The sequence below is a fragment of the Candoia aspera genome, chromosome 9, assembly GCF_035149785.1.
Source record: "Candoia aspera isolate rCanAsp1 chromosome 9, rCanAsp1.hap2, whole genome shotgun sequence".
NCBI classification, from domain to species: Eukaryota; Metazoa; Chordata; class Lepidosauria; order Squamata; family Boidae; genus Candoia; species Candoia aspera.
The window spans coordinates 295,930-537,093 of NC_086161.1; the positions used below are offsets into that span (position 1 = coordinate 295,930).

General features: G+C 53.3%; 18 protein-coding genes across 40 annotated transcripts; 9 read left to right on the forward strand and 9 right to left on the reverse strand.

The window, feature by feature from the left end:
• Nucleotides 1-1,928: 1,928 nt before the first annotated feature.
• On the reverse strand, nt 1,929-9,415 carry SCN4B (sodium voltage-gated channel beta subunit 4). The gene is made up of 5 exons (XM_063311219.1): nt 9,221-9,415; nt 4,241-4,401; nt 2,775-3,021; nt 2,407-2,536; nt 1,929-2,075 (listed from the first exon to the last, which is right to left on the reverse strand). The coding sequence occupies exons 1-5, from the start codon at nt 9,252-9,254 to the stop codon at nt 1,985-1,987; spliced, it is 663 nt and encodes a 220-aa protein (XP_063167289.1). The 5' UTR covers nt 9,255-9,415; the 3' UTR covers nt 1,929-1,984.
• Nucleotides 9,416-14,353: 4,938 nt separating this feature from the next.
• SCN2B (sodium voltage-gated channel beta subunit 2) lies at nt 14,354-19,105 on the reverse strand. The gene is made up of 4 exons (XM_063311180.1): nt 18,874-19,105; nt 16,908-17,074; nt 16,348-16,558; nt 14,354-16,074 (listed from the first exon to the last, which is right to left on the reverse strand). The coding sequence occupies exons 1-4, from the start codon at nt 18,929-18,931 to the stop codon at nt 15,875-15,877; spliced, it is 636 nt and encodes a 211-aa protein (XP_063167250.1). The 5' UTR covers nt 18,932-19,105; the 3' UTR covers nt 14,354-15,874.
• Nucleotides 19,106-22,504: 3,399 nt separating this feature from the next.
• LOC134502610 (myelin protein zero-like protein 3) lies at nt 22,505-26,799 on the reverse strand. Its single transcript, XM_063311030.1, has 6 exons — nt 26,687-26,799; nt 26,051-26,217; nt 25,650-25,860; nt 25,119-25,284; nt 24,815-24,869; nt 22,505-22,782 (listed from the first exon to the last, which is right to left on the reverse strand). Exons 1-6 carry the CDS (start codon nt 26,742-26,744, stop codon nt 22,756-22,758), a joined length of 684 nt encoding a protein of 227 aa, XP_063167100.1. The 5' UTR covers nt 26,745-26,799; the 3' UTR covers nt 22,505-22,755.
• ATP5MG (ATP synthase membrane subunit g) lies at nt 22,850-77,868 on the forward strand. Of its 2 annotated transcripts, XM_063311032.1 has the most exons (4): nt 22,850-22,872; nt 72,432-72,487; nt 77,090-77,250; nt 77,705-77,868. In XM_063311032.1, the coding sequence occupies exons 1-4, from the start codon at nt 22,865-22,867 to the stop codon at nt 77,801-77,803; spliced, it is 324 nt and encodes a 107-aa protein (XP_063167102.1). In that variant the 5' UTR covers nt 22,850-22,864; the 3' UTR covers nt 77,804-77,868. The 2 variants fall into 2 exon arrangements, with proteins under 2 accessions (XP_063167102.1, XP_063167101.1); XM_063311031.1 differs by lacking the exon at nt 22,850-22,872 and having other exon boundaries at nt 72,341-72,487.
• Nucleotides 32,054-36,834, reverse strand: LOC134502707 (myelin protein zero-like protein 2). 2 transcript variants are annotated; one of them, XM_063311178.1, is made up of 6 exons: nt 36,627-36,834; nt 34,991-35,157; nt 34,171-34,375; nt 33,951-34,086; nt 33,251-33,328; nt 32,054-32,952 (listed from the first exon to the last, which is right to left on the reverse strand). In XM_063311178.1, coding segments are annotated over exons 1-6 (645 nt in total). In that variant the 5' UTR covers nt 36,685-36,834; the 3' UTR covers nt 32,054-32,951. The 2 variants fall into 2 exon arrangements, with proteins under 2 accessions (XP_063167248.1, XP_063167247.1); XM_063311177.1 differs by lacking the exon at nt 36,627-36,834 and having other exon boundaries at nt 34,991-35,266.
• LOC134502522 (T-cell surface glycoprotein CD3 epsilon chain) lies at nt 46,472-51,236 on the forward strand. The gene is made up of 6 exons (XM_063310893.1): nt 46,472-46,541; nt 47,850-47,876; nt 48,673-48,891; nt 49,094-49,246; nt 49,726-49,772; nt 50,864-51,236. The coding sequence occupies exons 1-6, from the start codon at nt 46,490-46,492 to the stop codon at nt 50,918-50,920; spliced, it is 555 nt and encodes a 184-aa protein (XP_063166963.1). The 5' UTR covers nt 46,472-46,489; the 3' UTR covers nt 50,921-51,236.
• On the reverse strand, nt 52,145-58,063 carry LOC134503012 (T-cell surface glycoprotein CD3 gamma chain-like). Of its 3 annotated transcripts, XM_063311608.1 has the most exons (7): nt 57,399-57,764; nt 56,377-56,412; nt 55,249-55,455; nt 54,220-54,351; nt 53,956-53,999; nt 52,598-52,688; nt 52,145-52,215 (listed from the first exon to the last, which is right to left on the reverse strand). In XM_063311608.1, the coding sequence occupies exons 1-6, from the start codon at nt 57,451-57,453 to the stop codon at nt 52,623-52,625; spliced, it is 540 nt and encodes a 179-aa protein (XP_063167678.1). In that variant the 5' UTR covers nt 57,454-57,764; the 3' UTR covers nt 52,145-52,215; nt 52,598-52,622. The 3 variants fall into 3 exon arrangements, with proteins under 3 accessions (XP_063167678.1, XP_063167679.1, XP_063167677.1); XM_063311609.1 differs by having other exon boundaries at nt 52,145-52,688; nt 55,245-55,455; nt 57,399-58,063; XM_063311607.1 differs by having other exon boundaries at nt 52,145-52,688; nt 57,399-57,765.
• On the forward strand, nt 58,587-71,494 carry UBE4A (ubiquitination factor E4A). 3 transcript variants are annotated; one of them, XM_063311026.1, is made up of 19 exons: nt 58,587-58,831; nt 59,757-59,933; nt 61,063-61,175; nt 61,582-61,734; nt 61,823-61,982; nt 62,087-62,289; nt 62,466-62,657; nt 63,041-63,374; nt 63,539-63,665; nt 64,193-64,500; nt 65,190-65,322; nt 65,797-65,984; nt 66,411-66,511; nt 66,609-66,722; nt 67,498-67,672; nt 67,750-67,930; nt 69,284-69,431; nt 70,002-70,159; nt 70,700-71,494. In XM_063311026.1, the coding sequence occupies exons 1-19, from the start codon at nt 58,693-58,695 to the stop codon at nt 70,833-70,835; spliced, it is 3,240 nt and encodes a 1,079-aa protein (XP_063167096.1). In that variant the 5' UTR covers nt 58,587-58,692; the 3' UTR covers nt 70,836-71,494. The 3 variants fall into 3 exon arrangements, with proteins under 3 accessions (XP_063167096.1, XP_063167097.1, XP_063167098.1); XM_063311027.1 differs by having other exon boundaries at nt 59,760-59,933; XM_063311028.1 differs by lacking the exons at nt 58,587-58,831; nt 61,063-61,175 and having other exon boundaries at nt 59,818-59,933.
• Nucleotides 77,869-79,966: 2,098 nt separating the features above from the next.
• Nucleotides 79,967-130,288, forward strand: KMT2A (lysine methyltransferase 2A). 2 transcript variants are annotated; one of them, XM_063310854.1, is made up of 36 exons: nt 79,967-80,359; nt 94,614-94,683; nt 97,115-99,780; nt 100,675-100,852; nt 101,074-101,308; nt 102,040-102,104; nt 102,217-102,573; nt 103,169-103,242; nt 103,643-103,771; nt 104,138-104,251; nt 104,758-104,904; nt 105,087-105,182; nt 105,459-105,579; nt 105,989-106,102; nt 106,548-106,732; nt 107,615-107,788; nt 108,119-108,229; nt 108,429-108,502; nt 108,823-109,016; nt 109,320-109,426; nt 111,119-111,256; nt 111,933-112,091; nt 112,178-112,295; nt 112,387-112,465; nt 114,836-114,996; nt 115,576-115,734; nt 116,127-120,291; nt 120,632-120,700; nt 124,444-124,508; nt 124,679-124,867; nt 124,970-125,044; nt 125,410-125,588; nt 126,061-126,164; nt 126,472-126,555; nt 126,730-126,859; nt 127,038-130,288. In XM_063310854.1, the coding sequence occupies exons 1-36, from the start codon at nt 79,982-79,984 to the stop codon at nt 127,311-127,313; spliced, it is 11,739 nt and encodes a 3,912-aa protein (XP_063166924.1). In that variant the 5' UTR covers nt 79,967-79,981; the 3' UTR covers nt 127,314-130,288. The 2 variants fall into 2 exon arrangements, with proteins under 2 accessions (XP_063166924.1, XP_063166925.1); XM_063310855.1 differs by having other exon boundaries at nt 115,633-115,734.
• A 1,627-nt stretch (nt 130,289-131,915) lies between these two features.
• Nucleotides 131,916-133,349, forward strand: TTC36 (tetratricopeptide repeat domain 36). The gene is made up of 3 exons (XM_063310862.1): nt 131,916-132,091; nt 132,640-132,828; nt 133,018-133,349. The coding sequence occupies exons 1-3, from the start codon at nt 131,986-131,988 to the stop codon at nt 133,287-133,289; spliced, it is 567 nt and encodes a 188-aa protein (XP_063166932.1). The 5' UTR covers nt 131,916-131,985; the 3' UTR covers nt 133,290-133,349.
• A 78-nt stretch (nt 133,350-133,427) lies between these two features.
• Nucleotides 133,428-137,112, forward strand: TMEM25 (transmembrane protein 25). Of its 5 annotated transcripts, XM_063310856.1 has the most exons (8): nt 133,433-133,838; nt 133,929-134,255; nt 134,373-134,663; nt 135,229-135,360; nt 135,454-135,484; nt 135,739-135,833; nt 135,958-136,035; nt 136,706-137,111. In XM_063310856.1, exons 1-8 carry the CDS (start codon nt 133,664-133,666, stop codon nt 136,777-136,779), a joined length of 1,203 nt encoding a protein of 400 aa, XP_063166926.1. In that variant the 5' UTR covers nt 133,433-133,663; the 3' UTR covers nt 136,780-137,111. The 5 variants fall into 5 exon arrangements, 4 of the variants coding, with proteins under 4 accessions (XP_063166927.1, XP_063166926.1, XP_063166928.1 ...); XM_063310857.1 differs by lacking the exon at nt 135,454-135,484 and having other exon boundaries at nt 133,428-133,838; XR_010068452.1 differs by lacking the exon at nt 136,706-137,111 and having other exon boundaries at nt 133,648-133,838; nt 135,611-135,833; nt 135,958-135,981.
• Nucleotides 137,113-137,444: 332 nt separating this feature from the next.
• IFT46 (intraflagellar transport 46) lies at nt 137,445-140,257 on the reverse strand. 2 transcript variants are annotated; one of them, XM_063311023.1, is made up of 11 exons: nt 140,137-140,257; nt 139,954-140,050; nt 139,564-139,873; nt 139,402-139,476; nt 139,241-139,334; nt 138,884-139,012; nt 138,680-138,798; nt 138,468-138,534; nt 138,254-138,314; nt 137,964-138,049; nt 137,445-137,814 (listed from the first exon to the last, which is right to left on the reverse strand). In XM_063311023.1, the coding sequence occupies exons 1-11, from the start codon at nt 140,173-140,175 to the stop codon at nt 137,719-137,721; spliced, it is 1,173 nt and encodes a 390-aa protein (XP_063167093.1). In that variant the 5' UTR covers nt 140,176-140,257; the 3' UTR covers nt 137,445-137,718. The 2 variants fall into 2 exon arrangements, with proteins under 2 accessions (XP_063167093.1, XP_063167092.1); XM_063311022.1 differs by having other exon boundaries at nt 137,446-137,814; nt 138,680-138,801.
• Nucleotides 140,258-140,304: 47 nt separating this feature from the next.
• On the forward strand, nt 140,305-145,158 carry ARCN1 (archain 1). Its single transcript, XM_063311017.1, has 10 exons — nt 140,305-140,408; nt 140,627-140,890; nt 141,171-141,350; nt 141,481-141,686; nt 142,124-142,288; nt 142,890-143,055; nt 143,147-143,294; nt 143,417-143,525; nt 143,624-143,828; nt 144,229-145,158. The coding sequence occupies exons 1-10, from the start codon at nt 140,406-140,408 to the stop codon at nt 144,316-144,318; spliced, it is 1,536 nt and encodes a 511-aa protein (XP_063167087.1). The 5' UTR covers nt 140,305-140,405; the 3' UTR covers nt 144,319-145,158.
• A 4,786-nt stretch (nt 145,159-149,944) lies between these two features.
• On the forward strand, nt 149,945-172,388 carry PHLDB1 (pleckstrin homology like domain family B member 1). Of its 4 annotated transcripts, XM_063311489.1 has the most exons (19): nt 149,945-150,148; nt 153,940-154,016; nt 154,636-154,759; nt 154,866-155,036; nt 161,045-161,164; nt 161,428-162,776; nt 163,581-163,784; nt 163,927-164,055; nt 164,155-164,292; nt 166,922-167,050; nt 167,648-167,803; nt 167,894-168,004; nt 168,166-168,255; nt 168,827-169,323; nt 169,595-169,685; nt 169,997-170,143; nt 170,507-170,726; nt 170,834-170,919; nt 171,718-172,388. In XM_063311489.1, the coding sequence occupies exons 2-19, from the start codon at nt 153,957-153,959 to the stop codon at nt 171,856-171,858; spliced, it is 3,963 nt and encodes a 1,320-aa protein (XP_063167559.1). In that variant the 5' UTR covers nt 149,945-150,148; nt 153,940-153,956; the 3' UTR covers nt 171,859-172,388. The 4 variants fall into 4 exon arrangements, with proteins under 4 accessions (XP_063167559.1, XP_063167560.1, XP_063167562.1 ...); XM_063311490.1 differs by lacking the exon at nt 166,922-167,050; XM_063311492.1 differs by lacking the exons at nt 149,945-150,148; nt 153,940-154,016; nt 154,636-154,759; nt 154,866-155,036 and adding an exon at nt 157,268-157,287.
• Nucleotides 172,389-174,875: 2,487 nt separating this feature from the next.
• Nucleotides 174,876-181,433, reverse strand: TREH (trehalase). 5 transcript variants are annotated; one of them, XR_010068489.1, is made up of 16 exons: nt 181,255-181,433; nt 180,237-180,337; nt 179,696-179,864; nt 179,007-179,094; nt 178,822-178,922; nt 178,604-178,696; nt 178,302-178,421; nt 177,988-178,110; nt 177,824-177,873; nt 177,013-177,213; nt 176,565-176,782; nt 175,964-176,075; nt 175,647-175,759; nt 175,383-175,436; nt 175,090-175,270; nt 174,876-174,949 (listed from the first exon to the last, which is right to left on the reverse strand). XR_010068489.1 is itself a non-coding variant. In XM_063311496.1 (15 exons), the coding sequence occupies exons 1-15, from the start codon at nt 181,341-181,343 to the stop codon at nt 175,151-175,153; spliced, it is 1,731 nt and encodes a 576-aa protein (XP_063167566.1). In that variant the 5' UTR covers nt 181,344-181,433; the 3' UTR covers nt 174,876-175,150. The 5 variants fall into 5 exon arrangements, 4 of the variants coding, with proteins under 4 accessions (XP_063167566.1, XP_063167564.1, XP_063167567.1 ...); XM_063311496.1 differs by having other exon boundaries at nt 174,876-175,270; nt 179,717-179,864; XM_063311494.1 differs by having other exon boundaries at nt 174,876-175,270.
• Nucleotides 181,434-181,865: 432 nt separating this feature from the next.
• Nucleotides 181,866-199,891, reverse strand: DDX6 (DEAD-box helicase 6). 3 transcript variants are annotated; one of them, XM_063311019.1, is made up of 14 exons: nt 199,747-199,891; nt 198,397-198,841; nt 195,911-195,974; nt 193,552-193,656; nt 192,250-192,379; nt 190,473-190,619; nt 190,278-190,372; nt 189,837-189,959; nt 189,601-189,729; nt 188,262-188,378; nt 187,776-187,839; nt 186,692-186,793; nt 185,684-185,863; nt 181,866-185,033 (listed from the first exon to the last, which is right to left on the reverse strand). In XM_063311019.1, exons 2-13 carry the CDS (start codon nt 198,591-198,593, stop codon nt 185,688-185,690), a joined length of 1,449 nt encoding a protein of 482 aa, XP_063167089.1. In that variant the 5' UTR covers nt 198,594-198,841; nt 199,747-199,891; the 3' UTR covers nt 181,866-185,033; nt 185,684-185,687. The 3 variants fall into 3 exon arrangements, with proteins under 3 accessions (XP_063167089.1, XP_063167088.1, XP_063167091.1); XM_063311018.1 differs by having other exon boundaries at nt 181,866-185,317; XM_063311021.1 differs by lacking the exons at nt 198,397-198,841; nt 199,747-199,891 and adding an exon at nt 197,365-197,509 and having other exon boundaries at nt 181,866-185,317.
• Nucleotides 199,892-201,986: 2,095 nt separating this feature from the next.
• On the forward strand, nt 201,987-207,284 carry CXCR5 (C-X-C motif chemokine receptor 5). The gene is made up of 2 exons (XM_063311179.1): nt 201,987-202,234; nt 205,056-207,284. Exons 1-2 carry the CDS (start codon nt 202,193-202,195, stop codon nt 206,238-206,240), a joined length of 1,227 nt encoding a protein of 408 aa, XP_063167249.1. The 5' UTR covers nt 201,987-202,192; the 3' UTR covers nt 206,241-207,284.
• Nucleotides 207,285-208,693: 1,409 nt separating this feature from the next.
• On the reverse strand, nt 208,694-233,885 carry BCL9L (BCL9 like). 2 transcript variants are annotated; one of them, XM_063311289.1, is made up of 8 exons: nt 233,811-233,885; nt 218,295-218,422; nt 217,821-217,943; nt 216,658-216,847; nt 216,454-216,538; nt 214,024-216,262; nt 212,314-212,478; nt 208,694-211,539 (listed from the first exon to the last, which is right to left on the reverse strand). In XM_063311289.1, exons 2-8 carry the CDS (start codon nt 218,332-218,334, stop codon nt 210,455-210,457), a joined length of 3,927 nt encoding a protein of 1,308 aa, XP_063167359.1. In that variant the 5' UTR covers nt 218,335-218,422; nt 233,811-233,885; the 3' UTR covers nt 208,694-210,454. The 2 variants fall into 2 exon arrangements, with proteins under 2 accessions (XP_063167359.1, XP_063167357.1); XM_063311287.1 differs by lacking the exon at nt 233,811-233,885 and adding an exon at nt 218,028-218,115 and having other exon boundaries at nt 218,295-218,399.
• Nucleotides 233,886-241,164: the final 7,279 nt, after the last annotated feature.

Below are 241,164 nucleotides of genomic sequence, written 5' to 3' on the forward strand. Positions count from 1 at the left end.
TGGGGCGAGTTCTGTTATTAGGCAGACAGGCCTGTTGGGGGCAGCAGAAGCCCCTGGGGAAGCCCTTGTGAAGGAGGTAGACCTGGGCTGAGGAGGATGGAGCCTTGGGGGCTCCCGCCTTGCTACTGCACTGCAAGTTCCTTCTTGGGGCTGCCCTTCTTGGGCTGTGAGCTGGTGGGGAGGCTTCTAGTCTTTGGTTTAAGATGGGCTCGCAGGGGGGCCTTGACTGGGCAGGGAGGCTCAGTTTGGGTCAGAAGGGATTAGGCAGAGAGAGGAGCCGGGTGCAGTCTCCATTTTGTCTGTTAGGTGTATTTTCTCCACTGCAACACTGCGGCTCCCAGCAAAGGTGAGCAGCCCTGAGCAAAAGCAAATCAGGTCTCATATACAGTACCTTTGGCCCACTGCATTGCAGAGACAAGATGCAGAAAAATGCAGACACAGTGGAAATTACAGTGTGGCGTTAGAACGTTTTAAATAAAACCATCCATGTGACCTTCTTGCTATTTATCCCTTCCTACTAGGTCAGCTTGCTAGCCATACTGTCTTTGAGATGTGCCCAGCGAATAGACTGGGCCACAGGTTCCTGACCAAGTCGTCTCCCTGTTGCCCCTCAGGGTCAATTCAGCTTGCTGTGAATGTTTTCGTACAAGGGCACTTTAAGGAGTTCATATGTAGCGGGAGGAGGGGCATCTCATAGATTTGGTAGTAGTGAATGCAGCTAACATGTATGGGGGGGGGTACCTTTTACCACCACAGGAGCTAGCCCTGGTAATGCTTGGCCTTGTCCACCTAAATCATACCTGAGAATAAAGAAGGAAACCCAAAGATACTGCCTCCAGCAGAGGGGCCCCCTAAATTAAGCAGGGTGGGGAAACAGCCTGGCCAAGAAGAGCCTGAGGTTCCAGGCATCCTTTGGGTGGGCTTGTAGTCTGGAAAAGGCTGCGAGCCACAGAGAGCCAGGGGGGCTGGGGTGAGCAAGAGGTAATGGCTCCTTGACACAACTGGCTTGGTAGCATGTCCATCTGAGCTGTAGGCAACAGGGAGGGCATGTGCTCCTTGCATATTATGGATGGGGCATTAAATTGGGCCATGGAGGAGCTTCAGCAATAAAGCCCTGGATATGCTGCTCCCATCACACTGCAGGTAAAACAGCAACTCAGCTCCCTCAGGCACAAGCAGCAAGGAGACCAGGAAATGAGCAGGCAGGAGAAGAAGAGAAGCTCAGAGGAAGAATCTGGGGTGTGGCAGGGGGCACGTGAGCAAGGGCAGCCTGAGGCCAAAAGACTGTGCAAAGAAGATGCCCCCTGGCTCCTAAGGCATCACTGTACACCTGCGCTGCTCTCTTGCCAGGAGGAGGCCTGCAGGAAGACCCAGTCCAGGTGCAGCTCCCCCGATCCTGAGCCACTGGAGCAGGTAAGGAGACCCTACCCAGCTCCACTGGGCCTCTAGAAGGCAACCGCTCCACAAAAGCAGTGCCTGCCTCCGTCCCCATAAGGATGAAGCACAGAAACAGAGATTCAGCAGAGGAGCAACAGGAACAGCTCCTGGTTTCAAGATGTGGTTAAAGCACACCCACCTTCCTGCCCCTGCCCCTTCTGCCCTCTACTCCTGAGGCAGGAAGGCAGCATTTCCACCCACCCAGTAACCCTAACCCTGACTGCTCCTCGTCAGAAGGAGAACCAAGTCTTTGGCCTAGTGCCCATCTACCCCATTTTTGCAACTATGTGGCTTCTTGAAGCTGAAGACCTGCATGAGCCCACAGTTCTGTGCCCTCATCCCCGCCACCCCTCAGATCGTGAACAGCACCATGCCTGCCATCCGCCTCTGCCGTTTCACCCAAGAAGAAGCGCTTTTTGCAGCCAGCTGTGGAACATAGTCGTGTCTCAAGTGTCGTCATGTGAAAGAGGGTCCACTCCTCCCAGAGTCCCATTGTCTGGCAGGTAGGCTTGGAGGGCTGGATCCCAGAGACCTGCAGTTTGTGGAATCAGGCCTTTGGTGCTGACTTAGAGTCTAGTTTGGAGCCAGGCAGTCCGTTCTCCGTGTTCTCGTTTGCTGAAGAGCTCACAAGGCACTCCCTGCAGAGGACAGAAGAGAGGCTAGCTGTGTCTGTCCCCGACTCAGTCCTGCTTCACGCTGGAGGGTGGGGGGGTGTCCCAGGCAGGGCCTGTCCCTGGGGCTGCTCCTCCCCATGCCATCTAGCAGGAAGGTGAGGCATCTCAGGGGCTCCACAGCCTTGAGGCATCTGCCGTGTCAGGAGGGCAAGCCCAGCCCTGCTCTTATACTGAACCTCCTGTCTGGAGAGCCAGGCTGTCCTGCCCTTCACTAGAGGGGCTCCTCCTGAGCCAACCACAATGGGCAAAAAGAAGGCTGCTTGCCCACACTCTGCCCAGGGCAACACACACTCACTTCTGTTTCCGTGTCTTCTTGAGAATGAAGAGGACCAGTTTCTTGGCCAGCATGATAAGGATGAGGAGCCCAATGGCACCACCCGCAACAGACAAAATGATCAGCGTCAGTGTGTTGTCAACCTTCTCCACTGGGGAGGCAGAGAAGGCAGTGAGGGCCAGCGAGAGAGGAGCCTCCTGCCTGCACTCCCAAGTCAGGGGCTTCCCCCACATGATCCCAGCCAGCTGATGGCTCAGGGGAGGACCTCACCCAGACCCACTTCCACAGTCCTAACCGCAGAGCTGAAAAATACAGCCCAGCCTCGTTGGCTGCCTCAGACTGTGCAAGGTCCAACCCTGGCCAGGGCCCCCTGCCCAGCTGCTACTCACACTTCACAACCACCTTGAGCGTAAAGCTGCCACTGTGATTGGCGTCCTTCTCCTTGGGGTTCTTGACCAAGCAGGTGTATGGCCCGGAGTCCTCAAAGTCTGCATCCAGCAACAGGAGGGAAACATTGAACTCCCGGTTGTCCTTGCTGAGCGCCAGGTCAGGCGGCAACATGTGCTTAAGGTCGGATTTGTACTCTGCATAAGGCTCTGGCTTGGAGTCTTTGTTCTTTATGCCCCCTTTGAATATCTGCAGCAGGTGAACACCAGTGAGTGAAGACATGGCCCCGAAAACCTTGTCCCAGTGAGTTAAGGTGGAACCACCCAAGGGAAGCTCTCTTCCCCATACAAGGACTGCCCAACACAGCTCACCATGCAGTTTTCTGGGGGCATCTTCTCGACAAAGGTGCTGAGAAGGTGTCATGGTGAGATTTCTTTGAGGGTGAAGGCCAGCTAGGGGAAATCCTTCCCACTCTTCCTCCCCTGCTGGTGCAGATAGCTGTGCTGTTAGAATGCTGTTGCTTCTGAGCATAGCAAAACCAGACTTTTCTCTGAGGGCTAGACATTTTCCCTTTCCCCTCCACACACAGACCCCATTTCTTGGGAAATGGGTGGGCCATAAATGGGGGACGCTGTGGCTCCCCTCAGGACTGGGGAGCTAGACTGCTTCTCCCTTCATCCACAAACCATGGAAGAGCACAGGAATCACAGGGACTAGACCCTGGGCCTTTACAGCTCCTGGGGCAATAAAGAAGGAATGGATCTTTCTTCCTCTCTGGGTGTTCTCCATGCAGACCAAGCACACAGCCCAGACTTTGCAGGACTGGCAAACAGAGACAGACAAGGCTGATGACTTAGAAGAGCCTTTTACTTGCTATTGATTAAATGTGAAGGCTACTTTCAAGATTGTTAATTATCATTAATAAAAGCAACCAAGAGTCATGTGACACCTTAAAGAATGAAGAATTTATCTCATAAACATTTAATAGTATAGGGAGACCTTGCTTAATGACTGCCCTGTTCAGCAACAGTTTGAAGTTAAAATAGCACTGGAAAAGTAACTTTATGACCAGTCCTCACACTTATGACCATCACAGCTTTATTTACCGTCGCAGCATCCCGCAGTCACATGATTGCCATTTGTGCATTTCACAGTTGGCTTCCAACAAGCAGAGTCAATGGAGAAGCTGGCAGTAAAATTGCAAGCCATGGTCATGTGACATCTCGCTTAACAACCTCATTGCTTAATAATGGAGTTGCCAGTCCCAATTGTGGTCGTTAAGCAAGGACTACCTGTAAATGCTTTCATCTTCAAGGTGCCACAAGGTTCTCTGTTTTTGCTGTAACATGCAAGTTTTCTCCTTGAAATCTAACTTCATCAAAACGTCTTAACCCTCAAACAGAGCAGCCACATCAGCTTCAGCATCCCTCCCAGCCCAGCCCAACCAAAATCATCATAGGCCACACACTTCAGTCTGGTTGTGGCTCCATGTGAAGTTGGCTTTGTCAATGCCGATGCAGGAGTTGAAAGTACAGGGCAGCAGCACATTGGTGCCATTCTTTGCATAAATGACAGGTGCCTTGCCCACCGAAACCTCCAAGGCAAGGGTCCCACAGCACAGCTGAAGCCCTATGGAGGAAAGAAAGAAAGCAGGCTCAAAGCAGGGTCTCTGCTTATAAGAATGGGCAACCCTCCTCCAGGATTTGTGTTGCTGCTTGTCCCATCAGAGCCCATGGCAAGAAACTCAGAGCCTTCCCAAAAGAGAAAGCCAGCAGGACTCCTCTGGGTCCATTTCACCCAGAGTTCACAGTTGCTTCCTGGAACCCCCCTACATCTTGGCCAGGGTTGTTTTTATTTAACCTGATTTTTTTGGATCAGACTGACTCTCTTCATACCAGGTGTGTGTCTCATCCTTGCCTTACTTGGAGAGGGCCTGCCCAATGACAACATCAAAAGTCTACGGCAAAGTGAACACACACCAATGGCATTCTATGTACAGGTGGACCCTGGTTCTCCAAAGCCAGCACGGACAGAGAAGAGGGCAAAGAGCCATCTTCTCTAGTAGCTACTGGTGGCAGAGCCCACCGTGCACCAGTTCCCCTCCAACAACTTTGTTCCTCAGCTTGCTTCCTGGCGCACGGCTTGCAGTCTCAATCCAGCGATTTTACTCATCTGAGAAAAACAAAATTTATCTCATGGACCCAACCCAGAGTTTTGTCATGACCACTAGGAAAGCATAGCAAGTCTTGAGCAAAAAGAATAAGAAATGGTACTTATCAGCTGGAAGGCCTGGTCATGACTTACCTTCTCAATTTTCAGAAGGTGCTTCCTGGATCAAGTGTAAGAACATGTTTATCAGAAGAACTGGATCTTTATTGGCACAATAGATCATTTTGTTCAAGCTACAAAACTCTCTGGTGACTAATGAAGAGCTTCTATGCCCTCAGTGGAGGATGTGATAATTGTATAAATTGGGCAGAATGCTGAGAAGGCCCCAACTCACCCAAAGTGTGCCTTCCAGTGATGCCACTGAGCAAACAGAACTGCCTGGAGGGAAGGGTAGCCCTACCTCTTGCAAGTCGATAGTAGAGCTATTTGACTCTTTAAAAATGGTAACTGTTCAGATTTCTCAGCTGACTCACTTTTTCCCCTCTTCAAAGCTTAACATACAGACTGAGCTCATATAACATGCTACACTGGGCTAAAACAGGTTGGCAGTTTGTGATATGCAGGTTACGGGAACCAGTTGCAACTTCAGCTCTGATTCCCAGTTCAAACATCTAAGCCCCGAACCCCACCCAAAAAAGGAGGGTTTCTTTATGTTGTGCTACCTGAAACTTAACCAAGGGCAGCTGTTGGAGCCCATGCAGCAGAGGAAGAGCTGCATTCCTGAAGCAGTCAGGTGCAGCTGGGGGGGGGGGTGGATACAGAGAAGAGTCACTTGTGCAAGAGTGTTCTTTCATGGCCCAAGGACTCTCAGGGCTTAGCTCCCAAATTGCTTTTCTCTTCCAGCACCTCCTCTGAGCTCCCTTACATGGGTATGAGTGAGCCCTGGTCTTGGCAGGACTGGCTGACCAGGTCATCTCATCAACAAAGGGGACCTGGGACCATGGCACAAGATGGGGGGCAATCTCCATTTCTGAGTCAGACACTGGATTACTGGGTGCCTTGAACTAAATTTGTTAATGAATAGTCTGATCATGAATGAGGACAGCCCTGGAAGAATCCCCCTCCCTAAGCATTGTCCAGCTGTGGTCCAGGGAGGGGAAATGACTGCTGTCTACTGGGAGCCCCTGCCATTGCAAGGAGGGCTGCTCCTCAGGGAGCCAGATGTGAGGCTATGCCAGAGGGACAAATTGGGGATGCTACCACTGTCCTCCATGCAAGCACAGCCATGGACTTACCCAGACTGTAAGTGCTAGTCAATCTGTGATTGAAGGCAGCTCAGGAATTTGTGTTCACCAAGACAGACCATGGCCATCATTGGGCAGACCCCATGCCACTACATCTTTTCCTGCTTCTCATTGTTGCTCATCATGGGTCCCAGCCCTTCCAGCATGTCAGGCCTGGACACCCAGATCATTCAAACTGGTAGCTAGCCTCAAAGAACAGGCTGCCATTCATCTGGATACAGTGACCTGTGCCATGTTGGGTTCAGGCTGTGTGTCTGAAAAAACTCTGCCCTGAGATGCCTTGCTGTGATGCCTACCAGAAGCAAACCAACACAGCCCCGTAGAGCTGTTCCTTCCTCCCCTTTGTAAAACACCATGGACAATGCTGTTAATTCTGTGGGGCCTTGGAAGTTCCAGAGGCTGCTGATGTCCAATGTAGTTGCAAGGCAGCCAGTCAAGACCTCATTTAATCTGCAGCGTTGGACACCTCTGGAGAATACAAGCCCAGGATGGCAAAAAAGCCACCTCTCTGATGGAGCTAAGCATGTGTCCTGGCCAATGCAGGAGTCCTCCAGTTCTTCTTTCCCACTCATCCATGTGACTCCATTGTGCAGAAAAAGCAATCCCAGGGGAGCCTCATCAAGGGCTTTGCCAGGCAGTCCTGCATGTCAGCAAGTTTAAAACTCCAGAGTAAGTGCTGTTCTTTTTTTCTTTGCTTATGTTAAAAAGGCATCACCCTCCCACTTTCCCTCCAGGAAAGCAACAAAACCACTTCTTAATCTGTCCCTTTACCTAAACATGAAGAGAGAAGATCAAGTCCAGCATAAATTAAGCAGGGCAGGAGAGTGGACAAGGACCTACTTTAAAGACTGGCTAGCCAACCAGCAGGTTCCAGCAGGCCAGAAAAAAGAGTTGGTGGCATTGGCAAGAAGGGGGGCACCGAGTTGGCTGCAGCTGCCCCAAGCAAGGCCCTCTCCTGCCTTCTGATCAGGAGCACCTCATATAATGGCCAAATGCTGGGTGGGCTCATGTCGCATGGCCACCCCACCCCATCCTTGTGAACTAGGCCCAGGCCAATACCACTGTTCCCACTCCCTGGAATTCAAGATAACCCTCCCACCCCTGGGGAGAAGAGCCAGCCGGGGTAGTCAGGAAGGGGTTGGACTGGGCAGCCCCAGGTTCCAATCCACTCTCAGCCATGGGTAGCTCACTGGGTAACTTTGGGCCCATCATTTTCTCGCAGCCCATCCCACAAAGTTGCTGCCATGGGGATAACCTGAAAGGAAAGACTTGGAGAAACTGCCTTCAGCTCTTGGAAGAAAGGCAGAAGGTACCTCTACCAGGCAAAATAAATAAATACTCAGTTCCACCCATCCAACTCTCTGAGCCAGTGGCAGCTTTTCCAGCTCAGCCCCCAAAGGGAACCTAACAGCAGAGCAACTACGGTGCGTCACCATGGATCAGTCTGATGTTTCAAGGAAGAAAGCTCACTCAAAGCTGAGCTTGGCGGCAGACCCAAGGGGCAAGTCTCCATTCAAAGGCAAGGATAGCTGCCCTCTCCTCTCTGAGTCAGCCATCCTCACAACCAAGAGCCTCTGGATCTTTCCTGGTTCAGGTGTCAGTTGTTCAGCCTCCCCCAGCAGTTGCTGGATAGAGGCACCAGCCCAGTGCTGGTCCTTGCCTGGAGAGTCATCCAGCTGCTCCTTGCAGCACAGAAGACTGGGGAGGTGTGCCATGATCCACCTCTTCTCTGGGTGCCCAAAGCACAGCCAGCCTGCAAAGCCAGGGAGCTCTGAACATTGTTGGCTGAGATGCAGGTGAGCTAGAAACAATTAAATGGGAATTGAATGGAGCAAGACCCCGCAAGGTGCCAAACCTTTGGCTGGGATCCAGCAGGTCTCTGGTGCCAGCAGATTGGCCAAAGCAAGTACGGTGGGCAAGGGGGCTACCCCAGGAGCCCTCTGTTTGTCTGAGGCTCCAAAGCAGAACAACTGTCTGGCCCCAAAGGGTGGCTTATTACCCAACATCCCAAGAAGTGGGGGGAGGGGAGACTTTGTAATTATAGGAAGATACCTGGACTTTTTTTAGAAATAATTATCAGGCACCACAAAACTCTCTGACTACAAGTATTTGCCATTCAGAAAACAAAAAAATCAGCTCAGGGCTGACCTTGCTAACATTAGTGGAGTGAGGGTTTTTGTTTTTGTATGCTTTGAATTAGGAACTCACATTCTCAGTAGGAGGAGGGAATTACTTTAAAGGAGGGAGAACTACAAGGCACATCTGGCTCTCCTGAATGCTTCTCTCCATGTTCCTTTCCAGAGAAAGGATTGGGACCAAGGGAACTGGAATCCAGGATGGGATACTTTCACCTTCCAGTTAAAGAAAACAGCATCATCTGTAAAGAGGGGGGAAGGATCCTCTTCTCTGGCTCCTCTGCCTGAACCCCTCAGAGCAACACGGGGACTCCCTCTCCACCCGCCGTTTCGGGAAGTTCAGAGTGACTTCGCCAGCGGAGATCCCTGCCACAAAGCCTGGAGGGGCTGGGTGGGGGGTGAGGAACAGCCTGCTGCGCTGAGGGTTGAACGAGCCTTCTGGGTAAACGAGGTTTTCTTGCAGGAAAGGCAATCTTACTGTGATGTCGTACTTACTCCATGGGCGTTTTCTAGGATTCTGCTCGAATCTTTAAAAAGATATCCGGGAGGGAGAGAGGAAGGAGGCAGGCAGAAGAGGCTGCCAGCTGGAGCAAAACGTCTCCGGACACGTTACAGCAAATGCAGAAGAAAATGTCGTTCTGCGTTTTCTCCCCGTCCCGCCCTCGCCCCGCAGGGGACGGTCGCCGAGCGTCGGCGGGATGGGGCCAAGGGAACTGCAGTTGTGCCGCGCAAGTGGAGAGGGGAGCGTTCCCCCCTTTCTGTCTGGGCCCTCGGGCTCGCGGCGCTGGGAGCATGCGAGCCCCGCACCATCCTAAGTGACTGAGGATGGGTGGGTCGGTCGGCTCGGCTCCTAGGCAACCGACGGCTTCGCCGAAGCTCAAAGCGGCTCCGCGTCCTTACCCAGCAAGGTGATTCCCAGCCAGTCCGCGGCCATCTCTGCAACTACTTGTCCGCCGCTCTCCTCGCGAGTTGACGCCGCAGTCTCCGCCTACCGAAGTTGCTGTCGCGAGTGACCGCTGCAGTTGCCGCTTCTGGCGCCGCGCACAGGCCGCCCCTTCCAGCAGCCGGCGGCCCAACAGGCAGGGAGAGGCGGGGGCGGCGTTCTCAGAACCGCCTCCGCGGCGATGCCAGGCCCCCAGCGGAGGCGCGGAGGGCTCCCGCAGCCTCTCCGCACAAGGCCTGGGGGAGAGAGCAGTCCGCCCCAAAGGCGGCTGCCTGCGTGCGCGCCCGCGGTGCTCGATAGACCGCGGGAGCCGTCGCGCCAAGACCTCCTGACGTTGATTGCTTTGGGCTTACCCTGTCGGAGGACCCAGGCTTCCCGCAGTATATTCCACCAACCATGGTTAAGCAAACTACGGCTCGGCGTGATGCGCACATTAGTGAGGGAATCTGTACCACCGAATTAGGCTTTAGGAGCTTCCAAGCATTCGATACGATCGCCGAGGGAGGCTTTCTGGAGGCGAAAATCATTTCCAGGGGCAGGCAAGGCTACACCTTTATCCGTTGGCTAGAATAAGAAGGAAGCCCTCCTCTGCCCGGCCCTTCCCAGCTGGCGGTGAATCCCCCACGGGCAGTGGGGAAACTGCCATTCTCTACAGTGGGGTATCTGGAGGCTGAGAAGGTCACCACAGATGGTCGGGCAGGCAGTGGCTCAAACCTTCCCAGCTTTCTGGCTGGGACCAAGGGAAGTAAGGGCAGACATGGCAAGGCAGGTAAATCAAGCATGGGGTGGGAAAACTGGGCAGAGAGAAGACTTTCCTTCTCACAGACAAACTTGGAGCCATTGCTGATGCAGAAGGTGGGAAGATTTAGGACTGATGAAAGGAAGGACTTCTTTCAGTTATGGGGAGTTGCTGGGATCTTGCTGCCAATTTAGCAAGGTTTAGCTTTAGAGACAGGCCTTTCCAGTCGGTATTTCAGGTTTTCGTGCAAGGAGCAAGTCATAGAGGACCCAGGTATCCATGGTAATTGAATACTTTCTTAAGTGTTTGGCAGAGTGATAAGGTCAGGCCTCATTTGGTTAACAAGGTTTAAGTGTTCAAATGACCTTATATGGGAAACCAAAACCATCCTGACTTGCTTGCTTAATTTGCATTTAAATAAGCCAGCTCTGCCAGAGCCAGCTCTTCCCTCCTCCTGTTTGTAGCCTCTCATTCCTGCTCAGCATGGGTGCATGTGCATGAGGTTGTAAACATTTTTCTTTGTATTTAAGAAGCTTTTGAGCCCATCCAGCTCTGGATGAGGAAACTGTTTATGTTTTATGCTTTCTTTAAATACAATTATTTTTGTAGGAATGCCTGGTGGGTTCTTTCTGATCTCTCCGGCCAAACCCTTCCAGCACTCTGACAGAAATGCCAACATTTCCATCCACACATTCTTATGTTCAGAACATAAGTGGATGATTAGGGGCTGGAGGAGGGGGAAGCCAAAGCCAAGCCTGCATCCATAACCTCAGGAAGGAATTTGTGGCCCACAAGTCAAGACCTGAGGAGGCTGGGTTCCAGCATCTCAGCTCTCTGGGAAGCAGCAGGGCCCAGCTGGTGCAGAGGAGATCAGCTACTTAGGACCCTTCAGTAGAGCTTGGAGTATCCCAAAAGACATCCAGACTAGGCCTTCCTCAGTGAAAGCAGTTCTTTGTGATAGATGGTGTGGAGATGCTGCAGTTATGGCAGCTTCCAAACCTCCCAGAGAATCATGACTCAGGGATTGTGCAGTGAAAGACCAAAAAAAAAAAAAGCTGTAAAGGTGCCAGAAATTCCAGGCAGCAGCTGGGGGGGGGGGGGGGGAGCTCTTACTGCATGGGAGGGAGGGGAATCGCTTTCCATGCTGCTGCTGCAGGTGACCACTGCAGAAAGCCAGGGGCACTAGGCCAGGAGCCTAGCCCCATTGGGGGCCTGGTTCCTGACCTGCACAGCTTCAGCCAGGAGGAATAGCATCTTCGCCCTCTCCATGCCAGCAGGCATTTGCTTGGTCCGGTGAGCCTCGGGGTTAGGGTTAGGCCAGACAGGGACCCAAATGCTCCCCACCCACCCCCACCCCTGAGAACCTTGGCTCCGTGTGGCCTCAGCAGCCCAGTCTTTGACAGAGCTCGTTTCCTCAGACACCCCTCTATTCTGCTCCGCTGCTCGTCCTCCTCCCGGGAAGGAAGCCGGCGGGATGTTTAGCCACCAAGGCCTGACAGCTACCCGTCCCGCTAAGGCAAGCTTAGCTGCAGCAGGCAACTTCCCAGCCGGCGCCGGCGGGTTCTTGCGAAGGACTTTGCGGAGGGAGCCCGGCGGCTTCCCTGCGGCCAAAGGGAGAGCTGGAGCCGGAACGGGGCCCTGCAGGGGAGGTGGTCAGCGGCGTGGCTCTCTAGCCACCAAGCCCTCTCCTCGGGAGATGATCCGCTCTCTCAGGCCCGTTCCCGCCGTCGCCGGTGTGCGGCTGCGGCCGGCATGCCCTCCTTGCGCCTTCTCGCTCTCGCCGATTGGTCGTCGGGCGCAAAAAGAGAAGGGCCGGGGCGCGCGCCCAGCTGGCGCGAAGCAAAGCGCTGGCTTGGCAATCTTCCCCCCGCGGGGGGCGGAAAGCATGGCATCCCGGAAGAACGGCTCGTCCTTGGGTTTCAAGCTGCTGCCCAGGCTGTGGAGTTGGGTTTCTCCGCCTGCGCGGACGAGTCTCTCCAGAGGACGCCGAGGGCAGGAAGCCACGGAGGAGGACAAGGAGCTCTACACGCGCCCCAAAGCCTCTGCGGTCGTCCTCTGTGCCCGGCGCCGCCCAGCTCCCCCTGCTGGCTTCCCGCTCAGCCTGAACTGTTTGCTTCAGTCCCTCCTTCGCTGGCTGCTCTGCACCCTCGGCATCCCGGCCCGCCGCCCCCAGTCTATAGCCTCGAAGGGCCTCTTTCCGCTGAGCCGGACGCCAAGCGCGGGGTCGGTTTCAGGGACAGCCAGGCTCCCTCAGGGCTGCGCTGCCCATTTCTGCATCAGTTCTCTTCCGCGACAGACAAGAAAGCGGGGCTCCGGGCTCCTCCAGGTTAGGAGAAGGCTCACGTTCCCGGGCCATTCCGAGGACAGGATGAGAGTCGGGGCTTCGAAGTTTTTCCCAACCAGAGAGGATCCGGCGCGCGCGCACTCAAACGCCCTGCTCCAGAATCCCCAGCAAGGGCATTGTCCCGGAGCTGTCCCGGAGCTGTTTGCAGACTCCCGAAGGACACCCGCCCCTCTAACTCCGGGAAACTCCTGAGAAACCTGGCCTAAGTCAGCGCTTCCTCTTCCTGGTAGAAGGAGTCCGGAGCCGCAGTGGCTCTCCCCGTGCGGGGATCTACCGCACCTGGGCTGCAAACCAGATGGTAGCAAATGCCGCCGGAACTCTGCTGCTTCCTCGTGCTCGTCCGAAGTGTTGCAGCGGAGGTCTGGGAACCCCGAAAACACTCCAGGGGGAAGGTGGACTCCCGCCAGAGGTGGAAGTAGCGCTGCAGAGAAGCGGCATCTCTCGCGTGAGCCATCCCTGGCCCAGGGATGGAGCCAAAAGTCCCACTCTGGGCGTCCCGCTGCTTTCGTCCGCTGTCGGCCGGCCCAAGCGGATGGGTAGCTCCAGCAGGGACCTCAGGACAGCCTGCGGGCGCGAGGGAGGCTCGGCGCTATTTCCTTCCTTCCCTCCCTTCTCTTCACAGACTCTCGGCCCCTGCGGGATGGAGGAACAGAGAGTCGGGCGCCCTCGCGGCTTCAGGTGGCATTTCCTGGGTGGGCTGGAGACCAGCACAGCTCGCTCTGGGCCGCGAGGGACGTCCCGGTCGGGAGAACCCTAGGGCACGGCAGTATCCAAGCGAGAGAAGGGAGGAAAAGAAGGAGCCGGGACGAGCTGCGCTCAGCCGGCCCCGGTCCTCTTCTGCCTGCCTTCGGAGAGCGCCCCGGGGGAGGCCAGCCAGCCGCCCAATGGAAGCAGGGTCTGCGGCGTATTTGTGCTGCTTCCAGGGACTCCAGTTTTTTTCCTAGCGCTCCGGCCGAGTCCTCCAGGTTGGCGGGCCTAACCCATCGAGCAGCCAGCGCTCTGAGCCCTCTTCATCTCCGGGCGGGAGAGCAGGTCTGATCAGCCAAAGGGGCGGCGGATCCCCTGCCTGGCTGGGGCCGAAAGAGAAAGCAAGCTTCGCAGCCACCTCAATCGCCCGGGCCGAGGAAGGGGGCCGAGATGGAGGGAGGCCGCAGGGACCTCGTCTTGCCGTTCAATGCCTTTTGTGAAAGGACTCGTCCCCTTTCTCGAGGGAGGGAGGGAGGGAGGGAGATGGCCAGGAACGCCAGAGAGCTTCTCTCAGACCTGGCAGACGGCGAACGCCCGGCGCCGGACAAGATCGCGCTAGCATCCAGCACCCTGGCAGTTTCGACGTTGGTCCAGGCCGTTCTCCTCCTTGGCGCTCAGGACGGTTCCTCCCTCGAAGGGCTTTCAAGAGTTGTGTGAGTACCGAACCCCAAACTACTTAAACTACTATAAAGCCGCGGGGGGGCGGGAGTCTTTTAGACCCTCCAGCTATGGGGGGGGGGGGTTCTTTTAGGTCTCCCTTAATTGGAAAGAGCGTCGCCCCACAGCCTTCCCAATCCTCCCCAATCCACAGCTCTTGACTGAAGAATTCTGGACCAAAAGGCCCTTCCCATGTCCTGAATGCCCGGGGGTTCGCTCCCCTGCGCGACACCGGCAGCCCTCTGCTCCCGGACCCCTTCTCCGGGGTGAGTGAAAGATTAGCTGTTTTTGGATCCGGCTGGCCTGGTGGAGAGCAGAAAACGGTGATTCGAGAAAGGGAAAGACAGCTTGGCCATTTGAGATGGTGGAGGTCTTCCGTATCCTCTTTCCTGGGCTGAGGGGGAGGGGACGAAGTGAGCTGGCACGTCCTTCCAGAGTCCCCCCTCCCTCCCTTTCCACAAACCAGGAGTACCTGGGAAAGGCCAAGGGTTTCTCCCTGGTTTGGGTGGAAGAGGTCTGTGCCTGGGTCGGGGGTGGGGGGCACAAAGAAGAGTTGCACCAGGAGTCCACCCCCCACCCCCCAAGAAAGCAGAAGTCTGCCTGTTTGGAGAGGCAAGCTCTGCTTTATTCCACATGACTCTTCAACTTCCTGAGCAGACCCAGGACCAGAAACAGTTAAGTCCAACATAGCACAGTACTCAGTGACAGTCCGTGCAAATGGAGGCCAGCTAAATTGTTTTCTGTAGCTACATAAAGAGCAATAAAAACTTTCCAGGCTGAGGCTTGATGAATCTGAACTGCAGATCTTGCAGAATAAGAACAGGAATGTTGCATAACCCGGCCCAGCCAGGGCAGGTGTTGGGAACAAGACAGGAGGCGGGTGGGTGGGCAGGGGCGGGGAGGGTGCAGTCAGCAGACAGCAAAGTGCAGTTTCAGGGAGAAGAAGCAGGAGCCAAAGGCAGAGCAGCAGAGGCACAAGCCAACCCCAGAGGTCACTTGCTCTTGTGAATCCCTAGCCCGGCCTGGGGGCTCCTGGGTATGGTGGCAGTGGGGGCTCCTGCAAAGCCCTAGAAGGCCTGCTGGGGGCAGAGGAGGAAGCCTGAGCAAGCCCTGTACTTGCAGGCCTTGGTGAGTGAGCGGCCCCAACTCAGCCACTTCTTCCAGCTAGCAGGTGAGATGTGTGGCCAGTGGAAGCGAAGGCCCACTGGCCACAGGGGGTCTGGGCAGAAACTCTTCCACTAGGCCCCAAACCCTTCAGGGATTGCTGGGGATGTGGCACATGAGTAAACAGACAAGCACCTTCCTTCCTTCTCCTGCTCCCCTCAAAACATGCATGTGCACGTGCATACACCTCCTATGCCGGGCATGAAACCAGCAGGGTTTCATGAAATGGGTGCAAGGTCAACAGCACTCGCTCCAAACATTCCAGCGGTGGGTTTGCAAGGCCGGGGGGGGGGGTGGCGGCGGTGAGTGCTGGACCTGCAAGGGATACTGCTGCTGACCCCTGGCAGTGAGTTCTCCTGGCAGTGGTGGGTTGTGCTTGGCGTTCACAGGAGGAAGGTGAGACATGGCAGTTTCTGCTTTGAAGAGGAAATCCCTGCCTGGCCATGGGGAGCTCTGTTCCTCCCCCTCCCACAGAGTTGCCAGCCTCAGCCTTGTGTCCTCAGTACCATCAGTTCCTAAGCTAGCTGCCTCCTCTCAGGCCCCTTCCAGATGGCACCCTGTGCCCCACAAGCAAAGGAAGCAAACTTTAACCTCCCCAAGACTTGCAAGGAAGACAGGAGAACCAGCAGCATGGAGGGATGATGTAGGGCCTTCTTGCCAGGGGCAGAAAAGCAGGGCTTCCTCCATCCAAACTGAGGAACACCTGTCTGGGGCAGGAACATAGACTCACCCCAGCCAGCTTTTCAGTTTCAGCAGGCTCCCCCTTCCCACCTCACCCCCAATAAAAATACATTGCTGCTAGAAAGCCTTGCCTTGGCCCACGAGCCATTGGTGAGGATGGGGAGAGAAAGTGCCCCCAGTCTGTCTGGGATGGTGGGTGCAGCTCCCTGCTCTAGAGAAAGTACATGGGGGAGTGGCTGGGACAGCAAAGCGCAGGGAGGCCAGCCTGGCAGAAGGCCCCTACTTCATGCCTTCCTCGGGGTTCCCTTCCCCGTCTGTCTTGCCCTCTTCTTCAGTCTTCTGGTCATCTGTGTTGAGCCTCTGCTGCTTCTTGCGCCGCACACACTTGATGATGACCAGGGCGAGGATCACCACGGCCAGGAAGCCTCCCACCGTGGCTCCCACAATCACTGCCACGGTGGAGTCCCGCTCAGGGAGCTCTGGGGAGGGAAGTCCAGCATCAGGCAAGGAAGAAACCCAGCAATCTCCCACCCAGTCCCACAGTAGCAGTTGCAGCAGGAAACACCTCCAACATCTCCTGGCACCTTAAAGGGGGCTTTCTCTCCTCTCCTCCTTCCTTTTTTTTTTCTTTCAGAAAGCTGGGAAAAGATGGCTCTGGGGAGGAGAGGAGCCTGTGGGTCCAAGGATGGGCTTCTGGGATCTTCCCAGGAAGGGCAGCTAGCGAGGGGGGGGGGTCGGAGCCCCATCCTGACCTTCTGTAAGAACTTTGAGGTTGATCTTGCCATGGCCCTTTTGTCGGTCAGGGGGGTTCATCACATAGCAGTTGTACAGCCCCTCATCCTGGAGCTTCACACGGTGGAGGGTGAAAGACACGTCATTCTTGGTGGGGTTCCCCGTAAACTCCACGCGGTCCTCAAAACGGCTCAGTTCCACAGGAACGACCTTCAGCTTGAACTGCAAGAACTGGGGGGGAGGGGAGGGGAGGGGGGCAAGAGTGGAAGAGTCATCAGGATTTGGGGGCCTTTGGGAGCATCCCACGCCCCAGCCCAGGTCGCATGCCTGGACCCATGGCAGTGGTGAGCAGCTGGCCAGGGGCACCTGCCAGGACCTCAGGAAGTGCAGAGGAGGGTCTCCCAGTCCCTCGCCTCTTTTCCTCAAGGTGCTGCAAGCACCTTGAGGAAAAGGGGTGGAAAAGATCTGCTGCTGGCCAGGCCTTGCCCACGGGATCCCCCTGTCCCTGGCACAGGTGGGCCTTCATGAAGGAGTGCAGACAGTGCTGAGGGGGCACCCCAGCCGCCTGTCAGATGCTCACCGTCTCTTCGGTGCAGTTCTGGCAGGTCTGGTAGGTCCAGTTCAGGGAAAACTGCTTTTTGTCCACCTGGTAGCAGGAGTTGAAAGTGCAGCTGAGGAGGGTGGAGGTGCCGTTCAGGGCGTAGACGGTGGCTGGGGCTATCAGCTCCATGCCCAGAGTGGGTGGCACTACCGGGGAGAGAAGGCACCCCCACCCCACGGTTAATTTTGTTTGTTTGTTTGTTTATAAATTTATTCACTGCCCATCTCCACCTCATGGGGGATTCATGGGGGACTAGTCCTTTTGCACTAAGCAAGCCGTGGGTCCCTTCCCCTGCCAGGCCCCACCTCCTGACCTGGGGGCTCCTTCCAGCACAAAATCCAGGAGGGCTTTTGATGGCCAGAGTCTGAAGGTGGCTCAGTTCTGAACTGAGTGTTGATTCTGAACAGGCTCCCAACAGTGCAGAAACTGTGGACACCTCAAAACTGGCACTTCTCTACCCTGTCAAGTTTTCTACATTGGACATATATTGTTGCAAACCTAAGAGCCCACCCCCCACCCTGAGCACCCTGCAGTCGCCATCCTCCAGGGACAGAGATGCCTTCTTTGGTCCTACATGTGCTAGCAACTGGCCCGAGCAGGAATGGCAGGAGTGTCACCCAACAGGGCACTGGGGAAGGCTGGTATGCTGGGCAGTGCAGCTTTTCTTCCTCTTCTTCATCCAAGCTGAGACTAGCCCTCCTCTGTGCTCCCCCCAACCCAGAAAGGAAGTCGAGGGTCTTTTGGCAGACCCTGAGAAACACTGGGAGTTGCCAAATGCTCTTGCTGGGAGTCCAGAACGTGAGCTGAATCCCCTCCATCCTGGGTGAAAGGCAAGGGGCACCAAGGAGAGAGGTTTTTAGGGGAGGGTCTTGAGAAAGGCAAGAGGAGCCAAATGGGGTGGCTTTCAAGAGCTGATGAAGGGCAGTCCATGATCCGACCAGGCAAGGGCCTGCTTAGCCACAGGTTCAGCAGAGTCAGAGACTCCAGGCTTCCCAGCAGACATCCCTGCCTTTCCCACGATGGGGTCCCACTGCTGGATCTGCAGAGAACTGCTTTGCTTCTGCCTTTCCCAGCCTTGTTCAATGGCAAGATACCAGTGGCAGGGCCCACCCTGGTCAGGGGCACCGACCAGGATCCACCAATGGAGGCTCAGGCTGCACCCAACAGCAGGGCTGGACTCAATGGATCTTGGGCCAGCCCACTCTTGGCCAGGGCAAGGAACCCAGTTTCTGCTCTTGCCTGTGGAAGCTGTCTGCTGCCCTCTTCAGGGGACAGGATGCAGCCACTGGGGAGCTGGAGAGGGTCTGGCTGTGCCTGGGAGATCTGATTGCAAGCTGGAGTTGGCACCTCCTCCACAGCATCCTGGGGGGAGGCTAAGGGGCATCTTTTTGATTCACCTACTGCAGGGGCAGCAGTAGGGTCAGGGGCTGGTGGAGGTGCCCCCTCTCCTCCCCCCACGCTTCCACAGACAACCAACTCTCCAGCTCTGATCTCCTAGGGCCTCTGCCACTCGGGCAGGGTGGGGCAGGGCAACATGGGATGAGGGAGCCAGTGCCCCCTCAATTCTCCTGCCTGGGTTAACATCGAGCCCCACCAGCCTTTGCTTCAAACGGAGGAGGTAGGGGAGGGGGTCTCCTCTCTCCCACTACCCGAGCCACCCCTCTCCCACTAACTGGGGGAAGGGTCAGAGCCGGCCTGTGGGAGAGCAAATCTGGGTTGATACCCCCACCCCCTGCACTCCACTGCTCCAATGGTCCCCGCAACCACCACTCAGGCCAGCCCTTGGGGGCGCGGGAGTGACCCGTCATCGTGGGTTCTCCGCCTGGAGCTTGTCTTGGGCTCCGGCTCCAGAGGTGGCACGGAAGAACAGCTCTCCAGCAGGACTGGTCCCCTCCCGCGCTGCCGGAGCTTGGAAGCCTGCCTCGGCCCCTCCGCGGCCACTTACCCAGCGGGAAGAGCAGCAGCAGCTGCAACGCCGGGAGCGCCGGGCTTCCGGGGCTCATCCTAAAGGGCGGCGGGGCGCTGGGTTCAGCGGCTGGACAGGGCGAAGGTCAAGTGCCCCACTGTCCGTCCGGGGCGCTCATCGTCCTTGGGCAGCGGCGGGGTTTGGCTCCAAGATGGCCGGCTGGAGGGGCGGCGGCCACTGTTGTTGTTGCCGCCGCCACCACCACCACCACCAAAAATCGGGGGACAGATAAATTCTTTGGTTGGTGGATAGCGAGGAAGGATTCGGGAGGGCGGAAAAGGGCTGTGGCGAAGCGGCGGCTTGCCGTCGGGGCGGTCCTCCTGAGGACCACAGCTCTTCGGGCTCAGTGGCTGCTTCCGGAGGAGAGCAGATGGGAAACGTCGCAGCTCTCTGGGTTCGGGGTAGCGCGTCGGCCGCAACTGCTTTCAGGGGATTGCGCTGGAACCGGTCCGTGGACATGGCACAGCGTGTCTCCGCCGAGGGAGGGAGGGAGAATCTCTTCCCTGCAGGTCAGCGGGAAGGTTCCCCTCAGCTGGTCTTCGCGTCCATGGCTTATTCTCCCCCTTCCTCTCTCCTAGAACAATTTCAGACGATCCAGGGATTACAAAGTAGCACCCCTCAAGTAGCGGCTCCTAGGAATTGCCATGGAAAGCGGTGGGTGTAACTTCCCGCGCACGAAAAAAGAGGCAGCCGCAAAAGCTCGGTTCCTGCGCCGAGCCTCTTTGCTCCAGGAGGCCGCGCAACTTGCGCCGCGCTTCCAGTTCAAAACCAGCCGCGAGCGCCGCTGCGCCTGCTAGCACACTTGGTCGGGTGGCGAGGCGAAACAAGAGATTGCAGCAGGCGGGCTGCCAAGGCTCCGGCGGGGATCTGCCAGCACGCGCGCTCGGCCGCCTGCACCGCGGCGGACTGGGCTGCGCTCGCCGGGGGCACTTGGGGGAGAGGGGGCGGACTCTCTTCTGCCCCGGATTCGTTTCTTTTAAGGCCCGGGTGGTATCGCGCCGGCGAGGAGGGGGCGCCGGCTGCTGCCAAACCGCCGCGCCGCTCTGCCTCCCCGTTGTCCTGCCGCACCTGCTAGGCCTTTTTCCTTCCGCCGCAGTCTCCTGCAGGAGTCTGGATGAGCGGCGTCGGGGCCGCCGGGCCAGAGGGCCATGCTCCCGGCACCAGGCAGCCGGCGGAAGGAAGATGCGGCTTACAGTGGGGCTCCTTCGGCTGGAGCTGGTCGACGCTTCCTGCTCTGCCTGCAGGCTTCAGTGCGGAGGACAGAATTGGCTTCCCGCAGCGTTTCCAAAGCCGAGGGAGGGTGCTTCCTCTTGGCATCCAACGGAGAAGAGCCCCCTCGGATCGTCTCGAATGGAAAAGAATCAAGGCCAGGCCAAGTCCTTGAGCTACTTTTCCTCAGGCCCCAGACGTAAGTAGCCAGCAGCAGCACTGATGCCCATCATGCCCCGGATCCTCTGTGAACTGCCTCATCATGCCCGGGAGCAAGATCCCACTTGATCAGCCCAGGATCCCCTTGGATCTTCCATCATCCCCATTAACCTCGGTCATGCTAAGTCTGTGATTCAGATAGCCCTTGAAATGTCATAGAACATCACAGACCCATCAGGTTGGATGGGATCTAGCCCTCCACCACCACTCCAGATCAAATAGGTCAAGAAAGGATGAGTCTGCCACCACAGGTCCACCAACGCCCAAGACTGCATTAGGCTGGGAAGGATTTAGATCATCCTTTTCACCCAGGACTTTCTGGAACTGCTCTCCGACCACCTTATCAACAAGCTTCCCTAGAAAGTTGGAGACTGGCCAAAAGTTGTTTCATACGGCTGGGTCAAGTATGGCCTCTTGAGGAGGAGGAGGAAGGGTGGTGGCAGCCCCCTCCCCCATTGTGAGGGGCTGAACCCAGTCCCGCTGCTCTTCACTGGCAGCTCCACAAGACGGGAGAGGCAAGGAACCAGCCCACATATGCTGGAGGTCACCAGACAGACACACACACACACACACACACACACACCTCTTAGAGTTTGCAGGTTCAGATAAACCCCAGATTAGCATACAAGATGCCATCCTATCATCTGTCCAGCCAGCATCTGATTCCAGGCAGCTCCTCAACAAGGAAAGTGTGTCCTCAAACAAGGCCAATGCATGCTAAATTGGTGCTCTTGCTGCCATGGCAGAGAGCCGACCCTGGGCTCATGCCCATGTCCAATCTTGTTCACTCCTTGACTTTCACCAGTCTCCTTCCAGGTATCTCTTCTAGAATTTCATTGCCTGGAATTTCACAAGCTGGTCAGAGCAAGCCTGTCAGTGCTTTCACTGCCTCTGTATTCCAGAGGCCAAACTGGCACCTGAAGAAACTGCCCACCGGACTGTCAGGACATCTCCAAGTGCCTGTGAAAACCAGGAGTAGAACTGCTGATCCTCCTCAAAGGCCAAGTTAATTAACCCCATTCATTTCTCACTAAAATGTCAGCCATGAAGATGACTGTGGCTACTGACATTGTTGTCATGACATGTTTGGCACATGATTATCATCACTGGACACAAAGGCTGCTCAGTGGACATGAGTAAAGCTGAGAGCTGCTCTTCACTCCCAGGGCAGAGTTCAAAGCTAGACCCAGCTGAGGCAGGGACACGCAGAACAGCACGCGGCGCCCATGAGCAGCAGCAGCAATGCCTGCAAGTGCAGGAGGTCCAGAGGTAGGCTCCAAACGAGCCAGATGTCACTGGCTGTGCCCACAGGGACACCCCAGCTGGTCCCTCCCTGGAAGAAGAAGAAAAGTGCAGCCAGGCCTACGGGGCCCAGGGGACAGGAAGTGGCCAGCCTGGGCAGCCAAATGCCTCCTTCCTCAGCAGCAAACTCTCCTTCTTCGCCACTGCAAGTATTTGCGGCATCTGGCTAGGAGCAGGACCCTGGTCTTCCATCCTCCTGGGCTGGAGAGGGGGTTTCACTGGGAGGCTGCTCAGTCTTCAGCAGCACCAGCGAGGCCCTATCCAACTGCATGCAGGGGAGGCTGGCATACACTTTTCCCAACTCCTCCTCTGCTCCCTTCAACTAATGGTGGACCACTTCTGGTCAAACCAAAAAGACAAAGGGTCGGTGGAGTTGGTACAAGCCGTTTATTGGTTGCAGAAGGACGGGCCTTATCCAAGGAAGGGAGGGAGGGAGGGATCTGCAGGTGAAGGCTCTCAGGTTGGCATTCTGGAATATGAGAGCTGAGAATGGCCTGTCCACGCACATGTCCACATTAAAGCCACAATGCTCAACTCACATGAGTTCATTCATACCAGTCAGAAGCTAAAAGACCAGCTGGAGGCATGAGAGGCTTGCCCCCTTTCCATGGGAAGCCCTGTCCCAGAGAGAGAGGGCGGGGCCCTGCAGCCACTGCACACATGTGCTTATATTGAGCAATGGCCAGGCTGCCATGGCCAACATGTACTGCCTCCTGGTGATACCATGAAGAACCCTACCCAACAACTCTAAGCTAGCCCCTCACCACCACCTCTCCCTGCTGTGAGCTCAAACCGTATGGGTGGCTTCTCAGGACAGAAAAACCCTGGAGAGGGAGTCAGGACAGTACCCACATTTCATGAATCGCCTGCAGAAGCGGAAGCCCAAGTGCCTGGCTGCTGTGACAGTCCCTCCATGGCCCCATCCACCAGGCTGATTCATAGGGCAAGAGAAAGCCAACAGAGAGGAAAACATCAAATCAGGATCATTCCTAGAATGGAATGAAATCTGCTCAAATTAGTCCAGGCCCCTCTTGTCACTTTTATACCGGGGGGCGGGGGCAAGTTCCATTCATTGGAGACTTCCTGAGCTGGGTCTCAGTGGCACCGCAAGAGGGAATCCTTGTCCTTCCATCAATATGGTTCCTCCTCATCGGTGTCCTGAACAGGATGCAAGAAACAGCAGTAAAACAAGGGAGCCAATGCAACCCCATGTCTTTTGCTCAGCAAAGCTGTTTGTGCCATGGCACAGATCCAGAGATGTCTAGGGGTTGAAGATCCCAGCAAGAAAACCACCCTTCCTGGCAGAGGGCATTCCCCAAAATAATGACAGCAGCCTGAAGGACACCCTTGCCAGCATTCAAGTCACACAGGTACAACCAATCCAAGCAAAGGCAAGAGGGCTTGCCCTTCTTGCTGGCAATTGGCATGATGCCATCCAAGATTTGCTAGGCAATAAATGCCATTAGAACTAAGAGCTATTGATAACTCAGTCCTCTTTTACCCCATTGAAAGTGGTGGCCGTTTCTATCCCTGATGGTAGCAAATCTCAGAGTAAAGCTCTGCAATTATATAAAGAAGTCCTCTTTTATTGCTCCTGAATCTATCTGAGGGACCGCCTCTCCCCAATTACATTGACTGGTCCCATCAGGTCAGGCAGGAGAGGCATGTTACGGGTCCCATCTGTGAGGGAGTTCCATCTGACAACAAAAAGGCGACAAGCCTTTTTGGCTGTGGCCCCCGCCCTTTAGATATCATCCCCCCCCCGCAAGGTGAAGTTAGCCCCAACCCTTGTGACCTTCTGGAAATCCCTTAAAACTTGTTTTTTTCAAAAGCGGATCCCCTGGCAACAGGGAGCCTGCACGCTGGCTGCATCACATGTAACATTCTGATGCATTCCCTCGCAATCTTGTTCTTATTTACCTTTAATTGTTTTAAGTGGCCTTTGTAGAATGTTTTAATTGTTAGTTGTATTGTATGCTGCCCAGAGTCACTTTGTGTGAGATGGGCAGACATACACATTTGATAAATAAATATATATATATATTTTCTACGCTTACAGGTAATCTTTGCTTAATGACTCTAATTGGGACTGGCAACTCCACCACTAAGCAAAGTGGTCGCTAAGTGGGAAATCACATGACCCTGACTGTGCTTTCTGGCTGGAAAGAGACAAGGCTAGTCGGTTTCACACCTTCCTTTTTTTTGCCCTAACCCTCCCCCCACCTTTGGAATGTTCCAGTGCCTGCTTACTCTCTTGTACACATCAAAAGCAATGCAATCCTGCCAGCAGCCCAGGGCTGGGAGCCATGGACATGCTCCCACAAACAATTTGCATTACTCTCTTGAAATCTCTTCCCCTCCAGTCTCTCCACTCTGAGGCGCTGGGGGGGTTGGGGAGGGCTAGAAAAAAAGCAAGTGAGTTTGATAGGCAACCCTTCCCCGCTGCAGATGCAACTGCATTGCTTTTGAAGTATAGAAGAGTGAACAGCTTACTCTCTTGCAATCCCTTCCTCTCCACTCTGTGAGGGGAGGAGAAAAAAACACAGGTAAGGCACAAGATGTGTACTGACTGTAATGGTGATCATGTGACTGAGGGATGCTGCAAAGATCATAAATGGTCATAAATTGGGTGTAAAGTTTTTTTTTCAGCACCATCATAATTTGGAATGGTCGCTGAATGAGTGGTCAGTAAGCGAGGATTACCTTTATTTTCAATGGATGATCCTAAGTTACAACATTCACTGAGAGATGAAGAACTTTTCCCTGTCTGCCTTTTCTACTCTGTGAGTAACTTCATTATTTCCAGCAGGTCTTTCTTTGCCCCAACTCGAGAGCCTTGTTGGGATCTCTTCTAGCCCTTAATTATTCTCTCTGGGATACCTTTCTGAACTCAGCAACCCTTCCTTGGAGGGGCAGGGGACCACTGAGGGCATTCCAAGGGCAGTCTAGCTGGCCCACGTTGGACAGCAGTCTCAGCCTCTTCTGGTTCTCAGCAGGGAAGAAGGCGAGGGATGCATGCAGGGACCAGGCCAAATTTCCCTTGAAGTATCGCTGCCTTCCCAGTGAAGTAATGGTGGGAGCAGGCTGCCTCCATAAGAGGTGGAGAATAGAAAAGCCTCAAGATTCCAATAAGCCTGCCCTGGAAGGCTGGCTGAAGGAAAGGTCTCTCCCCTCCACCATTTTGGCTTACCAGGCACTGCAAGCAAAAGCCAGTCAGCCGCTGCCTGCAGCCACCTCGCTTGGGTCTATGGGAAGAGAACAGAGGAGAAACTGCTCAGAACCCACCCATTGGTTTGCCCGCTCTGCTCCCACTGGTGGGCCCTGGAACTGTTCTGGCACCAGCCCCTCCTTCTCAGGTGCTGCTTGCCCTGGGGTGTAGCAGATGGAGGGGCATCTTTGATCACTATTAAGAGGCACCCTGGGGAAACCCCAGCCCCTCCCTGAAGCCCACCTTCTCCTCTGCCAACACCCCATTCAACCCCAGCCACTCTCACCCTTCAGAGACTTCAATGGAAGATTTCTTGTAGCCAAGCTGCCTCCTTGCTTTCATCAGCCCGAATTTCTTACTCATCCGAACCAGCAGCAGAATCACCACGAGGGCAGAGGGGAGAAAGACCAAGATGGAAAGCAGTCCGGACGACGTCAGCTGGAAGGAGGAACCTTTGGAAACAAAGCAGGGTGGGGCAGGCAGAGCAAGCCCCCCTCCAGCCAGCTACCAGAGCAGGCCCTACGTGGTCTTAGCCACAGAGACTCCAGGTCCGTTCCCCAGCACAAATGCCAACTGCTAGGGATTAGGGCAATGAGCCGGGCACAGCCCACCCTGGGATTAGGGCAATGAGCCGGGCACAGCCCACTCTGGCTCCCCAAGGCACCCCGAACCAGAATACATTCTGCAGGGTGGCAGGCAGAAGGACCTCCAGCCCAAGGCAGGAGGGTCAGGTTTCCAGGAAAGCAGCTGGTAGGGTTAAAGCAGGACCTGCAGGAGGGTCACCCTCCTATCCTGAGCACTGGCGTCTCTGCCTTACCTCTCTGGGTGACCATCAGCAAGGTCTGGGGGATGTTGTGCTGCACATCAGGGGGGTTCTTCACCAAACAGGTGAATGTCCCATTATCCTCAGGGGTTGGGTTGAAGATCGTAATTGAAGCATCCTGCTTGGCCACATCGCCAGCCCAGGAGACTCGGTCACGGAAGCTGCCTCCCTTGGCTGGGTAGGCACTGGACTGGTAGTGGAAGATCTGGGGGAGGGGCAATGGGATGGTAAGCCCATGCCATGCCAGAAGAGCCAACAGCAGCCAGCCCCCCAGGGGAGAAGGGGGCATCAGGGCTCCTGGAATCTGTTCATCAGCCCCACTCAGGCTGCGCCACCTCAGGGCCACCACAGAGCAGCAGCAAAGACGGGCTTGTCGCCCTGGGGCAGAGGCTCACCGGCTCCAAGTTGCCCCCTGAAAGAGGCCGGTAGGTCCAGTCGATGGTGAGCTTCTCTGTGACTGGGGAGGAGGACTTGAACCAGCACTTGAGGGTCACCGGCTCACCCACAAACGCCCGAACTCGGGCGTCGGCCTGGATCTCCAGCAGCTGGACTCTGGCAACCGCTGCAAGCACAGCCGCGGCGCATGTCAGCCTCCCGACCGAAGCGTCCGCCGCTTGGCCCCCCTCGCCGGCTCGCCTGACCACTGCGGGGCCGGCATCGAGGGCCCCCGCCCAGCGAGGCAGCCTGGCGGAAAGCGCCGGGCGTCAGGGCCACGACGAGAGTGGGGGGCGCTTCCCGCCTGCTTTTCCGCCTCCTTTCCAGGCGGGAGCCCGTCGGGAGGGAAGGCAGACCCACCGCGGGGCGGCTCTTGACGCCCGTTCCCGGCGAGGAAGGGGCGGGAGCGCGTGAAGCCGAACGCCCGCCCGGAGCCTCCTTCCGGGGCCCGCCGCCCTCCGGCTCTGGGTCGCAGCCGGGCGGGCCCCTGGCCAAGGCCTCCGCCGCGACCCCAGCGCTCCCTCGCGGCTCCCCGCCGCACTTTGGCGCCTCCCGCCCCCGCCCCCCCCCCGCCCCCGTGCGGCAGCCCTCCTCACCCAGGAGGAGCAGAGGCAGCGGGACCGCGCCGCTGGGCTTCTTCCGCACCAGCCCCATCTCTCCCGGACCTGTCGCACCTGCCCGTCCGGCCGGTGAAGCCGGAAGAGGCGGCGCCCGCGGCCGCCAAACCTGCTTGGTGGCCTGCCCGCAGAGGCGGGCCGTGCTCCGAGGAACTTTGCACGCGCTCCGGTGACTCTCCCTGACGGAGGGGCGCGAAACAAGGGCGTCCCGTCCTTACTGCCACGCTGATCCTAGAAAGCAAATCTAGCGGTGAAGGCTTGGATGGGAGACCAGCAGGAGATCACGAGCTGCGAGGCCAGGAAGTCAACAAACATCCCCAGGGAAAGACAGCAGGAAACCCCCTGTGCAAGAAGGGCTCTGGTCAGCGGTTTTTGCCTTTTTTTCAATCTCCTCCAAGGGTGAAGTTGAACTCAAGAAGAAGAGGGGGAGCTGCCCTAATGTCCTGAAGCATCCTAAGAACAATTGGAAGAATAGCAGCATTATGAGTCTGGCTGGGCCTTTAGCATACAAAGAATCCAGTGCAAGAAGTAGAAATAAGCTAGGGATCCTGAAGTCCAGTAGACAATCTCTGGCTGTATTGTGAAAAGCCTGCCTTAACCTTGGTTTGCTGCATCAGACACAGCTGGCTGGGCACCCATGACCTGCTAGACCAGAGCCAAATATTTATTTATTTATTTAAATTTATATGCTGCCCCTTCAGCAAAGGATCGTTACCTTGCCGTGGTGCTGGAGCTTCAGCACCTCAATGATGCCATGAGCTAAACCGTGAAGGGCCACCCAAGACGGGAAGGTCATGACAGAGAGGTCAGACTAAATGTGATCCCTGGGGAAGGTAATGGCAACCCACCCCAGTATTCTTGCCGTGAAAACTAAATGGATCAGTACAACCAGAGATATGTCGGTATACCATCAGAAGATGAGACCCCCAGGTCGGAAGATGGTCAAAATGCTACTGGGGAGGAATAGAAGATGAGTTCAACTAGCCCCAGACGTGATGACGTAGCTAGCTCAAAGCCGAAAGGACGGCTAGCGGCCGATGGTGCTGGTGGTGAACGGCGAATCCGATGTTCTAAGGATCAACACAGCATTGGAACCTGGAATGTAAGATCTGTGAGCCAGGGCAAATTGGATGTGGTTATTGGTGAGATGTCAAGATTAAAGATAGACATTTTGGGCGTCAGTGAACTGAAATGGACTGGAATGGGCCACTTCACATCAAATGACCACCAGATCTACTACTGTGGACAAGAGGACCACAGAAGAAATGGAGTAGCCTTCATGATTAATAGTAAAGTGGCTAAAGCAGTGCTCGGATACAATCCAAAAAACGATAGAATGATCTCAATTCGAATTCAGGGCAAGCCATCTAACATCACAGTGATCCAAATATACGCCCCAACCACAGATGCTGAAGAAGCTGAAGTAGAGCAGTTCTATGAGGATCTGCAGCACCTACTGGACAACACACCTAAAAGAGATGTTATTTCCATCACAGGAGACTGGAATGCTAAGGTGGGCAGTCAAATGACACCTGGAATTACAGGTAAGCATGGCCTGGGAGAACAAAACAAAGCAGGACATAGGCTGATAGAATTTGGCCAAGACAACTCACTCTGCATAACAAACACTCTCTTCCAACAACCTAAGAGGCGGCTTTATACATGGACTCCACCAGATAGACAACACCAAAATCAGATTGACTACATCCTTTGCAGCCAAAGGTGGCGGACATCCATAGTCGGTAAAAACAAGACCTGGAGCTGACTGTAGTTCAGATCACGAACTTCTTCTTGCACAATTTAGGATCAGACTAAAGAGATTAGGGAAGACCCACAGATCAGCTAGATATGAGCTCACTAATATTCCTAAGGAATATGCAGTGGAGGTGAAGAATAGATTTAAGGGACTGGACTTAATAGATAGGGTCCCGGAAGAACTCTGGACAGAAGTTCGCAACATTGTCCAGGAGGCGGCAACAAAATACATCCCAAAGAAAGAGAAAACCAAGAAGGCAAAATGGCTGTCTGCTGAGACACTAGAAGTAGCCCAAGAAAGAAGGAAAGCAAAAGGCAACAGTGATAAGGGGGAGATATGCCCAATTAAATGCAAAATTCCAGAGGTTAGCCAGAAGAGATAAGGAATTATTTTTAAACAAGCAATGTGCAGAAGTGGAAGAAGACAATGGAATAGGAAGGACAAGAGACCTCTTCCAGAAAATTAGGAACATTGGAGGTAAATTCCAGGCCAAAATGGATATGATCAAAAACAAAGATGGCAAGGACCTAACAGAAGAAGAAGAGATCAAGAAAAGGTGGCAAGAATATACGGAAGACCTGTATAGGAAGGATAACAATATCAGGGATAGCTTTGACGGTGTGGTCAGTGAGCTAGAGCCAGACATCCTGAAGAGTGAGGTTGAGTGGGCCTTAAGAAGCATTGCTAATAACAAGGCAGCAGGAGACGATGGCATCCCAGCTGAACTATTCAAAATCTTGCAAGATGATGCTGTCAAGGTAATGCATGCCATATGCCAGCAAATTTGGAAAACACAAGAATGGCCATCAGATTGGAAAAAATCAATTTATATCCCCATACCAAAAAAGGGAAACACTACAGAAGGTTCAAACTATCGAACAGTGGCACTCATTTCACATGCCAGTAAGGTAATGCTGAAGATCCTGCAAGGTAGACTTCAGCAATTCATGGAGCGAGAATTGCCAGACGTGCAAGCTGCGTTTAGAAAAGGGACCAAATTGCCAATAGCCGATGGATAATGGAAAAAGTCAGGGAGTTTCAGAAAAACATCTATTTCTGTTTTATTGACTATTCTAAAGCCTTTGACTGTGTGGACCATAACAAATTGTGGCAAGTTCTTAGTGGTATGGGGATACCAAGTCATCTTGTCTGCCTCCTGAGGAATCTGTATAACAACCAAGTAGCAACAGTAAGAACAGACCACGGAACAATGGACTGGTTGAAGATTGGGAAAGGAGTACGGCAGGGTTGTATACTCTCACTCTACCTATTCAACTTGTACGCAGAACACATCATGCGACATGCTGGGCTTGAGGAATCCAAGGCTGGAGTTAAAATCGCTGGAAGAAACATTAACAATCTCAGATATGCAGATGATACCACTTTGATGGCTGAAAGCGAAGAGGAACTGAGGAGCCTTATGATGAAGGTGAAAGAAGATAGATAGATAGAATACTTTATTGGCCAAGTATGATTAGACATACAAGGAATTTGACTTCAGTGGAAGAGCTCTCAATATATTTACATAACGTCAAAAATAAACAATAGTAAAGTAATAATGCTATCAGGGCCGCAACTAGGGTCTGTGTCACCCGGGGCAATCATGGATTCCACACCAATTTTGGCGCCTCCCCCCAGCTTCATTTTGGCGCCCCCCCAGTTGCAGCCCTGAATGTTATTTACTAAAACTATACAATCAAGAAAGAAAGAAAGAAAAATTGAAGGAAATAATACTACAGCTATTAACTAACACACGCATACAGTATTTAAAAGGAGAATTAAGGGACAATATACTGCATCTGTTGTCTAACGTATGTTCACATTTAACAGAGCATTACCGGCTACATCTTAGCAGTCATGTCTTACCATACATTGTCAATCATCATGTCAGGCTACATTAATTAGGAGTTCAACAGAGCAATGGCATGAGGGAAAAAACTGTTTCGATGTCTAGATGTTTTGACATACAGTACTCTGTAGCGCTGCTCTGATGGCAGAAGTTGGAACAGTTTATGTCCAGGCTGTGAAGGGTCTGCAGGTATCTTCTCCGCCCTCCTTTTGACCCTTGCAATATACAGGTCTTCTATAGAAGGCAGGCAGATTGCAATAATACTTTCTGGAGACTTAACTATCCGTTGAAGTCTATATGTGTCCTGCTTGGTTGCGGAACCAAACCACAGTTACAGAAGAACAGATAACAGATTCAATAATTCCTCTGTAAAACTGCACCAAAAGCTCCTGAGATAGATTAAACTTCTTAAGTTGATGCAGGAAGAGCATCCTTTGTTGTGCCTTTTTGATGATAGTTCTGATGTTAAGTGTCCATTTCAGGTCTTGAGAAATTATGGAGCCCAAAAACTTAAAGGACTCTACTACTAATACTTGGCTATCGAATATGGTAAGAAGAGGGGAGTTAGAAGGATTCTTTCTAAAATCCACAACCATCTCTACAGTTTTGAGCGTATTCAGTTTCAAGCTGTTATAACTACACCACAAGGCCAGTTGTTGTACCTCCCGTCTATATGCGGACTCATCGCCATTCCGAATGAGACCAATAACAGTTGTATCATCTGCAAATTTCAGAACTTTAACAGAAGAATCTTTTGAAATAGTCATGTGCTCATTAAGGTGGATAGTTTTCAGGTTAGGATTTACACTATGCTCATGATGAATGTATATGCACGCTGCAATACTGAAGAGCATTCCTTAAATATATAAGCTTGGTGTGTTTTAGTTGTAAACATACATTTTACTGGTTTGGCTGTTAACTGGTAAACTAATTTTACTGGACAAAATTTTATTCATGTATTTATTTTCTATCCCACCTTTATTATTTTTTTATAAATAACTCAAGGTGGGAAACATACCTGTTACTCCTTCCTCCCCCTAATTACCCCACAACCACCACCCTGTGAGGGGAGTGGGGCTGAGAGACTGGGACTGGCCCAAGGTGACCCAGCCAGCTTTCCTGCTTACAGTGGGACTAGAACTCACAGACTCCTGGTTTCTAGCCCAGCACCTTAACCACTAAACCAAACTGGGTCTACAAAATCTTGTAACTCTTGTTTTTCTATTATGGTTGGTTGCACAGTCAGCCAGATGTTTAGCAAATGTTGGATTTGGCATTTTTGTCCACCTATCGAGTGTTTTGCAAGGACCTGGGATAGGGAGATGTTGTTTAATAACATTAAAGGTATCATCGCAGGATGTAAGCTGTTCCAAGCAAAGCTGCCTTTTTCAATTGACGGTGATTTTGTCAATGCCGATGGTGTTCAAGTGGTGCTCCAGATGTTCTGGAATTGCACCCAAAGCGCCTATTACTATTGGTACTATCTTTGCTTTCTTTTGCTTCAGTCATTCTACTTCTATTTGCAGGTCTTTTGTGATTTTCTCCAGTCCTTTCTCTTCTACTCTGCTGTCTCCAGGTATTGCAATGTCCACTATCCAGACTACTACGACTCCTATTATTATTATTATTATTATTATTATTATTCCCCCTGTCATGGGGGAGGGATTGTGCAATCTATCTGGATGGAGCACCATACTACATACCCTAAAGCTAGACGACAGTTAACCCCAGACAATTGTCACTTTATTACAAAATACTCTATTTGCATACAAAAAGTTAACAAGACTCTTAAAATAAATTAGGATATGAAAGTGTGCCACCTAAGGATGTGAGAGGGTGGCCAATAAGAAGCTCAGTGGACAGTTCTCTAATATCTGAAGCTGGCAAGTTTCAGAGGTAGTTGTAGGTAGTGCTGCTGCAGTGCTGTTGCATGGCAGGGGTATGGTGGCTGGAAGGATTCTTTGCCAGGGCTCCTAAATCCTCCTGAAGGAGAAAGCAAGCTGGCTTGAGAGATCAGCTGCAGGCTGGCCCTGAGCAATGCCAATTAGCTGGCCAGGCAGGGCTGCTGCTGCTCCAAACATGGGCAGGCAGTAGGAACAGGTGCTTGATCCTGCTTGGAGAGGAGGCTGTGGGAGGGGGGCCCTTTTCTAAGAAGTGGGGGCAGCTCCCCCCTTTAGTGATTTGCCCTCCAGATTTTCCCAGAGGACCAAGTGGTGTCAGGGAGAGTGGTGAAGGGAGCAGCCTCATGGAGTGCCCAGGCTTTGGCCCAGGACAAAGAGCCGAACTGTCAGCGCAGCTGTTCCTCCCAACCCCCATGCTTGGCCTGACGAGGCCATCTTGACCAGGCCCGCTTCTCCCACTGACACCACCAGACAGCCAACGGCTCCGAGGTCTTCTGCCTGTGAGCCAAAGATGATTCTCCCTAGAAGGATTCGGCAGGGGCGGGGTGGGCAGCACTGGTTCGAGAATGAGAAGACTGGCCGGTCAGCCCTTTTTTGTCCTGTGGGTAGAAAGTGGGGTTTTCTCTCCAGCGGGCCCTTGAGGCGCAGGATGCGTCCCTCCTTCAAGGCAAGGAGCACAAGCGCATTTGCCTCCTCAGCTCCAGCATGCCCTGTCTCCCACAGATCGATGGCAGTGGATCTGGCAGAGAAAAGACATGCAGGAGTTATGGTATACGGGGCTCCCGGCTGAGCTGCTGGGCCAGGCCTAAGACCACGAGGAGGTCTGTGGTGCCACTGGGCAGTATTGGTAGAAGGACTCTGCAATGCATGACAGCAGCCCCTCAGTCCTTGCGCTTCCTGGTTCTGCGACAGGGAGGGGAAGCTTCGGCCCCCCGCCCACCCACCCAGCTCAAGTCCTAGAGTAGCTGGGCAACAGCACCGGCCCAGTGCCCATCCAGCCCCTCTGGACTCCAGCTCCCCAGCCCTTGGATCCTTACCAAGACTGGCCTGCCCCCTGTCCAGGCAGGGGGGTCTCCTTCTCCTCCCTGCCCCCCTCCAGCCTCAGTTGCTCCGACCTGTTTGGGGAGAAAGGAAAGGCAGCACTGAGAGAAAGCGCTATGGGGCAGGAGGCAAGAAAGTGGCTGTTCATGAGGGCAGGAGGGAGCCTTCAGGGGGGACAATGGGGCAGAACTGCCGAGCAGACCACAGCCAGCCTGGGCAGCATTCAGGGGCCCTGGAGCTGCTCTGGCTCCCTATTTCTGCTCAGGTGTGCAAATGGCAGCCTTTCCTTCACTCCTGAGTCCTGCCTGCCACTTCTGCATTTCACCATCAAGCCATCCAGGGGAGGCAACTGGCTCTTTTCTTGGACTCCAGCTGCAGGAAGGAGAGGGGGAGGGAGAGGACACCCTGCCTGGAACACTTGTAAATAATTAGCTATAATCTCTCTCTCTCTCTCCCTCTCTTTCTCTCTCTCTCTCTCTCTCTCTCGCTAGCCTCTTATGGATCGGGAGAGTTTAACAAGTCCTTAAAAAGCATCTCCCATGTGCAATCCTGGGTAGAGCTTGCAGGGCCCTCAGTTGTTTCTGGAGTCTGATGGGTGAATTCAGAACATTCCCGGTCCTTCTCACAGGGGTCCTATTTCTGCCCACCCAGGCCTTCTGCACCCAGGAAGCCAGTTCCTCCCTGCCTGATGCTTACCCATCCACCTCCATTTTCTTCCCTTGCTGCATCTTCCGCCAATGACGCCAGATCACCACGACCACCAGGATGGTGATCATCACAGCACAGGAGATGCCAATGGTGAGGACCAAGATGTGGACCTCTGAGAAATTCACTATCCAAGACCAGAAGGGCAGGTGAGGGAGAGGAACACGAGCACAGCAACCCCACCCACCCGGCCCCCTCCCGGCCCACTTACCTTTCAAGACGACACTCAGCTGGATCTCGCCAATGGTGCCATCCACATCGGGTGGGTTCTTCACGTGGCACTGGAAGGTCCCATTGTCCTTGGGGCTCGCATTGTGGAGCATAACGGAAGCGTCGCTTTTGTGCACATCTCCGTCCCAGGTGAGTCTGCCCAGGAAGCGGCCTGAGGGGTAAGCCTGGTAATTGTAGTAGAGCACCTGGAGCACAGCCAAGAGAAGGTGCCACAAAGGGAGTGAGGCAGCTCCCTGGTCCTTGGTGGGCAGCACATCCTCTCTCTGAGTCCTGGGAATTTTTCAGACCATTTATCGCACCTCTTTGTGAAAGAAGTCTGGTGGACCGGGGGAGGGAGGGGAGGGGGCTACCATACTGCCATGGGCAGAACTTGCTTTAGAGTGCTCTGGGAAGGCGGGATGCCTTGCAGCTGGGAGAAGGCCCTTAACTGGGGAAGCTGCCCCGGGGCTTCTCTGCAAGCAAGCCGACCAGCCTGGTCAGTCGGTCTGCAGGAGTGTGCCTGAGAACAGTGGGGCATTTGATACCCTTCCTCTCAGAAGTAGTCATTGCTGTTTGGGTCACAGGAGAGACTGGACCGAGGTGGGCATTTCCAGCGAATGGGCTCTGAGTCCCTTCTGGGCTGAGAGGAGAGACTCCCTGCACCAACACTGGCCCCACCTCCCCCCTGGCCCACAAAAAAGCGCAGGGCAGAGAAGGTGGGAAAGCTGCCCATTCTCTACAGCTGTCCTGGAGCCCAAGCCCCCTGCTGACCCTTAGAAGCCTCTCTGGCCTACCGCACCCCAAGATGGAGCAGGACTGACCGACTCCAGGGGCTCCTTCATCTCGGACTGGAAGTACCAGGACACGGTCAGCTTCTGCCCCACTGGGAAAGGGCTGTGGAAGATGCACTTCAAGCGCACGTTGGTCCCATTCAGAACTTCCAGGGCCCCAGGGGTGTAAATTTCCATAGCTGCCACTGGCCCAAGTGCTGCAGAGAGAAGCAGAAGGAGAATGCCATCGCAGCCCAAAGGCAGCTTTCCAGCTGGCATCAGGTGGCTCCTGCCCAACCCACTGACTTGGTGGAGCTTGCTCAAGCATCTCCCCACCCCCCACCCCCCACTTTCTGAGGCTGATAGGACCAAGCCTGATGAAGCAATACTTTGCTGGACAGTATCCTGGAAGACCAGATGAGGGGGAGGGGGCCCTTCAGCTGTTAGGCTCTGCCACGCCAGTGTGGCAAGGGAGCCCCTCTCCCAGGACTGGCCTTTGCCCAGTCTGCTAGCCTGGTGGGGGTGGGAGGATGGTCTCCTTTCCCCCCAGGTAGGGAGGCCAAGCCCACTGGGCTGTAGGAGACACGTTTGGACAAGGCACAGTTCCAGGCCTTGGCTGTCAGAGCAGCCTTGCCCAGGTCCGCAAAAGGCACTCGCAGAGACGCTCGGTTTGACCTGGGCGGCGGGTGAACTTGCTTTCCAAACCCAGCCGTTTGATTAGCTCACGGTTTAAATTTTCTGCGCACCCGCTGAATGGATTAAATCGGCGACCAGGAGAAGCATCTTATGCGTGTGCGCTGGCACGCCCTTCCACCCCCACCCCACCAGCCCCGGGGTCTCCGAGCATTCCCGACGTCTCGCCTGCCCAAGCGAAGGGCCTGAAGAAGGGGAGAGCGCCGACGCTTCCGGAAGGTGGAGGCCGTCCAGCCTGGCGGAGTGATTCACGGGAATTCCGCAGAGGGGAAAGGTGCTGAACAGGTCGCTGTCCCGGCGTGCAGGAACTCGTCGTCTGCGTGGCGCCGCCGCCGAGCGGGGGCTGCCTGGCCTGGGCGCTGCGCAGGAGAGACGCCGGGCGCGGACCGCCGGGGCGCGTAACCGCTGCAGTGGCGGCCGAGAGGTGGCGACTCCGCAGCAGCCAAGCCCGCGCCTCTTCCTTAGACGAGTTCGGGGCCAGGGCCCGGAGGGAGTCGGTCTAGACGGGGCTCCACCGCCGCTCTCCGTAGCGGAACCCGCACCTTCCATCGCTGCCTGGGGCTGGGGGCAGCAGCTGCCTTTATTTTTATTTATTTTCTATCCGCCTTATTTATTTTCATAAATGCCTCAAGGCGGCGAACAACCCTACTACTCCTTCCTCCTCCTCTTTTCCCCACAACAACCGCCCTGTGAGGTGGGCGGGGCTGAGAGAGGGACTGGCCCAAGGTCGCCCAGCCGGCTTTCCTGCCTAAGGCGGGACTAGAACTCACCGTCTCCTGGTCTCTAGCCCGTCGCCTTAACCCAGGGCCGCAACGGGGGCGGGGGGGGTATATGCCCCGGGCGCCGCGCTGGGGGGACGCCAAAATGAGCGCTGGGGGGGCGCCAAAATGGGCGCGGAATCCATGTTTGCCCCGGATGACACAGACCCTAGTTGCTTAACCTAAGGCTTAACCATTAGACCAAACCTGCCGCTGGGCGGGCAGGCTTGCCTTACCGAGTAGAAGGAACTCCAAGGCTCTGGGTCCTGTGCGCCGCGATGCCGGGGGTGCCATGAGCGTGTGCTTCCACGGGATCCTGCCCGCGGCTCCGCTCCGCTCCCCTTCCAAACCTGGAATGAGCCAGGTGTGCCCAGCACGGATCGGGCCCCTCCCAAGGGACGCCCTAGGAAGGCGGAGAGAGCCTGGCCCGGCCCTGTGCCGCCGGCCCCTTCCTCAGGACGCTGGGCGCGACCGACCCGACCCGTTCCTTGCTCGCGCGGGAGTTGTGTGGATGCCCTTGGCAGGGGCGAGGCGGATACGCCCTTGCCGTCTCCTAGTCCCGCAGCAGCCAGGGGTCCGTGGTCGTTCTTTCCAGTCCTGGAATTCCCAGGGACCATCGAAATAAAGGGAGGCTCTTGCCAAGATCAAAGGGCATCCCGCCCCCAAAGCTTTCTTGCCAGGAGGGCAGTGCCAAGCCCACCCAGGAGACCATCAACAGCCTCCAAAGGGGAAGGGAAACCTGCAGGACCTTTTCCCTCCCTGCTGCCTCCACCTAGCATTGGCGGGGGCGGGGGGGCGGTAACCACAGTTCTTTAGTCTGTTCTCACCAGAACTAATGCTCAGCAGCCCAGGATTAACTGCAGAAGAGCTGTCATTCTGCTGCTCGTTGTTTCTGACCAGGGTGCCCTCAATATGAAGACTTGTTGTGAATTATCAGGAAGGGAAGGAGGAGAAGAAAAGGGAAGGGGAAGAAGGAGAAGAAGGGGGAGGGAAGGAGAGGTTTCAGGAAGGGAGATGGATCTCGCCCTCAAAACCACCCCTTGAATGAGAAGGGCAGCGGCAGCAGAGAAAACCTCCCCCAAGGCTGAAGTCCCACAGATGATCTGGGCCAGGCAGGCCTGGGGGGCAGTTCCCAGGCCACCAGACGCCCCTGTGTTGGTATGCCCCTTGCAGCATTCTTTCTCCAGGTCACATCAGGGCTCAGCTACAGGCCCTTTTTCCTTTCTACAGAAAAATAGCATTGATTGGTTTATAGATTTGTTTTCTTTCGTTTATACTGTCACAGCCCCGTGGACTCCTGGCACAGAGCAATGTAAAACAAAGAATAATAATAATAAAACAAGTGTCTACAGTTCATTATCCTGGACTTTTGCCAAAGTAAGGCGCACCACACCGAGGAGCAGAACCATCTTTGTTGCAAGGATTGTTGGGTACCTGCTTTACAAGAAAGAGGGGGCCCGGACGACGGGAAAGCAAGGATGTCTGTAGATGCTGAGAGGTCCTAGCCCAGCGGGTCCTGGTCGGTGTCCCTGGGGCGAGTTCTGTTATTAGGCAGACAGGCCTGTTGGGGGCAGCAGAAGCCCCTGGGGAAGCCCTTGCGGAAGGAGGTAGACCTGGGCTGAGGAGGATGGAGCCTTGGGGGCTCCCGCCTTGCTACTGCACTGCAAGTTCCTTCTTGGGGCTGCCCTTCTTGGGCTGTGAGCTGGTGGGGAGGCTTCTAGTCTTTGGTTTAAGATGGGCTCGCAGGGGGGCCTTGTCTGGGCAGGGAGGCTCAGTTTGGGTCAGAAAGGATTAGGCAGAGAGAGGAGCCGGGTCCAAAAGACAGGGGCAGGGAAAGGGTGCAGTCTCCATTTTGTCTGTTAGGTGTATTTTCTCCAGTATGCCATTGGCACCTCCTGGTGGCAATCTAAACATTAAATCTTCTCCTAAACAGCTTCACTGCACCCTTCCCCTCCATCTTCCTTAAGAAGCAGAGTGGAGAGCAGTTGTGGCAACTAAGTGATGCCATGGGAGCTCTCTGAGCATACTTGGAAGGCTCCCTCTCTACTTGAGAAGAGGAGCTTAAGCTTGGCAAGCGTCTGATGCCATCATGCTGAGTTTAAGCGGTGCCAGACCAAAACTTAACTGAGTCCTTAAGCCAGGGCAGGGCAAGGTGTCAGATCACCCTCCGTCAAAGGGAGGCACTGTGGTTAAAGCCTTGGCTCCCCCATGGCTGCTTGCCATAGGGCATCTCTCCACAGCTGCTGGAATGGAAACTGAGACAGAGGAGAAGACATTGGTCAGGGAGGGGGTGCCAGCTGTCCCCACCAAGGGGCACTGAACTTCCTCCTCCTCTGCAGAACACTGGCCGGCCAGCCTCTGAGGGGGTTCCCTCTGTCGGTGCTGGGACCACCCCTGGGAAGTGCTTGAGCCACGGTCTGCAAAGGCTCACCTGCCCACTGGTCTTCTTCCCCTCGGCTCTTGGGGCAGTGCCCCCCTTCAGCTGGGCTGGGCAGAATGGTCACTTTGGCTGGGTCTGGACAGACAGGATGGCATGTGGCTCTGGATCACCTCCCAGGCCTCAGGCAGAGCCTGCAGTTGCCTAGGCACAGGTGTGTGGTTTTACGGGGCCTTTTCAAAGTGCTCCACAGTCTTGTGGTTGGCAAGGTGGGTTGAGTCACCAGAGGCTCCTTTGGGAGGTAGGAAACGGAGACGGTCTGCCCTGCTGATGATAGGAATGCCCTTCATGCACCAGGAACTGTCATGAGTGCCATTGAGCTGAAGACATCAGCACAACGGCACACATGACAATAACGAGGAAGCAGAGGAAGGGGCACAAGATAAGCATAGCACGCACAACAACAGCCACAGACTCTAGCCGGAGGAAGCAGCCATCAGCTCACAAAGGAGAAAGAAGAAAAAGACAAAGGCTAAGCGGATCGCGAGGCACACCCAAGCTGATAGCACAAGCGCAACGGAGATCGCCCAGCTGACAGCAATCACCGGCTGAATGAGGAAACCGATGATGGGCGATCCCGAGGCACCAGCTGGGGCCTCGCAACCCTTCACCTACCGGCAAGACAGCATGCAGGTCAAAGGGGGGATGACGTAACCCAGGGTGAGGGGGCGCTGACCGGCGTGGGGTATTTAAACCCCGCACCGGCGCGCTCCTCTCACTCTCAGCTTTTTTTGCAACTGTTACTACATAAGAAATAAACCTGAACCTGCTCTCATATGAATCAGCGTCAGCGTTTTACTCTGCGGTAGGCAGTGCATGACATAAAGCTGAGAGTCACAAACTCAGCCTCGCCGAGCCCCACCGGACAACGAGCCGTGGGAGGAATAGACGGCGAGAAGACCACGAGCGATGAGGCCGACGCGTCGCGGCCAAAGCGGGCGAACCGCACGGCAAGAAGCGGAGGAGGACCGATCGAGGCCAGAGGCACCGCGGACCCCAGGAGCCACGGACACCCGCCCGGCCCACCCCGAGCCTCAGCTCCAACCCCAGAGGGAGACGGCGGCGGAGGCGACCCGGCCACGGGAGGGAGCAACATACCTCCCGAGACCAGCGGAGACCCCCCCGCCCCACATCGCACCCCAGCCACGGGCGCGGAGCGTCAGCCCAACTGCGGCAAGCACGGTGGAGGATGGAGAGGCAACCCAGCCGACGCACTCCCAAATGGAGGAAGCGGACCAGCGGACGGGACTGCCTGAACCCCACCAGCGGCTCAACCCGGCAGACACACCGATAGACCCGACCCCAGCTGCGGCGCGGCTTTCGGACGGGGAAGCTCAAGCCAGACTCGCAGCCATGGAGGCCCAGCTACAGGACCTCAGGACCATGCTGCAATCGCTGATGTCCCCGACGCCACCCAACGACGTTCCCGTGCAGGCCCACACCCCGAGCGGGTCGTCACACCCCCATGGGCCAAATGCTGATCAACAAGCGGCCCAAGCGGACGAAGCCAGGAGTCGGGAAGCGAGAGGAGGGGACTCACACAACGCCCGGGCCCCAAAGGACTTCCCCATCTTCTTCGACGGGAACCCCGCGAAACTGTCGTTCTTCATTACGAACGCCAGGGAGTTCATGGGGCGGCACGGACACTCCTTTAACTCCGAAGCGGACAAGATTGCAGCCGTGGCGATCAAACTACAAGACCGGGCGGCGGACTGGTACATCCAGATGTACGAGTCCAACTCCCCCGCCCTCTCGGACTTCCATGCTTTCATTACCGAGATGAAGCGCTACTTTGAGGACCCACTAGCCAAAGAGAGGGCTAAAAGCGCACTCCAAAGCCTCAAACAGGGCGCACGCACTGTCCCAGACTACGCCCTCAAATTTAAAGCCCTAGCAGGGAAGATCAACGACTGGTCCGAGACCACCCTGCTAGAAATGTTTAAAAGGGGGCTCAACCGTGAAGTACTGCAATGGGCTCTCTACCGGGACGATCCGGAGACTCTGCACGGCTGGATCCACCTCGCGGGGAAAGCAGAGCACGCGCACCGCACCTTCCTAATGGCAACGACGGAAGACAAAACCACCACCTACCCAAAGGTACCCGCGCCACACGTGGGGACGGCCGGTCCCACATATCCAAGGAAGAAATTTACTCACGGGCCCTGCGGGAGGTGTGGGAAAATGGGGCACAAAACGGCAGATTGCTTCGCCAGCCGAACCCCAGCGAGCGCTCCTAAACCCGCACTGAAACCTAGCCTCAAACCAACTAACCCGCCGCCACCCCCCCACCGCCGAATGACCGGAGCCACAGCGACACCGGACGAAGGCTGGGACGCTCACTGGGGGGGAGAGGATGCCGTAGACCCAGACCAGCCGGCGGGAAACGCTCCCCGCCTGCCTTAAAATGCGCCGCGAGGCAGGTGGTGGGACAGAGGCGCGGATCACTTCGACAGAGCGGCGAAAGCTCCATAATAATGGCAGCAATCAAGTTCTCTGGGGGCAACGGAGCCACCACGGCCGCGGCACTAGTGGACTCGGGGTGCTCAAAAAACCTGATCCACCCCGACATAGTCGCAAAACTCGCCCTACGCTGCCTCCCCCTCCCCATGCCGCTGGCATTTCACCAGCTGGACGGCTCAACAGCGGGAGGGACACCAGCCACAATGCAGACCGAGCCGGTTACCCTACAAATGGGTACCCACACCGAACGAACATCGTTCGTGGTAACCCACATAGGACGGCCCATCGTAGTCTTGGGGATACCATGGCTCGCAACAAACAACCCGCGCATCGACTGGGCGACCCGCACCTTCCGATTCAACGACGGCGAGTACCGGGCGCCAATTCCGGCGGGCAGGACCAACCCCACAGTGGGACGAGCAGAGGCGGCAACCCAGGACAACACAACCACACCAGAAGACCTACCGGAGCAATACGCTGACTTCTCGGAGGTCTTCGGAGAGGCGGAAGCTGATCAACTACCCCCCCACCGCAAGACGGACTGCAGGATTGACCTGCTGCCCGATGTCCCCTTACCTAGGCCGAAGATTTACTCGATGACCCCGAAGGAGATGGCAACCCTTCGGGAGTTCATCGACAAAAACCTAGAGAGGGGATTCATAGAGCCGGCATGCTCACCGGTCGGAGCGCCCGTCCTATTCCAAGAGAAAAAGGACGGCACCCTACGGCTCTGCACCGACTACCGGGGCCTCAATGCAGCTTCCCTATCCAATAAATACCCCCTACCCCTCGTGAAAGACATGCTCGCCCACCTGTCCACGGGCAGAGTATTCTCCAAGCTGGACCTTCGCGAGGCGTACTACCGGATCCGAATCAGGGAGGGGGACGAATGGAAAACGGCGTTCAACTGCCCCCTAGGCGCCTTTTAATATAAAGTGCTGCCATTCGGACTAGCAGGGGCCCCGGGGGTATTCATGCAGCTCATCAATGAGGTGCTGCACGAGCACCTGTTTAAAGGGGTCCTGGTCTACATAGACGACGTCCTCATCTACTCCAAAATGCACGAGGAACACGTGACCCTAGTCAGACAAGTCCTCGACAAGCTAAAACGGGCGAAACTCTATGCCAAACCCTTAAAGTGCGAATTCCATAAAGCACGCCTAGACTACCTGGGGTACCGAATCTCTGGAGAAGGCATAGAGATGGACCCTGCAAAAGTCGAGGCGGTGGTGAACTGGGAACGCCCCCGTAACAGGTGCCAACTCCAGAGCTTCCTTGGCTTCGCGAATTTTTACAGGTCATTCGCCCCGGGGGTTCGCGGAGATAGCCCTCCCCCTAACAGACCTCCTCAAGACTAAAGGGGTGGGGGACACACGACGCGCCAAGAACCCGGGCACAGTACTGAATTGGACTCCCGCGTGCCAAACCGCATTCAACAGGCTGAAAGCGCTGTTCACCACGGAGCCAATCCTCGCGCACCCGGACCCAGAACGGCCGTTCGTGGTCCAAGCCGACGCCTCCGACTTCTCCCTGGGGGCCATCCTACTCCAAAAAGACCCCACAGGAGTCCTAAAACCATGCGCCTACCTGTCGAAGAAATTCTCTGAGACAGAAAGGCGCTGGCACGTCTGGGAGAAGGAAGCCTTCGCGGTGAAATCGGCGTTGGAAACATGGAGGCACCTACTGGAGGGAGCCACCCAACCATTCGAGGTCTGGACTGACCACCGGAACCTCGAGGCCCTCCGAACGCCCAGACGCCTCAGCCCAAAACAGGTCAGATGGGCCCAATTCTTCAGCCGCTTCAACTTTCAGCTGAAGTTTATGCCGGGAAAAAGAACTTCCTAGCTGACGCCCTCTCCCGACTGCCCCAAGACGAGGAGCCCGCCCCAGACATGATCGGGACGGTCCTATCCGCTTCCCAGCTGGGGATGGCGGTGACCACCCGGAGCGGTGCCCGGAAGCAGCCCAACCCCACGGCACAACCGACGGTGGGACAACCAGTAACCAGACGGCGCCAACCACAACTGCCAGGGGGGATACGCGCAGACCTCACTGCCACCCTCAAAACCGACCCTTGGCTCCTAGCAAACCCCGACAAGGTGACGATGGCGCAGGACCTGGCATGGGGGGAAGGCAGAATATATGTCCCAGACTCGCAACGCCAGGCGATCTTGCACAGATCCCACGACGCCAAGCAAGCGGGACACTTCGGGTTCCTGAAGACCCTGCACCTCACACGACGCCAATTCTGGTGGCCCGCGCTGAGACGGGACGTGAAGGCCTATGTAGCCTCCTGCCCGACATGCGCCAGGGCCAAACGGGCACCAGGTAAGCCTCCGGGACTTTTACAAAAGGTGGCGGAGCCCTCCCGCCCATGGGAGGAAATCTCCATGGATTTCATAGTAGATCTCCCACCCAGCCAGAAGAAAACGGCCATTTGGGTGGTGAAAGACTACTTTTCGAAACAAGCCCACTTCATCCCCTGCGCATCGGTCCCGTCCGCCCAACAACTAGCCAAACTTCCTGATACACGTGTACAGGTTACACGGATGTCCCGCACGTGTGGTGACCGACAGGGGCACACAATTCACTTCTAAATTCTGGCGGGCCTTCCTAAAGCTGACGGGGACCCAACAGGCCCTATCCACTGCCTGGCACCCCCAGACGGACGGAGCCACAGAGGTCCTCAATGGCACCCTAGAACAATTCATACGCTCATACACAAACTACCACCAAGACGACTGGGTCGAACTGCTCCCGTTCGCGGAAGTCGCATATAATAACGCTGTCCACACGAGCACGGGGAAAACCCCGTTCAAAGTAGTCTCGGGGCGCGACTTCGGCCCCATACCGGAGCTACCGCAACCCCCGGGACCCCAAGTGGATGCTAGTGACTGGGGACGGAAGATTGCGGAATCGTGGCCAATAATCATGGCAGCGCTGAAGGAAGCACAGGCGGCCTACAAAGAGCAGGCCGACAAGCACCGGCACCAGCAACCGACGTTCCAGGCAGGGGATATGGTCTACCTATCCACCAAATTCCTGAAGTCACCTCAACCCTCGAAAAAACTGGGGCCTAAGTATATCGGGCCGCTTCGAGTAACACAGATAGTGAACCCGGTGGCAATACGCCTGGACCTGCCGCACAATCTACGGAGACTCCACCCGGTATTCCACACCAGCCTCCTGAAACCTGCAACCACCTCTCGATGGCACCCGAGCACGCCACTGCCCTCCCCAGTGATGATCGACGGCCAACAACATTTCGACGTAAGAGACATACTCGACTCTCGCCGTCAACGGGGAATATTACACTATTTAGTAAGGTGGAAACACTTCCCCCACCCAGAATGGGTGGCGGCGCAACACGTCAAGGCGCCAGACCTGACCCGGGCATTCCACCGGACGTACCCCGACAAGCCAAAGGGGCGACAAGCCGAACCGGCCCCTGAACACCCTTTTCCCCGCGGGCCCCCCCCCCGCCAACCGTGCCCCCAGGGGAAAGGGCCCCCCAAGCCCACGACTTGAGTAGACCTCCCTCCCCCCGGGACTCACCCTCCCCCCGCCCCGGGCCCACGAGGGAGTGACATTGGTCACCTGTGCATGCCTGGGGGCAATGCCCAGGATGCACACATAACAAAGACGACGCACTTGGGAAAAAGATAAGGGCCCTACCTGGAGCTGAAAAGCACCCGACCAGCCACGCCTCTCTCCTCGCCGAACTGAGCCAAACAAACAGGGTGTGGCCGGAGCATGCGCACGCCCAGGGTGTGGTCAGGGCATGCGTACTGGGAACACACCCTAGATGGACACGAGGTAGAGGGCGGAACAAAGGGAGGGGCGAAAACACTCCGGCGGGAAATTAAAAAAAAAAAAAATTTTGACAGCTCTCCTGAAAAAAAAACAAAAAAAAACCGGACAGCCGGGGGGGGGCACTATTCGGACAGGGGGCAGTATGTCATGAGTGCCGTTGAGCTGATGACATGCTGATGTCTTCAGCTCAACGGCACTCATGACAATAACGAGGAAGCAGAGGAAGGGGCACAAGATAAGCATAGCACGCACAACAACAGCCACAGACTCTAGCCGGAGGAAGCAGCCATCAGCTCACAAAGGAGAAAGAAGAAAAAGACAAAGGCTAAGCGGATCGCGAGGCACACCCAAGCTGATAGCACAAGCGCAACGGAGATCGCCCAGCTGACAGCAATCACCGGCTGAATGAGGAAACCGATGATGGGCGATCCCGAGGCACCAGCTGGGGCCTCGCAACCCTTCACCTACCGGCAAGACAGCATGCAGGTCAAAGGGGGGATGACGTAACCCAGGGTGAGGGGGCGCTGACCGGCGCGGGGTATTTAAACCCCGCACCGGCGCGCTCCTCTCACTCTCAGCTTTTTTTGCAACTGTTACTACATAAGAAATAAACCTGAACCTGCTCTCATATGAATCAGCGTCAGCGTTTTACTCTGCGGTAGGCAGTGCATGACAGGAACCCAAATTGGGGGCTCGGAAGGGGCTCAAGGTGGCCACTTCTTGCAGTTGCATGTTCTTTCCCTCCCCTCATCAAATCTCTGATAAGAAGGGCACCCTTAAGTTGAGCCCCATCACTGGTGAAGACAGAGATACATCAGGGCAGTTTTCTTGGCAGCAGTTTGGAAAGAGCTTGTTCTTGCTTTCTTCCGTCATGGTTTTCAGGTGCCTGGTCTAGTCCTCACCCTTGGACTTCCTGCTGAGCCCCACCGAGGCACCAACTGGCCCAACCCTGCTTAAGTTCCAAGCCAGGCCTCAAGTGGCCCAGATGCCGCCTCTCACTGAGACCTCAGGCTATAAATAAGAGCTCGAGTGAAGGGGTAGAGTGGGGTGAGCGAGTGCTGTTTGGGCCCAGGAGCCTGTGAATCCAGCATATTGCTGGAACGGCCCCCCAAGTTGACTCCCCAAAGGAAATCTCCTGTGGGGGGTGCAGCCCAGCGGCCCCAGGCCTGCCCACACCTTCGCTGAGCCCTCAGCAGCTTGCTCCTCCTGCTTTGCTGCTGCCACCACTTCCTGGCAGGGCTGGTGCTGTCGGCTGGGACAGCAGCAGGCTTGTTTCTCTTTCTTTGCCGATTCCCCTGCTCTGTTCTCGGAGTCCTCCTGAAAGTGAGCAGCAGGGTTCCCTGAGGGAATGCTCGAATCAGCAACAGGGAAGCAGCAAAGAACAGAAAGATGTCTCTGAGTGTCCAGCTGGGCGCCTTGGCATTCCTCCTGCTCTGCGTGTGTAAGTGCCACTTCACCCCTGGGAAGACTGGGCCCCCTCAGGATCCTCAAGCTGCCTGCTGGCTTCATGGAGGTCTGCTTTGTCTATTGGCTGCTGGCACTGGCCGGCCAAGGTCCCCCCAGGGGTTAATGAATACATTGTGAAGGAAGGCAGCCACCCACCGTGTTTGTTTGTCCTCAGCGACTGCCCTTCTCAAGCCCTCGGGCCTGACCCCTACCAAGGGATGGCTGTGTCTCCCCTTCCAGGCACTGGGTGGATCTCAGTGAACAGATCTCCTGGCAGAGATTTCCAGTAGTTAACTGGCCATATGTTGGGTGAAGGAGAACTTTTTCTAAAAATTACAAATGATCTCCCGTGTAAAACTTTATTCCACCAACTCTTGTCCTTCAGCCCAGCTGATCAAATTTACTCTACCACCACCCTCCGCTAATCTTAGGGTGCGCTTCAGGCATCCTCCAAGGGGCTGATGTGAAGAGGGGGGCCCTGTGACTGAGAATTGTGGGGGGTGAAGGTCTGGTGTGTGCTGGAAGGCTGAGCTTTGGAGAGGACCAGGTTTTTCTTCTGGGGCTGAGAGTGATCAGGGTTGAAATGCATGAGTGGGGTGAGATTCTCTTTCTGGGTGAAGGGGGGTCTCTCCAAACAGCCCTGATGTCACATTGAACAGACCAAGGGATTTTCTAGATAGGGAAGCAAACTTCTGAGGCCTGCTGAAGAGGAAGGGACTCCCAGTACAAATGGATAGAAGGAAAACACACGGTGTTTGCTATCTGTGCTGTGTAGCTGAGTCAGGAAAACCGGGTCTCGTCTTCAAAAAAAGGCCCACAGATCCTCTTTTGGAGCAGGGTGACCTATTTGGGCGTGGGAGCCATCTGGCCTTGCAAAGGGAGCTTCAGGTTGCCGTCCTCTGGAGGTTACATGATGTAAACAGGAGCGGCCTTGTGATCTCTCGTCTGCCACCTTCTGCCCAGGGACAAGCACAGTCAACCCCTGCATGTTCTGCGCCACCTTTTTCTGGGCATGGCTGCAGTGGTGACCACCACGAGGAGCCGTGTGATTCTTCCAGAAAGCTTTTGAGAGTATTTGCCACAAGCTGGATCTCTCCTTCGGGGGCTGATTGGATGGAAAGGCCACCACATTTCAGGGGTGCTGGAGAGAGCCCTTCAGGCCAGGGCCTTGTTCTCCGGTGTTGCTCCGGCTTCCTAAAGGGAATGGTTTTAAGGTGCTGAAGGGAGCAAGGTTGCTCTCCACACCACGAAGGTTATGTACAGGTGAGAAAGTCTTCACCAAATGTTCTTTTTCTCTTCGCAGCCAGACATGTCGGGGGAGAGGCTGAAGGTAAGGAAGGAAGGAAGGAAGGAAGGAAGGAAGGAAGGAAGGAAGGAAGGGGCCTTGAGGGCTTTGGGCAGATGCTGGAGGCAGGTCCACATGGGAGCCTTCATCCACACAGCTATCAGGACAGGGCCCTGCGCATTTGCACCAAACCAACCGTAGTGCCTTTACCCATGGTGGGTCTCATGTGGCTTGTGACTGTTGGCTGAAAAGAGGAGGCATCTTTGCCCCTGGGGCCAGGAAAAGGGGAGTGTCCAATTAGGCCTCGCCTCCGATCTAGCTCCCCCAGGTGTGTGCATATGGGGGGTCTTCCCTTTTTTCAAATGGAAACAGGCACTGCCGGGAACACGTGGCATAACTGCTCTAGTCCACGTCTCTGCAACTGGAGGGGCCAGGGCTAATGGCGCTCCAGGAAAGCATCAGGAGGCAGTTGGACAATAATAGCGGCAACTGTCTGTTCAAAGGAAACCTGCTTGGTAGTTTACGGCTAAGAGCCACAAGCACCTGCAGCAAAGCAGACTGGCTTCCTTTAAGCATGCCCGCTTCCCAAACTTGCACGTGAGGGCAAAGAAAACAGCCACAAAGCCTCCCCCAGTTGGGCAGGAGGGAGAGAGGCGTCCCCTTCCACTGGGGTGTGTGTGAGGTTGTGGGGCCCTGCCTCGTAGCCCCCCAGGGGTCATTTGGCAAAAGGACAGCCACAGCCGCTGCCCCGGGTGAGCTCCTGCTGGGTCAGCCACTGGTGTCTGCGCCAGGAGCTGCCGAGGCTCGAGCCAACAGCAGGTCCTGCTCTTGCCCGCCACAGAAATTGGTGTGGAAATCTCTTCGAGGATCGTGACTCTCATCTGCCCAGGAGAGAAATCCCAGTGGGAAAAGAAGACAGACAGCCCTTTTCTCAACCCAGGAAATGGGAACTCCCTGCTCGCCTCCAGCCCAGATGCACTGAATAAGCTTGAAGAGGGGGGAGAATTTTTCTGCAAGACAAGCAAGAACCTCAGATTGAAGATTTATCTGAAAATAAGAGGTCAGTCACGGTGACTGTGTGACGGGGGTTCTCTGCCCTTGGTGGCTCCTGCGGGTCTAATATGCCCCTTCTAGATGGCCCAAGGCCACACCGCTATCACCAGTGGCAGCCCAAGGAGAGGAGAGGGCCGAGGGACCCTTCTCCAGAGCCAGGCTGCCAGAGCGCCCTGCGGCTCAGCTGCGGCCTCTTGGTTCCTCCGCAGTGTGTGAGGACTGTGTGGAGCTGAGCTTCGGTCTTGGGGCCAGCATTGTTGTCGCTGACCTCCTCCTCACCCTGGGGGTCCTGTTCCTGGTCTACTTCTGCTGCAAGCAACAGCCCACCTTCTTCAGAGCTGGCACCCCAGGACGGCAGCAAGGTGAGCGCCCAAGTCCCAGGCAGAGGGAAAGGGCCTTGGCAGCTTCCTGTCCTTTCATGTGCCAGGGCTTCAGCTGATGACACAGAGGGGTGGCCCTCTCTTGGCCCCCTCTGCCGCAGGCCAGATTTGAAGCGCTGGGCTTCACAGCTTGGAGGAGCCCAAGGGGCAAGTGGGTGGGCTGCCCTCAAGTCCTGTGGGGCTCTGCTCCCCCTTCCGTGGTGGAGGTGGCTGAGCACCCTGACCAGGGCAGATGGTTCCGCGAGGCTAGGAGGTCAAAGCAGGAGAAGATGCCATGGCATCTGGGGGGTGGGGGGGTCAGTCCATCAAGAAGCAAAGTGCTGAGCCAGAGAACTGCAGCTGTTGCTCCAGAATTCCATCTTATGAAGACGAAGGATCTCATCTCACGGTGGCTGTTCTGTAATAACCCCCTCAGCATCTGAGCAGAGGCGACAAACATGGCCCTTTGCTTTTTGCTCTAGGCCAGCAAGCAGACGGCCCCCCACCTGTCCCAAATCCAGATTATGAGGTAAGCCTATGGAACCATGGAGGGGGGGCAGGGAGAATTCAACCTGGACAGCATCCCAAGCATTGGGGGCTGGAGGGCAAAAGCCGCTCTGCATGGTGAGCTCATGGCTGCCTGCAGACCACGTGCTCTGCTAAGACCCCGTTTCCTGGGCAGCATCTCTCTGGGAGCACCTGGTGCGAGTCCTGGCCTGGGGGCCCTCCAACTCACAGAGGTGGCCTAGTGCTGGGACTGCGGCATGGCCTGCTCCAAGCCAAGCACTGACGGAGGAGAGAAATGAAAGGCCCGTGTGGCTTTGTGGACAGTCTGCCCAGTTCTCTTGGCTTCTAGTCCAGCTTTCTCTCTACGGAGATTGCAGCCATTTCTTCCCCCCTGGGAATCTGGAGCGCATCTGTGTGTGCGTGTTTGTCCTTTCTTGCCCAGAGGTCCTTAGGGGGAGGTATGGTCAGGGGCATCTCTTCTTCAATGGTGCCTGTGGCCTTTGCCCATTTTGAAGCGAAGATCCAGATTTAGTCACCATCATCCTTTGGTCACTTGCACAAGGAGAATAGAGAATTCCCCAGAATGATTTTTTTCTGTACTTTGGTAAGTGGCAGGGTGGAGCAACAATTCAACTGGGAGATTTAGTTCAAAGGGGATTTGAGTGAATCTCTGAATCAGTTTGACTTTCTGAATTTAAAATCTAATTGTCAACTGGAAGTTACAATGTGATGATTTTTCCCCAATTTAGAAAATGTAATTGATCAGAATATCAAATCGAAGTGATTTGATCCACACACCCCGCACATCTTCTTTGATTGTGATCCCCAGAATAAAAAGGAAAGTAACATGGCTTTAAAACCTATTGTATATGGAAGCCACAGTTTCCTGATATGTATTATAAAAGCAATGGCAAAAAAAAATCTAAGGTTTTTGAGAAAGAAGAGCATCAGAACCAAGAGTCTGCATCATCTATTTCTGAGTGAGGCACTCACTGTGCTAATGACCATATTAGCACCCCCTCCCCGCACACACACACACACACCGATGTCCTGCCAACTTCCCAGAAAGTAAGACTACGGTTGCCAAAAATATGCCTTGTTCTGTTCCTACAGCCGATCCGGAAGGGCCAACGAGAGGTGTACGCTGGCTTGGAGCCACGGGCTTTCTGAGATGCTGCCTCATATGCTGTGGCAAGATGCCATACGTTCCAGCTGGCAATGAGAGTCCCCCGATGCGCCTGCCACTTCCTTCTCCTGCTTGCACTAACCGCTGTGCCTCCTGGCGGGGGAGGTCCCTGTTTGCGCTGAGCTTTGCAGCTAGAAAATTGGTCTTTGTGTGGCCTGGAGAGCCCCCTGCCCAGGGACCAGAGGGAGCAGGGAGGGCTGCTGGATGCACAGAGGGCTCCCAGACTGCAGACCTTGACTGGGCAAGAAAGTGGCACCATAAAAGCCTCTTCACTCAGTTGGGGGTACTCAGCAATGGCGCAGCTGCACTGCTCCCTGTCCTGTCCCCAAGCAGTGCCTGCTGCTGTGGCTGGGGGCGCCCAGGGCCCACTTGTGGTCAGGCCTGCCCATAGAGCGCAGAGCACGTAGAGCTCCTGAGATGGCACATCCAGTTGGTCAATTTGTGCTTCAGGATCCCTGGACCCACCTGCCCTTAGCAGGTGGCCCCATTATGAAAAAAGGCCTGCTTTCACATTTGTTTTGATTGTGCTTGCAAGGAATCCTAATAAAGCTCTGTGATCCAGTCTGTTCCACCTCACAGGCTCCAGCATGTTTGTTCTCTGATATGTTTATTACTGGAAAGAGACTTGAGAAAAGCCTCGGGGGAACCTTGGGGAAGAAGGTGGCAGACAGAAGGCAGGAGATGCAGAAGCAAGCAGCCACAGACATCAGGCCCAGACCTGCTTTACTCAACCCTCTGTGCCTCCTCACCCACTCGGAGTGCCCCAGGTAGGAGGTGGTAGGAGAGGGGCAGAGGTCAGGTAGGCAATGCCATAGCCTAAGACTGGCGCCAGGCCAGGCCCAGCCAGAGGATTCACTGTGCCTTCCTGTCCTGTTGAGAACCAGCCAAATGAACTCACTGCTCCTGGAGAGAGGCAGTGCACAAGGAGGCCAGTCAGCACAAAACCTGGCAGTTGCAGTGGGGAGGAAGAGCTGTGGCCCCACGTAGGAACATTCACCCCTAGTGGATGTGCTCGTTCCACAGGATGTGGTCAAAAGCAAACTCAGCTGCATTTCAAGAAAGGTACAAACCACACCCAGCGGAGAAGCTGCTATGAATCAACACCCCATGGTGGCTGCATACTTGTGCAAATGGCTGACTCCATGGAACTTGCACTCACACTTCACTGCTGCCCTCGGGTTCAAACATATACCACGTCAGAGAGGAAGTTTACAGCAATGTCTTTTATTAAGGGAGGTGTAGGATGCACAGGGGAGCAGTGCGAAGAACCCAATTTCAGCTGCAAAGAGGAGAATGGAAGATTAACCAACTCATTTGCATCACTAAGACAAGATGTGCCTAAGATTCTGATTTGCCACCACACTCCCAGCACTGCACCCCAGAGTGTGTGTGTTAAACAAGCTTAAAGTAGACCTCTCCCACCCCACCCCAGCCAGCCCACAGCTCCTTAGTCTAGCAAACAGAAAATGAAATCTGGCCACTCGGGCCATTCCAGTCATGCCTTCTTTGACTCTGCCAGCCCTTGAAGGCCTGGAGCAGAAGCAATGCAAGGAACAGGTGGCACCTCCTGAAATGAAGGCCCCACAGACCTCCACCTCAACTGACTTCTTGCCACCAGGTAAGTAACCATGGTCACTCGGTTAAGTTCAAGGAAGGCGAACCTGGAAAGCGGCTGGCAGAAGGGATTCATCGGTGGCGAGGCTTGGCAGCACCAATGTGGCTGTACGGCCCATAGTTGTGCTCTCGGAGAGGCTGGAAGGAAGAACACCCCCATTTAGGGCTGGGGCACATGGCACATGCATTTACTTGCCTGGTAGCCGAGAGCTAGTGATGGGCAGAGGCAGCGGCAGCTCTGCAAAGTTGGCCCTGGTCAAGCAGACAGGACTCTGCTTTGCTGCTCTTCCACGTGGTGCCTCCACTGCGCAGTTTGGGAGGCACCATTCAGCTGCACCACACAGACCATCCACACGGCCAGCTTCATCTAGCATCACTGCTCTTTCTCCCTTTCAGTGGGAAGGGCAGGCTGCATCGTTGCCGGCATGTCACACGCCAGTGTTTTTTGGAAGGAAAGTTGGTGCAGTGGCCACTGGGGTGGCCAGTTGCACCCCCTGAAAGTATCTCACCCTCTTACACAGGATTAGTTAACCATGGATCCTTCAACATCACTGTCATTGTTGTCATCGCACCATGCTGGACCCCAAGGTAACATTGAGAGAGAGCTTGCACAGCAGGCAAAGCCAACATGTGACTAGAGTTGTGGTTCAGGGCATTGCACAACTGCAGCTTAACAAGGTTGGAACAGAACAGGCTTTTGCAGAGTCTGCTGCCCTCAGGGCAGCCTTCCCTGCCAGGGGACCCTCTGTGGGGCTGGGATTCTGGAGGCAACTGTCAGTTTTGTTAACATCTCTTCCAAAGCTGTCCCAGTCAGCAAGTATTAGGGCAGCCAGTTTCACTGAACAGCAACAATGACTGAGCACAGGTGTGCTCATACCTGGATCCAACCCTGCCCCATCTGTACTCTGCCAGGACAGACAGTGGCCTAATATTTCCACAATATTGGGGGCTCATCTTCTGGTGTGTCTTCCTCTTTCTGCGGGATGAACTGGCTAATCTCTGACCTGATGTCAGGCCTGGCAGCACCCAAAAACCACTGGGGAACTCTTCTGCTCCTGTCCCTGGGCTCAAAGTGGCCACTCTGGAGCAAGGGCATGACCAGGAACAGTTTTCTTTGGGAAACAGCTGAGCTACTAATGATGAGGACCTTTATTTCTCATGCCTTTAACAGGAAAACTGCTCAGAAATGTCTGTGTTACATCCAGCAGCAGTTTTGTTAATGCCAATGGTTGCAGGCTCTACATTTCTTCCTAAGTTCTCCTTTAACTCTTCTCCATCACGGGTGCATCTAAAATATCCTCTTTGAAGACAACAATCCCTGAATGTGAACTGCAGCAAAAGATACAGTCCAGCTCCCCTCTGAAGGGAGAGAACAGGAAGGAAAAGGCCAAGAGGAAGCTCTCACCTGGTACAGCTGGTCGCTGGCTAACAGGCTTTGCTTATCTGAAGCTGCAGGGTCAAAATAAGAAGACTTAGTTTTCAGGGAACAAAACAGGAGCCAAAGAGAACAGAAGGTGGGCTGGATCTCTGAGGCCAGGCAAGAAACAAGGGATGGCCACCTGGGCTGTAAGCAAGACAGCCCCTCCTTCTGGAGAAGAGGACCACTGTGGCCCTTTCAGGGAAGCCTCCCAGCACATGGCTGCCCTTCGCTGCCACTTCTCCTTCTCACCTTGGGATGGCCAGCCCCGCTCTCCCACAGCTATGTGGTACACAGCAACAGCCAGGAAGACTGTGGCAAAGAGGCTGGCTGCTGAAATCCCCAGAACCGTGATGAAGTCCAGGTGGATGCAGTTCTGGCACACTGTGGGAAAGGAGAATGTTGAACATGCATTCTGCACTCCCCAGCAAATACATGGGGAGTCCACAGTGGCCTCCCTTGAACAGAGCATGTGTCCTTTCATTGCAGAACTGCAATACGCAGCTCTGACCCACCAGGAACCAGGGGAAGCCATTTCCAGGTCCCTGGATGCCGTTCCTAGACAAAGATGGCTCTTCCACAGAAAGGGAGGCCCAGCTGCAGTCCCTGATCCACCCATCCGGGGACTGCCCCCAGCCTTCACAAGGATTGGCAGAAAGATCACCTGTGTCCCTGGGAAAGAGCGGCTGGTAGGAAAGACCCAGAAAGGCTAATTTGCTTTTTCTCAAAATGCGAGCAGAGCGGAGCATTTGATATCCAGAAATGTTTAACATTTCAGCATATGGACAATGAATGTAAATCACAGAGGTGGTGTGGCTGACAGTCTACCTTAAGAAAAATCTATGTCACTTATTTCTCATATCTGAGAACGGACAAGCAACAGCTTGAGTAAAATGCATGATTCCATAGGAAGAGCACTAATTTCAATTAAGCATCTAAGAAACAAACTCTTAGAGATGTCACCAAACAAACAATGCTCCATCTGAAATAAGGAGGCAAACTGTGGCCAGTTTGCCAGGCTGAGGATCTACTGCCTGGATTCTTTTTTGTGTGTTTGCCTATCAAGCTGTCCCCAGCCTGTCTTGTCTTGCCCAAGACCACGTCTGGAGCAGGGAAGGGAGGCCCCCATGTCAGAGGCCAAGATGTCTCTTTCACCTGGACATGACACAGCTTCACAGGGGCCAAGGTCAACTTGTTTCAGAAAAAACCCAGCATCTGCCTCGCTTAAATAGTATGGCTGGCAATGCTGTTAAATAAGGGGGAGAAAGAAGGCTTACTCACTCCGGAAGAAAACTTGCAGAGATCTGTTTTCCTTATCGCTGATGCTACACTCATAGAAGCCTCTCGGGTCATCCATCATGGCACCCAAAGCCAACTCCTTTCCTTTGTGTCTTAGAGCCGTCCTGTCTTTCCTCCAACTAGTCTTATTATTGCCCCCTTCACATATTAGGGAGACAGTTTTTCCTTTCTGCTTTATGATGATGAACTCTGCAAAACAAATGGGGTGGGGTGGGGTAGAGATCCCACAGGCAAAGCCTTATTAGTACCCCCAGGGTTTCAGGGGCCAAACAAATTACCTTTTAGCAAGACATATGGCCATTCAGGCTTTTTAGGCAACTGGTATTCCTTCTGTAAAAGTATCATGGCTTAATCGTTGCTTAAGGGTCATGAGCCCTTGTGCTTACTCCTAATCCTGGGCCAGCAGGAGCTGCTCAGCAAGGGCTCTCTTTGCATTTTGGCCCTGGATAGGCCTGCTTTTGCTCTCTCTGTCCAGCTCCCAGGCATCAGCACACTAGAGGACTGGTTCAGGGAGTGGGGGCTGGCGGGGTTGCCAGTTGAAAGTCTACCAGGCCTCTGCAAGAGCCAAGAACTGCTACAACTCCCTGGGGCTGATGTCTTTGCTGCTGCTTCCCTCCCACACTGCCCATCCCCCTTGTTTGTCTTCCTTCTGCAGTGTTTGCTTAGCAGATAGTCCTAATGAAGCTGCTGAGGCTTCCTTCCAAATCTACCTTGGCAGCCTTGAAGCGTTTAAGGCCCTTTGCCCTCCTACCCAGGAAGAACTCTTGGTGAGCTCTCTAACCAGCCAGGAAAACCCCTTTCTTCCACATGTTCTCTTCCAAACAAGCTCCTTCCAAACATTCAGCATTTTGAGAGTTCAGAAGCAAGCCCCAAATAAGAGAGAGCCAAAATTAAAGCACATCAAGAGTCACTGGCTGGGCTTATGCATTACAGTGAGACTTACTGATTGATGTCTTCACACGTTGTGCAAACCCAACCAATTACGGTGTAGTCAGTAAAGCATGCCCACATAAATTATGGCTGAACCCAGACACAACTCCACCCTATTTTAGCTCTTCCCCAGCTACCTCCATGGTGTTCCTTCTTTTAGGAAATCTGGATAAACCGTACCATTTTCAGATGCCGCATTTCCACTTATGCTGATGCCTGGAAGAAGACAATTTCATGCTGAGAAACACGGAGCAAAGTAAACATCCTGGGATCAAGAAACACCAATAGTACCATACACTAGACCTCTACCCAGTTGCCCAGCAACACCAAACAGCTGAACATCTACTCTGTGGAAGCAGTGAAAAGGGCAAACTCCATGCTACATAGCACCAAGGAAGGGAATGAAAAGAAGGTAGCAAACTCTAATGGAGGATTGATCAGCCCTCTTCCAAAAGGGTGATGCTGGCCTGAGAAAGGGAACATTTTTGTGACTTCTTAATTTCATAAAGAGGCAGCTAAGGAGAAACATTATCAAAGTTTCTAATATTAGACAAAGTCTGGGGAAAATGGACAGAGAGAAGTTTTTCTCTCTCAAAATGCTAGAGATTCAGGACAGGCACACAAAAATATTTCTCCATATTTCATGTGGCCATGGCCACTAACAGGTGGCTTTAAAAGGAGACAGGACCTCCTCACAGAGTGGAAGGGGAGGCATCTCCCAATAGCTTTTGGTCCTGGGAATCTGGCAGACCATCCAAAGACAACATCCCCATCACTGCCTCTGGATAGGTTTTCCTCCTCAGAGGGCAGCATTTACATTTGCATCCATCCTTTCCTCCAAAAGCTTGTGGCTTAAATGTCCCATTCCTCATTTATCAGGCTGGTGAGAAGTGAAGGTGGCTGACTGTATACGGTCAAGCAGGGTGTCTCCAGTTGTAGGCCAGGTGTGGAGGATGAGGTGGGTCTGCTGCTTTCAGGATGAAGTATGACACGGTTGGGGGGTGAGCAGTTGTTCTGAATCAGAAATACGACCGGGTGCAACTCAGAAAGCCCTGAGCAATGCATGACGGTGAATTAGCAGTCTGGCCCTTGTACCTTTCCACCAAGGATGCCAGTCTCTTTTTTCTTTCTTACCAACCTGTCCACCCTCACCCCCTGCTCCCAGCCCTGAGGCCACAACTTGCATTGGATATAAGTCCTACCTTGGAAGAACAGGCCAAGGACAGTTGCACACAGCAGCTGTTCCCAGCCTCCCATGGTTGTCAATGGGGGAGCTAGATATGTCGTCCCCTGCTTGTCGGTACAGGCAGCAGGTGGCTGTCTCCTGCCAGTTGAAAGGATGACTGGGCAGGAAGATGCAGGGACGTTTCGTGCAGTAGGTCTGCAACAGGAAGTCTGTGGGTGGGGGCTTTTCCGTCCTGTGTGTGTGCATTTACACGTAAGGGAACAAAAGGATGAAAGATGCCACAGAGAAACCACTCTGCTGAGAAAATGCAGCTGACTTCCCTGCCCCCAACACGGCCCCTCCACAGAACTGAATGGCAAACAGAGCACCTGACCCACTGCTGCTGCAGCATTCCACTAAGGTGCCCCCAGAAATGAGCCCCGGGTGGGGGGCACCTCTGTTAAATAATCATTAGACAGATTCTCCCTTTCGGCCCAAACCTGCAGAGAACTGCTTGGTAGGACGCCTTTAGACCCAACCCGAACCAGCAGCTCAGCTCAGCCAGGCCACTCATCTACTGCTGGTTCGCAGCAGGGCCCTCGTTCAGCCTCCAACCATCGGTCTAGACCGGTGTTTCTCAACCTCAGCAACTTTAAGATGTTGGACTTCAACTTCCATAATTCCTCAGCCAGCATGAGGTTGAGAAGCACCGGTCTAGCCGGGGTGTCTGACTGCAAAGCTTGAGCTGGAAGGGCAGCTGAGGCCCTCCCGTCCCGCACCTCCCGGCTCAGGCCGGCCCCCAAACTGGAGCCTCCCGGCCGAGGGCGCCGGAAGACCTCCAGCGATGGGGGGCGGGGGTCCCCCTTCGCCCTCCGTTTGCTCGAGCGCCCATCTGGGATCCGCGTTCAGGGAAAGCAGGAGCCGGCCGGACCTCGTATCCCCAGGTCGTAGGACTCCGTGGGGGTAGCCCAAGGCAAAGCCTCTCTCGCCGCTGCATCGCGCTGCTGCCTGGCACTCAGGGCGCTGGAAGACCAAGCCGCCTCCGTGGGGAAAGGATAACGCAAGCGCCGGGCCTCCAGCGAGCTCCCTCTAGCCGCAGCACGGCTCTATGGCGCTTCCGGCGCCCTCTCGTGAGCTCCGGCGCGACCTGCTGGCGTCACGCGTTGCCAAGCTCATCGCTGTAAGGCGGTGCGACTGGTGGTGGAGTGCCGGAGCCTCGGCCTCTCCCTCCTCCTCCTCCCGCGGTTCTGCTCGAGGGCGCCCGGGAGTCCGGGCCCTTCGCTGGTCGCTGGGTCGCGCGAGGCCTTCCATGGAGCTCGTCCGGCCGGGAAATGACCGACCACGAGAACAATAACAGCATCTCCCGGAACCCCTTCGCCGCCCTCTTCAGCTCCGTCGCCGACGCCCGGCAGTTCGCCGAGATCCAGAAGCAGCAGCCGCCGACGCCGCAGCAGCTGGTGCAACCCGCGGGTGAGTGAGGAGGCCGGGCGGCTGGCCAGGCAGTCGGGCTGGAGAGCCCCGTCCCCAGGAGTGGGTGGGCGGCGGGTCCGAACGGTCAGGGTAGGGTGCGGGGGACTAATTTAGGCCCCCTTTAAACCGCCCGAATCTGTCCCCCTCACCGCGTCTCTTGAAACAAATGCCACAAGCTCTATAGGCGCAAAGAAGTAGTTTGCACATCGTGTTTTGCTTCACCCTTTCGTTTGCTTTCTTTTTGCATCTGCAAGTGGAGTTGCATTCGATATTTGTATAACTGTGTTGCCATAATAGCCACTTTGTTTCTTTGTTGTTTATCCACAACCCCGTTCCTGTTCAGTCACTGGTAGCTCAACTTCCATCAATCTACCTGCAGTTAGACAATTTACTTGAAATTTTAGCCCAAGTTTAGGACAAGGTGGATGGTCAGCTCAGAATTGAAAACGAAATGCAAGATCTTAGTCAACTCACTCGTTGGATTAATGCTAATAACGTGAATTAGAATAGCACAACCTGGCAGGTATTAAAATCCTGAGTGTTAAGTGTTTACTAGCTTAATTCCAGCTTCTCAAATGGCAAATCAATGAAAGAGCAGAGTGTTGGGACAGCCGTTTAGGTGGCCTCTTCGACTCTTGCTTTCCAGAAGTCATGAGAATTGTTCTGGAATTCCCAGGAGAACAAAGCTCATGTATGTGTTATTGGCAGGCAGGCTTTGCACCTTTTTTCATGGGAAAGAACCATGTTTTTATGATTTATAATTTGTTTACTTGCAGAGTTGGCAGCGTAAAAAAAGTGCCCTTACTAGGCTTCTGGTGCTGTGTAGCCCTGATGGGAGGCACAGGCCTTAGAGAGACTGCTCAGTTGGCGGGTGGGCCAGTTGGGGCCAAGGTAGGCTGCTTATTGACCATCTGTGCTTCTCTAGTAGAGGAAGCCTCTGCCAGCCAAGATGATTCTGACAACAGCGTGTCTGAGAGTCTGGATGACTGCGACTACTCTGTGGCTGAGATCAGTCGTTCCTTTCGCTCCCAGCAGGAGCTCTGCGAGCAGCTCAATATCAACCACATGATCCAGAGAATCTTCCTGATTACATTGGATAACAGTGAGTTTGGAGGCATAAATTGCCAGAATCCAGGCTGGGTTGCGTTAAGGTGGAGGGGAGCCACCAGGCGGCAGACCCAGTGTGGCCCGGTTTTTGACCCATGAATGCAAGTTCAGGCTCTTCTCCTGGAGGAGGACAGTTGTTGATCTTGTCAGAGTGTGCTGGAAAGCATTTGGCCTGAGAGATCAGAAAAATCACACAACAGGCATTTCTATAAAAAATAAATTTATTTACAGAAAGCACAAAAACATATTTTCAAGCTGTGCATTCACATGTGCTCAGAGAGAACTAGGCTGGAAAGCTACAAAAGCAAAACTAAAGCAAGTCCAGGCAGGTTCCTCCCCCAGGCAATGCAGCTTTTAACACCCAAACTGAGGACAATTAAGTTTGACCTCTTCACCCTTCCAATACTTAAGGAAGTACTCAATTACCATGGTAACCTAGTGGCTTGGTCCGAGCAAAAAAAATACCAACAGATCTCACACAGCATCTGCTGGCTTATCAAAGGCAACAAAATCTATTTGCAAAAGAGTTGTATGAATCTCCTGGTGAAAACAACTGTGCATGTAGGATGGAAGTATTGGTCTCCATTGTGCAAGCAGCTAAAGAGAGATTCCACTGGATGCAAGGCCAGATTTACTGTGGATTTCTGCATCTTTATGGGATGGTCACCATATTGCAAGTGTGACAAACTTCACCCCGATCTGATAGTAGTGTTGAAGATTGCATACCCTGACTGGGTGGTATTTCCTGCAACCATGTTGCTTCTTTCTTCTGTTCCAATTGACCATTATGCTGTAGGGTATGGCTTGGAAGGATTCTTGTCACTGCCTTTTCAGAGTTGTGCTTTGCTGTGCCATTCCATTGGCCCTAGAGGCTGCTTCCCTTTAGGCTATAGAACCATGTCATCCTCAGTCTGGTGCCCTCTATTATGTGTTGGGAAGTCTGGGAGCTGTAGTTCAACACACGTGAGAGCACCATCTTGAGGAAGGCTGTGTTTTAACATCTGCCAAGCCAAGATACTTATGAGTTGAAGTGGTTGATGGGGAGGGAGGAATGGTTTTGAACACAGAATGCCTTTGGGATTCCACTGCTGCTGCTGCTGCTTTGGTGATTTCCCCTCCTATAGGCGACCCCAACCTGAAGAGTGGAAATGGCATTCCTGCACGGTGTGTCTACCTGGAGGAAATGGCTGCAGACCTTGAGGATCAGGACTGGCTGGACATGGAAAATGTGGAACAGGTCTCTGCATGCAAGCATCTGATGGGAGTTTTCACTGGACTGGAGGCTTGGTGGAGAGGCTAGTTTTGGTCTTCAGGCCAATGGTTCCCTGTGCCTGTGGCCAGGAGAAGATGCTTCCCCAAGCCAGCATACTTTGTGCCTAGAGGCCTTTTGCTGCCCACTCATTATGACATTTGCTTGGTTTCCTTTTCCTCGAATCAGGCAATGTCATCCTACATGGAACAGTTGGGTCCTATGACTGTCTGCTTCTTATCTGTGATAATCAGGCTGATTTGGAGAAGTGTGCGAAAGACCTGGCTGCTTCTGCATGGTATCACTGTATAAGCAAATGGATGTGAATGAGATCTAGGCTCTTTCTCCAGATGCTGGGAGGGAGCATTTATATTCTGAATTGGTGTTTCCCCAGGCTCTTTTTACCCGACTGTTGCTCCCAGAACCAGGAAATCACTTGATCCACATGACTTCAACTGGCATACAGAATCTCTCAGCAGAGAGAGATGCAGGAGAGAAGCACATCCTACGTTACCTCTTTGCCTGCTTCCAGAGGGCAAAGGAGGAGGTGGGTCAAGGCCCGATATCATGCCCAAGCAGCTTACTGGCCTGAACAGAATGGGCTAGAGATCAGCTATTCTCCTCTGTTCTTCTAGATCACCAAAGTGCCAGAGAACCTATTGCCTTTTGCAGTGCGTTGCAGAAACCTGACCGTGTCCAACACCCACACACTCTTCCTAACACCAGAGATCTACGTAAATCAGAATGTCTATGAACAGTTAGTGGACTTGATGCTGGAGTCATTAAGAGGAGCTCGTGAGTTGGCAAAGGCTGATGCCCCAGGATAAGCTAATGGGATCCAGCTCATGGCAGCTCTCCAAATATACCCTTTTAAAATTCTCATTCTCTCTCCCCTGTAGACTTTGAAGATGTAACAGAGTTCCTGGAGGAGGTTATCGAGGGCCTTACTATGGATGAGGAAGTGAGGACTTTTGAGGAGGTCATGGTCCCTGTCTTCGACATCCTCTTAGGACGAATCAGGGAGCTGCACCTTTGCCAGATCCTGTTGTACTCTTATCTGGATATGCTCCTGTATTTCACCAAGCAAAAGAATATTGCCAGAGTGAGTCCTTGGTTGTCCCACCCACCCTCAGATGGCTAGAATCCCCTGCTGCCTTTACCCTTTCACCTGGGAGAAAGGCCAGTCACTTTTCTCTGCCTCAGTATTCGGGGGGTGGGGATGGGGGGGTGAAATTCTGATATGACTGATATTCGTGTTCTCTACTTCTGTTTGTTCAGGTTTTTGTGAAGTACATCCAGCCAAAGGATCCAGCCAATGGACAGCTCTACCAGAAGACACTGCTAGGAGCCATTTTGAACATCTCATGTCTTCTGAAGACACCTGGTGTGGTGGAAAGCCATAGCTACTTTCTGAACCCCTCCCGATCCAGTCCTCAAGAGATCAAGGTGCAAGAATCCAACATCCACCAGGTGCATATTCCTGTTCCGTTCTGCTTGTGTGTCAAAAATAAACAGTATTGAGAGGCAGAAAAACAGTGCTGATGACAACTGCTCTTCCTTATGCAATGTCGTCTTATGCTTACTATCCAAGTATGATCAGGCAGGTCCCTGGATATTCTGTAATCCTTGGTTTTCAACACCTTTGAATATGACATTGACTGCCTTCTATGGCAATCATCTGGGGTGTGGGGGAGACAATTAAGATCCAGAAAGTGCAGTAACAGATGAAAATACCAGAATTTGGGAAGGGAGCAGAGGAATGGCTCGGTGGAAGAGTACATGTCTTAGACAATCCCAGGTTCAGTGGGTCTGTGTGTGGATACTGATGTTAAGACCTGCTCTCTTAACAACAGTTTATGGCTGAATTCCATGAGAAGATTCATCAAATGCTGAAGAACCTGCTGCAGCTCTCCCCACAAACAAAACATAAGATCCTGGCCTGGCTTGGAAACTGTCTTCACGCTAATGCTGGGCGCACCAAAATTTGGGCCAACCAGATGCCAGAGATCTTCTTCCAGATGTATGCCTCAGATGCCTTCTTCCTGAACTTGGGAGCTGCTCTCCTCAGGCTCTGTCAGCCCTTCTGTAAGCCCCGATCCCACAGGCTTCTGACATTTGACCCTACTTACTGTGCTATGAAGGAACTGAATGAGGAAGAGCAGAGGCTTAAGAATGTGCACATGAAAGGTGAGTCACCCTTCCCCACCCTCCCAGTAGCAGGCAAGAGAGGAGTTTGCTGGCCAAGAGCAGAAGAGATGATATGAGAAATAGCTTCCTTTTGCCCCAGCTTTCTCTGATAAATGTTGATGGCAACAGCTGCTAAAGAAGCATTTCTCTTTATTTCCTTTAAGGTTTGGAAAGAGAAACCTGCTTGATCCCAGCTGTAAGTGAGCAGGAACCACAGTTTGCTGCCAACTATAACCTGGTGACAGAGAACTTGGTATTGACGCAGTATACCCTCCACTTAGGATTCCACAGGTACACAAGGGACTCGGTTGTGGGTGGGAATAGTGAAGGCTTTGGAAATATTTTCCACAACAGCTGGTAACTTTGAGGCTTTGGCAGAATGTAGCTCAAAATCTTAATAAGTTCCAGAGTAAGCTCCCTTCTTAGGTTTGTTATTAGGAGGACACTGGGGCTTCTCCTGATGTAATAGCACCCAAACAAGCCATGCTTATGTAAGCCAGTTGGTGTCTGCAGGCAGGGAAGTATGTTTTATTGGTCTGCTGGAGGGTCCGAGTGGATGGAATCAAAGTGAATTAGAATTTCTTCAAACTTTCTTCTCTTGCTTTGGGTCCCTCAAGTCAAAGCAGCCCTCCAGAGAACATAATGCAAAAAATCCTTGCATGCCAGCCCTTGCCCAACTGGCTTCAACTTTCATCACTGGCCTCCCTCGTTTTCCCCCTTCCATCATAGTCGTCCAACTATTTGTAGTGGCCATCTTGTGCTTATTATGGTAGTATTGGCACTTCTAATTTTTATATCTATTTCTGATGATTGTATAGGTTGCATGACCAGATGATCAAACTCAATCAAAGCCTTCATCGACTGCAGGTGGCATGGCGAGAAGCTCAGCAGAGCTCCAGCGCCTCAGCTGACAATCTCCGGGAGCAGTTTGAGCGTCTCATGACCATCTACCTTTCCACTAAAACAGCTATGACAGAGCCTCAGATGTTGCAGAACTGCCTCCATCTGCAGGTGTCCATGGCTGTTCTCCTGGTCCAGCTGGCCATTGGAAACCAAGGGACTGAGCTGATGGACTTGACCTTCCCTCTGCCAGAAGTGAAGAAGAGTCCACTGGCCTATGTCCCAGGTGACTGGCATTCCTATGCCTGGCAAGATATTTACTCTCTAGAAACCCTTCCGGGGCGGGGGGGGAGTTGTCTGCATAATGGATTATGAAGCCATGAGCTCTTGCTCATCCCCGGGGCTTCCCCAGCATTTTTCTGATTGCTGTGAAGTGCGGCTCCTTCGAAAACAATAAAATACAGCCTCACATTGTCACTGGACTCAAGTAGGCTTGGGCAGGTGCCAGGATGAAGCATGATACTTTGCAGTGCCCAAGGTACTTGACAGGATCTTATAGCCTTTTGGTGTTGGCTCATGCCTGGCTGATTTGTAACACCATCCTTGTGGTGGAATGGAATAGATTTGTAAAAGTGTACATCCACAAACAGCACCTCCCCTGCTAAACGTGTACACTTGCACAGGCATATGTCTGTTTCCCATGCATTCTGTATTGCTGGAAATATTTATCCTCTTGGGAATTTTAGCAAAGAGCATTGGTCTTGAAATATCTTTGGCTTGGTTTCCTCTGTGCTGTTAGCACTGCAAACATTCTCTGACTACAAAGGAGATTTGTAACGCATGAGCTCATCTTTGTGACCCCAGCAAGTGATTGCTGCTCTCGCCCCTCAATGATTGTAGTTGCAGGGAAGGAGCAAGTGGGGCTTGTAGCTGAATATTCTTAGCAAGAGTTCAGTTGGAGCTTTGTATTTGCAGAATTCTTTGCTGACAACTTAGGTGATTTCTTCATTTTCCTGCGCCGCTTTGCCGATGACCTCCTAGAGCCTTCAGCTGACTCCCTGGAGCATGTGCTTCATTTTGTGACTGTCTTCACAGGGGACGTGGACAGGTAAAAGCCTCCTTCGAAGGCTGGAGGGGAGTAAATACAGACCTACCTCTATAGTCAAGCAGCCTGTTTGCCAGAGGAGATGGATAGCCTTAGACGGGAAGGAAGATTGTGACCCCAATAAACAGCTATTTTTAGATTCAAGCATTTTCTTGAGTTTTAAGGTAGATAAACTTGGTTGGCATGGTTCTGATTCTGTTCAGCTGCTTGGAGAAACTGGCCCATGGCATGTGAGGATGGAGTGGTGTAATAACAATCATAGAATTGTTGAGGTGGGGTGGGAAGCAGCTGTTGTCCTGTGATTACAAAACATGCCATTGCGAGCAACCTAACACTTGTCTGTTGGGAGGCTACATGAGCCCCTCCACCACTGCGAAGCTGCCGGCAGGAGAATTCAGGGAGAGGTGGGGCAGTGGTCTTGATGGTGTTTGTGGATTACTGTAGTCTGCAGAGGATTCAGCCCATTCCTCCTGGCAGAATGAAGAACCCGCATTTGAGAGCCAAGCTGGCTGAAGTATTGGAGGCTGTGATGCCCCACCTGGATCAGGCACAGATCTCCCTGGTCACAAGTGTCTTTCATCGCAAGAGAGTCTTCTGCTCTTACCAGCATGCTGCTTACCTTGCTGAGGCACTAATTAAGGTTTTTGTGGACATTGAATTTACAGGTAAGGGGGAGGAGGGCTGGGGGGTCCTCACTCCCTCAATTCCTGCCACATAGTGCAGCCCCTTGAAAGGTGCGGTGTATCCTGCTGAATCCACTTTGCTGGATCTGAAATCAGATTTGGTATTTTTGGTAATGGTGCTGATGCTGGCAGAATGGAATGAAAAGGGCTTGCCTTTTCTTCCAAGTCTCTTGAGATTTTTGTTCCACTCTGGACTAAGGCACCTCTTCCCCTGCTGCCTTTTGGGACCTTGGACTGCTGCTAACCTGTCTCCTGCGAAGGGTGGAAAGAGCTGATCCTTGACTGTCGGTCCTGTGTGTGTTTGGGACATGCAGTTTATACAGGAGGAGGAGTTGCAGAGAATAAGGTCTTTATCAGTCCTCCAGTACCTCCAGATTCTGCATTCATTATGGTCCTTCTCCTGTGTAGGAGATCCCCATCAATTTGAGCAGAAGTTTAATTATCGTAGACCCATGTACCCTATCCTCCGGTATATGTGGGGCACTGATTCTTACCGGGCAAGCATAAAGGTAAGGATCTGACAGATGCAAATCATAGGGGCTAGAACCATGATAGTGCTCTGGAAGAAAACAGCCTCCCCACTCTCCGTCTCTTTGCACTGTACAGGCACTGGCTGATTATGCCTCCAAGAACCTTGAAGCAATGGCCCCCCCTCTCTTCTTGCGCTTTCTTAACCTGCTTATGAACGATGCCATTTTCTTGTTGGATGAAGCAATACAGGTAAAGCATTATTCGATGGGTGGAGATAGCAAAGCGGGTGAATACTATGACCCCAAGTTCTATAAGACTTCTTTTTTGTAAGAATGATTCTTCAAAGGGTTGCCAATTTTGGCACCCTCAGTGCAGTATGGAGCCTGTTGAGATGGGGAGAAACTGTGGCAGTTTCAAGAAGCATATTCTGCCTTGGGGAATTACTCACCCTATACTAGCTGAGGAGACAGACGGAAGGCTTTAGTCGCTACTACCATGAGAAAGTTTTTCAGAGAGGCTTAGGTCTGGAGATTCTTTGGACTTGGCTTCTGTAGCTCCAGTTGTCCACACTTGTGCAGTCCATTCTCTCTACTCCAAATCTACAGGAATGGACACCTCCGTTTCCCACTCACTGAACTTTCTCCACCCACAGTTCATTCCAGAAGCCGGTTCTGATTGATTCAGTTCCAGTTCCCCCATTTCTGTGTGTTGTGTGGGGTGTTTTAATGCAGTGGCTAAGATGTTGGGGAGACCCAGGCTGTAGTCTGCCCTCAGGCCCAGAAGCTCACCGGGTGAGTTGGGGCCAGTTGCTCTGTCTCAGTCAAACCTTCCTCACAGGACTGCTGTCCTGGGGGAAAACAAAGGAGGGAGCCTTGTATACAAAACCATTTGTTCCCGAATAAATCAGAAACTCTCCAGGGAGAAAGGAACTTCTGAAGATGGCTGCATGACCTTTTAGCATGATTGGGGCATCCAGGCACAGATCCCCTCTCCTTGCTGATGCCCATTTCAAATTTCTCCGCAGTACTTGAGTAAGATCAAGATCCAGCAAATAGAGAAGGACCGGGGTGAGTGGGACAGCCTGTCTGTAGAAGTGCGGCATGAGAAGGAAGCCAGCCTGCAAATGTTTGGACAGTTGGCTCGCTTCCACAACATCATGTCCAATGAGACCATCGGGACCCTAGCCTTCCTGACCTCAGGTAAAGGCCGTGTGTTCTTCCTGGCAGGGGACGCCGCAGGGAGCAGGACTGCTGATGAAGCCTCATTTTCATTGCAGAGATCAAGTCTCTCTTTGTGCACCCTTTTCTGGCGGAACGCATTATCTCCATGCTCAACTACTTCCTCCAACACCTGGTAGGCCCAAAAATGGGGGCCTTGAAGGTCAAGGACTTCAGTGAATTTGACTTCAAGCCCCAACAGCTGGTTTCTGACATCTGTACGATTTACCTAAACCTGGGGTAAGTTGCATGTTGGAAAGGAAAGATCCATTGGAGAAGCATTAGAGGGCTTGGCTTTACCCTTCTAGAGGCTTAGTGGATGCTGAAATGCTTCCTGTGGAAGAGCAGCCAGAAACCCACCAAAAGTCCCTCTGAGATGACCCTTTCAGAGTAAGGATTGAACTCCTCAAAGCCGATGGACAACCATTGGAGAAGATCTCATTGTATATGAACGGCCAGTAACTCATTCCAGTCCCCCAAATACTGCCAGTGAGGAAGGAGACCCCCCCCCCACATCATGGTCTTACTCTAATGGAGCGAAGGAGAGGGCCCCTGGGGCTCTCTGGTCCCATAGACCTGAAAGTGGTGCAAGAACAGGGACAAAATGGCCAGCTAGGGCTTGAAGCCTTTTACTGTTTTTCCATGTAGTCGTCATCTCCACCAGGCCTGACTGCAAATGCGAGGGCAATAGGGCTTGGTGTGCAGAGTGCCATTGATGGGGCCTACTGCTGTGGTCTTGTGTGTGCCAGTCCAAGGGGATGCTCTGAATCTTGGCTGCAGTCAGCAGGATGGAGGTGTGGGCTTCCTGTCCCGTGTCAAGAATTTGTGCTGGGGGCAGGCTTTGTGCTCACACATTCTGCCCAGGAAGCTCTGGAACTCTGACTAGGCTGGTCTCTCGGTATACAAATGCCATTCTTGCTGGGTCATGCAGCATGCTAAACAAGATTAACAAAAGCTGTGTTCATATAACATGCTAGGCCCAAGCAAATCGTTTCATGGTCTAACCTGATGGCCGGTACACACAACGTGCCAATGCAATGGCTGGGCCCCTACAGTCAGCTGAATCACATTAAGCTAGACTAGACAAACGTGTTGTATAGGCACAAATGTTCTATGTATTGCTAAGGGAGAGAGCTGTCAGATTCCCTTTTGGTCTAATTAAGTGCTGGTGAAAGATAAAAACACAGAAGGTAAACCCTGAGGGGCATAGCTGTGGAACTATCCTGTGTTTTTGGTTCAGGCAGATCAAATTTGGGTGAGGTCCTCCATAAGACTTAAATTTGGTTACATTCTACCTCAGGGACTAGAAAGATGCTCTCCACAAAGAGATCAGAGAAAGGAGTTGCCTTCTGAATAGGAAAAATTACAGGGCAAATAGGCAGGAGCTGTTTCCCATCATGATCCACTTGCAAATGTATCACAAATAGGACAAGACTGAAAGGGGTTTTGGTCTCACCTAACATAAGGCTGTGGAGGTGCAAGAAAGGAACTAGGATAGGCAAGCAGAGATGACTGAGTGCGCCAAATGGAGAAGAGGTTTGCTTGCATGGGCCAGAGGGCCTCAGCATCCTCTTAGCCTCTTCTCTGTTTCAGTGATGAAGAGAACTTTTGTGCCACAGTGCCTAAGGATGGGCGATCATATTCCCCAACTCTTTTTGCTCAGACGGTCCGAGTCTTGAAGAAAATTAACAAGCCTGGCAACATGATTGTAGCATTTAGCGACCTGGCAGAGCAAGTTAAGGTGAGATGGGAAACCTCTCTATCTCCCCTCCCCAACAAAGTATTTCTCTCTCTAAGGACAGCCTATTGGTTCCTCGTCTCTCACTGTATTATATGCTGAAAACCTTCAGTGCATCCTGGGTTCTTACTGAGCTATATTTGGCTTTAATCTCCAGGGAGGAGAATTTTGAACTTCAGTGCTTTCATAATGGCCACAGGGTATTCAAAAGTGGTGAAAAATAAAGCAGCGGGAGTCACATTCCTCACTGTAGCTGTGAAATGAATTTATTGCAATGTGATATGAATGCAACTAGTCAATCTCTTAAGGTTCAGGGAGGCTCAAGAAAACAGCTCTGTCCTCGTTAGCTGTGTTTCCATGGAATTGAAGAACCAGAGCAAGGGCTGTGCTTGGGCTCCTACCTCTGCTCTGCTTCAATTTCCAGGGCAGAGGCGGCCCTTGGAAATGGCTTGGGCGCATTTTTAGCAATGCCAGCAGCCAGGGGTGGCAGATTCTGGGAGTTGCCCTGGGTTTGTCAGAGAGGAATTTAATTCAGCAGGGGGCCCTCTGCTGATTCCTGGCTTGTTTCTTCAGTCTCTTGCAGATCGCCAGCAGCAGGAGGAGGAGACATATGCTGATGCCTGTGATGAATTTCTGGATCCCATTATGAGTACCTTAATGATGGACCCTGTGCTGCTGCCTTCCTCTCGGGTCACAGTGGATAGGGCAACAATTGCTAGGCACCTCCTGAGGTATTTAGAAGGAAAGACAGAAAGGAGGCGGGATAAAGTAGAATGTCTGCCTGCTTAATTTCCTTCTAGGGAAGAGTGAACTTGTATTGGATTGGCACACTGCCACTCACCCCTTGCAGGATGCTAACAGTGCTGACTCCCAGATTTGTCCCTGCATCCACTGGTCAGTTCCACTTTTTCAGCCCCCCACTGCTTGAGTCCGCTGTCCCGAGGCCTGATTTAGGTAGTTTTCTGTAATAAGCAGATTCCCACCGCTACCAGAAACCACACAGAAACAGAGCTGGAGGTTAGACAGGTGTGTTGGGATCAGTAAGAACAGCTGATAAGGGCTCCAGAACTGTGGTCAGATTAAAAGCAACCTTGGGCATGGCTAAAAGACTGCAAGTTTTTCCTCGTTGCGTGGGAAATATGTAACATTTTCAATATATATAACATTTTCAAATTTGTGAGGATGTACATGTCTGTGTCTATTGAAATTGGTGGCATTTTCTTCTGCTTACTGGTTAACAGCCTGATTTTACTGTTGCCCTCTTCCTACAGTGATCAGACAGATCCTTTCAATCGCAGTCCCCTCACCATGGACCAGATCAAGCCAAATACCGAACTAAAGGAGAGGATCCAACAGTGGCTGGCAGACAGAAAGAAGCAAAAGGAGCTTGAGGGCGGGCCTCTGTGACTTGGTCAGGGTGCTGCGGCCCCCAGCTGGCTCCTTCAGTCAACCCAGGACTGACTGCCTCTCCTTCTCACTTTCTCCATAATGATGAGGGTTAAGCTTCCTTGGGCTCCTCCACCCTTTCCTCTGGTTTCTTGTATTTAGGACTCTTCCAGGAACCTCCTCCCTCGACAGTTTGGTTTGCCTGCTATACTGTTTTCATAGGAATCTTTGTTGGTTTCTCTTTTGTTGCTGCACCAGTTACTGGGCCTGACTTTCCCCGTTATGTTTGAGGAGGAGAAGAAAAGCTGCGCTTAACTGGGACAGAGGTTTTTGTGTGCGTGTAAAGCCATCGTGGTCGCATGGTGATTTGTGGCTTACTCTGCCAAAACAGGAGCAACCAACATCTGTAAGGAATGGTTGGGTGGAACAAGACATGGGAGAACGTGGGCCATGACATTTCTCCTCTCCTACAGCTTGACCTATCAGGCAGCTTTCATAAGCCTTTATTGTGGCTCTTGTTCCCAGGAACTACAGCCTGGGAAAACACTGTGAACAGATGCTCATGCAGGTGCCCTGTATTCCTGCCTGCTTTAATACAGTGCCTGCTGCATGTCAAATGTATGTGTTGTGTACATAGGATGATTGCTCCCTTTAGATCAATAAAAAGTGTTGGACATCCACTTGTTTTTGGCAGCATTGCCTATTAATCTGCACTCAGGATATCCTGGCCCTGCTTCCTTCAGACTTCAGGTTGAACTTCCAGAATTTCCACGGGGTAGGGGGGGGAGGCCTGAAAGAACGGCTGTACCTGCGAGCTACAGTCATCACCCGTTTATTATGCAGAGCCAGGAAAGCGAGCTGAGGGAGCCACGGTTAAGGTTAAGGCAGCCTGACACGAGAATGCCGGGCCCGACAACCCCTCGGAGATCCGCGTGGTTTTTGCCCGGAGGAATGATTTGTAGCCCTCGCCTGCCCGGCACCGGAGCTGAGGGAAGCAGAAGGGCTGCGGCCCCAACACGAATCCTCCCCACCCAGGTCTCACCTCGGCAGTTTACCCCGTTCTTGCTCGCGAGCGCTTCGGGCGTTGCCCAGGCCTTCCTAAACTAAGATGGCCCTGGAGCCGAATTTGGGGGAGCGGGGAGGGGGAGGAGGAAGCGTTCACGGGGGCGTAGCAGATGGGTTTCGGGAAACCCGGGGAGCTCAGCTCTGCTTGGAGAGGGTGGCGCTTCCTCTGCCCGGCTGAGAGACCCGAGTCGTTCGCGGGCCACAAAGGGGGCGGCCAAGGCTGTCCCCCAGCCGCGCTTCCGGGCTCGCGGGCAGGAGCGGCCCCGCGGAGACGGGCTCCGGGAGCTCCAACGTCAGGGGAGGCTCGCCCCTTCGTCTCACCGGCGCCGGGCCCTCTCGCACGTTCGGCCGCCCCCGAGACACATGCGCATGCGCTCACCGGAGGCGGCAGCGGCCGCGGCGAACGCCTGATCGGAAAGGACCCGAGGAGCGAGGGAGGGAGGCGCGGCCAGGGCAGCCTCGCGCGGGTCCTCGCGCGCACCGGGCTCTGACCTTCAGGGCCTCCTTCCGGCGCTCGAGGGCTGCACACCGCCGCGGTTCTTCCATGGCGCGGGCCGTGCAGAAGCTGGTGAAGGCCGTCTCGACCAAGGGACCGCAGCTGCTGTCCGGTGAGGGGGCGGGCGGACAGGGGGCGAGCCGGCGCCGTGGCGGCGCTCCGCTGCGAGCGGGCCCGGCTTCAGTGGACGCGGCGGAGCTGCGGAGCGTCCGTCGCTGCTTGCCGCGCTCCGCTTCCCATCCCCAGCCCTCCCTTCGAGCGATTCTCTCCCTCGGGCTGGGGGGCAAGGCCGGAGCTCTGGCCGCCGCCTGGCTGCCCGGCGGCTGACGCAGCTAAAGAGGAGCAGCCATTTTGCCGGCCTTCTTGTGGGGGGCGAACCGCGCGTTGGAAGGGAGCCGTTACACCGTTCTGCCTCGTGCAGGGCCCCTACTCGGGCTTCGGTAAAGTTGACCCTGCCCGCCTCCTTGAGAAAGGGGAGCCCCACCAGGCGACGAACGGCGTGGTCTTTCGCGGATGGGGTACCTAGGGTCTCTCCTGGGCCCAGTATAAGCGGCTTAGACGGGGGACTGCCAACTCCTCCGCAGGCAGGCTTCGGTTCTGGATAGAAGTGAGAACGGAGCCCTCAGGCAATGTGAAGTTGTCGGGTTCTGCGCTTAGGCCGGAAAAATCAGATGAACTGGTACCAGTTAGGTGCTACTGTTACCTACTCTGTGCCTGAATTTCAAGGCAACAGTACCTGGCTCAGCAGTAGCCCTTGCGAGGAGGATGTGGGCTTTCTGGTAGACCGTGGAGTAAGGATGGGTTTGCAGTGTGTGGCAGCTGCCAAAAGAGCCACTGCAGTTTGAGTTGCATAAATAGAGGAATAGTGTCAAGATCACAGGAACATACAGTACTGCTCAACGCTACTCTGTCCAGCCTGGTTGCCACAATAAAGGTAGCCCTTGAGTACCTGAACTGAGTTAGCTAAGTGATGTGGTTGTAAAGCATGATGTCATGTGACCACATTGCTTAGCGACAGCAATGCCGGCACTCCCCATTGCCACTGTTAACCAAATCCTACCGGTCGGTAGCCGAGGACCCACCCCAATCCAAGCCATTGCTGACTTGGTCCCTCCCAGCCCCGAGCCCCAGTTCTGCCTCCCCTTCAACTCCCCCCAACCACCTGTTCCCCCCCCCGCCATTTTGGCCACACTGCACCCTGCCTTGCCACACTGTGAAGAAGCCCCTGAGCCACAGCATGAAGCCACAGCCAGCCCAGCCCAGCCCTGCAGCATGGCGTGAAGCCCCAGCCGGCCCAGGAAGCCCTAGCCCAGCCACGCAGTGCGAAGCCGCAGCTGCCCTCACTGCCCTGTGCTCCACCGCCCCAGCTAATGGGTGGTGATGAGGCATGGCCTTTGTGAGGCAGCTGCTGGCCATGTAAGGCCTTCTTCCCGAGGTCTCGTGAGGAAACCACCATGCACAACCTCAGGAAGAATGCCTTGTGCGGCCAGCAGCTGCCTCACAAAGGTCCAGGCCAGGTAGGAGCAAGAAGACAGCAAAGGTCAGCTGGGAGTGGGAGGGGGGACAGAGTGGAGTGGGCCAGAAGGGCAGAGATGTTGGAGAATAGTTGGGGGGGGGAGTTGAAGTGCCCCTATCAAGCCCCCAAATTTTGATTACATGACCGTGGGGATGCTGCAACGGTCATAACTTTGGGGACTGGGCGTAGGTACCATTTGTTCAGTGCCACTGTAACTTTGAATGATTGCTGAACAAATGGTTGTAACTTGAGGACTACCTGTACAAATAGGATGCTGAGGAACTGGAAAGAGTACAGAGAAGAGCAACAAAGATGGTGACGGGCTTGGAGGCTATATCTGTCCTATCTTGGAGTGAAGAAACACACTGAGACGGTAGCTTGTGTCTCTAGTGTTTATTGTTCTACTCTGATGATGAAGTGAAAGGTCCCCTGTGCAAGCACCAAGTCATGTCTGACCCTTTGGGGGGATGCTGCTTTTGCAACGTTTTCTTGGAAGACTATAGCGGGGCGGTTTGCCATTGCCTTCCCCAGTCATCACCTTCCCCAGCAAGCTGGGTACTCATTTTACCGACCTCGGAAGGATGGAAAACTGAGAAGAAAATCCTGCTAAACTAAAAGGCTGTGGGAAAACCCTCACAGATAAATCCCAGAAATCAAGGCCGGCCTGCTCTGAGTTTCTTCGAAGGGAGATTCAAAGCTTCTAAACTATGCATGCGTTTTTCCCCCTTAATAGGGCCCCCCTCCTGTTCACCATCAGTACTCATGACATCATCCTGTGAATTACACTCAAAGGAACTTCGTCTGTTTAGCCTAAAGAAGAGAAGGCTAAGGGGAGAGAGGATACAAGTCTTCTAATACCTGAAGGGCTGTCCCAGGCAGAAGGTGATGTGTCCTCCTCAGTGCTTGGGGATGGGACAAGAACCAGTAGCTGGAAGCTTTACAGATATCCAAACTTGAAATAAAGAAGAATATTAAGCAGAGGACCAGCCTGCCTCCTGGAGTCATGGGGGCTCCATCCCTGGAGGGTTTCAAACCACATTGGGACAGCCATTTGTGTGGGATGATCTAAGGATTTGTGCTCTAGACAGGGGATTGAACTGGAAGACCTCCAAGATCCCTTCCAACCCTATGATTCTAGATCCAATGACAAGAAGCCCACCATAATGCCTCTGTTTAACTGGTGTAACTAGGTTTTCTTTCTAATGTTTAGTCAAAATCTGATTTTTTCATAGCTTCTTTATTATGCCTCCTGTCTGCTGGGACAGTAGAGATCTTGTTCTCTTATCTGTTTGACATATTATCAGATATTTGCTCTTGTATCCTTGATCAAGGCTAAATGTTCCCAATTCCTTCAGTAAGTTCTCAAAGGACTCTGTAGTCTTCTGATCATCCTCGCTGTTCTTCTCTGAGCACATTCTAATTTCTCTGAATCCTGTTTATTTTATTTTGATTTATATATACTGTATATCAAATTTATTTCCTGCCCATCTCACTCAGAGAGCGACTCTGAGTGAGTTACATAAAACAGGAATAAAACATTAATTAAAATACAATAAAGTAAAACAGAAAAACGGTACAGTAAAAAAACGTCTTCTTAATAAATAATACCAAAGATGGCTGGTAAAAAGTTCTTGATTTAAATTGTGATGTCCAAAACTGGCCACAATATTCCATGTGGGCACTGATTAATATTGTATAAAGTAAAACTCTTAATTCCTGTGATCTAAAACCATGCTTTTGTTATTGCATCCTAAAGATTGTATTTACTATTTTGGCAACCATTTCACACTATTCATTCATGCTCAGTTTGTAATCTACTATTTTAAGATCTTTTTCATGAGTACTGTTGTTGAGCCAAGTATTCCTCATCCTACACCTGTGGATTTGATTTTGATTCCTAAGCAGAGAATTTTGCATTTCATAATTTTATTATGAGCCCATTTCTATAAGCTATCAAGATCATTTTGAATTTTATTTCTGTCTTTTAGGGTATTAAATAGTCTGTTCAACTTTTTGCCATCTGCATATTCAATGAAAAATATGGGACCCTTGTTATGCCTCACTTGATATCTTATTCCAGTTTGACAAGAAATTATGATAAGATCTTTTTGAATAGAATTTCAAGCTAGTATGTTTCCACCCAGTTGTCATGCCATTGAGCCCACCTTAACTAGCTTGCTAATCAGAATGCCAAAGGACATTTTGTCAAATGCGGTGCTAAAACCAAAATATGTTACATCAGGAGTGTTTGTACAATGTACTAAGGATGTTTGCTTGATCAAAAAATGAAATAAATTTAGTCCAGCATTGGTGATGTCTGGTTAACTATTGTGTGTTTACAGTTGCTTAGAGATTCATCTCTCTCTGTTCTAAAATCTTCCCAGGTACTGATGTCAGACTGACTGATTTGAAGTTCCCTGGATGATCCATCCTTCCCCCTCCATCTCTTTTTAAAGACAGAACCAATGTTTTGTCCTTCATTGTTAGGTTGGCAGATGATTAATTGAGGGCCAAAAGTCCGTGTGTAGAATGTTGGGTCCTCAGAGGGACTATTGGATTTTGTATACTTCTGATTGTCATGGCCGTGAGGCCCAGGGGGGCAGTATGGCTGTGTGTATATATTTGCCTTTCTCTTGTCATGTACTCATCATACGCTAATTATATATAATATTTGTCCTCGTCCGGTTCGATAGCGTTTTGCCATTCTCCAGAATTTCTCAAAAATCACTTAAAGCTTAAGCCAGACTATCAGTAAGTTTCTTCGGCACCCTAGGATGGCCCTCAAGATTTAAACTCACTTCATTCCTTTCTTTCTTGATTGCATTTCTGTCAGTCTCAAGCTTCGGTCCTCTCCCCTCGTTCTGCTTTCCACAGTTGCTGGGAACAACATCATCTTATTGGAGAAGACTGAACCAGAATAGGAACAAGTAGTGCTGCATTTTCCTTGTTACCTGTTAGCATTTTGTGATCTATTTCCAGTGACTGATTATTCTTTTATGTTTAACATCACAAGCTTACAAAAGAATCTACCTTATGAACTAAATGCTGTATGTGGTGTCACCTGACTTGGCTAAAGAGACAAAGTCTTACCGTAAATATTATACCATAAAGGCCAAGTAAATATCACCATAGAGCAAGAAATGCTCTTTTCTCTTTAGCATTTGCCATTTGCTCTTATCCTGCTCTCCTCTTTTGTAGCTGCTGTCACTTACTCAAGGCCTCGGCTGGACACTTTCTGGTACTATGCCAAGGTTGAGCTGGTTCCTCCAACTCCTGCTGAAATTCCCAGGGCGATTGAGAGCCTGAAAATGCTGCTGAGGAGCTACCAGACTGGGCGCCTTGCACAACTCACTGTCAAGGTAACTCTGTGCCAGCAGATGCAGCTCACAAAGCTTAGCTGGAAAAGGTGCTTCCAGACCCCTCCTAATTGCCTGATGCCCTGGGCTAACATAGCTCTCGTCCTGCAATGTCTAAAATCAACTCCAGCAAGTGCCACCGTTGAGCCAGAGTGTGCGGAAACTTGGGAGGGGTGGTGTCAGAAGTTGAAGCATGGGGTACTTTTCCATCCCATGAAGGAGACGGGGATCAATGAGTCTTCTGGAGTAGCAGCTCTATTAAATTGAATAAATTAAATTAAAATGTAAATGTTTCATAATTTAAGTGTGAGTTATGGTGACTGAGTGATAACTTATTAGATGACCTCTTGGTGTTGCTTGTTCTTCACTGGAACGATCAGAGAAATGGGGCAGGGTGATTACTACCATAAACAATTGTAAAAAAAAAAAAAAAAAAAACTTTTTTTCCCCCTTCCAGGAAGCTCTGAGGAATGGTTTGGTGGCTACTGAAGTACTGATGTGGTTTTACATTGGTGAAATCATAGGCAAGCGTGGCCTGATTGGATATAAAGTCTGAAGAACTTTCTTCTTTTGATTCCTAATGGTGTCTTGATAATATTAAATTATGGCACTGAGATTAAACTGTCTCTGCTAGTCATGTTTATGTTGTGGCAGAACTAGATGATCACAGAATCATAGAATGTAAAGGCTGGATAACATCTAGTCCAACCCCCTGTCCAGTACAGGAATCCACGATTCGAGCATTCCTGATGGAAGGCCATCCAGACTTTAAGGATGACTTCAAAGCTGACAGTCAAGCCTAAAACCACTTTTCTTATCCTCTCCCCCCATGTATTTACCTCCTTCCATAAATGCTTTGAAGAAAGGATACGACTTCCAGAAATGAACAGAACAGGAATGAATGAATGAAGATACAGATATATGAATTCCTATTCCCCAAATATGTTTGGGGTGGCTGGCCTGATGTTTGTATAGGAATGTCAGATAATATTAAAATCGAAGTAGTTCTCCCAGGTATTGCAAGCAATATAGTTTGGACTGAGCAGGATCCTGTTCTACTAGGAAATGCTAAGTAGGTAGAATTAGTCCTGAATCTCCAGTAGTACTTGTATAGCAGTCTAGAATAACCTACATTTGTTTTCCTCATGTATACTATTTAATGCCAGAAAATGATCCAAAGTTCCAATTCTTAATTGTACTAAAATGCCCCACCTCACCCCATTTGTTCAAATGCTTTCCGGCTTGTAGAAAGTTTGCTGGCTTCACACAAGAGTGTATGCGACAACTAAGAACCCTGTTCAAATATTCTTCACATGTCTTGCTTCCTAGAATCAGAGGAAGTGCAGAAAATTAATAAAAGTTGCCTTTTATTATTACTGTTGCCTCAGTTACCCCACTTGTAACTGCCCCTTAATGCCACCCTGTAACCTCCAGAAATGCGGCTGAGGTCGGCACTCGGTATGCAGGCTCAGGGAAGAAAAGCCAAAGAAACCCATCTATTCTGGGCATCTGATGCCAACCTAGAAACTGTAAGCAGTGTTCATCAGGCCCCCTCGGAGGTCTTGGGTCAGCGGGGGCGGGATGCTGGGCTTAGCCACTGCGGAGGGCCACTCTCCCTGCAACCAGGCTACCTTGCCCAGCCCCAGGAGAAATCCCCCCCCCCCTGCGTCTCGGGCACCTGCCCACCTTCGCACAGGTCGGTCAGCAGCTGGCCGGCGCGGGAAGAACTGCAGCCCTTTCCCCTTTGCCAGGGGCAGCAGAGTTCCAGCACAGCTGCTCAGCATCCCAGCAGGCACCGCGATGCCTGGAGGGAGTTGAACTCGGGCTGGCAGGCCCGGAATCCCACGAAGAGTCCGCGGGAAGGACGGGAGCAGCAGGCGGTCCCTCCTTGCGCCGGGAAGCAACAGCTGCTGACCAAGAGCACAGCCAGCATCGCAGCTGGGCGGCGGCGGCCCCGGGCGCCGAGGCTTCGGAAAGGGAGGACCGAGGTAGCCCGAAGCCTGCGGACCGGAGAAGCGGGCGGAGGTACCACGGCTTGACCCGGGAGCAGCTCCCGGGCCGTTCCCGGAAGAGCAGCGCGGGCAAGGGGCCGCTGCAGGCCCGCTCGGGGGTCTCCGTCGAGCCGCTGCGGGAGAGGGCGGGTGAAGGGGGCGCCGCGGCGGGAGGTGCAACGAGGCGGCCCGCCCGGGGAGGCGCCTGCCCGGCCGCTGCAGCTTTGCCGCGGCGCGGGACGGGACGGGGTCGCCTGGCTTTCGGAAGAAGCGAGGCCAGCCGCAGCCGCCCACATCTTGTCTTGGGCACGCACGTGGGAGCGAGCGCACCCGCATCTGCTCCCAACCTGGGTCCGCCGCCTCTCCGCCCCTGTCGGACATCCTCGCAAGGGGGCGGCGGCGGCGGCGGCGGCGGCGACCACCGCGGGCCGCGGCCCCGCCCTCCCGAGGCCCCGCGCCGAGCATGCCGGGCTGCTGCTGCTGGCCGCGAGGGCAAGCGTTTGCGCCGTGCCGCTGGCGGGGCGGCGGCGACCGGGCCCCGGACCGTGGATGGGCGCCGCGATTATGCCGGGCCGCCCGCGGCGCCTTCTGGCTCAGGCGGGGCGCGGGGCGGCGCTCCGGCGGGGCCCGGGAACCTGGATGGGAGGCGCGCGTGTGCAGCGCCCCTAGGGGCGGGTTATGCGGCAGGCAGGTTCCCGGGCGCGGCCCGGCCCCGCTCTCTGGCGCTTCGCCTCACAGGAAAGATGGCGCACAGCGGTCGGTGGCGCTTCCCGGCCCGGCCCGGCAGCGGCGGTTGGGGCCGCCGCGGGCTGGGGGGCTGCCGCGTGCGGGTCCCGGCCCTGCGCAGCCTGCGCGGGGAGTCTCCCGAGGAGCGGCCGGCGGGCGGCGGCGGCGGCTGCGGAGGGGCCGCAGCGGCGGCGCTGGCGGGAAGCGGTGGAGGGGGCGGGGCGGGCGGCCCCTCCTCAGCCGCCGCCCCCTCTCCGCCGCCCGCCGCCGCCGCGCTCCCGGCCAGCGCGGGGGTGGCGCCCGGCTTCGACGCGGCGCTCCAGGTCTCGGCCGCCATCGGCATCAACTTGCGCCGGTTCCGGGCGGCCTGCGGGGCCGAGGCGGGCAGCGGAGAGGTGAGGCGAGGCGAGGCGAGGCGGGGCGGGGCGGGGCGGGGCGGCCCGCGAGCGCCGGGCGGGTGGGGCTGCTCTCCCTCGCCGGGAGCCGCCCTCGTGCCGAGGCGACGCGTCCCCGGCGCGGGGAAGGGGCACGCCCCCTCCTCGCCTGCGATGCTGCCGCCTCCGCCGCGGGAGCGAGCGGCGCCGCGCCGCCTCGCGGCTCTAGCCATCCATGTAGACTGTCGGGGACGCTCGGAGCCCACCGGGCGGCCGGCCCGCGCTCTCCTCCTCTTCCCGCGCGCCTTCACGGGTGCGAGGCGCGTCGCGGGCGCGTCCCCTTGGCGGCCGGCGGAGGACCCGCGAGCGCGGGACGCGGCCCCTTCCGGGCAGCCCAGCGGAACCGCCGCGCGATTGATGTCCCGAGCCAGCGCGGGGACTCCTGGCGGGTTGCGGGGCCAGCCTCTCCGGTGCCCGGCCGTCTTGCTTGAGGCCGCGCTCTTTCTCGTTAAGCCAGTAAATGAAGTCTTAGGAGTTGTAGAAAAGGGTGGGGCAGGGCATCTTTTTCTCTCTTGGCAGCATATTTGCCGTTGATGGCCCCGTGCACACTATTAAGGCTGCCTAAAGGCAAGGCAGCATTTTTTGCATATTCGGATGACTCCTTAAGTATAGAGGAAAATAGTACTTTGTGTTTAAAGAGTGACAGCCTCCATTCACAATAAGGTCTTATATTGTTTAACCAGTAGACTGCTGTAAAATTTCTTTATTGGGAAGTAGTATACAAATATTTTAAATATAGAAGGCAGGTGGCTCCATTGAGTGCCACATTCCCATCCTCTTTGTTAATGATATGTTTTGCAATGTAACATGAGAATCAGAGGTTCTCCCCCATCTCCCATGTATTATTGAGGTCTATCTTAAAAAATCTCTGAACCTTTCAACAATGACCGTCAGGAGCTCACATCAAGATTATGACCTGGCTAAGTAACTGTGCAGCCTTTTTCTTCTCAGTGATTTCCAGGGTAAGAATATGTTTCTCCTTCCCTAATTCTTGTTATCAAGTGATCAAAGCACTTCTTATGTGTGATCATGGTACATGCTATTCCCAAACCTACGCTCTTAGTATCCACAAATTGAGATGATATAGATTTTTTTTTTAATCTGTTCAATCGTGTCCATTTCCTGGAGACTGCCTGGACAGGTCCCTGCAGTTTTCTTTTCACGGTTTTTCAGAAGTGGTTTGCCATTGTCTCCTTCCTAGGGCTGAGAGAGAGTGACTGGCCCAAGATCACCCATCTGGCTTCGTACCTCAGGCAGGACTAGAACCCATGGCCTCCCGGTTTCTAGCCCGGTGCCTTACCCACGACACCAGACTGGCTCTTTATGGTATAGATGTACTTGAAGTAATATTTTTTTGCTCAATTTCCTTGAGCTTTGCAAAAGTATTACAGGAATTTTTCTCCTGCCAAGTTGAAGTAAGTCTTGGAGAACTGATTTGCAGACAGGTAGACAGGTTGCTTGTGTGTTAGTGTAAAGCTTTGAAAGGTTCTTGCTACTCTTCTTCCTTCTACTGACATCACATTAACATTCCCTGTATTGGCTACCCAGTGAGAATGAAGTCTGGGAAGACTTGAGATTCAATCCATACATGGTTTACTTATATAACATCCCATTGAAATCAGGGAAGATAAACTAACTCAGTGTAATTCCTTTGAGAACTGCAGTGTTTTGGACAGGCAATTTGCTGATTTGAGATTAACTTCTCAAGTACCTTGTAATCTGTAGCACACTTAGAATTTCTGAATGTAACAAGGTGTCTCTGTGGTCCTGCCTGGCATTTTCAGTGTTAACCAGGATAGAACTGTTGCATATTTATATCAAAGAGCAGTTATTCCACTCCCCCCCCTTCAGCATAGACACATTTTTTCTTTCTATTTATGAAGAACATACCTAGAGTCTTGTCTGTTTCCCTGCCATGGTTGCACCTGATTGATATGCTATGGACAGTTATATGGTACTTATATTGGTCATGAATCCTTGAAAGTCAAATCTCTTAGTGAAGTGAATCTGATACCAATTGCTTCTGGTTTTCTTGTCAGGGCCAGGTATATTTACACATGGCCATTACATTGTCTTGCATAAGACTCTCCCGCTATGTTAATGCTAGATAATACTAGATGTGCTTTGCCACAGTCCTTATGACTTATATCTTAAGCACAGTAATGTTAATACTTAACATTGGTATCCAGTTCTATCTCTTAGATGCTCAGGGCAGTGGGCTGGGGCTCATTTTATTCTTCACTGCATGACCAGTCAGAATGAGAAATAGTGCACCAAATCATTCAGGCAACAGGCTGTACCACACCTCCCCTTGCTCTGTCAGTGCCATTAAACAGGCTTAAACAGCACATTCTATGTTCATAAGGAGCCTCTCAAAGGAGTAGCTGTTGGTCATGACTTGCTGGAATGAGGGAAGGAGGCAGTGCTGGGGAACAAGACATACTTTAGATATATATGTAAGAATATTTTTACTGCTCATTTTCAACAAAATTTCAGTACGTGCATAGTAAAGCTATCCCGTTTGCAGATGTAAAGCATTTGAGAAGACCAGTGTTATGGATGAAAGTCTGTATACCTTTTGCATTGTGCAGAACTGTACTTTGAAGTCCTGGGCGCCTCTGAACTTGGTTGTTTGCTTGCAGACATTTCATTACCTGACCAGGTAACATCTTCAGTGCAAGTGAGCATCAGGTTTGCTCCCTGTGTATATACAATGGCTTGCCCTGCCAGTGTTGGTGGGGGTGTGTTTTCTCCTTGGTAGTTCCTTGATTAGGGTATTGTTTTCTGCTTGATTGTTTGTCTGATGTTAATCCCTGCTTATCTGGGTGTTGGTTGCTGGAGAGGATGCATTCTGGTCTTTTTGTTTCCTTCTTAGCTTTATTATTATCTCTTTTGAATGGTGTGTAAATGTGGTGTATCTCTATGTGTCTATTGATGGCTGATTTGTCTGAATGTCAAGCTTCCAGGAATTCCCTAGTGTTTTTGGATTTAGCTTGGTCTAGGATGGTCCCAGTTTTGCCAGTAGAAACTATGGTTGAGTCTGTCCATGTGTGGTGAGATTCAGGAGTTTTCTTCATGTCTTCTGAGTGCTAGTTGGTGGATGTGCTCTGCCAGTCTTCTGCCTGTCTGTCCTACATAGTGGCTGTTAACAGTCCTTACTCTGTATACTGTAGATGACTCCTGTTTTTTCTTCTTGGGCTACTGGGTCTTTTGGTTTAGTTAAGATGTTTTGGAGGGTTTTAGTTGGTTTGTGTGCTATGGTGACGCTGGGTGGTTATGACAGTCTGTTGGTTGTTTCTGAGATGTTTTTGATGTATGGCAGTGTTATCCTTTTCATAGCTTGTGTTGATTGTGCTGTAATGTAATGTCTGCAAGAAAACAACAAGGCTCAGAGAGCACCAAGGACTCCACAGTTCAACTCTGAGATACATATATTCTCTTCTATTAGAACTGTACTTGGGTAATGTATTGGACTTGTTTGTTGACACAGATTTTGCAAGTTATGCTACCCTCCCCCCAATATATGGGAACATTCTCAAATCACATAGCGCAAGCTTAGGGCACCTGGAGTCATGAGCTTATTCCTAGCTAGAAGGGCTGCACTCAGTCTGAGGCAGGATGTGTCCTTGGTTCACAAGAGTGCCTTCCTTTGCAACAGTAAGAGAGACTGGTTTGCCTTCAGATACTGCTGGTTCTAGAAGGATTCCTAGATGCTTGAAGAATTATACTGTCATTAAAGTGGACAATCCTGTTTAAAACTCTGGATGATCTAGAGAAGATTGCTCCATGAGCTCAGTTTCCTTGGTTTTCTATGGAGCTTTGGATGATGAAATACTTGGATAGGCAAATAGCCCATTTTGGGACTTATTCTATAGTTGTAAAATTGTACTTCTCTTCTAGTTGATGTACTGCTTCAACTGACTTCAGCTGTATAATATGTTATTGTTAATATTGCTGTTTCTTTGAATTATTTAAACGAGGCATAGGATATAAATAGAATTAGTTGGTAAAAGGTTGGATCTGTTCAAGACCATAGGATCTTGAACCCTCAGTGATTTGCTGTGATAATTTTCCTAAACATTCTGTTCACAAAATTGGTTATATGCTAATGAATTTCAGCGTTAAAAGCAGCATCTGGGGGTTGACAGAGACATCTGCTTATCCGATTTTGATAGATGAATTTTACCTTTTTTTCTTTTTTACTACAACTCCATTTCTGGAGACTGAATGACTTACAGTACTGATATTACAAGATTATAATATGAAGCCATCTATTTGCTCTCCTGACTAATGGAATCTAGCCAGTAGATGAGTAGTGTTGATCACAAATGTAGCCTTGAAGAAAGGCTATTGTCCTGTTTCACTAAAAGAAACAATTATAATATCATTAATAAAATCATATTTCAGTCTCATCATTATGGGTAATTACTAGCTAGTCTTTGCCAATTGTAATTCTGTTAGAATAACTAGGGACAACTCAATTGCAAACTTGTTTGAATAAAGCTGAGTATTTGAACATTTTCTTATCTGAATTCAAGCTCAGTTTTAGGTAAAAAACATTCTTCTTATGGCTTAGCCCAAATTATACAAAGGAATGTCCTGCTGTTTTGCTGGATTTTTATCTAGCATTCAGTAACATTGACATAGCATCCTTCTGGAACTTTTATGAGATTTGGAAACACCTGTTTCTTATGGTAGGTTGTGATGTGGTAACAATTTCAGATGCAGGTGCTAAGTTCTGCTTCTTAGCATATGGCTGTAGCTCCCAATGTGGTGGCCAGGATTGCCAGCATCAGCACCGTCGGCCGCTAGCCGTCCTTTCGGCTTTGAGCTAGCTGCGTCATCACGTCTGGGGCTAGTTGAGCTCATCCTCTGTTCCTCCCCAGTAGCATTTTGACCATCTTCCGACCTGGGGGTCTCATCTTCCGATGGTATACCGACATATCTCTGGTTGTACTGATCCATTTAGTTTTCACGGTAAGAATACTGGGGTGGGTTGCCATTACCTTCCCCAGGGATCGCATTTAGTCTGACCTCTCTGTCATGACCTTCCCGTCTTGGGTGGCCCTTCACGGTTTAGCTCATGGCATCATTGAGGTGCTCAAGCTCCAGCACCACGACAAGGTAACGATCCTTTGCTGAAGGAACTTTTAAGTTAATTTTTAAAAATAGGAAGCTGCAGAGCAAAAGCCTCCAGCATAATTTTCATTAGCAGGAATGAACCCCATGAACTTTCTTAGAAAATAAAAATTATGGATGGATGCAGTCCAGTGGTTGGTTTGGAGGTGTACCCATCTGTCCAGAAAAGAGACAAAGTAAACAAGAGTAGAAAGCATCTATAGTTGACAGGTAGTCTTCGTGTAAATTAGTACTTTGTAATTGGCTATGTCCCCATGACCACCAATTCGTAAAAAGCTATGTCCCCATGACCACCAATTCGCAATTTTTTTGAGTGCCTACAACATACCCTCAAAATTCTAAGTGTGCCTATGAGCCCCAAAACTATGTGAATTTTAGAGCTCTACTTCAAATTTATTGCTGAATGTTTCTGTTATATAAATCACATTGGGAGCCTTGTCAAGGCTGAAAAATGATATTAAAGTATTTTAAATATGTAAATAGCCAATTTGGCATATGAACTAATAGTTGGTTCAAAGAATAGATCTCATTGTCCCTCCTGCCATTCATCCTGCTCCATCTTGGCTTCTCTCACACAAACATTTTTCAATAGCGTTGTTGAAAATGCCTGATGGTTGTTTCCTTAAAGCACAACCTTAGCTTCTAAACTGAATTCCTGGGATAATTATTGTACCAACGGGGTTGTAGGAGTTAGGGTACTGACGTGGACATGGTGCCCTTGCTGGTCCTGAGGGTTATGGCTGATAAGATTTCCCATCTTAACTTCACAGTAGAGGCAGAAGTCCTGAAGTAGCAGGGGAACTGTCCAGCCAAAGGTTCTGACTGAACTGGTGCAGTCTACTCTGCTACCTCTTTATTGCATATATAGAACAAACTAAAAACCTAGATGCTGAAGGCATTATCTCAGTCTTCTTATCATTGTTTCACTGAAGAATATTCCTGTTGGGCAGTGGGATATATTGGTCTTAAAGTCTGGCAAGCTGGTGTGAGCTTCCAGAGGTACACGGTGTACTACTATGTATGTATGTCCGGAAGATTATTTGAATCCAGTCTTGGAGTCTTATCTGGAAAACAGAGCCTGACTAATAAAACTCAGGATGCACTACAAGATAACACAGGTGGGGAATGGCTCATCCGAATATTTGAGATCTTCATTGCTTAAATTGCAGTCTTAATCCAGTGTTTAGTCCCCTGCTTCACATTGATTCACACTATCCACTTTGCATATCTGACCTTCAAGTTGTAATTTAAAAATGGCTCCAGAATGTCATTTAATTGCTTGCTTTACCACCGCTCACTTTTGGGTTTAGCTCAACTTTAATATGCTCTGTGATGGAAGCTACTTCTTAAGTGAGGAAGTATGAGGCAGGCCTTGGGGGATTTGTGCAGTAGCACATATAATTCTGTCTAATCATTTTTGTTTTCTCAAAGGTTTGCATGCTATAGAACACTCAGACTTGCAGTAACCAGTAAAGGTGGCAGCACCTTCCCAGCTTTCACTTTCTGCAGGGAGTACAAAATTGAAGGCTATTCTGTGATTCTGTTTGAAGCCTAAGCCATTAGGCAGGGAAGTCTGTTCATTCTTACTTTTCTTCCCTGGTCTTCTGTTTAGTGGGATGTCTGGCTTCTGTCTTGGCAGAGAATTTGCTTTCTTAACTGAGGGGAAAAGATCCTGACAGTCAGCTGGGGCTTATTTGTGCTGCTGGAGTACCAAAGATGTTATATTACTTTCTTGGCTCCAGAGAAACCCAAAGCAAAGTCATGTTGGGGAAATGCTTTTTTACTGAATGTGGTAAATCCTCATTAAATGCTGACACAATAGGATTCTTGTCTTGGAACTCCTGTTTCTGTGGTAACTTGGACTGACGTTTCTCAGTAGATCTATATCTTTCTTCAAAACGGGTAGCTTGTGTCTGCAAACTACAGCTTTGGCTGTATTCTTTCAAAGACTTCAAAATAAGTTTTTTAGTAAATTGGTATTTTAAAAAATGTGTGCTTGTAAGATACAAATTTGGTCTCACATTCTTTGGGAGATTATTTTGGAACATTCAAGCCTTTTATCATTTCAAGTGGCTTTGGGGCTGCTGGATGGTTATTCGAATTGGGCAGTCAACTTCTCTGATCATGCTTTAAAACTTCAGGTATAGAGCTAGAGGAGTTCCATTTCTACCTCCCTTCTAAACATTACTTTGGCAAGGAGTGGAAGGGAAGATGCTACAGAGCAGTGAAGGGGAGTGGGGGAAAGCTTTCCTCTTTAACAGCAGTATAATCATAAAAGCAAGAAGTGCAGGCCCATGGTCAAACTGATGTTTTTACTGTCAGACTAACCCTACTTCATTTTTTAAATTGGCCAATTGTCTTAACAGATTGTAGCAATGCACCTCAGTCTTAATTTCAGCAAGGTATTTGACAAACTACTGCATGTCATTCTGATTTCCAAGCCAGAATTGCAATATGGGCTGGTTGGCATGCTGTTAAGAGGCTGGTCCACAACTGTTTTGAAATCTGTACTCAAAGAATTCTCATTAGCAGTTCCTTATTTAAACTGAAATGAAGTACTGTAAGACTTGGTCTAGGAATGGTACCCTTCAACATTCTTAATGGCTTAGACTAAGAGGTAAAGGGAATGTTTATCCATTTCTAAATCATACAAAATTATTTGATATAGCTACTGTATTACTAGAGAGAAAGAGCAGCTTTTCTCCAATAATTTTCTTTTAAAATGTGTTGGGGGGAGATTAAATCTTAAATTTGTTGAGAAACTGGTAGTGAGGGCAGGTGACTGTTCATTCATAATACTCCAGAAGACAGAAACAAATTCCAAATTATTTTAACTGATTAGAGAAGCAAACTGAAAATGACAGGATGAAATTTAACGAATGTTAACCTTTTTTTCCCCCTAAAGGAAAAACTCTGTAATCAAATGCAAAAGAATAGCATGGGAGATTCCTAGCTTGGCAATAATAAATGTAAAAAGGACTTTGGATCATAGTTGATCACAAACTGATTCAGCAATGTAATATGGGTGCAAAAGGGCAGTTTTAGGTTATATTAGTAGAAGTATAGTGTCCAAATTGTGGCAGAAAATAGTTTCACTCTATTCTGCAACTGTCCTGATTGCTGTGTCAGCTTCCGGACACCGAACTTAAAGAAAGCATCACACAGTCTATACCAAGTGTAAATAAGGGCAGTGAGGATAATTAGGAAACTAGGAGTAAGTTCACTGAAGAGACGTTGAAATAGAAAAAAACAGGGTGGGGTATATTATTAGCTCTCCTGAAGTACCTAAAAGAGTGTTACCTGAGGAGCTGTGACCTCTTGTTGATTATCCCAAGTCCAACATTTTAGGAAGGCAGGATGTAAAACAACAGCAACAATTCCTTCCCAAAGGTAGAACCAGTGATTTTAGAGAGCTGAAGTGTTCAGATGGCATCTAGATAGCGATCCATTGAGGATACTTGAAATTGGATTAAGCTGGGAGTTGGACTCAGTGGCCTCAAATGGCCCCGTCCAACTATCAGAATACATTTCAGTTTCCCTAACTGCTGTTCAGTGGTTCTAGTCTTGATCCTGTCTGGAATTCTTGCAGGTAGCAAACTTCTCTTTCCTAGTAAAGTCTCCTTCAAGTTGAGCTTGACTCCTGGTGACCATGTATTTTCTTGTCCATACCATGATCAATTTAGTTCTATTTATTGAGGACTTGATCAAAATAACGTTTGTTTGTTTGTTTATGTGCCTTCGGGTCAATGTTGACTCCTGGCGACTGCTTAGACAAGTCCCTGCAGTTTTCTTGGGAAGATTTCAGAAGTGGTTTGCCATTGCCTGATTCTTAGGGCTGAGAGAGAATGACTGGCTCAAGGTCACCCAGCTGGCTTTGTGCCTAAGACGGGATTAGAACTCACCGTCTCCTGGTTTCTAGCCTGATGCCTTAATCACAGATACTCCTCGGTTAACAACCAATTGTTCAGTAACCATTCAAAGTTTTGACAGCGCTGAACAAGGAGCCTTTCAGCTGGTCCTCAAAGTTATGGCTGTCACAGTGTCCCCGCAGTCATGTAATCATGATTCAGGTGCTTGGCAACTGGCAAACAATTACTATGGTCACAGCATCCCATGGTCACATGTTTGCCATGTGTGACCTTCACTGCCAGCTTCCAACAAGCAAAGTCAATGGGGAAGCCAGCAGGAGGTCACACATGGCGATCATGTGATGTCACGCTTAATGACCACAACTGGAACTACCATCATAAGTCGGCACAGTCATGTGACATTGCACTTTATGGCCGTATTGCTTAGCGATAGAGTTCCCGGTCCCAATTACTGTTGTTAACTGAGGACTCCTGTACACCAAACTGGATCTCTAGTATAAAAGTACTAGTAGTATAAAGTATAAAATAGAGAACACAAAATTAATCCAGTCATTTTGTATCTGTAATACTAAGTGTTCATAGTATGTTTACCATAGAATTCATATAATCTTTATAACTAAATATCATAAACTAGAAGAGGTAAGCATATAAGACTAAAATCTATACTATACACTTATACTATGAAATAACAATAATGCTAACATCTGTAGAATTAAGAGCTATAAATGAATAAATCTATAGTTCTAAGATCAAATAGTTTTAAAATTAGCTTAAGTAACTTAAAATAACTTGGCCTTAGTTCTAACCCTAACCCTAGAATAGTATCTAATCAAGTCAAAATAATTATAACAGTTTACAATAATAAAAATTAGGTGTTAAGATCAAAATATTAAAACAGCATGTCTATAGGCCAATTTAACTTAGTAGACTTCAGTTGTCCTATTTTATATGTTGCTGCACAGAATTTGGCTGCATTAAAACTGACTGGAGACTCGATATCTGAAAGTAATAAATTGTTATAGAACTGATTTGTACAGCCTGATATCCTTTTGAGTAATGGATGAATGAGATAGCAGTGAGTCTTTCTAGTATGTTCAGTGGAGAAGAACATATTTCATAGTTTCTACTTGACCATCATTGCATGGACACAAATGGTCCGTAGAAGGGATCCTACTATATTTTCCTATTAACCCAGCTGGGTGGAGGTGCTGAAATCTGCCAAAGTATAGGCCTTTGTGTATTTACTTTTGCTAATAGGAAGATTTGAGGCCATGGCCAGATCAGATTGGCACGCTGTGACAATTATAAGAGCTCCAGGTCGTACCCGTTGGGAGTAAACAAGCAGGAGATTAGCCCCAGTACAGACAATGTCTTCACTACAGATATTTTCCATGCAGTTTGAAAGACATCCAGAATCATTAGCAGGGCTAACCCTGTTGGAAAAAGGGATAACGGAGCTGACTATGCCACCTTATCCATGCCTGTCTTCAGACATATCAAATGCAACAAAGCAGCCCTTAGGCATGTTGATTATTCAGGTTCCAGGAGGATGAAGTTAGAAAAACTGGGCTCTATAAAAAAAAATGTGCTATGGATTTGGCTTCAAAAAATTTAAGGGTTGTAGAAGCCATCCCTATTTAGGAAAAGAACCCTTAAGGTTGCCAACAGCACTTCTTGGAACATGCTATGCCACATATGATCCATGAGCCTTGCTTGAGCCAGATGCTTACCTGGCAACTCCCAAGTATTTAAATTACAGTATTTGTTCAGTTAAATTTCTGTTGATCTGCCAGCAATGTAATCTTGATTTTCTGACAAAAAACATAGCTTCGGTTTTGGGGTAACATATTTCTATCTGATTCTCTTTGTTATACTGAAGAACCCCCATAGTGCTAATAAATCCTATTAGGATTCCAGGAAGAATTACCATAATATCTGCATTAAACTGGAAATACATTTTCTGCCAATTTAGGAGGATAAAAGTTCAGATGGCTCAACAGACCATTTATACAGAAATTAAAAAAAGAACAAGCATACAACCTTGACTAAATTGGAATAGCATTTGTCCCGTTTCCCAGAAGAGTTATTTGTGGCCTTTAGTACTGCATCAATATGTAAGGCACATGTCAGTAGTAACATGCAGTGATCAACTGTGGAGGCAATAATATAGAATTACTGTCTTCTTTTGGGATATTTTTTCAACTTCCAGTATGGCCTGAAACTCTGGTATTTCCAGATGGTCTTCCGTCCAAGGATTAGCCATATCAATCCTAACTTCTAGATCAGCCAAGCTACTACATGGCTGTAAGTCTTTAGGCATCAAAACCATATGTTGCAATTATGGAATAAAATATATTATACCTGACTAGAAAAGTCACCATTTTCATTTTGTACAAATCAGCATTTGGCCTTTGAAAATAAATAGAACGTTAAAATAAAGAAGGCAGTTTTTCCAAGAGGCTCAGCTGGATCTAATTTGTGAAGGCAAATGTGAGTGGAGGGCTTTTCTGTTTTTGACATTATTTTTCTCCATTCCACTCCACCCCAGTCCCTACCACATGAATGTTTCTTCTCTCTGGCTGTAATATATATGTGGGGGGGAGAGAGAGCCGTGGGGCCAGCCAAGTCCATGACTAGCTTCAACGGACATTTTAAAATTTTTATTTATTTTTATTTAATTTATTTAATTTGTCCCCGCCCATCTCCTCCCATTGGGGGACTCTGGGAGTGCTCTGAATTGTGGCACAAGCCCTGTTTTTCATAAAGTCACACCTGAATTTGGGGCTTTCCAAAAGAGCGGCCTTTAAGTCCCAGGTTAGTCATGGCTTCCAAACAATACCCAGTGCCCCCTTGGGTCACTCTCTCCTGATGGCATAGGACAGCACCCCCAGGGTAGCAGTATCAGGATGTACCCACCCAGGCTGTGGGATATTGCCAGTGGAAGTGCCTGGGAAAAGAGTGAGCAGAGCAAACACAGAAAACTCTTATAGCCAGCTATCGGGGGTGACTTAGCAAGTCTGTCAAGGAGCAGAGTTTGCTGTCCATTCATGCACTCTTGGGTATCTGCTGTGCTTGACATCCTCGGTGGTTATGTCATGATGCAGTAAATCCTGAATGAAACCGTGCTCTAAGGTTGTTGACTGTTGGGCTTGGAAGGGAAAGGGGAAAACTGGAAAGAACAGGAGCTTGGGGTGGCTAAATTCAGAAGCTGAGTTGCTGGGGCATTGGGACTCCCAGGCTGCTGGCACCTCCACTCTGCGCCTCTCTCCGTCCTTCATCCAGCTGCACCACGCAGAAGGAAGGAGTGGCGGCGGAGCCGTAACTCAGTTGTTGAAGCGCTGGAGGACTTGCAGCTTTTGATCTTGAAAAACTCTCTTTCCTTGTCTGAGATTAGTTGGCTGCAGTTTCTTTCAGAATTTCTTGGACTGATAAAACATGGCTTCCTGGAAAGAGAAAAATAGACTTTGGCAGTATGAAACTTTGGTAGCACGACAAAACCTCTCTGCTGGCTTGTCTGTAGATCCGTCCCTGCTTAGAATCTGTGTGCTTGTTAGAGCAGCCCCTGCTGAGCTGAAGCTGCTGTGCTTTCTGCCCCAGCGCCTCTGCCCGTCCTCAGCCAAACATTGTTTACCTCTTGCAGGGAGCCCCACGTGTCCAAGGGGAGGGGCTGGCAGAGCGGCTCCCTGCATGGCTGTGTGCAAAACCGGAGCCTTCCCAGAGTTCCACAGGCTGATGGGCTGAGCTGAGCTTGGACCATAGAGCCGGTCCCCAAGTCCCTTTTTGTCATAGGCAAAGCACCGCTTCAGAGGAGGTGTGGTTGCCATTTTCCCAGAGGAGATTTCATGCATACCCTGCTCTTGCTTTCTCTCTCACACGTGTAAAGATAAACCACATAATACCAATCAGAGATCTTGCAATTTAATGCCCCAAATCAACCCATCTCTTTGTTTCCCCTTCAGTGAGGGCACAAGTATCAAAATAAAAATATGGGAAGGCAGCTTTTCTACCAAGCGACTTTTCCCAGCACATGGCTCTTTTCCTGTCTCTTCTCAGAATGAATGTTCCAAATGTGCCGTCAAGTACCCTGATCTCTCTGTGTGAGTGGGGAGGTGGTCCTGGAAGTTCATGAGCCAGGGCATGATTGGTACTCATTAAGAGAGGGCAAGAGAATCTTGTGGAAGATTTAAGTGCAGAAAGCAGGAAGCAGAACCTATGGTTCCTGACATAGCAGGAGCAAAACTGGGGAGCCGACAGTGTCCGCAACATCTCAAGCATTGTGCTAAAGGTCCTTGCCCAGAGGAGGCTGGTATGCCTGTCAGATGCAGCAGCCTAGGCTCCAGAGAGATCCTAGGCCAGTTCCAGCCTTTTTACTTCTAAAAAGCTTGAAAACATCGTGGCTCAGAGTTTGCCATAGTGACAGAGCCAGCACTAGCAAGGGAGCAGATAGTTGGTGACTTTTCAGCTGCAGACTGAGCTGAAATGCTAGCCATGCAACAGCCCAATGTACAGCATAAGGCAATGGCATTGGCTCCTGCTGTTGGTTCTACTCTCACCCAGATTGCTGCCCCTAAACATGGAGGTTCCATTTAGCCATCTCTTTGCTCACACCCACTGAGAAGCTTCTGTTCCCTCTGCTGTGGAAATTACTAGGCCTATTTGTAGATGGATGTCACAAGTGATTGCTGTAAAGACAGCCTTCTGTTTATATGTTCTAAAACAGCATTTATTGAAGAAGTGGCTCTTAAAAGAGGTGACTTTCCCTTGTGTGAAAGGTGAAAGGTCCCCTGTGCAAGCACTGAGTCATGTTTGACCCTTTGGGGGGACGGTGCTTTCACGACGTTTTCTTGGCAGACTATAGCGGGGTGGTTTGCCATTGCCTTCCCCAGTCGTCACCTTCTGCAAAAATGTTTTTTCTGGAGAACAGTCTTAAAGATGGGGCTTTCTTGGTTTTTTTCCAGGTGTTCAGAGGAGCTCCATAACCCAAGGCTTGTCCCAGGCTGCCTTTTGGGCTTTATGCTGCATTTCTATTGGTAGCCTGTGATTCCTGCTATGTCAATCCAGCAGATGCCACAGCAGATGTGTTGCTAATGAATTTCAACCTCCAGTTATTTGAGAACAGGCAATTGGCAGTGCTGTTGATTTTTCTCAACTGTATTTCATTTTCACTATAGCTTTTACTTAAACCATTTCTTTCTCTCTTTTTGCAGGACGAGCAATTTCTAGGTTTTGGCTCAGATGATGAGGCCAAAGGAACCAATTCCCCCAAATCCCGCACAGGTAAATTCAATCTACTGCAATCTGAACCATATTCAGTGGAATTTGCTTTAATGGGATTTAGATGTGGCTGGTCTGATGAATGTATTACTGAGTGCTACAACCTGAAATATGCCTTTGGTGGCTTCATATAGTACACTAAGCCATAGCTTTTTTCAATTATTATTTGCTACATAGAGCCATAGTGGCTAGGTTTGCATACTATTATTTATTTGCTTATTTCATTGGATTTGTTGAAGCCACCCAACTCCAAGAAGATTCTGGGTGACATACAATAAGTCCAACAATATATTAAAAACACAAGTAAAAGCCACATTACTGCCCAGATCAAAACAAGACTCCCAACATGGAAGAAAATCCAACAGTCAGTGCTCTCTCCTCTCCTATTCAACATCTACATGATGACGGTGAGTTCATCCGTCACCATGGGGTGAGGTATCATCAGTATGCTGATAATACCCAGTTGTACATCTCTGCTCCTGGCGAATTAAGTAATGGTGTGGATATCTTATCCCAGTGTCTGGAAGCTGTGAGGGTCTGGATGGGGAACAACAGGCTTCAACTGAACCCTGGCAAGACTGAGTGGCTTTTGGTTTTGAGGCCCTCTGGTTCTGGGACTATACCATCATTGGTACTAGATGGGGTTGCACTGCTCCAAACAGGCCCTGTGCGCAACTTGGAGTTTCTCCTGGACTCTCAACTCCTGCTCAATGAGTAGGTGGCAGTCATGATTAGGAGGCCTTTGCACATCTTCGTAGTGTGCCAGTTGCGCCAGTTCCTGGACTGTGGGGCCTTACTCATGGTCACTCATGCCCTGGTCACCTCCTGGTTGGACTACTGCAATGCACTCCACATGGGGCTGCCCTTGAAGAGTATCTGGAAACTTCAACTGGTGCAGAATGTGGCAGCATGGGCAATTACGTGTGTTTTTGGTAGAACACATTACACCTCTGCTACGCCTCTGGTTACCAGTCTGTTTCTGGGTCCAATTCATGGTGCTGGTGTTGACCTTTAAAGCCCTTCATGGCATGGGACAGGGTTATTTGAGGGACCATCTTTCCCTGATTTCATCTGCCCATCCCACCAGATCCAGCAGGGAGGGCATGTTGCGGATTCCGTCATCTAGGGAGCTACATTGGCAGGCCCTGGCGGCAGGCCTTTTCTGCTCTGGCGCTTGCACAGTGGAACCTTCTCCCCCCTGAGGTGAGGTCAGCCTTGTCACTCCTGAGGTTTTGAAGTTCCCTCAAGACCTGGTTATGCCAGCAGGCCTGGGAACCCCAGGGGACAAGTGACCTTTTTAGGTAATGATTGTTTATATGTTTATTGTTTTATTGCATTGTTATACACCGCCTAGAGTCACTTTCGTGAGATTGGTAACTATATAAATTTGATGAATGAACAAACAAACAAACAGGGCTGTGCAGTATAGTAACCTGTAAACCATGACTTACAGACCCTAAAGTCAGAAATCACTATAGATCTTTTTTGCATCTTTTTGGGCGCGCTGTATCACTATAAGATTCCCCATACCATTTCTCAGAAATGACTTATATCTCATGAGCTTTTGCAGCAGGAGAATATTGGCAGGGCTTTGTTACATCACAGACAGTGTAAAGTGAGTCTTGGCTGCTGCAGTCTGTCCGTTTTGGAAGATGAGTTCTCTGCTGCTGGGTCTTGGCATAACAGGGAGGTATTTTAGTGGCTTTGTCCAGCTTTTTTTCTGAAGATTAGGTCAATCATTAACTGGGTTTATAATGTGTAAAATGTTCCTGTGCATGATTGACTGGATGGTATGACTTAGTCTGTTTGGACTAAATTTAATCCATTGGAAGTTAATCAACCCCTTTGGGTGTTCCAGCCATACACAACCTCCTTCCCATTGATTCTGTCCTAGTCATTATGTATTTTTCAAGTGATCAAGTGAAATGCCCTCTAATGGTAATGTAAATGAACTCTGTTATTAAAGTCTGCTTTGAAAATCCTCGTGGAAAAAAATGAAATTTAAAGTCAGAAATGTGGTTTCTGGGTTGTTCATAGTGTCTTAATCTATGGCTAGTAGAAGTAGCTGGGAAATAGGAATTCCAGCTTCCCTTGCTGTTGAGCTCCTAGGGCTAGTTTGTAACCCAACAAGGAAAGATCCAGGGTGACTTCTCCTGTTCATGCCCAGCCATTGTAGATTTTTGACTTAATTTATGTCCAGGTAAACGGATTGAATCAATTCTTCTAGCATTATAATCTTAGTAGACTACATATGCATACTGAGCCTATTTGTATACAGTTCAGACATTGATCTGTTACTCATAAAACTATGTAATGTTAGAACTTCCTTGTTTTCCTTTTCTTGCCTCATTCTTTTTTTCATTTTGTATCATGCCTGAAAACAAGGATTTCCTTGTTTAATGTACCCATTTCTGTTCTTTTTCTGCAATCTCAGTCAAAGCTAGTGCACGTAAACCTCGTGGGAGACCCCGGAACGGTTCAGACCGAAGTCCAGCTGCACTATCAGAGTCCTTGCCACTATATTCACCTTCAAGCAAGCTGGAACCTACATCCATGGAAAAAATAAAGAGGAAAGAATTTAAAAGTGGAGAAAAGCGTCGAGGGAGACCTCCTGCACTTACCAGTGTGAAATTCAAGATCAGCCATAAAGAGGGCATTCCAGATGCTCAGAAAGGAGGGAAGGAAGAAAAAGAGAATGTGAAGAAAATAAAGCGGGCACCATCCGCTACCTTTCAGCATGCTGCAAAAATTAAGAAATTAAGAGCAGGCAAACTCTCTCCACTGAAGTCTCAATTCAAGTCCGGGAAGCTCCAGATTGGGAGGAAAGGGGTTCAGATTGTACGCAGGAGAGGGAGGCCGCCATCTTCTGATCGCTTGAAAACTATGCCAGCTCTTGTAAGTTCCCAGCTGGAGAAAGTCCAGAGGGCACGAAAAGAGAGAGAAGGTGTACCATCACTCCCCAAAGATGAAAAGCCAACAGTCAGACAGAGCCCTCGCAGACCAGTAAGGATTATTCCTTCCTGCAAGAGGACAGATGCCACAATTGCCAAGCAGCTCCTGCAGAAGGCTAAAAAGGGCGCTCAAAAGAAAATGGAGAAAGAAGCAGCAAAGCTTCAGGGCCGGAAGGGAAGGACTCAGCTCAAAAATATTCGGCAGTTCATTATGCCTGTCGTGAGCGCCATCTCTTCACGGATTATCAAGACTCCCAAGCGTTTCATTGAAGATGAAGACTATGATCCGCCAATTAAAATAGCCCGCTTAGAGTCCACCCCAAACAGTCGCTTCAGTGCTACCTCTTGTGAGTCGAGCGAGAAGTCCAGTGTCGCATCTCAGCACTCATCCCAGGTATCTTCAGATTCCTCAAGGTCCAGCAGTCCAAGCGTTGATACATCCACAGATTCTCAGGCCTCCGAAGAGATGCAGGCTCTCTCAGAAGAATGCAACAACACTTCAGAAGTCCATGCTTCTTTGCCAGTGTCCACTTCCCCTGATAATGAGAGTGGAGAGAGGAGGAGCAGGAGGAGGTTTTCAATGGCAGAGAAGAATTTTGTGCCGAAAGCAGCTAAAAAGCTGCCCAGCCTCCAAAGCGTGTCCCAACAGCCATCCTCTTCTTCCTCACCGCCTCCCCCACTCCTCACCCCACCTCCCCCACTGCAGCCTGCAGCCAGCATCTCTGACCACGCGCCCTGGCTCATGCCTCCCACCATTCCTTTGGCATCACCCTTCTTACCTTCTGCTGCTGCTGCCCCCGTGCAAGAGAAACGGAAGTCGATCCTCCGAGAACCAACATTTCGTTGGACTTCTCTGAAGCCCTCTAGATCTGAACCCCAGTACTTCTCCTCTGCCAAGTATGCCAAAGAAGGTCTTATCCGCAAGCCGATTTTTGATAACTTCAGGCCGCCACCCCTGACACCTGAGGATGTGGGCTTTGCTGCTGCTGGCTTTACCTCTCCTGGGGCCACGGCTCCTGCCCGCTTATTTTCTCCTCTTCATTCTGGAACAAGATTTGATCTACAGAAGAGAAGTCCCCTGTTGCGAGCTCCAAGATTCACTCCCAGCGAGGCGCACTCACGCATCTTTGAGTCTGTAACATTGCCATCTTCAATTAGTCGAAGCGCTACAGGAGGCACTGCAACAGCAGCTTCTTCAAGAAAACGAAAGAGGCGAGTGTTCAGTCCAATTCGATCGGAACCAAGGTCTCCTTCACACTCCATGAGAACAAGAAGCGGAAGACTCAGCACCTCTGACCTTTCCACGCTCCCTCCATCATCATCAGTCTCTCCTTCCCTAACAAGTATTTCCGTGGGCTCCCTTACCACTAGTGCCTTAAACACCACTTTTGCTTTTCCTTCACATTCTCTGTCCCAGTCGGGGGAATCAGCAGAGAAGAGCCAGAGGCCGAGGAAGCAGGCGAGCCTTCCTGCCGAGCCATTCTCCGGCGGCACCGCTCCCCTTTTTCCTTGGTTCACACCAAGTCCCCAAACAGAGAGGACCAGGGGCAAAGACAAAGCCACTGAGGAGCTATCCAAAGACAAGGAAAGGGACAACAGTCCCGAGAAGGAGAAGAACAGAGAAAGAGATCGAGACAGGGAGAAAGAAAACAAACGTGAATCCAGGAAAGAGAAGAAGAAGAGGGCTTCAGAAATCCAGAGCAGCTCTGCTTTATTCCCGTCAACTCGAGGCTCTAAAGGAAAGGTGGTTGTCAGTGAAGATGCAGCAGCCGCCTCTTTTGCCAAAAAACCTGCAGGGCGGAGGAAACCGACAGCTGCTGATCCAGCAGCAGATGTCCCTGCTGTAGTTCTTGTGGACTCGGCCACCATCAAGACCAAGCTCCCCAAGAAAACCCGAGGGGGCTTAGAGAAGTCGAGCCTGGAACTTGGTCTGGCAGCCTCTTCTGCAGAAAAGGAAGAGTCTTTGCATCTTCCTGCTGCCTCGGTTGGCCCTGTGAAGCATTCCTCCATCAGCTCAGTACTGGCTCATGCTGACAAACTTCCAATGACTGACAAGAGGGTGGCCAGCCTCCTGAAGAAAGCTAAAGCCCAACTATGTAAGATTGAGAAGAGCAAGTCTCTTAAGCAGGTGGATCAGCCCAAAGGACAGGTATCTCCCAAAAACAGTGGCTTTAGAAGGGAGGTAGTGTAGTGAAGATAGTAGGTAAGGCAACAAAGGGCAGTGCTCCCCAGACAGAATAGTGAGGCAAGACAGTTGACACGGGCATCCTGAAAAGGTGCCAGTGAGACCGGTCCCTGGGCTTCGCTAAGCAAACTCAGAAGCTGTGAACCAGAAAATGTTCAGTGTTGTGCTGCTGCTGCTGCTCTTGAGCATTGGTATGCCTTAAGCTGTTTGCTTAAAGCTTCCCGTGTCTTGCCTTCCTATGGGATCTTGCTAGGGTTTTGCAAGGAACTTTAGCACCCATGAGAATGGGAACACAGCAGCTGCATCTTTCCAGGAATGGCTTGTGGCTGTAACTCTGTAACTACCTCTGTTAATGCTCATGGATGGGTGCACCTTTCACACCCCAGTGCAGTCCAGAACATCTTTTTGGAATTGAATTCAAAGCATTTTGTAGCTCTAGACCAAACATCTCAGGGGAAGAGTTAAGTTCTGAATTACTGCAGAGAGGTTCTTTTTTTAAAGTTTAAAACTTCTTTCATACTTTTTCTTTTTCCCCCACCCATCCCAGCAGTCTTGGGATGTTATATATAAGAAGCCACTAAACGTCTTGCAGTATTGTTGCTGTTATTTCTAGTAGATGCTTTGTGTGAGCTCGTACACACTGAGCAACTTGATGTGTTTTGTGTATAAAACTGCAGAATTGCAGGGTTTAGGCAAAATGTTACTTTTTGCTGTCCTGTGGGAGAGGACCCCCTTGGAAGTACGATTTCAGGGAAGGCCAGGAAACCTGTCAGCCATGCTTCTCTGTTGGGTTTGAGTTGCTCAGCAGGATGATTGTTAGGGCCGACTGTTTCCATCTGTTTCTCTGCCGGAATCTAGGGTCAAGAGAGCGATTCCTCAGAAACCTCTGTGCGAGGTCCACGCATCAAACACGTCTGCAGGAGGGCAGCCGTAGCCCTCGGCCGCAAGCGGGCTGTCTTCCCAGACGACATGCCTACTCTGAGTGCCTTACCATGGGAAGAACGGGAGAAGATACTGTCTTCCATGGGGAACGATGGTAGATATTTTGATTTGCACAGAAAGGCAGAATTCCTTTCTTTATATCAAGGGGCGTTAGAAGTTAACATAAGAGTGACTGCAGAATGGAAGAGCGGTTCTTCAAAAACATCTGCATCGGCCCTGTTGTGGTGCTCCTTTAGAAAAAATGCAAGCAGCACCATTTTCACCCCCCTCTCTGTTGTTGGCTGCTGGATTAATGGCAGGCATTCTCTTTGACAGACAAGTCCTCCATTGCTGGGTCAGAAGACGCTGAGCCCCTCGCGCTGCCCATCAAGCCCATCAAGCCAGTAACCAGAAACAAGGCTGCTCCGGAGCCTCCGGTGAAGAAAGGCCGGCGGTCGAGGCGCTGTGGGCAGTGTCCGGGCTGCCAGGTCCCAGAGGATTGTGGCGTCTGCACAAATTGTCTGGACAAGCCAAAGTTTGGCGGGCGGAACATAAAAAAGCAGTGCTGCAAGTAAGTGTGTCGGTTGGAGGCCTCCTTAGGGCCTACTCTTCCTGGGGACCGTGGAGGACCCCAAAACATCTGTTCCACTCCCGTAGAGGAGATGCACAGGACCCCAGACTTCCCCATGCTTTGGGCTCAGTTTCTGCCCTTCTCATCCAAGTGGCAGCTGGGTTCTGATGGCTTCTTTCTCGGGCAGTGGCCATGGAGGAGCAGGCATGTGTAGCTGGAGCAGAGGGGAGCTCAGATAAAGATCTTTGCCATGCTTGAGGCAGCTGCCACTTTCTGCCACTTTGGTGTTGGTTTTTCCTCCATGAAAGCCAAGAGAAACAGGAGAGCGGCTCCCTTGTGTGATTCTTCCTCTGAACAGTCTGTCCCTCCATCACTTGGACTTGGGCTGCCTGGCCAGTCAGAGTTTGGACAGAGAAGGGGAATGCTTGTGCTTCCTCTTCTCTCCTTTGGACAAAGCCTCAAGCTTTGATTCTTTTGAGTGCAGCTGAAAGGCTGATGCCACCAAGCATGTCCTGTTGGGTGTGATCAGTTTAGGTGCCCAGACTTACCTGGGGGCTTTGAGGGGTTGAATGTCTCTGGTGCTCAGCCCCAGGGGATGTCTTTTCACAGGATGCCCCTCTCCCCCCCAGAAAGTCTGTGAGTCAGAAGCAGCGAGGGCTGGCAGAAGAGGAACCCTCACATGGTGTGCTTAGTAATGTGTCTTTCCATCTCCTCCTTTTCTCTTTCCAAAGGATGAGGAAGTGTCAGAATTTGCAGTGGATGCCATCAAAAGCTTATCTCCAGAAACAAGCCAAAGGTAGGAAGCTCTTTTATTTGGAGAGCGAGAAGATGTGGGGTGCTGGTGCCTTAAAGGGAGCAGGTCCAGATGCGGGTGGCAATTGTGTCGAAACTCATTTTCTGCTTTGCAGCTGTGAAAAAAAAGGAGAAGAAATCCAAGCCCAGTGAAAAGAAAGAGAAGATCCAGGGGGAGCCAGGGCAAAAAGCAACAGCTCCTCCACTTGCTTTGGGGAAAGAGGACCATGCCTCAAGGAAGGGCAGCGAGCCTGCCCGGAAGACTGGGGAAGAAAAGATCGAGGAAGGGCCGCTGCCGCCCCCAGTTCCAGACCCCAAGCAGGCTCTTCCCTCTGCCTCCCGGAAAACCAGCAAACAAGCGCCGCCTCCCATGCCCCCCACCCAGCTGCCCAGCTCCGGCCCACCCAGAAAGGAAGCCCCCAAAGCCATCCTTGCCGAGCCCAAGAAGAAACTAGCACCACCACTAGAAGCAGGTACGTGTCAATGGGCGCTGGGGACGGCTGGCGGCCTCTCCGAGACCAACGAGCCTGCTTTTTGGAGAGAATGAACTCCCTCCCTGTTGTATTGCCGCCTCCAGCGGGGAAGAAGTGCCCCACCTCGTGGCTCTCACGCAAGCGGGAGCAGCTTATGGTGCTGACAGCCACGTGAGGAAGCAGTGGATGCTCCCTCCACAATAAGCGGGACTCGCCTTTCTCTTTCGTAATCGTTTGTCCTTTTTCTCCCTCTTACATGTGCTAGTTTGCCATATGCACGCCCTGTTTCTTTAGCAAAGCATGCAGTGCTGTGGAAATACCAGGACGAAGCATTCCTCTTGCTTCTGTCTTTCAGCTTAATCTAGGCCCATGCCTAGAGCAGAAAAAGCAGATCTCATTGGAGACTAGGAACTGGGCTGGGGTATAACTTGTCCGCATTATCCTAAGGGGGAAAAATGAGGTTTGTTTCTAGAGCAGTATGGTAAAGCAAAAAGTGGAAAGCATCTTGTTTTCTGCTCTAACAAGGTCCCAAATGCCTCTTCACTTCTAGAGATAAATCTTAGGTTATTACAAAGTATGTTTGCACTTTTTCTAGCCATTGAGCAAAACAGACAGAAGAAAATCATTCCTCGTCCAAGCTTACCGGTGAAACAGAAACCAAAAGAAAAGGTAACCTAATGTTTCGTCTTGTTTCGAGAGAAAAAAGTGTGCTATGATTGTGTCCTTATACTTAAGGCCCTATCTTGACCTTGCTCCCTTCCGAGGACCCAGACCCAGTGCACCATCCAAAGGCCAAGTACAAACCTTGGCCCCCAAAAAGGTTGTGTGTGCGTACACGTACAAAATACTAGCATTCCTGGCCTTTTAGGAAAAACCAGGTACATAATATCTATGTAGTATTTCTGCCATATTGCTTCTTGTCTGGTGGTGGTGATAACTCATCAGTAATTTTGCTCTAAGATTGGCCATTTAATACAGGGTAGGCAAGGGTGCCTGTGTGTTCAATTAATCTATTCTGAGGCACGTTTGAGGAATAAGAAATGAAATATTTTGTCCCCCAACTTTCTAGGAGAAGCCCCTACCAGTCAGCAAGCCAGAAAATAGCACACTCAACACACTGAGCCCTTTATCAAACAACAACACTTCCAAGCAGAAGCCCCTGACAGATGGTGTTCACAGGATCCGAGTGGACTTCAAGGTGACAAGAGGGCTTTGGGCATTGCTTTCTCCCTCGGGACCACGGCTTTTCTAACTGGTGGTAACAGTGCCCTCACTTTCCACAACGTTGTTCTGCTGAGAGTTGCTTCCTTTGGAGCAAACAGCCTTGAGCGCATGGCAGAACGATGGAGAATTACCAGGGGAACCCTAGCAGTTCCATAAAGAGGCTTTTGAGGGTTTAATGATCACTTGCGTAAGAACCAGAGTGAAGAAAACAGCATATGCTTTAGCAGGCAACTAGAGCATTGCAGGAGTGAATTTTGATGGTCCCAGTCCCTGGTATCTGCACAATAGTTGGCCTTGCATAGATATTCCTTTCTCAGGTTCTTGCTTTTGTGCTTTTTAGGAGGACTGTGAGGCTGAAAGCGTTTGGGAAATGGGTGGTTTGGGTATCCTAACCTCCATTCCTATAACTCCCAGAGTTGTCTGCTTCCTGTGTGCCAGCAGCGGGAACGTGGAGGTAAGGGCTCAGAGGGAGTGTCCAGGTGTGATTTTTTTTCAGTTGCATTAAGTTAAATTTGTTACATGTGGATGGAATTGAATCCTTAAAACAATTCATTATTTTTGCAGAATCATCAGTTGTTTTAAAAGGTTTTTATTTGCCCCTGAAACCACAAGCCAGTCCAGCTTTCTTGGCTCTTCCTAAGCCTGATAAATATTTTTTGCTTGTTGCAGGGTCGGGGGTGGCTGCAGAAGCAAAATTGCTCATAGACAAATAATTGAAGTTGGAAGGTGGTCTAAAAGCATCTCTGAATGATTTTGTTTATGGACCTAATTTTGTACTACTTTGGATGTTAATAGGTGGGGATGTTATGCAATCATTCATTCAGTTTGTACTCTGCTTTCCAATTCAGTTAGACGCTCAAGGCAGCTTGAGTTAAGAACCAATCCATCAGAGCTAAGCTAATGAGAGAGAGGGATGCAGTAGACATACCTGATTGGCTGATTTTGTTTGTTTGCTTGTAGTTTGTGTATTGCCAGGTCTGCTGTGAGCCTTTCCACAAATTCTGTTTAGAGGTTAACGAACGCCCCCTGGAAGACCAGCTGGAAAACTGGTGCTGTCGGCGCTGCAAGTTCTGCCACGTGTGTGGGAGACAGCATCAGGCCTCCAAGGTAACAACCTCAGTTTCTGGTGCCTGCCCAGTTCTTTCTCTGGAGCATGGGCCTAATGTTAGAATGAAGGGCTGCTTGGATGGCAGCCTGGTGACCAAATTGGTCTGGACAGATGTCTAGAGGCCTAAAATGCTGTATTCAGGCTTTGTTGAATGTTACTGCTGTTTTCTACAACCCCACAGCAATTGTTGGAGTGTAACAAGTGCCGGAACAGCTATCACCCAGAGTGCCTGGGACCTAACTACCCAACCAAGCCTACCAAGAAGAAGAAAGTTTGGGTAAGTTTGTCATAGGAATGTGGGTGTTTCTAAGGTAGACTTCGTTGCTTGTAACAAAAGTCATTTTAAGAAAAAGGAAAGAGAGTAGGTGGTGTACAAATTTCTGGGCAAAATAGGCATGTTCAGGTACACGTTTCTTGCTGGTTACCTTTTTATTTGGCGGTTGTGATTTCTTCATTTAACTGAATTTTGTATCTAGTTTGATAGAGATAAATTAATACTTCTCGGAGAGTGAGCAATCCTTGAGAAAAGCACGAGCTCTTGTTCTCTTTCTAGATCTGCACCAAATGTGTCCGCTGCAAGAGCTGTGGAGCAACGACTCCGGGCAAAGGGTGGGATGCGCAGTGGTCCCATGATTTCTCTTTGTGCCACGATTGTGCCAAACTCTTCGCTAAAGGTGCGGAAAGGCTGGGAACGACTGAACCACACTGCTGAGGCCCGGGGGCCTCGGAGGGCTGGCAGCCATTCCACCTGAAGGGAGACCCTTACTTTTCCAGATTGCCCCCAGAAGGGGGGTAGTGAACAGCTTCCTGTGTGGAGCTACACACTGCCTGATGCATCAATCACACTAAGACACGCATTGCTTTAGCTGGGGCTCATTAAATCAGCCACAATAAGCCATGTTTTACAAACCAGGTTGTATAAACTCCATCACTGAACTGAGCTAGTAAAGAGGGTTTTCCCCTGTCAGTCGGTGACAGAATTTACCAGCAGCCGTGCTTGCTTTATGAGTCATCCCCAGACTGATGTTTAGCCCTGGCGCTCTGACTGCGTGGGCCTACTGCATTATCTTGTCCTGCTTGCAGGGAACTTCTGCCCCCTCTGTGACAAGTGCTATGATGACGACGACTATGAAAGCAAGATGATGCAGTGTGGGAAATGTGACCGCTGGGTTCACTCCAAGTGTGAAAACCTCTCTGGTGAGGAGGAGCCTTTACGGTCAACAGACTTCACCCTTAGATTACTTTTGCAGATCACTGTGGTGTAAGAAAAGGTGGGGAAACTCCTCAGTAAAGGTTGGTATCCAGAAATTCCTCCAGCACTCGTGAACGGAATTGCAGTTGTGTTGAGCTGTGGATTGAACCCAGTTACAGGGCAGAGTTGTTGCCTTGGATCTCGGAGGGAGGCATTAGTCTACTTACACTAGGAAACTATACATATACCCACTCAAGATGTCCAGCAGGGCACATTCCTCTCATGCATAAGATTGCTGAGTTGCCAGGCACCACATTGTCCGGGTCCGGAGACATCAGGGCACATGTGGGCGCTGAGTTAGGCCCTTATTCTCATACCCTCTGTTCTGCCACTGGGCAAGGCATCCTTCTGAAATCTGGCACCCATAACCGTTGTCGTTTCTTCCTTCAGATGAGATGTATGAAATCCTCTCTAACCTTCCAGAGAGTGTGGCTTACACCTGCATTAATTGCACTGAGCAACATCCTCCTGAATGGCGGCTGGCACTCGAGAAAGAGCTCCAGCTTTCTTTAAAGCAAGTTTTGACAGCCCTACTGAATTCTAGGACAACCAGCCATTTACTACGTTATCGACAGGTACGTCTGTCTTTTCTTCCTTCCAAAACCGACTGACTGTCTGTCTATGAAAAGTTGTTATTGGAAATGTAGAATTTCTATGAAAAAAAAGAGCTCACCTCACCTCACAGGGTTGTTGTGGGGAAAAATGGGAGGAGGAAGGAGTATTAGGTAAGTTAGCCACCTTGAGGTATTTGTAAAAATAATAAAGGCGAGATAGAAAATAAATAAAATAAAATAAATTAACCATGCATCACAAGTCCTAAGTCGTGGGTGGGGGAGAGAAAATTTCATACATCACAGGTATCTCGATTTTGTATCTCGACCACCAGAATTCATATGGCAATGACGATCCTGTATCAGTTAAAGTTGGAGGAGTCCCAGACAAAGGCTGCTCTACAGCAACAAGCTCTTTTAGAACCATGCTGCCTTCTCTCTCTAGTAGCAGCTTCCCAAGGCCCTGGCAGAACTTACGAGGTTGTCCTGGATCCCCCCTCTGCCAAGTGGATCACTGCAGGAGTCCCCCATTTTTCCATTCCAAAGTAGCTGTTAATTCCCTGGCTTCATAGACATGGTGCAAAGAAGCCCTCCCTTGTCAGCTGCTTTTTTATCTTTGTGCATTGCCCAAAATTTTACAAGTTTTCAACATAGCCCATGTTTCCCAACAGTACCTGTGTGAATTTTGAAGGGGCTGTAGGTTTAAAAATGTGTCAAACAGTAATGTACTAGGCGTGGATGTCTGCAGTTCTGTGGAAAGGGAGCTTGAGGAGCTCGGTTGTCCAAGAGGCAGGCCAGTGATTTTCCTAAGGTGTGAAAGTAACTTCTCTCCCCTCGATTACTATGTTGTGCATTTGTAAAATTCTGCAGAAAACATTCTGCCCTCCTCCTCTTGTCTATCTCTAGGCAGCCAAACCTCCCGACCTGAACCCTGAAACAGAAGAAAGCGCACCATCCCAGAGCTCTCCGGAAGGCCCAGACCCGCCTGTCCTGACAGAGGTTGGCAAGCAGGAAGAGCAGCCACCACTCGACCTGGAAGGCGTGAAAAGGAAGATGGACCAGGGAGGCTATCCTTCTGTGGTAGGTCTCGGCATAGCCTGCTGCCCACACTTTCCGTACTTCTGCTGGGATGGAGAGGAAATTGAATCAAAGTTAAAACAGACTGTGGAGCTGCTCTGAAATGGCCATTGACACATAGCATTCTTGTTGCAACTTCTTGCCTGACACGAAGTTGCCTGGGTGTGGGATCCATGCTGCCCCTTTTCCCCTCATGTCCTGTGAGCGAAGAAGGGCGTACAAGTTTTGCTACAGCAGCGGCTGTGCAGGTACCACCAGGTGAAAACGAAATGAGGGTCTATGGCTCCTGCGGGTTAAAGACCACAGCAAGGTGGATCTTACCTTCCCATCTAGTTGGAGTTCAGTGATGACCTGGTCAAGATAATCCAAGCCGCGATCAACGCAGATGGGGGGCAGCCGGAACTCAAGAAGGCCAACAGCGTGGTGAAGTCCTGCTTCATTCGGGTAGGCTGTGTTTTACCACTGCCTCGAGGAAAGGTTGCACTCCCAGAGTGGCCCTGGTTCTCCAGAGGGACAGACTTTTTAAACCTGTCCTAGATTCCTCATTCTAGTAAATTTGCAGAGCGCTGAGACAGTTTTCTTAAATGTTTAACACCAGGCAAAGTGATGCTGAATCTTATTAAAAACTGGTTTTCTGCTTTAGCAAATGGAGCGAGTTTTTCCTTGGTTCAGTGTAAAGAAGTCAAGATTTTGGGAACCAAACAAGGTCACAGCAAAGTAAGTAATTGCTCTCCTTCCTGAAGTCACTCTTGGTAACTGATTGGTCGCCTATTGAGAACCAAGGTGGTACCCCTTGAATGCTGCCCCTAGAAAATCATGTGGGATTTCCAGATTGTCTTTCTGGCTCGGTGCAGCAACCATGGTTGACCCCAGAGCCATCTGAGTCAGGAATTGGGGATTCTCTGGTGCTCCTCTGCGCTTTGGTTGCCCAGAAGGGACGTGAGGCCATTCGCCTTGCTCTGCAGGGATGATCTGAAGGGCTTTGGGGAGTTGAGAGCTGCATCTGACTTTTGGCCCTGTCTCTTGTTGTCTTTTAGCAGTGGAATGCTGCCCAATGCGGTCTTGCCCCCATCCCTTGACCATAACTATGCGCAGTGGCAGGAACGTGAAGAAAACCTTTGTGCTCAGCAACCCCCCCTGATGAAGAAAATAATTCCAGCTCCAAAATCCAAAGGGCCTGGAGAGCCAGACTCCCCAACTCCACCACATCCTTCTACCCCACCATTATCCAGTGAGAAATTGAGCCTTATTCTCTCACATTACTATATCTGGAGGACATGCTTTGGGGGAGCACTTTTCTGTTAAACTCTGACAGGGAGAGGAACCTGGCTAGAGGTGCCTAGTTGTCCACTGTCTCGCAGGGCCTGAATGAAATCCATGCAGCGCCCCTCTGGTACTTGTATCATGGCCTAGACTGCTTTGCTTGAAAGAGCAAAGTCTTTGCAAATCAGTTGGTTCCCCCCACGGTTAAGCCCATTCCATGTTTCTTCCTGATACTCTTTGTTAGGAATTAATTCTTTCTGTTTGCTTTGAGGTTCTGACAGAAGCCAGGATGACAGCCCAGAACTTGCCCCTCCTCCAGATGTGGAAGACAACCGGCAGTGTGCTCTCTGTTTGAAGTACGGTGATGATGGAGGCAATGTAAGTAGCTGGGGACGGAATTCTGCAATTGGATGTTTCTACCTCCCAGACTCTGATTTCAGTCCTCTTTAAGTGCTCCTGCTTGCTCAGTCCAGTTGAACTAACCCTGGCAGACCGATCGCTTGAGTCATCTTCCTAACTTAGAATGATGTAATTCGTCAGTTAAAAACATTTGATTAAGTCCCCCTTGAGACTTTGGTGAGCAGACTGGCTAAATGCAGTTAGCAGATAATCCTGTCGAGGTGGTGGTGGTGGTGATTATATTTTTATCCCATTCTTTTTTTAATATTTGGTCAACTCAAGGCAGCAAACACACCTAATACACCTGCCTCCTATCTTCCCCACTACAGCAACCCTGTGAGATGTGTTGGGCTGAGAGAGAGAGACTGGCCCAAGCCAGCTTTCATGCCTAAGGGAGGCCTAGAACTCTCCTTCTCCTAGTTTTTAAGAACCATTTGGAAAAAGAGAATAGAAAAATACTAGTGATTGAAGGATTCCTTCCATTTTTTACAGGTGACTCAGACCTGGGAGGGATTGGTAATATCTCAGAAGTCTAGTATAAAATTCAAAGACTTTGGTACAATAGAAACAGATGCAAAAGCACGCATTAGGGGAAAGCACATGGTGAATTAAAATGTTAATATACATAAACGGAGAATAGAGAATATCTGGCCTAGCAGTTGTATATGTCAGAGGGATCTCGGGCTGATCATTTTGCCATCAACTGAGGGGGCGCTAGCAGCAGAATGATACGGCAACAGAAAGGACCAGTGCAATCTGAATCCATAGATGATGCATTCCAGGGTGTTACGGTACTCCAGCCTCAACTACATCCAGTTCCGGTTCGGTCTCCAGCGACATTTTAGATCATTCTCATAAAGCTCTTAAGACATACTGGGTTTGGTTTGGGCTTAGTGTATTGCATGAACTCAGTGTGATTTATTCAAGAAATAAATAGTTGAACAGATCATGGCTCGGCTCATGGTGTGAACCAGATCTTTACCAAACATATAAATAAGTTGAAACGGGCTTGGACGTTGGGGAATACAGCTGAGGTGGTCATGGGCATGAAAAACCAACAAGGAAGGCTTTAAATAAGTGATTATAACTAATATTCCGAGGAGCAACATGTTGCGTTCTCTTCCCCAGGAAGGAAAGAGCAGAAGTCTGTTTTCTGCTGCCACCAAAGCCAAAACAACAAGAATAGACTTTGATTCAATATTAGAAGTACTACTGTTTCCACAGGGAGAGCATGTAAACAGTAGAACCAGTTCCACATGTGGGCAATATGTTCTCTCTCGCAAGAGGTCTTCAGCCAGAGAGACTGGACTGCCTTGGGGGTCCACCCTATCCAGCCATTGGGGTGGCTTCATCATTACACACACTCATTTCAGTCTTTGTTTTATTAATGGCTATCCCTAAGATGATTTGCATTGCTCATATTAAGACAGGGATGAATTTTCTTACTTAGGGAACTTTCAGGTCCTTACAGGGGATTTAGAAATCTTTGAACTGAGGCATGAATAACAGGGGCCTGGAGTTTCTTGTCTGCAAGGCCATCTTGGGTTTTCTGAGCCTCTCTGCTTATCAGCTTTTCCTTCAGCAGCACCTTCTACCTAGTTATGTGAGCAGGGTGGACCTCCATGCCTTCTGGCTCTGAGTGCCTTTGTCGGGCTGTTTGTTTTTCTGCAGGATGCTGGCCGTCTCCTCTACATTGGCCAGAATGAGTGGACCCATGTGAATTGCGCCCTGTGGTCAGCTGAAGTGTTTGAGGAAGAGGATGGCTCTTTGAAGAATGTGCATGTGGCTGTGATTCGTGGGAAGCAGCTGGTGGGTAGGATGTGTGACTGCAAAGGGTTCTCTTTTGTTCTTTGTCTCCTTGACCATTACAAGAACAAGAGAGTTTGTATTGCAATTTAAGTAATGGTGTTCTCAGATCAGTGTATATAAAAGACAGAAATTCAGTCAAATCCTAGTCCTTTTTCCGGCAAGATTTCTGCAAAAAATCAGAAACTTCTCTTAGTTGAATGTTGTCATTTTATTACAGTAACGCTAGTAGCAGAAAAAAGGAGTCTGCAGAGTGTGGAATGGGCTGCCCTTTGCAGGTTCTTAGCAGCTCATGGAATAGAAAGGTGTCTTTCAGCAATTAAGGTGGCAGGCCCCAAGCAGCTGAACTGAGGTGCAGTCTCTTCCTTAACCGCTGATCCATTCTGCTTGCTCCAAAGTGGCTATCAACGTTAATCACATTTGATTTTTCTCAGCTGGCTTGTTAAATGAACAGACTTAAAGGTAGGTTTAAATTAGTGAAATATAAAGATATAACGCTAAAGATATGCTTAATTAGCAAAAATTTGGACAAGTAGCTGTGCTTGCTTATAGCTAGGGCCAGAAAGATGGACCAGCAGGAGGTCTCTGACATAATAATATTGATCAGATATGTAGTATTCATTTGAACTGTGCAGTATTTGTGCAGTTTAACAATCAGAATGACATGCCCATCTTGCAGCGATGTGAGTTCTGCCAGAAGTCGGGTGCCACTGTTGGCTGCTGCCTAGCCACTTGCACCAGCAACTACCATTTTATGTGTTCCCGGGCCAAGAACTGTGTCTTCTTGGAGGATAAGAAGGTGTACTGCCCACGACACAAGGACCTGATCAAAGGGGAGGTAAGTCCCATGCCACTGCCCCCTGCTCTTGCCTCTCACTTGTTCTCTGTCCAGATGACTCCTGTCTGCTGTGGGTTTGCTTGTAGATAGTGCCAGAGAATGGCTTTGAGGTGCTGAGAAGAGTCTTTGTGGATTTTGAAGGAATCAGCCTGAGGCGCAAGTTTCTGAATGGTCTGGAGCCCGAGAACATCCATGTGATGATTGGTAAGCCCCTCTGTGAAGTGAGGTCCGAACAGGCGGCCTTTTGCCACCACTGCTGTTCTTGTGGCTCAGCCCTTCTTCTGCTTCCATGCAGGGTCAATGAGCATCGACTGTCTCGGCATTCTGAATGATCTTTCTGACTGCGAAGACAAACTCTTTCCTGTTGGATATCAGTAAGTGGAAACTGCTCCTGTGTCACAAGCTCTGTCAGGAAGAAACCGCAAAATGGTCTAAGAAGCCTGGGCTGCGGGGAATGCTGGTTGGCTGGCATTGTTCCCAGCAAGAGATGCAAAAGCTTGTAAAAAAAGAAACCCAGAATAGTCCCATTCCCTCGTCCCTTTTTTGTTCCCTTATTTTTCGTTGTCCAATTTTTTTCATTGTATATGAAATACAGGTAGTCCTCTTTAAGGCCAAAATTGGGACCAGCAATTTGGTCATTAAGCAAAGTGGTCGCTAAGTGAAACTGTGACTGTACTTGCACTCTTACTGCAGCTTTCCTTTGGTTTACAGACCTGCAAAGGTTGTAAAGGTGAGGATTGGTTGTAAAGTTACTTTTTCATCACTATCGTAACTTCAAACAGTTGCTAAACGAGGCAGTCGCTAAATGAGGACTACCTGTAATTTCTTTTAGAACAATGAATACTTTTAAGATATGGCATCCATATACTAAATCCCTTTCCTTCCCTGTACATGATTTGTAAAATGTGTGCAACAGAAGGTCTTCCCTGCACATTCCTGTGTTGTAAACAAGTAGCAGTTGCAAAAGCAAGGTGGATGATGGGCTGTCCCAAATACTCAGGCCCAACACACGTAGGCAGCCACACATTGGACCTCATTCCTGTGTCCAAGCAGAGGTGATCTAGATATAGAGGGCATTCCCATCTGTCCTTTGCCATAGTCAGATCACTTCCTAGACCTCCATAAGGCAAATGGGCCAATTAAGATGGCCAGCCCCAAGTGACTTTTAGATCCAAAAGATCCCTGATGGGCCTCAGGAGATTTTCCTAGTGACCTACCACTGACATGGAATCCTTCTGAACCATTGGCAAGGGCTGGTTAATTGGAACCACTCCTTCAGCGGGTACTGTAGTTCCAGTTGACCAAGATTAGCCAAATTGGTCAGGATTAGCCAACCAGTTGCTCTGTTGTGGGTTGCGACAGGGTTCAGTTCTTTCTCCCATACTTTGTAAGATACATATGAAGCAGGTAAGGGAGGTCACCAGGGCTCAGTATCTTCAGTATGCTTAACCTAGTATGATTTTTACCCTGGGCCATACAGGAGACGCTGTCAGTATTTTGACCCAGTGTCTGAAGGCCATAAGGGTCTGGATGAGATGAACCAGGCTGAAGTTAAACTAAGCAAGACCATGAATGTCTGAGTTCCTTGACATCTACAGTGTTGTCTCCTGATGGAGAGACACTGCCCCTGTGAAGAAGCAGGTCTGTGACTTGTAGGTCCTCCTAGACTTGCATCTACTGCCGGATGGGCAGGTAGAGGCCATGGCTGGGAGAACCTTTGCCCAGCTTCAGCTGGTACCCCAGTTGCAGCCCTGTCTGGAATATGAGGACCTCACAATCGTGTTTCACAAACCCATTGTCATTTGTTTAAACTACTGCAACGTGCTGCACATGAGGTTGCTTTGAAGACCATCCAGAAGCTTAACTTGGTCCAGAATTCAGTGGCCTTTGGTGGTAGGTACATGCTGGCACAAACACATTACACTGTGCAGTGTTTGGGGACCTGCACTTCAAGAGCAAGGCAAAATGTTTTTGACCTACATGGCTTGGCACCAGAGGACCTCCAGGGCCCTCTTTTCCAACTGGCTTTGACCTGCCCAACTTGTATGTCCTGGGAAGACCTGCTTGTGCTTCCCCACTGCCACAAGGGGATGAGCGTGCAGGCTTGTAGATGCTTTCCTTTTCTGTTGGTGCATCTGCCCTTTTGAACAGCCTCCCCAAAGAAATTCCTCATATAACTATAAAAATGGTTCTATTGTACTTTTGGGGACATATTGATAATATTACTTATTGACCAAGATAAGTAATATCTGCGATTGAGGGACAGCCATTTATACAAGTAGAAAGAATTTGTGAATTCTCTTGTTTACTTTTGTAGAACTGGCGGATCTGTTTTCATCCTCTTGCCAGTCTGATCAGGCCTTAGAGGATTGAGACTGCAACGATGTTCCAACAGTTAGACTAGAAACCAGTTGCTTGTTCAGGAAGATGGAGAAGTTTGAATACTCTGGGCTTAGAAGGCACTTCTTGTAAACCTCTGCTTGAGACACCCCCCCAAAAAAACCCAACAACTTAAAAGAGCAGGAAAAAAATCATATACTCACTGAAAGATAAGGGAATTGAGTTACTCTTTTGTAGTAACGTTGATTTTATAGCCTATATGGGAAGCTAAACTTGATAAAAGGTGCTTTAAAATTATTTTGTTTTTTTCCAAAACGTCCAATATTTTTTCTGTGGCTTCAAAATTTCCAGAAAAGTTATGTTGTTGTCCCAGCACTTACGTGGTGCACATACTATTTGTCCAGGTGCTCCCGGGTTTACTGGAGCACAACAGATGCTCGAAAGCGTTGCGTTTACACATGCAAGATCATGGAATGCCGTCCTCCCCTCCTGGAGTCTGATATCAACAGCACCATGGAACACGATGACAACCAGACAATTGCTCACAGCCCGGTGGCGCTTTCAGGTGTGTTCCAGCAGAAGTGGTTTCTTTGTGTCACATTGGCAGCTACCTGTGATCTGCTGTTCGTCTTACCTGTGCAGTTCCTTCCTTTTTAGAAAGTCCCTTTAACTGAGTGCTGAGACGTTCACAGGCAAGGCCTGCAAAAATACTTCTTTGTAGCTGTTGTCCAGTTTCAGGGGAAGGCAGAATGGGACTAAGTGGTCCCTGTGGCGGCTTCTTCCTTGGGTCTAGAAATTGGGCTGTGAAAACTATGCCTGCTTTCAGAGTTGCATCACTTGTGCATAACAGAGAACCAGAGGGCAGATGGAACATGGGTGATTGAGTCATTTATCAGTTATTGAGAAATATTACTGGGGTAGAAGAGAGGAATGTTTACATCATAAAAGCTTCCCTCCCCAACATGTATAATCCACTTTTAGTTCATGATGGTAAGGTGCTAGGGCCCTTTCCTTTCCTATGGTAAAAGAAGTTACTGAGAAGAAATGCCTTCTTTCAGGTGTTTTTTTTCCTGAAATATGTTGTTCAGATACATCTTGACTTTAGTTCAAATTGGATGATGCTCCTGTTTTTCTTCTGTGGCAGAAATTCCAGCCAGAGAGGGACATGCGGTATCAGCTGACATAAACCCTCCATCTGCAGATCTTTCTCCACACCCTCAGAACTTCAGGGCTCCGCGGATCAGAACACCAAGTTTTGCTCCTGCTCAGCGAACTCCTGGTTCGAGGCCATTGCCTTCTGCAGGTCTGGCTCACAAACACATACCCTTCTTTCTACTGTGATGGCTTTTGACTGGACTGTAGCTTTAGAATTCTGAACTTTTCTCCTTCTTACATTTAAAAAGCATATCCAGATACTTAAATACTTTAAATACCTTAAAAAAGTGTTTCCAGATAAGACTAAACCAGCCATATTGTAACTGAAAGCCTGGGAGAGATTTTGTTCTCTTTGTTTTCCTAGTCCGGCTGGGTTATTTTAGTCACGGCCTGCCTTTCTACCTGGAAAGCACCCAAGGAGGCTGTTCGTGATAGCTTTGTTTGAGGAAAAGAAGAGCAGAACTGAACTAGAGACAAGAAGTGCTTGACCCTGGGGATCACCAAGTTCAATTTTCTTTTTAAAAAATTATCTCTCCCCAGGAAGCCCTACCCCTGTGACACATGAGATCGTAACCGTGGGAGATCCCCTGCTGTCCTCGGGACTTCGGAGCATCGGCTCCCGGAGGCCCAGCACATCTTTGTTTTCACAGCCGCTGAGGCCCTGGATGCTGTCTCCCACCAGAGTCAGGGCCACTAATGCTCGGCACAGCAGCATCTCTTCAGGACCCAGCACAAGTCCTGTCTCAGAGCATGGCATGAGCATCAGACTTACAGAACGTTCCATGGGACCAGCAGTCGTGCACGCTGCTCTCCAGGACACTTTTCCTCCTCCCCGTTGTCAGAGTCCAGCAGTAGCAAGTGGAGGCAGAGGAGCTTCTCCTCTGGGGGGAGCCCTCTCCCTTGAAACGGTGCCTTCTGGAGGGCCCTTTCCTGCCAAGGTAGAGAAGGGTAAGCTGTCGAGCCCCAAGGATTCGGGTGCTTCCTGTGGGAATCCCAAAGCAGGCTGTCACGGGCAAAGCACCTCTGGCACAGAAGTAAACCCAAGCAAGGGAGGGAAGTTTCCGGAGTCCTCTTCTGGGCTGTTTTCTCCCAGAGAGTCTGTGGTTTCACCACTGTTGCATCAGAAACCCCCAAAGAAGGAACAAGACCAGCATCTCGCACAGCCAGACAAAAATTGCTTTTATGAAGCTCCAGAAGCAAAGACCTTGCTGTTTTCAGGAATAAGCAACCGACCTCCTTGCATGAACGATCCAGCACCTTCTGTGGGTAGAGAGGGGAGGCAAAAACCGAAGAAGGGAACAAGAGAGAGACATTCTAGTAAGCTTTATAGAAATGTAAGTCTCCTCCCAAGTAGCCACAAGGAAAGCGCAGAGACGGAATCTGTTCATCAGGCAGTGACATCTGAGCATATTAACCACTATAACAGCCTTGCTATCGAGAAGCGCACAGACAATAATCTGCTTGGCCAGGGGGTGCCCAGAGCTCCTTTCCAGAGCGAAACGGCCACTTCCAAGGATTTGCAGACGTCACAAAAGCGCACAGTGAAAGTGACCCTGACTCCTCTTAGGATGGAAGGTGAGAGCCAATCCAAGAACATTCAGAGAGAGAATGATGCAGAATCTCAGCCAAAGGTTTGCAAACCAGCTTCTGGGTCCCAGTCCACTTCCATTCCAGAGCACTCAGGAAATAGTTGTGTTGTCCCAGAAAGTCAAAACTCTACTTCCTCCTCAGTGTCCCCAAGCGATCCACCTTATCCGAATCTGCCTGTTCAAGACAGCAGCTTGATGCTCCAGGATGGAACAAAAACGCAGGAAGACGGCTCCTACAAGCGGCGATATCCCCGGCGTAGTGCGCGCGCCAGGTCCAACATGTTCTTTGGCCTTACCCCTTTGTATGGAGTGAGGTCATATGGTGAGGAGGACCTTCCCTTCTACAGCAACTCCACAGGCAAGAAGAGAGGAAGGCGGTCTGCTGAAGGACAGGTGGATGGGGCTGATGATCTCAGCACATCAGATGAAGAAGACCTGTATTACTACAACTTCACCAGAACAGTTGTCTCAAGCTCAGATGAGCACATTGCTTCTCATAGTTTATTCCGGGAAGAGGAACAGATCAATCTTCCCAAAATCTCTCAGCTAGATGGTGTGGATGATGGAACAGAAAGTGATACAAGCATTACAGTGACAACCAGGAAGATCAATCCGGGGAACAAAAGGGGTGGCAAAGAAAATGGAACAGAAAGCTTAAAACTTGAACGAAGTGAAGACAGCGAGGAGAAAGTGCAAGTGACCAAGAGTTCGGTTGGCCACAAAACAACTGATCCCAAAATGGAGAACTGCCGGGTCAAAAATCAGGATTCTTTGGAAGCTCAGCTGAGCTCCCTAGAGGCTGCTGGCCGCCGCCCTCGTGCCAGTACAGAGCCCCCCGAGAAGAACCTGCTGGATACGTTTAGCACAGAGCTGCTGAAGTCAGATTCTGACAATAACAACAGTGATGATTGTGGGAACATTCTTCCTTCAGACATCATGGACTTTGTGCTGAAGAACACGCCCTCAATGCAGGCCCTGGGGGAGAGCCCAGAGTCTTCATCCTCAGAGCTTCTGACCCTGGGAGAAGGCCTGGGCCTTGACAGCAATCGGGGCAAAGATATGGGCCTCTTTGAGGTGTTCTCTCAGCAGCTGCCGACAGCCGAGCCAGTAGATAGCAGTGTCTCTTCGTCAATTTCAGCAGAGGAACAGTTTGAGCTGCCCTTGGAGCTGCCTTCCGATCTCTCGGTCTTGACTACCCGGAGCCCTGCAGTCCCCGGCCAGAGCCACAGCCGACTCACAGTCATTCCAGAACCGTCCCTGGCTGCCTCAGGGGAGAGGTCAATGCTAGCTCTCCCTTCCACCGACTCTGCTGAAAAGAGGGTGCCGGTCACAGAAAAGCCTGCCTCCGGGGATGCGGAGCCAACGCTGCTAAGCCCACGAGTGGCCCCAAGCCCAGACGCCCCTCTGACCCCTGACCCTTTCATCCAGAGCCACTTGGAGGCCGAGCACATGGCCAGCCCACCCTGTGGGCCAAGAGAAGCAGGTCTTGGAGCCAGCCAAGACTTGGCCAGGAGCAGTGGGACACCCGGCCTCCCAGTTTCTCCCTCCCTCCCGCTCCAGAACCCCAAGTATGGGCCAAATGCCTCAGACAACCCTGGCCCCTCCCCAATCTCAAATGCCACTGTGCAGACACCCCCCCTCCACCTGAAGGCAGCTGCTGAAAAGCTCTTGGTTGTGAACCAGAACATGCAGCCTTTGTATGTTCTTCAAACGCTTCCCAACGGCATCACGCAAAAGATCCAGCTGACGTCTCCAGTCAGCTCTGGACCAGCCGTGATGGAGGCTGGGGCTCCCGTGCTTGGGCCGATGGGCACAGCCAGCCTCACGCTGGCCGCAGGCCTGAACCCCAGCTTACCTTCCTCCAGGCCTCTCTTCCCTCAGGCCAGCAAAGGGCTGCTGCCCGTGCCCCATCAGCAGCGCCTGCATTCCTTTTCTGCGAGCCCCTCTGGTGGCAGCGGCGGCGGCAGCTTCCCGGCAGCCCTCAGCAGCTCTGCCCCGGGCCTTCTGATTGGCGTCCAGCAGCCGCCTGACCCTGAGGCGGCTCAGCGGGCAGACGTTGGGGCTGCAGTCCCCCCACCTCACGCTGGACTCGGCAAGAAACGGCCCATTGCGCGCCTGCACTCCCGGAGGAACAAGAAGCCTGCTCCTCCTGCCGTTGCTTCTCCTGACATCGCATCGAACATGACCTTAATTAACTTTACTCCATCCCCAACACCCAGCCACCCAGGCCTGCTGGATCTGGGAGCTGCGTCCCCGAGAACCATGCCCAGCATCATCAAGCGCTCCAAGTCTGGGATGATGTATTTTGAGCAGGCATCCCTGTTGCCCCAGCGGGTGGGAACAACTGCTGCGGAAGCAGCGCTTGGAACGTCTCCTAGCATGGGGCCAGAGTCTGGCCACCTCACCACCCCTCCATCGGTGCTAAACGTGGCCCCCCTTCCAGCCCCTGCAGCCCCTGCCGCAGGCCCAGTGGTCCCTGCCCACCTGTTGGGACAAGGGGTCTCTGACGTGCCAGGCACTTCAGATGTGAGCTCCCTCAGCAACCTTTTAATCAAAGCCTCTCGACGAGGTCTGGGCCTCCCGGAGCAGCCTGCTTCAGTGCCATCAGTGGCTTCCAGGATGTTTCCATCGCACAAGGAGGTCTCGTCAGCCAGGTCTGCTTCTGCGGTGGTGGCAGCGGCCACGGCTGCTGCAGCGACCAGCATCTCCATCTTGCCTTCCTCGCAGGCAGTGGGCATGTCTGCTGATCCTGGAAGCTCCTACCAGGCTGAGCCTCTGACCCAGCTTCTGGGGTGCAAAGCAGGGCCCATCCCACCTCAAATGGACCTCCCTCCTTCCCAGGCATCTCCGCTGTCGGACTTTCCCCAGCTGATGGACACAGCTGTGGTGGAGCAAAACAGACCGGCCCCCTGTGCCCCTTCAGCCTCTCCCGGGAGCGCCCCTTTTCCTGTGCTGGGCTCCACGCGGGCCAAATCCAGAGACAAGCGCTTGCAGACCCCTTTGGGCAGCAAAGGATCTGGGAAGAAACCCAAGATGCCCCCCTTCTGGAACAGCTTCCCCAGCCAGTGCATTCCACAGCAAGGCATGCAGGTGGCAACCCAGGACCCAGGCGGCGGGTGAGAGAGAGCTGTGTCCCCTGACTTTCCCGCCCTTTCCAGCCAAGCGGCCTCAGCAGTTCCGTAGTAGTCGCTGCCTGCTGGCTGAGAGGCACGTTCACCCCACTCTGCTCTGGGATCAACAGGACGGGGGCGGGGCACTGGCCGGTGGGGGCTGCTTCGTTGGTTCTCAAAGCACCGTAAAGCCCCCCATGTGGCTTCCGCTAGTGTTTACGCTAGAAACCAACCTCTCCCCAGCCTCATGAAAGTAACATGCTTCTCCCTCTAGCTCAGGGAAGGGTCGCTCAATTTGTGACAAGCCTGACTTTAACGCTGCACTCTACCTGCCCACGCCTTCTAGGTCTCAGTCTGTGGGGGTGCACCCAGAGGAGACAGTGGAGACGCCGCAGCTGGTCCACAAAGCCACTGGGTGAGTGGATCCCTCGGGGCTCAGTCTGGCTGGGGGAGGAAGCGACGGGTTCTGCCTGCCAAGGCCTTGCCCACACCTGCTGGCGTTTAAGAGCAGGAATCATTCTGGCAGTGGGTACATCTGAGTCCGGAAGCACCAGTGGGGATTTCAAAACAGCAAGGAAAATGGAGCACCGAGTCCTTATTTTGGAAATAAAAGGTCCACATTTGCCTGGCCATCCAGCCCCGTAGAATCAGCCGCTGTAATTCTCAAGGCATTTAGTCAGCTCCACAGAAGAGCAGAGGACTATTACCTCCAAAGGCCTTCTCCTGCTGAATCTGTTCTTCTCCCAGCAAACAAGCAGGCGCCTGCCAGAAAACGTCTGGAACATACCTTGTACCGGGATCATTTCTTCCTGTCAAATGATTAGTGTGGAGTGAAGGCAACTGGACCTGGAAACTCTGGGGGCTATAGGGCAGGGTGTACCATTGAGGTGGTGATGGGTCGGTGATGTTATGACGGGAACTGGAGGGCGGGCCATCTTCGGGGAAGACGCCCCCGGTGTCTGCTACCGGTGGCGTGTTCCAGCCCTCCGAGTTCAGACCCAGGCCCTGGACAGGAGATCCTTGAGGGCCCTGGTCTCTGGCTGCTGCTCCTTAATGCCAGGTCAGTTAACAAGGCCCCCCTCATATGGGATTTGATTGTAGAGGAGGGGGCAGACCTGGCGTGTATCACTGAGACCTGGCTGGGCCCAGAAGGGGGGATAGCCCTTACGGAAATGTGCCCAGGTGGGTTCCAGGTGTGGCACCACCCGAGATACCAGGGTAGGGGAGGAGGGGTGGCTGTTGTCATCTGAGAGTCTCTGGTGGCCTTCAGGGGCCCTGCTCTGCTCCACAAGTGGCCAGGTGTGAGACCCTGTTTTTCAAGTTGGGTTCCCGAGAACAGTTGGGAGTGCTGCTACTGTACCAGCCTCCCTGCTGTGTAGCAACCTCCCTGCCTGAGCTGCTGGAGGTCGTCTCGGGGTTGGCAGTGGAGTTCCCCAGACTTATGGTTCTGGGGGAGTTCAATCTGCCTTCCCTGGGGCGTGCCTCGGAGGCAGCTCGGGAGTTCATGGCTACCATGGCAGCCATGGGCCTGTCCCAGATTATTCGGGACCCAACTCAAGACAGTGGTCTCACTCCGGACTTGGTCTTTTTGTCAGAGCAGTGGCAACGTAATCTGAGGGGAGAGCCACATCTACCCCCATTGTCATGGTCAGATCACGCCCTGGTGGCCCTGAGATTCTCCTATGCCGCCCCCCTCCGCAGGGAGACAGGACCCATTCGGTTGGTCCACCCCAGGCAACTGATGGACCCAATGAGGTTTCAGAGGGAGCTGCAGGTTGTACTCGAGGATCTGCTGCACGGTCCAGCGGAGGCCCTGGCTGCTGCTTGGAATAGGGAGGTGGCCAGGGCCTTGGACAGGATCGCACCTGTGCGGCCTCTCTTGCCTCATCCAACCCGACACTCCCCATGGTTCACGGAGGAGCTGAGGGTTTTGAAGAGACTTAAGAGACGTCTAGAGCGCTGCTGGAGGAAGACAAAGACCAAATCTGACTGAACACAAGCTAGAGCCGCTATTAAGGCCTACCTTGTGGCAGTAAGAGGGCGAAACCGCAGATTGCCGCCCAACGGCCCTGTTTAAGATCACACATACCTTTTTGGGGAAGGTGGGCCCAGTGACCCACCTACAGGGCCGTGTGGAAGAGTTTTCTGAGCATCTGCAGGATAAAATCACTCAGATCCATTCCAAGTTGGACTCCACGCGTGAAGCAGGGTCTGAGGAGATGCCGAGGGAATGTTTTAGCCTTGTTATCTAGGAGCAGTTTGATCCTGTTGGACCTGAGGAAGTGGACAGGATCCTCCAGATTGTGAATGCCACCACCTGTCATTTAGATCCATGCCCCTCCTGGCTGGTGAAGGCGGCTCGGGAGGTGACGTGTGGTTGGGTCCAAGTGATACATCCTTGAGTGAGGGGGTGTTCCCAGCTGCCTTTAAGGAGGCACTGGTGCACTCCCTCCTCAAGAAGCCATCGCTGGACCCAACTGTGTTGGACAATTTTCGTCCAGTCTCCCACCTCCCCTTTTTGGGGAACGTGGTTAAGAAGGTGGTAGCTTTGCAACTCCAGAGGATTCTGGATGAAACGGATTATCTGGACCCCTTTCAGTCAGGTTTCAGGCCAGGATATGGGACAGAAACTGCATTGGTCGCACTTATGGATGATCTCTGGCAGGAGCGGGATGGAGGCATCCACCCTTGCTCTCCTTGACCTCTCAGTGGCTTTCGATACCATCAACCATGGTATCCTTTTGGGACGGCTCAGGGAGTTGGGAGTGGGCGGCGTAGTTCTGCGCTGGTTCACCTCCTTCCTCCAGGACCGATCCCAATCGGTGGTGACAGGAGAGGAGAGATCCAGCCCTCGACCCCTCCGTTGTGGGGTGCCGCAGGGTTCGGTTCTCTCCTCTCTTGTTTAACATCTACATGAAACCACTGGGTGAGATCATCCATCACCATGGGTTGAGGTATCATCAGTATGCTGATGATACCCAATTATACATCTCTATCCTGGGTGAGGTAAGTGATGCAGTGACTGCCCTTTCTTGGTGCCTGGCGGCTGTGGGGGTCTGGATGGGGAACAACAGGCTTCAGCTGAACCCTGGTAAGTCGGAGTGGCTGTGGGTTGATGGGGCTTCATCTTCCGGGAAACTGTCATCTTTAGTTCTGGATGGGGTGGCACTGCCCCAGACAGATTCAGTGCGTAATCTGGGGGTTCTCCCGGACTCATGACTCCTGCTCAAAGAGCAGGTGGCAGTCGTGGCCAGGAGGGCCTTTGCGCAACTTCAGGTTGTGCGCCAGTCACACCCGTTCCTGGATCGTGAAGCCCTCCAAACAGTCACTCACGCCCTGGTTATCTCCCATATAGACTACTGCAATGCGCTCTACATGGGGCTACCCCTGAAGAGTATCCGGAAGCTTCAGCTGGTCCAAAACGCAGCCGCGCGGGCTATTTTTGGTGCACCTAGGTGGGCACATAGAACACCATTGCTGCGTGACCTGCACTGGGTGCCAGTTTGCTTCCGGGTCCAATTCAAGGTGTTGGTTATCATCTATGAAGTCCTACATGGTATGGGGCCAGGTTACCTGAGGGACCGTCTCATCCTCATTACATTGGCTCGCCCCACCCGATCATTCAGAGAGGGCATGTTGCGGACCCCGTCCGTAAGGGAATTCCATCTGGCGGGGTCCAGGAAATGGGCCTTCTCTGCAGGGGCCCCCGCCCTTTGGAATATCTTGCCCCCGAAGGTGAGGCAGGCCCCTTCACTCCTGACCTTCCGGAAGGCCCTGAAGACTTGGTTCTGCCATCTCACCTGGGGCGGGAAAGTGGGTAACCATTCTTGGGGGTGGCTCGCACCCTAGAGTCCCTCCCACCAGCTTGGAATTTTATACCCTCTTGAATTTTATATTTATTTATTGCATTTTATAATAATTGTAATGTGTCTGGTTTTATGAGATTTTAACTTTTATGATCTTAGTTTGATTTTATTGTAAACTGCCCAGAGTCCCTCTTTTGGGGGAGTTGGGCAGTAATTAAATTTGAATAATAAATAAAATAAATAGATTAGCCTGACCAGAGAGGATGGCAAGCTTCTCAGCTGTGTTGAAGGCCTGCAAGGTCTCGGTTGAAATAGGTCTCTCAGCTTTTTCCAACAGTCCTTTTCTCCACAGGCAGTTACAGTCTCTCCCAGAATTGCAGCCCCCACAGCCAACGGCAAGTGAGTTAGAGCATGCAGGTATGTAAAGGTCCCTCTGCCCGTCCAAGTGCTACGGGGCAGTTCTGTCCATCACAGTCCTGCATAAATTGATATGATAAATTCTTGGGAACTTTTTCCAGAAAGTTTCCTGTTTGCTTTGTTGTGATTTGCACAGTTGAGAGGTCATAAGGGTTCTTTTTTTCCTCCAGATTCCAAAGCGGAAGAGGAAGAAGAGGAGGAAGAGGAGGAGGAAGGCAGCTTTAGCTCCCCCCTTATGTTCTGGCTGCAGCAGGAGCGAAAGCGAAAAGAAAGCCTTGCAGAGAAGAAGCCCAAGAAAGGGCTGATTTTTGAGATCTCCAGCGATGATGGCTTTTGGATCTGTGCAGAAAGTATTGAAGGTGGGTCCAGGGGAGGGGCGACTGTATCAGAGCCTTGCATCAGAGGGAGCCTTGCCATTCCTTCCACCGAACCCTTGCTTGTTTCTCTTCTTTTAACCTCAGAGGCCTGGAAATCCTTGACTGATAAGGTTCAAGAAGCTCGGTCAAATGCCCGCCTGAAACAGCTTTCCTTCGCAGGTATCAGTCAGCAGGAGTAGGTTGCAGGAGAGGTGCTGGCTCTTCCCTTGACCAAGAGGGCCAGAAAAGAGGCGGCATCTGCCGCAATTCCCCTTCCACTCCAAACAGCCCTTGCAGTTACCAAATGGCGTGTCCTGAGAGGGTGGGAGCAGAGCCAGGAGTAGGCTTGGTGCTGTGCTGACGTAAGGCTGATGCGGATGGCCCTGGACTGGGCAAGAGAGATCGTCTGAACAGTTCTGCTTCTGGAACTGTTGGGCCTCTCCAGCTTTTCAGCCGTTGCTCCGAAGCTGGGCTTAGCATAATCTTAGCGCCTTGCTCCGTTCGGTTGGGGCTGCAGCTGCTCTTCCTGCCTCTCCGTCTTCCAGGTGTGAGTGGACTGCAGATGCTGGGTATTCTCCACCATGCTGTCGTGTTCCTGATAGAGCAACTCTGTGGAGCCAAGCATTGCCCCAACTACAAGTTCAGGTTCCACAAGCCAGAGGAGGCCAAGGAGCCCCCTGTGAATCCCCACGGCTCTGCCAGGGCTGAAGGGCACCTCAGGCAAGTGAAGTCATGTCCCCCCTTTCTCCCCAAGCTGCTGCTGATGAAATACAATTGAAACAAGTTTTAGACCCTTGTAGAGGGGCGGGAGTGGGAGAATCAAGTGACACCCATGCTCAAAAATTCAGGGTGGGCAGGGCGTGCCCCCCCAAAACGGTTGTCTCTGCTTGCCTCTTTTTATTTAAGAGTTCTTCATGTATTTCATCCCATTTTTCAGACAATTAGTGTCTTCCAAAGTGGCTCACAGCAATTAAAGGAGAAAGACAGGCAGTCTAAAAGACACAATGCACAAGGGACGGGGTGGGTGGGGAGGAGGTCAGTTCTTTGAGGCCAGAACCAAGTGGTGAGCCACAAGGCGTTTTGGCCAGGCCAGCCCTCCCTTGCTACTGTTCTTGTCTGAGGTGGAGCATTTCTGGAAGCCAGTTGCTGTGGCACTCAGTGCAATGAGTAATGCCTCTGTTCTGCACTCCAGGAAGTCTGGTCTCGACATGTTCAACTTTCTGGCTTCTAAGCATCGCCAGCCCCCACAGTACAATCCCAATGATGAGGAGGAAGAGGAGGTGCAGCTCAAGTCTGCCCGGTACATAATGGGAGGGGACAGCTATCAGGCTGCTGCTTTTTGTAACTCATTTGTAATTCTGGAAAGATGGAAGTTGGGGGAGAAACTTGGGTTTCCGCAGCTGAGCTGTAAGCCACTGCTGCTTGATACTACAAAATGGGCGGTAGAAAATTCATAAAGGGGCCAGAGCCTGAAGCTGAGGGAGGGGGGAAATGTTGTGCTTCAGGTAGGGAGTTTGGAGCTGCATCAAGGATAGGAGGACAGGTTGATGGTCAGTGCTTTATGCCAGATGTGGCCCTCAAGCAGTCTCTTTCTCATCTGTCCTCAGGAGAGCAACCAGCATGGATCTTCCAATGCCCATGCGGTTCCGACACTTGAAGAAGACCTCCAAGGAGGCAGTTGGGGTGTACAGGTAGGTGGGGCTTCCTGACAGGGAGGAGGAGGAGGGGAGATCAGGGCCATCTTACCAGCATCAACCTAGGGAAATCTCATGACATGTCTGGTCTTTGAGGGCAGGCTCTCTTGCCAGATGCCCCTGGGAACAGCGCCAGGCTTGTCAACTTGGTGTCCTCTGCCTTCCTATCAGGTCACCTATCCATGGACGGGGCCTGTTCTGCAAAAGGAACATTGATGCAGGGGAGATGGTGATTGAATATGCTGGCAATGTGATTCGCTCCATATTAACGGACAAGCGTGAGAAATACTATGACAGTAAGGTGAGTTTGAGTGGCTGGCCAGTCTCCAGTTCTACTGGTGGAACAGCTGCCCAGATCTGCAAGTTGTGGAGCAATGAGAGGGTGTGGTGTTGGCAGGACTGTCCTGCCTGGTTAGGCAGATGGCAGGGAGTGCCTTTCAAGGCCTCAGGATCACACGCACGTGCTCTCTGTCTCTCAGGGCATTGGCTGTTACATGTTCCGTATTGATGACTCAGAAGTGGTAGATGCCACCATGCACGGGAACGCAGCACGCTTCATCAATCACTCTTGTGAGCCCAACTGCTACTCCCGAGTCATCAACATCGATGGGCAGAAGCACATTGTCATCTTTGCTATGCGCAAGATCTACTGTGGGGAAGAGCTCACCTACGACTACAAGTTTCCCATTGAGGATGCAAGCAACAAGCTGCCCTGCAATTGCGGTGCCAAGAAATGCCGACGGTTCCTCAACTGAGCAGCCGAGCCCAGCCAAGCCATAGCGGTGGCCGGAGTTGAGAGTCAGGCTACTGGTGCCCCTCCCCACAACAGATGTGTAGGCTTGGTCTGGCAAGGTGTGACCTGCCTGGAGCAAGGTGGACTTTGGTGCTCTGTGTTATTAGGAGAATTGGAAGGTGGGGCTGCAGCAGCCAAGGCCTTGCCTAGCTGGCAAGGCAAGGTGTTTTTTCTAGGGCACCTTGCCGCCGCCTCAAGTTTGGAATGTGTGGCTTGCCCTCACGATCCAGCTTGGGTTGGTGTCTTGATGGTGGTTCTCCAAAATCCCTGTGGCCCCTGGGGAGGAACCCCAAACGAGCAGTTTGGGCACAGGAGCACCAAATACTTTGGGTGGGCTTACAGGAGGGCCTCAGAGGAGGAGCTCCTGTCCCAGAGGAGAGCCTGTCATGCTGGACTTTTACAACTGACCCCGGCCCTGTACCTGTCCTTTGGTCAGAAATTTAGAGGCCTGCAACGTAGAAATGGAGCAACCAGGTGGGCTTCTTGGACGCAGCAGTGGTAAGCAGCTTGCTTTCTGACGTGAAATAAGCACTGGGAAACCTTTGAGGGGCTGTGGTAGCAGCGTTATAACAGCAGCCCCTTGCGTGGCAGAGGAGATTGGGAGTCCCGGACTTGGTTAAATCCGTGTCCATTTTCAGGCCTATAGAAGCAGAGCTACTTCTCAGCCTCCTTCAGTTGCATCATCTTGAATTAAGTCATCGGATTTTCCTTGGTTTACAGTCTAGTATTTAAAGTTTTATAAATGTAAATATGTTTTGTATATTTTTCTATGAGCAGCACTTCATAGGGAAGAGCACTTAGGAGACTATTTTTTTAGTCATGGTATCATCCTGACTTAAAAGAATCCATTGTAAGGGTGAATATTTTGTTTTAATGGGATGGTCTTTCCAAGGTTTGGGCCAGGCATAGCCTGATTCTTCCCTCCCTCAGGAGGGAGAGGAGACTTTTCTGGGTGCTGCTTTGGCTGACCCATAAGTTTGGAGGGAGGAAGCTTTTTCCCATTTTCAGGAAAGTTCTTGATATTGGGGGGCCTCCCATTCTCCAGCAGTGAGGTGGTTGATGCTCCCTAGATGTGAGGAGAACCGCCAAGGTTCTCTCTAACCTCCTCTCCCTTCCCTGCCTGGTTTCAGGGCCAGCGGTGTAAACATCCAGTTTCCCACCAGGTTGTGCCCCAGCCTGTCTGATTCTGGAGGACAAAAGTCGAGCCAGATAACCTGCAGGCGCCTCTTAAAATGTAGCAGAATTGAGGCGCGCTCTGGCCAAGCCCCCTTGCAGCAAGGCCCTTGTTTCTGCTACAGATGGCCCACCCGCCACTCTCCTGGATGGAAGGAGGAATCGACACTCCAGGTCCACCACCTTCACCATCCCAGGGCCAGGGCTTCGTATCCATGAGGCAGTTTGGGAGAACAAGGCAAGATCCAGGTTGGGGTTGAAAGGAGGCAGAGGTTGCTGTCTAGGCCTCTCTTTCCGTATGGGCCTGGAGAAACACAATTCCTATCCTCTGCTGCTCTGTTGGCTGCTAGAAGAGCTGCTCCCCCCCAGGCGGCCGCCTTTTTCACCTGAAGGAAGCTCTGAGCAGGTTCTGAACCCTTGGCTCAAGCAAGTCTTTGTAGGGGTCCAGGTCCACAGGCGTCTTCTCCTCCTCCTCCTCCTCTCCTCCCATTGCTAATCCATCTTCAGGCTGTCCTGAGCAGCAGAGCTGCTGTGGGCTGGCCTGAACCCCAAAAAGCTGCTGCTGCTGCTGCTGCATCTGAGGGGGAAGGTGGGGAGAGCTTGGCTCTCCAGAGCAGCAGGGAGAGGGAGCAAAAGAAAGCTGCGTTGGCAGCTACCTGGCAATATGAATGTATCTTTCTAAGAACTGACAGATCATGATATCTAAGAATACTAAGAGTCAGTCCACCCTTTAAAGGTTTTATTTTTTTTTAAAGGAAAAGCGGGTCACTGCAAAGGGCTGGGCAAGAATCTTCTCTTCTTTGTTGTGAAGCAATACTGGGTTTTTAGTCAAATTCATCCTTTGTGCAGAATCATGTCATTTGGCCAGATTGCTGCTGGCCCATCCCCTGCTCTCCTCCCCTACACCTGCAAGTTTTTATTACTATAAATAAGGTATCTATAGGAACTAATATTGTACTGCATTGTGTCTTGAAGCCTGGCTTTGAACTCTCTTTAACCCTTTAGATAATGGTTGTGTTCCCGTTGCTAAAAAGGCAGGAAAAGCCACAAGCCAAGGCTCCATGGCTAGTGGACCCCCCTCCTCCAAGAGGGTGCCATGGGGCGAGGGTGGGTGCTGCTGGGCTGGGCTGGGCTGGGCTGGGCTCAGCTCGCCTGCATGCGGGCCCCCTGGAAGCAGGGCTGGAGGACTTGGCTGTGAGTTCTCCTGACCTTCTGTGTTTAATAGTCAATCCTTGTATGACTCGTTTCTCTCCACTGCCGCCTCTTTTTTGGACTCCAGTTGGTGGATCCCCTCCACTGCATTGTGTGCTTTTCTGGTCTATTAATAAGGTCCTGCAGCTTTGCCTTTCTGCCGAGAACTGTGCTCGTGGTGTTCCTTGGATTCAGCGTCTTCAATAGCTACAGGTAGTGAATAAATGTCTCAAGCCACTTTGCAAAAGCTACGTAAACAGGGCTCTGATCCATACAAAAAGCAATTTATCATGTAAAACCAGTTTCTCTTTTTCTCTTGTGTTCTTCCAAACTGAGTTTTTTTTTCTTTAAAAAGAGGAAACGCTTGTGCTGCATCAGTGTTAATTCCCTGTCATTGTTACAGGGATGAAGGAAGTACTTTCAGTAGTTTAAGATGTGACTGAAAGACTGAATGTAAAAATAAGTGTATATAGTTGTACAAAAAAAGGAGTTTTTAAACATGTTTATTTTCTATGCACTTTTTTATTTAAGTGATAGTTTAATTAATAAACATGTCGAGTTTATTGCTTCAAAGGGCGGGGTTTCTTTTATTGACTGTAGCCGAGATTTTTCCCAGGCCAGTCTGTTTTCAGACTGGGTGAATCGCTGAATGGGAGATCCCCCACCTCACCTGCACCACACGAATGCCACACGCATGAGGCGGCCATTGACCTCGCAGCTGCATGTTCCAGTATCGCTGCGTCTCTAACTGCAGCAGTCAACCACTGCTGCATGTCCCAAAACAAGGGACTGTGCAAAAGCCCCCCCCCTTGCCCCCCGGCAGCTCTTTGGAGGAGAACCAAGGCAAAAGAGCTCAGCAGGTGCTTTCCTACCTAATCCTCCACTTACGATGTGGAGAACGGTATCCGGCATTTCCCCAGCACCAGGTGGATTCAGTCCAGCCTCCTCTAGACGCTTCTCCATTCATGTTCAGAGTTTTTTCCCTTGATGGCGTTTTCTTGCAGGAGGCCTAAGAGACAACCCTGTTGAATCAGTCTCCAAGTTAAACCTGCTTGGCCTGGAGAAAGTGAGTTTTCATTACTTTTAAGCAGATGCACCAGTGTGAGAAACACACACACTCAAAAAGCTCTGGCTTGGACCTTTGACCCTCTCCTGCCACAGCCAAAGATACCCCTTAATGCTTCTGCTAGGTCTCCTGCTGATGAAAGCCTGCACTTGATGCATTAATGTAACTAAGGAAGCATAAAGAATATTATTGCACCAATCATAAAATTGAAAGCAAGAAGGCAAAGTACTATTACTGACTTTCAGTGTCTTACCTGTAAAATTTTGCCCTCCATTAACACTTCTTTTGGGGTCCTTCTGTGAATTTGTAAATGTTGTCCTTGATTGTTCTGTACTTACCACTTGCTATTTTCTGTTGTTCCCGAAAGTCACACAAGTCAGATTGATCCCCCCCCCACCTCTGCCCCCAGGCAATCAGGAATCTGAGTATATCCTACCTCTCAGCAAAGTGTTCAAGACAGCTTATAAGAAAACAGTAACATACACATTGTAAGCCAAAAAGAGCAGTGGGGTTTATTCCCAGCTGATCCTCTTAGGGCACCCGAAGGGGCCACTGCAACCTTGAGTGCCGTAACAGGCATCCTCTGAGGGGCAGGGGAGGGAAACCTCCCACCTTTGAGCTGGGTTGTCAGGCACATTTGCACGCAATCAAAGGCTCTTCAGGGACTGGGGGTTGGATGTTGACTCCAAACCAGCTCCCTTTTCTCCAGAAAGGCTGGATTCATCACTCCAGCAAGATGATGTGTTAATTCTGGCATCAGGAAGCTGCTGCCTTGAGTCAGATGGTTCATCTCTTTAATTACTTCCTTGGGTACAATTGCCAACGTTTCCTGTCGAACTTGTTTGTCTGAGGTGACGTGCAGCTGCTGTGATGAAGTCCCCACCCTGTTCCCCTCCTGTACAGCCTTGGTTCCTGCTCTTTCTGGGCTCCCCCATCCTGTCCCTGTGAGTATGCTCAGGAAAAAGGGGGTCAAGACCCCAATTCCCACTTGAGCTCCCTGACCACCCCCCAACAGCTGGTCCCTCACCACCCTCCGCACTGCAGTAGGCAGGCTTTAGGGCTTCTGGCAGGGCAGGGCCCATCTCCTCCCTCATTGCCATTGGCTGCTCGCAGGCCAGCCCCTTGCTCCCCAACCAGAGCATTGGAGATTTCTCTGAACTGGCCCGATCCTCCCCACGGAACTTGCTTTTGCCTGGGCTTCAGTATGGCCACTGTCAACGATCGGGCAGTTTTGCAAACTATTTTCCACCCAAATGTTCCCTTTGATGAAGACTCGGAGGAGGAGCAGGAGAAGCAGCAAGCAATCCAAGGTGACTTGATGCACTTCCAGTCGTGGGGGGGGCGGGGGGGAGGTGGTATTTTGTAAACTTTGGAGGCTTCTCAGGAGCAAGATGCCTCAGATCTCTGGGCTTCCAGCAGATTCCTCGGCCTGCTTCTCACAAATCATTTCCAAATCAGAAACCTGGAAGGGCTGATGGGCTGGAGAGATTTTGCCCACTGCTCTCCAAAAAATGGAGGGAAAAGTTTGTGGGCTGCATTCAGAAATGTGCTGCCGTTCGTGCTTCAAAAAGCAACAAGGACGCGGGACTCAGTGCTTCACATGTTGCTTCATTCCCACTGGAGGGCAGTCCAACGTCCAAAAGGCCACCCAAGTGACCAGCAATATTATTTATTGCATCACAGGAGGGAAGGAAGGCAGGGCTGCTTGGTAGCTACAGCTGCCGCTTACAAAGCTTACGCTTGAGCTGCCTGGGACCCAATGTTCCTGGGGTGGTATTGGTGACCAGCTACTGGCTGGTTCTTGAGACGATTAGTTGCCAGAGCTGTAGCCAAAGTCTGCTTCTGGTGCTGGTGACAGAAGGCGGCTTTGATCCTGAGCTGCTAAAGCAAGCCACTCATCTGGAGGCCCAAGGAATCGCAGCAGCCGAAGGAGGTGACCTGGAGCTGGCCCTGGAGAAGATTAACCAAGCCATCCAACTGCTTCCAGAGCGAGCTTCAGCCTTCAACAACCGTGCACAAGCCCTTCGTCTCAAGGGAGACGTTGCAAGTAAGTAAGTACGTGGGCTCAGGGCCTGATCCATCACTCTTCCTCCCGTTGATGATCATGGTTGCCTGGGGCAGGAATCACAGTCGCTGAGGGCGCTAAGGCAGGGTATCTGGCTCAGCAAGAGGGGAGGACAAAGCAAGTGCTTAGGTTTCTTACCTAATTCAGCCACACTCTTTTCCCTCCCATCAGGGGCCCTGGAAGACTTGGAGACAGCACTGAAGCTCAGCAAAGGGGTTGGCCCAGTGGCCTGCCAGGGTTTTGTGCAGCGAGGGCTGATCCAGCGGTTGCAAGGCCAGGAGGAGGCAGCCCGGAAGTGTTTCGAGCAGGCAGCTGGCCTGGGCAGCACCTTTGCCCGACGGCAGCTCGTGCTGATGAACCCTTATGCAGCCCTCTGCAACCAGATGCTGTCGGAGGTGATCAAGAAGCTTCACAGGAAGGGGGGCAAGGAGGAGGGCTGCTGATCCTGGGCAAGACACTTGGAGGCGGGGGGGCGGGGCAGCTGAATAAAGCACACGGCTTCAGACCACGAAGGCCTGCTTCTGTCTCTCCGTCCCCGGCCAGTAGCTTCCCTGCCAGATCAGCCCCGCCGTGCGGGGAGGGAAGAGGCGCCCCGCCAGAGCGCGCCTCCCGACCCGGAGGTGGTGGTTAAAGGGAGTCCATCGTCGCCGCCAGGCCGGAAACTCTCGGACTCCAACAGAGGGCGGCGGCATTCCGGACCGAGCAATCCAAGCCGGGATTTCCAACGCGCCCGCCAGCCGAGAAAGCTGCTGCCGCATCCTCGACGCGACCGGCCTGCGGTGCCCACGGCCCTTTCCGCCCCGCCGCGCAACCGAAGATGGACGCGGTTCTCCGACCCGCCCCGCGAGGCACGCGCCCTCCTGAGGGCCGGCTGCCCTCCTCGGGCGCCCCCCTCTTGTCGCCCCGTCGGCGCCGGAGAGCCGGGTCGGCGCCCGGGAGCCCCCCGCCCGCGCTGCTGTTGCTGGTGGTCCTGCTCCGGCGCGCAACGCCAGGTAGGGCGGCGGGCGGTGCGGCTTTTCTGCCGCGGGTCACGACCGCGGTAACCTCCCCTGGCCGGTAACCCCCGCTCCGCTCCGTCGCAGGCGCGGTGGCGACGCCGGAGACCAGGATCGACGGGCGGGCTCTGTCGGAGAGCAGCCTGCGGGAGGCCGAGAGCCGCGCCTTCACGTGCCTGGCGGCGGCGCCCAACCTCACCTGGTACCTCAACGGGGAGCGGCAGGAGACGGACGGCTCCGGGAGGCTGCTGGCCGCGGCCGGCGACGGTGACAGCGCTGCCTTGGAGGCGGGTGACAGAGGCAGCGGCACTTTCGTGGTCACGGCGCGGCGCCTGGACCGCCGGCTGGACTGCGCCGCCACCGACCCGGCCACGGGGCGCGTCTCCACCGCCTCGGTCCTCCTCAACGTGGAGTGTGAGCGGCGGGCAGGCGGGTGGGCGGGCTGAAGGATCGGCTGCGGCTGGGGCAGGAGTGAAGGCGCGAGGATGACCAGCGCGGCTGCGGCCTCCGGCCTCTCTCGTGCCAATGCAGTTCAGCCCGAAATCGTGAGGGTGGACGCCCATTACCGCGAGGCGAAGGAACCCGGCCTCCTCCTGGTGCTCTTGGTGCTGGTCCAAGCCAATCCGCCGGCCAACGTCACGTGGGTGGACCAGGACGGGCCGGTGACGATCAACGCCTCCAGCTTCCTGCTGCTGGACACCCAGGCCTACCCCTGGCTCGCCAACCACACCGTGAGGGTGCAGCTGCACGGCCCGCCCCAGAACGCCTCCCTCCGTGTCTCCAACAGCCTGGGCATTGCCAGCTCCTCTGTTCCGCCCCCCGGTAGGGCCAGGCAGGGCTGATGGGCCTGGGGCAGGGGCCAGGCAAGCTCACAGCCTGGTGCTGCTTCTCAGCAAGCCAAAACTGCAGGGAATGAGTTTGGCCGAGTACAAGCCCCCCCTTCCCACTTCAGGGATTCGAGGTGGAAGTCGCTGGGTCCCCAAGTCTTAAGTTTTCCTTTTCTGCTTCCTTGCCAGCCCAGGGCACACCGGCCTTCCCTCACAGTAGGATGTAACTCTCTGGGCTGCCTCCCCAACAACCTGGCTTGAAGGAGGTGGAGTTCAACTCTCTCCTCAGCCCAGAAGCTTCTTGGGTTGCCCTGGCAAAATTCTTTTGAGCCTTGCCTTGGAGAGGCTAGTTCAAAATGAGCACACGCCGCCTTCTCGAGGCAGCAGCCTCCAGGCAATGCTGGGTTAGGGCCACACTGAGTCATTGGGGAGAACCAGCAAGAAGTCCATGTATCGTCTGACCAGGAGGGCAGCTTGCTTTGCTGAATAAGGCCAGGTCCAACAGAGCAGTGGTCAGGGTGAAACCCTGGCCTGCTGACTGGCATCTCCACCTTCCGTAGGTCTCCTGGCCACCCAGCTTGAACTGCCTCTCCTGGCCCTGGTCGGGGCAGCTGCTGTGGCTCTGGTGGTACTCCTGAGCTTTGGGGTGCTCATCAGCTGGACTGTTTCCCAGAAGGCCAAGAGATCAACAGGTGGGTGCAGGGGAAGCCGGCAGCCCTTCCCCACCTTGGTGGGAGCCGTCTACTTGCTGCAGGCCTCATACCTTCCTTTCTCCTCTTCTTTAGGGTATGACCACGCAGCACAGCTTCCTCTGAGGTAACTTTCAGGGACTGCTAGAGGGGGTAAAAGCCCCTTAATTGCTCTGTGCTCTTTGGGGAGTAATTTGTACAGACCTGACTGAGGTGGCATAAGCCCATCCTAAGAGACTGACGCTCTGGACAGTTTTCTCCAAAGGGTTCTCTGAGGGTCAGAGAAAGAGGTGAAGTGCCAGGAACCACGGCCTTGGCTTGAAGCACCTGTGGGCAAGTGGCTGAGGGGACTGAGCGCCAATTGCTTTGCCCTCCCCACAGCACTGCCCTGCAGCCAAAGGAAGCCCATCTGCCACGGGCAAACAGGTCCCTCCCTTCCAACCTGCAACTCAATGATCTTGCGCCAGAACCAGGAGGTGAGCAGCAAGGATGCCATGGGGGGTGGGGAGGGAGTAGGCTTTCCTGGCTGCAGCTGGGGAAGGGAGGCACCATGCCAAGGCATGGGGAACTGCTCCAGCCCTCTTTCCCTCTACCCCAAAGGCAGGGCAAATGGTGCTCCTGCAGAGCAAGGAGAGGAAGCCTTTTTGGAGCCAGGAAACCAGGCCCTTGCTGAGCAAGGTAGGAGGAACTTCTGCCACGCTGGGGAAGCAGGGAGCTATATCCATTTAGCCAAGCCACTCTTGGCTTAGTTTTGAAACAAGTAGGAAACACTGGCAAAGATACCATACCAAAGCTCAATTCTGCAGCAGGAAAAGCTGCCAAATATTGGAAACATTCCCTTTTCAAGAGGCAGTTTGTTCTGGCCAGCTCCACCTTGCGCTGGAAAAGATTGCTGTGTGCCCACCATCCTAGGGAGAATCAGACTAGGCAGAACTAGGAGAGTCAGGTTCACATGTGTGCCAGGCAGCTTTTTAGGGCTTCTTCCCAGCTTTGCAAGTGGGAGACTCTTTCAGAAGAGGAGCCCAGAGGCTGGATCTGGCTCGCCGGGTCCAGCTTTGTCAGACACCAGCCCTGGAGGGGGCAAGAGCACCTTCCTGCCATCCAATAGCTCAGGCCCACTGCTGGTGATGCTGGAGGGAACAGCTGCCATCAGTCTCACGTGAAAGGCACCCACTTAGGCCTGTTTGTTCTCTTATCTCGTAGCAGCTGAGTCTGCTTAGAACTGGAGACTAAGTGATGATCTCTGTTGGATGACCCATGGAGAGCCCCAAAGACACCAAGTCTTTCAAAACTCCTGGAAAAGTGACTGCTCTGAACCAAATTCTATGTTCTTTCTCTGCCTCTGCAGGCTTTGGTCGATTTCTTACAGTCGGATACATTTACAGAGCCACTAGCATGAGCAGCGATGAAATCTGGCTCTGAAGTCTGTCGCCGCATCCACCTGCAGTGCGAGAAGCAACGGAGGTGGGGGGAGTGGGGCAGAGGGCGCCCCCAGCAGGATCAGCCTGTCCTGCGAAGACTGGCTGATCCTCGCAGGGATGGCCATTCTCATCTTTTCCTCATTCCCAGCAGCGCAGGCATCCACCAGCTACCGTTTCTCCACCCAACACCAAGATCTTCTTCCTAACCCCATGTTTGCCATCTGCAGACCAGCAAGGCTATCACCATGCAAGTCTCTGCTCTCCTCGCTGAGGACTGTAGCTTTGCAGCTTCTACGCTTAATGAATAAACTGCTGCAATTAAGGTGTTGCCCTTTCCTTACCCCTGCCTGGATTTTGCTGATGCTGCTGCTCTGGAAAAGAAGGTTCAATGTCTCAATCCCCAAGATTGAAAAAGAGCCTGATAAATACAAAATCCAGAAAACACACGTATGCGTACACAGAAGGTGCTGTCCACCGACCAGTCCAGCCAGGCATGCTGAAATGAGTTGCAGCTAAAAGGCAGAGCAGGCCTCTGGGCCAGCATCAGTTTCACAAGACAGCCCTTATAACAGCTCCACTACGCCCAAGACCCTCAGGGCCCCAGCCAGTATCTCTGTGGGGCTGGCAGCTGCGGCCCAGCAACAAGATGTGAGGCCCCGGTCCCCCTTTCCTGACAAAAGCAACTCATGGTTTGTGCTCGAGTATTGCCCTGCCAGCATCGTCTCTCCTTCGGAGACAGAACGAATGCTTACAGGAAAACTTTATTGCCCGTTTCTTTCAGAAACTTACACTGAATGTCACCTGAAAGCCAGGCCAGCAACAACCTCCCAGAAAATGGGTGCTGGAAATCTAGGAGATGTGCTGTTAGATGCCCCTCTGACTAAGCCCAGGAGCCGGGAAGCTTTCACAGCATTTCCCCAGGCAGAGCAGCCTCTGTCTCTCAGGTGAAGCCCAGCATATCTGTCTCTCCAACCTGTGAGGGTGGATTGGAGGGTGGGCTTGCAATCTTCTTGCCCTCAGCCAGGGCCTTGAAATGCTGCAAGAAGAGGAGAAATCGCCCCATAAAGCAAACCTCGTTTCAGGCTCACTCCAGACTTCTTGAGTCTCCTGGTGGAAACAGGTGGAGAAGAGCCGCTCAAGCAGGCTCCACACCTTGTGGACAGCAGCAGCAGCTCTCTCACCTACCTGTGAATTTTTGAATTCAGAGTAGAGTGAGAATAGGATATGTAGGGGCTGGATGTGGCCCTTGTAGACAGGAATGTCCAGAATGGCTGGAGAAAACCCCAAAAGAGAAACCATTTAGCCAAGAAAGCTCCAGGTCCAACTCCATCAAGCAGACCCTTTGGAACTCTGCCAGATGCTGGATGACCTGACTAGGAGACATCTGTTTAGAGAGCCATGTCGGCTCAATCCGGAGACGACAATCCACGCTTCAGCAAATATCCCCAGGCTCAGCACAGGGCCAGGGCACTCACCGCAGATTACGTCTGTGTATTCAGCTAAGCTGCAGTCGATGTCTGCAGTGGGAAGGCTCACCTGGGGGCCAGAGAGGGAAGGAAGGCTTAGGGCTGACCTTGCTTTCCGCACGAAGCAGCTCTCCTAAGGCCCCCAGGGCCTGCTGGAAACCCCAAGAGAAACCAGTTACAGGATAGGATGGGAACAACTTACCCATTGGGGAGGTCACTATACCTTTCCCAGTAACTCTTCAAACTCTGGAGACCATTCTTGCATCAGAGTATCTATGTCGGGCATTGGCCTGCAAAGGAAAGGGACGGGCAGCAGCCCTGAGAACCAGCTACCAGGCAGCTCTGATGGGAATGCTCCCCCATGGGGGGTACTGCTGTAGCAGAGAGAAAGCTGGGGGAGCGTCAAGGGGCTGCTCTGGAGACCCAAAGGCAGACCTGGCATAATGGACTGTGGCTGGAGGCTTGCAGCGGTGAAGTTCACTGATGCTCTCGATCCAGCTGTCGACAGCTTTGGGATTCTTCTCCGCATTCTCAAGGCTCTTTACTTTCACTTGCTGCTAGAAAAGCCACCCCCAGATCAGCGGTTTGGCACTGCTAGGCCGGCTGGCCACCCGCCCTTTTCCTTTCTCCCCCGCTTACGGCCACATTGTGCTGCTTGGAGTTCTCAGTAAGCCACAGGGAAAGCACGGTGGGATCTGACTGCTTGGTGGACGGCTCATCCAGCACCAACAACCCCAGATTATCCGACTTTCCGTCGGGTCGTGGAACCTGCAAGAAATGAGCCATGGTCTTTTCAGGTGTTTGCTAAGAAGGCAGCCCAGCCCCAAGGGATAAGCTATGTGCCCCTGAGCTACCCAGACCAATGCGTTGTGCCCTCCCTGTCTTTGAAGCAGTGCCCGCAGGCCCAGCGGTAAGAGCTCCAGGGAGGGGACACCGTGGGACACAGACACCCCCCCACCAAGATAACAGGCAGGCAGGACAACAGCTTCTTCGCACCTTCAAGAAGGCATCAATGTCTCCCACCGCGGGAATAAAATCCGGGATGAAAGGCTTCAGCTTGTGCTCCAGGTCAATCATTTGGGAGGAATACCTATAGGGGTGGGGAGGCAGTCAGTGGAGCCCATGGCCCTCCCCCCCCCCCCGCCAGCCCCCCTCACCTCCTGATGTACTGGAACAGCTCCTTCACCTCCAGAGAAACCGGCAGATAGTCGTAGTCGGCGGAGTTGTACGCCCTGCAAAGGAAGCGCACGGCTGAGCCGGCGCGGTGGGGCTGCGGGCTGCCCCCCCCCGCCCCCCCCGCCCCCCCCCGCGCGCCCTACCCCTCCAGCGGGGCGCCGTGCTCGTCGTCCTCGTCGTCCTCGTCCTCGTCCGAGTCGGTCTCCGAGGAGTCCTCGTCGTCGTCCTCCACCTCGTGGCCGCTGAAGCGCCGCCCGGAGCCCAGCGCGCCGCCGCCCTTTTTCTCCGCTTGCAACAGGGCGCCCGCGGGCCGGTCGGGGGCGGCGGCCGGGGCCCAGCCAGGCGCGCGGGGCGGAGAGCTCCCTCCCTTCAGGGCTGCCGCCGCGCCGGCCTCGCCGCCGTCGTCGTCCTCGTCGCTGCTGTCCTTGCGCGGGGGCCGCGCGGGGCGCGGTCCTACGGGTGGGAGAGGCGTCACGGGGGGCGGGGGAGCGCGGCTCCCTCAGGCCCGCCCCCCCGCTCCCCCCGGAACCGACCGGGCTGCGGCGGGCTGGGCGCGTAGATGCTGGCGACGTCCTCCGTCTCGTTCACGTCCAGGCTCTCGTCGTAGGGCTGGTTCTCCACGAGCCGCGTCTGCAGCAGGGAAAGCGAGAAAGGTGCGAGCGATGGCGGCTCGACGGCGCCCGGACCCCGGCCGCGCCCCCGGCCCGGCCCCACACCTGCAGCCCGGGCTCCGGCGGCGGCGGCGCTCCGCTCATGCTGCGTCGGGCGCCTGAGGGAGCAGCGGGCCGCGGCTGGTCAATCTCCAGGACAACGGGAGGCGGCTGTCCTCTCGCGAGAACCGGCAGCCTCACCCGGGCCGACTGCGCGTGCGCGGTGACGCTACTTCCGCCTGAGAGACGTGGCCCGACGCCATCTTGTGCGGGACCTCGGAAGTGGCGGGGACGCGGCGCCCAGCAGCTCCACGGAGGCCGCTGCCGCCGCCGCCATGGTGAGGGTCGGTCGGAGCGCTCTGTTCTCCGCGGCCCCGGTTAAGCCCGGTGCGGCCTCCCGAGCCAGGAGCCGGTTGGGTCCGGCAGGCCGGGCGGTTGAGGGGTCGGGCCCAGGGAGGCGGCTGCCGGGCTGGCGCGACGCCGCGGCGGGGGAGCCCGTTCCCGACGTGGTCCGGCCTCGCCAGCCGCGTTTGAGGGTCGGGCCTTTTCTCCGCAGGTGCTCCTGGCCGCCGCCGTCTGCACGAAAGCGGGGAAGGCGATCGTGTCGCGCCAGTTCGTGGAGATGACGCGGACGCGCATCGAGGGGCTGCTGGCGGCCTTCCCCAAGCTGATGAACACGGGGAAACAGCACACGTTCGTGGAGACGGAGAGCGTGCGCTACGTGTATCAGCCCATGGAGAAGCTGTACATGGTGCTCATCACCACCAAGAACAGCAACATCCTCGAGGACCTCGAGACGCTCCGGCTCTTCTCTAGGGTGGTAAGCGGGCGCCGGGCGCCTAGGCTGTGGCTGTTGCCCCGACGGGGGAGGGCTCTGGGGGCCTCCCGAGGTTGGCGAATTTCTTCCCTCAGCCCCCTCCTCCTGTCTTTGGCGTTCTGGGTTGTCAAGAGGCGATCTGGTGTGTGGTCCCCGGAGGTTGGGAGAAGGATCTTGGGCCCAGAGGTAGGCTTCAGATGCTTTGTCGAGATCCCTCCCTGCTTGTTGCATGGAAAGGGGAAGTAAAGTCAAACTCCTGTGCTTTTTTCATCACTCCATCCAGATTCCCGAGTATTGCAGAGCCCTGGAGGAGAATGAGATCTCTGAACACTGCTTTGATCTCATCTTCGCTTTTGATGAGATCGTTGCCCTTGGTTACCGGGAAAATGTCAATCTGGCCCAGATTCGGACCTTTACGGAGATGGATTCTCATGAGGAGAAGGTCTTCAGGGCTGTCCGTGAAGTAGGTTGAAGTCCATCCAGTTCTTGCCTGTTCTGCTTTCGGTCAAAGCTCTCTTTTTTTTTTGCAGTTATTTGAAGAACTGACTTTGCATCTCCTTTCTCCTGTCTACTCCCAATTTCTCACACTCAAGACCCAAGAACGAGAAGCTAAGGCTGAGATGCGCCGGAAAGCCAAGGAGCTACAACAAGCACGCAGGGATGCTGAGCGGCGGGGCACCAAAGCACCGGGTTTTGGGGGCTTCGGCAATTCAGCTGTATCAGGAGGAACTCTTGCGGCTATGATCACTGAAACCGTTATTGAGTCAGAGAAGCCAAAAATGACTCCAGCTCCAACGAGGTGCGTCATTTGTTTTGGTGGGTGAGATTGGTTGCAGAACGTAAATGGGTTGCAAGGGAGGGCTCGTGGGTCTCTGTACGTTTATTCTTTGTTGTTAAATGTATACTTGTTTTTCTGTTTGTGTAAAGAATCAAGCCCGCTTAGAATAACTTAAAAACATGAAATAATTAGCATAAAAGCAGCATTAATTGAGTTAAAATAATGCAAGGTGGTGCTCTAGTTTAGATCTGTAGCAGATATTTTGATGTCTTAAAGCTTGGGGACTTCCTTGTGGTTCTTTGGGATTTCTCCCATCTGAAAAATGTGGGTGGCACATCAACTGGTCTTCATTTTTGTCTTGATGAAGCAGGCAGCGCAGAACAAGGGAAGAAGGGAGTGATCTTGCTGCGTCCTTCTTTTGGGCAAAATATCTTCTGTACTTTGTTCTATTTGTTTAGATCCTCTGGTTCAAACAAGGCACTTAAGCTTGGCACAAAAGGGAAGGAAGTGGATAATTTTGTGGATAAACTAAAATCTGAAGGCGAAAATATTGTTGCTTCTTCGGCTGGCAAGCGTTCTTCAGATGCAGCAGCTGTTCTTGTTCCGCCTGTTAACATGGAGAGGTACATGTATTGCCCAGTAACGCAGAGAGGTAAAGAGAGAAGCACACAACATCCTGTGTAGCAGAAACCAGGTTTCTGTTCTTTGGGGAACTAGCCCAAGCCTTTTCTAGAGGAAGCCAGGCCTTCTGGAGAGCAAATATCACTTTCAAACTTTAAAGCAGGAGCTCAGCAGGCAGATGGTTTTTCTGGGACAGTCAACTACATTTGTGGCTGAGAGTGCGTATTAGATTAAGCTGAAAGGGGCTTTTTAACCACAGTTTGTTGGCCGGGTCATAGTGGTTTCGTTCAACGTTGTCCTAAACTATAAGCTGTGGTTAATAAATACCATGCTAAACCATAAGAAAACCAATCACTTTATGGGTTTGGGAACATTTGGGTTTAAGTGAACTTGCAAGGGTCGAGGCTGTAATATGCGGTGATGGCGTGGCTCTCCAAAGGCAGTGGGCCGCAGAAAGAAACAAGCTGTGGAAAGGGACAAGTACAAAATCTGCAAAAGGGTCTTTTCCTGCGAGGACCCTCTCTCTCTCTCCTTAGTGCCCAAGAGGTCAAATTGGAAGGAAGGCATGTAACATCCTGTGACCCGGGTTCTCCTTTCTTCCAGTGTGCATATGAAGATAGAGGAGAAAATTTCACTGACCTGTGGCCGGGATGGGGGGCTGCAAAACATGGAGCTACACGGCATGATCATGCTGCGGATCCTGGATGAGAAGTTTGCTCGGATTTGCATCCATGTTGAGAATGAGGACAAAAAGGGTGTGCAGCTCCAGGTAAGGTTGACTGGAGGTAGGGACATCATTTTGAGCGTGCACATCTGTTCTGGAGCAGAGTGACGCGGCTGACCGGTTGCTCTCTCTTCAGACGCACCCCAATGTTGACAAGAAGCTTTTTATGTCGGAGTCCCTAATCGGCCTGAAAAACCCAGAGAAGTCATTTCCCATCAACAGTGACGTGGGGGTACTGAAGTGGCGACTGCAGACCACAGAGGAGTCCCTCATTCCACTGACAAGTGAGTGTTGCTTCGGTCCCAGAGGCAAAAGCCATCCACTCCTTGTCCTCCTCCTGTACCTGTTAAGGGTTTTCAGGCTGCCCTGCTGGAACCATCTCAAGGGGTTTTCTTCTCGGCCCTAGTCAATTGCTGGCCCTCAGAAAACGGCAACAGCTGTGACGTCAACATTGAGTACGAGCTGCAGGAGGACAGCCTGGAGCTGAATGACGTAGTAATTGCCATCCCTTTGCCGTGAGTAATTGTCCCCCTGCTGAGGACCTTCCCACCAACCAGCAGCGTTGGGTCTGGGGTGGCAGGGAGTTCGGGCTAACGCACTTCTGATTGTCCAGGTCTGGGGTGGGGGCTCCCATAATTGGCGAGATTGATGGCGAATACCGCCACGACAGCCGGAAAAACCTCCTCGAATGGTGCTTGCCAGTGGTGGATGCCAAAAACAAGAGTGGCAGCCTGGAGTTCAGCATCGCTGGGCGACCAAACGACTTCTTTCCTGTGCACGTTTCCTTTGTCTCCAAGAAGAACTTCTGCAACATCCAGGTGGGTCTTGCAGGGGGTGTTCAGGTGAATGGCCACCGTCAGCCTTCTGTTTTTCTCTGCCCTGTCTGAAGATCTGCAGAGTCCTTTCTGACCCTGGAGAACATTACGTATCAGGGCAAGTGGGACCTTCTGTTCTCACCAAAGCGGAGTAGACAGGACAGGCACTCCTCGCTTAACGGCATCCTGGGATCTTCGCACCCTGTCTAGTTTAGCACTGCCTCCTCAGGTGCCCCTGTCACTGGCTGAGAGCAAAGCCTTAACATTTTTATTGGAGCACAGGGAGGTCAGGGGACAGTGGCCAGTAGCAGGTCTTGCCTCGTTGTAAGCATTAGAAAGCTGCCCATCCCTGGAACAGCAGCAAAGCCCTCTTCCCAACCAACCGCTTGCTTTCTCTCTGCAGGTCACCAAAGTGACCCAGGTGGATGGGAACAGTCCTGTGAGATTCTCCACGGAGACCACCTTCCTCGTGGACAAGTATGAGATCCTGTAACTCCATTGAAGGGAAGCCGCAAGCAAGGCCGAGGCTGTGCGATTTGGAGAAAGAGCTGCGGCCTTCAGCGTCAGGGAACACTGATGTTTGTTTGCCCACTGACCTTATTTCCCGGGCCCTGGCTGCTCAGGCAGGGAGAGACTGCCTGCTTCTCTGGCATAGCTGCCCCGCCTAGACAGCACTTCTCCCCCACCCACCCCCACTGCCCCTTTTGCTCATGGAGGGTGTCCCAGGATGCCATGCTGGTTCCAGCTAGCTCCACCTCTGCAGCCGCAAGGGGATCAGTGGCACGGGAGGGAAACAGGGCTGGCAGGCCCTCCCTTTTCCGGTGCTGGGCAGAACTTGCCAAGGGTGGGAGAAGCTTTCATGCTTGTGCAGCTCTCGCCTGAAAGCTCCTCCCTTCTCTTATCATTTTCTTGAACTCGGTGCCCATCCAGAAGAATAAAGAGCAGCTCTTTCTAGCTTTTTCTCTGGCTTTGAGATCCTGGAAATTTCAGCTCAGAGGAGGGCCAGCACTGGGCACCTTGAACGCATCGGGTTGTGCGTGCCTGCTAAAGAAGACACTGGCCTCTCCCACACCTCCTCTTTGCTAATGTGACTCCTTCCAAAGTGCCCTGGGTGGGGGCTATGAATCATACCAATTGGAGATTTGTTTGTCTGATTTTTAAAATGGGGTTCAATTTAATTCTACTGTCAAATGCAATTTATTCTCAAATTACATTGAGGGTGACACTGAAATAAGGTTTTGGAACCCAGTAAAATTACAGCCTGTACAACACATTCCAGTGTATGTGAAGAATTGTTGCTCCTGAATCCAATAAAGAGTATCCTAAAAGGAAACATGCTCTTCGGCTACCTCAGCAAGCAAGGGCTCATGGTTAGTTCTGATGCGTCGCTCCAAGAGGGAATCACTGCAGGGGAACATGCAAGCTTCAGGTGGGCTCCTGTTCAGAGTTCCGGAGGAAGAAGGGGTTGAAGGGGTTGCTTAATTATCAGTAGCACTGCTTTCCTGGTGGTTTAATTCTGGGCTGCCTGTTGTGTCACTGATGGTCACTCTGAGTGACCACTGACAAAAGATGCCCCAAGATCTCTCTCACTTTTCCTTTAAAAAAAAAAACTTTTTAGCTCTTCAAGTGAGATTCATAAATGTAAAAACTTAAAACTGCTAGTTCTGTGTAAATATGGAGAATGAAATTCTCTGCTGCTGGGCTTGCTTCAGCAAAGCTCTGAGGAAGAGAATGCAGCCACTGTTTTGAAATGAAAGCTGCTGGGGGGAGGCAGGGGGGCAGGCACATTCCCAAGAAGAGGAATGGAGGACCCACTCCCCACAAAGTGGGACCCGCCAGGAATGAGAGAGGAGGCGAGGTGGGCAGTGGGTGGCAGCCAGCACAGGCGGCTCTCGCCTGCTCAGCCCTTGTGACTGAGAAGGGAGGTGGCCAGGTGGGGGCTCAGGGCAGAGGGACGGGGCAGGTTCCATGCCAGTGCCAGCTGCTGCCCAGTCTTGGTGTCCTGTTTGGGGCTGCAGAGAAGGACAGGCATGTGAGGAGTGCAAGGGTCGAGAAGAGTGAGCGCAACCAGGTGAGCCATTCTCCAGCTGCACTTCCATCGGCAGCCCTCTCTGGCGGCCTGCGCACACACCCAAGGAGCAGGGTGAGGCGGTGCCTGTGCATGTTGATGCTGTGGGGGCCCATGATGGGTGGAAGGAGGGCCACTGCGGCTGTCTGCATCCTGCATCTTCCCCTGCTGCCCAACTTGACAGCCCTGCATGGCCAAAGGGTTCTGCTGTCTGATTTGCAGAGGGATGTCCTCTTTAACTTTGAACCATGTGGTGCTGATGTCAGCTTTTGTTCACTGAAACATGCAGATTGACCAGGTGTGCTTAAACTTTCTTAGGTAACTAATAATGATGAAAAATTGTCTCCCATTCCCAAAGGAAAGCCTTGGGTCTTGAGTAGGCACCCAAGTAATAGAATGTAAGGCTCCCCTAAGATATTGAGGAGACTAAGCCATGGTTGAACTCAGCTTTCTGGGTTCACATGCCTCACTAGGCTAAAATGTGATTGTACACTATGGTCACGAAAAATGTATATTGTTTGGTGAGATGGCCAATTGCATTTCCTTCAAAATAAAAAGTCATACACATCAAATGCATACTTAACCCCATGCTGCCTAAGTGCCAATCGGCCTGGGATGTGTTCTTCCCTTATTCCTGGGACGTTCATGTGACATTCAGGGCCACGGTTAACTTGCTTCCAGAATGAATCAGTGCCCTTGGGCACAGGACCACAAACTCTCCTACACCATTTCAGCCCTCATGGCCTAAGTGGATTTGTCCAGCATCTGTCCTGGTAAGTTGGCACCACACCTCGTCCTGCAGAGCAGCAAATTAGGGTCTTGGCCCTCAGGAGCACTCCAGGGAAGGCAGTCAAATTCCAGGCCAGATCCTGCACTAGATCCCCACGCACCCAGCCTGGTGCCTTTTTCCCACCCTCTTCTCAAGAGGTGCACCTGGTGGCCTTCATACAGTTGAAAAGTGTCTTCTGGGACACAAAAGCTTTCTCCCTAGCTGGTTATGCAGCAAGCTGGACAAATTCCGGGGCAGAGGTGGGGAGAGAGCCAAGCTCCATATGCTGTAGGTTGGCTTCTAGCTAAAGAGAATAAGGCAGTGGGAGGAGAGAGACTGGACCCCTCCCCCTTTAACGTTTGATTTATCATTCATTTGGTTTCAAGCCAAAATGCATGGGCTTTCTTGTCTGTCCTCTGAAGTTCCATGGCTGGACAAACAGATCCCTGCTGGACTGTTGTCAAGCTTGCAAAAGGCAAGGGGGCCTGGGCTGCCCTGTTTGGTGCTGTGGAGGCACCTTTCCTGCAACATGTCAGAGCCATGCAGCTCCTCTGAGCTGCCACAGCAGTGACTGAGGGCTTGGGCTCCTCCATCTCATCCTTGCTCTGTACAGGCCTTTTGCCCAGATCCTGGTCTTGCCCACAGCAACTCTTGGAAATCCTTCTGCAGATGATCAACCTCCAGAAGCTGCTGTGGCTTCACGTCATGCATCATCACAAGGTTGATGGTTTCCAGATGTTGTGATGCACCCAGTACCTAAATAGTTCTGACTCTGGAAGCGAGGCGTGTTGGACTTTCATCACTTCCCCTGTTCCAGCCAGGAGCGCCTGCTGATGCGCTGCAGATGGAGGATGAGGCAGGGGTCAGGCTTCACCACCTATTCATCAGTCGGCCTCTCACCCCTGGCTCATGACTCTGAAAAGTGCAAGGGTTTCTTGCATCTTCTCAGGCAACTACCCATATTCCAGAAGGCCTTTTTGAAGAGGGATTCAGGGATTGTTGCCCCCACCACAAAAGGGGGTGGGGAGTTATCTACTGCTGCTCCCTTCCTGTTGGGGAAGCAACGGGCAAGTCAGGGAAGAAGGCATGTGGTGATTGCCTGTTCCAACTGAGTAGCCTCCCTCTGGTTCCAGCCTGTTCCCACCAGCAAACAGCCAGATGCTCAGCCAAACCCAGTCACAACTATCATTACATGAGCAGAGTAAAAGCATCAGGGAAGAAACTGAACAGTGAGCAATGAAAGATCCCAGCAGGACACCCTGGGGGAGGGGAGAACCAAAGCTGCATGGAACAGTTTCCTGGCCACCATGGGGAGGGAAGGAGGCACACTTGGAGTTCAGGGGAATCACTGGAGTTTGGAGTTGTTGTTTGTAGTTGTTGGCCTCCTGAGAATGCCCCCACCCCATGTCCCTCTTCCCTTTCTTTCTCTGGCCAGGTCTCAGGAGCCATGCCGGGATACAAGCCGCAAGATATGAGTGAGCTGCTTTGGCACAGGTGCCCACAAGAGGGCACTGGCTGCAACCCACAGCACCCCACGTTTTAAGAAGGGGAGCTGGTGCCCTCTGCCCCCAGGCCCAGAGCAAAGATCAAAAGGATGGCTCTATTCTTCAGGGGTTCTAGGAAGGATGACACCCTGCCTGGAAAACAGGCATTTTAAACCATTGCTACAATACAGTAATGGAAAGGAAGGGAATGTTTCCTTTTAAAAGTCAGAACCCCCAGCTTTTGGTGTAACTCCAATTGTGCAGAAGTGCCTCTGACCAAAGTAAACAGCAAGCTGCAAAGACAACCATTTGTAAGAGTTCCAATTAAGTTTTTAAAATATTTTTTCTAATTTTCTAAATAGGCTTTGTGCCAGAGACTGTAAATACGCCATCCCTGGCCATAACAATTATGCTACCTAGCATTGTCCCCCTGTGCAGGGGGTGCAGCCACATTCTCCCCCATTTTTAGCTAGATTTGATTTTTTAAAGAGCAGGGGGGATTCTTATGTGCATCTCGTGCAGGACAGAGTTCAGTAAGGCCACGAGATTCTCTTGGGGGGCTCCCCGTTCTTAGCACAGTGAAGCTGAGGCCACCTGGCACATAGCCTTCCTCCCTCTTGACTGACCAGGAGCTCCTCTTCCTCATCTGGATTAAGCATCAACTTGTTTCATCCACTCCTGGCGCTGCTTCATCCCGTCTCCAACGCTGCTTTAGGAGGGTTTGAGTCAGGCATGGAACCCTTCTGCCTGGATACCAGCTTCCCCCTTGGAAAAAAAACAGTAATCCCAAAGCCAGGTCAGGCTATATTCCACAGCTGGACTAGAAGCTAAGTACCTGTTCTCCAGCATTTTTGATTGAAGGTGAAAACGGTATCTGTGGTTCTGGGAACCACACACAATCCCAAAACCAATGAGGCAGGATGAAATTCAGAGGGTGCATCATCTAACTGATGAGAAAGTGCTTGATTGGTCATGTGAAAATAAAACGGGGACCTGGAATTGTGCCTTGTTTGCTACTGCCTACTTCTCATGTTAATAAGAAATGCATTGTGATCTTAACCTCTCCGGGATTGCTGTTACTTTCTTTGGATTGTAGTCATATGTTTTATGGCCTTGTTACTATGTATCCCAATCGCCCAGAAGCACAGGATTGGCACAGCACAGATTTTTTGCCAAATAAATAAAAACGCAGCACTGAGCAACAAAGTGTCCCTCCGCCCCACCGGCCCCAGCACCCAGAACCAGGGCTGTTCTTGCCAGGAAAGGCCCCTTCCTTTCCAGGATCCGGTGCGGCCCCCCGGCTTTCCCTTCCCCAAAGCCTGGTCCCGCCGGTCCCACCCTCCCAGAAGCCTCAACAGCAGGTGGTTTTCCAGCGCAGAGGCCACGCGGGGGTGGGTGTCTTTTCTCCAGATGAGCCGGAGGCCCAGCCCGACCCCGCCCGGCTGGGTTCACACAACCACCGCGGTGTCCACGCTACGCCCCGCAAAGCGCCTTCCTGCGGATCCACGCAACAGCTCGGGGTGGGGGGGAGCTGCCGGAACCGTCCAGCCTGGCCTCGGAGCGCCGGGCGAAGGGCTCCTTAACAACCGGCGGAACGAAGGGAGGGGCGCGGGGGCCTTCCCCGCCCTCGCCTTTGTTCAGCACCCAGGGTCTGGCGCGCGGGCTCCGGCTCGGGGGCAGCGGGGAGCGCCCCTCCGGGGTCGGGAAGGCGCGGGAGAGCGCGCGCCCCTGAGCCGACCGCGGGCCGGGTCGAGCGCGCGCACGCGCAAATAGGGAGCAGACTGGGAGGGCGGCGGGTCCCCGCCCGGCGCTCCTCCTTCCCTCGGCGGGGCGGCCTTTCAGCGCTGAAAGAGGAGCTCGGACGGGCGGCGGCGGCGGCGGCGGCGGCGGCGGCGGCTCCAACTCAGAGGGACCGCCGGACTGAGCGGAGCGGTGGCATCGTCCGGGCTAGCCTGCTTGGCAGGTGCGGGTGTAGCGGGCGCCCAGTCGGCGGAGCCTGCAGGTAATCCAGGAGGCGCCTCTCCTCTGCCCGGGCCGCCTTTCCGAGCCTTCGGACTGGCCGGAGGACGTTCTGACCCGGGAGAGCCGGCCGGGGTTGGCATCCTCGGGTCGCCCGAGCGGAAGATGGAATGGGCGGCCGTACCTCGGCTTGACTCCGGCCGGCGGGGTCTTTCACAGAGGGGAGCGTGGTGGACAGCACCTGAAGGAGGCATCGACGGCCGGCAGCCCTCAGCTCCCCGCCTGCCTGGACGTGGCGCATTCCGCGCATTCCTGAAGCTTTTCTTCCGCACCCGGGCTGCCGGCGGAGGCGGGGAGGGGAAGCGACCCTGGCGCGCAAAAGCTGGGAGGAGGGCTCCTTCCTGCCATTCTTCGGACACCCCACCCCTCCGCACACCTGCGCTCGGCCTTGGTGGGCAGCTTCCGGGAGGGAGGAGATCCCTCTGCTCCCTTTCTGGACGCGCCGGCGTTGGGGAGAGGGTTCGGGAGCTCCACGCGGCCGTGGCTCCGGCCCCCCTTGCTGCTGCTTGGGAGAAAACGCTATCCGGTCTGGGGATGTAGGAGAGAGGCTCTCCCTGGGGTTTGCCCTGCCCCGCGGCGCCGGGAAGCTGCGGAGGATCGGGCGGCTCCAGGCTCTAGCAGGATGGGAGCCTAGGCTCAGGGCCCTGAGCCACGCTGAAAGGAGACTGCTGAGTGATTCTGGGAGATGCTTTCTACCTTGCAGGATTGTTGTGAGGCAATTCGTGGGGGGGGGCATGCAGTGGTCTTGGCCAGCCTGCCTGGTTGTTGCTTGGTGCTGGGCTCCTAATCTGACCTAGGGGTCTCCCGGCAGCATCTGACTGAGACCCAGAGACTTCCCACCCTTGGAACAGCCAGCTTGGGGCAGCTGTCCAGTCCCTCCTCTGTGGTGGGTCTGAGGAAGAGCATCCTTAGCTAGGCTCCCCACACCACACCACCCCCGGGCCATTGCCAGTTGTGGCCCTTGCTGGCCTCTCCAGGTGGCCTTTCTCATTCTGTAGGCCTGGCTGTGGAGCTGGGATGCCCAGCAAAGGGTGCTGATTTGACCTGGGGAAGCTGCAAGGCACATGGGACACCAGTCCCCAAAGCCAGCTTCCTCCTTGCCCAGGACCACCACTAGAATTGCTAGCTTTCTCTTTGAACCCAGAAAGGCCTGCCAGCCCACCCCAGGCACTGGGTAGCAGATGCCAGTCAGCAAGCCAAGCTGCTGCCCTCAGCCTCCTCGTCCTAGAAGCTGAGGCAGGGAGCAAGGCCATGGCTCAGCCAGACAGAAGGCCTTTCGGCCCAGAGGCGGTTGGAGCTGGGCTTTGCCAAGAGTCTTAGCCGGGTCTGCTGATGCCTGCTGCTTTCTGGCAGAGCAGATCTGGTGCCATCCCAGCCAGATTGGGACTCCCCTACAGCCCTCCCTCTAGTCTTTTGCCTGGATCCTGCGTCAGAAGCTAGCTCTCCGGAAGCCCGGCTACTGTGGGCGGCTTGGGCTTGCCTGGCTCCGGCCAAGGGTTGCGCCACCCCCACTTTTCCCAGGCTGCCTGCTCTGAGGCACGGAAAGCTGCTAGGGAGGGCCAGACTTGAGCCTTTGGTGCTCCTCCAGGGCAAATCTGTCAGGGGCTGGGAGGCTGGCCATTGGCCTCTTCCCCTCACCTCCTCCCCACTTGCAGCGGCTAGGAGCGAAGGCCAGCCCTCAGGTTTTGGCCCAGCCTGGCTGGAACTCCCCCCTTGTCCTTTGCTGCCCAACCACTCCCAGACACACAAGGACCTCATTCTCTGACAGCCTGGAGAAGAAAGGCGCCTTGTGGCTGACAAGGTACAGCCCCCTCCCTTCAAACAGAGCCTGCTTGTCAGGGCTTGTGGCTCTGAGTGGGGAGAAGAGAGAAGGGTGAGGAGCCAGGGCGCCCCCTCCCCCCACCCCCATCTCTTCTCCTATGAAAAGGGGGGTGAGGAGGCAAGAAGCCAAGATCTCAGGCCCTGTTTGTCAGTGGGCGGTGCTCCCCACCCCCTCGGGCAGGTTGAAGAAAGAGGATGGGCCTCTGGAGATGGCAGACACAGGCTTATCCGCCTCATCACTCAGAAGGTGGGCCACAGAGGGATCTGAGGACTGGGGGGCCCACGCCTGTGCTGGGGGGGCGCTCGGGACAGACAGTGCCCTGCTGGCTCTCCTGGAACAGTGCAGATGTTGGGCTTGCAGATGGCACAAGAGGTTGCCCGTTCTGCTCTCCAGAAAGGGGGCAAGATTTCTACTTCCCTCCAGAAGGGAGGCATGCTGGAGAGTGCCTGAGTGAAATGGAAAGGCTCAGGTGTTCCAAACTAGGAAACTGCCTGTATGAGGCAACTCAAAAACCGTGCCGACTTTTAATCTCTCCAAGATTCTTCAGCAGGCAACCTAGTACTGTAAATGGTGGTAGAAAAGGAGGAGACAGGAGCTGATGTTGAAGCAAAGAATCCGGAATTGGGGGTGGGGGCACAGACACTCAGCGTAATCTTTGACAGGTGCAGGGGTTGTTGGATACAAGAACCCAGGCTCTCCCAGGGATGCTGGGATGAAAGCAAGCCAGGGGTGATCCCATGCTTCGTGATGATAAAATCCAGCTGCAACTTCAGTTCATGGCCAACCTAAACATGCTTCATCCTTGTAACATTTTCCAGAGGGGAAGTGATGCTAGTCTCTTGCAGGGACAAGGGCCCAAGAAACCTGAGCTATCCTGAGGTACACGGCTGACATGCATGTGTTAAGATTTATATCCTGACTTTCTTCCAGGAGCTCAAGGGGGCATGTGTAGCCTTCTCTCCTCCAGTTTTGCCCCACAGCAGTAACCCTGTAAGGTAGGCTGGGCCAAGAGAGGACGTAGACCCGGCTCTCCCTGCTGCTAGCCCAACGCCGTCCCCATCACAGCACTGCAGTGGATATCGACCAGGAGAGCTACAGCCCGCTAGGTACAGGACTGTACCACATCCATGAAAATGTGTGCAGTGACACATTCTAATCTTGATAGTGCCACAATATCACTGATGAGTTTGTTGGGTCCTTTTTAGGCAGAAAACAACAGAGAGAAATTAACTTTTTGTTGAAATTAACAAAGCTGAAGATAATTTCAAATACTTGTACTAGTTAGCAGGGCCGCAACTAGGGTCTGTGTCACCCAGGGCAAACATGGATTCCGCGCCCATTTTGGCGCCCCCCCAGTGCTCATTTTGGCACCCCACCAGCGCGGCACCCGGGGCACATGTCCCAGTTGCCCCCCTCTAGTTGCGGCCCTGCTAGTTAGTCATGAAGTAAGTTTACCTAGTAGCTGTAATGATGGCTGCTTGGAGTAAAGTCTTGCTCGGTCCCTCTGCCTCCCTGCTACTGAATAGCTATGTTGGGTTTTTCATCAAAAGCAGAAATAGGCACCTTGTACTTCAGTGAACTTGAGAAATGGGTATGCTTTATTGGTGCTGGGGACAGAATGCACTCTTGGGGAGCATTTTTCATGGGCATGGCTGGCAGAGCAGCAGGCTTTCCTCCCCTATATGTCCTGCAGAAAAATGAGGGGGCAGCTCCCCTGCAGGGACTGAGCCTCACCTTCATTGGAGGGCAAGCAGAAGCCTACCCTTTCCGAGGCCAGGGGCAAGGAACCAGCCTCAACGAGGCCAGGCCAGATCCTGCCTTCTAGCCCAGAAAGGCCTGCAGAGCAGCAGCAGCAGCAGCAGCCCTACCCCAGGGCTGCCTTGGAAAGACTTGCCTTTTCAGGAATCTTTGGCCGGGCACTTGTGACATGCACTCCCCTCTCCCCTTCCCAGGCCAGAGGAGTGCTGCCATGGAGACCTGCAACCACAGCCTGGCTGGTCCCCCCCGCCGGCTACAGAAGCCCATTCAGGTGAGTGGGTGCCCTGAGCGAGCCCAGTTGTCCTTTAGAGGGTGCTGAGGCCTCTCCGGTGTCAGCTGGTGGCTCAGGAGGGGACCCTTTCATGCCCCTGAGGCTTTGCTAGCCCAAATGTGAGCCTCAGGCAGGCAAAGCAGTGGGGGAGCCCCATTCAGAGGCAAGCAGCTCTGGTGCCAGCTCAGCCAGCTTCCTGGTAGCAGGGGAACCTTCCTGGCTCCTGCCTCCCCTCCCCCACCCCACTTTTAAAGCTTCTGGCAAACTTGCCCTGTCTTAAGGGCTGCCCCTGCCATTTCCTGCCCATTTCGTGGCCTGGCAGCCTGCCTTGCAACCTGACTGGCTGGAGGATGGCAATTAAGGAAGAGGGACAGGGGTTGCTCAGGGTTTCTGCCCCCAGGGAAGCAAGGCTGCACTCTGCTCTTGCCCACTTGAGGACTGGCCATGAGCCCCTTAGGCAACCTGCTGGCTCCAGGACCCTAAATGCAGGGCCAGAGTGTCCTTGCACACATCCGTTCCCGCTGCCACCCTCTTCCCGTGCCTGCATCCCCTGGGCCATTCTTGGAGGAGGAGGGAGCACAGACATGGCTGCTGATGGCCTTTCCTCCCTGCCCCACAGAGCAGCCTCCTGGACCTGACTGAGACGGCCCGAGGGTTGAAGGTGCAGACGCAGAAGCCACACCTGGTGAGCCTGGGCAGTGGGCGCCTCAGCACTGCCATCACTCTGCTGCCTCTCGAAGAGGGTACGCATGTCCCTGAGGAGCCCTGGTGCCCTCCCTGCAACTTCAGCCTCCCCTCAAAGCAAGAGTGCCCCCGTGCCCGCCCCCCGCTCACAGTGTCTCCTTGCAGGCAAGACGGTCCTGGGCTCTGCTGCTGGGGACATTGTGCTACAGGGGGCTGGGGTAGCCCCCCAGCACTGCTTCATTGAGAATGTGTGTGGGACCCTCACCCTGCACCCCTGCGGCCATCCCTGCACCATCGATGGGCTGCCTATCACGTGCCCCACCCGCTTGTCCCAAGGTAAGGAGAGGTGAGGCGAGGCAAGGCTCTGCTGGGTGGGGCTTGGAGAGATCCACAAACCCATCACACTGTCCTGGGCCAAGCACTTCAAGGGAATCCTGGGTTCTGGGTCTCTGAAATGGTTTCTGGGCTCAGGTCTGTTCACCCTGGTGGGCCCAGCATTGGGACACAGCCCCACTGGCATCCGCATTTTTCTAACATGTGGGCCCGCTCTGTTCCCTGGCTGGCAGACTTCCAGTTGGGTGGAGCCTCCTGCTGCCAAGCTCTGTGGTTCAGGTGGAATCCACCTATGGTTTTTTTTGGGGGGGGGACTCCACCTGCAAGTCCCAAGAGAGACCCCAAGGTGAGTCTGGAGCAGCAGAGATACCCGCTTCCTCCTTGCTCCATGGCTCCTGGCAAAGCAATGCACAGAACTCAGAGGCCCTTGGGGCAGAGGGGCCTGGAGGAAGGTGCCCTCCGAGGATGGCCCAGGAGCCCTTCTGCAGCGTGGGGGTCTGCCACCCCTCAGAGTACTGTACTGGCCAGTCTCCCCATCCCCGGGTCAGCACTAGCAGGGAGCCTCCCTGCCGGGGCCACAGTGGGAGGCCGGCTCCGAGCATCACCATGGGAACCCAGCTAATCTCTGTGGTTCGCTTTGTCCTTGGCAGGGAGGGCAGCTCTGCTGGCACAAACAAAGGAGAACGAGCAGGAGGCTGGTGCAGGGGCGTTCCTTTGGTCACCCAAGACGGGCAGCCGCTCACAGGAGGGAAGCAGGGCCTCAGCCATGCCCAGCCATCGCATGCAGGTGCAGCCCCAGCTGACCTCTGCTCTTCTCCGGGAGCCGCCAGTGAGGACCCCCATAGTTGGTGATGGGCTTGTTTAATGGTGAAAAGCAGCCCCCCCCCACCTCCAGTGTTTTACCCATTCTCTAGTTAATGTCTCAAGTTTCTTTATCACAGCAGAGCCAGTCATTTTCAAATCCCTCCGAGACTAATTTCCAGGGGTCCTCAACAAAGCAGATTCTGAGGCCAACTGAAAACCTCAGCAGCAGATAAGCCGTAAGCGCTCCCCCTAAAAGCCACAGGGAAGGGATATATACGGGCAGACGAACCCTAACTCACTGAAAGCAGCACAGCCTGTGAAGATCTCCCCCAAGAGTGGGAGGTAGGATTCTGCAACTACTGGCCCCCCAGCCCCCAGCCCGCCCCCCCCCCAGCTTTTCTCGTTCAGTTCTTCTTGCTGTTCCTCATCCGGCCTGCAGCAGCCCCTCTGAACAGAAATCACAACGTCAAGTCAGCTTTTCCAGAGACTCGTTATTTCCTGTCTGAATCACATTTTTCTTCTGATGAGAGCCTGGAACGCGAACCCTGTAAAACATTTTTAAAAGGAATTGCCAGGAGGCCTTGGCTGGGATGCAAGAGGAAAATAACTGGATGGCTTTTCCCCAGGCTGAGTCTGTCCCTGCTTCGTCCCTTTGCGGCCAGCAGTGGATTGTGGCCTCTGCTGCGCCGGGAGTAGGCTGATGCTCAGGCCTCCTTGTGGGACTTACCCCAATGCCCCCCCCACACACGTTGCGCTTCATATATGGCTGCCAGCAAAGCTGCCGGCACCCCCAGCCTGGACCCCCGGAGGTGCCAGGTCCTCCCTCCTAGCCTGGCTTCCCCTTGGGGACCCTGAAAGACTTTTCCCCGGGTGGCTGGGCGGGAAGGCTGAGTGGGAGGATGTGAAAGCACAGCAGGCGGCACCGCAGACTCTCCTTGGCATGGTTGGCAGAGATCCTGGGCTCTGGTTCTCCCCAGCTGCCCTATCTGTCCTGCCGGTGGGGAAATTGGCCAGGGGAGGATTCCAAGGAAGGGGATGCAGAATCCTTGGAAAATTGCTGGCTGGAGTGCTGCCTCCCGAGTTTCCTCGAAATGGGAAGTGCCACAGCGGCACGCGAGGAGTCAACGGAAGCTCCAGGGCGAGGGGTCCGAATTGTGCGGGCGGGGAAGCTAAAGCCGCCTGCCCCCCCACGCAAAAAAGCTGCTCGGGAGGGGGCGCGGTGCGTGCAGATTCCGGGGCGCTCAGCGCCCGGGCCGCGCACTGCAGGAGCGCGCAGGTGGGCCAGAAGGCCGACCGCCGGCAGAACAGCCCGGAGCAGAGCGGGGTCCTCGGCGCAGGCCGGCCCTGCTGGAGTGGCGCCGCCCCCTGAGTTGACCCCGCCAGTTGGGATCGGCCCTGCGCCGTCGGGCGGGGGAGCGCGGCCAGGCCGGGGCCCGGCGCGCGGCGGGTGGTAAGTGCGTGCGCGCGGCCCTCCCTGGCAACGAGGGGGCGGGAGAGACCCTCCCTGCCTCCGCCAGCCCGGCGCTATTTTTAGCCGTCCTGGAGGCGCCGGCCGACGTGACGGGAGACGCCGCCCAGCTCGCGGCTTCTACGGTCCCAGGGATGCGGCCGGTGCGCTCTCCAGCCTGGAGCGCGGGCGGTCCCCTAGCCCGCAGGCGCGGCCGAGGCAGCCGCCGATGCCTGGTGCTTTCTGCCGGGGGGCGGCCCAGCCCCTGCCCAAGAATGGCCTTTGGGGAAGTGAAGGGCAGCCGTCTTCCGCCTGGCTGGCTCCGAGTTGGGCATGGGGGAGCGTCAGCCTTGCGGGCTTGGGCGCTGCGGCACAGGCGCATCCGCGCCCAGCAAAGGGGTCCGCCAGGCCCAGCGCTTGACCCGGGAGCGGGGCCCAAGGCTCCCTTGGGCCGGTCGTCCTCTCGCCGCCCGGTCCCCTCGGACTTAGAAGGAGCGGGGGCCCTGTGTAAGCTGGCTGGCGCTCGGAGGAAAGTTGGGCGGGATCGGGGGGCGTGCGGGGTCTAGCGGGAGCCCTTCCTCCGCTCCCAGCGAGCGTGCCGGGACTCTGAGGCTCCCGGCGCAGAGTGCGGTCCGGGTGGGGGGGAGCCAAAAGGTTTATAGGGGAGACTGTTGGGCAGGGGGAGATTTGTACATGGGGTGGGCAGACCTGCATGGCTCCTCTCCCGCTTCCTGGCTGGATTTCAGCTGCTTGGCCTTGTTGGTGGGGGTGGCTGAGGGTACCGTCCTGTCGTCACCAGTGCCCCCCCCCGCAAGCTAGTGCACCCTTTCTGGCGGGAGTAGGACAGAAGTGCAGCCGGCTTCATCTTCCACCACTGCCCCCCTTCCTGTCCAGGGCTAAGCTATGGGGGGCTTGGGAAGGAGGGGTGGCGAAGATGGCAGATTTCTACTTTTAATTCTGTGCTCTGTGGAAGGATGGATCAGTTGTCCACTTTCGCTCCCTGATTGCCTGTCCCCCACTGGGCTCTTGTCTTCAGAACTCCGCAACCGATTCGGAACTCCCAATGATTGCCTCTCCTTTTCCCAAGGCGGGAGGCAGCGGAGGATGCCTTGTGCTGGATTTGATGCACCTTCGCGGTATCCTCCTTTGCTCGCCATTTTCCTTAGTAGGCTGGCCACAGACCTTGACCTTTTCCTTCCTTAGGGGGTAAATCTAGTCTCTCAATCGGTTGCTTGCCATGTTTGTATCCTTTTTCGTTCCCCAAAACGCCTTTTGCAGTGCAGTGACAGGAACTGTCTGTGACGGTCTTCCAGCAGGGCTTCTGTTTTTTAATGTACCCATCATGGAATTAGTGGCCTTTTTCACAGCAATAGCATGTTACACTGACATTTTATTTTATTTTATTTTATTTTATTTATTTTATTATTTATTTTATTTTATTATTTTATTAATTATTTTATTTTATTTTTTTCTTGGGGATGTGGGAACCAGGCCATCAAGATAAGCCAGAATAGTGGATGGTTGTTCATTTGAGTTTGGCATGAGTGGGCTTGGTTAACCTGAGGGCAGTGGGCTTTGTGAGGATCCTGCTATGGAGTGTGGGAGACTCACTTGCCTCCCAGAGCAGAGAAGAGCTTGCTAGGTTTGGGCTGCGTGTCCAGGAAGCTCGTGGTCTCTTTCTGCAGTTGTGGTTGTCACTGAGCCCTTTGGATGACTCAAGCTTCCTTCAGGGCCGGTTTCTGGGGCATGTGTACCTGGAGACGCCCTCCCCCTCATCCTGCTATACCAGGACCCATAACAGTGGCACGGTCCAGTTTGGTGGGGGGCAGGTCTGAACTCATGCAGAGAAAGGCAGGATGGAATCTGCTGGGGGGGGGGACGAGGAGGAGGATAGCTAGACCATGTAAGCTTTCTTTAGCACATCAGGGCTCCGTTTTTAGTAACCTTCCATTTAATTTGTTTGCTTCAGAACTGGCTGGGGAACTGGTGCCAACACAGCATTATTTTTTTTGAGATTCAGGACTGCAGGGTGGTTGTTTTCCTCCTGTGTTGCATGGGGAGTGTAGGGCTCAGACAAACTGATGACTGAAGGGAGCTGCCCTGGCCTTCGAAGAGGGCATTTTAGCAAAAGTGGCAGCTGCTGGCACTGCAGCCAAGGGGCCAGAAGACCTTCCAGGCAACGCTGCACCCTCCTTGGCTTCTGCGCCTGGCCCTTGGCTAAGGCTAAGCTCCAGAGCGCCCATATGAGGTGAGGACATGGGCAGGTGTGCTGGGCCTTTGTTGTTTCCTGGCTTCATATTCCCTCCCCCCCCCCCCCCCCCATTGCCTCACTCCTGTCGGCAGGAGCTGGTTTGTCTGCCTGCTGCCACGGCAGGATCCTGGAATGTTATTTCCTCAGGCAGCAGATTCTGTGGCCAGGCCCAGCGCTGCAGCAGGGCACAGCTGCTTAGCAGCTCAGATGCATTGGGAAAGCCTGGGAGGAGGAGTGCCCAGGGAGGCTCTGGATGTCTGTCTGCTCTTCCCACCCTGAACCTTGCTGTTGCCAGAGTTCCCACTGTCTCCCAGCTTCTCAACCTGGTGAGAGTGCTGCTAGCCAGTCTGGTCTAGTGGTTAAGGCAACGGGCTAGAAACCAGGAGACTGCGGGTTCTAGTCCCGCCTCAGGCATGAAAGCTGGCTGGGTGCCCTTGGGCGTTCCCCTCTCTCAGCCCAATCCACCTCACAGGGTTGTTGTTGTGGGGAAAATAGGAGGAGGAAGGAGTGTTAGGTATGTTTGCTGTCCTCTCTGGCACTGAGCCACCTCCTCCGGAGCTCCAGTTACCGCTTGGCTCTTTCCTGGCTGGCGCCCAGGTTGTTGCGTTCAGGGTAGGACTGGCTGGATCATGCCTGTACAGACATCATGACAGTGTGAACCTGTGTTCACTTGTGTCAGCTGCACTAGGTGGACTATGCCAGGAATCCACTCTGCAGGATGTCTACCACTGCTTTTCTTGAGATAGGCGGGCCTCCCCCTTATACTTCAGCGAATTAGGGAGGCATCTGCCTGAGCCACTTCCAAACATTATGTGCACATCCTGGACTTTTAAAAGACACTTCAGTCCCTTGTACCTAGGCAACAGATCCTGCATCTCCCTGTCAAGGTCATCTTCCTTACACTCCACACCGTGCCTGCTCATTTGTGTGCAGGGGGAGCTTTCAGCAGTTGTATCGGCTTGGGGGGTTGGTAGGAAAGGAAAGAAGTATAGAAGTGTTCACCACCACAACTGAAGAGCAGCAGTTCTTCCTTTCATGGCCAACTTCAGTCTTGGGGCCCCGTTTACAAGGACAGAGCCCCCCAGAGAAGCTTTTGGGTCGACCCAGCTAGGGAGTGAACTGTGAGTGGGGCCTCTGGGACTGAGTGGGGGTGGGGGCAGGTGGTCTCTCCGCTCACCTGGTCCCATGAAGTTGAGGCTCAGCAGTCACACCAAGCCTTTGGAGCAGGTGGCGCTCGTGCTCGAGGCTCTGACCTCCTGGCCGCCATAAATGGCATCAGCCAAGGCTTCTGAGCAGCCTCCCAGGGCAGCCCCACGGACAGCACATCACAGTCGTCTGGTGGCAGGAAGCTCTGGGGCTCAAAGGAGCTTCTCGGGGCTTCACAGAGCAGCCCAGTTGTCTCTGGACGTGGCTGCAACTCTTGGAGCAGCCCGCATGGCTGGGCTGGCCTTCCAGTGGGTCGGTCTGGTGCTCCTCTGACGCCGATGCTGGCTCTCCTCCTCCTCTCAGGGCACGTGATCTGCTTGGGCCAGTCGACCTTCCTCCGGTTCAACCACCCAGCTGAGGCGATGTGGATGAAAAGCATGGGGCCTGGGGGCCGGCAAGGCCATGTGGCCCAGCACAGACCAGGTGGGTGCTTGGCATGATTGGGTCCAGAGGGGCGCAGGTGGGATCCCGAGCTCCTCCTCGGCGTGGCTGCCCTGCACTTCTGGCCTGGCTGGCAGACCTTGAGCAAAGTACTCGGGGCGGGGCACCCGAAGGGGTATTTGGGGAGGCGGGGGTGCAGAGTGGCCTTGGGCTCCTGGGGTGCAGGCTCAGGTGCCCTTGTGGCATGGGGGGAATGGGGGAGGGATGAGGGACTTCTCCCTCCTGAGACTCCTGTCTCTTTGCAGCAGAGTGGCAGAGCCCCGCCAGTGGCAACTCCGAGGGGGCGCCACTCCCCCTGCTCAGCCCCCAGACCTTAGTCAGCTCCATTGAGAGGGACCTACAGGGCATCATGGACTCCCTGGCGCTGCAGGAGGAAGGTGGCGGCGGCAGTGGCAGTGGCAGCAGCATCGCAGCACGGTTCCTCGGGCGCACTCTGCCTCCAATGGCCCCCTCTGTGGCAAACGGTGGGGGGGGCTGCTCCCTGCTGTCCCCCCTCCAAAGCCCTGGTGACATGTCTCTGGGATCCACCTACGAAAATGCCTCCTCTCCTCCGTTCTCCCCGCTCTCCTCTCCCGCCAGCAGCAGCAGCAGCGGCTGCCAAAGCCCATCATCCTCCGGCTGCTGCCGGGACCAAGCTCCCGCCCTTCCCCCCGCGGTGCCCATCCGGTCCTCAAGTTACAGCCATGTGGCGTTATTTCCCCAAGGGGGGCCTTGCCCAGACCCCTTGAACAGCCCCAGTGGCTTCCTAAGCTCTGCTCACAGCTCAGGGAGCCCCCGGGGGGAGAGGAGGGTCTGGCGGGATGGCCCTGCGAGCCCCCTGCCAAGTCACAGGGCTGGGCCTTCTGTGGAGAACCCTCCTCCTAGCCAGCACAGCTCCCCCCCACCGAAAAAGACCCCACTGGGCAGTGCATGGCCGCAGTCCCCCAATAGTCTCTCTGCGACCGGTGCCTTCCAGCTGCCCTCAGCTCCGCAGAGCAAGGCTGCAGCGCTGCAGGAGCAGGCCCCCAGCTCCTTCGAGGAGATGCCCTCGGTCAGCCCTTCCTGGCCAGCCCAGCTGGGGAAATCAGGCTGCCAGGCGTTGGAGCTGGCAGGTGTTGCCCCACAGTCCTGCCAGGCCCAACAGGCCCCCAAGAGTCCCCGGTTCAGCCAGCTGTCCCTGGAGAGCAGGCGGGAGCTGCCCCCACTCAGCCCAGCCCTGGGGCGCCGGGTGGCTTCGCCAGGCCCCCCCAGTAGCCACTCCCTGCAGGGCAAGCTTGGGGAGAATCCCAGAGTCTGGCGGAGGGAGGGATCTTCTGCCTCCTCCTCCTGCCTGCGGGGTCGCAGTCCCTCACCCACCCCTCTCTCTGGGGAGGGTGCCCGCCACAAGCCCCGTGGCAGGGCAGGCCTCAGCTCTGCGTCCAGCCTGGGCTGCCTTGTCCTCCCCTCGGGCTCCCCCCAGCTGAGCTGCAAGAGCCCCGGGGGGCCCTGGGTGCCGGGCCCTTTGCGGGAACGCAAGCAGAGCATCTCGGAGCTGACTGGCCATGAGGGCGACCTGCTGGGGTACCACCAGTGGCAGCGCCAGGAGCGTCTCCGGGAGCAAGAGGTGGAGCGGTTGGTAAGCGGGAGCCGAGTCTGTGGGTTTCAGCATGGCCCCTGGAAACTTGGGGGCCGCATGAAGGGTGTGGCTGTGGGAAAGGCGCACCAATTCTGTACAAGTGGGCTTGGCTTCGTGGGCAGATCGGCTGCTTCCGAGAGGGGGAAGGTGGTCTGGCTTTCCCAGCAGGGTGTCCTGTTGTGTCACCCCCACCCCGCCACCGCCTTTGCTGTGCGATCCCTGCTGGCCTGGAGTTAACTCTGCCCATTCTGGTCAGCACAGTGCCACCGAGCGCCTACTTCTCTGAGCCCAGTGACCAGAAGCCGGGTCGGCTGGGTGGCCTTGGTGGCTCTGGCCAGGCCTGCCTGGCTCTGCAGATGGGCAGCGCAGACTCTGTCATTCAGACACAGGGAAGGAGAGCTGGCCCCTTGGCTCGCCCAGAGCAGTCCCGTTTGGCCCTTGGGCATTCATCCCCTGTTGTGCACCTCCTTGCCCTCTTTTCCACCCTGGGCTTTCCCTGGCCCAGGGGACCTGTTGCCCTGTTCAAGAGGCTTTGGGCTCATTTGCTGGGCAAGCTTCCCTCCACACCCACCTGCCTGCCATCAGCTGGGTATGGACACATCTGTGTTGCTTGTGGACACAGCTGGGGCACAGGTCCAGGCCCCAGGCCTGCCCCCTCCTGGCTGGGGCCAGGAGAGGAAGCAGCCCTGAGTAAGGCAGAGGGCTGGCCAGGCCCCCCAGAGGCGCAGCCTGGGGGGCGTGGGTATGCTTGTGTGCGCAGCCCCTCCAGCTCACCCAGCTCTCGCTCTCTCCATGGGTGACCAGGAGCGTCAGCGGCTGGAGGCCATCCTCAGCCTGTGTGCCGAGTACACGCGGAATGACACAGGGCCCGCCCGAGGGGATGGCGCCTACTCCAGTGCGGCTGAGAAGGCGGCCCCCACACCCCGCCAGGAGGGATGTGGTGGTGGGCGCTTGGAGGAGGAGAGCCTGAGGGAGGAGAGCAGCAGCACCGAGAGCGCCGGCCATGAGGTGAGAAGCTGCAGCCCCAGAAGGTCTTCGTGGCCCGAGCAGCTGCCTGCAGCACCCCGCCCGGGGGGCCCTTCCTGCTCCGGAGGGGGCTCACAGGGCCCTCGCCAACAGGGGGTGGCACTGAGCAGCCCATCCCTTGCAGCACGAGGCGCCGCTCACCCCGGAGCCGGTCCGTCTGGAGGAGGAGCACGCCCGCCTCCGGGCCAGCACAGAGCACCTGCAAAGCCGCCTGGAGGAGCTGGAGCAGCAGCTGCGGGAGGCCACCCGAGAGGTAAGGGACGCCTGTCCTGTGAGGGGGGGCAGACGTGGAGAGGCGGGGCGGTGGTGCTCACGCCTCTGCCCTCTGCTCTGCCCTCCCCTGCCCTGCCAGGCAGAGATGGAGCAAGCCCTTCTGCAGGGCGAGCGGGAAGCAGAGCTCCACCAGCTGCAGCAGGAGCAGCAGGTGGTACACCTCCTGCAGATGCAGTTGTCTGGCCTGGACGCCACCGTTCGCCAGGAGCGGGACAAGGTAACTAGCCAGTGGGGGGGGGGTTGCTGCCGGCAGCCCTTGTCTGCTTGGGCCGACTGGTGCGCTGCGAGTGCTACTCTGGGTGGCTTGAGGGCTAGGGCTGCCCCTGCCTGCCCTTGAGGGCTAGGGCTGCCCCTGCCTGCCCTCAGGCGGTCCTGCCCTCTCCTGACCTGGGCATGATGGGAAGTGGGGGAGCTCCGCCAGCCCCCCATAGAGAAGCCTCTCCCTCTGGGCTTTTGGGGAAGACTCTGCCAAATGCCATGGGACCCCTTGGCGGGCGTGCCTCCAAGGAAGGAGCCTTCCCTGTGCCATGTCACAGGCAGCTTGACACACTCACAGGGCTTGCCAGAGGCACACGGGCCTGGCACCTGCTTCCTCCTTTGCTGCTCACTTTTGGCTGGCGAGTGCTCCTTCAGGGGCCGTGGTTTTCTGGCTTCCTCTGGTCTTTGCTCACACAGGGAGCCCGAGGGCAGCACACGCTCCAAAGCCTAGCCACTAACTCCTGCCAGCACTAACCGGCTCTAGCCCCTCTCCTTTTCCTCTTCCTCTCCTCACTCCACCTCTCGCAGCTTCCTGGGGGTGTCAGACCAGGAGAGGCTGAGCCCAGCTTTGATTGCCCTTCCCTTCCCGTCTTGGGAGCTGCCTGGTGTCTTGCAAGAGCACGTCTGGCGTTTACAGGCCTTCCTCTGTGGCAACACTAACCCACTTATTAAGGGGTGGGCAGGACTGGAGGTTCTGCAGAAACCAGGGAGGGCCCCTGCTCAGAACCCCCTCTTTCACCCCAGTCACTCTTCTGCCTTTACCCTTGCCTAAGAAAGGGACCGTCCGGGTGAGTTCTCAGGGACACAGTCCTGTCATAGAGGGAGGGAGTCCATACCGGGTCTCTGAGAAAAGCTTTAAAATCAATGTGGAAAGCCTCTGAGCTGCCCTGGAGAGAGCGGATCGCTGCCCGCAGACCTGCTTGCTCAGCCCAACTCGGATCCTGCAGAGGGCTCCTTCTGGCTCTCACAGACGCATCTGCACCAGGAGAACTTTTACCTTCTTTGGGCCCTGGAGGCTGGAAAGCACTTCAGTGTGGCCCAGCTGTGAGCTGAAATCTGCGCCACTGGGCCTGAAGGTAGATGGTTTGGGCATGCCTTAGTCAAGCAGCCCAGGGAACCGACGTTCTGCATTAGTCTAAATCATGTCAGTTTGCACTTGCATACTTTATTCTGCTATGCTTGTTATCTTGCACTGTTGGTTCTGATTTTGTTCATCATAGAACAGAAAGGTAGGAAGGGATCTTGGAAGTTATCCAGTCCACCTCTTGCCTGTGTGGAATCCACTGCCTGCAGCATCTGCAGCGGGTGGCTATCTAGCCTCTATTTGAATGCCTCTAGCAGAAGAGGCCCCGCTCTTAATTCATGGCAGGTCCTGGCCATACAGTACTTTTTTCATGTCCAATCAAAGTCTACGTCTTTGTGATTCAAGAGCATTGCTTCTTGTTCTGTTTCCTGGAACAATTCTGAACAATTTATTTGGAAACCGCTAGCATTTCTCCCAAATAATTTTCTCCAGGCTAAATATACCTGACAAACACCTCCAACTGTTCCTTGTAGGTTATTTCTTCCAGGCCCCTTGGTGGCTCTCCTCTGGGACGCACTCCAGTTTGTCAATGTCTGTCCTAAATGTGCCCAGAACTGGACGAGGTAGTCTAGGTATGGTCTGATTAACATAGAATAAAGAAGAACTGTGATTTCACTTGTCCTTCTGTTGACACAGCTTCTGCGGGTATTTGCTTTTTGGTCGCAACGTCACCCTCTGGCTTGTGTTCAGCTCATGATCCATCAAGACCCACAGATCCTTTTTGCATATGGACCCAGTACAGTTCCCCTCCACGCTTGCCATCCCATGCTGATGACTTTTTTTCATTCTAAATTAAGGCTTTGCATTTCTCCCAAGTGAAATTAATCTTACTGAATTTCATGGCTTTTTGCCCAGCATTCAAACTCATCAAGATCCTCCTGATCTTGATACAGTAGTGGGCAGTCCTGTCCTTCCAATCCCTGGAAACTTTGGCATTATTCAAAGTGCTTTCAACACATGCTTCTCTTTGCAGTCCTGGGGACTAGGACTCAGCTTTTTGTTTTTTTTAAGCAGGGGATAGACATAGGGGGCTGTGGATACACCACTGGTACAAGCCTCAGTGGGCCCTGCTTATGCAGTGTTACATTCTACCTTGAGTAATTGACTCACCTGAGCTTCCAACTGCCCAGAAGTCACCAGAAGCTAGAGTCATACTTCCTCTAGTGGCCAGATCTGTGTTTGTGTCTTCAGCATTACTGCGCTAACTTGCATGGGGCAAGGCAGCTTTAAGATGGGGCTGGATAGTCACCTGCTAAAAATGTTTGCTTCTAGGAGGCTGGACTTTGCACGGAAGAATGGAAAAAGGTGTAGCTGCTGGTGCTGGGAGCAGCTGCCCTGGCAACAGCCTGGGAGGGTGGGCAGGCGGTCCTCTGGCCAGCAAGCTTGGAGACGCAGCTCCCTTAACCCCAAAACCCTCCCTAACCCCCTCTCTGCATGGCCTGCCCTCGAGAAGCATGTTTTCTCCTCTCTCTCCTCTGCGTGTGTTGTTTTCTCCCGGCTTCAGGAGAGAGCAAAGGTTGATGCTGAAAGGAAGGCGCTTGAGAAACTGCGGGCGTTTTACTTTGAGCTCAAGAGCCAGCTTGAAAACTGCCCTGAGTCAATGAGGGAGCAATTGAAAGACCAGATGCAAAGGGTCAGTGCCTCCTCCACGCCCCCACCCACCTTCAGTGGGGCAGTGGGTGCCACTCCGTGCCCGGCACACTGGCACGAGTGCGCTTCCAGGAGACCGAGTGGCAGCTGCCCCTTCCCTGCACACAAAGGCCGTGCTGCCTCTGGCAGGCTTGGGGGTGCTCGTGAACAGGGTCAGAGCAGGACTGGGCAGGGAGAAGTCTGGGGTGCCTGCATGGTTGATGTTGAGTCAGAGGGGCACCACTTTCCTGCCAGCCCCCAGGATGGAGAGGGAGTGCCAGAGTGGCTCTCCGGCCCCCTTGCTTTTGATTTTGGGGCTTCTGGCGTTTGTTCCTGGGACAGTTGAGGAGAAGCCGCCCTCGGGCTGTGGGAGTGTCTGGAGACACTGGCTTGCCCATACCCCAGGACAGCCGATCCTGGGAAATGGGCACAGGGCCTCCAGGGCCTGCTCCCTGCTGGAGACCTGGTGGCAGCCAGTCCAAGGCCAGCAGTGCTGGCTAACGTTGCCGAGCCACCCTCCTCCCCCCCTCCCCCCCTCCCCCTCCCCCCTCCCCCTCCTCCTCGACTGCTTCTTCCTCTCAGCAGCCATGTCCCTGCGCAGGAGGCCGAGGCCATGGAGGCCGAGACCAAGCTCTTTGAGGACCTGGAGTTCCAGCAGCTGGAACAGGAGAGCTGCCAGGAGGAAGAGCGTGAGCTGCTGAGCCACCGGCTGCTGCGCAACCAGGCCGAGAGCCACCGCTGCCTGGCCCGCCGGAAGGTGAGCCGCCGTCTCTGCCACAGCCCGACCCCAAGGCTTTGGAGTGTATCCGTGGCACATGCTCAGCGTCCTTCCGTCTCCCTGCTGCAGGAACGCGTGGCTGCCCTGGAGAACCAGGCCAAGCAGCTGCGGCTGCAGGCCGCTCTGGAGGCTGGCCAGCTGCGTGAGGAGAGGAGGGCCACCTTGCAACAGCTCCAGCAGGTGGGCTAGTGGAGCAGTGGCTGCGGAGGAGCCCCAGCTCAGTTGGGCATGGGAAAGAGGTGGGGTGCCCAGCTGGGGGCTCTGCTGTCTCCCCAGCCGTGCAAGGGAGGGCTGGGGGGCTCTTCTGACCCTCTCCCTCCCCGTTCCTGCTTTCCCCACAGGAGAAGGAGGCCCTCCTGGCACTGGAACGACGGTTCTGCGCCCTCACCAGCGGCTCTGCCTTTCCCAAGAGCTCACGTGCCCTCCGAGAGGTATGAGGGGTCTAGGAGAGCACCAAGGAGAATGTGCCCGACGAGCCACGGCTCTGCCTGGCTGATCCCAGTGGTGCTTAGGACACAGTCCAGGAAGGACCTTCTTGCTCAAGCAGTGGGGCACGAGCATTGCAGGGTGCGGGAGGTTTGATCCTGGCACAGGAGCCTTAGCATTCCCAATATGATGCTTTCTGGCCCAGGTCGGGGGAGCGCTTGGCATTCTTGGTCTGGCCTCCCCACAGTCTCTGTGTAGCTCCCCCTCGATGCCTGCTGGGTCAGGCCTGTGCCCAGGACCAGTCCACCCAGCATGTTCCTGAGGCTCAGCCCTTGCCCAGGTCTTGAGGCCCGAGATGGATGGCAGCTCCGGCAGCCTAGCCTGGCCCCGAAGCGGGAAGGGCCCCTATTCATGTTGCTCGGCATCCCCGCTCTTGGCCACAGATCCTCTCTCAAGATGCTGTGACCGTGCAGACCTCTCCCACTGGGGTCAGCCCAGCTGCCCGGCTTCCGCTCCTCCCCGCCTTGCCCCCCTTGAGGCGGAGCATCTCCCACTCCAGTGGCTTTCCTCTCACAGGGCTCTCCGTCCCCGCCGAGCTGGAGAGGCGGCCCACCCAGCAAGCCAGCCAGCACCCTTCCTAGCCTCGTGAGGGAGCGTGAGGGGGCGCTCCAGCATGAAGGTAGGTGGCACCCATGCTCCTGGAGTCTCCCCTGTGCTCCTCTGCTGGGCCCTGGCCCCCCATGGCAAGTGGAGTCTGGGGCCAAGCTCCTGCCTGGCGCTGAGCCTGCCCTCGTCCTGGGCCTGTTTGCAGGGCACCAGGCAATTCAGGAGCAGCGGCAGTGCCCAGCTGACCTGACACAGGAGGTGGCAGCAGAGGCCCTGTGGGGGGCCCCCCTCTGCCCTCCCCTCATGTCCCGCTCCGTCCTCCATCATCACCCCCTCCTGGGCCGAGGTCAGCTGGCCAATGACCCCGAGCTGGCCTACGACACCCTCAGCCTGGAGAGCTCAGACAGCTTGGAGACCAGCCTCTCTCTGAGTGGGAACTCAGCCTGCTCACCGGACAATGCCTGCAGGTAGGGCTTGGCCCTCTGCCCTCCTCTTCCCAGCTGGCCTGGGGGATGCCTTGCTGCCTGAGTCCTCCTGGAGCGGCTTCCCCGTCTCTCCATTGCCTCCCTCTCGCTTGGCCCTTCCCTTGAGTCTTGCCCAGCATCCTCTGGGTTGGGCTGCACTGCTAACCCACTTGGCTCAGAGGCACCCAGCCCCCACCCAAGAAGAGGCTGTTTGGGGTGGGGGGGCAGCCGGGCTTGGCCAGGGGCAGGCAGTGATGACTGGTTGGCATTGCAGCACCAGTGGGGCCGATACCAGGAAGATCGAAGAGATGGAGAAGCTGCTGAAGGAGGCCCATGCTGAGAGGTCACGCCTGATGGAATCGCGAGTGAGGGCGGGAGGAAAAGACTGGGACGGGGATCCCCCCAAGTTAGCGTTCTGGGAGAGCCCTTCCCCCACTGGCTGGCCCTTGCAAAACAGTTGTGGGGGGGACTCGAAAGGCAGCAGACTCCCTCCTCCCCAGTGAATTCTGTCCCCATTGGCAGAAACCGTGGCCCAGATGGACGGCGGGGCGGGGGTGGGTGGCTTCCGTCCATGGCCAGGGCTGTGGCTGTGGCTGTGGCTGTGGCTGTGGGCCCAGCGGGGGAGATGGATGGGTTGGGCGGGAGGGAGCAGCGGCTCACCCTTCCATTCTGGCAGGAGCAAGAGATGGAGCTGCGTGGCCAGGCCCTAGAGGATGAGCGGCAGCGGCGGGAGCAGCTGGAACAGCGGTTGCAGGACGAGACAGCGCAGCGGCAGGAGCTGATTGACAGGGAGGTCAAGATACGGGAGAAGCAGCTGGCTCAGGTGTGCCGGGGCAGCCAGGCTGGGGCAGGGCTGCTTTGGCCCTCTCCTCCCTGCCTTCGGGAGAGGCAGCACCCTCTGGTTTCCCAAGTGGGAACTCCCTGCCCGAAGCATGAGTTGGGGAGGAGGGCCAGAAGGATTGTGTGCTGCCTGGCTCCCACAGCAGGCAGCCTGCTGTCCCCACACGCCTGGCCGAGGAGGATGCCCAGCCACCTGTCCCCCCCCCCCCCCCGCCCGCTGCCAGGGAGAGCTGGTGCGGAGCCTGGTTCCTGGCTCGGGACAGGCAGTGCTCTTTAACTGCTGCAGGGGCTTGGGACAAATGGGGTCCGGTGTCTCCCACCAACTTTGTACTTCCCCATCCTGCAGGCACGGCCCCTGACACGTTACTTGCCCATCCGCAAAGAGGACTTTGATCTGCGCTTGCACATCGAGTCCTCTGGCCACAGCGTGGACACCTGCAGCCACGTCATCCTCTCCGCAAAGTTGTGCAAAGGCTACCTGGTCAAGATGGGGGGCAAAATCAGATCCTGGAAGAAGCGCTGGTTTGTCTTTGACCGCCTGCGGCATACCCTCTCTTACTACGCAGGTAAGGCTTCCTGTTCTGGGCCACGGCCTGGCTGCTCCCGCCCTTCTGGCCCTCAGGGCCCGGAAGTGGGGCTCAGGCATCTGCCTCTCCCTTCCACCCCCCTGCAGACAAGCATGAGACGAAGCTGAAGGGCCTCCTCTACTTCCAAGCCATCGAGGAGGTTTACTACGATCACCTCCGGTGCGCAGCCAAGGTGAGAGGCAGCGGGGGGGGGGGGGATGAGGAGGGGCCGCTTTGAGCGTAGCCAGACTCCTGGCCGGGCCGCTTCTCCGTCTGCCTCTCCTTCTCCCGCAGAAGAGATTCTTCCCTCCCAGCCTGTCCAGCATAGGTGCCCACCCCTTTTCTCTGGCAAGGCCACTAACCTGGCATGGTCCCGAATCCCCGAACTGACAGAGCCATCCAGGGGGACATATTTGGGCTGCAGCTCATGAGGGACCCAGGGGAGGCGGCACTCAGGCAGGGTACAGCATGGCCTCAACCAGCCGACGTCCTCACGGCTTGGGCAGCGTGCAGCCCCCTCACGGCTACAGCCACGGTCAACGGGCAGCTCTTGGCTCTCCTGAATGCTAACACCAGGCCACAGGGAGAAAAGGGGAAAGGGTGTGTGTGCTTCTTTTGAGCCTGTTTTGTGAGAGGTAACAGGCCTACTTGGGCAAAGCTCACCCCAAAGCGCTTGGGTTGCGTAGCTGCTGTGTGACCTGCCTGCCTGTGGCTTCTCTCCTTGCCCACCCCACCTGTAGTCCCTGTTCATGGCCTATCTCTTCCCTGCCTCGTGGTGTGCAGCAGCCTTGTGCTGTTATCTCTTCAGTGGAAGGTTTTGCTGGCCCCCTTTCCTTGGAGGACTGGGGTTACCACCTCCTCTGCATTTGGACAGGCCAGGCAGGGGTGGGGGTTTTGTGCCCTCCTTAGTATTATTAGCATCAGCTCTGGCCTCCTGCCGGGAGGGCAGGTGTCGGGCAGCAGGAAGGCAGCACCTCTCTTCTCTCAGCAGAGCCCCAATCCTGCCTTAACCTTCTGCATCAAGACTCATGACCGGCTCTACTACACGGTGGCCCCCTCTGCAGAAGCCATGCGCATTTGGATGGACGTCATTGTCACAGGGGCCGAAGGCTACACCCAGTTCCTGAGCTGATGCACCACAGCCAGGAGACCGGTGCCCTGTCCGCTGTTCCGGGCCAGGAGGGCAAAGAAGCAGACTCCACCAGCTTGGGCTCTCTGACAGCCACCTCACAGGGCTCCAGGCGGACAGCCTCTGCAGGGTGCCTAGTGCCTGAATTGAATTGAATTGCCCCGTCGCTGAGCTCGTTGAGGAAGCCAGGGCCACCTGCCTGCTGCTCCCCCACCAACTTCCAAGCTGGTGGAAGGTCAGAGGAGCCCGTGTCCCACTCCTGGCCATGGCTTGCTGGCAGCACGGGGTGGAGATCTCCTACCCCCGACCTAGACTGGGGGGGAGTTCCCTGGCTTTCGGGCACCAGGCTCAGAAGCCCTGGGAGGCTCCTTCTGGGAGCAACCGGTCATCTTGGAACTTCACTTCCAAGGCCTGTTTTCTACATTTTTCCAAAACGCAGAGGCAGCTGAGAACAGTCCTCCCTTGGAGCTTGGGGCTGCTGGGTAGCTGGGCTGAGAGACAGAAAGTAAAATAAAGGCTTTGCATACTTTCACCAATATATGCCTCCTTTTGTCATTTAAAGAACCAGCTCAATAAATCAAAGTTTATTTACCGTCCAAGCCCAAACACAAGAAAAAGACCAACAATACAATAAATACATTTTTAAATAGTACAAGAAAATTCTGAGACTATGAACAGCTAACAGTTAATAGCATGAGGGAGGGCCCAGGCAGCTTCTAAGAGTTCCATCTATTGAGAAAAAAATGCATAAGCTTCTTAAAAGTTTCTGAAGGGTGGTCTCGCAAAAGAAGCTGATGGGTCCCTGGACACAGTGGCAACAAGTTGTTAATAAGAGCTGAAAGTATTAAGGTTGATCGCCGTTGGGTCCACAATGGGTTTTTTAATAGCACATGTGAAGCAGATTCTATCTCTGTGTCTGAATAAAACAATGCAGCTTTCATAGGGGAGACTTGCATATCAGCCAGTTGTTGCCCTAATGAGCAATGCCCCAATTTGGGCCATAGAAATATTGAATATTGGATATATTGAAAATACTGAATATTGAGAGCCAGTTTGGTCTAGTGGTTAAGGCAATGGGCTAGAGACCAGGAGGCTGAGAGCTTTAGTCCTGCCTTAGGCATGAAAGCTGGCTGGGTGACATTGGGCCAGTCCCTCTCAGCCCCACTCACCTCACAGGGTTGCTGTTGTGGGAAAAATAGGAGGAGGAAGGAGTATTAGGTATGTTTGCCGCCTTGAGGTATTTATAAAAATAATAGAGGCGGGATATAAAATAAATAAACTGAATAAGGGACTGACAATAAGATTTTTTTTTTTAATTTTAAGCTAGGGGAGCCCTTATGGGTATACAGCTGAGCACCACATAGCATCATACCCAGAACATTAGCTTTAAATAGTTTAATGGTTGCTGGAACATAATTATTTCCAGATGGACCTGCAAATTTAGCAACTTTTAGGGATGCTTTTGGGGTTCTTACTAGTAGATCTAACCCTAAAGTTGCCGCTTGAATAGACCAAGATTGGGAACAGACATCTAGATATTTAAAGGGTAAGTTGACAGGTTTGCCATTCATCATCCATCTAATTGGGGCCTTCAAGAGTTTCCTAGAGAATATCCATCATTTTTTGTTTTAGAATATTTATTTTGAGGCATTCTCTGGAGCAGTGCAGGAAGCAGCCCCCGCCCATTCTCTAGATGGACCCAACACTCTAGGGGTTTGCTACAAAGCAAGACGATGACAATTCAAGGAAATGTGCCATGAAGTAAACCCTGGCTTTGTGCACATGGGTCCTGACATCAGGCACAACGATGCCAGTCAAAGGGCTTGTGGCGCTTCACTTGCCCCCAGCCCCTATGTCAGATGCCCCACACCTTGCACAGTTGCGCCTACCCCACATCAGCCCCCTAGAATTGGACAAGAGCCTCCCACTGAGCCACCAGGGCAGTCTACGCAACCAGGACCCAAGGGATGCTAGTGGTGGCTTCCTGCTCCATTTGGAAGGCTCCCCAGCCCAGGAGCAGCTTGCTTGGCCTGAGGACCTCCCGTGAAAGAGCTTTTGGTGCAGGTGATCTCCCTGTTGAACATGGACAATGAGGAAGTTCCTCCTATGCATGTGGGCTTCCCTACGTGTTGTTCCTGCCTGACCGGCACAAGTGACAATGCCTGGGCCTGATTGGGAGTCTTGGCTTAATTTGAACTAGATTTAACCAAGCAGAGTCTCCAAACCAGGCACAGGCATCAGCCAAAAAAGTGCAGTGGAGTCCCCATGCAGGTGCAGCTGATGTGGGCATTAAGACAAGGGCTAACAGCTGCCTGGGAGCGAACTGGCCGTGTCCAAATGCAGCAGGGGTTTAGATTTATTTCTAACTCCGTTCTGCTGAAGGACGGACGGATTGCAGGCCTTCCTCTGTTGCCATTGCCCCCTTCCTCACCAGGTCATCCCCAGATTTGTTAGCATGAGCACTCAGTCCTCTGCCAGGCCAGGTGTGTCTTTTTCCCCAGGCAGAGGATGGGGCCACCTTGCACCCTCCGCCTAATGATCAGAGGGCCACTCTGGCATGACTTGGGCTGCAAAGAGAGACTTGCAGGATCTGGCTAACCCCTTTCCACCGTGAAAAAGTGGGTGCCAACAACCGGAGGAGGCAGCCTCTTCCTGTGGCTCCCTGGTAATCAGCCTGGAAGCCCGCAGCTCCAGGCCACGTTGTGGCTCTGTGTCCCAACCCCCTTTTAAGGCCACTCTTGTAGATCTGATGGCCAATTCTAGAGATGGACTTCGCCTTTCTCTCTCAGTTCATCGGCCCTGGGATTGCAACCTTGACGGACCGTTGGCTTTCCAGGCTTTCATCTGGATTTTTTCCAGCTGTGCCTTGAGCTGTGGCCACGTCCCCTTGACCTCGTTGGTTACATTTTTCTGCTCTGACCAAGGCTGGCTGTTTTGTTTTTTGGTTTGTTTGGTTTTTTTGTTGCTATTGTTGTTTTCATTCCACACTAGAACAAAGCACACCAGCCACTGAGGACAAATCCTGGCAAAGCACCCTGTGAACTTTATTGCCTGCGCATGTCCAGCAGCTGTCTGGCCACCCTGCCAAGGACAGCTGAGAAGGGAACGGTTGCACTGCTGGGACTTCTCCTGCCGGCTTGATGCGAGGGGGGCACAGGGCATGCACACCGCAGGCATTCCGCTGAGCTGAGCCTCTCCCACAGCCAAGGGTCTCAAGAGTTGAACCAAGGGTACAGCTACCCTTCCTGGTGGACAAGCCCCTCCCCGAGTCCCCTAGGAGGCTGCGAGAGCACAACTAGGATACGGTGGCCCCCCTTCCAGGGCTGGGAGACGGGGAGGAGCTGGCGGCAGCAAGCCGCTCACCATACAGATCCAGCAGCTGCAGGACCACGCCGTTAGTCCAACCAAAGCCTTCCTGCAGGAGAGGAGGGGGTAGGGACCGGGCCAATCAGTAGAGGAAAGTGCGGCCTGTTAGGTCAAGAGCCCCCCCTCCTTCATCTTGAGCGGCATCTACAGTGACGTCTTACCTGCACTGGATACTCCCCACCAGAACCTGGCCTCCCGTCACCTTCAACATCATACTAGAAGGGAAAAAAGGGGTTAGCCACAAATGGTGGCTGCTCCAGGCTACAGTGCCACAAGGACCAGCATAAAAGGACAAAGAGAGAGGGGCCTGCACACCGGAGGCTCAATACTGGGGAGGGACAGAGGAAGGATGGGGGGCCAGCTGCCATGCAAAATGAAGCCACTCGGAAGAGTAAGCCAAGGCGCATACAGACAAGAGGCCTCACCTTCTCAAACATGCCTTGGTGCTTCTCGTAGACAGCCAGGTTCATCTGCAGCCAGCGCTGAGCCAAGCTGAAGGCCAGCTCCTGCGCATGGGGGGAAGGGGACTTGGCCAGGCCTAGGAGGGCAGGAGATTCCGTCAGTTTACGAATGGGGCGGTGAGACGTTGCCCTGCAGGGTTGAGCTGGGCTGTGGCTGGGAGAGTCCACCAGAGGAACAAGGCTGGAGAATCACCCATATGGGAGTTGGAAGAGCAGAAGCAGTGTCATCCCAGGACATGCAAAACACAACACCCTCATGACTCTTTGGAAGGACTCCTCACCTGCAATCACCATGTGCTGGAGTGGGGCCCAAGCATTTGGAAGGTCCCACTGTTGCCCCGTCCGTGCCAGGGAGGTGGGCAGTCCATTGGCATAGGACAGGGCTGAACTCTCCTGGGGGCACAGACAAGGGTGAGGGCATTTCCAGCCAGGCCCTCCAGGAAAACTCAAGGGGGGAGCAGCAGCTAAAGGCCTGGGCCAGGGCAGGGGGAGGGGAAGGCGGTCGTGAGGCCACCCATCCTGTCTGACACCTGGCCCTGGTCCCCAGGGAGTGGAGCAAGGTGCAACCAGACCGCAATGTTCAGTCTGTATGGGTGGGGAAGTTAGCCCTGCCTGCCACCACCCTTTCTGCGCATGCATCTGTAAGGCTTCCCCACAAAGAAGGGTTCCAAGGTTCAGCACTTCTGCAGCTAGGGAAAAGCAGGTGGGCAAGGTGCTTTCTCTGCTGCACACCTTTGCAACCCCCCCAGACTTGGAGTGCTCCCCCAGAAGCGGGCCAGGGTCTCTGCAGGTGAATCAGAGGGTGCCTTAGCTGAACCCGGGAACTGTCTAGGCAACGTCCACCTCCTGGCGGTCTCTGGCCAGCCACCAGCTGCCTCTTACCTCCAGGTAGCGAAGCGCCCTCTCCACCCTGGGCGGGTCCGCACCACACTCAGCCCACAAAGGGCTCAAGTTGGAGGGGTAGAATGCCCGGTTGTGTCTCTGGCGGAGGAGGTTATAGTCCAGCCAGACGCCTGCATCATCATTCCACAGAACAGCGGTGAGGGCAGCCACCCGCTGCTTCCACGCAGCCTGGAACCGGCCAGCTCTCTCACTGTTCCCTGGGGAGGAGGCAACACCCCTCCTTTGCAAATGCCATTCCCAGGCAGACAGGCAGGCAGGCAGGCAGCTCACCCGGGCCAGGCCAGCCTCACGAACCAGCCTGTGGCAGGTGATGCTGACTGCATCCCTCCAGGCAAGCAGCCTCCTCTCTCCAGTCGGGCCTCCCTGGCAGACCTCCCATTGATGTGGGGGCTGGTGGCAACTGCCTTGCCTTTGCCCCGTTTCTCACCGAGGACTCGGTAGAAGGTGGCCAACAGCTGCTCAACTTTGCAAAGAATGGCGTTTAAGTCCACCGGCACAATCGCGCTAACTCTGGTGTCTTGGAGCGTGGCCTGCAGCGGTGGGGGGCCCGGCAAGAACCAGCGGGAGGAGAAATCCCACCCAGACTCAGCAGCACTCTTCAGCTCTGCCCAAAGCCCCTGCCGGGCTTCTGTGGGGAGATAAGTGGTGAAGCGGGACGCGGCAGCATCCGCTGTTGCCCACCATGGCCCCACACAGGGTCGGGTTTCTTCCCATTCCTAGAATCTGAGAGATGGAGGAGGTCCCCAAGGTCATGAGTCCAATCTGCATCACTGCCAAACGACTCTTACTATTAAGAGGTTTCCCAAACATTTGACTGGGAATTCCCTTCCTGTAACCTGGACCGTTATTATGTTCTGCCTTCAAGGATTGTGGCGAACAGGTCTTGGCCCTCTTGCATGTGTGACACCCTTTCAGGTATTTGAAAAAGGACACCTGACCCTTTTCCTCTAATCTCTAACCTTATTCCCTGAACCCTTCTTAAGATGTGGTACCCAGAACTGGCCAAAATGCTCAAGGAAGAGTTGGACCAAAGCAGAATGAAATGGAATTATTACCTCCTGTGATTGGGAAGCTATACTTTGCTGATGCAGACAAAAATTGCATCTGCTGTTTTTGTAGCTGCATCACTCTGCTGCTCATCTTTAGTTGGCAATCAGCTACTATTTCAAGATATTTCTCACAATACCATTACCGAGCCATTCCCTCCACTGACAGGGAGGACCTGATAGGGCAGTTACCTTCATCTAAGCCCATTGCCAGCTCCACATCCTTCATGTAGGACTCTGGTCTGGTGGGGGAGAGGATGGAAAGAGAGAGAAAGGTTGAAGCAGATCCAGAAGTTGTAGGAGACCAAGCGTGTCCAAGTAGTGGAAGGAGGACTATATCTGTGGCGGTCACTCACCTGGGTTCCCCCACCTGGACATTGTAGTGGTTCAGGGAGTATTGCTTGCCCCCAGAGGAGATGTTGACAACCCGTTGGACTTGCCAGAAGCAATACTCAGCCTCGAGCAGATGGATGTTTTCCCTGGAGAAGGTAGTGGCCAGAAGATGCTATAGGGGAGGCCTTGAGCAGCAGAGCCAAAAATTCCTGTTTATGCCCAGAGACCAAAGTGGGGTATGGGGGGCGATGCCTTTGGCCAATTCTGCATGCTGAACTGCAGCCCAGCATGCTGAGGAAGCCAAATCCCAGTCACTGGTTGGTTGAAAGATACTCACCGCAGAAACTCGGTGTTGTTTGTGTGGCTCAGGTAACTCTCCATCATCAGGGTGAGGAGTGGTGGCTGACTCCGACGCTCGTAGTACACTCGGCCTCCGTTCGGCACGTGCCCAAATCTGCTGCCAGGAAGCCATGGGGATCAGAAGAGGATTGGTGGCAGGGTAGATCCTGCCAGGCCCTCCAAGGCCAGCAGAGTAGCTGTCCAGGCCCACCTGGTGGGCCTCCCCATCAGCCTGCTGGGGAGTTGACGCAGGAGGAGAAGCGCCCCCTCCCCGCCCTGCCCCTCCTGGCCAACCCTCACTTGCTGACGAGGTGGAGGAAGTTCTGGATCAGGCCCTGGGCTGTGGCGGCCATGTTGGAGAGGAGGAGTCCTGCAACAACCCAGAAGGAGTCCCTGCAGCAGGAAGGAAGGGGGTGAGCCTGGCACAGGGGACGGGAGGCTGGGGGAGGGGCCTCAGCAGAACAGCTGGGAGAGCTTGTTGGGGCACATGCCCACCACCAGCCCCTCACGCGTCTCACCAGTAGTAATATTCACGGAACCGCCCCCCAGGCACCACCAGTGGGTTTGGCACGTAGATCGCGGAGTAACGCCAAGGAGCCACTTTAATGTCAGGATTCATCTGAGGGGAAACAGGAGCAGCTTCTGCTGAGGGCCCAGGCAGCCGCCTGCTGCCCTCCCAGACCGGCTGGCTCTCGGGACTTACCCGCCTGCCCAGCTGCTTCCACTTGGCATTCAGGGCCCGGGCCCAGGACTGTAGCTTCTCATCTGAAATCTTCTTGAGCAGGGGGATGCTAAGAGGGGTCCAGGAGGTTCAGAAGGTAGCCGCCGTTCAAGGTGCCAGTGAGGGATTCAGGGAGAAAAATGGCACAAGCTTTGCAACCTCTGTAATGCCCCCAAGGCCTTGAAAGGAAAAGGCTTCCATCCCCAACCCTGTGCAAAAGAATGAGGCCGAGGCACCTTGGGAGACCACATGAGCCAGGAGCTTCCCAGGGAACAGGGGGGGGGCAGGGCGGGTGGAGCAGGGTCCCAGCTGGCTGCAGTGTGGGATGATGGCAGGTGCAGGGGAGCTGGCCTGGGAGGGGGCCTCTGGTGGGTCGCCCAGAGGCAGATGATTGGCCACTCAGGGAACAGAGGGCTGACTGTTGGCTGGCTGCCAGGGTCAAGGGTCTCTCACCAGAAGGTTTGGGAGTGGCAATAGTGGTCTCAAGCAACAGGTGGGCTCTTTAGGACCCCAAAGACTAAGTCCAGCCCTGTGAACCAGAACAGGACTGAGCGCGAATGCGTGACTTGGAGTGGCCAGCGTGTTCCAGCAAAGTGGTCCTAGTTGAGAAGTCAGCAACTGCAAGGAGCAGCATCTTGCCACCTCAGACAGCAGGGAACGCACCACCACACCTCTTCCAATTGGAACTGTACCTGTCCGTCCAGTCTGGAGGTGTCCAGCTTTCCAACTCCTGCCCTGGGGGAAGGAAGTGAGCCTCCACGAACCTTGCCAGCTGCGGCTTGGATAACACCCCACCGGGCGTGGCATTCACCAGCTCCCAAAATTGCTTTAGAACCACATCTGAGAAGAATGGAGGAAAGGTCTGTGAACCCTGGTCCAGGGAGGAGTCAGATTCAGAATTTCCTCTGCAGCTGGGAGCAGGGGTGTGGAGTGCTAGGCTTGCATCAGCACACTTTGGGCCCAGGAAGCCTGTTGCCTTGCTGCAGAAGTGCACTACTGGCATGCCCAGTTGGCCTCCTTCTCATTTTGAGCAGACCGTTTGGCAGGAGCCACCGGTCTTACCTCTCTGATGCAACACCACAACCTACTTCTAAGTCCAGGACAATCTCACCAAGGGATTGGGGTTGCTATGAGAGCAGGGTGGCTCTGGTAATGGGAAGAGGTCTATGCTGCAGAGGTGGACTTACAGGACAGGCTGGGTGTGGCATTCACCTGGATTTGACTTCAGTGGCATGTCCACAAAGTGTTTGTCATCTTGAAAGAGCCTGGCCTGCTGGACCTGCCGGAGCAGCTCCCCAGTGCAGTAGATGTGGCTGGCAAGGGAAGAGCAGAAGCTGGTCTGCAGGAGAGCAATGCCCTTGGGGAAAGTAACACCAGTGCAAGCACCACCAGCAGCAAGGCCTTCACAGGACAGGGAAGGCAAGCCCAGTTGCTCCTTTACGCCCACAGCCATGGCTGCCAGTGACAATGCACCCCAGGCATCTTCTGGACAGCGAATTCCATTCCTTCCCCAACATCTGGCCCAGGAACACTGCAGATGCCAAGGCTGCCAAGCTCACTCTCCCCATACAGCCTGGAAGAACCGCTCTGTTGGCACACTGGCACAGGAGAGGGCTGCCATGCCTGCAGGAGGCTCTCCTGAACTCTGTGCAGGTCCTCCCCCCCTCCCCTGGCTGTCTTGAGAGCAGCCCCTCCTTGGCGAGAGGGATTCTGCCCCATGCGAATCACACTTTGCAGGGCGGAAGAACCACCTATGAGGTACCCATCTGGGCTGAGCATTCAACTAGAGCTAGCAAGAGGGGCTCCTTCCAGTTCTGAGAACACAGAACTCAGGCACCAAGTCTCAACAGAGTGGTGAAGTACTAGCTGCTCCCTCACTCAATGATTGGCAACCAGGGACAAACGTGGGGTCCCCCCAAACCTCCCCCCTTCTCTCCACCAGGCTAAACTCTTCTAGCCACCTTCTAAAGTAACATGATTTTTTTCTCCTTCTTTAACCTGCCCTCCCACTCTTCTCATTGCCCAATACGGTTGGCTGGCAAAGAGAAGCTCCCTGGGTGCATTTCCTGGCTTGGTAGGGTTGGCACCAAGGCCATCCTCAAGCCTTGCCCAGCAATCCCCTGCCTCATCTCCATTGCACACTGTAATTTTAGGACAGCAACAAGGCAACTCCCCAGGAAATGCTGCCCCAGAGCACCCAGGCTAGCCCACCACCTTCTCACTCACTCACCTGTCACATGGGGGTGGGAGGCTGCCTGCCGCTGCTTGCCACCCCCACAGAGCTGCACACAGGGCCAGACACACCACTTGACCTGGCATTTCAGCAGAGAGCGGGGGCACCAAACAGCACCTATCATTCCAGGCTATCCCCACAAAGCAAGTCTGTAGTTTCACCCCCGCAGCCACGCAGGACTCTGAACTCGTCTGCTTTCCAGGCGGAGCATTTGCTGGGCACCAAAACCTGCTTGGAAATACAGTGGCGTCTGCTCCAGGACTGGCATGCAGACAAGGGTGGAGCCTGGGAACTTGCAGGCCCAGGGGAGGGTGGTGTAAGGGAAGGGCAAACTCCACAGCAATTTGTGCCACTGCCCAACCCAGGCAAGTCAGCAACCTGCTGCCTGGAAAGAAAGAAGGAAAATGCTCTCAAGCCACTTTGAGATGCCCTTCTCCAGTGCCTTGAACCCTGGCTGTGTCTCTTCTTCCCCAAGCAGCAGCTTCAGAGCTTAGTGGTACAAGCCAGCCTTTGCTTTGTGTTGCTTATTCTTCTGAACACACCCTCAGTGCCTGCAATACAACCCTAACAGGGCAATGTGCCATGCAAATAAAGAGTCTGAAGCAAGCTCAAGTCCCAGTGAGCTTTTATTGAGCCAATTCTCTTAAAAAATAAGTCAGGATTTTATCATTCAGCACTTCTGACAATATGTTCACAGCCTTCCATTATATACTTGTGTACATACACTGTGCCAAAATCTGAGCTCTGCTGGACATCTGCCAGTTCCAAACCAAAAAAAATAATGTTCCCCTCCCAACCCACCCTGTTGACAAATTCTAGCCCCCACTGTTCATACTGGACATGGCCTGAACTGAACCAAGGATCAATGAAATACAACATTGCTTGAACTGAACAAAAATGTATGTCCCCCGAATTTTCCAGTTTCAAGAAAGGGAAAATTGACTTATTTTCTTCCACACGTTCCCACCCCACAAATCTTGGTTAAAATACAGCAATGCTGTATCTTTGTATTATCCTGCCCCCCCACCCCCCACCCCCCACCGCTTGCACAGGACTCCAGAAAGACGCTGGAGGAGTGGAGGAGCTTGCAGCAGAGAGAGGGGGCGCATCTCTAACTGCTCCTACCACAAGATTCCACTGCAAATGGGGCATGCCCCCACGTGGATTGACCTTCCCATGTCCTGCCAGGGAACAAACAGCCATGACTGTGCCCCGGAAAGTGTCTGGTGGTGTGCTTTGCACCAACAGCATAGGTCAGACTACTGGTGGAAACAGCTCACAGCCAGACAAGGATCCTGGACGCAACAGTGCCTCTCCCGATTGGCCGGATTCAGCCAGTCCTGTGCAAGCAAGCCCACCCTTAAAATAAAGAAATGCAGAATGAGATGCCCAAATCAAACTCATCTGTTTCTGTGTCTAGTCTCTGTGATCTCATCCAGCTCTAACAACAGACACAAAAGCAGAGGGTGCAGGAAAGATGCTCCCATCTCATTCTGCAGTAATTAAAAAAAAGCAAAACTGAGCCCACCCCCCACCCCCCGAGGCCATCTCCACTGAGTGCAGCATGCTCTGGGAAGAGCCCATGGAATTTACGGCCAAAGCATTAACCTACTGCAGGAGTGAAGGAACCCAAAAGGTGCCAGAGTTTGTTCTCTCTGAATTTCCCCAAAGCAGCCGCATCAGTCGAGAAACTGTTGGTAATTGCTCTCTATGAATAAGTCGTCCAATTCTCAGCCTTCATTTTCAGATGGAGTTTAAAAAAAAAAAAAAAAAAAAAAAAAAAAAAAACTAGACAGACCAGGGTCTCCCTAGTCAGTATCTGGAGCATCTTTCCATTTCCAAGTCCCGCCTCACCGTCAAGAGACAGCAAGGGGCCATTGTCAGGTGGCTTTCTGACCCAACCAAAGCTACCCAAAAATGGCACTGGGAGGCTGAGGTCGCTCCTCTGCTAGGTGGCCACGGGTGAAGTAATACTTTCTCTTTAAAAAATGCTGTGCTTCAAGAGTGACAAGAGGAGTGTGGCACCAGGCAGAGTGGCCACCTCAGCTCATGGAACCACATCGTGTGCGCATGTTGTCGCAAGGTTCTAGAGTGTTGCACACATTTTGCCTCTGCTGTAAAGCAACCTCCCCTCCCCTGGGAAGCCCCCCCCCCCCCCCGGCTGCTGCAGATGAGCAAAGTTTCGCTTTGGGTCAAAACTGCCCCCTCCCCAAGCTGCCCACCCCAAGTACTCGCTAGTCTGAGGCAGCCACGGTTGCATTCCCGGCAGAGGAGCTTTCCTTTAATACAGCTTTTGCTACGGTTCTGTGGAGTCACCTAGACAAGACATGTTCCACATTCAAAGGGTTGTCAGGAGGCACCTGGCTCTAGGCACAGTTCTCTGAGGTCAGGGCTGGAAAAGGTGGTACTTTCTATCAGAACTGCTTGGCTTGTCGGGGCAAGAAAGTGGGGTGGCTCCGACTACCCCGTCTCTGAGCCAAGAGAGCCTGCGCTTGCCCAGGTGCCTCCTGGCAGTCTGCTGCTGGTCAGGCTGGAAGGGAATTCACTAGAAGTTTACAGGTTGAGTGGTCTCGCTCCTTGTGCCTGCGTATCAGGCCAAACACCAAGCACATTGGGAGGGGCACACTTTAAAGCAACACTACTGGAATGGAAAGCACCCCCCGCAGGCAGGAGAGCAGAGGGCTCGTCTTCCCTGCTCTTGCGTCCCTTGCCCAGCAGGCTTGAAACAGGGTTGCCGCAAGCTGGCAGGAAGCCTCTCATGCCAGAAGGTGCCAGGGCCGGCCAGGCTTTGGCTCGCTTGAGTCCCAATTCTAGGCTGCCACTTTTTGTTCTTCCTTGCTTCAAGACAAACAAAAGTTGTTGTGCCCCCTCCCCCGTAATGCAGATCCCACTTTCAGGGAGGTTCCCCCCCCTTGGTGGGGGGACACCCAGATCTCTTCCAAATATTGCAACCCCTAAAGCAAGCCAGACCTACCTAAAGGCCTGAAGTCACAGCGCTTGGCATTGAGTAGCGTTGCGGAAAACTGAGCCCCTCTCACCTTTAGCTGCTGTCAAGATCTATCTATAATCCCTTTAACGCCAGCAAGCCTCATCCAAACAAAGAAAAAAAAAAGGAAGTTATATGAACCCTTAACAGAAAAACACATATTTACAGAGTTTGTACAAGTATACACATCCAATTTTCTGCAGAACACACGAGAGAGGAAAAACCATCATGGCTTGGAGACAAGTCTGCCCAGCAAGTGCTGTGCCCCCCAAGGGAGACTCACGGAGGCCAGTCTGTAGTGTTCTGCGAGAGCCCGGGGGCTTTTTGGGTGGCTCCTGTGCAGAGTGGTTGGCAAGTGGCTCTTTCCTCTCAGAGTGTGGAAGTTTCCCTCAATCAACCCAGGCAATCCAGGTTATTTTGCTTAAATACACATATTTACAGAGTGGGTGAACTACAACTGCATCTCAACTCCTCCATTAAAGGAAAGTTAACCAAAACAAAACTACTGACAAGGGCCACCTTCCAGCATTTGCACCTGGAAGGGGAAGGAAACAGGTGGGGAAGGAGATTTTGACCTGAACCAAAACGGCTCCTTGGGCTGTATCCAAAGGGATTCTCTGAATGGTCTCATAGCATAAGGCACTTTGCACAAATAAGTAACAAGCTTTTTAGCTCAAAAGACAGATGAGGAGCCAGGGAGAAGTTGAAATGCATTCGGTTGGGCAGCTGTGGGTGAACTTGAAATCGCAGTCAAGGTGGAGTTTGGGAGTCTTCTCGTTTCAGAGTTCTTCTACTCCATCACAATGAAAGAAATTAAAACCAGCAGTTAGTGCAACTAATGTTCAGTCAGCACACAGTGCAAACAAGTGGGAAAAACAAAAGGTATTTTCTTCCTATCTTCTGCTTTTGTCCTCACAGCCAATTTGTTTTTAAAAAAAGGGGGGGAAAGCTCTGTAATTTTAATTGTTCCAAAAGAAAAAGATGAAAAACCCTCAAAGAGAAGGGGCATTCCCCAAGAAATGACGTTTCACATGTCCAGATCAAAGGGCTTTAGCTTGTGTGTTTAAGCAAAGCCTAGAAAAAGAAAAGAACATTACCTTTAGTACCAAGGAAGCAGCATCAAAAAGCCACCTGCCTGATTGCCGTGGCCCAGGCCATCCCAGGTCCTGCCCGCCAACTCCTAAGAGATGCCAGCTACGCACAACCCTGTGTTCAGAGGCCACATGCCAAAAAATAGCGGGCAGAGTCTGGTCATAAGCCAAAATAAGTATCGATACTTGTTTTCCTCTAGATGTGCACTTTAGTAATTTCCTTCGATAGCATTCAAAGGCACCATGCAGGAAAAACTCCGCAAGGCTCCCGGGGATAGCCTATACCAGAGGATTAGATGAGGGCCCGATCCAGGCAACCCACCCACTGGCTCTGCCCTCTGATACCTACGCAGTTATGGTTTATCATCTTCTACGGGCTCGCTGTGGTATTCTGCCACATACAGACTCTTGTCAATGTTACTAGGGATGGGCTTAATTTCTGTCCCCAGCTGCTCTTCAATACTCTTCAGGTTGAAACGGTCATCATAGGTGATCAAGTTGATGGCCAGGCCCAGATGGCCAAATCGACCTTCGAAGAGAAAAAGCAGAGATTCTCACTGGGCAGGTGGCAGCATGCCTGCCTCACGTGGAATATGTGCGGCTGACTTGCTGGCAACCAGTTCTCTCCTTCCCTGCCTATGTGATAGAGCGATATATTCCAGTGCCAGACCCTCACTTGCTGTAGTATTTTTAACAAGACGGCTATACTAGTGTAACGTTGTGGGGAGGGGTACAATCAACCGTAAAAATCTTAATCCTTGGGCCTCAGATAAAAAAATGTACGTACGTGCTGCTTATTTGTTTAATCCAACAGCAGCTTTAAATATAATGTATCTTATGATGTGCAAGCAAGACACAAATGTGCTCCTTGATAATGCAATAACTAACATGCACAGCATTTCACAAACAGCTATTATAAGAGACAGACTCTCCCACGGGAAGCTGACACCCTCTGAACTTGCCTCCTCGCTCAGCTGGCACCACCCTGCACAGAGAGCAGCATGGAAAGGATGGCCCAGCTACAGAGCCAAGGGGATTTGCTGATACGATGCACTTATGGGGCAACCTGCACCTTGCTCGAGGGAACTGCTGAACTGACCAACTGCCCTAAAGAGGCGCTCCCTAAGGATTCTAGCTGCTTACACGTGAAATAGGGTTGATGTTCCCACTGATATCAGCAAAGTTATGGCAGGTATCTCAAGCGAAGACATGTATAGTTTTCACCCAAAAAGCAATCAATGCTAGCTTCTAGCTGTCCAGAATCTTTTATTTTCTATCATGGGATGTATCCATTTACATAAAAGAGCTATACTATACAGCAAACAGATTGTAATTTTTCACTGAACAATGGCCTCACCTGATCTGCCAATACGATGGAGATATGTCTCTGCCAGCTTTGGAAAATCAAAATTTATCACAACATTCACAGCTTGGATATCAATACCTCGGGTAAAGAGATCTGAAAAACAAACCTTTCACCTTAGAAAATTCTGGTAATGCAGAAAAGCAGGGCTCAGGAAAACAGAATCTCTTGCTGTAAGTGACACAATACTCATCCAACCCTTTGTCTGTTCTATAGCCTCAAGCACAAAGACATGTTAGAGTGAAAAATTTTCAAGAATGCATCCTGTGGGGTTCTTCTTTTGATGGCTCCCTATTTCCCACCTCCTGGCCTCTCTTTCTTTAGCTGCATCTCAACTTAGAAAATAAAAGATACAAGATGATTCCTATCATAATACTGCTTGTTTAAAACATATATTAAAGCAACCCAACAACAGTAAAGCATCACATTAAAAAGATCACAATTAGAACCCCACCCTACCCCAGCCAAATGACAAAGTGCTCTCACATTCACAGTCTTAACGATGAAAACTTCAATTTTCTCTTTTTTGCCTTTCTGAATATCAGGAGGACACTGTCTGAGGGACTATTTCAGTGTCAGAGACAAGATTTGGAAACCCTGATTCCCAGCCCTCTCTCTTATCTCTAACACAGGGATGAGAATACCCGAAACACATGTTCAGGATATGCAGACCAGACAGGCAGATTCAGTTTGGAGCAGCTGTCCCAGAGACACCTGAGCGCCAAGCCATGGAGGGCTTTATCGGTCTAAAGCAGCCCTTCGCACTGTACTCAGAAGCCTTCTGGTAGCCACTGCAGGGCCTGCAATGGTAGTGTTACATCCTAATCCTAGCTTTCGCTGACAAAAGATGAGCTGCACCAACTGCAGCTTCCAGGCGATCTTCAAAAGCAACCCCGTGTGAAAGCACATTGTAGTAATCTACAGAAGAAGTGACCAGGCACAGGGTTTTCCTAGTTTCACCATATCCAGGTGCTAAAAGTAGCTCCACAAATTCCAAAAATGAGGCACCAAAACCGCCCAGTGACTAAAGAGCCTTTCCAGGCAGCACACAAGCCACAGAGAACAGTGGGGCACTCACCAGTGCAAACAAGGTTGCGGCATAAGCCATTCCGGAAGTCATGGAACACTCGATTGCGGTGCTCCTGGCAAAGAAGCACAGAAAGTCTCACCAAGTTATTCTTGACCAAAGCCCAGGAGTTTGTGCTTCGGCACCCCAGGGAAACTCCAAGCACTACTGGCAGACCTCTAACAGGAGCAAAAGTCCCACCTGATAAGGACACCTAGGTTGTCACCAAACGTGCCATTTGCATGACCAGTTGCCCTCCCAATTCTCACCCTGGGACCTCTGCCCAAGCTTCCACTGGTCTCTCTACAGGCTTCTCCTCATCCACTCTGTAAGTTTCATTTTATTTAGGAAATAAAAACTTTCCAGAGCTCCAAGTGCTTAGCCAACGGAGACCAAGATGACTCCAAAAAAAATCTGCACATACACCCACCACTACTCCCCAATTCACAACCTGAAACCCAGCAGACATTCATTAATTGCCCCGAACAGCACACTGACCTGTCTCATCTTTGCATGAATGTAGAAGCAGGAGTACCCCAGCTGGGAGATTTTCTTAGCTAACAATTCAACCCGTTGGGAGGAGTTACAGAAGATGATGGACTGATTTATTTGGAGCTAAATGCAAAGACAGTAAGGTGTTACATTGTTCTCTGCTTGTAAACTGCAAGGCAACTTAAAAAAACAAGGAGTTGGAATGCTATAGCTTCTGATTTACAGCTCTTAATTAAAGCATCACATATTGAACTCCCCTCCTCACACCTGGTTATCATCCTGAGGTGAAGACACTTCCAAGCAGTAGTAATGCTTATGATGAACATGTCCCCTTTCTTGTAAACTGAAAGTCTGAGCCAGGAATGCTGCTTTACTTCAGAAGGAGCCTGATAGCACCTTTTCTAATGCATTTTATTAAAAGGCATAAGCTCTCATGAGCCATAACTGACTTCATCAGATGCACAGGGCGGCTAGACTGAGGTAGGATTTAAATTGGGGGGAGGCGAGGGAAAGGGAGGGAAGGGGAAGCCAGGCTGGTTATGCAGATGCAGGTTACATGTGAGACAGATTACAAGCACCCTATCAATTAACAACTGTACTGTGTTAAAAACCCACTGTGGGTTGCATGCATTTGATGAAGTGAGCTGCAATCAAAAGCTCCTGTTAGTCAGAAAAAGTGCAACCAAACGCTTTCTGATTTTTTGTCACCTTAGGACTAACAAAGAGAATCAGTCTGGTTTAGTGGTTAAGGCATCAGGCTAGAAACTGGGAGATCATGAGTTCTAGTCCCGCCTTAGGCACAAAGCCAGCTGGGTGACCTTCGGCCAGTCACTTTCTCTCAGCCCTACAAAGGAGGTGGCACTGGCAAACCACTTCCCAAATCTTGCCAAGAAAACTGCAGGGACTTGTCCAGGCAGTGGCCAGGAGTCAACATTGACTGAAAGGCGTACAAAAAAAGACTAACAAGGTTCTCCTGTTACAATGCTTTACTTCAGTATATTGCCCTAGAGCCCCACCAAGGCACCCCAGACTACTTTTCTCCCAGTCAAAAGATAAAGCGTGGCTTCGTAATTGTTTGGTGCCCAAAGATTACAACTGTGGAAAGTTGACCAAGTATTTCTTTTGTTGAAGACTGGCCATTTTGAAAGCGGACAGTACCAGACTACAAAGGCTTGGGGAAAGGCACACAGAAACAAGGCAGTAACTAAAAGACTGAAGCAGTAAAAATAAAAGTTTTGTAAGTGGCAAAATAAAACCTTTCATTCAAACAATATTCTATAGGACTTCTTTGACTTGGTCACTTTATTTTTTAAGCCTCCAACTTAGCTTAAATCTCACTTCTTACCCTGGAAAATAGAGTGTTGAGACAATGCACTTTCTGGCGCTCTGTTACATAAGCATAGTACTGGGTCACTCCCTTCAGAGTCAACTCCTCCATCAAGTTAATCTCGTAGGGTTTCTGCAAATGGGAATTCTGGAAGAGAAGCACTCTGAAATGTAGACTGCAGCATGGCAAGAACAACCACACTTGACCCTTTGCTCAATTATGCACCAACCCTAAATCAAACTCATTCAACTCACCATAAACTTCTGCACACTTAGAGGGAAAGTGGCTGAGTACAGCAAAATCTGCCTGTTCTTAGGTAGAGTGAGAATAATGTCCTCCATTATTTGCACAAAGTCTTGAGACAGTAACTTGTCTGCCTGCAATAAAAAATTGGCCAGTTCAAAGCTCAAGACTTCACGATACATCAGAGAACTTGTTCCATGTTTAACCAGTCCTCCCAGCAGGTTACTGGCCAGAGTCCCAGCTTATGTCAAAACAATGTTTCTTAGCCAGCCATGGCAGGCCACTTCTGGCTTTGAGGCCCCCTTCTCAAACAGCACGGGGGGATGAGGCATGATCTAGCCCTGATTTCAAGCTGCAGTTGACCAAACTCCGACAAAAAACACCCAGGACAGCTAATCTGGTAGCAGAGGGCTCAGGTTATAACTCCTAAAGTTCAGCCAGTTAGATTTTACCTCATCTAGGACAATCATCTGGATGTGGTCCACCTTTGCTACTCCCTTTTTGATGAGATCCAGAATCCTGCCTGGGGTTGCTATCACCACGTGCACTGCAAAAAAGAGGAGCAGGTATCAGGCACTGACAAGAAGTGGCACCAAGAACTGGGCTGTCATTCAGGGTCACCCCGCCCCTGCTGCAGGAGGCCTTACCTGTATCATCGAGCCTCATTATGTCATCCCGCAGGTTGGTTCCTCCTGTAGTTGCCATCACTTTGGCCCCCCCCATGTGTTTGCTGACCTGGATGCAGATCTGGCTGACCTGCAGGGCAAGTTCTCGTGTGGGAACGATCACCATTGCTGCAAAAGAGAAGATGCTTTCAAGCACTCTCATTCCATGCTCCCAGGGGTCTGTATGCTAATACACGTCTATCAAGAGCTGAAAGTAAGAGTTTCAGGAACCCGTGTGTCCTTTCTCGCTCACAAGGTCCTTTAATAGACACCAAACTAGCAAGGGGCCTGGATGTGCTGAATCTGGTTTCCTCCAAAGAGAATGGAATGTGAACCATTTCAACATTTCATCAGCATTTCAAGGGTTCATAGTAACAAAGAAGGAGCATCTTTCAAATCACACTTCTCCCCAACTCACTATGTAATGAAGATGATAGTGCAGGGAAGTGCAGCATGTGGGGTGTTTGCCTAAAGCTCTAAAACTTACTCAGTACATTTTAATAAGGCTTTCCAACCAGCTTTGGAAGAGCAATGCTGAACTTAAATACCCCACAACCGTTCTGAAGTTTAGTAACAAGTGCTTCTTCATGCTTTGAGCAGTAGGACCATTAAAAAAGAATTTATGGGATCTGGGAAAACAGACAAGATGTTCACTTGAAAAATTCAAGCGTTCCATGCCCACTGTCCACCTCTATCCTAATGTACTTTCAGTGACTTTGCAAAAAGACCTTAAATTGCTGTTCAGCCATCTTTAATCCTTGTAACCACTCTATAATTATTCATTGCTTAGGAACTTGAGCACGACAATTCCCATTTTCATAAAACCCTCAAGAAAAAAATGCTCATGGAAGAGCCAAGGAAAATCATTCCTTCCCAACCTCAAAATCTGAAGGTTGGCTTTATGCAAGAAATCTCTCTTCTGACATTTTGCAGGTTTGTTAAATAGGGACATGGCAAGGAATGCTAGTGATTCTATAACAATTACAAACAAGAAACATGGGTTAACACCAGCTTTTGATCGAAGAACCCTGAACCTATTAACAAAAAAATTAGCAATTTGCTTTTTTAAATAATCAGAATGTAAAGGCATCTAAAACAACAACAAACCCACAAAAACAAACCCTGCAACAATCTTGTCTGAACGTTCTCATACTTACTCTGATAAAAAAAAAAGCACTTGGCAGAAAGTCCAAGACTGAAGAGGAGGATGTGCAATACTAATTCCTGGAATCACTACCACACAGATAGTAGTATTCCCAGGCTTTAAAATAAAATAAAAGGCCGCTCACAGGATGCCCCAGTTCAAAGGCAGCACAGGAACTAGGACAAGGGGGAAGATGGTGTCACACAATTTCATCCCAAGTCTTGCCTTCCCAGATATGTAGCTAACTGAATGCTGGCTTTGGCTAGACAGACTCAGTGGAACAAACAAAGCAGCAAAGTAAGTGCTCTCTATGGACTAGGGGAGGGAGTACTGAATGGGGGGTGCAGTAGTCTCTCTATTCTATCTGCATAAAATAAAGACATTCTTGTTAGCAGCAGCAGCTTCACTTTGAAATTCCTCAAGCCCTTCCTGTCAAAATCTAATAGTAACCACAGGGGCCTTACTAATTCCAATCAAGCCCTTTTCCAAATACTTTTATGCTTCTTTCTTTCATAAAAGTGAAGCTGTTATGTAGCTAGCAACCTAACATGGCCACTGGTGAAGATGAAGACCTGCTGCACCTTGAGCCAGCATGGCTCATTATCTTCCACTGACCTTGTATATTGTCCTTCTTTAAGTCAAGCCTTTCAAGTAAGGGAATGAGGTAGGCGCCACTCTTGCCGGTTCCGTTCTTAGCTCTGGCCAAGATGTCCCTTCCAGACAAAGCAATAGGAATGCTCTCCTCCTGAAAAGAAGCAGGAAAGCAATATAAAATACACTTGGCAGTAAAGGAAACGGGGAGAGAAGGCTAAGTACCAATTGGAGAAAAGATTTTGAATGAGGTAGAGGATAGAGAATACAAACATAAAGCGTAAAAACGAAAGGAGCAAAGGGCTATACTTTAGATGAAAAAGCAAGGAAGGGTTAGCTGTCATTCAAGTGTGCCTGCAGCTAACCCCTTTGTGGCTCTGTTCTCATTCCCAGCTGGAAGAGGAAGACCAAGGTGCCAAAACGTAGTCAAATCATCAGCCTACACAACCTCATTACACAGGTTAATGGCAACCCTTTGGCAAGGAACTGACCGTGACACCAATAATTATAAGCTCCCTCCCATGTCAACAGGGGTCTGTGGTTGTGACTAGGTGGGCATTCAAATTTTGAAGGGCAGGAAGAAAATATGGACTTATGGCTTCTTCTGGATGGGCTGTAGCCTGTATAACCCAACCTGCCACATGCATCTGCCTCTCTAGACTGAAAGGCTGGGTTCGGAGACAAGAACATTCCTGCTCTGGTAGCAATAGTAACATAAACTAGTGATTCAAACAATCAGTTGCTATAATAAAGAAGCCTACTGGAAACATGCATTGTTTTGTTCTCATTCCATCTACCACTGGAACCTTAGTTATCTGAAGGAAACTAAATCAAGCTAGAGCCAATGAAAGACTGAGAAATCTCAACCTTTTATTCCAGATACCCTGTCCTCTCCATCTCATAATGATCCATGAAGAGGCCCTTTCTGTGTGCACAAGAGCGAGTCCTTCAGCTTGGATGGCTTTTGCTGTGAAGGTGTAAAATGATGGCTCCTATCATCTTGTGCACAGAGAAAAGTGCTCTTTTCTCTGGGGTGGAAGGATCTGAGTGGCCAGCGGTGGGAGAAAGGACCTCTTCTTCCCACCTACTTCTTTCATCCAGCCTTCCAGGAGTGCAGAATGGGTACAGCTCTATCTAGGTGATACAAACAGAGGTTCAGCAGAAGCTGACAGCACCGGGCACAGCATCCTGACATGGGAATCCAAAGCCTAATATTTTCCCCACACGTTCTACAATATACATTTCTATTCATTAATAAGCATCTTATAATAACTTATTAAAGTTGTATTTATTAAACTTACTAAACTTATACCACAGTTGACCAACCTGAATAGGAGATGGTTTTTCCCAGCCCATTTCAAAAATTCCCATCAGCAACTCCCGCTTCAGACAATAATCTTCAAACTCATTTCCTTTTGTGGATGTCACATCCTGGACAGGCAAAACAGAATAATTAACTCATGCAACCTCAATCTTAACGCAAAGGGCATTCTGAGGTTAGGCCTAGCAGCAGTGTGGGTGCTCCAGTGCCTGTTAACCTTCCCCTAGGGGCTGAAGACATTCTTGGGAAAGCAAAGGTGGTGGGAAGCAGGGGGACTGGGCTGGGCAAGGCTGTGGAGTTAAGGCCTAAAAGGGGAAGGAATTAAGTGCTGATATACGCAAGCTACATGTACTTGATAAAAGGGTGGGGGATGAATGATGGTAGAAACGGGGGGTAGAGAAATTATCTTGGGGCTAAATTCAAGTAAGTTGTGGTCTGAGACTTTATGCCCATGCTTTTTATTCAGAACGTACGTGTGTGTGTGTGTTTTCTTTTAGCCTCACCAGTTGGTTTAAAGTGAGCGGTTATTTGTAACTAGCTACACCATCTACAGCAGGCAGCTATTCCTTGTGAGAGACATTTTGAGATGGTGTTAATGATTTTGTTGTTGTTTATTCATTCAGTCGCTTCCGACTCTTCATGACTTCATGGACCAGCCCAAGCCAGAGCTTCCTGTCGGTCGTCAACACCCCCAGCTCCCCCAGGGACGAGTCCGTCACCTCTAGAATATCATCCATCCACCTTGCCCTTGGTTGGCCCCTCTTCCTTTTGCCCTCCACTCTCCCTAGCATCAGCATCTTCTCCAGGGTGTCCTGTCTTCTCATTATGTGGCCAAAGTATTTCGGTTTGGCCTTTAATATCATTTCCTCAAGTGAGCAGTCTGGCTTAATTTCCTGGAGGATGGACTGGTTTGATCTTCTTGCAGTCCAAGGCACTCTCAAAATTTTCCTCCAACACCACAGTTCAAAAGCATCGATCTTCCTTCGCTCAGCCTTCCTTATGGTCCAACTCTCGCAGCAATATGTTACTACTGGGAATACCATTGCTTTAACTATGCGGACCTTTGTTGTCAGTGTGATGTCTCTGCTCTTAACTATTTTATCGAGATTTGTCATTGCTCTTCTTCCAAGGATTAAACGTCTTCTGATATCCTGACTGCAGTCAGCATCTGCAGTAATCTTCGCACCTAGAAATACAAAGTCTTTCACTGCTTCTACATTTTCTCCCTCTATTTGCCAGTTATCAATCAAGCTGGTTGCCATAATCTTGGTTTTTTTGAGGTTTAGCTGCAAGCCAGCTTTTGCACTTTCTTCTTTCACCTTCATCATAAGGCTCCTCAGTTCCTCTTCGCTTTCAGCCATCAAAGTGGTATCATCTGCATATGAGATAGTTAATGTTTCTTCCAGCGATTTTAACTCCAGCCTTGGATTCCTCAAGCCCAGCATGTCGCATGATGTGTTCTGCATACAAGTTGAATAGGTAGGGTGAGAGTATACAGCCCCGCCATACTCCTTTCCCAATCTTAAACCAGTCCATTGTTCCGTGGTCTGTTCTTACTGTTGCTGCTTGGTCGTTATACAGATTCTTCAGGAGGCAGACAAGATGACTTGGTATCCCCACACCACTAAGAACATGCCACAATTTGTTATGGTCCACACAGTCAAAGGCTTTAGAATAGTCAATAAAACAGAAATAGATGTTTTTCTGAAACTCCCTGGCCTTTTCCATTATCGGATATTGGCAATTTGGTCCCTAGTTCCTCTGCCTTTTCTAAACCCAGCTTGTACATCTGGCAATTCTCGCTCCATGAATTGCTGAAGTCTACCTTGCAGGATCTTGAGCATTACCTTACTGGCATGTGAAATGAGTGCCACTGTTCGATAATTTGAACATTCTTTAGCGTTTCCCTTTTTTGGTATGGGGATATAAGTTGATTTTTTCCAGTCTGATGGGCATTCTTGTTTTCCAAATTTGCTGGCATATAGCATGCATTACCGTGACCTCATCATCTCGCAAGATTTTGAACAGTTCAGCTGGGATGCCGTCGTCTCCTGCTGCCTTGTTATTAGCAATGCTTCATAAGGCCCATTCAACCTCACTCTTCAGGATGTCTGGCTCTAGCTCACTGACCACACCATCTGATACTTAACAAAAATCCCAACCCACAGCTTAGAAATTTCAGAGTTCCTGCAAGTAGATAGCAATCAGCAAAGCAAGCAACCTATCGTCATGCATCAGTGTGGATTCTGTAAGACCATGGCAATTTAATCAGTTTGAAACCTTCCACTTCATTGAAAGGAACATCTGCTGAGAAGCATCTACACAACTCCCTTCCCCAGGTTTAAAGTTTTAGAAAGCCCTTACCGACGTTTTGATTCTCAGATCTTTCGGAGGGAGCTTTAAAGTCTTCTTCCAGTCATCGCCAGGTCTGAAATGAGAAAATTATGTTAGCTACTGGACCTGATTTTGTCAAGCTAGATCTCTACATCATACATGACACCATCACCTTTAGGGCTGAAAGTACCACCCAACTAGAAATGTACATCAGAGGAAACGGAACAGAACGCAGCTGAACTGAATCTCCCCAAACCGTATATCCATAACAAAACTTTTAAGAACTTTAACCCATTCCTTTATCAGTTCTATGAAGCAAAAAAAAAAAAATCTCTGGAAAATTTAGCTTGATCATCACACTGGTGGTTCCCAGACTTCTTTGAAGAAAACATGACAGGGAAAGTGGAGTAATACAAGGATAATTCACTTACTCCTGGTGACAGTAAAAAATGCCAGCCATCATGGGAAGTGGGTCAAAATGCAAACAACAGCCCTTTTAATCCACCTAGAACCTGTATCTGACATACAAACTCTTCATGTCACAGAAAGCAAAGGCTATTTTAAGTCAGTCTCATCACTTTAAGTTAGTGTAATCAAGCATTAACGCAACATTAAACAAGCAGTGGAGAATGTGGAGAGAATCTGAACATGTCATATATTATGTCCTTTAAATTCAGCCAGAGTTATGCATCTTTTTTCCCACATCTCAAAACAGTAGCCTTCATTTTAGCTCCACATTAACAACCCTGTAAGATACACAGGGTTGATAACATATGACTGGACCCAAATTATCCAGTCAGCTTCCATGACTGAAGGTGCATTTGAACCAGTGCCCTCCAGGTCAGCTGAAATACCTTAGCCATTATATTATGGCTAGATGAAGCCATTATATTGTAGAAGGCTAGATAAAGCATTCTTCAGCTCCTCATCGCACAATCGTGTTTTCAAATGTGAAAGATGCAACAGTCAGAATTGAAGCTGTTTTCCCCAAATCTAACCAGCAAAGCTAAGCAAGCCGTGGGCACTCCAGAATGGTGAGCTATGTGCCAGGGCTGAAGACTGTCAACACACCAGGATGCTTACAAGGGGAGGAGACCCTGGTGATGCTCTAAGATCTCTCTAAAGCTGATTACAGCAAGCTGGTTCAGCTGCACTGGCTGCAGGCAGCAAGCACTGCTTTACAGTGTCTGCTACTGCCTCCTGAGCAGTTACACTGAGCTGGAAGACTGTTAATTTCCCCAGGAAGTCCTGAACTCCCTAATTTGTCTGCCACTCTCTGTTCTATGTGAAACAACAGATTATCCTAGTGTGGCCCTCCTTTTGTAGTTTCACCAGAACAGGCAGGTTGGAGTGCTTGGTTTAAATGGGCAGAGACAACAGGATCAAGGCAAACTGCTAAAAGAAATGTCCCGTGAAGATGAATTTCCATTTCCTCCAGAAAACACATGACAGAACTACTCACACCAATATTATCCAAACATTACCTGTTCTAGGCTGGGTAACTCTTTGGAAAAATCTTCTGAAGCAATTACACTATGTACCATTTCAATTTCCACAGATAAGCCAATGATACTCTCTCAGCCCAACTCACCTCACAGGGTTGTTGTTGTGGGGAAAACAGGAGGAGGAAGGAGTATTAGGGATGTTCACCGCCTTGAGTTATTTATAAAAATAATAAAGGTGAGATAGAAAATAAATAAATCTCTTTATCAAGATGATAACCTTGCCACTAGTAAGAAAGCCTCACAAGTATACAGGATTGTCTGTAACACTGTAACATGTGGATTCTCTACTTTAGTTGATCCCTGATGCAGCAAGCAAACTGACCTCTGATTTTAGCTAAGGAAGCCCAATACCAGTTCTGAAAGAATTGAAAAAGTTCTAGCAATAGCCCAAAGGCTTAATGCTAAGTTAAATTCAAGGTGCTGGCTCTTACCTTTAATGCCTTCCAAAGCACCTGTCCCAGATCACTGAATGAGCCTTTTCCTCAGTATGTGCCTCCCCATTCACTGGGGCACTGCAGAGAAAATCTGTACTGGGTTCCAGTTATCAGAGGTATAAAGGACCTCAAATTGCATTGGGGGGGGGGGTCTGCAGTTGTGTAAGTTCCCACTCACAGAAATCCAGCAGAGCTAGGAACCCTCCAGTCTGATCAGAAGGCCAGCCTTTCTTTAGAGTCTCCTAATGGCAGGATGTTGCTACCCTTTGCTTCATCCCAGTGCCAAATTAAACTCTACGTAGGTTGGGAAAAACCTGTGTTTTAAAAAATATACAGTCACCCTATACAAATGATGGCACCATGAAGCAACAACAGGAAGCAAGAGATGAATCTAATATAAAAGCAATAGAATAGGACAAATGTGAGACAAATACAATTCAGAAATGACATCAAATATTGCTGTAGTTGGTAAAACAGGTACAAGAAGGAAAGAGCTCATACTCCATTCAGAAGTCAGAACTTGGAGGCCATTCTGTGTGTCCCAAGATGACTGCTGATGCTCTACACAAGTACTCACTTGATAGTGGAGGCCATGCTCTGTGCTTGCTGAGTGCCATTGTTGATTGTGTTGGGATGTTTCAGCTGGTTTATCTGCTGCTGAGCCTGTGTTCCCCCGCTTCCTGGACCACCACCAGGTTTTACTGGGCCCCTCAGCTGTCCATTTTGACTGGAGAGACCCATTATAACAGGGTTCTCTGTTCTGGCCGTACTCATGGTTGCCTTTTAAACGTCTTTCAACTTCCAAACGGTTGTGAGTACAGAAACTGTAATAGTTTATTAGACTCTCCAAGATGAAGAGATAAATTAAGTCCTGCTCAATATATGAGTCTCTTATTGCAACGGAGGCAAGCACCTGTAAAGTCACTCAAGATAAAGCAGTCACTTGCGCTGATGCACGGTGGAACAACTTTTTAAAAAGTCTTCTAACACACTTGAGTTCTGTCCAAACCACTCACTTCAATCTGAAAATAAGATAGACAAGGCCATTAGTACTTGCAGTTGTTTGCTGTATCCCACATCTCCTCCAAGTAAGCTCTGGAGATGTAAATAAACACAAAGGACATGGAACATGAGTCCCGGATTACACTCCATTCCAAATAATAGCCTTCCACGGACTACTGGCTTTTTGGGACATCAGCTGGATCATAATTCTGGGTGTAGAGAACATATTGTATAGAAGATACCCGTCAACCGAGGGTAGCTTTACTTGTACATGATTAAATGTATTTAGTTCGCGAAAGCTTCCTTACGCCTTCCGAGGTTTCTAAACCGTTTTATTCTTCTGCAAACAAGCCACACGGCTGAGGTACCTCCCAAAACAGTCACAACCGCCGCCCGCCAAACCTCGACCCGGATACCGCTGAGGTCCCAGTTGTTAGTCACTCCTCCCCTCCCCGACTCGAGGCCTCTGGTTAAAGCGGCGCAGGGGGCCCTTTCACGATCCTCCAAGCGACGCGCTTCCCCGCCTTTGTCTCAGGCCCGGCCAGTGGCGGCGCCTGTATTCGCCCGGGCGTCGGGACGCGGGCGGCACTCGGGCACAGCCGCGAAGCTTGGGCGCCAGGAGCGCGGCTGCCCGGAGGAACCCGCGGAAGGCCTCGCTCGGGAGCTAGGCGGCAGCAGAGGCAGGGGCCTCCCGGGCCTCGCGCCACGCGGAGCCTCGGCCGGAGAGGCAAGAGGCGTCCTCGCCGGGCCCGGCCTCCACCCTCGCAGCCCCGGACAGGCCCGGCCGCTACGGGAGCCCGGCCAGCAGCAGCGCCCCTCGCCACCGGCGGGCCTGGAGAGTGGCGACGGCGGCCCGGCCCGGGGGAGCGCGCGCCCCTCGCGGCCTCAGGAGCGCCTCCCGCCCGGGCCCAGCTCGCCCGCCTACCTGCCTGCCTGCCTGCCTGGCGGCCGCGCTCGCTCCCCGCTCCAGGTCGGCCTGTCTCGCAGCCCGTCGGCCTGTGGCTCCGCTTGGACTATGGCGGCGGCGACGCGACGACAAGATGGCGGCCCCTTCCTTCCTCCTTCCTTCCGTCCTGGCGCGCGCGCCCTCCTCCTCCTCCGCGCAGGCCCCGCCCCTCTGGCCACACCCACCGCCGGCCGCGCAGGCGCCCGGCGCTGCTGAAGGGCCCTCGACCGCCCCCGCGCGGGCCGCGCCTGCCGGGCGGCTGCTCCGGCCCGGAGGCTCCGCTGCTCGCGCGAAGGCTTTCCGGCGCGCTCCTTCCGAGCCCGCCCGCCCGCCCGCCGTTCCCTTGGCTCAGCTGAGGGACAGGGACCCCCGGTACCGTCGGGCGCCCAGAGGGCTCGCCTGGCCGCGCCGGGGGGAGGGGCGGGGAGGGCTCCGTGCCACGGCGGTCCCGGCGGCGAGGGTGGCGAAGAGCCCCAGCGCCCGCGCCCTTCCCGGTGGAGCAGCCGCCTTGCGGCGCGGGGAAAGCCGCCCGCGTTGCTCCGGGCGGGCGCGGGGCGCCGAGGGGCCGGCGTGGCTCCCTCCGGTGCCTGCCTCGGGGTACGCGAGCTGCCCGCGGGGGAGCCCGATCCGGGCCGGCCTGGCTGCGCTGCTACTTTTGGAAACGGCTCTTCGATCCGGCCTTCTCCGTCCCCGCGGAACGGGGTCCTTCCGGAGCGCTCCCCTGGCGGCCCAAGGCCCCCTCGGCAGCCGGCTTTCTGGGCGGGCGCCGCCTGCCTCCTCTGAGAACCGGGGCGGGCTCGGGGAGTAGCCGCGTCTCTCCGCGCGAGGGGAGTGCGGACCGCCCGGCCCCCTCTGCGGGGCGCTGCGTTTCTCCGCTGGCCTGGGGGGGGCAGGTGGGGCCGGCGCTCAGGGCCACAACTAGTGGGGGGCAAGCGGGGGGTGCCAAAATGGGCGTGGAATCCTTATTTGTCCCGGGTGATACAGACCCCAGTTGCGGCCCTGCCGGCGCCTCCCCGGGGAAGGCGCGATTCGGGAAGACGGGCGGGGGGTTCGGGCTGTCCTCAACAGCGGGGAGGGAGTCACCTCCACAGGGAGGACTTTTGGGGGGCCTTCCTTTACTGGGGCTGCTCAGCTGCTTCTGCTGCCCGGGATGCTGTCAGCAAATGCTTTCTGACCATCTTGGTCATGGCTGGGAGTGCCCAGCCCGCCTCATCTTCTGCCAGCCTCTTTTGCAAGGGCCTTTGCGAGTGCCAAGCCTCTTGATCCTTCTGAGGCTGGACCTTTTGGTCAAGCCTTTCTTTCCAGTGCAGGCCGAGCCAAAGAAGCCCCTCTCTCAGTCACTGAACACCAGTTGGACATGGCAAAGCTCCCCTCTCCACTTTTGTGGCCCCTCTGGCACCAGGGGGATGCAAAAGTGAGTCCTGCTTGGGGGGTCCCAAAGGAAGCACATGGGTTTGAGTGGGAGATGGGGGCAGATGAAGGGGAGCAGCTGCAGCAGGGACCTCTGGGCTCAAGGGGGGGAGCTGGGCACCACCTCTGTCCTGGGAGAAAAACTGAGCAGGGGATAGCGTGGTCTGACCAAGCCAGAAGCTCTCGAAGCAGCAGAACCTTTTAGTGACAATTTGGTTTGTTAATTCCAGTACTTTTATGTTAAAGCATCAAAAATGAGTGGTGTGAATCTTTTTCACTACAGCACAGTTACAGTGTGAAGTTGGGAAAAAGGACACCAGCACCAAGGGCTTGCTAAACTGTTTCCCCCTTAGAAATAAAATTCCAATCCAGGGACTCTAGATTTCCTAGGAACATTGCTCCCATTTATTTTTTTTTAAGTTCATAGGTGTAACATGAACAAAGCCAGAACAAAATCCCTGTCCTGGAAGTGGAGCCAGTTAGGTGTTCAATTTTTGATATAAACACGAGGGATACATAACGGTGGAAAGGAGACCTGAATGTCTTTTTTCTAATTAAAGCTTTATTAATTTTCAAGATATAATTAAACCACAAAATATAGAATATAGGACAGATAGAATACAAGTCTAAAAAAGAAACAAGAAAAACTAAAACTGCAGGACTAGACAGAAAAACATGACAGGTGGCTTCTGACCTTCTCCAACACATATAAAAGTACATAAAAGTTAATCTCTTACTCTTAATTAAACATTTAGTAATGTTACTTCTCTAAGAAACAAGACCTGAATATCCACATCTGCTCTGTATGCACGTGTGAGATTGACTTGGGGCACCTTGTACTCAAAACGGGAGAAAACATGGGAACTTCTTGAAAAGTGGTTTGTATGTAATAAGAATCTCAGAACTTAATTTGGCTTGCAAATCAGGGAGCTCCTGTTCATCATTGGTCCTTCCTCACTGGACCACTTCTCTGTTGAGAACGCAGTGAGCACCCTGCGGCATTGCTTCCCAAATCATGCACGAGTTTCGGGTCTCCCTGGAGAGCATCATGAACTGGGTGAGTGGTGGCAGTAACTTGGACGAAGGTCTGGGCTCCACGAGCAGGGCAGAGGGCAATATGGCCCAACAGGTGCTCAGCTTGGCAGGAGCCAGTGCAGCTGCAGGTGCTGCTTTGGACTTCTCTTGGCCTGAAGGGTGGGGGATCCCTCTGGAGGCTTACTGGTAGCACTAATTTCTTGTCACTGAAAAGGAATGGAGGCGCTCCATGCTTTGGCTGATAAATTCCACTGGGAGGGAAATCGTGGCTCCACCATGAACTGTGCAGCCGGAGCACCAGGCCGACCTCAGGAGACCCGAGACTTTGCTTTAGTTTAGTTAGGAAAAGCTGCTGATGGTTTGTGATTTGGGCAGGAGACAACCCGGCTGGAACCAAAGTAGCAGCCAGAGGGCCCAGCAGTGGTTCCTCTGTCGCAGGGCACTCTCGGCTCCTCGGAGACTTTGTGCCTGGGGGGAGGGGTTCAATGGCCGCCTCTCACAAGGTTCGGCATCATCTGGAAGCACCTTGCTGCCAAGTGCTCAAAGCCCGAATGTGCATCTCTGGAAGGGTGGGTGCAAGTGCCAAGGCAGCCCTGGGGCAAAAAAACTCAGGAGGGTCCTTGCAGATGGAAATGGCTGCTTGATACCCCCCCTTTTTTTTAACTGGCTGTGCCCCTCCCTTGAGTGTAGGAGGGGCAGGGAAGTGTTGGGAGCACCTGAGGAGGACCCCTTAATGAAGGGGAGGAAGTCAAGGGAGCAAAGGGCTCCAGGCGCAGCTCTGCAGCGGGATGGTGGGCTCTGGCAGAGCCGGAAGGAGCCATCTGCAGGGGGCAGTCAGGCTGGTATTTCACGCTTTGGTGAGGTTTCCGCTGAGGGCCGTCACCAGAACCCATCGGTCCCCTAGGAGAGAAAAGAGAAGAACGGACTTCTCTTTTTCCCTCCCTCTCCCCTTTCAGCTGGGGCCTACGTGGGCTCCCTTGCCCTGCTGGGGCCCAGCTGGCCAGGCACAAGCCTCGGAGGGGCCGGCATCTTTCTTGGGTGGCCTTTGGAGAAGAGCAGCCCCGCTTATTTCTCAGGGCCAATGCCCATCCAGCCTCCTTGGCAGAGAAAGAGGCGGAGGTGGTAAGGAACTATCCAATGGCTTCCCTATCAACCCTAGGCAGCATGAGATTTATACGTGCCCTTTCTGGGTGCATAACTCAGCCAACACTTTGGGCCTTGGAGAGGCAGGGGGTTCAGCCACCAAGGGCTATCCATATTCTGGTTTGTGAAGTCACAATAACTAATAAGGAGTGTTGGGTTTTTTTGTTCTTTGCACTTATGTGAACTTAGGCATTGTGGCTTATCCAACAAACTGTGGTTTAAAAACTGACTTACTGTGATACATAAACCAGGCCAAGGAATTATCATGGCCACCAGAAGTGGTCAAAAGCACCTTAGGATTGATCTTTGCAAACAGAATATTTGGAGATAAACCTCCTGTTAATTGAAACTACCTTGAAAATTGAGTTCAGTTTGGTTTATCTGGGATTTTATAGAGGATTCCAACGATTTTGTGATTAACTTGTAATCAACATATTTGCATTGCTGTGTGCCTTCCCCCACAACTCCCAAAGGAGGGAAAGGGTGAAACAGCTGCAGGGGCTTTCAGGGTGTGAGGAGCAAAAGGGATAAATGCCCCCCCCCTCCCGGTACAGGGGAAATGTTCTGTGGATACCTGCTTTCTCCCTCACTAGTGTTTCCATCTCATGTTCATCTCCCCCTCCCTTAAGAGGAGAGGGATCCCACTGCATACAGCAGGGCTTGCTTTTGAGTAAACGTGTAGGATCCAGTTATAAGATTGCAATTGGCTTATGGGCTTGCAACTCCATTTTTAAATGCAAAGTTAATTAAGCTGCTGAAACCACACAACTTTTTCTTCTTTAAGGGCAATGAACCACACACAAGCGCACACACGTCAACATCTGCTTCCTCTTCACCTTTTGAAACAGCAGCTTTGCACACTATAAAAAAGCCCCTCCAAGACCTGGGAAGGGTTAGGGTTTGAAAGATGTAGGGCTTGTGCAGTGGACCAGAAAAGTTAAGCAAAAGTTAATTGGGTTGTGAAAGTGCCCTTCCCCACAAAAAGAGAGGAGAAAATCCAAAATATTTTAGAGTGCACTAGAATCAGTTGGGCAGAATTCTTTCCTCTCCAGAAGAAAAAGTATCTGGTATCACCTTCTCCTCTCCACTGTAGGAAGAATCTCCCTGCTCTGCTGGTTTATTGGCAGGCTGGCTGTACTTCTCAAGGAGCAAAGCCTAAATCCGTTTGCTCATGAAGTCAGCTGAGATTGGGGGCTGATGCCCATTGCCCCCGTTTGTTGTTCGCCACAGGCTCCAGGGCTGAGCCAAGGGGCTTGGTGGCAGTGCCTGCTTGTGGTGACTCATCTTCGATGGCCCCAACTAGATAGCCCAGATGTCCCCCTCCTGCTCTGTTAGGTCAGCACAAAGACTGCTGAGATGGGCAACACTGGAATGGGTGTGAAACAACGGAGATATTTTAAAAGGGGGAGGCAAACTCGTTAATTGTCTGCTTCAGACACCAAGTAGCTGTTTTTAAGTATCTCCAGGGACAGAAGTAAAAGCTGCCCCTAGAAACAATATGGGGACCCCCAGATTGTAGTCCCTGTTTGTATGGTGGGGACAGCGTGTTCCATGCCTGTGGAATGATGCCCCCCCTTAGGAGGAGGAGGAGGCACGGATAGGGGAAAAAATGCGGTCTGGATAGCAGCCCCTCCCTGCAAGGGCCAGCATGGTGAAGACTGCCTGTCCATAAGCCACCTCTCTGCCTCTCTCTTCCCCAGACCTACGATTACAACCTAACCCTAACCGAGGGTGAGGGGAACTACTCCTATGATGATTATCTGTGTGTGGAGGCAGAGGGCAGCCCCATGCACCACTTCCAGAACGTCCTGGCGCCCTTCATCCACCTGCTGATCTTCCTGCTGGGTGGCCTGGGCAACCTCCTGGTGATCGTCATCCTGTGGCGCTACAGGCGTTCCCGCACTTCCACCGAGCTCTTCCTCCTGCACTTCGCCCTGGCCAACCTCCTCCTGCTGCTCACCTTCCCCTTTGGCGTAGTGGAAAGCTTGGCTGGCTGGGTCTTTGGCATCTTCCTCTGCAAGCTTCTGAGTGCCGCCAACCGGATGAACTTCTACAGCAGCAGCCTACTGCTGAGCTGCATCAGCATCGACCGCTACCTGGCCGTGGTGTGCGCCCTGCAGACCTTCCAGAAGCCGCGCAGCCTCTCTGTCCACCTGGTGTGCCTGGGGGTCTGGCTTGCCTCCTTCCTGCTGGCCATGCCTGACCTGTTCTTCACGGAGATCTGGACCCAAAGCAACAACCTCAGTGTCTGCCACTTCAGGGAGTATGGCGTGCACGGCATCAACTCTTGGCTGGCCAAGCGCTTCCTCTACCACCTGGTGGGCTTCTTCCTGCCTGTGGGAGTCATGTGCTATTGTTATGCTGCCATTGTGAGGCTCCTTTGCCAGTCCCAGCGGCTGCAGCGGCAGAAAGCGGTCAAGGTAGCCATTGCGGTCACCAGTGTCTTCCTGCTCTGCTGGACCCCTTACAACGTTGTTTTCTTCTGGGACACGCTCTCCAAACTGGAGGTCACAGGCAAGTCATGTGCAGCAGAAGAAGGGCTTAGCAGTGCCATCACCATGACTGAGATGCTCGCCTACAGCCACTGCTGTCTGAATCCCATCCTCTATGCCTTTGTGGGCATCAGGTTCCGCCATGACTTTTGTCGAATCCTGCATGATTTGGGTTGTCTGAGTCAGAGTGCCCTGCAGGAGATTCTGGGCACCTGCAGAATTGAGAGCAGCACAGAGACCAACGTATCCATCGTTCGGCATGCAGCCTCCTCACACTCGGGAAATGCCATATCTTCCAGCTTGCCAGATCAGTTGACTTCTCACCAGGATCCACCTGGCCGGGAGTCTCAAGAAGCAGCATTGGGCCTGACTTGGGCCCAAAATAGGGGCTAAGCCCAATATACATTCTGCAAATTGTCTTTGATCGGTTAGATGCCGTTTCCTTGGAAGCCTGTGAATGGTTTGTGCTGACTTCCTCCTGTTCCAAAAAGATTCCTGCTATCTTCGTGGTTCAGCACACGGTGGTCACACGCAGGTCAAATTTGACCTGAGGGCAGGGCTGTATCCTCTCTGCCTCCCTCCAGCGTATGATGAATATTTGGATCCCCAGTCTCCCCCACCCCCCACCCCCCATTGCAACTGGAAATGGAGAGGTGAGACCCAGCTCCAGGGCCCAGTTTGGACTTTCCAAACCTTCAGCAAAGCCTCCTTTAAGCAAGCAGAAGGGGAGTCGAGAGAAACATGGCAGCTCTTACGGCCTCTAAAGGAATGCCCCCAGGGACAGGACCTAGCCCAGGAGACCCTTTGCATGGTCAGTGTTGATGCCTCGGCGTGGCAGCACCATGGCACCGATCAACCCAGATCTGAGCTACTTGTCATCTGATGCATCTTGGATTTGAGCAGGAAATCCCAAGGTCCAAACCCCAGCAAAGGCCATGGCTGGCTGCTTTTTGCTTTAGTCTGTTCCACGCAGGATGTGTTCTGGGCTGGCCTTTCAACTAGCAGTGTTCCTATCTCAGCTGTGTTGGACTAGCAGTTGCAGATGAGAATCTCCTCCACCCCCAGCAGGAAATCAAACATCCTACGGTCTCTGTCTCGCTGAGTTCATCAACCAGTGGGCAGCCAAACCCGCAATTGCCATCTTTCAGCCGAAACCCATTTTGCTTTGCAACTGTGGTCTCTCCGAATGCTCTGGCCAGAACTGTATGATCAAGGACCGATTCCACAGGTTTAGCTTTGCTAGTGATCACAGCACCTCTCATAGACCTCTAAATATCCCAGGCAAGATGGGGAAGGAACCAAAGGAGCTTGTGCGTAACAATAATCCTCAGCAATATTGTATTTCTGCTGCAAATATTTCTGTGGAGAATGCATGAAATAGATTGTGAGCCTTTCTTGTGCTTTCCCTTGTGTGAAATAAATACATTGTGAGTTTTCCCTTCTCCTGCCATTGACCCAAGAAAGGTGGCTCAGGAAGCAGCACAGCAGGGGAGGGGGCAGTCCATGGCAAGGGTAACATCCCCCAACTCCAGATGACATCACTATCCTGAGATCAAAACTAGGCCTAACGTGTGGCCTCCAGTGTGGGTCAGGCCAGAGATAACTTGGGTCAGGTCCACGATGGCTATGAGCTCCCAAGCAGCCACAGAGTCTGTGCCCGGATGGCAGGTTGGAATCCCCCCCAGCTCTACCCAGCACAAGGCCCATCCAGTCCCTTGGTGAGATGGACACCTCCATCCAACCTATGCCAGAGAAGGGGCAGTTCAGATGCCAAGGAGAGCTCAGGTCCACCTGCCCGTCCTCTACTAACCAAGGGCAGCGCAGCCCCTGGCCTGTTATGGTTCTGGACCAGCAGCCTGCAGAGGCCCCTCTGTCCTGCCCATCAGGCGGTCTGGCTCTCTCCCTGACCAGCCTCCAGGCCTTCCTTCCCTCCCCTCCACACCCCCACGGTGCTCACCATGCGCACCACAGGGCAGGAACGGCTGCTTTGGGACCAGGATTCTTCTGGCTTTAGATTATGGCTGGACAGCCCCCCATACACCTATGTTGCAGGGTGGGGAGAGGCCCCTTCTGCCCTGTGTGACCCCCCAGAAGGGCAGCAGGGGATCCTAGCATCGGTGCTGCACAGCTTCCCCCACCAGGGGCCCTTCCAAAGCCCCCCCATAGGCAGAGCAGAAGGCCTCTTCCCTGCCATGAATCACATTCCCCACCCTCTTCTGGCAGGAGGAAGCCCCAGAAGGCACAGCAGGGACCCAGGGCAGGCGTGTTGCTCAGCCCCCAGCTGGCACAGCCCTCCCTCCCACCCTCACCTGGGGTTAGGACAAGGACGTGATTTTAGGGCACCAGGCGCACCTGCTCGCTTTTCAGGACCAACGGCAGTCAGGAGCAGCGCCCCCAAAAGTGAGTGCCAGAGCATCTTCTCCCTGCCCCCCCCCCGAGAAGCTTCTGCCATGTTGAACTTTTTAAAAGCAAAAAACATTTACATATAAAACCAACCCCACCGTTACAACAAAACATCTGACTGTAGAACTACTTAAAAGATTTGGGAAGGAGAGGACAAAGTGCCTAAGGCAGGCTTTGGGAAAGAGGTGCCCTAACAGCCATGGTGGGAGGCACCTCTCAAATCTTGGGGGTTGTGGGGCTTCAACCCAGTTGTCCAGTGGCCAGTCCCTGTACTTGTAGAGATAAAGACACCACAGAAGGCTCCTGGCAGAAAACTTTGATTTTTTTTTTTTAATAAAAAGGCACCTATAAAACAGGTCAATCAATACGTTACAGGCAGCACAGATACCCCAAAACAAGCCTAGAAATCATTTCAAAATAAAAACCAGTAAGATGTCTTCACATATTGTATTTATATATTTATATTTATATTTATATTTATTTATATACTTTTATTTATAGACTGGTACAAAATGCATGGCTGGCAGGGGATGGCATGGAGCAGACCAGCACCCCGTCAGCTGCAGGTGCTCTGGCTTACCCAGAATGGCACCTCTTCCGTTGGCCTCTTCCTGGCTGGCTGCAGAGGAAAGCAAGCACTCAGCAGATGCAACTCAAGCTGGGGAGCGAAGCGAGAGAGGGGAGGTACGAGACAGGACCACGTTCACAGCACAAGGGAAAGCTGGGGTGGGGGGAAGAGCCCATGAATGCTCCGAGCAGATGAACATGACACGTGGATCACCTGAAGCACCCTTCTGCCAGGCATGGCTGTTGCGGAGAAACTCAGCACCAGGCCTCTGCCGGAATAAATGCCCCAAGACACCATGAAAAATCAGTATTCCCCCTTACTTGTTGGGGCAATTAATTTAGTTATCTGATCTTCCCGGTGCCTCTTTGACACCCCTCCCCTCAAGCCTTATCCCTTCTGGACTTCACTGCCAATGGGCTGGAGGGCGAAGGTCTTGGGCAGAAGCACACCCACCCACCAGCTGAGTGTAAAAGCGCAGATGTGCTGCAGCCTAGCAATGCCAGGTGCATCTGTGGGAAGGAGCCAACGAGGCCTGCCCCCTCCCCCAAAGCCCACCCAACCCAATCCAACCCAAACCCAGGAAGTTCCTCAAGCACCGAGCAGGCATAGGGGAAGCGGGAGCAGACACACTTTTGCAATCTGGGAGCTCCCTCGTTCTAGGCAGAGCCAGGAACGGAAAGAAAGCGCTTGGGACTCCCCACGAGGGCCCAGCAAGCCTCTTCATGTCCTGGCTAAGAACCTGGGGACACAGGCTTGCCCTCCCGTGCCTCTAGCAGCAAGCCCTTGACCATTCCTCTAGGAACGTAATTCGGTCTCCAGCGCGGCACAAGGGCGAGAATTCGTCTCTAGCCTCTCTTCGTTTGTTGGGTGTTCAAAAGTAAGCACCTGCTGCAAAGTGAAAGCAACCTTTCTTTCGCCTAAGACTGTTTTGCTCTCTGATCCCCGATCTCCCGTTTCACCTTTGGCCCTGCTCCCTGACAAGCACCAAAGCAGAATCGGGCCAAGGAGCCATTGGATGGCTGTGCCCCAGCAGGGTGCAGGGGAGAAGGCGTGGGGGCGGCATTGGATCAAAGGGAAGGACTTGGGTGGGCTTATCCAGACTGGCACCCTACAGGATACCAAACAAAAAACAAAAAACACCAAGTTGAGGAATGGGTGCCCAACAACGAGGGGAAACCCCACACTTAGTTCCTGCTCTGGCCATTAACGCCCAGGGAGGGGGACCCATCCATAGCACGGTGGGGAACACCACCCCACCTGGCTATGGGGTTTGGGGCCGTCCTATGAGGAGACCTGAGTGGGGGATGGGGGCTCGAGCAACGGGGAGAGGAAATTTCCCTCCTCAGGCCGTGTCTCAGCCCCAGCCTGGGTGCAGCCGGCCACTGTGGGCAGCCAGGGCACAGGCTCCACTCTGCATCAGGGAGGGAGAGAGGTGGGCAGCTCCTCCGGGTGGGGCACCCATCTGGCGCCAAGGAAGGCGGTCGAGAGGCTCCACTTTTTCCTTCCCAAGACAGGCTTTGTCTACTCTGAGCTGGCTGCTGCTCCCCCAAACCTATTTACACCACCCCACCCTCCTGCCCGTTGGATGGCCTTGGAAAGCAAAGCAAAGGAGGCACATCCCACGCTGAGGAAGTCCTTAGAAGGGCAGGTTGGCCATGCTGCCGGCTCCGGGGCCATAGCTCATCTGGCCGTCCAGGGAGACGCTGCGCTGCCGCATGGAGACCACAAGGTTCTGCTGGGATGGAGGGCCCATGAGTGAGCCCTGTGGGGAGATCAGATGCCCGGGCTGCCCGTACATCTCCCCAGAGACGGACATGCTGCGCTGCTTGGCTTGCATGAGCAGGAAGTTCTGCTGGGCCACGAGGTTCTGCTGGGGCAGCATCAGGCCTTGGTGCAAACTGCTGCCCACCATGGTCTGCTGGGGGGGCAGGCCTGTCCTGCCCAGCACGGGCATCTGTCCAGGATGGCACATGGCCATTCCACGCTGCACGCCTTGTGGGCTGGGCCGAGCCGGGCCCTGCTCCGCCATCATGTTCTGCAAGTTCACCAGGTGCAGGTTGGAGGGGGGCAGGGCCTTGACTCCCTGGCCCTCCCCTTTGGGAAAGTACTGCAGCGTGCTGCTGGGCTTCTCCGAAGGGATGATGCGGGACAGATCGAATTCTGGGATGCCCGTGGGCGTGGGGCGGATCACGTCGCTCAGCTCTGGGTCGCTCAGCACCGAGGCGACTCCGGGAAGCACGGGGGGGTAGGGCTCAGGCAGTCTCCCAGCCATGCGCTGTGGTGGAGGCGGGGCCACGGGGCCCACCTGTTGGGGGGGCAGCTCCTCTGGAGGGAGCCCCAAGCTGGGCGGATAGTGCTGCTGTGGTGGCGGGGGCGGCTGCTGCAACCCGGGCCCAACTGCCCCTCCTGGGGCCATTGGGATGCCGCCCCCATTGCTGGGGGGCTGCTGCAGACGTGGTGGAAATACCAACTGACCAGAAGGGCCGCAGGGCTGGCCAAGGGCGTCTGGGGGGCCAGGGGGCAACATCATTGGGTTCTGCACAGGAGCACCGCTGTGCATGGGGAGGCTGGCACCCAGGGGGCTCGGCGAAGACATTGGAGGTACTGCCACTTCTTGGGAGAGCAGCTGCTGTCCAGGGAGGCTCAGGCCCATGGGGCTCGGAGCAGGGGCCGTCCCCACAGAGTTCACGTGCATCGGGTTGGGCTGGTTTCCTCCCATGCCTGCAGGGAAAGTGAAATGTATTAGGGCCCCCGGATGTGGGCCGGATCGGGAGGACATCGCAAGGCCTGCTGGACCCGACTCTATAGTTGTAGGGCCCAGCGAAAGAGCCTTGAAAGCCCACTGGGCTATCCCTCTGCCCACTCTTGTGCCAAAGGGGCAAAGCTGGGTGATCTCAAGTTCCCACCCCCTTCTTCTTCCCCAGGGCCAAGTCCTCGTTCACTTGACGGTTCCTGCATTCCTTCCTCAAGGTTATCTGCAGACTCTGATGCGCAGAGGCCAAGCTGCCTGGAATTTCCTCGGGAGCAGCCCGGCCACCAAGCGGGCATGTGGGACTAGTGCCTACTGCTGGCTGGCCCCCTGCCCTAGCCTTGTGGCCGTGGGCTTTGGGGAGGAAGAAGTGTCTTCTTCCTCCTGCTTGCCCTGGCTCTCTGGGTCTGTCGGCTGCTCACAGAATCCTCCCCTTCCCCAGAGCAGAATCTGTCCCAAGAGCACAGGGGAAACCACGGACAAACCCCATTTGTGGAGGGCAAGAGAGGTTTCTGGCAAAAGCCTCTGCACGTGGAGGCGTCTCTCGCGAGGGGCAGGAAGCTCGCTCCTGCGGCTGGACCATCTTGTACCAAGAGCCTGCGGAGACCCTGGGAACAGGCAGAAAGGTCTCCACTGGAAACCCACCTCCCTTTGTCCTGGCTATGCAGGTGATGCCGAGAGGCAGCTCTGCCCAACCACCTGTTTCCTGCGCTCTGCGTGCCAGTCCTGCCCACCCCGCCTCTTACCAGACATTGTCCCAGGTGGGAGCATAGGCCGGTCAGGGAGCAGCTCGTCGTCCGAGGTGGCGATGGTCTTGATGGCATTGTGGTAGAGTGGCGTGGAACTGGGCATGGCGTATTTGGACATCTGGGACATCATAAGTGATAAGGGGTTCTGGGATGGGGGTGGATCTGGAGAGGAAGGAAAAGGCAGGTTGGGGTTGAGGGGGCCAGAGGTGTTGCCAGGCGGGGCAGAGGAGCTGCTCCGAGACCCAGAGGGCATGGCACCTGCAAAAGGAGCAACAGAAGTGTCTTAGGGCCCACAGCCAAAGCAAGTGTCAGGTAGCCCCTGGGAGCAATCCTGGTGTGTGTGTGTGTCTGTGGGTGTGTGGTGTGTGGATGTGTGTGAGAGAGAGAGACAGTGGAAGTCGCGGCCAGCCAGAGGCATCCAGGAAGCCCACAAACTTGGGCGGGAGGGCAGCCGCTATCTTTCCTCCCCAGCTTCCAGAACTGATGCTGAGAAGGTGCTATAGGTGTTTTCAGGGGTACCAAAGGGCCATCCTATCCGGTGGTCCCTGGGAGCCCTTGGGGATGCTCAGGGAGGAGCAGCCGAGCAGAAAGAGGTGGCCTGTGGGTCCTCTCCCATCTACCCTCCCCCCCAGGGGAGGCAAGGATTCAGACTGACATTCTGGCCAAAGCCAAGGTTTAAATTGAGACAACCAGGGATAGTTCAGACTTTTTTCCATAGGAGGCACCTGCCAGCTGGAGTGAGGCCTGCTGTTTCACAGCGTTCTCAGTAAAATGTTAGTCTCACAACTGGACCTGCTGGCTTATTTGAGGGGAGGGCTACTTCCTGAATTTCAGATCTAAATGGGAAATATAGTTACATCATTTCCCCCCCGCCCCATAATTAGCACAGGAATGTGTGCGCTCTTTAGAACCACAATGCAGATTGATAACAAGCGATAACAATAAGCAGCCTTGAGCAAGAGGGTGGCCTCTACGAACCACAAAGTAACAGACCCTCTTTGAGGGGCACAGAGCCTTGCAGGGAAATCACGCTCACCATACTTAATGTATCTCATTCATGAAGTTTCAACGGAAACCAAACGAAAATGCGTGCCTTTTGTCCTGATTGTACCCCTGTCCACATTTTGCTGTGGGGCCCCCCACGTGCCTCTTGAAAGGAGGACCCTTGATTTAAAGGACACCTGCCTAGGGGACAGGGGTAATTTCAACGTAAAATGGGATACAGGAAGTACAGGGCCTTGTGACATCCATTTGGCACTTTTTTCAAACCCTATTATGAATTACTCTAGCTAAATCCCTAACCCAGAACCTGGCCGCAAGCCACTGAGGCCGGGAGTGATCCTGTACAGTCCGAGAGCTCCAACGTAACACAGGATGTGGAGCACAGACGGCCCAGAGATTTGTTTGCAACCAGGTGCTGGGCCTCAACAACAAGGCTGTTTGCAGCCCCTCCTCTGAGGGGAAGAAAGGGAACACGGGGTTTAAACTATGAGCCTGTGCACAGTGCAGTCTGTCTGTTGAATGAAGACTTCCCCTGTGTCTCCACAGAGAAAACCAACTGAAGGCAAGGCCCTGGAGACCACAAAATCCCACCCAGCACGGCCTCTTCCTGTCACTGGTGGGCTTCACAGCTGCACGTCAGCCCTGTGAAGCCCCTCTCGGCACTTGATGGACCCCCACCGGGTACCCAGCAGCCCCACCCATTACCTTGCTCAAGGTGGCCCAAGGGGGCAGAGTTGCTCATTGCAAGGGTGGGCTTGCCAGGGCTGGAAAGGCCAGCTTTGGGCGAGGGTGCCCATCCTGGAGAGGAGACCACCATGGAGGGCGACTTGAGATGGCCGGGCGAACCAGTCGGGGAGCGGACGTTGAGCACGGAGCCGAGGACCTGGGGTGACTTGAGGGGGGCACTGGCAGCGGCGGCAGCTGGCAGGCCGACCAGGGCAGAAGGTGTCTGTGGGGACTTGAGGTTTGCAGAAGGGGAAGCACCCAGGGGGGAATGTGCCTGGCTGAGGGTTGGAGACTTGAGGCGGCCCACGCCGGGGGAGTTCATCTGTCCCACGTTGAGGGCCAGATCTGAAGGGCGGCGGCCCAGGCCCCTGACAGGGGCCGGATGCATGTTTGTGGCAGACGCGCTGGTGCTGGGGGGCAGGGGAACATGGCTGAGCCGTGGGGTGCCGACCATGTTCCCCTGCTCTGGGCCAAACAGGTCAGGTGTGCTCCCCATCTCCTGCGGCACAGGCTGGTACGGGCCCTGCATCGTGGAGAAGCCCTGCTGCGGCAGCGGCGGCTGTCCCAGGCCCGAGAAAGGCGAGCCCATCACCATCTTCGGGGGCCCTCCCATCATGGCCCCCGTGCCATTCGGGGCACGCCCTCGGGCCATTTCCTCGGAGGGCACCAATTCCGGCCCACGTGCCTTTTGGGCCAGCATCATTTGCTGCTGCTGCTGCTGCTGCGGAGTCATCTGCACATTCAAGTTCATGTTCATGTTCATGTTCATGTTCACGTTCATGTTGAGATTGGCAGGGGCAGCCAAGGTGCTCGGCTCCACCTCTTGCAGTGGTGGCGGGGGACTCATCAGGGCCCGGGCCCCCCCGAACTCCAGGCCCAGGCCTTCACCGGCAAACATGGTGGGCTCCACCTGCCGGTGGGCTGGCAAGACACGCTCCATCTCCAGCCCCAGTGACCCCTGCCTCTTCTCCAGCAGCGGGTGCCGCAGCAGCTCCTCACGTGCCCGGGGGGTGAGGAAGCGCTCAGCCTCACCCTGCCCTGGGGGATACGGGAGGCCCCCGGGGGCAAAATGCCCTGGCCCCCCCAGGGGCATTTCCTCGCCCCACGGCAAGCTGGGCCGCACAGGGCGGGGCCCGCCGCCCCCCGGGCCAAGGGGCTCCAGTGACAGGCTCGGCATCCCTGCAAAACCTCTCTGGACGTGGCCACCGGGGAAGCGGGAGGGGCCGGGGAAGGAGGGCCGCAGCTGCTCCTGAACGTCCAGGGGCGCCCCCCGCAGGAGCCACTGCTCCCCGGGCCTGCTGTGGTAGGGCGGCGGGGGCCCCCGAAGCACCACGCCCGCCAGGGGCTGGGCCAGCATCGCCTCCTGCAGGGGCCGTCCCCCGTGCAGGCCAGCCTGCTCCTCCTTGCGGCGCTTCTCCTCGTAGTACTCCTCCTGCAGCTTGCGCCAAGCCGCCTGCTCGGGGGTGAGGCCATCCTGGCCCAGGCGCTGCAGCACCACGTTCATCGGCTGGCCCAGGTCCACCCCGGGGGGCACTGGCCCCTCCTGCTCAAGGCCTGGGCCCCCCAGGCTCTGTGTCTGCGATATCATGGACTGTAGGGGCTCCTCATACTTCTTCAGGCCGGCCCCGGAGAGAGGCGCCTGCGGAGGGGGGGGAGCCGCGGCCTGGGGGGGCAGGACAGCCCCTTCCCCGGGCCCTGGTCCGCCCTTGAGGAAGGGCTCGGCCTCGCTGCCGCGCAAGAGTAGACGTTCAATGTCCCGCAGGGTCTGCAGAGAGCGCTCCCGGTGCTCCAGCTGCTCCTTGGAGAGGCCCTCCGTGTTCAGAGGGCCACGGGGCCCGTTCCCTGCCGCATGTGGACCTGCACTGGCCCCCTCCCCCAGCAAGCCCTCCGTGGTGCTGGCTGGCAAGGAGCTGGGCGCGGTGGGCGTGCTGGGGTGGGCGCTGCCGGGGGCTGTGGAGCTGCTGCTGTTGCTGCTGTTTCCCACGGAGTTGGGCGTCAGGTCCTGGCCAGCCTCCTCAGGAGCCCCCTCCAGGGGGAGAGCGCTGCCAGAAGAGAGGGGCCCTTGGCCGAGCCCAAGGGCGGGGGGCCCCGGGGGCTGTCCCTGAGCCTGGCTGCTTGGGGGCAGGGCTGGCTGTCCCTGGGGGGTGCCGGCAGGAGACAGGTTGATCGGCAGGGGCTCAACTGCTGCCGCCACCGGCATCTTCGGGAGAGGGGCCAGCTGGAAAAGGAGCAGCAGAGTTATTGTGGTGGGAGGGAGAGAGGCCTTTTCCAGTGGCCTGCAGCAGACTGCCAACCCCCCACTTTGGCCACAGGTCTCGGTCCGCTTGCTGCCTCATCCACGGGGATTCCAGGCAGCTGGTCTGGCCTTCCCTGCAGCGTGACCCCCAGGCCCTCCCCCCTTTCGCTTACCTGGTCCAGCTTTGCCCGGGGTACATGCTGCTGATGGTAGCCCAGAATGGAGTCTGCTCGGCCTTGAAGGACAGCCTCTGCAGCCCTGCAGACACCCAGGGAGCGTCACAGACCTGGCTGCAGAGGGCCCTTCTGATTCCCGCAGAAGCCTGGGCCCAGCCTCCCTGTGGGGGAACTGCCCCCTGGCCTTGGGCTGCAGCTTACGTGTTGGCGAGGTGTGTGGTGAAGACGTAGACCACCTGCAGGGCCTGCTTCCCTCCAGTTTCTGACCGCAGGCCGGGGGCTGGGCCATGGGGTGCGCCAGAGGCATTGCTCTCACTCAGGGCCGGCAGAGGGTTGGATCCTGGGCCCAGCTGTGTGCCAGAGCTCATCGCTGGCTCAGCTACGTGGCAATCTGCGAGGGACAAGGCGGCAGGCTGAGGGACCGGCTGCAGTTCAGCAGTCACCGCAGCACCGGGATCAGTCAGGGGAGAACTGACAGAGCTCAGCTTGACATACATGTGCAGGAGCCATCCCAGATGGGGACGGGGGGCCTGAGCCCCACGCCTGATGCTTGCTGCCTCCCCTGAAGTGTCCAGCAGGTGGCAGGACCGCAGAGGTCTCCCCCTTGCCACCCTCCCTTCTCAAGGAAGCTCCCCAGACCGAAGAGAAGCAACATCAGCACCGAAGCTGGAGGGGTGGCTTTGCAAGGCCTCCAAGCAGAAGAGAAAGGGGAGCGGCTTCTTCAACCTGCAGGCCAGGCCTGGCCCCAATTCCAGGCGCCTGAGCAGGGAGCACCCAGGACGGCTATCCTGCCCTCCCACAACAGGGCTACTTTCATATTGTTTCTTATTTTAAAGCTGAAACTGATTTCTTCCTAAAATATTGGTTAGTCATGCAGATAATTTAGGTTTAGGCACAGCCATTCTTTTTACGTTGTTGGGATTGTTGCCCTTTGAATAGCTCTGGTGGACAGGGAAAATGGAAGAGAAGTTTCCCGTTAACTAAAGTTCTATAACAAATAGGGAAATCCACAATTATGCCAGAAACTGACAAGTCCCCTCTCGCAGCTTGGGGAAGCTGACTGCCTGCCTTCCCAAGTCCTTTCCCTGTACCTGGGAGGGCCTGATGCCCACGACACCAGCAGCTGCGTTTCCCCCAAAGCGACAACCAATGCTGCCTCAGCCCGCCACTTCCTTCAGAGAGCACCAGCTGACGGCCAGTGCCAGGAGAGCCAAGGGGAGGGCGGGCGCCTTCGCAGCCTGCCCTCTGCCAAGGCACGGCTGGGCACCCTGAGGGGCCGCCGGGTCAGTCACCACCTCCTCGGGAGCAGAGCAATGGCCCTTTGCAGGAATCCAAGGGTTGGTGCCAGCCCCCAGGGCACTCACTGTGGGTGCTGCCCAGGGGCTTGTCATCATCCTCACTCTCTGGTCCGGAGCACCACTCGTCCCCGCTGTAGGGCTGCTTCCTCTCCAGCACGCAGCGCCTCTTGCTTCGGGGGGCTGCCTCGCCTACCAGGGAAAAGGCCGTGGTGAGTGCCCTGGGCCCCGAGGGGTGGAGATGAGAGGCTGCCCCCGCCTGCTCTGCACCCTCACCTTTCAGCTCCTTGTCCAGTGGGGTGGCACTTGCTTCCCGCCGCTCTCCCGAGTCCACGGAGACGCTGCGCTCCCGCCTCACCTTGCCCTTCAAGGCCCCAAAGACAGAAACAGGAGCCTGGCTGGCTTCCAGTCCCACGGGGCCTGCAGCGGGCTGGCCGACTGTGCTGCTGCGGGCCCCGGCCCCCCCTGCACCTTTTGTGCTTGGGTTGCTGGCGGGAGCGGGGCTTACGTTGGGCTGGGGCTGGGGGTGGGCACTGCTGTTACCTGTCTTTCCATGGCTGGCCAATTTACTGTCAGGGTGCATTTGACCGGCTAAAGCTTCCGGCAGCGGCCCTGGAGGAAGCTCCGTGTCTCTGCTCTGTCCACCACTGGCGATTCCCGCCAAAAGCCTCCTGGGTGGGGGAAAGAGGAGCAGAAGACAATCAGAGGGGCAAGAAGAGGCCTCAGCAGCTGCCCCACACTCCTGCCAGAGATGCCCGCCTGCACCCCTTCCCGGCTATCGCTTCTCCCGGGGCCTCAATCCGCTGTGCCCAGAAATTATCCCCCGCTGCCCTGGGGGCATCACTGAAAACAAGATGTTCAAACATGTTGAAGAACAAGCCCTGTTGAAGGACCAGCCTGGCTTCTGCAAAGCAAGTCTTATCACACTCATCTTGCAAAGTTCTTTGAAAATATCAACAGATTTTTGGACAGAGGCAAGACTGTTAGACTTTCCCAAAGCTTTTCAGCTGTCCTGGGATAAACAGTAACTTCATTATGGGTTGGTAATGGGATAAGAGAAAGCAGAGAACAGACTCAATCAGCGTTTCTTCCAGCAGACAAATATAAATGGTTCCAAGGACAAGTGCTGGGACCAACAGCTTCATAAATGGAGTTTGGGTTGTGCATTAAGATGGCCAAATCTGCTTACAATTCAAAATCATTTAGCATAGTTAAGACAACAAGGAAACATTGAAGAACTTCAGAAACATCTCTCCAATTTGCATTAAAAAGCAAATGATGCATTCTGGGGTAAAAAAAAAAAAATTGGTGTTCCTGATTGAAACTGATGAGGAAAGGAATTTTTGGCAGCAAATTAATGAAAATACACCTACTGTCCAGTTGCTAGAAAACATGCAAATTCCACTTTGGGAATCATTAGAAAGGAATTGGAACCAACAGTCCATGTCAGCAGGCTTTCATACAAATACGTGATACTCTATAGAAGTCTACGCACAATTTTGCGTGAACTTCAAAAATATATTGTAATGATTAGCAAGGTGCAGAAAAGGAAAACTGAGGTGGCTAACAGGCCAGAGTAAATCTGCTAAGATAAAATGCAGGATTTTTGGGGAAAAGGCAAGCCATGGACGATTTCAAAGACGGGTATAAAACCAGAGAGATGTCAGAATCCAAAGGGTTAGTTGGATGGGGGAGTGTCAGAAGATGGCAAGGAAATGCTCCCCTTGGCTTCCTACCCTCTGCCATAGGAAGGCAGAGCGATGGCTGCCCATTTGCATGGCTGTAAGGAGAGGCAACTATCACTGACTACGAGCCAGGTGGCTGTGGATCACCTCCAGCCCTACCTCTGAGCAGATCAGTCAACTGAAGAGAAAGGAAGCAGCAAAGCACTTAAGGTACCTCTCAAGGTGGGGAGGGGCTCCAGTCTACTCCTTGGCTTGCACCCATCTCTAGATAGCCGGTCCCTCGGCATTTCGAGGGTGCCAGCCTGGACAGCAGAGATACCTTTTTTGTGGCACCCTGTCTCTTTAAGGGTCAGCCCATCACACTGGCTGGCTCAGTCTCCAGGGGCCTATTAATAGCAACTGGAAAGATCACATCACTCCAGGGATATTTATATTTCTTGTTCCACACCAGGAGAGATTTATTTCCAGGCTGCCCAGAGAGAGCCTGCTGGAGAGGGAGAGGGCAGGACAGGTCACTTGCAGTAGAGTCAGCCCTGGGCAGGGTGGGCAGACCCAGCTTTGGGGCTGAGATGGTCAAAAGCAGGCACGGCTGGAGATCTGTCTTCCCCCACTGGCACCCTCCAGGCATGCAACTGGACAGGTAGCCCCTGCCCACTCCAGCTACTGGCCATGCTGGTGAGAAATGACATGGGCTGCGAGGAGGATACAGGGCTGCTGTCCTACCTGCTTGCCACGGCACGCATGGCCTTTGCTGCAGGGCTCTTTCAGCTGCAGCTGCATTGGTGGCTCTTGGTGAAGGACAATGCCTGCCACAGGGTGCCCTGGGCACCTTCCACCCTGCCCCTGCCCCTAGAGAACTTCCAGCCAGAGGCCCGCTCAAAGCATTCTGTTATGCCCACAGTCATGCTCCCCCTTGGGAGGGGAGACTGCTGAAGCAAGTCAGCTCCCCAGGGCCAGAACCCTGAGGCCTCCTTCCCTGGGAAGGAGCCTCACTATGCCAGACGGGTCCTGCTTGGGAAAGGGTCTCAGGGTCTCTAAAGCCACATTGGGCTCAAGGCTCTTTCGGTCCCTGGTATGTTACACTTCACCCCACAGGATCATTCCGCAAAGCTGTTCACTGGAGTTCAAACTGCAGAATTGGTTTCTGTGAAACACAGGAACAACTACCAACGTAAAAACAGTGATAGAAAAGGAGTCTGTTGAAGGCTACTAGTCTGTAACGGCCCAATGCTCCTCAACAGGGAGCCCCTGGGCCTGGTCTGCAGGCTTTCCCAAGGCCCCTGTTGGCCCTGGGGGATCAGGATGCTGGATTAGGGCTGGTGAGCTGATCTACCCCACAACTGACCATGACTCCATGGGGGTCAGCCTGCTAGCTGGGAAGCCTGGGACCCTGGCAAGGAAAGAGAGGGTGACTATGGGGTGAGGGAGATACACTACAGAGTTTACATAGAGGGATGTTTCACCGAGTCCAGGACCCCTTTCTGATCCTTCTTGCTTACAATGGATGCTCTTTGCAAGGCCTTACACCAAGAAACATTGGAAAAAACTAAGCGCCAATTCCCCTCGGAGTGATGGGGAAATTCCCCTAGTGAAATCCCAGCCTAGAGAAAGCCCCTATCTTTATACAGGCCCCAAATTAACTTTGGTGAAGTTTATGCAGAAGATATCAAAGGAAGCATCTCAGGAGGGCTCTGGAGAGCAGCAAAGTGACTCCTGAGCAGAAGGCAGAGCACTTGCACGACCATGCTCCTTCACAGGCAAAGAGGAGGGCTTATAAACCTTCAGCTGCTGAAAGGGCACCATGTGCTTATACCACCCTGCAGACATATTCCCAGAGCACCAGCTGCTCAGCCCGCAAGGGGAGGCAGGGCTGGGAACAGCACAGAGATTCCTGCTCAGGACTCTGGACAACTCCCTGGGCCAGCTTTGTGAGCCTTGACAAGCACAGGCCTCTCCCCTCTATGGACCAAGCTGCAGCCGCCCCAGCCACCACAGGGCCTGCTTGTCCACATATCTGCCCTGGCCCACATGTCACAGGCAACACCGTCAGAGCTGCCTGCTTCACAGTCGGCATACTCTGACAGACACAGGCCTACTATATTCCGGGGTCCTGCAGGCCCTCTGCCACTTCACCTTAAGGGGTGGGTAGAAGGAGAAGAAAAAGCCACCCCACAGAGCCACCAATGCTGGAGGGAATGCTAGCCTCTCCTTCCACTGGACAGCCACCGCAGGGCTAGCCAGCCAGCAAGGCAGCAAAGGAGTGACGCAGATCCCTGCCCTGGCATGTTAGGAGTCAGGAAGTCTCTGGGCAGCAGGGTGATACTGCTGGCTGTGGGATTGGAGTGGGGGGGAGAAGAGCCAGCCCTTGCTGGTTCTCTCTGAAGAGTTAGAAAAGGGCTCTCTGCAGTCACAGAGGCCAGCGTGCCTCCCCCCAAATTCAGACTGGGTCCAGGGGATGGTTTTGGAGACTCTCTGGACATGATACTCCCCAACTCTCTTGCATGGGTCACTTCCATCCCTCCTGCTGGACTAAAGAGAAGCGCCTCTCAATACCTGGAGCCAAGCCAGAAGTTTGGGATGTAGAGCAGAAAATGGCCACCATGCCAAGGCTGCTCCCATAAGCTCAGGGGACTGCAATGCGTACCCAAAGCTGCTCCCTTCGGCCCTGCAGAGCAGACCAGGCAACGGCTTCTGTGAGCAGCAAGAGCCAGACCGCCCGGCCTCCTGCTTCCAAGGGCGGTCAACCCGGACTTCGTCTCCTGCCTCCGATCATGCAGGGAGCCCGCACAGCCACTATCAACCTTGCTGCCTTCCAACACTTTGCTTAATGTCACTTCAAGACACCCGGGCCAGCAGCCACCCAGCTCCCCAAATTCTGTGAGGAGTGAATCCAGTTAACTCTCCGAGAAAGAGAGCTGATGATGTAGAGCAGCCCGAAACACATGCTTCCCCATTACAGAACCCACCGCCAAGGCCCGGTGGCATCGCCTCCTTACCAAGGACAGCTCTGTGCCCTGCTTCAACCTCTCCATTCACCTTCCATGCTTACGTTCTACAGCAGCCTTTCAGGCCTGGGGTTCCGCAAGAGAAGGCATTGGAAGAAAAATACACGTCATACCATGAGTTGTAGATATAATCATTTTTATGCAAGGGTTCCTTGAGACCTGAAGATTGTCTCAAGGGTTACTCCAGGGTGAGAAGGTTGAGAAAGGCAGGCAGACCTGTAGAAGAAAGCAGCCTGTGGTACTTCTGAGGAGGGAAATTGGGGTGGGAAGCAGACGACCGCCTTCTAGCAGGTAAGATCCAAAGCACTCCTCCCTAGGGACAATCCCTTTACGTATTAATTTGGCTTGATTAATTCGTAATCATTGCTGCCAGAGTCTCACTGCAAACCACAGCTTCCTTTATTACTACAAAACCCAGGAATACTGATATTGTCACAGGAGGAGCCAGCGAGGAAAACGGTGACTAAGACTATTTGGTTCTTCTGAAATTTTAGGGAATAAAATTAGGAAGAAATAAACGTGCCTACGCAAGCAGACATGCAGCGGGTGTCTGAAAGCACCCAGGCACGTGCTGCGTTGGGGGCGGCTGAACAGCAGAGCGGGTCTCATAAAGCGCACATCCGCCATGACCCAGGACGGGCTGCGGAGGATGCCTGGGCTCCTCCGGAATAAAGCAGAGCTCCAACATAGAGCCCGGGTGGCTCCCCATGCCAAACAGTAGGAGAGCTGCCCTCTCAAGGAGATGCTGAGAGCAGAAATGCGGCAGTCTTTCCCTTCCCCCTCAGCTCAGGATTCTGCATCTCGCCGGTAAAAAATTAAAACGATTTTCTTTGCTTTTTAAAAAATAGCATCGTGGTTTATTTTTCAGAGTGCATATATGAAAAATCGCAATGCGCTGATGAGCTGACCAAAGCAGGTGGGCAATAAATATGTAATAAAAATGAAAACATACGCACACTTCTCATCAAATAATGTGCTTGCATAGGCTAGCGCACACCCTTTAATTGTGTTTTCATAGGCATCTGCTTTGTTTTCAGGGGAAAGGACAGGTATTCGCACACGTGCCTTTCAGAGCAGGCTGATGTGCTCCAGATAAGCTGGGGAAGGAACCCCAAGCCCAGAACCCTACCACTCCAGGGGAGTGGGGAGGAAGTCACAGTGGAGAAAACACATGTTGGCATCCCTGCCTCCCTCCTTAAGCAAACAGATTCAGCAAGGCTACTCAGCAGGGTAGGATGGGCTGAGGCCCCTGTGGCCACCCACCTCCACCCCAGCAGGCCCAGGCTGCGCCGCTCCAGCCGACTCCCCCTGCTTTGCCCCTGCATCTTGACTGAAGGGCCATCTGCTACACCTGTTCAATCTGCCCTGGGCTTCTTTGAGATCAACCCTGCCTGCCCGGGGGTCAGGAAGACTGCCCTGACACCTCTCAAGGCCCCTCCCCTCATTCACGCCACACTGCCCACCATCTCCTGCTCCCCACAAAAGCGCAGGAAATTGGAGTCCCGTATGTCGTTGAGTCTCCTTTCCTGGAGCTGGTCATGACAACCCAGAAGCTTCAGCCAGCAGCTGCCTGTGGCCATCCCCGTTAGGGCCAACTTACACCTTATTGCAGGAGCTGCCCCAATACCAAGACGTTGCCTATGAAGCCCTTCTAAGCTCAGAGCCTGGGCAGCTTGGAATCTGCCACCCTCCCTGAACAGAAAGCATTCCCTGAGGGTACCCAGTAAGACATGGCGTGGCATGGCGTGGCAAGAAGCCCCTCTGGGATGAGACTCTGGCTGCAACCTGGCAATGATGCAGATGGGAGATGCATCCGCAGCTCACCTGCCTGCCCATCCTGTACCACCACGCTTCCTAGCCGCAGCCTGGCTATGCACAGAGCTGCTCATGGGAAGTGATCAACCCCTTCCTTCTGCAACTGGCCACAGAGCAGAAAGCAGGACTCCAAGATGGGCACAAGGCGCCTTCCGATGCAAAGACAGCCATCTTGGATTCACACAGCAGTGATTCTGGCCCCGCCGGGTCCAACTGAAGCCACAGGACCAGCAAGACGGCCCCACCATCTGCAGGCCTTTCTGAGCACCCTGCACAGAGCGGTGCTCCTTCCCCTGTTGCTTTCTCCGGAACTGTGCCAGAAGGACACCACTAAATTTACCCCAGCGCTCCTCTGCTCATGCAAGCCCTTCCCCCAAGGATGCCGGCTAAAGCAGATCAGCTTCCAGAACATCCCTGGTACCTGCACCTCTCCTCTTCCACCTTCCCTCAAGACCTCCAGGTCAGGTCCTCCTCCTCACAGCTTGAGGGGTGGGTGGCTCTCTCTTATGCAGGGGCAGAGAGCGCACCAGCAGTCACTGGAAGGCAGGGAAATGAGCTCCTGCTCCGGGCTCAAAGGCAGGAGAGCCCCTTGCCCATGTTCAGGGCCAGGATCAGGAGAATCTCTCAGAGAGCCCAAGGGACAGCCCCACATTGGGCCGCTATGCAGGGAGATCTGCTGGGTTCCACCTAGCAACCGCTGCCCCAAAGCAGGCACACCCTGATCCCCTCTGCATTGTGCACAGTCATCTCTTCCTAGCCTCCAGCTTGACCACGGACTGCAAGACTAAGAGGAGCTGATCCACGAGGCCTGAGGGACCTGGGCAGACACAGCATGGCTCCCCCATCTTTCTGCCTGTGGGACATAGGAACGGGGTTGGGGATAGTCTTAGCAAGCAGGCAAGTCTCAGACTGGGGAAAGTCCATTTTACCTGGCCTGTCTGGAACCTTTGCCTGTTCAGCTTGAGCCAGGCCATGCCTGCATCGGAGTTAGTGTCACTTGAGGCTGCTGCAACCCACAGCAATATGCTAAGTAGGTCCAAGTCTGAAGAGAAACCAAATTTAGCAAAGTTCCCAAGCTTGCGCTCATACAAAGATCACATTCTTCTTGCTTCAGTGTCTAAAGTGGGAATAGGCCCAGAACATTCTGCAAGTTTTGAGAATGAAGCAAATCTTGTTAAGGAAGGATCTCCAGCTTCTCATGCAATTCCCCTGAAGCAAGGCTGGAGAGGCGTCTGGAATTCCTTGGTACCAGGATCCGGCTCTCCCCAGCAAGATGCCAAGGTTTATTTTTTTCTGACCCTGCCAGCAACCCACCCCTCAGCTCAACCACAGATTGTGCAATAGTCCCTCTTCTTGCCCAAGTAGAGTTGCCATTTTCTGATCAGAGCTTTCTTGCAAGGAAAATCTGCTGGCAAGGGACTGACATCAGGTTTCCAGGGCCAAATTCTACTTTAATGGCACAATCCTGAATGCAAACAGCTGGAAAGAATAAGGACACCCCTCCCCCAGCTTGCCAAGTCACAAAACTCCGATTCGGCTCTTGAGAGTCACAGGCAGCCAATCTCATTCTGATGGCAGAAAACTGACTGTGAGTGAAGTCCCCTGCCCCACCAAACCGCTCCATGGGGATGGCCTGTTGGTTGCTCCCACTATATCAGATTAATGGACTCATGGCACCTTGAAATATGAACAGATCTGGTGCCATTTGCTAGTGCTTCCTTGGCCTTAACCATAATAGGCCTCTCCAACTTTGAATGTAAGCTTCCGTCCCAATCTTCCCTGTTGGCAGCTCAGGGAACTGGAAGCAGGAGCCCCTGAGGCCGCAGGGCCCCGTGCCATGAGGGCACCTGTGCTGGCCAGGAAGGGAAGGCCACATGGACAGAGAACAAAGCCCCTTTGGATGGGGCTACCCTGAGCACTCCTGCCCCCCTGGTTCTCCCTTCTGGAATTCAATCGACTCACTCTTGGTCCAGCCCCAGAGGGGAGCCAAGGGAAGAAGACCTTTGTTGTGAATACACAAAACTGTCGCTTAGTGAAGGCAGAAAAAAATCCAGGCTGGAGGGAAAGGGGAGAAACCACACTCTGATTTCTGGGAGCCAGCCAGCTCCCTGACTCAGCCAGCTGGGTTCCCTGCCATGCCCCACTCACCCAGAACGCCTGCAGGCACTGGGAGGGGAAGCTGGGCCTTGGGGGAAAGGATCCTGCACAGCCCTGGGCCTGGGTAACAGGATGATGCCACCCCTGGCCCGATTCTGACCTCCCCCACACTGATGGTCAGGACGTGGCATGCTTCTCCTTGGCAAGGCCAGCATTCCTGGCTCCAGAGAGCTCTCCATGCTGTGGCCACAACCCAAGTTGCCTGGCTCAACTGGCTCCCCCTAGAGGCATCTGTGGTCGACCCAGAGCCAAACCAGCAGGCAGACAGACCCAGGTTGGACACCTACCTCCAGAGGGAGGACAGGGTGCCCTCCTGCCTGGGGGCCAGGAGACCTGGTGCCAGCCAGCAAACAAGGGCTCACCTGAGGGGCTCACGCAGCAGCGGCCCACCCTGGTCAGGAGACTCAGGAAGGAAGCCGATTCTTAGCACAAACGCATCACTCCACGTGGGCTCCTTTCCTTAGCGTAAAATACCTGTGCCTGGGGCACCACCTGCTCAGGGTGTGCCACCCCACATGGAGGAAAGCCCACCTCCTGCCCCCACGTAACTGCTGCGAGCAGGGCACAGAGAAGCACACGCAAGGAGCAAGGGCTGGGGGGAACTGTGGCATCTTTTGCAGGCTGGAGCCCGGAGGTCTGGAGCGAGGCCTGCCCCATGTGCTGGGCTGAGTTTGTGCCAGGGTCAAGGGTCACTGCTTCAACACATTCTCAGAAAGAGGCCAACTGGAGCAAGCGGCACACCCCCCGCAGCCCTACCCCATTGCATGGCCCAGGGCCAACCCGGCAATGGAGCCTCAGGGGTCGGCAGCAAGCCACAAACCCTCCCATCCCCCCCCGGGGTTTGCAGTGTGACGCCCTGCCAAACTGGGACTCTCCACGCACACTTGGGGGCTGCAGGCTGCCCACCACTGGATGGATCTGAATGACCCCCTCCACCCTCTGCTCCTTCCACTCCTCCCCGCATGCAGCAGCAGGGGGCCGTCCCAGCTGCAGCTGCACTTCAAGTCACCTGAGCGCAGCGCGGGGGCTGTTCTCAGGTGGGCAGTGCCCCTGTGACCATGCTGCAAAGAGCAAGAGGTTTGCAAGGCCCCGATGCCAACCACTCAGCCTCCTGCAGTGCACACATGCCAGGGTGACCCTCTCCACGTGGAGTGGGTGGCTGTGGCAAGTCCCAAGGAGCTGTGTGCAAATGGCCCCAGCAAGGTCTCTGCTACGCTTCCCCGCGGCACAATGCACCCCTCTGGGCAGCATGGCACATCTCCCACTGCCCAGCCCACACAGCTGCCTGGCACGTTTCCCTCTCCTTGGCTCCTCAGTTGGCCAGCTGGCCTCTTCCTCTAAGCTGCCTTTCCACTCCTATCCTCCCCATTAAAGGCAGCTCCAGATAAGGGTAGGAGAGGGGAAGAAAATGATGGGGCACTTGATGCCCAGAAGGGTGGCAGCAGGCTGTGCAATTACAGACTCCCAGGAGCCCCTAAAGGTGTGTGATGCTGGACAGAGGCGGAAAGCTCAGAGCTGCCGGGGGAATCACTCCCAGTTTTGCTGGCATCATGTAGCCCTTTAAAGCTGGAGCCCCAAGAACAGAGGACAAGGATGCTTCCCTCGCAACTCTTGGAGTGTCAGAGGCCCCAAACTCAGGCTCTGGCACACACCTGTCCACTCTGCGCAAGTTGCTAGACCTCATGGCTGCAGAATCTGCAGAAAACCAGTTTGGTCTAGGGGTTAAGGTGCTGGGCTAGAAACCAAGAGTCTGTCAGTTCTAGTCCTGCCTTAGGTGTGAAAGCTGGCTGGGTGACCTTGGGCCAGTCCCAGTCTCTCAGCCCAACTCCCCTCACAAGGTGGTTGTTGTGGGGTAATGAGGAGGAGGAAGGAGTATTAGGTATGTTCGCCACCTTGAGTTATTTATAAAAATAATAAAGGCAGGATAAAAACAAACAAACAAACAAACCCCCTGACCCCCTCCTCCACGCAAGCAACAAAGGGGCTAAAAGTGAGCTTCTGTTTGCCAAGGACGTGAGGGGCAGCGCTTCCAGGATTCACAGCCTCCCCCTGCTGGCATTTGTGCTCAGCCTGGGATGCCCACTCCCAACTCAGCCCTCCCAGTTTGGCTGCCCTGACCCGCAAAGCCCACCGGCTTTCCTGTGCTGCTGACAGAAAGGGCCTCAAGAGAAGGGCTGGGCAAGGGTCTCTCTGTCCAGGGTGGGGCTGCTCTGACCAGACGCTCATCCTTGGATGCCTCCTAACTGCGACATGGCCTCCCAGCACCTGCCCCCACCGATCCAAATAGCTGCCATATGCCTGGAACGCAGGCCAGTGGCGTCTTAGGTAACCATCCCCATTCCGTGGCGTCCCAGAAAGGAAAGCCCCCTGAATTCCTCCTGACCACCCCCGGTTTTATGGCCCAGGAGACACAGGAGGCAGCAGTCGCTCACTCCTTCCCAGCCAGGAAAAAGACTGCGGTGCCTTCCACTTCCCACATCCTCTAGCAAGTGCTGAAGGCCCTGAGCCTGCTCAGTCAGAGGAAGAAACGGCTGGGTCTGCACAAAGCGCTTGCAACGGTTAACTTCACATGGTTCACTCAGAAAAGTCAATTTTCTGAATCCACACAATGTCTAGAACTAAGAGCTAACAAGACGTGCGTGACCTGCTGAGCCAAAGACTATCTGGCTGGCTGGCACTCCACTGTCCCCCGAGAAGAGTCAGTCTGCAGGGCCTCCAGGTGGGAGGCAGGCTCAGAAGCCCCTCCAACCCATATACAAGAAGGTCCTACAACGGACAGGAGTCAGGATCCTGCCGCAAGAAGCAGGTTCCTTCCTGCAAGGAGCTGGTTTCGTAAGAGAAAGTGAACAAACTGGTGTGCAATGTGCCAGGGAGTGACTGGGAAGCTTCCAGGTCAAGAGGAGCAGGAGAGTGGCAGGGTGTGCCAGGCCCTGCCATTTTATTTGACTTTGAAGGGCTGAGTTACAAGTGAAGTCCCCAGCAGGACAAATATATGCCATGTATGAGGCCTAGGGAGGGTATGATGCAGTCTCCATAAAAAGTGGAAGGATAAATAAATAAGGGAGGGCCTTAAATAACCAGACACCAGTAGAGGTGGGGAAGGAGAGCAGCTCTCGGCTCACGTGAGGAGGGCACTCGGTTACAAAGCTCGAAACTGTGGTCCCAAACTCCAATCAGGCTGAGGATGCCGCTGAATCAACTTCAGGGACAAGAAAGATTTTGCCCTTTGGGGAGGGCTGATGCCCCCCCAGCCAGCTTCCCACCCATCCCCTTTTCCGTTGCAGAGGCAGAAGAAAGTGCATCTCCCTGCAGAAGAGTGAAAGTTGGGAGCGATGCATGCTTTAGCAGCATCACGGGCAGAGAGGAGCCCTCCCAGTGAAACCACTGTAGCACTGTGCATGGGGAAGCACCCACGCCAAATTCTCCTGCTTCCATAAGTCTAGCTCAGCTGCATTAGAAATGCAGGATTCCGACAAAAGCAACAGGGAAGCCCTAAAGGGAGCCGCATCGAACGGTGCATCAAGACTGCAGACCAAGATGTCCACAGCAGTGCTCTCAGAACGCAGGGGAAATAAAACATCCGCCTGCCCGCACACACACACACACACCACCACCACCAGACAGCGAATCTCATGGAGAGCAGGATCAGCGCAGATCAGCCCGGAGGAGGACGCACGGAGCCGGAGTGAGAGACAGCTCTTCTCTTGGATCCTTCAAACAAGGTGCAAGCAATGGGAGAAACCCAACTGGCAGAGAATGGGGCCTGTGGCCACGCCAGGCCCACAAAGAGACCCATGCACCTTCCTCTCTGCTGCCCCAATCTTACCGTGACTCTGCCATTACTACGGTTTCCAAGGCTGCCCTTCCAGGGGGCCTGTGGGTGCACGTCTGGCCTGCTGCCTATCCCAGGAAGCCCAGCAGCCAGGCTCCCTGGGCCGGGAGCAGGTCAGAGGCCACTTGGCCCTTCCGCACCCAGAACAACTCCGCATGGAGGCCCCACAGATGGCACCTTGGGGTGAGGCCTGTCCAGGGCCCAAGCAGGGTCTGGCTTCACTGCAGCCCCAGCAGGATGCCAGCAAGAGTCCTGGTTGTCCTGGGCCCAGCCATGGAGACCAAGCCATGCAGGGGCTCTGGTGGAGGAGGAGGGGGAGGGGGAGGAGGGAAGGCGTGACAATAAAATGTGCACACACACAAAGCAGGAAATGGATCCCAGCAAAAACTTGATAGATCCTGTGAAACTGCATGATGCACCGAGCCCCCCTCCACACTCTTCCCTCTCAGGGCTGAGGGATTCAGCACCTTCAGTGGGCGGCCTCTAGCCGAGCACTACCTGTGTGCAGAGGGCGAGCCCCGGGCCCTCAATTCAGACCAAGCCACCCGGGTAAAGCCACCACGCACCCTCTTCCACCACTCTCCGTCATCCCCTTGCAGTGGATCTTTTCTGCCAGCCCAAACCCCAGCCCCTCTCCCCACTCAGCTCCCTGGGACACCTGGACCCCCTGGTCTTTTCTGTGGCCAGGCTGCTCCTCAGGCAGAGCAGTCCTGTGCTGCTGCTCTGGCCCCAACCTCTCCCCTTTCTGCTGGGACCCTGCTCGTAAAAACATGAGACAGCCCTTACTGGCATTTCCTCCTTCCAGAAAAGGCTATAAAATGTTCCAAGTGCAGCCAAAAAGTGTAAGGGGGGGGACAAGGAGGCTCAGCTCATTAGCGGCTGCATGGGGAACCCTGGAGGGGGGAGGGGGCCTCCTAATGCAAAACAGCTCAGCCTGAGAGAGAAAATAAGAACCAGGCTTAAAAAAGGGGGGGGGCTCTTGGCTCCAGTCTCCAGTCTCCCCCCCCCCCGTTAGTCTGGCCCATCGTCACACACTGGCCAGCTTGAGATGAGCTGGCCCGAGGAAGAGGAAATTCCAGCCCTGTTGCTTCTGGCAGCCAAGCTGGGCTCTGGCCATAGCCCCTTGGAAAGCAGCTACTCAGCAATTTTCTTGGGGGGGTACAGCTCCAAGTCGCACATTCTCCCCCCCTCCTTGTAGCTTGATTGCCCAGGAGGGGCTCCCAGAAGCAGCAGAGCCAGGCCCCAGGGCATCCTGGGGCCCCCTTCCTCCAACTGGGGGAGGTCACCCTGGGCCACTCCAGGCAAGCAGGATGCAAACCACTTCCATGCTGCTTGCCGACCAGCCCTGCTAGAGTCTGGTGGGGGGGGGGGACTTTCACAGGTGCTCCACGCAGTGGGGCTGGCAGGGCGCCTCTGCCTAAGACAGCTCCCCTGAGACCTGGTCGTCCAAACCAGCCTTGTCTCCGCAGGCCTGAGAAGTGCCAGGGACGCCCAAAGGGCAGCCTGGTCCACCCGGCCGCACAAAGGCAAGGCTGCCAGGACGGGGCCCAGCCTGAGCCAAATGGAGGGGGAATCAGCAGGGCTCTGAGCGCCTCCTGAAGCAGCAGTGAGAATGGAGGGGACTCTCAAAGGAGATGCGCGGAGCCGTCGCACCTGCAGCCTCCCGGCGTTTGAAGGGATGCCCAAAGGCACCCCCAGGCCGACTTCTCCTCTGCCAGTGCAAAAGACAAGGCCCTACCCTGCGCCCACCAAACGGGCCATTTCCACCCCCATAAGGAGCAGGCCAGCCGGGCACCCTGAAGTTTAGTCCAGTGTATCCAGGGGGCTCCAGGTTGAGGAGGCAGTCCCGGCTGACCCGCACAGAAACATGATCCACAGCTCACCCCTTTGCCTCCGCCCCTACCACCCACATTTATCTCTATTGCACGGGAGTGGGGATGGGGAGACACCCATCCAGCATAAGGGGCAGGGGCGGCAGTCTAACCCCCTGCCTCAGGAAGCAGGCCAAAAACCTCAGTCATCCCTTGGGGTGGAAGCAGGCAGCTCTCCGGAGGACACCAAGCTCAGCCCACGAGAGGAGGCAGGCTGGGAGAGCCATAGGGCTGGCAGGGGCTCCCAGGAAAGGGGCTGGAAGCAGGCCACCCAGCAACGGGGAGCATGCTGGCATGAAAGCCTGGGCCCACTGGCCCTGCACACAACCTGCACCACCTGGTGTGGTCTGCCATGGGGCCTCGCAGGGCCGTTGAGGAGGGAACACACAGCCAGCCCTGTCACGCTAGGGGAGCAGGAAATGAGCAATGGGGGCAACCCACACGGAAGGCAGGCCAGACCCACCAAAGGCCGCAGGGCAGGGGTTCCCTTAACTCCACAAAGGAGCCACAGGAAATGTCCTGCTGCCTGAAACTGGGGGGAAGATGCCCACCACTCATGGGGGAAGGCCAGAAATAGCTGAGACATTTCACTGCCCCATCCCAATCTGGGAGGGGGAACGGGCTTGGTCATGTGGGGCCCAGACCAGGGAACCGGCTGCCTGGGGACCCTGCCCCGGGGAACCACCGACTCACTGGTGCTGACGTCCAAAGCAGGAGGCCATCCAGGACCAGTCTGCAGGTAGCCGAGGGGGACAGGCTGCCCCCCCCCCATTGCCAGAAACAACAAGCCGAGGAATGCTGCCCTGAACTTCCAGTCCAGGCCGCCCAGCCCTTGCCCACCACAGTCTTTGCGACGCAGGAGCCTCATCTGTTCCGGGCCTGGGCCACCCTCCTGGTGGGCAGCAGCCTACTCCGGCCGCAACGTCGCCGTCCCCCAGCGTCTCCCAGGGCCACCCGGGCCCTCTGCGAGCGCGCCTCAACTTCCTCGGGGAAGCCCAACTGCGGGGGGCCAGAAGCCGTCGCGCCGCCAGCCCGCCGGTTCCCAGGCTGGGTGAAGGGAAGCGGCGGGCGGGCTGGCTGGCGGGGTCAACCCCCCAGGCCCCAGCCAGGTCGGACCAGGGAAACTCCGGTCTCCGTCCCACGGCGGCAGCGGAGCCCTTCCCAAACAAGATGACAGCCAACCGCCGGGAAAGAACCAGCCGAGAACATGGCCACCAGGCCGGGCCGAGGAGAGCGGCCGGCGCAGGCACGGCAGGGGCAGGGCGCCGCGGCCCACCGTCTGCCGGGCTCGGCCGGAACAGAGCGCCGTCCGCCGGGCGCAGAAGCCGGGCCAACGCCGCCTAGGTCTGGGCCTGGGCCCGGGTTCGGGCCCGGCCCCGGGTTCGGGCCCGGCCCCGGCCCCGACCCTCCCTCCCTCCCTCCCGCCGGGAAGGGGCCGCCGCGCTTGGCGTCCGCGGGCCGCAGGCCGCGACGGGGCCCGGCGCTGGGAGGACCATTTCCGCCGCTCGCCCGCCGGATCCTCGGGCCAGGCCGAGGCCGCGGGTAGCCCGCCCAGCCTCGCCCGCAGCGGAAGAGCCCCGCGCCCCGGCCCCCCGCCCGCCCCGGCTGACAGCGCGGCCACGCGAGCGGGCCGGGAGGCGTCGTCGTCGCCGGGACAATGACCCGCCCGGCCTGCAGCGCGGCGCTGGCCTTACCTGCTCGGGGGAGGCCGTCGCGAGCTCCCCTCGGCCGCGCGGAGAGGGAGGCGCGGCGCCCGCGGCTCCGGTCCGCCCCGGCGCCTCTTTCGCTTTCACTTGCCGGGCCGCGCCGCGCAGGACCGGGCGGTCGGGCGGTCCGAGCGGGTCCGAGCGCCGCCCCTTCGCGACGCCGCCGCGGCGCCCGGCCCGGCCTCGCCCCGCAGAGAAGCCGCCGGTGCCCACGGGCAGCAGCGCCCGCCGCCGCCGCGTTCGCCTGCCTCTGCCCGCCGCCGACTGCTCATTTGGGGGCCGAAAGCGCTCGCTGCGCCCCGGGCGAGGAGCCACTCCGGGCAGGCGCCGCCGCCGCCGTGTCAAAATAAGAGTCGCGCCGCCTGGTAGCGCTCCGGCTCGGCCTCCCAGCGGCCTGTCGGGGACCAGCACCTGCCGGCCAGCCGGAGAGCCCGGCCCGCGCGCGCGCCCGCCCGCTTCAAAGAAGACCCTTCCCGGCGCCGCTGGGAGGAGGCGACCCACGCCGGCTGGGCGGCCGGCCCTCGCGCAGACCCGGGCGGCGAAAGCTGCGGCCCGTCCCGGGCGCCGCCGCGGTCGCGCGAGTACCGAGGGCCGCCGGGACAGGGCGAGCGCGTCCTGGCCGCCTGCGGGAGCCCTGGGCCGGGTTCACCCGGGGCGCAGCGCGGCGGACGCGCAGGGCACTCGGCGGGGGAGCCCGCGGGACGGCCGGCGCCCTGCCGGCTCTGCGCCGGACTCTTAACCTGACAGAGCGCCGCCTGCTGTGCCGGGCAAGCGGCGCTCTTCCTGGGGCGCGAGAGCGGACGGGGGCGGGGAGGCGCCGCCCGGCTGGCGGCTGCGCGCGCCTCGCTTCGCCCGGGACCGTCCGCGCACCGAAGCGCCAAGGGGGAGTGACCGGTGCCGCCTGCAGCCCGAGGCGGGAGCGAGACTCGCCGGCGCGTCGTGTCGTGTCGCGTCGCGGGCCGGGGCCGGCTGCGACATCCAGACGGGAGACTCTGAGCATGTGCTGAGTGCCTTTCGGGGTACCGGATTCAGGGAGACCCCCGCCCTTCAGGAGTCTCTCTTCCATCCCTGGTGCCCGATGGTAGCGGGGCTCCTCCTGGGAAAGTAGAAATGAGGCAGCCTTGAAGGTGGCAGAGCGCCTCAAAAGAAAGCAGGAGACGGGTACTGCTTGGACAGGACACCACAAGGAAATCCCAGCGGTGTGGCAGCCCCCCAATGCTGGGAGAAAGTGAGAGCAAATGCCTTCCCCTCCCGATGCCGTCACCAGAAGGACCTTCAGAGGGGGTGGCCAGAAGTCCCCAGCCCAGTCTGTCCTCATCCAAAAGAAACTGGCCCATTGCGACTGGCAGGATTTTGCTCCTGGCTATTCGCCCCTCCCGTGGCACGGTTTGGTGAGCCTGGGACTGGCCCAGGGCTGGGGTGCCCTGGTAGCCATGGGACCAGCAGCCCCAAGAGCCTTGCTTGGAAGGGATGGAGACCAAGCCGAGGTGGTGGTTGAAGGCACCCATGCCCCCCCAACGAGAAAGCCTCCCCGCTTGCCTCCTCCCTTTGCAGACCCTCAAGATGCAGCATGGTGGAATTGGGGGGGGCCTGAGCCCTCCAGGTTGGCAGAGGAGAGGAAGGGGGCCGGCTGTGCGGGGCAGCTGCTTGATGATCCCCCCCATTTAGGAAGGGGGACAAGACCTTTAGGATGCAGGAGGAGGTTACCATGTGTTACCATGGCAACCGAAGGAAGGGGGGGAGAGATGAAAGTGAGGTTGGTGTGGGGAGAGGGAGGGGAGGCAGAGTCCTGGAACAGCCTGCTCCTGGGCCCTCCCTCTGGGCAGTCACCTTGCCACCTGGCCGCCCTGCCTCCTTGCAGGAGGCTCCCCCCAGCAGAAGGGGCTGTGAGGGAGGCCTCAGGCCAGGACCTGCTTGCTAAGGGGCTTCCCCTGCAATTCGGAGAGGAGAGAAGCCCCAAGACTGTCTTCCAGGAGCAGGAATGGCTTTACCACGGGGCACCTCCCCCAACCTCCAGGCGATGGGCAGTTGCCAGAGGCTCCTTGGTGCTGTCCTCCCCCAGAGGAGCTGGTGCTCCCCATAGAGCATCACAAGGCCCTCTTGTCCACCCACAAGACTCGGGTTTGGGCCCAGGCAGGGCCAGGAGAGGGCCCTTCCCTTGACGTGGGGGGGGGGGCGTGGAGGCTGGGCTGGGCTGGGCTCAGAGCCCCTCACCCTGCTCTGGCTGCACCTAGGCTTTCTTGGTGGAGGGAGATGCAACTCCCTGCTTCCTCCCAGACCCCCTCAGCCCCAGCGATGGGATAATTAGATGTGAGGGCTCGATGCAGACGATGCACTTGTCGCTTAGCAACTAATGGTTTCCATGGACACGGGGAACCACAGCCTGCTAAGTGGCAAGTGAGCAGTGCAGGAGGAAACTGCCCCCCCTTGTCCACTCCTGGGCTTGGAGGTGGGTGTCAAGGAGAAAGGGGGAGGGGTCTGTAAGGGTAGTCTGCCTTTTAAGGCTAGAACTGACCTGGCTTGCCCTGTCAAGGAAGGAGGGCCGTGGCCAGGGGCACAGGTTGCAGCCTCTGCGGCTCCCAAGGGCTCATGGCTGGGCCTTCGGTGGCAGAAACGCGAGGGTCCACTGCCCAACCTTGTTTGGCACTGCTTGTGGCTCCCGCCTTGTGCGGTGGGCCTAAGGAGGGCTTTTCCCTTCGCAGCCTGAGCAACCTGTAAGGGAGGACAGAGGATCCTTCCCCAGACGCACAGAGCACCCTCAGCTCTTCTCTCCTCCTGCAGACGCAAAGAAATGTCACACCTCATAATGACCTCCTAATGACCAACCAGAAGTCTGAGTCAGGCCAGGACACTGGAACGGGTGCTCTAGCTGTGGTGGTTTTTAAACAGGGGAGGGGGGGAAGGCATCTCAGTGTCTAGTTTTAGAAGTGAGCAGGTGAAACCAAGCACTCCTTCCTTGCCCGTCCAGGACCCACTGGACCCGGCCTCCACCCCATGGCCTGAAAGGATCTTCAGACTGAGGTCTCTTTTTTAAGCATTTAGGTCCCTAGAGTAATAATCTTCAAAAACTCAGAATCAGGTTGTAAACTATCCTTTAAAAATTGTTTTCATACAAGTGTTGGTCAAATTGCAGCTGACAAATTTCATTTATTCATTTTATACTAAGGCTTCTCTGCAACGCTTCTGTCGAACAACCCAGAGTCTTGTGATTGGGGTGTACAAAAATACCGCACCATAAAATAAGCGGAAGGGGACCAACGAAGCGGCACCCCCTGTTCATGGGCTTAGGGTAGAGCAAGGTTCACCTGCCCCCCCTTCCTGAGGAAGAGCCTCTTCTAGTAAAACAGCAGGCGCCTTCTTGCTTTCCTCCTTCGCAAATTAATGCAGATTCACTCAGCCACCCTAAACAGGAGCTAAGCCAGGGAGAGAGGGAGGCACCACTGGGACATTGGCAGAATGCCAGCCGGAGGAAATCCCATTGCTTGCGCAAGAAAAGGGTGGGCCCTCAGTGCCCATGCCCGTCGCGATGGGACTGCCCTGCCAGTTAGTGGGAAATGGGGGTGTGACCCCCACCTCTGTTCTCCAAGCACAGTTCCGTGTGCTTCCGCCATCCCCTTGCCTCTCAGACTGGTCCCAGGGAGGAGGAGGAGAGCCACCAAAGCCCCCTTGGCAGCTGCATAGCCCTTCTGGCACAGAAGTCCAAGACAGCCCCCTCCCCACCCCACCCTCAGGGAAAAGCAACTGCTGATCCCCCAAGAGTGGGAAAAGGGAGGGGGCTGTTCCCAGGAGCCACACCACAGCAGAGTTCCAGGATGCCATTGTCTCTGTGCTACAGAAAATGCGGGTGGGGGGAGCTGGAATATAAACAGCATCAAATTTCTAATACCCTTTACTGATATGAAGTCACTTTGTTGTTTTGTAAAATATATTATCTATAACTTCACTTGTTTATGATAGTGTGTATGCTTTAATACAGAAAAACAACGTAAGACCAACATTAACTATAGATTAATACTGCAGAGCTTCCTTTGAAAAGCTTTAACTTTTTGTTACCAATGATATTTTAGGCTGCATATAACATCTCGTTTTTGCCCGTGTAGGAGAAGCAGGTGGAGGAAAAGCTAAGTCTGAAAACAGAGGACACCATCAACACTGAGGACAAACAAAGAAGTCTGACATTCTGGATTTTGCCCTCCATTGCATCTGATTGATTTTGGGGGCGGAAACTGAGGAAGGGGAGCGAGATTCAGTATATATACAGTTGTCATATGAAATAATGTTTTATCACTCACATTTTTTACTTCTGAATCTTTCACATTCAGTGACTTTGGAAAACTGAAGGATTCCCTGTGTTGAGAGAAGCGTCTCTACCCCTTTTTTCCATATTAGTTTTGGTGTATTTTATTTGGTCTGTTTCCAAATACAGAACTCCTTCTGCATCTTAGCCATTTTATATATCATTTAAAATGACAACATAATAAACATCTCATAATCCTCTTTTCAACTTGTCCACATTTTGGTAATATCATCATCATCATCATCATCATCATCATCACTATTATTATTATTATTATTATTTCAGGCTTAAGGCTAAGGCTATTCAGGACACCTCGAATTACAGGTAAGTATGGCCTGGGAGAACAAAATGAAGCAGGACATAGGCTGATAGAATTTTGCCAAGACAATTCACTCCGCATAACAAACACTCTCTTCCAACAACCTAAGAGATGGCTTTATACATGGACTTCACCAGATGGACAACACCGAAATCAGATTGATTACATCCTTTGCAGCCAAAGGTGGCGGACATCTGTACAGTCGGTAAAAACAAGGCCTGGAGCTGACTGTAGTTCAGATCACGAACTTCTTCTTGCACAATTTAGGATCAGACTAAAGAGATTAGGGAAGACCCACAGATCAGCTAGATATGAGCTCACTAATATTCCTAAGGAATATGCAGTGGAGGTGAAGAATAGATTTAAGGGACTGGACTTAGTAGATAGGGTCCCGGAAGAACTCTGGACAGAAGTTGGCAGCATTGTTCAGGAGGCGGCAACAAAATACATCCCAAAGAAAGAGAAAACCAAGAAGGGAAAATGGCTGTCTGCTGAGACACTAGAAGTAGCCCAAGAAAGAAGGAAAGCAAAAGGCAACAGTGATAGGGGGAGATATGCCCAGAGGTTAGCCAGAAGAGATAAGGAATTATTTTTAAAATAATTCCAGAGGTTAGCCAGAAGAGATAAGGAATTATTTTTAAACAAGCAATGCGCGGAAGTGGAAGAAGACAATAGAATAGGAAGGACAAGAGACCTCTTCCAGAAAATTAGAAACATTGGAGGTAAATTCCAGGCAAAAATGGGCATGATCAAAAACAAAGATGGCAAGGACCTAACAGAAGAAGAAGAGATCAAGAAAAGGTGGCAAGAATATACAGAAGACCTGTATAGGAAGGATAACAATATCGGGGATAGCTTTGACGGTGTGGTCAGTGAGCTAGAGCCAGACATCCTGAAGAGTGAGGTTGAGTGGGCCTTAAGAAGCATTGCTAATAACAAGGCAGCAGGAGACGACGGCATCCCAGCTGAACTGTTCAAAATCTTGCAAGATGATGCTGTCAAGGTAATGCATGCTATATGCCAGCAAATTTGGAAAACACAAGAATGCCCATCAGATTGGAAAAAATCAACTTTGCCAAAGTTGCCAAAAAAGGGAAACACTAAAGAATGTTCAGACTATCGAACAGTGGCACTCATTTCACATGCCAGTAAGGTAATGCTCAAGATCCTGCAAGGTAGACTTCAGCAGTTCATGGAGCGAGAATTGCCAGATGTACAAGCTGGGTTTAGAAAAGGCAGAGGAACTAGGGACCAAATTGCCAATATCCGCTGGATAATGGAAAAAGCCAGGGAGTTTCAGAAAAACATCTATTTCTGTTTTATTGACTATTCTAAAGCCTTTGACTGTGTGGACCATAACAAATTGTGGCAAGTTCTTAGTGGTATGGGGATACCAAGTCATCTTGTATGCCTCCTGAAGAATCTGTATAACGACCAAGTAGCAACAGTAAGAACAGACCATGGAACAACGGACTGGTTTAAGATTGGGAAAGGAGTACGGCAGGGCTGTATACTCTCACCCTACCTATTCAACTTGTATGCAGAACACATCATGCGACAAGCTGGGCTTGAGGAATCCAAGGCTGGAGTTAAAATCTCTGGAAGAAACATTAACAATCTCAGATATGCAGATGATACCACTTTGATGGCTGAAAGCGGAACTGAGGAGCCTTATGATGAAGGTGAAAGAAGAAAGTGCAAAAGCTGGTTTGCAGCTAAACCTCAAAAAAACCAAGATTATGGCAACCAGCTTGATTGATAACTGGCAAATAGAGGGAGAAAATGTAGAAGCAGTGAAAGACTTTGTATTCCTAGGTGCGAAGATTACTGCAGATGCTGACTGCAGTCAGGAAATCAGAAGACGCTTAATCCTTGGGAGAAGAGCAATGACAAATCTCGATAAAATAGTTAAGAGCAGAGACATCACACTGACAACAAAGGCCCGCATAGTTAAAGCAATGGTGTTCCCTGTAGTAACATATGGCTGCGAGAGCTGGACCATAAGGAAGGCTGAGAGAAGGAAGATCGATGCTTTTGAACTGTGGTGTTGGAGGAAAATTCTGAGAGTGCCTTGGACTGCAAGAAGATCAAACCAGTCCATCCTCCAGGAAATTAAGCCAGACTGCTCACTTGAGGGAATGATATTAAAGGCCAAACTGAAATACTTTGGCCACATAATGAGAAGATAGGACACCCTGGAGAAGATGCTGATGCTAGGGACAGTGGAAGGCAAAAGGAAGAGGGGCCGACCAAGGGCAAGGTGGATGGATGATATTCTAGAGGTGACGGACTCGTCCCGGGGGGAGCTGGGGGTGTTGACCGACAGGAAGCTCTGGCGTGGGCTGGTCCATGAAGTCACGAAGAGTCGGAAGCGACTAAACGAATAAACAACAACAATTCAGGACTTTACGTCTCCATTTGATAATAGGAAGGACACCTTTTCCTGTTACATTCCTGTCTGTGATGGTGCTTGTTGAGATACAGGAACTTGGTCCATAGAACAATGGCAAGGTGCTTTCTCTGGCTAGCAGGAGGCCTAAAGTGACCTGCCCCTGAGGGTGTGTGTGTGTGTATCTAGTACCTGTGTGAATGTGGCTGCATCTGTACCACAGTCATCTTGGATGGGTTTGTGGGGAATCAATCCAGAAAGTAGGTTAGTTCAACAGCCAAACCGTTGCATACACACTGTGGGTACCAGTCCTCGTTCTGAATGGTGTCCCTGTGAT

Excerpts from the sequence above, each read along its gene's own strand:
- TREH (XM_063311494.1), bottom strand. The coding sequence starts at position 181,343 with ATGCCAGGTCAAGTGGTGTGTCTGGCCCTGTGTGCAGCTCTGTGGGGG. Across the intron at positions 180,338-181,254 it reads CTCCCACCCCCATGTGACAG|CCACATCTACTGCACTGGGG; the intron begins GTGAGTGAGTGA and ends TTCCCTTGCCAG. Across the intron at positions 179,095-179,695 it reads TACAGTTCCAATTGGAAGAG|CATCCCCCTGCTCAAGAAGA; the intron begins GTGTGGTGGTGC and ends GACCCCTCTTAG.
- SCN4B (XM_063311219.1), bottom strand. The coding sequence starts at position 9,254 with ATGGCCGCGGACTGGCTGGGAATCACCTTGCTGG. Across the intron at positions 4,402-9,220 it reads GCTGGGAATCACCTTGCTGG|GGCTTCAGCTGTGCTGTGGG; the intron begins GTAAGGACGCGG and ends TTTCCTCCATAG. Across the intron at positions 3,022-4,240 it reads GGAGCCACAACCAGACTGAA|ATATTCAAAGGGGGCATAAA; the intron begins GTGTGTGGCCTA and ends CACCTGCTGCAG.
- ATP5MG (XM_063311032.1), top strand. Across the intron at positions 72,488-77,089 it reads GGGACCGCAGCTGCTGTCCG|CTGCTGTCACTTACTCAAGG; the intron begins GTGAGGGGGCGG and ends CCTCTTTTGTAG. Across the intron at positions 77,251-77,704 it reads TTGCACAACTCACTGTCAAG|GAAGCTCTGAGGAATGGTTT; the intron begins GTAACTCTGTGC and ends TCCCCCTTCCAG.
- LOC134502707 (XM_063311177.1), bottom strand. The coding sequence starts at position 35,218 with ATGCCAGCTGGAAAGCTGCCTTTGGGCTGCGATGGCATTCTCCTTCTG. Across the intron at positions 34,376-34,990 it reads TGAAGGAGCCCCTGGAGTCG|GTGCTCTACTACAATTACCA; the intron begins GTCAGTCCTGCT and ends GCTGTGCTCCAG. Across the intron at positions 33,329-33,950 it reads AAGAAAATGGAGGTGGATGG|GTCGGAGCAACTGAGGCTGG; the intron begins GTAAGCATCAGG and ends CTCCCCAAACAG.
- SCN2B (XM_063311180.1), bottom strand. The coding sequence starts at position 18,931 with ATGAGCCCCGGAAGCCCGGCGCTCCCGGCGTTGCAGCTGCTGCTGCTC. Across the intron at positions 16,559-16,907 it reads AGAACTGCACCGAAGAGACG|TTCTTGCAGTTCAAGCTGAA; the intron begins GTGAGCATCTGA and ends CCTCCCCCCCAG. Across the intron at positions 16,075-16,347 it reads CCTCAAAGTTCTTACAGAAG|AGCTCCCTGAGCGGGACTCC; the intron begins GTCAGGATGGGG and ends TTCCCTCCCCAG.
- LOC134502610 (XM_063311030.1), bottom strand. The coding sequence starts at position 26,744 with ATGGGGCTGGTGCGGAAGAAGCCCAGCGGCGCGGTCCCGCTGCCTCTG. Across the intron at positions 26,218-26,686 it reads GCTGCCTCTGCTCCTCCTGG|CGGTTGCCAGAGTCCAGCTG; the intron begins GTGAGGAGGGCT and ends CTGTGCTTGCAG. Across the intron at positions 22,783-24,814 it reads GCTTTTGCTTGCAGTGCCTG|GACACCGATGAGGAGGAACC; the intron begins GTAAGCCAAAAT and ends CATCCTGTTCAG.
- LOC134503012 (XM_063311607.1), bottom strand. The coding sequence starts at position 57,453 with ATGGGAGGCTGGGAACAGCTGCTGTGTGCAACTGTCCTTGGCCTGTTC. Across the intron at positions 55,456-56,376 it reads AAATGCGGCATCTGAAAATG|AGTTCATCATCATAAAGCAG; the intron begins GTACGGTTTATC and ends TTTGTTTTGCAG. Across the intron at positions 54,000-54,219 it reads GCGGGGCTGGCCATCCCAAG|CTTCAGATAAGCAAAGCCTG; the intron begins GTGAGAAGGAGA and ends TTGACCCTGCAG.
- CXCR5 (XM_063311179.1), top strand. The coding sequence starts at position 202,193 with ATGCACGAGTTTCGGGTCTCCCTGGAGAGCATCATGAACTGG. Across the intron at positions 202,235-205,055 it reads TGGAGAGCATCATGAACTGG|ACCTACGATTACAACCTAAC; the intron begins GTGAGTGGTGGC and ends TCTCTTCCCCAG.
- TTC36 (XM_063310862.1), top strand. The coding sequence starts at position 131,986 with ATGGCCACTGTCAACGATCGGGCAGTTTTGCAAACTATTTTCCACCCA. Across the intron at positions 132,092-132,639 it reads GAAGCAGCAAGCAATCCAAG|AAGGCGGCTTTGATCCTGAG; the intron begins GTGACTTGATGC and ends TGCTGGTGACAG. Across the intron at positions 132,829-133,017 it reads TCTCAAGGGAGACGTTGCAA|GGGCCCTGGAAGACTTGGAG; the intron begins GTAAGTAAGTAC and ends CCCTCCCATCAG.
- PHLDB1 (XM_063311489.1), top strand. The coding sequence starts at position 153,957 with ATGGAGACCTGCAACCACAGCCTGGCTGGTCCCCCCCGCCGGCTACAG. Across the intron at positions 164,056-164,154 it reads TGCGGGAGGCCACCCGAGAG|GCAGAGATGGAGCAAGCCCT; the intron begins GTAAGGGACGCC and ends CTGCCCTGCCAG. Across the intron at positions 170,920-171,717 it reads ACCTCCGGTGCGCAGCCAAG|AGCCCCAATCCTGCCTTAAC; the intron begins GTGAGAGGCAGC and ends TTCTCTCAGCAG.
- LOC134502522 (XM_063310893.1), top strand. The coding sequence starts at position 46,490 with ATGTCTCTGAGTGTCCAGCTGGGCGCCTTGGCATTCCTCCTGCTCTGC. Across the intron at positions 47,877-48,672 it reads TGTCGGGGGAGAGGCTGAAG|AAATTGGTGTGGAAATCTCT; the intron begins GTAAGGAAGGAA and ends TGCCCGCCACAG. Across the intron at positions 48,892-49,093 it reads GATTTATCTGAAAATAAGAG|TGTGTGAGGACTGTGTGGAG; the intron begins GTCAGTCACGGT and ends GTTCCTCCGCAG.
- DDX6 (XM_063311019.1), bottom strand. The coding sequence starts at position 198,593 with ATGAGTACGGCCAGAACAGAGAACCCTGTTATAATGGGTCTCTCCAGT. Across the intron at positions 195,975-198,396 it reads AGCATGGCCTCCACTATCAA|ACCTGGCGATGACTGGAAGA; the intron begins GTGAGTACTTGT and ends TTCTCATTTCAG. Across the intron at positions 189,960-190,277 it reads AGATGATTGTCCTAGATGAG|GCAGACAAGTTACTGTCTCA; the intron begins GTAAAATCTAAC and ends TTTTTATTGCAG.
- ARCN1 (XM_063311017.1), top strand. Across the intron at positions 140,891-141,170 it reads TCCGGCTCTTCTCTAGGGTG|ATTCCCGAGTATTGCAGAGC; the intron begins GTAAGCGGGCGC and ends CACTCCATCCAG. Across the intron at positions 143,829-144,228 it reads AGAACTTCTGCAACATCCAG|GTCACCAAAGTGACCCAGGT; the intron begins GTGGGTCTTGCA and ends TTCTCTCTGCAG.
- BCL9L (XM_063311287.1), bottom strand. Across the intron at positions 216,263-216,453 it reads CCCGGGCAAAGCTGGACCAG|CTGGCCCCTCTCCCGAAGAT; the intron begins GTAAGCGAAAGG and ends CTCCTTTTCCAG. Across the intron at positions 212,479-214,023 it reads CTTGGGCCACCTTGAGCAAG|ATCCACCCCCATCCCAGAAC; the intron begins GTAATGGGTGGG and ends CTTCCTCTCCAG.
- TMEM25 (XM_063310856.1), top strand. The coding sequence starts at position 133,664 with ATGGACGCGGTTCTCCGACCCGCCCCGCGAGGCACGCGCCCTCCTGAG. Across the intron at positions 133,839-133,928 it reads GCTCCGGCGCGCAACGCCAG|GCGCGGTGGCGACGCCGGAG; the intron begins GTAGGGCGGCGG and ends GCTCCGTCGCAG. Across the intron at positions 135,485-135,738 it reads GCAGCACAGCTTCCTCTGAG|CACTGCCCTGCAGCCAAAGG; the intron begins GTAACTTTCAGG and ends CCCTCCCCACAG.
- KMT2A (XM_063310854.1), top strand. The coding sequence starts at position 79,982 with ATGGCGCACAGCGGTCGGTGGCGCTTCCCGGCCCGGCCCGGCAGCGGC. Across the intron at positions 106,733-107,614 it reads ATTTACTACGTTATCGACAG|GCAGCCAAACCTCCCGACCT; the intron begins GTACGTCTGTCT and ends GTCTATCTCTAG. Across the intron at positions 112,466-114,835 it reads CTCTTTCCTGTTGGATATCA|GTGCTCCCGGGTTTACTGGA; the intron begins GTAAGTGGAAAC and ends CTATTTGTCCAG.
- IFT46 (XM_063311022.1), bottom strand. The coding sequence starts at position 140,175 with ATGAGCGGAGCGCCGCCGCCGCCGGAGCCCGGGCTGCAG. Across the intron at positions 139,477-139,563 it reads CACGGCGCCCCGCTGGAGGG|GGCGTACAACTCCGCCGACT; the intron begins GTAGGGCGCGCG and ends CTTCCTTTGCAG. Across the intron at positions 138,050-138,253 it reads ATACACAGACGTAATCTGCG|CCATTCTGGACATTCCTGTC; the intron begins GTGAGTGCCCTG and ends GGTTTTCTCCAG.
- UBE4A (XM_063311026.1), top strand. The coding sequence starts at position 58,693 with ATGACCGACCACGAGAACAATAACAGCATCTCCCGGAACCCCTTCGCC. Across the intron at positions 61,176-61,581 it reads ACATGGAAAATGTGGAACAG|GCTCTTTTTACCCGACTGTT; the intron begins GTCTCTGCATGC and ends GTGTTTCCCCAG. Across the intron at positions 61,983-62,086 it reads GGAGTCATTAAGAGGAGCTC|ACTTTGAAGATGTAACAGAG; the intron begins GTGAGTTGGCAA and ends TCTCCCCTGTAG.